This window comes from Peromyscus eremicus, chromosome 5, assembly GCF_949786415.1.
Source record: "Peromyscus eremicus chromosome 5, PerEre_H2_v1, whole genome shotgun sequence".
Classification (NCBI taxonomy): domain Eukaryota; kingdom Metazoa; phylum Chordata; class Mammalia; order Rodentia; family Cricetidae; genus Peromyscus; species Peromyscus eremicus.
This window is the reverse complement of record NC_081420.1, coordinates 79,314,377-79,528,031: the sequence shown is the minus strand read 5'-3', so window position 1 is coordinate 79,528,031 and position 213,655 is coordinate 79,314,377. Positions and strand designations below refer to the sequence as shown.

The following is a 213,655-nucleotide window of genomic DNA, read 5'->3' as shown; positions in this document are numbered from 1 at the left end:
TTATATTTTTTTTCAGTGTACTTACTTCACTCAAGTAAGCTGAGAAAGGTAGGCAATTAAATAAGCATTTTAAAAGATAATAGTAAGATATAGCATAGCCATATAACACACAGACCCCAGGAAATAAAGCATGAGGCTTTCCCCCAACAACCTTCATTTGTTTGAAGGAAGCAGGGAGTGGGTGGATAGTTTATTGAAAGAATGATAGAAGTCTGGCCTGGTAGCACAGCCTGTCATCTTACTGCTCAGGAAGCTGATGCAGGAGGATCACAAGTGCAATGCCTACCTAGGAAACAGCAACACCTTGCTTGCCTCAAACTAAAACTGTGGAATATTCCTTTATGCTGTATGAATATATGTCACTGTGACTGATTATATAAAGAAACTGACTGGCCAATCAATAGCTGAATAGGATAAAGTTTGATGTGGGAGAGCCAAACTAAGAATAATGGAAGAAGGCAGAGTCTGGAGTCCCCAGCAGATGCAGAGAGAAACAAAATGAACATGCCACACAGAAAAGGTACCAAGCCACATGGCGAAGCATAGATAAAAATATAAGTTAATTGAAATTGTAAGAGTCAGCTAATAACAAGCCTGAGCTATCGGCCGAGCATTTGTAATTAATATAACCCTCTGTGTGTTTATTTGGGAGCTGCTGGCGGAAACTTCCACCAACATAAGAGTAAGGTTGTATGGGTGTGCTAAGAATGTAGCTCAGAGCAGAGTGGTTGCCTATTGTGCAAGGTAACTTCTAGCACAGTTGAAAAAGGGAGAGAAAGAAGGAATGGAGGGAGTGAGAGAAGCAAGGAAGCATGGAGATGGGTCAAGCAAAAGCAATGAAAGGAGAAAGTGGAGTGTGGGGAGCAGATGAAGTCCTAAGTGAATGTGTGTTGTTGGCAGAGGCACTGCTATGTCAAGGACCCCAGTGCCTCAGACCCCAGAGAATGGCCACGCCTTCCCCAGGTTAGTCTTCAGGGAATTACAAAGCCTTCTTCTGGTCTGTTTATAAATGTGGACAGTATATGCAAAATTTAGCAACCACAACTGCCTCCTCCTGGACATTTATAACCTGAGATGGCTCCCCTTCAGACTAGCTAACCTCTCCTCCTTGTCTGTACATAGTAAGCTGGCTGACGTTGCATAGGAGGTACACTCCATCAGAGCAAGCACAGTCCGTAAGATCCCAGTTTTTCTGTATGTGGGTCTGTTGTCTCTTCAGTGCCTTGTACTTTCCCCAGTCCTGCATTGCCTCAGTCAGGGTTCTAGGACTGAGCCATGCAGGTCACAGCACAAAGGGTGTGTCTGTGATGGGGACTTGGAAAGAATGAGAGAAGACATCAACAGACTTGAGATCTTTCTAGAGTGTAAGGACTGAGGGTGTGGGCTACTACAGTCTGTGCATATCTTCCTCACTTACTTCCCATGCCATTCTTTGAGACAGAGTCTCTCACGGCACCTGGAACTCATCAACTAGGCTAGGCAGGGTGGCTGACAAGCCCGAGGGGTCCTCCTATCTCTGCCTCCCCAGTGCTAGAATTACAAACCTCCATCCTCAAACCTTCAAGCACAGCCTGGTGTTTTTACACGGGGGATCTGAAATCAAGTCCTCACACTTACGATGCAAGTACTTTATCCACTGATCTACCTCCTCAGCCATGCTATTTGATTCCTTAAAACAAAACAACTATATTATTTCTATCTTTTTTTTCTCCTTCAGGGGGACTGCACACACTCCCGTTGGAAGAAACTCATATAGTGTTCAAACAATAGGCATCCCACTAATGTGCTATTTCTCCAAATATCACACATGGTTTCTAGGGCTTCCTCACCACCACCCCAACCCCAATCCCTGGAATAAAAGCTTGTGCCTAAGTTTAAATCACAATCCATGAAGAAAAAAAAGTAACCCTTTGTAAATGTATGCAAACAAGCATGGTATTGCCTCTGCGGGTGGGGAATCTTTTCCCAGGGAGTACCAGCTCTTAGGTCTGCCTGCACCCTCTGGTTTCAAGTTGTAGGAATGACCCACCCAGCAGTTATGCCTCAACTGTGTTTAGGGTTGTTCTCTCCCACCCTTGGCCCAAGTCAGTGAATTGTAACCAAAGCATGGAACTGAATGGGCTAGGAGCTACACATTATGCTCCACTGTGTGGCTACATAATTACTGCACTGTACACACTGGCCCAGAGAGTGACAGGAAAGTAGGGGATGTTGGACCCCATCCAGAAAGCAGAAGAAAGAGACAGGACCAAGATTCTGCCAAGACCAAGACTATGGCTAACCGAACCTTGTAAGCTTAGGGGGAAGACTCACCAGAGTGAATGTTTGGGTTAAGTGAGGACAAGTAAGCTTGCTCTTAATTATTCCTCGGGCTGTCAATCATTGTCATTGTCAAAGCAATGTAAGTTTTGTCAGTGCTTCCAGGACCTGATAAAGTCCTCCACTTTCTATTCTCTTTAACTGACTGAAGTGAATATATTTCTTGTTAGAGAGTTTTCTAGATTTCTGAGTCTCTAAAGACCAGAGTCTACATTTGGGGGCCGGAGATGGCTCAGTGGCAGAGCTGGTGTTCAGCACATACAGGACCCTGGGTTCCATTGCCGGCACCAGAAAGGGGGGAGGAGAGAACACATTTCAAGAATGTTATTATTCTGAAAGTATAAGAAAACTACATATTAATTACATCAGACTGATAAGCTCACTAACATTTCAAATGAATTCTTGACAAATCATCGTAGGTGGGAGGGAGTTTGCAGAGACAGAAAGATACTCATACACACGTCCAGGTCTCGGAGCACGCAGGCAGAAGTGAGGGCAGCAAACAGCATTCTCAGGTTTGAGGCTGGTGTGAAGCTCTAGCCTGGAGAATCAGGTTTAAATCAGTTCTGAAAACAATGCTGTCAGGTAAAGGAGATTGCTTAGTCACTAAACACTTGCCTTGCAAGCATGAGGACCTGAGATTGAACCCCAGAGCCCATGTTAAAAGCAACAACAACAAAAGTCAAACATAGTAGGGTGCTTGTAATCCCAACACTGGAAGCTAGAGACCGGAGGCTCCCTGGAGTTTGCTAGCCAGCTAGCCTAGCCTACTGGATGAGTGCCAGGTCAGTAAGAGACCTGGTCTCAAAAAAGTATGATGGACAGTGCCTGGGGAATGACCCTCAATGCTGATGGGTTGAGATCATACACCACACACACACACACACACTCAGAATCACAAGAATTTTGAATAAGAAAATGACATGTTTCTATAGCTTTTCCATACAGCTCAAGCCACGTCAAGCTGAGCCACTAACTCCATTGATGGCTGGAGGATAACATCGAGTTAATTTGAATCCTCGTCCTAGTTTTCACTGAATTCCAAGACCTGAACTCTACAGAGTGAGCCAGACACTCCGACGCTGAACTTCATTATGCTCATATGGAAGTGGGGTAATAATACTAACCCTATAAAGGCCCTTGAGGATCAAATGAGAGAATATAGAAACCACACTGAGCAATGAGCAGCGATAAGTAGATGTTCATTATAAAACCATCCTCCTCGAAGCCTTCCATCCTTCCAATGATTAAAGTGATCTGATCAGAAAGAAAAAGCCCCCCAGGTAAACTTTTCCATTATTTCTTTGGACAATTTGACAAACTTTTATGCAATCCTTGGTAGGCCCTCGGAGACAAAGATGAATAAGATAAAGCCTCGTTACTCAAGGATCTGCAGGCTCATAAAGGAAGTGAAACCATGTCAGTCACCAGAACATCAAGGGAAGAGAACTACAGGGTGGGGGAGGGGGCGATCATCGAGGGTGGGTCTGGGGAGAACTGCAGGGTGTCTGCAGGGTGAGGGTGGGATGTGAGCAAGCCTCAGAGGTGCGGATGCTGGTCTCCTGAGAGTAGTGAGGGGTATGGTATAATTCCAGAAGGAATGTGAGTGCAGATTACTAAGGAACATATTTACCCTGCAGTGGGTGTGAATGGGTCCCCATAGCAAGGAACGACCACTATGGAGTTCAAGTCAAGCTGCCATTTTTGACAGTAGATAATGGGGTAGGTGGGTGATAGAAAGGGAGGACGGGGCAGGCCAGGAGAACCAGGAGATCCCCCAGAAGCCTCCAGGTTCCCAGGTCTCATCTAATTCTGGGGTAATTGGAATGAAATGGAGAGTCCAAGAAGAAAAGCAGAGGCAGTGGGTGTGCAGAGAGCCTGGGGTTTGAACTGTGTGTGGCCCATTGAGATGACAACATAGGTCTGAAGTTCAGCTGGATATCACAATGGATTCAAGGGACCAGGGTGGGGGTGATGCTAACTCCCAGGATGAGGCCGGGCTCAATCAGGAACCTGGGGTGTTTAGGAAAGCCACCTCAAGTGGAATTATAGGATCAAAGTGCAGAGCACAGTATGGAAAGAGAAAAGATCTGGCACCATCGATAATTAGACAGAGGAAAAACATCAGTGAAGGCCAGCTGCTTTTTACGAAGAAAGCACAAACACATGTAGGCAAAATGAATAAATACAGAAATAAAAATAAAATCACAACCCCTCTTCCTCTGTAGCCACTTGAAAAACAAGACACAATACTTTGTTGGCTTCTTGTTGTTGGATTTTGTTTTTGTTTTTCCCTCTTCCTTGTTATATATCAACTGCAGACAGAAAAACAGTTCCTGGAAATAATGTTGCTCAATCACTCTGAGATGATTTCGAAGGCACTGTTCAGTCTCGTGCCTGTCCTTTTTGTAACATTACCCATTCCACTTCCTAGCACAGAGAGACTTCCCTGACACTCCATAGCATGCAACGAGGACCTCAAGGAGTCACTGCTTACCGGGTAAAGTGAGAAATCCTTCTCTTTGGCATTCGCCAGCCTCCTTATGTACACTGCAATCTCATTGTTCTTGTAAGGGACATTTTTCATCTATTCATTGTCACCAGTCACATCTCATGCACTTAGGCCTCAAGTGCTTTGTTGACACTTGACACAGTTCCCTTTACACTAAGTCAGAAGCAAGAAGTTCTGCTGTGCCAATTCTCATTCACCCTCACCAAAGGCTGGAGGGCTAGAGAGATGGCGCAGTGGTTAAAAGCACTGCTTGCTCTTCCTAAGGATCCAGGTTCTATTCCTAGCACCTACATGGCAGCTTACAACCATCTGTAACTCCAGTTTGAGGAGACCTGATGCCTTTTTTCACCTCCACAGGCACCAGGCACACACATACAAGAAAGCCAAACACTCATACACATAAAAGACTAATAATTTAAAAGGCTCATCTGGAAACCTTCTCCTACACAGTGCTCTCTGTATTCCTATGGCCTCTCTAGAGACACAATTTAGTGTCTATGTGGTTAAAGGCAAATTTGGACTTCCAAGTCACCTTAGGGAACATCTCTGGAATTTAGGTTTCCTTCTGCTAAACTGAAATAAACTTTATAATCCTTACTGAAATCAATTGATCCTGTCTCCACTACATACGGACAGCTTAAAAGATGACAATCTCTAACACAGAACAACAGACTAGAACCATGTCATTATGTGTACAGCCACACATCCACATCCACATAGAACTTTCCAGCAAGGGAAAACCAGGTGTGCTCTGAAAAGATGAGTGTGCTAACACCAGGACTTCATGAGTGACCACAGTTTCAGGCTTGAGCATTGACAGGGTATAGAGTCATGGTTTCCATCATGGGAGAACTCAAGCATTTCACAAAACTGAAAGCTGAACAAAGTTGAGGCTTGAAAAATGCTATGAGTAAAATGGACTGAGGGCCCCAGCAACCTGAGTTCAGTCTCCTGGTCTCCAAGATCATCAGTACCACCATGAGGCATGGTGTCTTCTCCAGACTTAGAATGTGGCAGATGTATTTTGGTAGGGTTTGTACTTCTCTTTTGCTTTCTAAATTCTCTTTCCCCTTGGGGATCAGTTTTCCTTTTTGCTGCTTCCATTTCAACTGAAGGGTTGTTTTTCCTCCAATGTGAGATGATTAGCAATTAGCCCTTCACACTTAGCCGGAGACTAGAAGGCTATTTATCTGTCTGCTTTTCCCACTGGGAAGCAAGGCCTTTGAGGATTGGTACGTGGTCTGTTCATGTCTTTGGGTGAAACACTCTTGCAAACATGAATTATTTAGAATGTGACTGAGCCCCCTCCCCCGTTTATATCATGTTTGGAGTAAGAATGACGTTAAAACCTCACAAAAAGGACTAAGTGGGTTCTAATATCTTATTCTGTGATCAATAGTTAAATGATTTTGTCATTAATCACACAATGATGAAGTTACATGGAAAAGAACAAGCAGAATGAAGCAAATGAGAGGGGACATTAATATGTCATCAAATATGTGGAAGACTAGTGGTCGAATAACATTTACAGCTATGTAAGTTTTCCATGTATCAGGCACTAGTCCGAAGATTCAACCCATAACTCTCCTAGCCCTTCAGTACACACTATTATCTTTCCATTTTACAAGTGTGAAATTGAAAAGCAAAAAACATTTATGTTAATAATTGGTGGAATTTGTATCCAGGCTATTTGTAAAACAGTCATTTAACCTTTAGAGACATAACGATCTTGCATTGAGTACTTTAGAATTTAGACCTGGGAGGAATGTGTTACAATTAGAATTTCCCAGCAGCAAACAGCGGGGTCAAAAGGCAAGGATGTCAAGAGTGCGTGTTTGCTGGCTAGGGAGATCGCATAGTCAGTAAAGTGCCTGCTTTGGAAGCAGGGAGCAATCTTCAAGATCCTACTCCCACCCCCACTCCACCCCCCAAAAAAACAAGTAAAATGTAGGTGTGACAGTATACACTTGTAGTCCCAGCACCGGAGAGACAGAGGCAGGAGGATCCTTGGAGTTCAATCTAGCCTATTTGGTCAGTGAGAGACCCTGTCTCAAAAAGGCGGGCAATATTGGAAGGATGACAACGTCTGAGGTTGTTCTCTGCCCTTCATATGCACACACACACACACACACACACACACACACACACACACACACCACTTGGGGGCGTATTTATGATGGTCTAGACATTCAACCTTCAAACACTCTCTACATTCAAGACTTCGATGGCAGCTTTGTGTACATCTGTATGTCTCTCTTCGGCAGCATGGAAAACTCCTGGGGTTATGGATGATATAGTTACCCACGTTCTTTGGAAGCAATTGCATGCACATAGTAATCACAAATATTTGTTGGCTGTTTTTGAAGTGCTTTCCACTGGCAAGCCTTTTAGAACTGCGGTCGATGCGCTTCCCTCTGAAGTTAAGCATGAAGGCAACAGCTTCTGAAGCCCCTTCTAGGCCTCTGATTTGGAAGCAGACAAAAATAGACAGGAGCAAGCACCAGCAGGCCTGTGGCCCTCTGTGGCACAGCTGGAGGGTGCTGTGCCAGAATTTCTGATTTAAAAAAAAAAAAGCAAAAAGGAAGGAAGGCCAGAGCAATTCTCCAAATGGCTTATTGATCACATGGCCCAGTTCTTCTAAACTCTGTCCTGGATATATCGGATGTACCAGTTGGTATTGGGAAAAGGAGCTGGCCTCTCTCCTGGTCTTGAGGAGATAGCAGCCATCCAGAAAGCTGTCTAAATATTTCTGGACTACAACATTCAAAGACAAGACAAGAGGAGCAATCAGGAAGGCTTTATAAAACCAATTGTCAGAAATAGGAAGACATCTGAAAAATTACAGCAGGGTTGAGAGAAAGCGATCTTAAATATTTGCTAGATTGTTAGAAATACTTTGAAACTATCATTTTGCCTTCAAACAATGGCCATTTGGTATTATAAATGGCACAATACAATTCTGAAACAAAAACTATGGGGGTCACTGAGCAATTGACTCTGCACTCAAATGCATTATTGTTCTATTTCTTAAGGCTAAATGCAAGTGGAGAAAATATTTTTGAGTCAAGAAAGGAAGAGTGTAGGATAATGACAATAATCCTCCAAGACTACTCTTGACAAGTTAAAAATAGTGCATTGTACATAACCCGTAGCGGAAACATAAAAACGCAACTCGAAGAGAAAGATATGCCCATGTTTCAAGATAAAAATGATGAGACAAGACCAGGCTGTGAAAGCATCCAGCGATCTCATCACAACGAAACACAACTGGTTTTTAAGCCATCCCTTCGCTGCCATTGGAGAAGACAGGCCCTAATGTCCGAATGAGCCATGCACAATTAAAAAATGTGCTGTTACGTGTTGTTCTCCTCTGGTCCCCAAAGCTACTCAGCCTGACTGAAGATACCACCTCACTCTGTCCCCCTTCACACCCATATGCTCAGTGATGGTTCCTCCTGCTGGGAGCTCTGCACACTGTCAGAACACTGAACAAGTTATCCATGCAGATCCTCCTTCTCAAGGCCAGTCCTTGGCAGTCCTATGAGACCAATCCAGTTGACATAACCTGGATCTTTCTAGCCTTCTTCCGGTACAACATTGACTTGCTGTCTTTGCTCCCCTACAAATCCCCAGACTTGGGGCTGGGAGTGGAGGACAGTTGATAGTGTGTTTTCCTAGCATATGCAGGTTCCTGGGTGCCATCCTGTGCTGGTTGATTTTTGTCAACTTGACACAAAGTAGAGTCACCTGAGAGAAGGAAACCTCAATTGAGAAATTGCCTTGATCGTATTGGCCGGTGCACAAGTCTGCTGGGCATTTTCCTGATTAGTGGTTTGATGTGGGAGGTTCAGCCCAGCATATGTAGTGCCAACAATGGGCAGCCAGTCTTTAGTTACGTAGGAAAGCAAGCTGAGCAATCCATGGAGAGCAAACTAGTAAGTAGGACTGGGCTTCAGTTCCCGCTTCAGGTGCCTGCCTTGAGTTCCTGCCCTGACTTCCCTCAATGCTGGTCTATAGCCTGTAAGCTGAAATAAGTCCTTTCCTCCTCAAGCTGCTTTTGGGTCATGCTGTTTATCACAGCCACAGAGAAGTAGACCTAGGCACATCCCCAGCACTGAATAAAACTGGCATGGTGCCACATGTCTGTGATCCCAATACTGAGGAAGTGGAGGCAGGGGAACCAGAAGTTTAAGGTCATTTTTTGGCTACATAGTAAGTTTGAGCTCAGTCTGAGATAGCTAAGATCTTGTTTTCAAAAGTAAGTTTAAAAATAAAAACCAGGGTTAGGGTCACAAGTAACCTCTCAGCTCAGAGCTCCAGTCATGAAAGCTGCCTTGTTTCTGTAGAGAACTACATAGAAATCTACCCCAACAGCTTAGACTTGCCGCCTACAGTGGAGCTGTTTCTGGGCTGGTGAACTCATAATAATAACTACCCTAAAACAAAGCCAGGCCTGGTGGGCAGAGGCCTGTCATCCCAGCTGCTCTGGGGACTAAGACACAGGTGTCAAAAGTTTTAAGAGTGAGTTCAAGGCCAGTCTGAGCTGTCTCAAAATAAAAATAATAGTAATAATAATAAAAGCAGGTGTGGAGATGTAATTCAGTGATGAAGGGCTTGCCCAGCATGTGCAAGACTATGAGTTCAATCCCCAGTAACACAAAAGTAAGAATAAATAAATAAAAGAAATTCCTCAAAGCAAGTAGTGAGAGCTAAAATTACAGAATTGATAATATTCACCAGGGAAAGGAGCGAAATTAAAATACTGAGAATGTGCATTTAATCATATAGCCGCAGGAAGAAAAGACTTGGCAAAAAACAAACAAACAAACAAATCCAAGAAGTCGTTTGGGTGAAAACTCCCAGCTAATAATGCTGTCCCAGAAACTTACAATACAGTCTAACCCGTCTGCTGGTTCAGAAAATCGAGCTGTTGAGAGCAGAGTGTCTTTCGTATTAAAAATGTCCTCCCCGCTTTAGGTGGGAAAGGGTGTCAACATTGCACAGGCATAATAACCAAAGAGAAAGGGGAAAGCAAGCAAGCCCCCACACAAAAATCATCACAGCTGTCCTTCCTTGTAAAATAGAAGCCCTAGGAAAGGAGAAAAGAGGGCAAAGCAAGTAGACCAGGCTTGCCCCGAGTGCCAGAAGAGAAAGGGACGCAGCAAAGGTGACGGTTGTATGCTGAACAGAGACTGGACACCCGGGGACCAGGAAGCTGCAAGCTTTGCCTTGGCAGGTAGAAGTGTTTGTGACTCATTACCAAAGCCCTTGGAGACTCTCCCCGCTCCCTTCGAATGTGGTGAGTCCTCAGGCATGGAAATAACCTGGTTGTGAAGTTAAGACCAAATAGAGACCAAACAGCGGGGCGTCGCTCTGGGGGATTTTCCCATCAGCCAAAGAGCCTACCTCTTCCTCCATAGATGTGACCTTCAATTACGGCCCTATCTCCTCATCACCCATTTTCAGAAACTTATTTTCCGCAGGTTCTCCCAGGGATAATGGAATAGAAGTCTGAAGAAATAAGAAAAGGATTTTAAAACCAGAATAGTCATTATAGCCCCAGGAGAACGTGGTTAAGTGTTTAGGAGCTTGTATAAAACTTTTTTATTTATCTTGTTTTCTGAGGACAGCTCTTACTAATGCATGTGATTGTCAAGATGGCAGCAAACACATCTTAAGCTAGATTGAAGACACGGCTTGGCTCAGAATCCCCCCTGCATAGGGCCAGCGTGTGGCTCCAGAATTCTGTCATGTTAGCCGCAAAACCCTCCTCTCAACTTTATAGTGCTGAAGATGATGCTGTGGCCACAGCTTGATCACTGTGAGCTGGTCCAGTATCTCTGTGAATAAAGGAAAATTGCCAGAACCCTCTATCAAAGCATGATACTCTCTGCATACAACTTCCAGCCTAGCGTGTTACCTCAGCAATGAAACTCAAGACAGGAGAGAGAACTCCACTCCCGTAGGGGAGCTAGAGATGGCCTAACAGGAGGTCCACCACCTCCCTGTGCTGCTGGTTGTTTTCTACCTGATCAGAGCTCCCTCCCTGGCCCTCTGAGGAGACCTGGTCCTGAAGCAGCAGGAATATGATTTGTTGGGGGATCCCTGCAGGTATCGCCACCAACCACGAAGTGAACCTTTAAGAGATGAGAATGAAGAGAATGAAGATTCAGCACGGTGGGACTTGTCAGTCAGACTGGATCAAACTCACGAGAGTCTGGTCCTGAGTTTATTCTTCTTACACATCTAAGCACAGAAAAACATTGTGTGTGTGTGTGTGGGGGGGGGGTCTCCACAGGACAATTCTCAGAACAAAGCTTCAGGGGTGGCTACATCAAAATTCCCTTGAAAATATCCCACTATAGCAAAGTACCTGAGACCTTTGTCACAAGAGTGAGTCCTGTTGACGGGGAAACAGTGCTCCGGGCTAGGGCCTAGAGAGGAGGACTTTGTAATAAGCGTAAGAATGGATTCTACTGATGGAGGACACAAAGTACTGGGCCTTCAAGCTCCAGCTTAGGGCCTAAACAATTATAAGGATGGGGGTGCGGGATTCATCTAGAAGCTGGCTCTAATAAAATAGCAAAGGATCACCAGGTTGTTTGACCACTTTTACTCCAGCGTACCAGGTGACCAGGTGGCATTCTTCCTTCCATTGAAGAAAGCATGCCTGTGTCTGCGGGCTTAACAATCCTGGTGTCTCTGTGCATCCTGCAATGAGTGTGGCACATTGCCTCCCCATGGCAAGTGACCCAGAAGGGCAGACACAGCAGCACTCTATCAGAGAAACTGCCTTCACCCAACTTGGCTGGGTAAATCCTTCCCCGAGTATTTAATGTAGAGGCTGAGGAAACTGAGTATGACTTAGTTAACAAAGTGCTTGAGAGTCAAACATGAGGACCTGACTTCAATCCCCAGAATCATGTTAAAAAAAAAAAAAAAAGCTGGATGAGGTGATATGTGCTTGTACTTCCGGCATACATTTCCGGCACTAGTGTGGCAGAAGCAGGAGGCTCACTGGCCAGCCTGCTTAGTCTACTTGGTGATCCCAAGTTCAGTGTGAGACCTTGTCTCAAAAACCAAGGTATAAGATCCTGAGAAACAGCACGGCAAGTAGTTCTCTGGCACAAACACACAGGAACACTCATAGGCACATATGCATATATGCACATGTGCGTACACACACACACACACATTTAATTTAAGTAATTCCCAGAGGCCCTTCATGAAATGAAGTCTTGCGTTCCCCACTGAAGGGGAATAATACCAACTTGCCTCATACCTAAGAGAAGGCGACAGAGAAACATTTGGGTGTGAGGTGTCTGTGTGTGCTCTGTGATCCCTTTATTATGTCTTCTTTTGTGGTCTGGGCTGTTCCCTGCTTTGTTTTGTTATCATTTTCCACACTGGAAGTTGAAAGCATGTACAGACAGAGGACGCTGTCTCCATATGTATATCAGAGCTCCGTGGTTGGTGTTGGGACCACAAACGGTTCAGAACACGCTGAGTGGATTCTAAGCGTCAGGTATAGAAGGCAATTGGTATCATGACAGCCACTCATACACGGTCCTCATGGGGCACCGTGTACTCCCAGCCTCCAGCCCAGGGTGGTGGCAAACCTACTGTTTCAAACTGCTCACAAAGCAGGAGACTCATTGAGCATGACCACTTCAGAGATCCTGAAAGATCACTAAAATTTATCCCTGAAGCCCAGGAGTTCAAAGCTAGCAATGAATCCTACAGTTTTCAGCTGCAGCAACAGTCATTTGAGGCTTCTTATGTTAATAGTTCTTTGTCTTTATGTCAACTTGACAGGCTCTAGAATCACCTGGGAAACAATGTTCAGGCATCTGGGAAGGAGTACAGTGCGTAGATTAGGTCAACTGAGGTGGGAGGGTCCACCCTCAATGTGGGCTGCAGCATCCCACAGGCTGGGGTGTTAGACCGAATAAAGAGGAAAAGGTGATCTGGGAACAAGCATTCATCTCTTTCTACTTCCTGGTGGTAGACACGATGTGACCAGCTGCCTCAGGCTCCTCCCACTATGCTATCCGCACCATGATGGACTGTGCCTTCGGAGTGTGGGCCAAAATAAATACTTCCTTCCCTACTTTGTTTTTGTCAAATATTTTGTTACAATAAAAAGGAAAGTCACTCGCTAAGTCCACTGGACTCCATTTCTGAGTCTCCTCTTCCTCTCAGTTCCCTAAGTGGTAGATGACAGAAATGCTATCTACAGCCATCTCCCAGTGACTGCTTCCCACAGGACAGCCAGATTCAAACCACTTGATTGCCCTCCCCATCTCCACCACAGCTGGACCACACAGGTTTGCCCAGGGGACTCTCAGTCACTGTATGCCTGTATGGAGCTCTCACCTGCCACATGTAGCCTACCGGCTACAACTGGTTCCAGAAAAGGCTCTCTAGGAGCACCTTTACTCCCAAGAAAGTTTCTGCTCACAAGCCTTCCTTGCTACTGGAGGGCTTGTTTGTCCCTGACAGTCATCTCTTTCCAGCTGGTGACACATGCTGTTCTCTTCCCTTGGCGTCTGTGGGTAATGAAATGCTTCTGTTAGTCTGTCTGGACTACTGAGCTGTCCCTCGTGTGTCTGCAGACTGACACCCTGACCATGGCTTCAGTCTCGCTCAGGACCCTCCTTCTGCCTGGTAGGAATAAACCAAATACAGGCTGGACAATAAGTAGATTTCCCATGAGAGGGATACATGCCCATGGACCAGAACAGGGACACTAGGCTGTTCACAAGGACAACTGTACCTATTGAGGCATCCTCTGACCATCCTTAACCACCCACCTCCCCGAAGCACCATCAGAACCGAGAGATAGAGACCCCTCAAGACCAAGTTAGAGGAGAGCACAATAATGTGTTCAGAACTGCAGTGAGAGCCACCAGGAGTGGGGACTGACCCTAGCAGAGCTCTTGGGTGGAGGGTGTTCTGTCCTGTGTTCCCCCTCTCTCTCTTTCTGTCACCTCTACCATCTCTCATGGAAATGTGTACTGTAAACCTTTCCAAAAAGGTTACATTTCACTTGTGGGCTTTTTGTTAATTTTTAATCTAATTCAATTTAGCGTGAGTACGTGTGCATGCATGAACATCCACATTAGTATGTGGCAGTCAGAGGACGACAGCTCATGAGTGTTGGTTTGTTCCTTCTGCCGAGGGTTCCAGGGATTGAACTCAGGTCACCAGACTTGGCTTCAGGTGCCTTAGGCTGTGCCCTCTCACCAGCCCAGGGTCACATTTCTTAAGGAGACAAGCTGGCATGTGTGTATGTGTCTGTTCTACATGGAACTCAAAATTGTCAAGTGCTTCTTGTGTTGCAAGACTCTGAACATAGTCAAGAAACCAGATCGTATGAAATTTCCAAAATAACAGATTATTCCAAGCCTTTCCTTGTATGATGCTAGTATGTGACAACCTTCCCCCTGGAACTCAGCAGTCACGCTCCTGTGAAGACTACATTGTTAAATTTACTATTTTATAAATGATTCCTAGGCAGTCTCTACATGGAAATACCCCACTCTCATTTTTCCCTCAAATGTTGTTTATAATTTCTGAGCCTAGTAGAATATTCTGATACCCGTTTGTACTACCTCTGCAATTCAGAATTTTTGTAAGACCATTCTAGAAAGTTCCTTACCTTTTAAACCTTTTCTGTGTGATTCATAGAGCCATGTAAAGTGGGTTAAGTGTGCAAGCATCCAGTGATAGTTTGGGTTGTTTTTTTTTTTTTTTTTTGCTTGTTTAATTTTGGGGTGTTTGGGGTTTTTTTTGGGGGGGTGGTTTTTGCTTTTTCTAGACAGGGTTTCTCTGTGTAGTCCTGGCTGTCCTGGAACTCACTCTGTAGACCAGGCTAGCCTCGAACTCACAGAGCTTCACCTGCTTCTGCCTCCTGAGTGCTGGGATTAAAGGCGTGCAATACCACCTCCCAGAGTTATATTTCTTTAAAGACTATTATCGGAGGAAGAGCTGGAAAGAACAAAAGCTAGAGGCACAGCTCCACTAGCTGCTGACTCACTGCTGTGGCCAAATACTTGACAAAAGTAACATAAGGTAGAAGGGATTACTTTGACTCACAGTCTGGGGTACAGTCCAACATGGCGGAAGACATGGGAAAGGCGGGAGCCGGCTGGTCACAGTGCGTCGGCAGTCAGGAAACAAGAGACGGACCTTGGTGCTCAGCTCACTTTCTTCTTTCCCTGCAGTCCAGGACTCCAGCCCATGGGATGATGCCACCCAAACACAAGGTGGGTCCTCCCTGTCAGTCAAACTCAGGGTGGGTCTTAGGTGACCGCAAATCTAGTCACACTGGTTAGCCATGACAACAATGGAAAAGGAAATAGAGGTGAAAATCGATGTGATTTTGCTTCATAGTCTCACGGGCAGCTCAATGCCGCATGGGCTTCCAATTTTGAAATTAAAGCTGTTTGCCCCCACGGGATATTTATATTATAAGACACTTTTAAAAAAGAAAGAAAAACTAAACACAAAGTATGAACATCAACCATACTAAAACTAAAATCAGAACGTTTTATATTTTCTCTCTTGAAAACAACTAAGGGTAGGAAAAAGAGAGAGCTGGCTGTGGGATGTGGGGAGGTAACTCAGTGGTGGATAAACAGGAGGCCCCGAGCTCCAAACCCCAGTGCCCATGTGAAAAGCCAGACACAGCGGCACAGAACTGTCTGTAGTTCTGGTACTGGGGAGGTAGAGACAGATCTCAGGGGATTTTTAGATCTCTAGGCAAACCAATGAGCTCCAGATTCAGTGAAAGACACTGTGTCACAAAATAAAGAGAACATAGGCTGGTTAGATTGCTCACTGGGTAAGGGCACTTGTCATCCAAGCCTTGTGACGCAAAGCCATGGATGGAAGGAGAGAATCAATACCATGAAATTGTCCTCAGACCTCTACACACATACTATGGCACAGGATCCCATACATTCGTCATGCAAGTGCACACATAAAGACATTAATCACATACACACAATAATAATAAATACAATTTTTTAATTGAGAACAATATAAGAAGACACCTCTAGCCATCATATGCACATAGACACACATACACAGAGAGAGAGAGAGAGAGAGAGAGAGAGAGAGAGAGAGAGAGAGAGAGAGAGAAGTGGCTGACTTGTGAACATGTTGCCTATCCCTAGCTTAGCATATTCCCCTTTTCTTCTGGTTACAGACTCCAAAGATTCATTTCTCAGTTGCCTCTCTGCACACTGTCTTCCTTATACCTGATGCCCACCACTAGGGTGGGCAGCCTGGAATGCTTTTCTTGAGCAATTGACTGGCCAGGGAATATATATATATATATATATACAATCCACAATCAAGCAAAAGATATGGGATAATCACACCTGCAGGGAGAAAATATCCTGACCCCAAACTTCCTCTCTGATGTGACTTTAGAAGTCCACTGAAGCATGGGCTATTTTTTCCACCTTTGTCTTGCTTGGAGCATTCCCAAGAATCAAGCCACCAGATGGAAATACAGGTGACCTCCCACAGATTGACATCTATGTGATCTTTGGTTCCATATCAGATCTCTGCATGAAGTCAGATCTGTGCCTTGGCTGCCTAGTCACAGCCACAAATTCACTTTTCTGGTTCAGCCAATCTAACTTGTACTTGTTTGTGACTCTGTATGTGTGCATATGTGTGTGTACATGCATGTATGTGACATGTGGTGGCTGGAGTACAAACTCATGTGCCATTCCTCAGGAGCTGTCCACCTTGATTTTGAGAGTTTCTCACAGGCCTTGAACTTGTCAAGTGGTCTAGACTGAGTGGCTAGCAAGCCCCATGGAACCTGCCTGTCTCCACCTCTCTAGCACTGGGGTTATAAGCATGGGCCACAAAGCCTAGCTTTTTAAAATATGGGTGTCTTAGTGACTGTTCTATTGCTGTAAAGAGACACCAAGGTAACTCTTACAAAAGAAAGTACTGTTAGTTGTTTTTTCTCTTTTGAGGGGCCCGCCACCTAGGTCCCAAATAAATCACACATGGAGGCTTATTCTTAATTATAAACATTCTGCCTTAGCTTGGCTTGTTGCTAGCCAGCTTTACTTAACTTAAATTATCTTGTCTGTTTTTTGCCTCTGGGCTTTTATCTTTCTCTATTCCTGTATACTTTTCTTAGTTTCTTACTCTGTGGCTTGCTGTATAGCTGGATGGATGGCTGGCTGGCCCCTGAAGTCCTCCTCCTTCCTCTCTCATTCTTTCTCCCTCTTCTCCCAGATTTCTCCTTCTCTATATATTCTCTCTGCCTGCTAGCCCCACCTATCCTTTCTCCCATTTTGCTATTGACCATTCAGTTCTTTATTAGACCATTGGATGTTTTTAGACAGGCACAGTAACACAGCTTCACAGAGTTAAACAAATGCAACACACCTGAAAATGATATTCCCCAACAAGAAGGCATTTAATTGGGGGATTGCTTACAGTTTTAGAGGGTTAGTCCATGATCATCATGGGGTGAAGCAGACAGGCACAGCACTGAAGCAGTATCTGAAAGCTTAACCTCTTAATCCATAGGCAGCAGGCAGAGAAAGAGACACTGGACCTGGTGTGGCTTTTTGAAACTTCAAAGCCCACACCCAGTGACACACTTTCTCCAACAAGGCCACACCTCCTAATCCTGCTAATCCTTCCCAAACAGTTCCACTCCCTGGTGACTAAGCATAGCATTCAAACATGTGAGCCTGTGGGGTCCATTCTCATTCAAACCACCACAGTGAGTTCTGAAGATCCCAGACTTCTGGGTTGCATTTCTTAAGATGCAACAACAAACCCTGGTTCCTGCTCACTCTGTATCCTGGAATTTACAAGATGCTTCCTCTTCAATGAGACATGAAAGTTACTGTCTTCTATCTACACAGTCAAGATACATCCTCAACGTGATCAAGACGAATGTCAAACACACAGCCATCAGCATCGGTCTGCCTTGGCGGAGAATCTTCTGAAACCCAGAGTGATCATCCTCAAGCCAGGGTTCAAAGCATCTTAGAGATCAGAAAGGTCAGACTGGGCTTTCACAAATAACGTAAAATCTGGGTGGGTATGATCAGATCTGAGTCTGGATTAGAGTTGAGTACTGTATTAGTTACTTTTCTTGTTACTGGGATCAAATATGAGACAAGAAGCAATTTAAGAAAGGAAGAGTGTATTTTGGCTCATGGTTGTCAGCTATGGTTTACCATATTGGGGAAGGAATGGCAGGAAGGCAGGATGGCAGGAGCATGGGCCAGTGAGATGAATGCCAATGCCATGATGCTCAGGGCACTTTCTCATTTTTATTCTGTCCAAGATCCCAATCTGGGCTGGTACTGCTCACATTTAGTGTGGGTCTTCCCACCACAGTTAATTTAATCTAGAAAGTCCCTCACAGATATGTGTAAAATCTAGTCTCTTAGATGATTTCTGATGCCATCAAAGTATCACTCTGTAGATCAGGCTGGCCTTGAACTCACAGAGATTTGCCTGCCTCTGCCTCCTGAGTGTTGCAATTAAAGGCATATGCCACCACTGCCTGGCTACCATCAAAATATCAGAATATCATGAACCATCACAGGCATATCTGGTTACAATTAGTCCATGCCTCAACCTGCTTACTGAACCTGCGAAGTCACAAATGGGGGTTGAGGAGAGAGCTTACCAGAGAAAGAGCTTGCCATCAATTGTAAAGACCAGAGTTCAGATCCCTAGTACTCATGTAAATGTAGCAGTGTGGCAGAGATCTCTAATCCCTGAATGTAGAAGGCAGAGAGAGGGGATCCCTGAGGCAAACTGGCTAGGTAGGGAGACTAACTGAATCAGTAAGCTCTGGGTTCAAGTGAGAGACCCTACATCAATGTATAAAGGGGAGATAGATCAAAGAAAGAAGAATTCTGTTATCAATCTTGAACCTCCATATGTGTATACAAGTGTGTACATGTGCACACACACACACAAACACACACACACCACACACTTATATACAGCTCATATATTTTCATGCAAAAAAATCACAAATGGGTTTAAAAATTCAGAAAAAGGAAGTGCAAGGAGTAAGGCACCTGTAGGCCTGACTAGACATAACAACACTCTGTGGGCTCAGTGGCGCCATTAAACCCATAACATGCCCAGCAATACAAATGTCTCTGAATTGTTAAAGAATAAATTATATTATTTGGCCTTATTTCATTATAAAAATTTAATTTCACTAACTTTAAGATATAGGCCCAAATTCAAAACATCTCATTTGCTATATTAATTTTCATTGCAGAATTCCTCCATAACCTTACCACTTTTGAAATCACAATGTGCCTCAGTTTCCCCACCTGTGACATGAGGGAGAAACAAGGTCCTTCCACCATGGTAATGCTTTGAATTCTGAGGATTCAAACTGTAAGCCTGGCTCAGCCCCTGCCCTTTCTTCATGGTACATTTTCTTTCCTTTCTTCCTTTCTTCTTCATTTCTCAGTACCCAGAAGTAACCTTTACTTGTTTGTCACTAATGGGGGGATACAGTCCAGTCTCCTAGTTATAGACACAGTGTCCATGACAATTCAGGCGCATGCTGTTTAGTAAAGCCGATTGACCGGGCTACCTTATCGTCTTCAGGGTGGCCGTGGCACACGTGACACTGTCCTTGTGGCCTGTGCATTTCCACTGTGTCGCTTTTGCACGTCTATTCTTTCTGGTTTCTGCAAGTCAAACTGCCTCTAGGGGAAGGAAGGCAAGGAAGTGTGAGGGTCAGCCCTTCCCAAAGAATTCCCTTTGCTGTCTACACAGCCAGTTCCTGCTGGAGTGTGGGGTATCTGAACAGGCCTCCAAAAGCTCACCTGTTCTACTAGCAGGGTAGTGTGCTCTGAAAATATGAGTGCTCCAGGAAGGCCTGCTCTTTCTGCATGACTGCTTCGTGTCATCTCTGCCTTGGTGTGGCATTACAAGTCCCTCAAGATGGTGCATTTTGTGGCTGGAAACCAACCCGCAGGTATCAATGCATCACTTCTCACAAAGGAAACGAGGTGCTGTGACAATATAATGGCTTAACAAAACAAATGGAAGGAAAAAGACTTAAGAGGGGCCAATGATAGTCTGCCAGCTGGTTTGACTGAACTATCATGACAAGAAATTGCATGACAATTTTTAAAAGTCACACATATCTCCAAAAAATGACTCAATGATGCTGCTGAATGGTGACTTCACAAACTGAAGTTGTGCTCCGGTTGTTTCAGACTCGCCCAAACAATACTGTGTCGCCCAAACAATACTGTGTCGCCCATGTAAAGGCTAACATCTTAAACTCTCCTTGAGCTATTTTTGGGAGTGTAATGAACGAAGAAGAGACTGGACGTAGAGGGAAGAAAGATATTATTGTTATTGAAGAGCTATGCGGCTGTGTGGTGTGGAATATTCCCTGGATGTCAACAGACACATTCATTTATTTGTTGTAAATAATGGCAGAAAAATTTGTTTTATAAAAAAAGACATTTATTTGAGAATCCACCTTGAGTTATGAAAGTTGAAATAATACCATTAATTCTGTATTACTTCACATCATGAGTTAGGCAAATTGTAGTGAGTTGTATGAAAAACCAGCACAGTATTCTGAAAACCTTCTAACATGCATTGTGTCCCTAGCCCCAAATGTGAATTTATAAAATCATCGACAGAGCAAGGACAATAGTATCCTCCCTGGTCAGCACAGTCTCCATGTTGGTATCCCCGAGGCTCATTGACCAGCCTGCCTAAGCTAATCAGCCAGCTCCATGCTAGTGAGACGACCCTGACCAAATAAGGTGGGAACAAACAAGTGTGTATTCCCTGACCCACACCTTCCAAACAAATAATACAGGTTTCTAAACATTCTGCTCTGGCCTCCTTCCCTGTTTCCTTCACACCACCATCCTTCCTGCCTCTTCACCACTGCCATCTGCATTTCAGTGACCCATACACGCATAACTCAAAGCCAAGCGGCTGTTTGGGATTACAAATTCATCCCATTGCCTCAAAGGGAGAAAAAATGAAACTAGTCCAAGTCCAACTTTCTCCCAAGACAGCTTTCTTCAGTGTCCATACCTGGGTGGCCACAAAGACCCCTATAGTTATGGAGGATTGAGCCCTGCTGGTTCATTCTTGACAGCACCTGCTCCTTCGTTGCCATAGCAACCTGTCTGTCCAGTTAGCTTCATTCTCTAGCTGCACTCCTTGCTTCCCCTTCCTTCCCACTGTGTGCTCCGGTGCAGCACATCAAAGCTCGTCTTGAACTCCTGATCCTCCAGCCTCCACATCCAGGGTGCTGGGACTGCACGAGGCACCACCCTGCGTGATTTTTGTGTGGTGCTGAGAATGAGCCCGGTGCCTGCATGCTAGGAAAACACTCTACCTGTAGCAGGCTTTCTTTGGGGTCAACCCCTCCCAAATAAAGACACGGAGATTTATTATTAGTTATGAATGCTTGGCCTTATGTTATGCTTGTCCCACTGGCTCTTATAACTTATTTAAACCTGTTTCTTTTCATCTACATTTGCCTTGGGGCTTTTTAATCTTTCTTTCATTCTGTATGTGCTAGTTTTCTGCTTCTTCCGTGTCTGACTGTCTGTCTGACACCCCCCACCCCAGCATCTCTCTCTCTTTCTCCTTCATTCTCTTTTTATTCTCTTCTCTTAGGCCTTGACTCCTCCTCCTACTCATTCTCTCTGCCTGCCAGCCCCGCCTATCCCTCCTCTGCCCAGCTTTTTATTAGACCAATCAGGTGCCTTAGGCAGGCATGGTAAAACAAATGCAACACATCTTTACATCATTAAACAAATGCAGCACAAACAAATGTAACACATTTCTTTGCCTAGTTAAACAAATGCAACATAAACAAGTGTAACACCTCTTTACATGGTTAAAGTAGTATTCCACAACATGGACCAAGTGAACTACATCAGCAACCCACTTTTGAGCTCTTGGCTGGCTATTTTAATAATGATTTTATTGATCTTTCAGCATTCTTTTTTTTTATTCTTTATTCACACAGAGCTGTGGTTAGAGTTGAAGTGAGTAGCTGTTCCCCTGTTTTGATTGCCCAAGTTGAATTGTAATGATAAAATTCTTAGAAGATAGCCATTTGGAAATTTTGAATTTATTCTCTCTAATGATATTTTTAATTTGCTTGATGAGTATTTCTATCAGTAGTTTTTTGTTCTGTTTTGTTTTGTGTTCCCAATTTAGAGAGAATTCAGCCGGGTAGTGTAGTGTGCACCTTGTAATCTCAGCATGGTTTATGGTTTACTTAGACACTATCTCAATCTCAAACCCTGCCCCAAAAAGTAGTTCATGGAAGGCAGATTAATCTCTGGTTACTGTTTCAAACCAAATACCATTTTGAAAATCTAACCCCAAACTCTACAAAGGCTTTGGCTTTACCAGTAGGACTTGGGGATTAGCGCTGTCCACCTGTGTCCGGGGATACTCACGTCACACAGACTCTGCTTTAAAACTTCATCCTGCAATTTGAGAAAGCATTCATTTCCCCAGTATTTAGAGAAGCAGAAACTAGGGCTAGAAAGATGGTACCTAGATGCACTTACTGTTCTTCCAGAGGACCTGGGTTTGGTTCCCAGCATCCACATTTGGCAGCTAATAACCATCTGTAATTCCAGCTTCAGGGAAGCTGGCACCTTTGGTCTGTGGGAACCTGCAGTCCTGTATACCTACCCGCGTGCACACACACACCGGCACACAAGAAAACTTAGAGTAATTTAAAAAGAAACAAAACTCAAGATTCATTTATTCATTTTTCTTCTGCCGCTACAGTTCAGAGAAGAGCTACAGCAGAAGCCTCCAAAGACAAAGGCTGCCTGGCACTTGTTTCAGAGAAGTATCGCTTTAAGGGAATTGTTTCACTTTTAAATTTTTAAATTCTTTTTAATTGTGTGTACATATGCATGTGAGTATGTAGAAGACAGTGCTGGGGCCCTGGGAACTATAGGTATAGGTGGTCCTGAGCTACTTGATCTGAGCACAGAGAACTGAACTTGTGAACTTGGATCCTCTGAAAAAGCTGTACCTTCCCTTTTACCACTCAGCCATCTCTCCTGCCCCAAAGGGTATTTTTTTTTAAGTTTCTTTCTTATTTTTTGAAAAAAGTACCTCATATAACACAGGCTGACCTCCCACTCACTCTGACCTTGAAATCCTGATCCTCCAGCCTCTATTCCAGAGTGCTGGGATTATAACCCCATCCCCACTGCGTGTGGTTATAAATTGTGATTTCATATCCTTTCCAAGTTCCTCTTCTTCCATGTCAGGTGTTGGTTAGTGCCTAAGAATACTTTGCCTTTCTATATCCATAGGTTTGACTTTAAAAACAGCATAATGCAAATCTCCACTGAACTTGATTTGGTTTTAAGCTACTTTGGGATCCCCATATTGTACCGATCTGAAGTACCAGGTGGCTCCAAAGGCCTTCTGGGAGCAATGACTCTCCTTTTATTTCTGGCAAATTGATATGGCTTGGTGAAACGAGAATGAGCAGGGCATTTCCACTCAGCTAGTTCTTACTGGTGAGGCCAGGTTCTGACCCTGCTCAAGCAGGCCTCATGCTGCCTCTGAGGTGGTCCTGACCACCACAGCCTCTGTCCAGCACTCCTTTAGGGCAGCAGGTAGATAAATCACCCCGTAGGTGGAAGCAGGCCCTATCTCCTCAGCAGATCTGTAATATCAAGAAGAGGGATGTGTGCACGAGACAAAAAAAAAAAAAAATCGAACTAGGAATACTGCCAAATTCTTTCTCTGTCTCACACTTGCTCTCCTATAAAGCCGGCCTATCTCCCTGGGTGGAGACTTGCAGATATCTGAAACGGCCCTTCTCTACTTAGTGGAATCCTATAGCACAGGAAAAGGCTGTTAGCCAGAACGGTTAGCAGTATACCAACGCACTAGCTGGTAATTATTAATTAGGGTGGCTCGGCTCCATTTCGCAGCACCCACTATGGAAAAAAAAGGCGTCTAGGAATGCCTCAGATAAGCGTAGCCCTGGAAAATCGGAGACAGCGCTTAAGTATGTCTCCCCTAAAGCTCGCATAGGGCATGCCTTACGCGTTGGAGAAAGGCTGTCAGAGTACCCAGGGGCTGAGCCAGAAAACCAGGGGTCCTTCATCAGTCCCCAAGCTTCGAAGCCCTTCCTCGCCCTTGCTTCTGGGTATGGGGAACTGTGCCTCCCAGGGTGCACCAGTTGTTGGCCTGGTTCTAGTCTGGGAAACGCACTCACAGCGGGGCGAGGGAGGGTAGGAGGGATTAGAAGTTGTTTCCCCAAAACATTGGCCGTTCAAGTGTCCCGCGTGTGCCCCCTAGCTCACCCGACCCGGGGCAGACTGCTTAAAAAACGGCTCCGCCTGGGCGAGCAGGGCATTGGGGATCCTCTTTGGAAAGAGACAAGGATCTGGATCTCCACAGCTTCGGCTTGTTTTCCCTTTTCTGTGGTCCTGAGAGGCGCCCGGCTCTTGAACTCCAGGACTAAGGTGGCTCGGGGTCGCCCAGAGTCTGAGGCTGGCTCGGCACAGTTGGAATTGGCAGGGATGCACCCGGCGCCTGGCGTAGGGAGGCGGGGACACGCGCTCCCGGTGGCAGGGCGCCAGGGCTGTCCCCCGCCGCCGCTGTCGTTCCCCGGGCTCTGCCCTGGGCGCGGCTGACGCCTAGACCTTGCCTGCAAAGGGCCGACCGCCCCGCGACTGCCCCTTCCGCTGGACCCAGGCGTTTGACTCCCCGCGCACCCAACCCACCGGAGCTTCCAACGGGTCGGAGAGCCCAGGAGGAAGCCAGTGGAGACCGACGGAGGCGCTTCGGGACACGGCTGGCTCGCAGTGCCCAGGGGTGGAGATGCGGTGGGGCGGGGGAGAGGGGTGGGGAGGCTGCGCTGTAGGCGGAGCCGGGTAACCAGGGCCGGAAAGAAGGCTGAGTCCAGCGCGGGAGCCCAGGCTGCAGCGCCGCGCCTCGCACAAGCTTCAGTCCAGCGCCCAGCCCGGACACCCAGCGCAGAGTCCTGGCTGAAGCACCAGTGTCCGGGCGTCCTTTCTCCCCGGCTGACCCTAGTTTTTCAGCCAAAACCTTTGACCAGAGTCTCCTTGCCAACATTCCTAAATCTTTGCCAGCTCTTGCACCAGGTAGGAGTCGGTCTCTGTGGTGGCAGTGAGTCTATAAATGCCACTTCCCAGAAGGCTTATGACCTTTTCACCTTCTTCACCAGCTCCTTCAGAGGGCGAGGAGCCCGGTTAAGTGCTTGATCAGAGGCCGCAACCAGTTTAAGTCCCTGGGTTGTCCTTGCTATTCATACACCAAACGCCACCTGCTGCAGTTCTCGGAAAGCCCTCGAGGAGGGAACCGGACGAGATGGGGGAGGGGGGAGCACCCGGCAGACGCCCGGGGACTCACCTCCTTGGGGGCTGGAGGGCCAGTGAGCCCAGTTGCCTGTAATCTAAAGCTGGCACTAGGAGACCTTTGCCAAGGCCTCCTGTCACCCCATGCCCGGTTCTTGCCAGTCTTGTCCCTCCCTTGGGATGCAAAGAAATGGCCCCCTCAATCCCAAATTCAGAATTCCTGGAGCACCTGGGTTTCTACATGGCTGGTCAGTGTCTGTTGGCGGCTGCCCCCTAGCTGAAAGGCGCGCCACCACCCATCCTCCGGGTTCATGTAACCCCAAAGGAGAGGGCATCAAATCTCGGGGAACAATGCAGCCTGCAGCGTCGTGGGGCGGGGGGGACGACGGGGGCGGCACCCACCCTCGAGCCTTTACGCAGGGCGAGGAGGCCTTGCTCGGCTGCAGCCAGGCTAGGCTCTCCAAGAAGGTCTGCCTATGCTTTACGTGGCAAAGACAGGATCGCAGCTCTCTGGGCTCAGCGGCGCGTCTCCCACAGCAGCCAGGCTTTCTTCTCCTGATCTATAGTCCCACTCCAAGAGTCCTGGAGCGCCCGGCTGCTTCCCCCGCAAGCCTCAGGCTGGCATCTGGGAAGTGGAAGGGGGGACTTTAGCTCAGCGATCCTCCCAATCAGGGGACACGGGTGCCTGGGGATTTGGAGTTCCGTGAAGTAGCCGCTAACCCCAGGCTCCCGAAACCCCTTGGCTCCAGGATCCTTGCCTACTGGAACAGCCTAGCTCAGTCCTGGGTGCAGAGGAGCACGCCGAGGTAGTCTAGCCGGACCCTGGGGCTGGTACCGCTCGCCTTGCCCCTCCTGACACACACTCGTCCTTGCGTTCTGGGCGCAGACAACCTGCGCCCTCTACGCCCTTCTTCCCGCGGAGAGCACCGCAGGGTATGGGGGGAGCCTCGCCAACCCGCCGGGAAAGCACGCTGAGGGAAACTTGAGTGTCTGAGTCTCCAGCCAGGCAATCACTGACGGAGCTGTGCGGGGAGGGGGCGGGAGGAAGCGAGGGAAGAGCTCTGGAGGGAGGGGGAGGTCGGAGAGGGAGGCGGGTGCCAGTGGAGAAAGTCCTCGCTCTCCCGTTCATCTTTTCATTGCTCTCTCTCCTTCCCGCAGACAACCCGGACCTCCTCTGGGCGCCAGCTCCTCGGCTCCAACCCGTCCAGAATCAAGCGGGATTTTTTTTTTTCCTCTAGAAATTGGCTTTGGTGTGTCGCCCGCCCTCTCCCCTCCTCCTTGCAACTCCTCCCCTCCTTTTTTTTTTTTTTTTTTTTTTTCCTCCTCCTTCTTCTTCCTGAGACATGGCCCGGGCAGTGGCTCCTGGAAGAGGAACAAGTGTGGGAAAAGGGAGAGGAAATCGGAGCTAAATGACAGGATGCAGGCGACTTGAGACACAAAAAGAGACGCGCTTCTCGCGGATTCAGGCATTGCCTCGCCGCTAGCCTTCCCCGCCAAGACCCGCTGAGGATTTTATGGCTCTTAGGCGGACTTAAGAGCGTTTCGGATTGTTAAGATTCCGGCTTGCTAGGCTTTCGTCCGCGCAATCGTGTTCTCCCGCAGCTGCCTTGGGACTGGCTCGGCGAAGGAGGATGGAGAGGGGGCTGCAGTTGCTGTGCGCCGCGCTCGCCCTTGCCCTCGCCCCGGCCGGCGCTTTCCGCAGCGGTAAGTGACAGGCTGAGGTGCGAGCGACCGGAGTGCCCAGGGCTGCCGGGTCCCCTCCGGCGGTGGGCTTCCCGCCCCAGCCGCGGGACGGACGCGCGCACAGCTGCCAGGCGCAGGAAACTTGCCTGCGCTGGGAACCGAGCGAAGTCAGGGCCTCTGGGGCAGGAGGACCGACCGCAAGCCCTCGGTACCCTGCTCCAGTTGGTTGCCGGCTGTGGGCTTCTCCTGCCAGTTTCGCGGCAGAGTTCCCTACCTTCCCAGATCAGCACACCAATTATCTTAATAATGTTTCCTCCCAGAGGCAATTAGATGAGACTCCCTTTCAAAAATCTGATGGCTGCTGAGAGTTAATGAACACTTCACCGGGAGGACTTCCTGGTTCTCCTCGCAACTCCCCTGCTCGGTTTCCTCTGGTGGGCCACACCGAGAGATAGCGGTCAGTCTTGGCGGTGGCTAGGACTCTCTCCCCCGCCTTTGTAAACCGTTTGTGATCCGTCTGGAGTATGAATGAAAGTCACACTGTCAATAAAGCCTTTGGATCTATTCAGTGCAAGGCACCAGCGTATCTGAGAATCCCTAACCCTGTTGCAGCTTCCAGTTGGCTTTAAAAAACCACTCACTGTTAAGTAATGAAAGGCAGCCCTAGGTGTAAACAGTGCCTTGGAACCTAAAGAGTGTGTTTAAAATGGGATCCGGTACAAACGTGTTCCAAGTCCCCTGGAAAGGTGCTGAAGGCCAGGCAAAAGCTGATCCGAACAGTAAATCTTCAGCATTATTATTAACTAATGGCCAAATATTTACTTTTGTCTGGCTTAGATTTCAATCAAAGTAATTAGGAGAAAAGTGCATCTACTACTTATTGTGGTATATTGTTTTAATAAGAGGAGGCAAGCGGAGGGCTCTACCAGGAAGAGTTTATTCAAATCACTCCTTTATGATAGAAGTTAATCTCCTTAATGCGCTTTCCCCGGGTTTTGTGATTTCAGCGATAGATCTCTCCCAACAGGTACCAAGCAATGTTCTCAAAAGATATGCAAAAATTTTGTGAACACGGCTGGAATTCAATTTATTAATGAATCCGAGTTGGCGGCATCTTTCTATATACTCTGGCAGGGAAGCCAAACACTCAAAAAATCATGAATGTAGAGTTCAATTTGTTAATGAACCTGAGTTGGTGGAGTGCTTATGTACTCTGGCAGCGGATAAAATATCATTTTCCTCTAACCAAAAGAACTCATATGTTTAGACTTCAAAACGGGTATCCTTCACAATGCCTAAGGTTGGAGCAGTAGTTCTCAACCTTCCTGACGCTCCCACCCTTTAGTACAGTTCCTCATGTTGTGGTGACCCCCAACCATAAAATTACTTTTGCTGCTACTTCATAACTGCAATTTTGTCACTGTTATGATTCATAATGTAAATACTTTTGGAGAAAGAGAGAGAAAGAGAGATTTGTGCTGGGGGTCGCGACCCACAGATCGAGAACCCCTGGGTTAGAGCCCTGTTGGGGGTATGCCAGAAATGGTCGTGATAGCCAATATGAAGAGCATTAAGATTTGTGTGGTTCTGAACAACACACACACACACACACACACACACACACACACACACACACACACACACGCACACACGCTTTAATTTCCTTAACAGAAATCTGGGGAATGTTGAGAATCTGGGATCCAGTCAGCTAAAACCCTGTTGCTATGCTTGCGGTGACCAGTGCCAGCACATGCCTCGCTAAGCCTGTAGTCCTCTTAAAACCATGTCCACCTCCTCTCAGTAAGTGTCTACTAAATTAATTCATTAACCTTATTTAGGACTAATGGTCCAGAGTCATTAGGAATTGCTCTCTCCTAATCAAGTGTTAGAGAGACTGAACAGAGTGTGGGAGTCCAGCAGTCCACATTATCTTATTACACTGTCACTTTCTCAGAAGTCACAGATTAAAGTGCTCTGGTGTGGTACCAACTCCACCTCACTGTCTTCTGAAGTGACTAGCTGGCGACTGTTTTATTTCACTCTCTTAACAGATGCCATGGTGGCTACACAGAGCTGGAGGGACTTAATGAGCTGGGGGGGTCAGTCTCCAAGATTTCTGCCCAAGTAAAATAATGCCAGAGCCTCCACAGAGTCACACCACTGAGCTGGCTGGTATCATCAGCTGAGATGCTGAGTGTGAGTTGCAACATCAGTCCTTCTTACAGACCTGAAGCTTTTTAAAAGCCAATGGGAAGAGAATCTTCAAGACCAACCCCCTCCAAGCTAAGAAACAGCCAGAAACATCGAGCAATTGGAGAAAACAGCATAATTTATATTGTCTTCTTTTTAATTTATGGGAAATGACTTCTGTAATGCATGTAGCTTTATGCATTTTTGATGTGCACTTCATCTTTCATTTCCATTTGACCTGGTTTTCCTGTAATAAAATTCCGTAGATTTATAAATTCATGCTGAGAGCAAAGAATGCCATTCTCTTTCCACAGGGAATCTATTAGATGTAATATTAAAATCTATATATACCATTACTGGATGTTTGTGATTGATAGGCTTATATATTTCAGTGCTTCGTACCTGTTCCCCTTACATAGTTTATGCACCAAATTTTTATTGCCCAAAATTAAGCATCAATAAATGGGGTGGCATTTGCAGGCTGGGGTCCTCCTGTATGAAACCCATAATAAAAAGTGACAGCAGCGATCTCTGCTGAATTGTAAACCAGCCCAGAGTCTGGTTTGTTTGGCTGTTAGAGAGTCACTTCAGCATTTGGGTTTTTGTTGTCGTGGTGGCTTGTGTTTCAGTTAAGGCTCAAAACTAGATAGTTTCTCTTTCCGGGGATGTAAAAATGTAGCTCGCCATATGTGATACCTAGACCTCAGTGGCCAGGGCTTCCCCTAACATCTAGTAATTAGAATTAATGCCGTGTGGCTATTTATTTTTCTTTCTGCCCCATTGCTTTGATCTGGTCGCCAAGGCTGAGCAACTTGGATAAGTAAAGCCCCAGTTCTTTCTGCATCGCCGGCTGCACTTTGTTCTCTGCTGATTTGAGTCTCAAAAGCGGAGATAACTCAAAACCACTCAGATTTACAGGCAGATGAAACAACAACAAAAGGAGGTAGGCCTCAGGCCAATCAAAGTCCTGGAAGACGTCCCCACCGGTCAATGACACCGACCAGGCTTATCATCAAAAAGCCACTTGCAAGGGGGTGGCACAGCATCTTTTAGTCACCTTCCACTTAGAACTGTTCCTTAATGTGATTACACTTCTCGGAGGATAATTAAGTCTAGCAGGAGCTCCCAGGGGGCTGTGTTAACATCAATTGAGGGGATTTAATGTTTTTAATGCTAGAAGACCTCTTTCTTTGGAAGGAACTTTGGAGGTGGTGGTGGGGGGAGCATCTCAGATCTCAGCAGGCTTTCTGTGGAAGCCATGCTCCTTGAGATTAGAGAGTGTTCCTTGGTGGTGTGGTGCTCTTTGTGTTTAGGGTCACATGGAGGACTTGTGGGGACACTCTGGAGTTCCCTTTAACTGATAGAATGTTTGCTAATGCATACGTAAATCTAGAAGACTCAACTGGTTGTGGGGGGGAAAGAGCTATTAAAAAGTGTTCTTTTTGTTACAGATAAATGTGGCGGGACTATAAAAATTGAAAACCCGGGGTACCTTACATCTCCCGGTTACCCGCATTCTTATCACCCAAGTGAGAAGTGTGAATGGCTGATCCAAGCTCCGGAGCCCTACCAGAGAATCATGATCAACTTCAATCCTCACTTCGATTTGGAGGACAGAGACTGCAAGTAAGTGAAGGAGTTTGAACAGGGCGCCACAGCACCATCTAGTGGTCATGAGTGTCTGAGCGGTGGGTGTAAGAACATTGAATGGGTCCCAACCCAGAGCAGATCAAGTGTCAGTGGTGTGGCAATGAAGTTACAAGAGGCTGAGTTCTCCCAATATGTAACGCTGTATTTTAATGTATGATCGCTTGTCCTCTTTCTGTTGACACTTTTGGTTTGGGAAATCTTTTGTTAAGAAATGTGTGGTGTGTGGTTCTTTCTGGAACGGGTTTTGAGAAAAAGCTTGAGTTTTCTTAAATATTGTGGGTCACTAGTATACATTATCTGCAGATGGTGAAGTTGGGTGTTTCTTAAACAAATCTGTGGCTCATTTAATGATTTTAGAGCTGTGTTTCTCATGGCTGGGGAATGTAGTTCAGTGGCAGGGGTTACCCCAGCACTCTGATTCCAAAGATGGTATTGAGTTTGACATGAAAAAAAAACAAGTTGTCATGGGGTAGAAATAAAGTATATGGAGTGAATTAGATGAGGGTTTGGTATTGTTGTTAGTGTTCATTTGTTTATTTGTTTGTGACGGGGCCTCACTATGTAGCACGAGATGGCCTGGAACTTACTGTGCAGTTCAAGATGGTTTTGAACTTAGAGATCTGCTTGCCTCTGCCTCCCAAGTACTGTACCAAATTTCAGACATTTGCCACCATGCTGAATTTAAGCAAGAATTTTAAATATTAGGTTGATTGTGGAAAAATTTATGAAATTGATGAAAATTTTCACAACTGCAATGAAAACTTAGGTGTGTATCGGGTTTGAATTCATCTGCCTTACCTGGCTATCTGCTTCAACTACAAGTTAATAAACAGTATGTCAACTTCCATTATTACAATAATATTTTACTATAGGGATCATCTAAACGCTGCCTACCTCTTTACTTGGCAACCTTGGCATGTAGATGTAGAATTTCTGCTCATGCATTGTGTGAGGTGAACCACTGAGGTCTTCATAGCTCGTCGCTTTCCGTATCCAGATCCACCTCTGGTGTCTTGCCTACCTGATCCCATTCTGAAGTACCGGAAGGAGTGCAGTCCCCAATTTGAACTTGAATATTAGTTAATCTTAATGAAGAAATGGGCCAATTCTTCTCCTTGCTTTGGACTTAACCATATTGCAGACATGTGCAATGGTCAGTGCTCTTCTATCCGCATACTTTTATTCTTTGTCGAGAACAGAGTGATGTGAAAACATTCCCACCTGTACGAAGGACTCAGCAACCTGTTGGTTTTGTGGTGTGGTGGCAGCCAGCTTTTCATCATCAGGGCATCAAGGTGTCTACTTTATTCAACATGTTAGCACCCAGTGAATTAGCAGAAATCCATAGACAGACGATGCATTTGTGGGTAGTTGGCATGCATGATGGTGCAATGAAATTATTCTGATTCCTGTTTAACTAAGTCTCAGCATTGGATTGCATTTTAATCTTTTGTAGAATTAATAGAGTGTTCCAGTGTTTTCTAGAAAATAGGAAATTATTTTTATTTTGTTGTTGTTTAGAAGTTCTGGGGATCGAACCTAGGGCTTCATGCATGCTAGGCAAGCACTCTGTTACCAAACCACACCCCATCCTGTTAGTATTCTTTATGGTAACTGTTACAGTGTTAATAGTGTAGACAACTTGGATACTGTGTATTGTTTTTACTTTTGCAACTTGACAATGTTTAAACTGCTGTAGGAGATATTTTCAAAAAACTCTGGTAACACATGATTCCTTCCAAAATAAAGTGCTCTTAGATTTCAATAAACTTACGTTTACTGATTTCTGACCAGGAAATCAGGACCATATAGCTGTATAAAGGAATAAAGAGCTCTGAGTGATCACAAGTCATCAGAGGTGGCGTGGTAACAATGTTCAACAGCCTGTTCTGGGAGGAAGCAAGTCAGTCGGATCCTGATTTTGATTTTGCTCATTTCCATATCTTGACTGTTCCACTGTGGACAGCATCCAACTCCTCAAGTGATGCTGCCACGTATATCCTTGCAGAAGGATGTGTATCAGTAGTGGTTCTAAGAGCTGGTGGATGCTGAGCCCAGCACACCTTGCAGGAGCTGTTTGGGGGGAAATTGATAAACTGTTATGTATGTATAGTGCTTTTATGCACACACACAAATATGTACACTAATACATTAGTACACAGACTGTCTCAAGAGATTGATAGTGGGAAATGATGTATGGGAAACTTTACATTGTTATATGTCATGATACAGGGTAGGATATGACAGTACTGGAGGACCGCCTTTTTAGTTCATTTCCTTCTTTAAAAAAAGACAAAAGGGCCTGACAAGATGGATCAGTAGGGAAAAGCCTTTGCTGCCAAGCCTGAGGTTCTGAGTTCAGTCCTTGGGAGCCACATGGTGGAGGGAAGAAGCCTACTGTGAACAGTTCTCCCCAGGCCTCCCCACATTCACTGTGGGACACAGGAAGGCACGCACACGCACATACACACCTGCAACTTAAAAAGATTGTTTCCATAAGGGTCACATGGTGGTGAGATACGAAGAGGTTTGTTTATGGAGTTTTTATTCGTTTATGGCAGAATAAAGTGATCTCTTGATTGTCACATCTCAGGCTGTATGCCTGAGAAGAAGCCACCAGCAACAAAATGCTGATTATTCACTCTGGTGAAGGCAGAGTGATTCTGCTCACGGGAAATGCCTTTGTGCCCCATTCTGAAGTGTAGCTGCAGGGCCTTTTTCCCAATGAAAAACTTCAAAATGTTACAGGGAGAATAGCTTAAGGTATGGCCTCCACTGTCTTTCCAGATCCTACATGGCTCTGGTCACTGTTGAGGGTGGCATTTAGGACTGTTCACTCAGATGTGCTCAGGATCACAGCTTCAGCATCTACAGGTGCTCAGAATTCCTGGAGAAGACAGAGCACACAGAGGTTCTTTAAAAAATAGCTTTCAGTGTTTCGTCTTCCGGTTGTATGAGGACATTTATGAAACAGTTCAGCACACCACATATCACTCCTTGTAAGAATTACTTGCTCTGCAGGTCATGGAGATTCACACATGTGATCCCAACACCCAGAAGGTAGAGGCAAGAGAATCAGAACTCCCAGGTACCCCTCAGCTCCACAGCAGGCTTTAGACAAGCTTGGGCTATCTGAGACCTTGCCTCAGCGACCAGCTGTTCATGTTCCCCTTAGTTGAGATAGTTGCTGGCTGTGGTATGTGGCGGATGACAGTCAAATGACCTGTTGTGTGAGTGCATTAGGTTAGTAGTGGAATAAGTTAGGGAGCAGATGTGAAATCACTGAGAAGCTAAAAGCTCTCCACCGATACATTTTCCTCATGACTGTGATAGCAACAATTTGGTTATTGTTAGAACATTTCAAAATATGAAAGTAAACATATGTCAAACTGAAGTTATTGATCTTGTAATGGGTTGATTCTCATATAAATACAACCTGCATTTTTTTCTTGAAATTGCCACTATTTCTACAGTCAACTTCCACCATGAGAAAGCAAGCAAGACATCAGTTTCTTATAACATTCACTGAGGAGAAACATCTTTGAGGACCAAGAAAGCAATTCTCTTTCCTAGGTTGGAGGGCTGGAAACATAATTAGACCAGCCAACTAGTTTAGCAGGGAAAAAAAATCTCTATTTAAATGTTCATTGTTTTGTTTGTAATTATGTAAAAGCCATCCTATAACTCTGACAATTCAAGATATAATCAGGAACTTTTCATGTGAATCGTTCTAAAACTGACCTAGCTCATCCGTCAACTGGGGACTTACTTTACAAAGTAAGAGTTAGGTTCTCACCGTGGTTAGAATGGGGTGGGGGTGGGGTCCTTGGGGAAAACGAATGTGTAAGTGATTGCTGAGATTCTTTTTTTTTTTTAAACATGCAGCAGTCCATATTGATGGTGCCATTCAATGGGTTCATTACACATAAGCACTGAAACCATGGTAATATGACCCCTTCCATTGTTTTATTGAACAAGGTGTGGTATAAATCAATCAATGAACAGACAGCAGAGCACCTGTCTTCAAGGCTAAGGAGGGGCTAGGGTTTCCAGCTGGATGTTCTTGTGTTGACATAAGAGACACCAGTAGAGTGCTCTGAGAGGAGAAGGTGTTGAGGAGATGCCGGGGGACAGTCACTTTTTCCCTTCACGCTGGCCAAATCCTGCATGCTTAGGAAGCGTGAAAGCACCGTTAAAAGTAGAGCAGCTGAGGTCTGAGGAAGAAACCTCCACTGTACATTGGAAACGTCCAACTGCTCAGAACTCCTGCTCCAAGGCTTTTTTCAGTGGTAAAGGCAGACATCTTGAGTCTCATAAAACTTTATTTCTGTATAATAAACAAGAATGCCATTGACGAAGTAGTTAGGATTTATGGAACTTCTCTGGCTTCCCAGCAATGCAGGCTATCAGCATGATAATTTATAATGGTTTGTGACAAATACTGCCGAGCCGAGAGGTGTGTGGTTACATTCAGATCAGATGTCTTTATCTGGGGAGCGATAAAAATTTCACAGACATTGGGTTAAAAACATTAAGAAAATGAATGTGAAGCTGCAGAAGAAAAGCCTGTGAAGGTGGGCTGGGGAAAGAGCCCAGCCGAGGGGTTATGGACCCCCCACTTCCGTTTCTTAACTCGGCAAGGACGCTTCTCTCTCTCACTTCTTTGGCCATCTCCTCGGAATCACCAGGGATAGGCATGTTTCTGAATTCCGTGCAGCTAAAGGAGCCTTTCGCTCCTGTGACTCCATCTGAATCACGATGAAATTATCATTAAATAGAGATGATAGTCAGATCATAGAGGGATTGATAAACTAAATCACACCGTGTTTCCTTATTGCTACTTGAAAATTTCCTAAATGTTTACAGGCTTTGAAACACTGCTGATCCGATTTACTTTCGAAGAATGCAAACTCATTTATTAAAACTCAATCTGCCCTTGGTTTCTTAAATCTGATTATCCCTGCAAATTAAATTTCATAATTTTACAATGGCCATTTAGTCATTTATTGGCTAAATCCCATTTTTGTTTCCTTGAGTAATATTTTCTGATTTCATTCTTTCTTCCTTTTTTTTTCAGTATGAATTTTTGTATCAATTTTTATTTTTGAGTGTTATATTAAAAACTATATTTCCAGAGGTAATATATATATATATGTGTGTGTGTGTGTGTGTGTGTGTGTGTGTGCATGTGTATGTGTGTGGGTATATGTATGTAGGTGTGTGTGTGTGTGTGTATGTATGTATGTATGCGTGTATATGTGTGGGGGTATATATATATGTGAATATATGTATGTAGGTATGTGTGTGCACATGCACGTGTGCATGTATGTGTGTGTGTGTGTGTGTGTGTGTGTGTAATGGAAAGTATATCCAACACAAGCCCCTCCACCTAGTCTTTCACTTTTCAGCATCACTCAGGCTAAAACACATCTTTTATTTTATGTAGAACAGTGGGGACCTTAAGCTAAAATGTCTCCATTTTCTATATGAAATATAGGAGTATATATGCTTTTAACTAGAATATGATATATAATTAGAAAAGTGCATAACTTAAGTGTACCAGTTGATAAAATCTTGAAAGGTTCCCCAGACCAGAGAGAAACAGTTCTAGTTCCAGAATTCCCTGATATCTACCTACCACCAGTCACGGCCTCTGCCCTGGAGGGGAGCTGCTGCCCTAAACTCATGGGGTTCCATTTTTGTGAGTTTCAAAGTCTAAGAGAACTCAAGTATTGTTAGAAGTCTTCATGCATCTGTACTCTGAGTAGATCCTGTGAAATCTTTGGAGTAGAGATAGAAAGGTACACACACACACACACACACACACACACACACACACACACACACACTCCTCCCTTTCCAATAAGGAGTCCTGTCCTGCTAAAAAACTCAGCTCATTTTTTATCGGCTACTGTAGAAATACCTTATCTTTACTTAATATACTAGCCTATACCTTATAACAAACGCAGTCTTCCATCCAGATCTGCTTGCAAAGAGAATTCAGAAAATTCTTCCTCGTTTGTTGTGAGGCTGGGGGAGGGACATGGACACGTGTATGTGTGTCCATGCTGAAGCAAGAGATGAAAGTTGTATGACACCCTCAGTCACTTTCCACCCCCTTTTCAGAGCAGGGTCGCTTATTGAATCTGGAGTCCACCTGTTGATCAGACTGCTGCCCTGTGAGCTCCAGGTCCCCTGCTTTCTCCTCCTCCCCAGCACTGAGATTCTGGGCCCAGCTTTTCACGTGGATGGTGGGGATTAAACTCAAGTCTCAGGTTTGTACAGTAAGAACTGTACCAGCTGAGTGGTCTCCCCGGCTCCTCCCCCTCGTTTTAATGGATCATCTTATCACTTCTGGTTTTGATCTTGGGCGACTGTGCAGCACTCACTGGGCAATTGGAAGAGGGCACCACCAATCTCAGTTCAAATAAACAGCTCTTGGGAGAGCAGGAATGAGCGGTCTTGGGTACCGCTGCACCTGCAGCCCCAGAAGTACCGTTGGGGCAGGTAGCTTTCTACTTTCTTCCTTTTGATTTTTTTCCCATTAGCACTGATTTAATCTGAAGAGGGCCCAGGTATTTAATAAAAGGATTTGTTTGTTACGTTTTGTATAAGCACTCACACTTGACAGAGATGTATCTTGAGTGTGACAAGGGCTATTTGCGTTAGATGCACAATAAATCAGATAAATAAAATAATTAATTAATAAAATAAATAAATAAATAAATAAATAAATAAATAAATAAATAAATAAATAAGGTAGAGAGCTGAGGGAGACCAGCAGCACCCTCTTTTTCCCCCAGGGTACTCTTGAGGAGGGAGAAGTGAGAAATACATAGATAAACATATAGAGGAGAGAGACAGTTAGAAACAGATGATAGCTTGGGAGGGCCTGGGTCAAAACCCACCTGCCCCTTCTGTCTCTACCAAAGGGCTTTTAAAGGAATGCCAAGGGGTGGAGCAAAAGACCTCCCCCCAGCACAGCCCAGTGCAGACTGTCTCAGGTACCTGGTGACCATGCATGTGGTCAAGTCATCCCCTAATGCAGCCCTGCTGTGTAAAGCAAGCTCAGATCTCACTAGAAAACCTTTGTGGGCTCCCACAGAGAGTAAACTGAGGAAAAGACTCAAAGTCAAAGCTCTAGTCTTCATATGTATGTATACACACACACATACACACACACACACACACACACACACACACACACACACACGTACACACAACCTTCCATCAGAAGCTAAAGGAGTAGGCCACTTGAAATGGTGTTACACTGAATCAACAAGTATACGGTGTCCCCACCAGAGTTCTCTTTGGGACACAGAGTCCTAAGAAGGGACCCAGACAGACATGTGCCTCCAGCTTCACGTGTGTTCTCAGCTCTGTCCTTCCCATCGTAACCTTTGGCAGATGCACATTTGCTGGCATGCTCCAGCAACCACACACATAAGCACATGTGCGCAGGGGGAGTAAAAGATGAACTTCACTAACTGCAGGTGCCTGTTCATCAAGGCTGATAATTAGGCCAGAGGTGGGGGTGGGGAGAGAGAGAGGAGAGGAGAGTAGTGTTCAGATCAGGTTCCAAACGCCTCTTAATTGGGTGTTTGTCAATAGTCCTGAATGTGACAGGCAGTGACTTAGCTGTTCTAGCTCCTCACAGGAATGGCCGTCCAGCTGGTCTCTGGTCAGATGGTCTGTGTCTAGCATCTAGACCAGTTAATGCTGTCGTATGACTGAAATGAGGCAGACAATTCACAGAGAGCCCAGAAAGCAGTCTGTCTGTTCACAGCGACTACATTCTGCAGACAAACAGAGGCAAACAAACCACCAATCATCTCTTAGCTCCTGTCAACTCAGTTGCTTAAAAACATTCATGTTCACCAAAGAAATGTTGACCTTACTGTGGTGATATATTGTGTACCTTAATAAAATTGGCCTGAAGATCAGACAGGCACAGGAACAAGCCACTGTCACGTCTTACTTCTAGAGCTCCTCAGCCTGAAAAGGTCTTTAGTCCCTGTCTCCTCACACCTTATATACCTTTCTCCGCCCAGCCATCACTTCCTTCTTAGTGCTGGGATTAAAGATGTGTGCCACCACTGCCTGGCTCTGTTTCTCTCCTAGACTGAATCAATCTCATGTAGTCCATGGTGGCTTTGAACTCACAGAGATCCAGACAGATCTCTGCCTCCCGAGTGCTAGAATTAAAGGTGTGTGCCACCACTGCCTGGCTTCTATGTTTAATCTAGTGGCTTGTTCTGTCCTCTGTTCTTCAGGCAAATTTTATTAGGGTACACGATATATCACCATACCTTACAACACATTCCCTTCCTTCCAGCCTTGATATGTATTTACTGACTCTTATTTGCTCAACATGACTTTTATCCTCCCTCCTTTAATTAATTAATTTGTATGTGTGTTCGTGCGTGTATGGGATCCACTTGCTTCTACCTACCCCATCTGCCATACCAGACTTTTTTTTTACATGGGTGCTGGAGATCCAAACTCAGGTCCTCAAGCTTGCACTGTTTACACTTTCTCCCCAGAACCAACTCCTTAGCCCTCTCCTTTAATTTAAGGTATCATAGAATGCTTGGGAAGAGCAACTTGCCTGCTTCTGATTCTCAGAGCTGCATCTTGAATTCATAGCATGTACCCCTTGGGGTGCTGTAGGCTCAGGGCATGTGATCTTGCTTCTTCCTCTCATATATTTTAAACACCACAGACCTAAAGTTGGACAAGTATAAATTAAATGCCCAAGTGCTCCCCTGTTACTCCAAAAACCTGGCCACTGTTGCAGCAGAAGACACGTCTGGGCTGTCATACCCTTTGCAGGAAAGACTTATAAACTGTTGCCAGCCATTTTCTTCCCTGAACCAGCTCCCACAAATGCTTAAATATAAAGCAAATAATTCTGAGGAACGATTGAGCTTTTCCATTAAGTAAACATTTGTGAATCCTACAGAGAGCGGATTGGTGATTTCCTACTCCACCTAAAGTGGCTGCCAGTTAGGAATGAAAATCATGGTGGAGATGTCTAAATTATGGTGCCCTTGGTTGGTTTCTGAACACAAAGTACAAGTTGCCATAATGTTTGCCCAAATCTAGTAGCCAGGCCAGGCATGGCTTGAGTTGATACTGTTGGTGGTTAAATGGGTGTTCCGGGTACCAGCTATGCATATAGTCCTAGACCCCAAGTAAGAGGGCCACATTCTCTTCTAAATACTATGCATTTACTCAATCTCAGGCAAATGTCAGGAAAGCTCCTCATAGCTCACCACCTACCGTATTTTATACTTGTGTTTGCCACTGTGGCTCTGGAAGGGTTTAAGGGAAAATGCTTGCCCAGGCATTCGCTTCCTATGACAGACAGAGGAGCGTTTTCTGAGAAAAAACAGACCCTGCAAAGTCCTTTGTTGTTATCTAGATAGATACTTTGAACAAGCAGCCAAATCAGGACAGAGGTGTTTCCTGTGGCTTTGGTGACGGGCTGGCCTGTCACGGAGAGCTTCCAGTTCCCTCCTCATGTCTCATCCTACATGAGGTTTCTGTAGACCAGGCAGAGAGGGCCAAAGCCCATGATTCCCAGTTAGCATTGCAAGATCTCCGACTCTCCCATACACAGATACTATGAACAGAAGATCACCAAGCTACCATGGAAACATGATGTAAACCAAACTTTAGTCTTAGAAAAATAAATCTAAAACTTTCAAAAACATAAAGGTCCCCATTTAAAATGGAACAAAGAACATACCCTTGATACCGACATAAGACAGCCACACAGCACTCCACTGTGGTGGCAGTTGTGCTCACGTGGTCTTGAGAAAGGATGGTGATTTTTGTTCTCAGAGAAGTTGAGGAAGTGGACATTAATGTCCTGAATATGGTTATAGGACAAGATAATTAGAATGGGTAAAAGGTTTAATTTCTAGAGGGATTCACTCTCAGGAAAAAATGGTAACCCACAAATCTCAGTTAACCGAACCGTCGGGGCTTCCTCTTGCTCACCATTGCTTTACCCTTCTGATCTGACACTTCTTTATTGAGGTGTCTCTTTCCAAATATTTGGTTAGTGTCTATCTCCCCTTAGGTGGCTTTACCCCAATGTCACGTTCTTTGTCCATGACCTGGGCTGTGTTGAGCAATATGGAGAATACATTGGATCAGTCCTCAAGGCGTATCTCTGTCCCCTCCTTAGCTTTCTCACCTCCTGTCTGATGCATGTGCAGGTTCATTACTGAGAGCTGGGGATTCCTGATTGCCAGGGGACTGTGTTGGCAGTTCCCTGTGAGGAAAGGCTCTGGTGAGAATTGAGGCCAAGGGTTATAATTGCCCCTCTGCCATTCATTCCCATCTGCGAGACAGGAGATGGTTCATATGGGCTGGGTCCCAATTATGTGTGAATGGTGTGGTTATTGCACAGTTAATAATGCTGCTCTGACAGTGGCATTATTAGGCAGTATAAGTGGGAAGATGGAACAATGGACCAGGTTACCTACTGTGAGGTCTGGCTGAGAACACCACACAGACACAGCTTTCTTCATCTTTCAATGTTGTATTGCACTTATTTGTGTGCATGTGCATGTGGGTACATGTATCTCATGACATGCGTGTGAAGGCCAGAGGTCAACCTTTGATAGTTGGTTCTCTCTTACCACCATGTGTGTTCCAAGGATTAAATTTAGGTCATCAAGCTTTCCATCAAGCACCTTAAGCCATCTTGCCAGCTCCCCAATCATTTTATTATCATATATTAATCGTATACAATAATGGGTTCAGTATGACATTTTCATGTTTGCATATAATATATTTTCTTGCTGTGACCATCACTATCTTCCCAACTAGCCCCCTTTTAACTTCTAATTTCATGCCTCTTCTCATGTATGCGAGGTTCAGTGAGCTGCATCGAGGCCCCTTTTCTTCTGGAAGTGTGAGGCCTTCCTTCCTCCCCTGGCTCAGGAACACAATGCTGATGAGGTAGGCTTATGGATACAAGTCGAATGTTAAATAAAGCCTAGGTATGACTCGAGCAGGAAGTGCATCCGCAGGTTTTGTTCCTTAAAATAAGTTCAGACTGTAAACAATAACATCCGCATCCTCAGGAGGAGACACAAATATTTCCAAAGTCGTGCGTACCCGCAGTGAGACAGCCCCGAGAACTTTCCTCCGTGGTCTTGTAAAGGTGGTGGAGCTCTGATCAGTCTCTAAACATCAGATGGGTGGAGTTCCTAACACGCCTTCTCGAAGATGCTATCTTGCTATCACACAATTGATAATAAAAGCATGTGTGCTTCTTGTTCTGGTGTCCCTGAGGGCTTGGAAATACGCCTGGCCCATTCAGAGAATGAGCCAGCCCGTGCTTAAATCTCAAGGTAGGAGCCATTTCAACCAGCATGACCAATAGTGGCCTCATGAATTTTATAACATACATTCACAGGGAAAGGCAACTGGGGAAACGAATATTTAAAACAGGCACCTCATCCATTCATCCCTGCCTCTCTTTTATACTTGTTCCTGTCCCTTAACTTTGCCATCTCCTTCCTCCATTTCTGGCTTCGTCAGGTTTCCCAGTGATGAGAGACAATCTTGGAACAGCATGTTCTCAGGGAGGCCCTGGAATGGAAATAGAGGGGTGACTGTGTCCAGCTCTTGTCCCCAGATCACCATTATGACCAGCTGTTGAGGACATGAGTTGTGTTTGAATCCCTTGGAAAGGGCTCTTCATGTCACTGCGTTTGAAACGACACAGGTATGGCTGGGAGCCCAGCTGAAGGAATTTGCTTTCCTTTCTGTGGGAGCCCAGTAGGCCTCTGTGGGTCACAGGAATTCTGTAGGACTTCTCTGTCCTTGAAAAGAAGAACTCCCCCTTGGATCCTGTCACCCTTCAGATCTGTATTCTGCTCCTCTCTGGCCTCACTCTTTCTTCTCACTGCCTGGAGTTGTGTGTGTGCCAGCTGCCAGCCAGGGCCCCATTCTGGTCTCTACGACTCAAATGCCACCCCCCATGATGCTTCAAGCTATTGGTCATTACCTCGTCCTAATTAACGTTATGTGTGTCTGGGAGAGAGTTCTTCATGTGTGTTCAGGTTCACATGTGCGTGCACTTGTATGTGGTGGTCAAAGTCTTCTTCGGATGTCATTCTTCCAGGGCCATCCCTTTGATTTTAGAGACAAGGTCTCTGGTTGAACTTGGAGCCTATTGACTAGACTGGCCAGGGAGCTCAGGGACCCACCTGCTTCCATCTGGCAGGCACTAGAATTATGTTAAATTTCTCACATGAATGCTGGCATCCAACTCAAATCTTCACGCTTTCAAGGCAAGCACTTCCCTGACTGAGCCATCTTCTCAGCCGACGGGCCTAGTTTCTTTGTCGAAGAACATCAATACAATCACCTCCTCCCCACCTTTCACAGCTTCCACTTTTCTGTGTTGTTGTGCTGGCCTGGCTGGGCCTTTTCCTGCTGCTCTCAGTCCTCTTTGAAGGATCTCTTTTATCTCAGCCACCTGACCTACTTAACATCTGATCTTTTGCCCAGCCCCACCTCTCACCTGACTGTTGACCTCCAATTTTGAAGCATTTTCTGGATGATGCCTGCTTAGAAGACTTCATTTCCATAAATGAAGAATCACACTTTATACTCACCAAGCCAACATTCTCTCTCTCTCTCTCTTGTTCCTTCGTCCCTGTTTTCCCAAATTTGAATCTCTGGGACATCTTGTGGTCCCTGCTCCTTCCCCCAAGTCTTACCAGTTTAAATGTCTCTGAGTCACACCGCTACAGTCTTTTCCATCCTTTTTCTGCTTCATTTCTGCCAACGTTCAAACCATTCTACTCCTTACTCTGTTGCAGTCCTGCCTCGGCCTCCCCAAAGCACTTCCCTCATGCTGGCTCCGTTTAGAAACCACAGAGTTCTCTTCTGCCCTGTTGCCTGCCTGGGCCTTTCAGTCATCCTGTGTCGTGTCGGCTCATGTCTGGGCTCACATCCAAACCACCTTTGCATAAATTTAACACAAATAATGGAGGGTGTCTGCTCCAGCTGGCAGCTGGGTGTGCTGCATGTGAGCACCTCTGTTAGAGAAGGCAGCCTGGTGGGCTCCCAGCATAAAGGCCCAAGTCCACTGGCTCAGGCCAACCAGCAAAATAGGAACCCTGAATTCTGGGAAAAGAAATACTCTGAGGAGCAGAATCTAAGCTAGTCCTAGAGTGGCTGTGCTGGAGCGTTTCCTGAGGTGGAGAGTGAGGCATTATTCATCTCACCCTGGTTCACCTCTCATATCCTTTCTTTTAAGACAGAATCTCATGTAGCTTAAGGTAGCCTCGAACTGGGTGGCAGCAGGGGGTGGGGGGTGGGGTTAATGCCTATGCTGATCTTGACCTCTGGTCCCCCTCCGTCAGCTTCCCAAGTGCTGGGATTACAGATCTAACTGCCATACCTGGATAATACCTCAGCCTTTCTGTAGCAGCACGGCACCAGGCATGCTCACAGTCCTACCTGCAAGAGGGAGAAGTCCCTGCAGTTCCAGAAAGTTTCTGTCCGTCTTACCAGCTCTTTGGTGTCTCCACCTGGGATAGCCTCAGATGTTTCTGGTAACAATGGCCACAACAAAGAAATGAACAAACAAACAAAAAACCCAGACACACTCAGCATCAATGCCCTCATATCCCTGTACATCTGCAGCTACGTAACAGAGGGCTAAGGTGCTGGACTTGCGTTTCCATGGAGACCGAAGCTAGCGCAGCCCCAGACACAGGACCCACTCAACCCTCAGCTGTCCTATTTTGTGCCTTTTCTGTGTCTGCCATTCTCTTGAGAAACTTGCTTAGTCAGTGGTGTGGCCTCCAAGGAGGATGTTGAAAGTGTACAGTGTGACTGAGTTCTAGAACTCACTCAACCTCTATTAGCTTATATATATGCTGTGGGTTTCCCATTTCTGAATATCTGGTTCCTGGAATGGGAAAGAACTGAAGAGCTCAGCTTTTTCAGCTCTCTTGGCTTCATGTAGGAAGTCATTGCTTCCTCAAAGCCCTGTTGCCATGAGTCTACGGATCCCTTCTGGAGACTGAGCCTGGCCCTGAGCAACTCTGCTACCCTCAGACACCTTCGCATGCTCACAGCTCTGCCTTTGCTTCCTGCTCAGTGGCTGCTCAACCTGCCTTTTCTGCCCAGTCTGCCCCTTCTTAATTGCTTTTAATCTCCATTCTTATTAGCATATATTAATTATACAAAATAACTTGTTTCACTATGACATTTTCATATGCCCATATTATATATTTTGTTCACATTCACCCTCTATTACCCTTTCCTGTTCCCCTTCCATTTCTTCTGGTCCCTTTCTTCTTCCCAAATAATCACTCCCCTTCCGCTTTCACATCTGTGTGTGTGACTCGGTGAGTTTCATTAGGGCTCCGTACAGGAGCAGGACGGAGAGGCTACTGACAGGCACACAGACAACCTGCCAGTGCTACACCACTAAAGAAAATGCCACTCCCTCCTGCAGCAACCATGCTGACAACAGATGCTCACTCGGGGAGGGGGTGGAGCCTTATGAACCTTCCTCCTAAACTCTGTTGTTGTTGTTTTTTTTAAACTGGTACATAGACCCACAAAATTGTACACATGAAGGGGTTCCATGTAATGTGTTGATGTAGTTACATGTTGTGGTAAACATGCCTGTCTCTTCCAACATTTATCATTTCTTAATGTTGAAAACTTTCCAAATGTGTAGTCTCAGACCAATGCTTTACAGGCAGCACACATCGGTCTGCCTTTCCCCACCCCTTGGTCCATCTTCATGTTCCTCCTGGAGGACGCACATCCCATAACAATAACCCTAATTCATACCTGACAGTTGCCTGTTGGAGGCTTTTGAGTGTAGACTTTACCGATTCTTACCTGGGGGCGAGTGCACCGCTTCGGAGCGGTTCTTTAGAACTGGGAACGGGCTCGCACGTTCTGCTGCTGGGGAGCACGCCATCCGCAGGCAGGCAGCGGAGACTCCGCATCACAATGAGCAGTGTGCATCGCCAGCCGAATCCGAGGTGTAATTTAACATAATATGCAGTTGATAGCTCTGGTATTAACCTAAACTCCAATTTCATCACTACCACAAAAGTAGCTTTTACTTTATCTTTTCATTCAACCAAACATTAAAATTAGATTGTAAAGAGTAGAAATTACACTGGAAAAAAAAAATACAAAGGAATGGCAACAGGGATTTTGTTAATGAATCCCACCTCACTCTTCGAGTCTCTGAGGCGGCGTCTATGTAATAAGCCGTGTATCTATTTGTAAAACAGACTCAAATTAAGGGGCTTATTCAGATGCCATTGTGAAAACAATTTTCCAAGATTGTGGTCTATCAACAGGAGATAAGATGGCACTTTGTTGTCGCCCGCTGAGGCCCATTATGAATATTCTATTTCAGAGGCGAATCACACTGTAAATACAATGTTCAGATTCATTTATTCCCACAATAGCATTTTTGCAAAGGTGCAATTTCATAATTTGACTTAGCATTGATAGTGCATTCCGAAGCTCTTTCTAACCACCAGTTAATTCACACATCCCGGGGAAATTGTTTATTTGTACTAGGCCCATTTTAAAAATAAAGAAAACCCAAACACACAAAGATGAAATGTTTCGCTGAAGGCTGAACAGGGTGGGGGTGTGATTAAAACCCAGTAGCCTCCTCAGTGCATCCTTAGGCATCTGACTAGGCACATCTGAGCAGTTTAAACAAACATGCTCCCAAGCAAGATGGAAGATCCCTGTCCACGGTTCCACAGCTGATAGGAAACTTGGTTGAGAAAACACAAACACAAGCCCTTGGAGATGCAGGATGCAGATGTAAACGGGGCCTGTTGATAGTACATTCCTCCTCTTTGTGGTCCTTCTGAGCCAGGTTTTCATTAAATCAAATGACCGACAATGAACTGACATCCAAAGTTACCTATATTCCCAGTGCTGATTGGGAAACCTGGTATTTATAACTATATTCCCAGTGCTGATTGGGGGAAACCTGGTATTTATAAACCCTAGGATAACAAATGATCTGAGCTGCCAGCCCATATTCTCTCATTTGTCACATCTTTTCCAAGACAAGCCTTGAGAATGAGACTCCTTGTGTTTCTTCTCCACGTTGTCTTGGGGCGTGGCTTATACACTGACCGTTATACAAGCCCAAGATGGATAGTGATCATACATCTACTGTTTAGTATTCATCAAGGCGTATACCTAGGAAAAAATAGGTATGATCATAAATCCTGGACTTGAGAGCTTGAAAGTTGGAGGCAATTCGGGCATTTTACCCCCAAATGTCTTCGGACACCGAGTTTCTTCCTCTGTAAACTTCATCGGTAGCCTACTATCTCATTCACTCACTCAACAGTTTTATCAACTACCTAGAGAGTACCAGTTAGTGTTGTACCGGTAGAGTCCACACCAAAACAGGCGCCATCCCTGCCTTCATGGCATTACTATCTAGAAAGACATGGTGAACTGCCATTCAGATCTGCCACCTCCAGGTCCCTCCTCTGTGCACCCACCATGCCATCTGGGCTTCCTGTTCCACCTTATCTCAATCTGCAGGTGACAGGGTAGGGACCCTTGAACCCGTACAGGTTCTAAACAAGATGTGTGTGATAAGCATTTGCTTGAAGCATGTGTTTGGTGGAGGGTCTGCATAACCCTTGGTTGCTGGGACTCTGTAGCCACAAGCCCCTGTCCTGTGCTAACCCTCAGTACTCCAGGTTCACTCAGTTCGTGAATTCTGGGCAGAGCTAGTGTATGCCTGTTCCCCACCTTCAGCCCTACTGGCTGGCTTTAACTTCAGTTCCTCTCCCTTCTGCTACAATCCTGGCTCAGCCAACACCTTCCCTCTCCCCTATCCCTTAGTGGGGGGCTGAACAGCCAGTGGGCAGGACTTCATGTGGGCTTATTTATAGTCTTGGGTACCATTTTACTGGCTGCTCAAGTGACTCAAATTATACAAAAAGGACAAAAAAGAAACCTTAGGAAATCTCTTCTTCTCTCAACCCAAGCCAGGGGCCAATGATAACTATACAATAAATATTTATAACTCAATGGTGAGTGGAGTTATATATATATATATATATATATATATATATATATATATATATATATATATATCTTTTTGTTTTCATCTTCTCCAGTGAAGGGGTCCCCAGCATCCCTGGGTGTGACTAGCAGTCACAGAAACAGAAAGAAAGATAAAAGGTACACCCTGATGGAGATGTGAGGGAGCTGGAGCAAAGGTAGAGCTGGGATTGAGGCAGAGACTGGGAGGATTGCCTCATCTTTCTGTCCAGAATGATGGCGCATCTGACCCATGAGGGCTGAAAACATAAGAGCAGGCCATGTTTTGGACATTTCAAGATGCTTCTAAGGTTTTCGGGTTGAGGGGTCTGGGCTGGCTGGAGTCACTAGGCACAAGCTGGAATCAGTTGGGAAGAATGAACCTCAATGGAGAAAATGTCCCCAATAGACTGACCTGTGAGCAAGCCTGTGGGGCATTTTCCTGATGACTGAGGCGGGAAGGCCCAGCTCACTGTGGGACATGCCATCCCTGGACTGGTGATCCTGGGCTGTAGATGAAAGCGGACTGAACAAGCTGTGACTAGCAAGGCAAACAGCAGCTTCTCCATGGCCACTGCTTCGGTTCCTCCCTCCAGACTCCTGCCTTGAGTTCCTGCCCTGACTTCGGTCAGTGATGGACTGTGCCCTGAGAGCTCAAAGCTGAAATAAACCCTTTCCTCCCCAAGATGCTTTTAGTCACGGTATTTTATCACAGCCAGTGAAACTCCAAGTCAGTGTCCAAAAAGAAACTTGATTGTGGGAAACTGGGACACACTGGTCATAGGTATTCTAGATCATTTCATGGCTGAAGTTGCAGAGATGAACACTATTTCTAAGTATGGCAAGGAGAGAGAAAGAGAGAGAGAGAGAGAGAGAGAGAGAGAGAGAGAGAGAGAGAGAGAGAGAATGAATCAGGCCCCCGAGGGAGAGCCAGTTCCATGGGCTGATGTTCAAAGGAGATGGGAAGTCATTACAAGAGAGGTTTCAAAGGGTGGCATGGGCTGGGGACACAGCTCAGTGGATAAAGTGCCTGCCTCACAAGCCTGAGGACTGGAGTTCGAATCCCTTCCAGGCATAGTGGTATGAGCCTATCATTCCAACACTGGGAGATGGAGATAGACAGATAGTTCCTGGGCACTCGCTGGCTAGCCAATCTAATCAATTTATGAGCTCCAGATTTAGTGAGACACTGCCCTGACCCAAAAATAAAATGGAAAGCTATTGAGGGAGACACTTAATGGTGGCCTGTGGTAGAGAGAGAGAGAGAGAGAGAGAGAGAGAGAGAGAGAGAGAGAGAATGAATTTGGGGACCATTCACAGAATCAGAACTGGGAATTTTTAGACTCCTAGGACTCCACACATGCTAAACAAACACAGATACTGAGCTGTCCTCAGCTCTTTTTACTGTCTCATTTTGTGACTAAGTGTCACTCTGGAGGTCTGGTTGGCCTTGAACTTTCGGTTCCTCTGACTTAGCATTCTCAGTAGTCTTAGCTCTACAGGGACTTTTAAGCAAGCTGTTTCATTCAGCCCAAAGCATTAGGCACTGAGTGCATGGGAAGAAGAAACAACCACAGGGACGAACCCTGCTTTTTGCCTTTGGATTTGAAAGAAATGTATACAGAGAACATTCAATGGCTTTCAAAGCAAGGTGATCAAGTCCAATACCAATGCGTGTGTCACTGTCTAGTCTTAGGGAAAGAAGAGCCAAGAATCAACTTGGCATCCTCTTGCCAAGTTGTGTGAAGTCCTATTAAGGGGGGATGACTCTTCTTGACCCCACCTGATGCTTCTCACTGACCAGTGGTGACCAACCACAGACATTTTAAATATCTACTCAGAAAGGAGTGGCAGGTGTTCTTGAGGAAACAGTGTCTCTTGTGCCATTAATTTGCCACCTTTTGCCCACTCACAGACCCACCACCTTTACCCCGCTCACAGACCCACCACCTTTACCCCACTCACAGACCCACCACCTTTACCCTGCTCACAGACCCACCTCCTTTACCCTGTTCACAGACCCACCTCCTTTACCCTGCTCACAGACCCACCTCCTTTACCCTGCTCACAGACCCACCTCCTTTACCCTGCTCACAGACCCACCTCCTTTACCCTGCTCACAGACCCACCTCCTTTACCCTGCTCACAGACCCACCTCCTTTACCCTGCTCACAGACCCACCTCCTTTACCCTGCTCACAGACCCACCACCTTTTGCCCGCTCACAGACCCACCTCCTTTACCCTGCTCACAGACCCACCTCCTTTACCCCGCTCACAGACCCACCTCCTTTACCCTGCTCACAGACCCACCTCCTTTACCCTGCTCACAGACCCACCACCTTTACCCTGCTCACAGACCCACCACCTTTTGCCCGCTCACAGACCCACCTCCTTTACCCTGCTCACAGACCCACCTCCTTTACCCTGCTCACAGACCCACCTCCTTTACCCTGCTCACAGACCCACCTCCTTTGGAAAGAGGCAAACTCCAGAAGAGAAGAGAGGAACTTGGTTTGGAGTAAACATTTTTGTAAATTAAATGGGAAGGCTTGAACTTATAAATAAAAGATGGACCTATGGTCCAGCCCCTGTAACAACCTTTAGATTCATTTCTTTAAGTAAAATCTAAAGTTTTATGTTCTATATATTTTATAGAATCCTTTTTTTTCTTTTTAAATTCAGAGTGTAGGCTGAGGAGACGGCTCAGTTGGTAGTTTGCCTTGCAAGTATGAGGATCTGTGCTCAATCCTCAGAACCCAAGTGAAAAACTAGTGTGGCATCACATACTTACTACATTAGCGCCAGGGAGGCAGGGCTCTGGGACCACTGGCCAGACAGCCCCACCATGTAGTCAGTGAGCTCCAGGCCAAGGAGAAGCCCTGTCTCAAAAGAGTTGCACGGCATTCCTGACAATGACACCAGAAGTTATTGTCCAGACTCCACACATGCCTGTGTATGCACATGTATACATGTGTGCCTGGACACCCATGAACATGCACACAAAGAGGTCAAAATAAATAAATAAAAACCGAGTGTGAGTGTGACTTCTTTAAAAAAAATTAGCATCATTTAAGAACTTGTAAATGAAAAAAATTTTCTGTGTGCTCTGGCCAACTCTGTCTCGTTTTATACAGTAAGCCTTTTTTGGAGATGTGTATACATCCTTTAAGTGTGTATACTTAAGATGTCCTTTAAGTATGATGGAAACATGTTGCATATTTTTCCTTTAAGTAAATATTTGAAAATATAAGAAAATAAATCACCCATAGCCCCGAGGCTAAATATAACAGCTCTTTTATTTTGGTGTGTTGTGTCTCTCTTTAGTGCACTCTGCATTAGAGATATGTGCATGTTTCAAAATGTTAAAAAAAAAAATGGTACTGCTCCCTATAGACAGCCTTTCCTGTACTGTTTTCCCTTAAAATTAAATGTTAAACATTATATTAGGCTCTAAATATCAAATCATATTATCTCTTCAAAATGACAATTTTTTATTTAAACTTCTTGAGATATTTAGAGTGCTTTTAATTATTCAAAAAGTATAAATAACCGTAAATGGTGGTGGAGTGAACATCTGAATGCTAAGCCCTCGTATGTTTTAGGGTTGCACGAGATGTGATTTCTAGCTGTACGGTTGCTGAACCTAACAATGAGGGCACAATTAAGACTCTAAAAGCCCTTGTTTGAGAGGGCAATTCACGGAGGTTTTATACAGAAACTCATGCACCTTTTCAAAGGCACTGACAGGTTTTTATGGCATGAAATCAGCTGAGATTTTAAAGCAGAAATGAGCACACTTTCTGAAATGAGTCAGATTCTGTGGGCTTTGCTGACAGCACAGACTCTCTTCTCAGCTCCTCCACTGTCCTGAGAATCAGCACAGCCCTGTTGCAATAAAACTATTTGCAAAGGACGGGCCATCTCCAGAATGTGGTCTTCAGGGTTCTATTTGCTGACTCCTGGCTTACTTGGAACTTGGGCTGTTTTGTGAGAACATCTGGATTTGTGGCTGTGGAGAATCAGGTCCTGCCTTGTGGTGTTCCGTGGAGGAAGACAGCCCTTGTGGGATCCTGAGCCCAGGTTTGGTGCAGGGCAGGAAGGATAATTTTACTGAAAGTGATTTGGAAACTAAGCGAGGAGGCTGTGAATTGACCTAATGGTGTATGGAAAAGTCCACAGAGCCTGGCTCCATCCCTCGGGCAGGCGGCTGCTTCTCTGCCTTTTGTCTTATTTTAGTGTACTTTCTGGATAAATCCAACCCAGCTCCAACAAAAGTAGCCCCATCTATGTATACAAGTGAATAGGACCCTGTGGTGGTTCAGCTAAGCCCTCATCACTCAGTAACTCCCGGCCTTCTGCACCTTCCCAGGACTACAGAGCTAGAAGCTGGGAGGGAAAGGATTCTGAGAAAGAACTTTGTTCTCCTGAAACCTCCTGGACAGGAGCTCTGTCTCCCAGAAGTGAGGAGACAATTGCTTTACTTAAGTGACCCTCTAGAGCAGCTCAGACCCCTCATGGACTGCCTTTAACAAAATTATAAAACACAAGCCTACCATGGTGCTGCACTCCAGAGGCAGAGGCAGGAGGATCACTACAAATAGGAGGCCACCCTTATCTATGTCATAAGTTCCAGAATAGCCAAGGTGACAAAGGTTTTTCAAAGGTCTGGGCAAATGAATTAACGGAGAAAGTGCTTTTTTTTTTTTTTTTTTTTTTGCAAGCCTAAAGACCTGGGTTGGGATCCACAGACTCCAGGTAAAGTTGGATGTAGTGATGTGTACTTCCTAGTTCAGGGCTGGGGAAGCAGCTACAAGAGAATCTCTGGGCCTCACCACCTAGCTACACAATACACACTTACCTTTACACACATATACCACATACATGCACACACATATATGCACACGTCACATATATACCAAACACATGGATGTATGTACATACACGTATGCCCCCATCTCTCTCTCTCTCTCTCTTTTCTCTCTCTCTCTCTCTCTCTCTCTCTCTCTCTCACACACACACACACACACACACACACACTAGAACACAAAGAAGCATAATTTCTTAAACAATACCACTGTGTTGTCAATACCTGACCATTGTCCCTGAAGGAAATGTATAAACTGGCCACAGGCATAAAATGCATTTCCTATATTATTTCAGTGGGTTAGTGGCTGCCCACCACCTCCCTTGTTCCCTGTTGCTTCGGAAGCAGCATTGATTTCAGAACCCCTGTGTGGAAATAGAGGGCAAAGAAAGCTACTTCCATTGACTGTTGGCTCTTCCAGAGGTACAGAGGTGCTCCACCCCCAACCCACCCTTCTGACCCCAGAATGCGAAGGCAGCTGCCTCAGTAAACATTGCATCGAGGCCAGCAAGATTTTATTCATGCTGGAGAAACAATGTGTGCTGGATGTGGGCAGCTCCCTGCCAATAATAGAACTCTGTTGGCAAGCTAGCCCAAGCTATCCACAAAGACTTGGAAAAGAATGGATTTAACCTTCGTAAATTAATATAAACAACAATTTCCCGTGTGTGTGTGTGTGTGTGTGTGTGTGTGTGAGAGAGAGAGAGAGAGAGAGAGAGAGAGAGAGAGAGAGAGAGAGAGAGACAGAGAGAGAGAGACAGAGAGACAGACAGACAGAGAGACAGAGAGAGACAGAGACAGAGAGAGACAGAGGGAGTGAAATTAAATTTCTGTTAGAAACACTTCTTGTGAAAATACTTCAAATTGTGCTCCCATCCTCAAAGCCTCGAGCATTATACACATTTTTAAATATGTTGGGTTTATAAATACACACATACTACTTGGCAACTGATGGAGAAGATCACCCTGCATCTGCACTCTGGCCTCTTTAGTTGTAGATACAGAAACTATAGTTTGGACAGCCAATGGCTTGCTCAGGGCATGGCTGCCCCAGGGAGATTGTGTTTCTCCTGAACCCAGAATGTGGACATTCTCCCCTTCCTGCCAGTATTCATGCCTCGTGTTCGTCCGGGACAGTAAACGTCCAGTCTGTCGCACTTGGGGAACCTTTGCCCTTTGCAGTTAGTTATGCCTATCTCTGGAGGCTTTATACTTCATTCTGTGTCACCCTCAAGGATAGAGTGGCATTGAAGGACGAGTCTTACAATTTTTGTAAGAGGTTTCCCTCAGTTCCGTCATGCGTTATTTTATGAAAGGGGCAGGATTTTTTTTTTTTTTTTTGAGACAAGATCTTATGTATACCAGGCTGCCTTGAGCTTGCTATGTCATCAAAGATGACTTTGAACTTCTTATCCTCCTGCCTCCATCTCCTAAGTTCTAGGATTAGAAGCATGTACTGCGGTTCCTGGTTTATTTGATACTGGGGATGGAAGACAGAGCTTTGAGCATGCCAGACAAGCATTCTACCAACTAAGCCACATCCAAGCCTGGGGAAAAAAAGTTTTTGTTTTTGTGTTTTGTTTTGTTTTGGTTTGGTTTTGGTTTTTCGAGACAGGGTTTCTCTGTGCGCTCTGTAGACCAGGCTGGCCTCGAACTCACAGAGATCCACCTGGCTCTGCCTACCGAGTGCTGTGATTAAAGGTGTGCACCACCACCGCCCAGCGAAAGAAATGTTTTAAATGATAGCTCATGCATGTTTGTTCAGATATAGTTCAGCCTGGCAGATAGTTATAACCTACCTAAATCCTAAATGGAGTTACCAGCAGATCACTGTGACTGTGGGTGCTCATTCTCCTTGTAGGCTACAGAGTGGGCCCCTGTTTGAGGCTCCAGGACACACCATCATGGCACACATTGTTCTAGCGTAAATCCCTCTGAAGTTACTAAAAGCTGCTTTGCTTGCTGGCTTGAACTAGAAGCACCTGGTTTTCTCCTGTGTTTCCACTCCATTGGTGAATGGACAACCTGAAAACAGCACTGAGCATCTTTCTAGATGCTTTCGAGCACTAGCCAAGTACTCTCCGAGAGGAGAGGCACACATACCTGTAGGACTCCCACCCAGAAGGACCTGGAATGGGCATGACCAGAGTCAAGTCAATGATGGGCCTCTGGCTGACATGAAGCTGTTTTCATTTCATTGCCCAGAGGACATCATGAAAGAGCCAGCTTATCGCAAAGCTTGAACAGGATAATGTCAGTGAGATGGCTGCTCAGGGATAGGCAATGTGCACTCATGGGTTATGAGTACCAAAAAGCATAGACAGTCAGGAACTAATGAGAATAAGGAAGTGGATGAATGAAGGGGGCCTTTTAGTCGAGATGGTTCAGGGTCTCACAGAGCAGGCAGAGATGCTGAGAGAGCCCCCGGAAGGCCAACTGTTGGAGGCTCTCTCCTGGTCCTGTCGATTCTCTCCCTCGCTCTCCACTTTCTCTTTTTGTTAACCCATCCCCCCAGAAGTGGCATGGTCCTTCTGGGGCAGGGGTTCCAGTCAAATAAAGTAAATCAGGGAAAGATGACGGAATGGAAACCAAAAATAGAAAGAATTTTAATGAGAACATGTCGTGGGTCAACTCCTAAACTAATTACTATAATGTGTTTCAGTTGCTCTCGGCCGTTTGGGCCTTTGTTTATGTATGAACCAAATTGTATTTAGCTGTTCTCCCAGAACGGCCATGTAGCACACAGGAAGTACTTCCTCCCTCCTGTGACTTGTTTGAGTCCCTCCATCCTATCTCGGAGGGGGGAAAAAAAGTCTCAAGATGTAGAGAAACAACAAAAGCTGTTCTTTTGAATTTCTCACCTCCGTGTTACCTGGTGCCACCCGGGAAGCCTCCTTTTGGTGTGTCCCACAGCACCAAAGCCAGCACTGAAAGCTGCATCCTGCCTGGTTTGTTCTCTTCAACAGTGCCGCAGCTAACAAGGGAGGCAGGACTGGTAAACACTTCACAGCCTGAGATGGTAACTGCCCCAAAGAGAGTATAAAGGACGTGTCCTCTGAGCTGGTACCCAGTTTGGTGGTGTGGGTCAAGCCCATCTTCGAATTTCTTTCCTTCTGGTGGACTACTCCCCTCTGACCTAGAGGTGCTGGAGCTGAAGCCCTCTCATCCTGGGAAGCCTGAAGGTCATCACTTCACTTCTCTGTTAGGGTGAGAAAAGTCTCCCGCCATCATGTCCTGGCAGGGCTCCGGATCCGACTGAAACACAGAGCTGACCCCGATGTGTCCCCAGAGGGTTTGGAGGTAAAGAACAGCACACGCTCCTGAATTCCAGTTCACATTCACTGTTTCAGAAGATGGAGCTTAAGCATGTCATGAGATGGCCAGTGGAAGAGACCCTCTTCAGGGCCTGCCACCTGAGTTGTCCCCAAGAACTGATGCAATAAAGAATTACGGGCTGTGATACAGCTGGGTGGTAGAGCATTTGTCTAGCTTATGTGAGGCCCTAGTTCCATCTACAGCCTGTGCACATGCATAAACACGAAGTATCAAAGTGCCTCTTTTTCTAGTTAAAGACTTTAAAAAAAAAAAAAAGGATTATTTCCGAGATAAAATCCTTCATGAGAAAGGACTTTTTAAAATGTTTTGCCCACTACCCCATTTTGATTTAGTCTCCCAATTTATAAAAAGGCTACAAGGTTTTGTTAGCTTCCTCCACTCACTCTAAGGGCCAAGCTCCTTGACAGATGAACCATCAGAAAGAAATGAAAAACAGGGAGCAGGGATTAGCTCAGTTACTGGAATGCCCACCTAGTGTGTAGAAAGCCCTGGGCTCTGTTCTCAGTACCACAGAAACAGGTGCTGTAGGGCACACCTGAAATCTCTCAGCCACATAGCAAATTCAAGGCCAGCCTGAGCTACAGGAGATTCTGTCTTTAAAAATAAAAAATATTTTTGCCTGGATGAGATAGATTCTAATGAATTCACAGAGGAGAATACCTTAGATACCTTAGACAAAAGTATCGACCAACTTTGAAAATATGAGCTGTGGCTATAATAGCCAAACCAATCCTGAAAACACACATAATCAGTCCTTTTTATGAACGAATGTGTGTGGCTTATCATTGGCCATGCCCCCTTTCCTCAAAATAGGACACTTGCTAACCATGGGGACAAAGGTGGTCTTTATCTCCAAACCTGTGGTCCTGAGGTTGCTAGAGCACCCCTTGCATCTCTAGGGTCCCTTCTCTGGTCCGTTTGCCTCCTGTAAGCGTAGCTGTGAACCATGGTGGACCCTCAGCCTAAGCCACCAGTAGATCTGTGTTTCTCTAGGCTCCACTTCCTTAATCCGCCACCACCCCTACTCCTCCTATAGCCTGCCTTTGGTCTTTGTCCTGGCAAGGCCTGGCCTCCTGCCATGCGTCCCCGTGATCGTGCCCTCTAGTGAACCTAAACTGGAAGACTCTTGTGGCAGGCAATGGGAAGTCCTTATCCTGTGGCCATCTGAGGACCAAGGAGGAACCTCGGTCTCAGAGGAAACCTTTCCTGTTTACAGACTTGGGGGGGGCTTTGAAAACTTGGCCCAGGGCAGGTCAGAAGCCTCAGCTCTTATGCCAAGAGTCCAAACAGGAAGAGCCCAGGAAGGAGCCTGCCTATCACAGGAACCAAGAGGGCAGGAAGGAGTAGGTTAGAAGAACTGCATGATTAAAAAGCGAATCGGAAGGCTCGTTCTGGGTGGAGAGAGGACAACAGCATTAAAACATGTATAGTTCCAATGGTTTTGCTGTCAGAAGCCACTAGGCCATCTCTTCATCAACAGACTTCCTGTGTCACCTCATTACCACTTAGAGAATTCAGATATTCTTTCTATATGGAAACTTCCTGCTGGGTCTATTTTGGAAGACATCAAAAATGCAAACTAATCATTTTTTCACCGATAGATAGATAGATAGATAGATAGACGATAGATAGATAGATAGATAGATAGATAGATAGATAGATAGACAGACAGATAGATGATAGATATAGAGGTAAATATACAGGTACATGCATACATATATGTATATATATGTATATATATCTTCCTTCCTTCCTTTTTCCTAATGGAAAACAAAGCCTGGGGAAACCTTGCTACTCTCTGTAGGATTTTATTTTTGGGTGTTAGGGATTATACCCAGGGCATCCATGCATGCTCAGCACATGGCTACTACTGAGCAACACCTCCACCCACCCACACTGACATGGCCCATGGCTGAGCTGCACCTCCAGCTCTCTGTCCACACTTCACTGGGCGTTGACTGTGTTTCCATATAGAAATTAGAGAGATTACTCTATTATCACAGCATAAGGCCAACTAGAGAAGACACTGTCATCACCAGCTGGCTCAGTATGGAAGAAGCCATGTTATAGCAGAGATCCCCATCTGTCTCCCAGACCCCAGACCCTGCTTAGTGGGTGATACCCTGTGACCCTGTTCCCGGCAGGTGATAACTATAGACTGTTTATACAGGTTGCACATTATGGCATTTGGGAGGTTGTAACTTTTAGCCTCTGTCTTCAATGCATTTATTTTATGAAGATCCTACTCTGTAGGTCATCAAATCCCACATAACCTCCCAAATTTCAGGCTGAAGTGGAATCCAGACTGTGACATTAAGGCAGAGCAGCAAAACAAAAGGCTTTCAGACCATGCAAACTCATCCTCCCCAGAGGCACCACCGTGAAACCGCTGCTTAGCCCTAGCACACAGCCCTGAAAACAGCTAGCCCACAGCACACATGCGGTTCAGGTAAGAACTGGTGTGCACTCCTTTCTGTGTGAGTAACACCACCTTCCTGTTCCTTCCCATGAAAATGGCCTCTTGCTTTGGGCTTTGATCTGCTCACATGGAGGAGAGAACGGGGCAGTCACCGTGTGAAAAGGGAAATACTCGACCCAGGAGGCTAGAAGCAGGTGGCAGCATCCTCGTGTTAGATGCATGTGTCTGTCAGTTTTCCCATACTATAGTGAATAGCTGAGATAATCAGTATATGGAAAGGAAAAGGTTATTGTGACTCACATTTGGATAACTGTCACTTGGCTTTATTTCTTTAGGCTTGATGTAAGGAGTAACACACGGAAACAAATTGTTCATCTTATGGCTAAACATTAAAAGAGGGGGCTGAGGTCCCCCTAGCCCCTTGAAGATCTAGAGCCCCCTCTGGAGATCTCCTGCTAAGCCCAAAGTTTTGAAGATTCCAGTGTCTCCCCACAGCACCAATCTAGAGATCAAGACTTTATCACAGGTACCCATGGGGGACAGTCTTGAATCAAACTATAAAAAGAGGCTTCTCCTTAATAGACATAGTGAGTATTTACTAATTCAGAGTCTGGATGGGGACAAATAGATGGGTTGCTGACACTCCAATGAGTCTAGAGCTCCTAGGATGGATCTGTGATTCTCACAGATACCTCTGAGAAGCAGCTGTCCACAGCAGTTTTGTAAAACGTGGGTCTAGGTAGGTAGCTCGGTCAGTAACGTGCTTTATGTACAAGCAGGAGACCTGAGTTTGATCCAGAACCCATATAAAGGGATGGTAGTGTACATTTGTAATCGCAACACTCAAGAAGTAGAGACAGGAGGATCTCTGGGGCTGGTTGGTCAGCTAGTCTAGCTTATTCAGTGAACTCCAGCTCAGTTAGAGACCCTGTCTCAAAAAGCAAGTGTGTCCGCACACAGAGAAGTGGGAGAGGAGAGGGAGAGAGAGAAAAAAAATGAGAATGAAAGAAAACCATTTCTGTCTTGGACGCTGTGGATGGAAACCTTGGGGTGGCTCTTGGACAAGGATTAGACATTTCTGGTGAACAGAATGGACGGAGGGCCCTGCAGCACACTGTCCCCACTGCAGGTGTGTCGGGTCTGTTGTTCCGGACTGATGGAGCCCTGCTTGGGAGGACTAGTGGTTCTTCAGGCAGGTGGTCACCACTGTGAGGAAAGGGCGGTGCAGGTTCAGCCAGAGGATGGCATGGTTTTCAGAGCCTGACCCAGCAGTCACTCGTGACGAGACTGTGGGCAGTGCAACACCACAAAGCCTCATTACCTTCAAAGCGATGCTAAAAATAGTACTGCCTGGCTTGTGAAGTGACAGGAATATAAAATGAGATTATTCAGGGGCTGAAGAGATAGCTCATTTGTTAAGAGCCCTGGCTGCTCTTCGAGAGGACCCATCTTCGATTACTAGCACCCACATGGCAGCTCACAACATCTGTGACTCCAGTCTTAGAGGCTCTGACACTCTCTTCTGGCACCAGGCATGCACATGGCGCACAGGCATACATGCAGCAAAACACCCCTACACGTAAAAATCGAAATAAATCATAAACAAAAATTTTAAAACATGAGATCACTCAGCAAAAGTGCCTAGTGAGGTCCCTGGCACAAGTAACCGTTCAATGAATAGCAGATGTCAATCGTAGTGGTGATAGCCATAGCGGACGGTGGTTATTTTGATTTGTGTGAAGAGCAGGGGATGTAGATTCTGGCTCCATTCCAACTCAGACCTGGACTATCTTCATGGAGTCTACAGCGTGCCTGGTGGACTGGGAATAAATATAAGCGTTAACCCTCAAAAGCTTAGTGATCATCTAGATTTTCTGGGAAAGGGATTGAAGACTGCAAGTATTCAAAGACCTGCCTAAGAATACAGAACTCAACACAGAAAACATGAGCTCAAAAGAGGGACCTTCTCATGCCAAACCCCCTCTGTGATGGGTACAATACCCAGCCAGCAGAATGTAGATTAAAAATTCTGTCTGCAGAGCTGATCCCCCCTGGGGTTCTTTCCAGGGAGTAAGATTTAAAAAAAAAAAAAAAAAAGCACATGGGGATGTTGGGAGCTCAGGCATTATATACTGTTAAGACATCAAATGGGCCCTTCAACCTCAAGCTGGAAATTCATGAGGTGTTTCTCAGGCTCCAGAGTAGGCTGTGAAAAACGGGCCTGGGGCAGTGTGGTGGCTGGGAGCTGGCTGTGTACAGCCCATTCTTCACATCCCTGAGGCTGCTGCAGCCTGGGTGATAAGTCCCAGTGAAGCAGAGACCATTCTGCAGGGAGTCCCCACTCATCCAGGGGAGAAAGAAGTTTAATGAGGCTTCCAGAGGCTGCTCCTGGGATAAGGATGATGCTGTCTTAGAAGTACCCTTTCACTGACTGGAGAAGCGTTCTGTGGATCTCAAGGTCTTGAAATAATATGGGTGTGTGTTCTTAGTGTTAGATTGGGCAAGAGGACAGGAGAGCTAGTTTTTCACTGCAAAGAGTTGATTCTTAGGATCGACAGAAAACATAGCTCCTGTTTCCTGAGAGTAGAATGCCAAGAAACTTTTTTTAAAAACAGAAGAGTGGTTTCCTAGGGGCATGAGGACATGGCCCAGTGGATTACAATACCCCAGTAATCACCAGGGATGCAAGTACCTAGGGCTATGAGGACACATCCCAGGTGACTACAATACCCCAGTGATCACAAAGATTAGGGCACCGAGGTCCATGGAGACATACTCCATGCAAGATCCCAGCCAATCTTGACCCTCAGGCCCCAAGGTTTGAAGGCAGAGTCAGTTTCTTGGAACACCCAACAAGAGACAGGGAGTAAAATTCACAAAGTCCCAAGGAATGTTCCAGAATTATTCTCCATATCTACCTCTGTATTAGCTACTTTTCTGTGGCTGTGATAAAACCCTGTAGCCAAGGCAACTTCCAAGAGAGTTTGTTTTAGCTTATGATTTTAGAGGAAGACTCCCTCCTGGAAGTTGTGGGGGATGGTAGCATGTATCTGGAACAGGAAGCTGGGCAATCTCATCTTCAACTCAAACACCAAGCAGAGAGGAAACTGGAAGTGGGGCAAGGTCATGAACTCTCAAAGCCCACCCTCAGGGATGTGCTTCATACTAACCCAAACTAACCCAACCCAACCACCAGTCTCATATTAACCCAATGTAGCCACTGACCCCATATTAATCCACCCAATCTGCCAGGCCCAGGCCAACCCTCCCTACCGGGCAGGCCCACCTACTCAAATCATGCCATTGGATGACTGTATCTTGTAGAAACGATGCTCGTGGGCAATTTTACTTGCTATTAACCCTTGAGTTTAAGCACGCTGGACAACCCTTTAGTCATTGTCCTTTTCCTGATGGGGGTTTTGGTTTGTTTATGTGTTTAATTCATTTTAGCTACTGGTACCACAACTGTTTTAATATTGAATCCTCCAAATGCAATATCTGGGGGGGGGGGCAAGCCATCAATGAAAAGTTCTTCCTTCCTTATTTTTTTTTTATCTAAAATTACATTCACCGCAATACCTTGGGCATGGTGCCGGAGGACGTATGATGGTTCGTTGGGGTTCAGATTTCTGTCACTCCAGTGACCCAGGTGGTAGCTCACTCCTCCCTCCACCCATCTCTATTTGAACCACAGGGAAGCCATCTTCACATATGGTATGCTTTCCTATGGCCTTCCCTTGGCAGTCATTGCCTCCTAAACACAAAGGCACGGCCGCATTCCTTCAGAACAGATCCACAATGTGTTTACAGTGATCGTTTTAGGAAGCCGTTATCAAGATGAAAACCTAAGTATTTCCAATTCTATCACAACTGTGGGACACTTGAAGACCGCCTGGCTTGGCTCCACGGCCCACCACTAACACGCTGCAGATGGTGGTGGGCCGTTCTGAGGTTCTCTGCAGAAAGGGCAGAACCAAACAAGACAATTCAACATGACTGTGGCCATGGGGTGTTAGTGGAGAGGGCCTTGGAGCAACTCAGTCAGGCTGCAAATGGGGACCCAAAGGCCCAGAGAGGAGAGTGTCTCCCACAGGTGGGTGGAGCCAGACTTGAGACTCTGCAGTCCTGCCTCAGGGGCTGGATTGTAAAGCCCCAGTCTCTCCTTTAGTAAAGTTTCTCATCTGTGGTGATTTCTTTGGTTTTCCCAGACTGGATTCTAAAGCGATGTCCGTGAAGAAGAAAATAAAGCAGACTGAAAGCCACTCACATGGCTGTGCCAAAGCTCTGCCTCTACAATGGACTGATGATGGCAAAGCTTTTATTTATTATATTTAACAGAGACCAGACACCATAGAAATTGTACCTGTTAATAGGATACCACACCATTTTTAACATGTATACATATTGTACAGTTTCAACATTTATCATCTCAAACATCAAACATTTATCACTTCTTTTTTGTGTGGTACATGTGTCTGTGTGTCTGCATGGGTGTGTTCAGGTATGTGAACATGGAGGCCAAAGGTCAACATCAGTGTCTTCCTAGATAATTCTCTCACTGACCCTGAAACTTACTAAGTCGGCTAGACTGGCTGGCTAGTGAACTACAGGGATGCTTGTCTTCCTGCCTATCCAGTGCTGGCTTTACAGGTACACATTCTGGTGCCTGGCTGTCCACTGAGTTCTGTGGATCCAAAGTTGGTTCCTCTTGCCTGTACAACAAGCACTGGACCTTCTGAGCCATCTCCCTAGCCTTGATTTCTTTTCCTCGTGTGAAAAGTTTCACAGTCCTATCTTTTTGGAGCATACAGGTCATTGCTGTTTCAGATAGGCAGTCCTCTCCCCGACCCCTACCTCCCCGCTTCCCCCTCCTTCACACAACAGCTCCCAGCTCTTATCTGACTACATCTTAGCACCTAGTGATGGACCTTTCTCCATCTGCCACCATCCCTCACCAGTCCATTCCCTCACCTCCAGTCCATTCCCTCACCTCCACTCTTCTATTCTCAAGTCATATGGGCAGGGGATCCATCCCAGGGCCTCAAGCACATTAGGCAAGCACTGGACCACTGAGTTGCACGTTGTCCTGAGATTGGCTTCTTCAGATTCCATGTGGGCATTATGGTATACTTGTCTTTCTGGGTAGGGACACCACATTTTATTATGGGGCAGATCTGTATATCAAGGGGCTGTGGTATGTGTAGGAGGGGTGCATATGTGTAAGTGTGCTCAAGGAGGCCAAAGGTCAACCTTGGATGTTGGTTCTCATTCCACTTTGAGTTTTGAAACAGAGTCTCTTACTGGGCTAGAGCTCATCAAGGAGGCTGGACTAGCCAGCCGGTGAGTCCCAGGGGTCCTCCTCTTTCTCCTTTCCCAGGGCTGGGATTACAAGCACATCACCATGTCTGGCATTTTCCATGAGTTTGGGGCATAAACTTGGGTCCTAGTGCTTGTATCATAAGCCCTTTGCTGACTGAGCTTTAATCAGATGGCTAGCACTCATGCTTCAGAAATAACCAACATGTTTTCTGTTTTCTCCCCTTTGCTGAAAGCTGAAGGCGAATCTGTTAATAGACGCCCAGGGGTCATAAGCCAGGTCCAGAACTGAGTATAGTACAGTGTTGGCCATGTGACTTTAACAGTTATGTAGCAACTGAGGCTTTTAAAATTGAGTTTCATTTATTATTATTATTATTATTATTATTATTATTATTATTATTATTATTATTATTATTGTTGTATGTGTGTATGTGTGTGCACAGGCATGTGTGTGCCATAGGGAGCACACAGAGGTCAGAAGCCAAGTTTCAGGAGTCCGTTCTCTCCGTCCTCTGTGACATGAGGAGGGGACCCAGCCCAGGGTCTCATGCATACTAGGCAAGCACTTTGAGGCTTGAACTCAAGTTGTCAGATTTGTACAGCAACTGTCTCCCTGACCGAAGCACCTGTTTCCTTATCACTAACATCCAGGCCTTGGAGAAGAAGCCTTGGGAAGTCCCCTCCGTGGTTCTCATTCATAGGACTTTTCACAAGGTTGGAGTTAATGGTACGTGACTGGATTCATGATTAGCAAGTCCCTCTCCCATTGTAAAATGGTAATGGTACAAATGGGTTGGTCATAAAATCCAAAGCAATCCTGTCCATCTGGGTTTTCCTCGGTCCCAGGAGCTAAGCCATGTATGGACTGGTGGTGCTCAGGTTTGCAGGGCCAAAAACATTCCAGAGAAGGAAAAGCCTGGAAAGAAATCCCTCCTGAATTATTGTGTGAAAGTTAATATGTCAGAAACATTTCTTACTTCATCTGTAGGAAATGGAAAATCTAGTCTGGTATAAAAATAGATTATGTGGTTATAATATGCAGTGTATATGTATATTAAATAAAAAGAGAGCTTGAACTGTCTTCTAGCGTCTTCTAACAGTGGGGCTTATGAAATAGAAATTTCTCAGGAAGGTTGGAGAAATCCTTTGATGGGTTTTAAAGCAGGAAGAACACAGGTGGCTTTAGCTCCTTCATCCAGCTGGGGTAGGTTGTAACGATGACGCCATGATTCCCACTGCAATGCTGCTTCCCTCTCTTGCCTGCCTCCCCCTCCTCCCCGACACTCAGAGTCAAAGGCATCACCAGGCCTCATGTACCAAGAGCTTCGTTTGCTGTCTACCTCGATTTGGCATTAAACACAGTTCACACCACTTGTAATGTTTGAGAGTACATATTGTTTTGAGTGACGATTTCAAAAGTCCCTTTGCCTTCTATTCAAAATATGCCAGGAAGATAAAAATCCTCTTGGGATTGAGGCCATGATCAGTTGGAAGTGTGTTCTAGCATCAGAAAGCTCTGGTTCCATCCCAGTGCCCCATAAACCTGGTGAACTGTCACAACCTGCAATCAGATCTCACAGGGTGTGCAGACAAGAGGATCAGGAGGTTTAACGTCAGCCTGGCGTGTATAGTGAGTTAATTCAAGGCCATCCAGGGCTACATGAGACCTTGTCTAAAAAGAGGAAAGGGATGAGAGAGAAAGAAGAGAGAGAAGAGAGAGAAGAGAGAGAGAGAGAGAGAGAGAGAGAGACAGAGAGAGAGAGAGACAGAGAGAGAGCGCCTCACACATACCCTAATGAAGTAGAATTCTGTTCTTAAGGACAACTAGGAAGGATGCATATTAGCAAGTGGCTTGGCATTATTACCTAACACATGCTACCAGTGTGAAATTCTAGTGCCGTTGGAACTTCTGGAACTCAGTTTCCACCTTTGAAAATATACATACTGAAGCAGATCATTTTCAAGTTCATTTCAAGGTCTAGGATTCTTCTAACTTTTCCCTATGGCTTTTCTGCTTTGGGAAACTCATTGCAACCTCTGTTAAGCAAGTATTATAAACAAGTGTGCCTCCTCTTTGAGTCCCTGTGGTTTTTTGGTGAGAACTTTCTGTGTCCCTGATAGTCTCTTGACTGAGTTTCCACAGTACATTTCTATTTGAGATGCAGCTCTGGTTGTTGCTGTTCATCGTTGTCTGGAGAAGTCTTATCTCCACACTACAGTGGCTTCCTTCTTGTTTGATAATAATGGTAGAAATATGTGTTTGTTTCAGAGTCACTGTGCCACAAACATAGAAATCCCTAATGCTCTGGTTTCTTCCCAAGACTCTAAGTATGTGTAGCCATGTGATTGTGGAGCTGAAACAATGTGAGGGCCAGATTGTGTTAGTTAACTGGTCATATAGCTCAGAGATCCTGCAGGTTAAATTAATTGTTCATAGCAGATTGTGTTACTTAAACTTAGGATCAGCCTATGGATGTGGTCGAGGCTTTCTTCCCAGATAAGAGTTAGAAATCTGAACTTGGTAGTTCTATAGATTGGTATGTGTCTAAAACCCAGGCACCTTTTAAAAACCCAAATAAAGGTTATTTTGAATGGACACCTACAGTGAGATTCTTTACAAGAGCACACAGTTATTTTCTCCTTCCTAAAGTGCTATTGGCAGAATAAGGCTTGGTATTTAATCTATAACCCACCGTGTCCTGCACCCCACAGTGGAGAAAAGCACAAAGGACCAGAAGAAAGAGATCAAGAAAGCATTAAAAATGTCAGGCCACAAGACCATGTTTAAATTATTAGGTGAGATGCTGTCTTGCATTTAACAATGGCCCAGCACACCTCAAGGCCAGCTTCCTCTCCACTTGAATGTTTTGACGGGTTATTGCAGTCTGCCCCGAAATTGAATTTCAGTTTGTTTCAATAGCATTTTCCAGTAAATAGGAGTGACTCTGGTATCTCGTTTGTGAATCTTGATGTAATAATCAGAGGTAATTGAAGCATGCACCAGCCACAGAGACTTATGACATGTTTTTAAACAAGTATTGACTGATCTGAAACTAATTTAACAAAAGCTGAAAATTGGACTCCGCTGAGAAGCCAGGCGTAGAATCCAGGGCCCGTTGCAGCCGCATGGAGTTTGGTTTTAGAAATGGTGTGTTCAGAGTTTCCTTACCTTTCTTTCGGAGTTAGGTGTCAGTTAGTGACAGGCAGGGTTGTGACCCCACTGCTAGAGCTAATCATCTGACAACTGGAGTTAATCACTTGTCAGCCTGTGGCTTTGATTAACTGGGGCCCGTTGTCCTCTTGCATCTTGGTGGCCCATGGAGACAGCAAATCTCTCCAAATGAACTCCAAATGCAACATTTTTTACAGCCAGGAGTACAAGTTTGGAATCTTTATATTTTGTGAATAAACTTTCTCTAAACAGATAAGCTTACTGTCTTGTATTTATTCTTTGGAATACACAAATAGATGTGCATTTAGGTACTTCCAGATAGCATTGTAATCCTGGACTTGCAAAATAATTGCCTGATTCTATTCTATTTAATGGACATTGTGTACTAAAGAAGAGAGAAGAATCGATAAAACCTGTAATTTACATCTCTATGCTGTACAAGAAGCAAAGATTAAAAGAGCAGGTGTGTGGTTCTCCTTAAGCTTACAGGGGTGGGGGTGGGGGGGTAAACATTTGCAGAGAAGAATTTGAAATTCAAATGATGGAATAAGTAGTTGAAAATGTTGGTGTCTGCACAGACTGACCTCAAGTCTGAATGGCGGTGGGTTTATATTTTCACACACCAAAGAAAAGAGAACGGGTAGTTATATAGTGCCCTGGAGAAGACGACGGATGGAGATCAAGCAAAGGGGACCAGTTGATGCTTGTTGCCTAATTGGAGGAAGGAGAGGCAAGTGATAATGTAAGAAGAAAGCATGAAGGGGAAAATAATTAACGGCTTCATTAGGCAAAACTCACCATTTGTACATGTTTCTAACACACACTAATGGCAGATGCACTGAGACTCCATGCAGACCAGATTTCTCTAAAAGACAATGAACCCACAGTTCTTGCAACAGGCAATTAGGCATCCATGTCACCCTTGTCAGTAATGCGGCGAGGGATTCACAGGGAAGTGGGATCTGAACCGTTTATTTTTTAAGTAGAAATCTTGCAGACATGGGCCTCATTAGAGCATCATTCCACCTGTGGAAAGCAAAGCAGGTAGAGTTGACATGATCACCTGGGGATTTGCAGACGTAATGCCCATTATCGCTAATAGACACCCAGTACCCAAATCCCAGAACGTCTAGCTGAGACTATGCCCCTAAGTATTTGGCATGCTCTTCTGACGAGATGTTGTTGTCATGATGGCTGTTTTAATAAGGTTTCGTGTAATTGGAACAAGAACAGCACCCACAGTGTGCCTTGGCGTTTTCCCCAAAGTGATTTATGTGATTTGAGGGGAAGAGATGCTGAAGGCATAAGAGGGCGTGAGGACTTCTCCACCACAGTGCTTACAGAACCATCTGGAAGAGTCAGCTTACCTGTCATAAAGTACAGTGCAAAATGGTTTTCTGTCAGGGTTCTGTGATGTCTGCTCTGGTTATTTTTGTAGATTCATTTTATTCTCACTATGTGTAGGCTCATTTCCAAGGAAACAGTATTCTAGTTCCTGAGTATTTGATTTACAGAGAAATTCAAGGTAAACAGACATAGATCCCACCTAAGGGCATCTAAGCTTTCTTCTGTTCAGCAGTGCTGGGGCTGAACACAGGGTTTCACACACTGGGCAAGCACTCTACCCATGAGCTACATCCTCAGCCCCCTTTCTACTCTTCATTTGGAAACAAGATCTCATTGAGTTTCCAGGCCTGGCCTTGGATTCATTTTGTATCCCAGGCTGGGCTTGAACTTGTGACCCTCCTGCCTCAACCTCCTCAGTAGCTAGGATTACAGGCCTTCTCACCCAACAAGAATGTTTTTATCCAGGTAGTAAATGAGATATGACAGTACCTGAAAGAAAATTCTAGCAAATAGCATGGCAAACTTACATAGTTTGTGTGCCCCTGAAGGGCAAGGTGTATGTGAGGGATATATGCTTTGGCCATTTTATCCTTGAGTGAACATTCTTGAATACACTTATACAAACAAGGATGACCACAACTTCAGCAGGAATTACAACTTCCCAGGAGCACCGTTGCACAGACAGCTCGTTGTGGCAGGAAGGGTCTTTATGTTAAGTGTGTCTGCAATCACTTGGTGCACACCCCATGTAACTAAGACTTTCTTCATTAAGTTCAAGTGGAAGAGCATTTAGAGGTGACTTTGAATAAGAAAAGTTCCCAGAAGATCCTTGAATTGGGCTTCGGAAAGGGGGGATTTAAATCAGCAGAGATAAGCATGAAGGAAAGAGATGCCAAAATTAAAAATAAAACCAAAAACTCTGTATAGTTGTCCTTAGATGACACCAAGACCGTTTTGCCTGCCCCTCAGAAAGACTAAGTCAACCCTAAAGATGGTAGCTGAGCAGGGACAGGGGTCAGAGGCTGTGTGATGTGCCACAAGATGAAGGATGGTTTGTTACTTTCGTGCTTTAAAATGAAGACCTCAAAGTTGATTCCTGGACCTTTGTTTGGCATCCAAATCATCCTTCTAGTTTTCTTTGTCCACTTGTCCATCTACCATCTATCTACTGGAATCTGTATTTCATCGTCAATGTTCACAGTACCCAGATTTATTTCCTTTTTTGTGTGTGTTTTTGTTTGTTTGTTTGTTTATATTTTGAAGTCTGAGTTGGAAAAGTAGGAATGTGTTGTGTTGTGGTGTTGTGGTGTTTGCAGTCCAGGAACTCCTGGCCTTAAACTGTTGAATCACTGAGACGGTTCTGAAGCTGGAAATGAGCAGAGCCCATTCATACAACGGTGGCCAACATGTTGCTAGAAAAATGCTCTAAATCACCACCTACCAACTCAGCCTCCCCTTCTTCCACCCTCTCAATGGCAACCATACTGTTGCCTCACTTCCTAGTCAGGGGCTGGGGTCCAGACCTAAGCATAAGGCCAGCGTGTTAGACGGCACCTATGCCATGAATTCCATTCACGCACCTGGGTGAGACTCTGGGCAGGGATCTTGGGACTTACTTCAGTCAACTCACTGCTAACAGTGAGTAACTGCCTGTGAAGCTTGTGGTTTAACCACATTGACCAGCTGCTCCCAGAGTGCTGTGGACACAGCTGCCCTAAGAATATTCTCCTGTGTAACAGGATACAGCCTACTTACTCTCTCCCAGCTTATAAAATAATGACTGGCATAAAAGCACACTCAGCTTTTCAGGAATGAGTGCTAAATAAACAGAACCTACTGGCATATTCTCCACTGAAAGCACACACACACACACACACACACACACACACACACACACACACACACGGAGAAACCCTTACTTTTTAATTGCAAAGTATAATGGAACTAAAAATCAAAGCTTCTGCTAATAGCCTTCTTCCATTTGTCCAGAAAATTTCCACTGAAGAGATCAATAGAATTGCTGCTCTTACATTTGCACAGCTTGTGTTTAACATATCTGTCACCCATTAAGGAAAAAGTATTTTTGAAGACATTGGATTTTAAAGGAGAAAAATTAGAAAAATATTAAGTTGAGGTTATTATTTTTAATGACTACCAAATCCTGCATTACTTCTGCTTTGGAAGTCTTTGAACTGTTAACCTGTGTTTCTGAGTGTACATTCGTCAGCGCATAATTAGGGGGAATTCCTTAGGAAGTAATTGATATGAAGACCATATGACTTCTAAATTTACAACAGGCTATTTAAAGGTTAAATTTTTATGAAGGTTATGAGTGTGTCTAATTAGTGAAAATGGGTATTTTGCCCATGTCTGAGGGGAGAATTATTACAATCTGGTCATTAAGGAAAGTATCTTGAATCAATGACATTTTCACAGCACAGTAATAATCTACTGTATTACACACAAAAAGAAATGTTAAAGGAGCCATCAGGTTTGGCTTGATACTATATAGTTGCATAAAAGGAAATTCAACACGCACATTAAACAGTTATGAACATAGGCACTCTCTTCATCGAGAATTCAGAGTTCTTGGCTAGCATGCCTGGCTTGTAAAAGAAAAGAAAAAAAAAATCAATGGAACAAGTGAAATTCTTTGGCTTCAGAAAGCCAACCCTGAAATTAGACATGGAAACTGCTTGAGTAAAATCATCAGAAAGCATTAGTCTGTGGCTATCTGGCTCGGGAGCCAGTCTGTGGTAGACAGGGACCCGCCTTCCTCAGCCTTGCATTTCATGGCAATTCCTGGGTTCTCACTCCAAAGCATGATGGGAAAGTCTTCATTTCTGCTACAAGATTCTCTAGATTGCCCACTGAGAGTCAGTAGAATAAATAGAAGCTGGATGGTACGGGACACAGGGAGAAGGCATAGAAAAACCTAGAACATGGGGCAATTCTGAACTGCCTACCGTCATCAACACCCTCTGAGCAGCCGAGGAGCTGTTCATGTACTTGGTGCCATTTCTGTACTTTAGGATCCAGCCAATGAATCTGACAGGTAAATGCTTCTCTTCTCACAACACACAACACACACACCACCACCACCAGAAACAACAAGAAGAAGAAAAAGACAACAACTCATTATGAAGAAGTAAGCACGTAGTGTCCACAGTTTGGGATGTGATCTTAGGATCAATGGTGGCTGCTGTATGGAATTCTGAAAACGAATCTACTGAAGGAGTAGACAGCACAGAGTAAGGAATATGTAGAATGGTTGCCAGGGTGTCTACAGGGAGAGGGACCCATCCACACACAGGGAGTGTCCTCTTCCTGTAGCAACCTGAGCAAAGCAGAACAGTTTCCCCGTCCTGGGGCGGTCCTCTCAAACAAAACGTGGGCCCTCAGTGCAGCAGACGCTTCACTCAGTCCTGGAAATGTGCTCAGCCTTTCATGAGAAACGCAAGGAAAGTTCTCCCTCTCGGGCAGCGGACCCTTTAATACAGCTCCTCATGTGGTAGTGACCCCCTAACCATACAGTTATTTTTGTTGCTACTTCATATCTGTAATTTTGCTATTGTTACATTGTGTAAATATTTTTGGAGACAGAGGTTTGCCAAAGGGGTCCTAATCCACAGTTTGAGGACCACTGTAACTGGCTGTGAAGTGTTGCCCACTCGTGACAGTGGCGTGGACTTTGGTTCTGTCCTCTGAAAGGTATGGCCCTGGCAACCATCACCTTCAACTTCACACTTGACTCCCTTTCACTTACTTTTCCTTGCTGTGGTCACTGAAATTCTAAGCAAATACTGAAAACCACGGCAGCCTGATCCTGCTCCCAGAGGCAAGAGAAAACCAGGCTCACGCATTTGCCTCAGTTGAACCTGCTGCACCAAGTTTCATCAGTTTGGGATATCAACACCGTACTTGTTCAGCCAGAAGCAGTCACTAACACAGTTTTTCAGGCCTCGGATTCGTACTGAACTGTAACATTCAAGGCAGAATAAGAGGAATTATAATGCCAAACTGATCTGTTGTGTGTGATCTGTTACAAAGTTAATTTCTTTCCTGAGTGGTGTGTGCCTGCACGTGTGTGCTCAAGCACGGCTGGGTGTGTTCATGTGTGTCTGTCATTCATGCAAGTGTGTATTTGTGCACACGTGAAGGCGTGAGGGCAACCTCAGGTGTTATCCTTGGACGCCATGCACTATTTTTTTATTTTTATTTTTATTTTTTTATTTTTTGAGACGAAGTTCCATGTAGCCAAGGCTGACTTCAAACACACCAAATAACTGAAGATGACCTTAAACTTCTGGCCCCCGTTTGCACTCCTCGGTGCTGGCATCCTAGGTTTGTACCACTCTGTGGGCGCTGGAGGTAGAACCCAAAGCTTCCCAGTGCTAGGCGAGCACTCCACTGCAGCCCTAGCCTCCTCTTGTCTCTGCCTCCACAGCACTGGGATTGCAAGCAACACCAGGCCCCGCCTTTTTATGTGAGTTCTGGGACTCAAACTCATGCTTTATGCGTGCAAAGCAAGGCTTTAGCTGCTGGGCATCTGCACAGCCCTGGGGATTTTGCTGCCAACCGGTTTGCAGGTTGTCATGAAGACTCTAGATGACAGAGTTTTGTCATTAGCTGAGTTATTCACTGCATTATGAATTGACTGGGGTGAATGGAGAATACAAGCCAGGGTGATTGCTGGTGGCCCAATAGTATGTGGCTGATAAACTCACCGCCTGACTACGGAGTCAAGTCACAAGAAGGCACAGGAGTAGATGCTCAGGTCTTCTGCCAACAGTGTCATGTTTTCACTGAACACCAGGGGTAAAGGAGAGAAGCTCTGTTCCATTTGACCTGATGCCTCAGGTGTGTTTCACTCTAACGTCAGAAACTCATTAGACCCAGATCTGAAAGCTCTTGTTCTGTGCTGGGCTTTACTTGCTCCAAGACTTGAACTGTAAGTTAGCCTTAGTGTGGTGTCTGCTCAACACAAAACTCTCTCTCTCTCTCTCTCTCTCTCTCTCTCTCTCTATATATATATATATATATATATATATATATATATGTATGTATGTATGTATGTATGTATGTATATCCCAGCACCTATCCTAAATTCAGCTCCACCCCACGGAGTCACTGAAAGAGGCTTCTAATGTGTGTCACTACCCACTCACCCCCACCACCCCCACCCACTCACCCCCCACCGACCTTTTTTCTTTTGCTATCTACTTTTTCAGAAAATATGGCTGTTTCAGGGAGGAACTTTACTACAAAAGGAATAAGCCCACCTACTTGGCACTGAAAAGGTTGCAAGGTAATTATTAGGGGAGAAAAAATAAACCTTAAAGATGCAAGTATTTGCCAACTGTAGTTCCTGCAGCTCTGATTAGCAAATTCTCTTGATCCCCAGTGAATAATTACTAATTAATCAGGAGGATTTTTTTAAGCTCTTAAAATTAGCACGTTGGGTCCTGAAGTCTGAAAAGGAATTATGGCTTTAGTTCTTCTTTCTAAAGAATTAAAAAGAAAATTGAGGATTAGGATTTTTCTGATACTGTAAGCCAGGGGCACTGCCTTCCAGACCTAAAAGCTGCTCCCCAGGGGTCCCACCCATCCCAGTGAGGGAGTTTTTTGTGCTAATAGCAGGAATCCAACTGCAGGTCATTAAGTCAGTCCAGCACATCAATAAAAACACTTAGTGGACTTGTTACCAGTGGTCAGAGTCTGGGCTGAGAGGTTCTGGGTTCTTGGCCTCTCACACCAAGAACTGAAAATAAGAAATATCACAGATTTGCAACAGAATCAAGGTAACTTTATTTGGAGCAAAGAGATAGTACAGATTAAAAAGAGGCGCAGCGTCAAGATTGACAGCAGGCCACGTGAGTAAAGATAACTCAAGAACCTGATTATTGTTCAGGGCTTCCTCTTCTAGGGTTCATGAGAAGGGATGGTTACTGAGGGATATAGTCTGAGCAGTTTTAACTGATGTGATTGTAGAATCATTTCTCTACTGTACATGTCTCCACCTACAGTGCATCTGATTTTAATCGTATGCATGCCCAGTTATGCATAGGCATGAGATGGTAAATGGGGGAATTCTTCCTAAAAGGTGACTAGAAGACACAGTTTTACCTTATTGTACCCAAAACTAGTTCAGGCTGAAATCAGCCCACCTAGTCTTCATACTCAGATAAATTTGGATTAGACTTGAATAGAAACTGTCTAAATTTGATTATTATTGGGGATGGGGAACTGTATACCATTCTTCAAAGAGTGTGGCCCAATGTAGGTGGGGGTAAGGGTTCTAAGGTTGATGGGTGCATTGTTTGGAGAGGGATGCATAGTACCTGCAGGCGAAGGAACTAGACTGGCAAATGCATTATTACAGGAGGAGGGTGTGCATGACCTAAAACCAATGGGAGTCCCAGGTGCTAACCAAGCCTCTATACTTACCTGCTTCGAGTCTAGTGATTTCCAATAAACAGCTTTATATGGTGTGCATGCACTGTGTCCTCCAACTCCATCACTGACTTTCACTTTGATTGACTGATTTCCGACAGTGGTACTGAGGCAGGACCTACTGTCAGTGAGAACAGTTTTCTAGATGTCAGGGTATGACACACTCTGGGAGTCAGTCATGTTGAACTCAACACATTCCTTTGGCAATAGTAAAGCTACATTTTCAGAACTACGAGAACTACAGCCTGCTGTGAAGTGAGGCTACACACAGGAGAAAAGAAACCTCTGCCCCAATAAACCTCATGTGGTGCGTACCAGTCATCCCAGTATGCAGGTGATGGATCAGAACTTCAGCTAGATGGAGATGGCAAGTTTGAGACCCTATTTCAAAACAAGCAAACAAACAAAAACCCAAAACCCAACAACTCTAACACCACCCTCCGTCCCATTCACTTTTCTATGTATTTACAGCCTCCTTAGAATACTCACTTCATAGTCCCACCTCACTTGGGAAGGGAACATTAAGCACCTACAAAGGCATTGTATATATTTAGTTTTTCTAACTCTCCAAGTTAGAAATTCCCATTCTGTCCATTTTATAGATGAGTATCTGAGACTCACAGAGGCCCATCAGTACCTGCCCAGCACACCCTGAATAATGCTAGTGTCAGAGTCAGGAAGACCCAGTTCCAGCTAATGTCAGGTGACTGTCCCCCACTGGTGCTTTGTGGGATATCAGGGGTGATGACTGCAATAGGTTTCTTTCTTTGTAACAAATACCTAACTGCCATGAACTTATAAAGAGCACCGGGTGGGGCTGGGGAGCTGGCTCTTCTTATAAAAAGCTTGCTGTACAAGAACAAGGACTGAGATAACCATGGGAAAACACTGATCTCAGCAGCTCACACTTGTGTTTGCAGGGCTAGGGAGGTGGAGGCAGGAGGACCCTGGCATCACTGGCCAGCTAACCCAGCCTATGTGATGAGGCCAGTCAGGGAGCTGGACATCTGAGAGATAACACCTGAGGTTATCCTCTGGCCTCCCACACGCATGCTCACATATTCACCTCTTCTTTCCACACAGATGCATCTGCATATCTGGAAGGGGGTGATGTATTTTGGCTCACAGTTGAGGAAGCTTTAGAGCTGGTTCTGTTTCTTTGACCTGTCAAGAGGCGGCTGCCTTGGCAGGAGTGTGTGGAGGAGTTAAATCATTCATGACCTGGAAGAAAAAAGGAAAAAAGGAAGGTCTTGCAATACCTGCCAAAGACATGCCTTGTTACCAACTGACATAAAAATCTCCCATGAGGTCCCACTCTTCAAAGGTTCCACACCTCCAAATATTGCTGAGGTGGGAACTAGAGCTTTAGCTCATGGGTCTTTGGGGGATGCTGGAGCTACAGACTGTAGCAGCAATCATTCCTTGTAGGCTCTTTTTCATCAAGACAGAGATGGGGCCTGAGCCTCAGAGCAAGATGTTGACTTGAGTTCTCACTGCTCCAGCCTGGCTTCACTGGACTTTGTTAAAACGAACCCAGTTGGCTTTAATATATAGATTTGGATTGGAAAGGGGTGCAATAAAGGACAGTATTCTATGTGTTTGAAAAATCTTAGAGGTGTGAGGGGCTAGAGCTATGGCTTGGTTGGCAGAATACCTGCCTAGCGTCCACAAAGCCCAGCACCGCACAAACTGGATATGGCGGTGCACACCTATAATCCCAGCACTCCTGAGGCAGAGGTCAGAGGATCTGAAATTCAGAGTCATACTTGGCTACGTAGTGATTTTAGGCCATCCTGAGCTCCATGAGACCCTGTCTCAAAAAGTAAGCACAGTGCCTGCAAGATGGCTCAGCAGGTAAAAGCCTTTGTTGCAAAACCTCATGACCTGAGTTTGATGCCCAGATCCCACATAACAAAAGGAGAGAGCCAACTCCTCTTAAACACACACACACACACACACACACACACACACACACACAGAGTGAGCACAAACAACACTAAATTAAAATATACAAATATGTAAGGTTGTAAGTACCTGAGGGGCATCAATGCTCACGTGTTCCTCTCAGCCCTTCCCTTCTGCGTGACTTAGCCAGTTATCCAAACCCTTGTGAGGAACTTGGGAAAGTCAGCCTCTGTCTCTGTGTGTGTGTCTGTGTCTGTCTGTCTGTCTGTCTGTCTGTCTGTCTCTCTCTCTCTCTCTCTCTCTGTGTGTGTGTGTTTGTGTGTGTGTCTGTTTCTCAGTGTGTGTGTCTGTATTTCTGTCTGTCTATTTATCCCTCTTCCCCCTCTCCTAGAGAACAGTGGAAAGTTGGCAAGAAGTAAAACTGTCCCGTGAAGTGGGAGGTGGACGAGTTAGAAATGCTAATGTCTTCCAGGTGGCCATTTTCCTCGGGAACTAAATTTATTGTAATTAAAATCATGTGAATTTTCTAGAATGCCAAACTCTGTGAGTCTGATGCTAAGAGATGCTGTTCCTTCCACAGCACACTTGCGCCAAGAGAGGGGTACCTCACTGTCCCTCCAAAATGCCGGCATTTGGCATCCAAGTTAATCCTAAAAACATTTTCTCATGTAAAGGTTTCTTTTATTTTCATTTCAATCTAACTTACCAATAAATCTTAATTATGACGTGAAATTCTACACAGACAGAAACTTAAAGTCCAAGTATTTCCTATTAAAAATATAAATTCGGTCGTCATGTCTTGACTCCTTTGGGGTTTTTGAGACAGGACCTTGCTGTGTAGTCCTGGATACTCTCTAACCCATGGTGTAGAGCAAAGGGGCATGAACTCCTTAGTGGTTCTCATGAACCTACCTCCCAAGTGGAGTTACAGGCACCCATTACCACAGCCAGTTTTGTGCAGTGCGCCAAGCTTAGATAGAACCCAGAGCTTCATGCATGCTACACAGTCTACCAACTGAACTGCATCCTCAGCCCACAAATTCTTGGGGGGGGGGGGTTGTGGTCAAATTATTATCATATTTCCACCTTAGACTTGTGTCACAACAATCTTAGAATTGCTGTTTTTGTCCCTCTGGAGACCAGCTCAGTCCACTTCTCTGCTTCCCTATTCTCTGGAATGGGCACCTGAAGCCTCCTGAACCCACAGCAGGAACATCTCACTGACATCACTTCCGTTGCCCCACCCTTCCTTCTTTTGTCCTTGCCCTGGACTCGGCACTCTTCTGTCAGACACACTGTGGTGAACCTGAAAGGCATCTTGGATTTCTTGAAAGGTCTCAAAGCATGAGAGCAATCTGAAGTAGAAGAGGTTTCCTGCAGCTGGACTTGAAGATGGGGAAGGCCAGGTGGGAGGATGCTGTACTAACTTTTCCTGAGGAGATGTTAAGAAATATCTATTCACCCAAGATAAGGCATCTATCAAAGACCAAAGTAAGGATTCCACCCAAGTCTCAGTTAGTGAACCAATCAGTTTATTGGACCTGCTTGGAGAGCACTGATGAGGGACACAAGTGTGAGTGTCTCCAAACCGCTGCGTCACCACAAAGCCCCACCCCGCTGTGGACTGCAGCCCTATTAACGCTTTGCTTCTCGCCCTGTGACACTCTAAGAAAGGATGCAGCCATGTAGTTTTACACCCAACTTGGGTACCAATGGTAGCTTCCCTGCCAGGGCTGACCAACAGTCGCATCTCAAGCTAACCATGTGGATTGTTTTCAGCCACACTGTGGATAGTCTGAGCTTGGTCAACAAGAAAGCTAGACTAGGTTTCCTACAGGTGTGCCTTGCTGCCTTTTTTTCCTGACCATCTGTGGCCATTGAAACCCTCCTGGTCCCTCATACCTTTCTTAATTTTAGACTCTTTCTCTTTAACATTTTTTTCCATGTCTATTTGTGTGTGCAGGTATGTGCACACACACACACACACACACACACACACACACATATATATATATATATATATGTGCCTGTGTTGTGGAGGCTGGAGGTCAACAGCAGATGCTGTCCTCAGTTGCTCACTTCTTTTAAAAATGCTTTAGATTTATGATTATTTTTATTTCATATATATGAGTGTTTTACTTCTATCTATACAAAAACTACAGCCTTCAACTCGAAGGAGATAAGAAATGATTTATTATGAGCCAAATTTGAGTAACCATGGCCCCAAAACATGGATTTAGGTTACCCTAAATCCATATTCCAATACGGACACAGCTTCATGAGGTTTCATAGTCACAGAAAAGTAAAGTCATAAATCAAGGGACTTTAAAAATGCACTGGCAACAGTAAATGGCAGCTACAGCACAGCAGAGAAATCCCTGATGTACCTCCCAGATGTTATCCGATGACTGCAGCCTGTTGGTTGGTGGGAAATTAGGGTTTCCTTAAGTTTGTTAATACACTTCAAAAGTGTTTTGGTTTTTGTTTTATCTGTGGTCAAGATATTAGGTCAGTCCCAGAAATGGGTGGAAGCAAGCAAATGGCTGTTTTGTGGGCTAAAGAAAGACCAAGACAAACTGGAATTGGGCTCTGGACCTGCAAGCTTCCAAACTTACCATAGTTATTGAGGTTTTAATAAGTCAATCAGCCTCTGCAGACAGAGCTTCTTTCCAGGCGTCCCCACTCATAACCACATGCTTGATACCATCAGAGGTCAGAAGAAGGCATTGGATTTCCTGGAACTGGAGTTGTGGCACCGTGTGTGCTAGGAACCAAACTCGGATCCTCTGCAGGATCAACAAGTGTTCTTAACTGCTGAGCCATCTCTCCAGCTCAGCCGCTTGATTTTTTTGAGGTCCAATCTCTCATTGAACCTGGATGTCATCTCTTCAGCGAAACTGGCTGACAGATGAGCTCCAGAGACACTGTTGTCAGTTCCCCCAGACCTGAGGTTACACACACACACCACCAAGCTTTGACTGTGGGATCTGGGAATCTTAACTCAGGACATCATCTATTACTATAGATGATAATACTGAATGTTAAAATTTTATTATGTTAAGTTAGGTCCATAAGAGTCACCCAATTATTAAAGAACAAGCCATTTGATCACAATATCATGGAGTGGTGATAGGATTTTGTCAACATGACACAATTCAGAATCGCTTGGGAAGGAAGTTCCAATATGGGATTGTGTAGGTCAGGCCGACTTGGGGCTCTATCTGTGTGGAATTATCTTGATTACATTAATTGAAGAGGAAAGAAAGGAGGAGGCAACACTCCCTAGGCAGGGTATCTCGAACTGTCTAAGAATGGAAAAAGTGAGTTGAGTGCTTATAAGCATATAATCATTAATTCATTGCTCTGGACTTGACTGTGGATGTCACGTGACCAGTTTCTAAAGACCTTCTACTGTAGCTGGAGAGTTTTCTCTCCGGGTCCCACCAAGCCCCGGCAGTCTGACAACCCACTTATAAAATAAACACACAGACGCTTATATTATTTAAACTGTTTGGCCTAATGGCTCAGGCTTCTTGCTAACTGTTCTTACATCTTAAATTAACCCATTTCTATAAATCTGTACCTTGCCACGTGGCTCGTGGCTTACCAGCATCTTCACATGCTGCTTGTAATGGCGGTGGCTGGCAGTGTCTCCCTCCGTCTTCCTGTTCTTTTACTTTTCTTCTCTGTTAGTCCCACCTATACTTCCTGCCTGGATACTGGCCAATCAGTGTTTTATTTATTGACCAATCACATTTGACATACAGACCAACCCACAGCACTTCCACTGTGGCTTCCCTAACACAGTGGACTGTAACCTGGAATTGCGAGCCAAGTAAACCCTTTCTCCTTTAAACTACTTTTGCCAGCGTACTTTATCACAACAACAGGAAACAAAACTATGTGAGAGACATTTCCTAAACTCAGCATGAGTGCAAAGAAAGTGTTCAAGTGATCTCCAGTGTTGGACTTACTCAGAGGAGACCCGTCAGAAAGCCCATGGCCAAGCTTGGAAGTAACACTGAGTGGGCCTTTGAAAAGAACAGTAACACAACTAACTGACACCATGAAAGTTTCTAGGAGAGGAGCGGTAAGGTGAGGGTTAAGTGAAGTGCAGTGAGGGTGAGGAGAGGTGTGGTGAGGGTGAGGAGAGGTGAGGGGAAGAGGTGAGGGTGAGGTGAGGTGAGATGAGGTGAGGGTGAGGTGAGGTGAGGTGAGGGTGAGGTGAGGTGAGATGAGGTGAGGGTGAGGTGAGGTGAGGTGAGGTGAGGTGAGATGAGGGTGAGGAGAGGGGAGGGTGAGGAGGGTGAGGAGAGATGAGGGTGAGGAGAGGTGAGGGTGAGGAGGGTGAGGAGAGATGAGGGTGAGGAGGGTGAGGAGAGGTGAGGGTGAGGAGGGTGAGGAGAGGTGAGGGTGAGGAGAGGTGAGGGTGAGGAGAGGTGAGGGTGAGGAGAGGTGAGGTGAGATGAGGTGAGGGTGAGGTGAGGTGAGGTGAGATGAGGTGAGATGAGGTGAGGGTGAGGAGGGTGAGGAGAGGTGAGGGGAGGGTGAGGAGAGGTGAGGGTGAGGAGGGTGAGGAGAGGTGAGGGTGAGGAGAGGTGAAGTTAGGAGAGGTGAGATGAGGTGAGGTGAGATGAGGGTGAGGAGAGGTGAGGGTGAGGAGAGGTGAGGGTGAGGAGGGTGAGGAGAGGTGAGGGGAGGGTTAGGAGAGGTGAGGGTGAGGAGAGGTGAGGGTGAGGAGGGTGAGGAGAGGTGAGGGTGAGGAGAGGTGAGGGGAGGGTGAGGAGAGGTGAGGGTGAGGTTAGGAGAGGTGAGGGGAGGGTGAGGAGAGGTGAGGGGAGGGTGAGGAGAGGTGAGGGTGAGGAGAGGTGAGGGTGAGGTGAAGTGTGGGTGAAGGTGAAGTTGGATGAGGTCAGGTGAGGTGAGGGTAAGATGAGGAAAGGTGTAGTGAGGGTGAGGTGAGGTGAGATGAGGTGAGGAGAGGTATGGTGAGGTGAGGTGAGGGTGGGGTGAGGGTTAGGTGAAGTGTGGTGAGGGTGAGGTTGGATGAGGTAAGGGTGAGGTGAGGAGACGTGAGATGAGGACCCCATTTTCAGGTTGCCTGTATCTTTCCGCATCGTGCTCTTCTGGGTCTAGCCAGTAAGGGGGCTGCCTGAACCTCAAATGTGTGCTTCTTTTGCAGTATACCTTGATCTGCTCAGAGATGGGACTTGATCTTGGGATTAGACTGCAGAGAAGCCAACAGTGGAAATGCTATTGAAATATCACTGACCTCAGTGGGGTGCCCAGTGTCAAATGTGCTCCGGCCACTGTGACAGCATTTTATATGTCACAAATTTGCACAAACACGTGGTTTACGAAGAGATACGGCAACAGATATCACAATGCTGTTTATGGTTAAGAACTTAGTGCATGTTGAAAAACCTCTTGAAGAAAAAGAAATACAAACTGAATGCCATACCAAGTGAAAATGAACCCCAAACAAAAACCTGATGTGGTGTGATCCTGACTCTACGGCATAGAGAACATACAGTAGGGAAGCTAGAGAGGTAGAGTGGGTGGGTGGATGGGAAATAGTTGAGATAAATAGATGACAGATAGACATAGGTATCTTGATTGGTAGATGATGGTTCATAATAGATGGATGATAGATTTGTAATAGATTAGATAGGTAATAAGAAGATAGATAATAGCTTAATTGGTATAGATTGATTAGTAGATTGGTAAAGATTTGATAGAAAAATAGATAAATGATTTAAATAGATTCATAAAGAGATAAATGTGGACATAATAGATTAGCTTGATAGATAATAGGTAGCTCAACTGATAGTAGGTTGGCAGATGGATGATAGAATGAAAGGGATACGGGGGAAATGCTTTAAGAAGGGAACATTTGCTTATGAACATAGAAACAAGCTTTGCGGGAGAGCACGATGACTTAATAAAGTGGAACTGTCTCCAGTGAGACTCTGAGTTCTGAATACATGTTGTGTGGCTATTGTAGAAACTGGATTGCAGGCTGGGAGCTGGGAGGAAGCAACCTGTCATAGTCTGCCTTTGTTTCAGGGAAGAGACCTGGGAACACCCAGCAGGGCCCTTGGTAGGAGGCTTCCTTTGTCCTCTGAAGCTGGGGGCATTATCACCCACATTGACTTCAGAGCACCACCATCCCCATCTCCCTTACACACACACACACACACACACACACACACACACACACACACACACACACACACCTTCACCCCTATAGTCGCCATGAGGAAGGGAAGCCTGCTCCAGTCCCTCCCTACTGTGCTGAGCTGCCTAGTCTAAGGAAGGTCAGGCTACCACACCCTCAGCTCTGAAGCACCCACCTGGAGCTGAACTTGGTTCTCATCACAAGGCCCCCTGAATGCAGCCTGGGCTGGAGGACACAGGCCACAAGGGCAGGAGGTCCACAGTTACTTTCAGCCTTGGTGGCTCCCTGGAAGCCAGGACTGCACCGTCTCTTTTCACACGCTTACCTTCGCTCAAACTAAAATTGCCCTAATTTGCATCTTGAGTGTCTCCCCAAGGCCTCAGTTGGTAATTTGGGGGACAGTGGGCCTTTAAAAGGGTGTGTGTATCTATACAGGGTTCTCATTTCACAGGGACATTGGGCTGTGCTCTTGAAAGAAATGGCCCCTGGGCCTCTATCTTGTTCTCGCCTTGCTTTCTGGCCATGAGATGAGCAGCTTTGCTTTACCAGGTTCTCTGCTGTGATGCATGCTCGTCACAGGCTACAAAGCTAAAGGGCCACCTCCAATAGAAACCTCCAAAGCTGTGAACTAATGCAACCTTTTCACTTTAGGAGCTGAATGGCTCAGAATCCAGGGAACGAATTCAGCAGGTAAAACGCTTGCTGTACCAGCATGAGAACTTGAGTTGCATTCCCAGAACCTTCATAAAAAGCCAAGCTCAGTGACACGTGCTTGTACTGCCAGTGCTGAGGATGCAGAGATAAGTGGATCCCTGGGGCTGACTGGCCAGCCTAGCTGAATCTGCAGGACCCAGGGCAGTGAGAGACCCTGTCTCAAAAACAACCAGGGTGCGCAGTACTTGAGGAACAGCACCCAAAGTTGACCTCTGGCCTCAGTGCAGGCATACACATGTGCACAAATACACACGCACACATACCACCACCACCATCAACAACAATAATAATAAATAAATAAACATTAGAAGAAGTTGGAAAAATCTGGACCTTGTGAGAGCTACAGAAGGCTGACATGAAGATGTCTGCGTAACTTTAAAAAGAAAAACTAATGAAGGTTTAGAGGAGGCAGCATTCCTCAGAGTAACCAGGTGAAAAAACAACAGATGACTGTGAATGACTAGTTACGGCACAAAGACATAACCCTTCTAGAAAACACGTGTGAAAGGTGTGCTGGGGTGGGTTCACTGGCCGGCCAGCCTAGCCTACGTGGAGAGCGCCAGACCTGTGAGAGATCTGTCTCAAAACAACAACATGAGGCAAACAAACCAAATACAAACAAAGCAGACCACTCTCGAGGAACAGCAGCTGAGGTTGACGTCTTTGCTCCACATACACTTTACACACATGCACCTGTCATGCTCACCCCCGGAGAAGCAGAGAAGCGGTGGGGATCAGGTAACACAGCAGGCAGCATTGCGTGGACATGGACTCCATCTCACGGGGCCCTCCCCAGCTCTGGGTTCTTCTGGGATTACTCCACTGCTAATGGATCCCCTACAAAGACCAAGTTAGCTAAGGCAAGTGAGAGAGCATGCTGCACCGTGGAATTTATGAGACAATGTCATGCATTATGGCCAGCATTTCAGAAAGTAAGAAATCAAATCCAATTTCCTTTAACTTCTTTTATTAAAAAAAAAAATCACACGGAGTCTCATTGATTCCGTGGTTTATTAAAAAAAAAAAAAAAAGCAAAGTCCTTGATTTACTTCCAAATAAAACATCTTAATGATAATGTTTGCTAACCAAGAAATAGAAAGTTGCCGGGAAGGTAAACACATTGATTTGCTTCTTTCTGCACAGCTGGTTAGTGCTTTGCACAGTAACTTTATCTGATTATAAGCACTTGTCCATAATAAAAGAAAAGATAAAAAAATTTAAAGATATAGAATGGGTAAGGAAAGTAATCTTTTAAATCTTTTTTATGTGTATGAATGTTTTGCCTGCATGCACGTATGTGTACCCCATGCATGCCTGTTGGATTTCCTAGAACTGGGGTTACAGATGGTTGTAAGCACCATATGGGTGCTAAGAATCGAACCCGTGTCTTCTGCAAGCTCTGCCATGAGCCATCTCCCAGCCCAGAGATCAATATGTACCTAGAGCTAGACATATTTCCTTCACAACTGAGGGAGGGGGTGATGTTGGGGACCAGATTTCTCCATTGTGATTGTACTTGTGTAGTGTTAGGGATGAGGGGGATGATCCTAGTGGAGGATCAGAAAGACGCCCACCCTGAGATTTCCGCTTCCTACCAGCTCCAGGCTGTGTGGAAGCCAGGTGGAGGGAGATGGGGTTTGTACACAGTAGCTCTCTGTATCAGAAAACATCTGATAAAGATTGATAGAGATTAGCTCTCCTTCCGTTAGTGGTTCCACCACAGCATCATTGGTCATCTGTGCTTTCCTGAGAAAACCTGGCTTAAGTGTGGCTTGTTCCTAGTCTGCTCACTACCACACACCTCTGGAGGGTCTGCAGCCACTCTGCGGTGATCCAGTGTGTTTCTCAGTCCCTGGGCGCTTTTTGTCCTACTTGGCCATTTTCCTAAAACCATAATCCAGACCTTTTGAAAGGAAAATACCCTTGGCCTTTCTTTCTTCCCTTTCTTCTTCCTCTCTCTCTTCTCTCTCTCTCTCTCTCTCTCTCTCTCTCTCTCTCTCTCTCTCTCTCTCTCTCTCTCTCTCTCTTTCATGACAGGGTTTCTCTGTACAGTCCTAGCTATCCTGGAACTGGGCTCTGTAGACCAGGCTGGCCTCTAACTCAGAGATCCCTTCTGCTCCCAAGTGCTACAGGAATTCTTAGAAGGAAATCTTTATTCTTTTATGACTCTCATGGATGGCTATTAGGGTTAGAGCTATTTCATCGGGTAGGGTGAGGTTGGGGGTCAACACAGGCAGAGGCCTGTGGCTTGTGAAGGGCTTAGACTCTAAGTCCAGGAGCAGCCAAGGAAAGCTCTGTTGGCTGTTGTGGCTGCTGAACTCAGCACCTGAGGGACAATTCCTTTTAATTGCAGAAGGCTACAAGGATCTTCCTGTTGCCTTCCGGGAAGTATACATCTGCTCAGGCACCTTGATCACACAGGGAAGAGTCTGAAGGTCTCGGACTCTAGCAGAGGGAGAATGCCACCTGGAAGGGTTGATTGCCTTCTGGATAATTAAAAAAAAAAATCCACAGTAAGTTACATTCCCTAGGAAGTTTACATTTTGTTTGCAATGACCCCGGAGCCACATTGATACTGTGAACAGAGACAGAAGGGACCACTTCCTGAATCCCCACATGGAAGGGTGAGCCCTTCCCTAGTTACCGGGAGCATCCATTTTCCAGAGCAGGAGGAATAACTTGTGGAGCTTCCCCTGTGGCTTTGTGAATTCCGTTCCTCAGGTGTAAGTTTTCAGATCTCCCCTAGCTGCTGGAGCCAAACAGGTGCCCTCTGGCTCACTCCGCAGGGCCCTGTGTCTCAGCCAAGGATCCTGACATTCTAAGCAAGGGTGTTTGCCTCCCTGGCAGCCACAGAGCAAATGCACAGCCTTTTGGGGGGCGGAGAGGGGGTGGTGATGGGAGGGAGTGTCGAAATTTGCAAACTCGGGATCCTGGGCACAGGGCCAGTGAGAGCTGGGTGAGTTGCCTTGGTGCTCCAGGGAAGGAAGCTGGCCCACCAGCTGCATTCTGGGCATGGTGTCTGACGGAGAATGGTGGGGAGCAAGGCTGCTGTCAGCTCTAGAGAGAGATGCAAGCTGCTTCCTCTGTACTCCTTCAGTGCTACTTTTCTTACAACTTGGGCAGGATCCTCTCTCCTGAATGTGTGCAAGAAAGCCTATTCCCTATATTCCTTGGGACCTGATTGGGTAGTACTTTGAAGGGAGTACTAAAATGCTAGCAGCCTTCAGCACCCAAATGTGACTAGAGTATCCCTGAATAACTCAATTTCCTAAAATTGGCACTGGCTATGGCTTATCTCCTGCTGGGAAGGGATTCTAATTCACACCCCTCACACTTTTAAAAATAGCTTTTACGGTTGCCAAGGGGAGGGCCTGGTATTTACTATCAGAGAATATATGAATTAAAATACTAGCTTTCCCCCCGCTCCTGAGACTCCCTGGCAATACTTAGCTGAGCGCTCTGGTACCTGGGAGAAAGTCCTTCCCACAGAATGTCCTTCCTTCTTCACAGGGCCTGACCCAAAGGCAGCGCGCACCAGGATTTGGTTGCTCAGTATTCATACCGTGTCAAGATCGGAGTGAGAGCTTATACCGCAAAGCCGGTGTGTGGCGGCCAGACCAAACACAGCGAGCAGTTCACATCACAGTTAGATTATAAGAAAGCGCAGGGCAGAGCCTGCAGGCCTTGCTTGTCAGTGGAGCAGTACATGAAAGGAATCACTCCAGAAGGGCTGGTAGGGAGGCTGTGGTGGGTCCAGGCTTGGTCTTCCAGGGCTACTGTTACCTCTGAAAGTTGGTTAGGGTTTTAAATATATTTTTCTCCTCCTCCCCGCCCCCTTTATCTTTTAAATAGAGAGCATCTCTGCCAGGGTGGAGAAAGGGACAATCCCTTGTGTGTTTCCACATTTCACAAAGGGTCAGTGATAGTGGAGGTGTGAGCTGGCCCCGTGATTACTTCTGGAAACAACAGACTCAACAAGGGGAACGGTGTTTGGACAATACTTCACATATGTTAATGCTTAGCTCCATCAATGCCAGCTTTATTTCCTCCTTGGTATACACAAAGCTGGCAGACAATTTTAACTGATGAGGTAATGTCATCTTTAATTTACAGAGCCTTGAGCTGTCCACTCAAAGCAGTGATGTCATCCTGGCGATTGTCTCCTGGGGTTTTCCATGGACATAAGTCATGGGTCCTGGCAGTTCTGTTAACGACTGCGTGGTCATCATGAAGATTTGCCCCACTTGATTTCTTTTAAATTGCCAAATACAGTTTATGTGACTGCCATAGTTTAGCCAGGCCTGAAATGAATATATCCCAGGATTTTTAAAGCAAGTTAAGGTTTGAAACAAATGGGTTGCAGTGGTTTCATGTGAATTCTAGGGGAAAAAATTAAGACAAATCAGGATTGTCAGTCTCCCAGGTGGCTTGGTAAATAAAAAGAAAGAAAGGGCTGGGGTTTCTTCAGTGTAATGCTTGCTGCACAGGCATGATATCCTGAGCTTTAATCCCCAGCAAGTACATACAAAGCCAGGCGTGGCAGTATGCATCTCTAAGTACTTGCACTGGGAGGTGAAGATGAGGGTCCCTGGCTCGTTCACTGCCTAGCCAGTCCAGCTTGATCGGCGAACCTTGTTTCAGAAAATGAGGTGGAGAGTTCTTAAAGAAAGATAGCCCGCGTTGACCTCTGACCTACACACACACACACACACACACACACACACATTTTTATAAAGAAGGAAGACAAAAGCAAAACACTAAGAACTGTAACCCCAGACGAATGAAAACCTCCCCATTCTTCTCGCAGACAACTTGTGTCTCCTGTTGATGGTTTTCTGTCTTTTAAAGATCCCTGTACGCCGAGCGCACATTAACCAGGTGTGACCCTTTATCACTGGTCCCATCAGTATGATTATCAAGCCTGGGTTTTCCTTGATTTCACAGTTGTGTTGTTTCTTTTCCCAACGATATCCCTTTAAGGATTCTGACTGGCGAGTATAAACAAAGTTACTTTCCAATTTTACATCCCCCCCCCTTTTCTTGCAGACTTTAAATCACGCTTTGTGACATAAGTGTGGGCTGGGGGATGGGGGGGGGTATTCTGTCTCAGCCACTGAATGTGGTTACAGAGAGAGTCCTTTCTCAGAAGACTGGAGTAGGGCAGAGTGGCGTTAAATAGTGAAGAATCTGTTTATTATTCCGTGGCCATATGTTTAGAAGGTCGCTCACAGAAATCAAAGTATTGTTCATGGGGCACTCTAGCCAAGGAGACATTCTGAATTCATAAGAGAACCTCGCAGTTTGAAAAGAATGCCCTGCATTATGCACAGGACACCCCTACCACAGACAAAGCAACACTACTTAATAATAGAGAATTGTGCTTCAGAGAGTTTGCTTTTTCTTGTTAATTGGTTACTTTAACTGACATTGTCTGCAAGTATAATGGACACCATTCTTCTTAATGGTTCTGTGCTGTTGATAATGTGCACAGGCAACGCGGTCCATTTTAATTATTGCATTTCACTCTGTGTTCCCTCCCTCTGTGCTAAGCAGTGGTAAATGCAGATGGTGCATTTTTTCCCCTTGACAGACCGTACCAGATGTTAGGTTTCTCCAGTTTTGAAGTTGAAAGGACCTTTCTCTCCACCTCACCATACCTCCCGTTCTTGTTTGCAAGGTATGACTACGTGGAGGTGATTGATGGAGAGAATGATAGCGGTCGCCTGTGGGGCAAGTTCTGTGGGAAGATCGCACCTTCTCCTGTGGTGTCTACAGGACCCTTCCTCTTCATCAAATTTGTCTCTGACTATGAGACGCACGGGGCAGGGTTTTCCATCCGTTATGAAATCTTCAAGCGAGGTAAGTAACTTACATAAGAACAAGAATGGCTAAATGGGTCTTTAGTGTTGTTTGATTTCCCAAAAATATCACGTGAAAAGAAAGATGACGGTCATGACTTCATCCTTTCATAAAGAATTGAATTTTTTCCCTTAATGAAATGTTGGAAAATATTTTCAATAAAGAAAATATACCCATGATATGGCAGAAATATGTTTTAAATGCATCAAAAGTACTCAGAAATTAAAAAAAAATAATGGTGTCACCCCAATGTGTGTTGACTATTTAAATTCAATGCATCGCATTGAATTCTCTGAAAAGTATTGATTCTTATCTTTTTCAGAAATAAGCTAAAGTACTGCTGGAGTTTAATACATTCTCTCTCCTTCTCCATCTCCCTCCGGCCCCCTCCGAGATCTATAACCCAAGTTAGTCTCTAACTTGCTATGTAGTTGAGAATGACCTTGAACTTTTGATAGTCCTGCCCCTCCTTCTAGGTAGAAGGATCACAAGTGTGTGGTCCCATACACCAGGCTGGCCTTGAACTCACAGAGATCCGCCTGGCTCTGCCTCCCGAGTGCTGGGATTAAAGGTGTGTGCCATCGCCGCCCGGCAGTTTGACTTCTTTTGTGTCAAGGGGAGTTAGTTAGTCCCTGTTACATTAAATCTATGCATATTCCTTAGCATATTCCTTTCATTCATCTGACAGTTCATAGGCTTCCAGTTTTGAGGAATTATGGCCAGGACTTGAAAAAAAAGAGAAAGTTTACCATCTTACAAGCACTTTCAAAGATATCTACCCCCTCCAAAAATGACTGGATGGCTTCCCAATATGCAGTACTACCTAGAGCAATGGTTCTCAATCTTCCTGATGCTGCAACCCTTTAATACAGTGCCTCATGGTGTGGTGACCCCAACCATAAAATTATTTTCATTGCTACTTCATAACTGTAATTTTGCTACTGTTATGAATCATAATGTAGATATCTATTTTTCCAATGGTCTTAGGCCACTCCTGTGAAAGGATTGTTTGACCCCAAGAGGGGTCAAGACCAACAGGTTGAGAACCACTGACCTAAAGACTTTCGCTAAGACCAAGCTGGAAATATTCCAGATCCAGTCTGGAACAGGTTAGCACATAAACACTGTGAGGTGTCTGGAAACTACTGCAGATTCCTCTTGCATTAACTTTTGTTTCTGTTATTTACATTTTTAAGTCGCCCGGAATCTCATGACAATCCACCAACAGTGGCTTAAGTTTGAAACACATTGTTCTGAAATACAGGAGAAAGTGCTTGTTTAAATATAAAAAAAAAAAAAAAATCTAGTCACAACAGTGTCAAAAACCTAAGGAATTCCAGATCAGCGATGGCTGAGCCATGGGAAGAAGAGCCGCTGGGAGTTGGGGAAGCATCAGTAGGACTTCTTTACGTTTCAAAGATGTCTACCTCATGTAGAAAGAACTTTCTGCATAATTTTATGTGAGCAGAGGGCTGGGCAAACAGTGAAGTGCTTCTTGAAGGCATGAAGACCTGAGCTGGACCCCTAGTAGACATGTAAAAAGCAAAGTGTGGCGGTACATATCTGTAACCCTAGCAGTGGGGAGCTGGAGAAGTAGGATCCTGGAACATGTTATCCAGCTGTCCTAGCCTACTTAATGAGCTAGTGAGAGACCTTGTCTCAAAAATAAAAAAAAAGAATAATACCTAAGATTGTGCCTACACATACATATGCCCTCTACACGTGCATACACAGAAAGAGAGATGGATAGAGACCGAAAGACGGAGACAGACAGAAATTAACAAAGCACATACTTAGAGTATAACTGATAGTTTACGAACCACATCAGGATGGACCCATGATTACAGGGATCCAAGTGTTCTTGCATTGGAAGTTGTATGACTTGTTATTCCTTGTTATACCGAGGTTATTCCATGTCTGCATGTGCCCACACATACATTCACATGGGCTTGCTTTCTTGCCTAGGGTATCAATCATCAAAGGCAATAGGTGTCAGAAAAGGAGTAAGAATAGACTTTCATTTTCAGTACTTCTAGAAGACCCAAAGCTAGTGGAGAGAGATGTGATGGGGAGGAGGGAAAGGCAGAGGGATTAGGAGAGGTTGCTGACATGTGCAAAGTTCTTCTTCCTTCTCCATCAGAGGCCACAGCACTGTTAGTCTACCCTCTGTTCCCTCTCACGTGTCCTCCCTGTAACTGTTCTCTTCAGTTTCCTGTGACAGACAGACAATCACAAACTCCTTCCAGGTCCACCGCCATGAACCACTGAATAGACCAAAATTGTGTTCTTGCCAATGTAGCTTAATCCTATTTGACACCTCCCCATGAGCCGTCAAGCCCCTGTCATTGGAACCCATCACTGGCCTCTTGCCTGGTGGGTTAAATTCAGTCCTGCTGGATGCTGGACAGGGCCTGGGCAGCCCTTGTCCTTGTCTACCTTCAATGGTCGCCTACTCCAATGGGCTTCCTGCTCTAGGACTATGCTGTGGTCAAAGTGTGAATTTTACTTCTGCCACCGCCTAGTGGTGTGGTTGGTTGGCACATCAGTTGCCCGGTCAGTGGGACCCAACATGGGCATGTGGAACCAGGTGGAATAGAAACATGTCATTCTAGCACCTGTCCACTGACTTATTTATCCTCAGTGAGCACTGTTATAGCAAGTTCAGATGAGCTGATTCCTTCAAGCCTCAGTGGTCTTCCAGGACGCACTTGGCCTTTTAGGAAACCTGATTCCAATCTCTCTTCTCAGGACACATTCCTAGTTAACCTGACTTTTTTTTTCTATGCACATGCCCAGGTTGTCCTCTATTTGTGTACACTGTATACAGTACACAGAATGTCTGTGTGTACAAGTATACTGTATACTCATATATTACATTTACCAATGTTTCCCTTAATATCTTCAAGTTTCCTCACGTAAAATTTGCTTCATTTCCCAACACTGTTGCTTCTATTTGAGAAATGCAGAAACCCACTTTTCCATTACTGCACATATATTCTGTATCAAAATATTCACAAAATACCTGCATAAATATACATTATTCCTCAGAACTCATATAATGATACAGAACTCGCGGATTAATGATCTTTTGAAAACTCAGCACTTCTTTCAGGGCTCAGCAACTTCAGAAGTTTCCGAAAAACACATGGATTATGCTGATCATAGTTTAATGCATCCAGGAAATTAATTTTTTTAGATGCTGGCTTTGAAGTTTTCAGGCAATGGGTTACAATTATGAGAATTTGCCATTCAAATCCCAAGAGCTGAGGACAGGACTGTCCTGCCTGGTAGCCTTAGCACCACTTTGCTTCTCCCCTGGTCACCCTAGACCACCCTGACTGTCTCCCCAGAACCCATATTTTCCCTTACATCTGTTCTCCCTGATGTTGGAACTTTGGGCCACTAGCCCAATATTCACCTAAAGAAACTTCTCTGGGACACCCATACCTCCAGCCGGTCACACTTCCTTTATTCTATCTGTTGGCCTGGGCCACTGGCCCTACTGATAAAGGAGGTTAGGGCAGTTTCTATGGACCTCAGTGTCAGGGGCTGAGTGCTGGTACTTGGTACAGATTATGTAATAAAAAGTCTTTATATTTAACAAGGCTCAGAGAGGAATATTACTCAGTTGGTTGAGTGCCTGCCTACCATGCAGGAACTCCTGGGCTCCACCCCCAACACCAAATAGACTAGGCATGGTGATACTCTCCTGTAATTCAATTGTGTGGTCAGCACTGGCAGGAGTAGCAGAATTTCACCAACATCCTCAGCTACAAGGAGTTTAAGGCTAAACTCCTAGGAAATAGGGGACTCTATCTAACTGTAACCCCAAGAAAATACCTTAGCTATTACAGTTGTCCATCCCCTTTATCATCAACATCCAGATGTGACTTTTTGTGGCCATACTAGGTACTTGCCATCTTCCAAGTCATAGCCAGAGATTGGCACACCTCAGGATTTGTGTTCACTAGCACTGCCCGCCTTGCCACTCCTTCCCTCCCAGGCTGGGCTCACTCCTGCTCAGCCTTGGAAGCTCCTTTGAAGGTCCTGAGCCCTCTCTTGCCACTGCCCTGCCCTTTGGAAGAGACGCTTTTTCAATGGGGCAAACTTATATAACAGTGAAAAAAGAAAAACATTAAAATCAATAACAAAACAAACCCTTTGGAGCCTTGGGGTGTGGCTCAGTTGGTAGAGCACATGCACATAGCCCTCTTGAAAGATGAAGGCAAGAAGACAAGAAGGTCAATGTCATCCTCAGCTACAAAGCAAGTTCCAGGCCAGTCTGGGTTCCCCAAGGCCCTGTCTCCAAAAACCAAACCAAAACAAAAAATTTTCTTTTTGGTATATAAGTAGAGAAAACAAGAAATTATTATTCTTTTATATTCAAATTCAAAGCCTGGGGTCCATCTGAGAACTAGGAAGTCTCAGAAACCACCTGAGGCTCCACGAGGTGTCAGTGGCCAAGGCAGAAATGGAGCCCACATCTTCTGGCACTCAGCCCAGTTCTCTTCCATCACCCCTTAGAATTTCTCTGCTATATCAAGCCATACACAGTCTGGGATCACTCCTGGTGGTATATGGTATGGCCAGACACCGTGGAAATGTTGAAAATTGTGCAGTTCTACAAGTGGAATCAATGCTCAGCCTGCTTTTTTTTTTTTTTTTTTTGGTCTCATTGAACCATACTGTCATCTGGGCATGCTAACCTTTTTCGGGAGAAGGTATTAATGCCTTCTTTAAAGCTCTCTGTGCACCTTGCCTTAGAAGACCTAACCAAGGTGTTTCTTCCCCGGAGAGGAGGTTGAGACATCAAGACACACTGCATCTTGGAAGTAAAATTCTTAGATTGCCAACATCATATATCATATCTTATATAGCATATACAATACACACATTTATTATATATTAACTATGTGACTATAAATTAATATAACAATACATGATATACTGATATGTAGTTAGGATATATGATAGACGGGTATGTATATATTCCATACATAACTTGTGAATTAATGACTCAACTTGGCATTATCACTGTCATCTAAGATGCTCCAGAGCATCCAGAATGGAGTGAAAACCTTTACTTAAAACTAACCTGTCAAAATACAAGAGGGCCAAGAGATTCCAGCCATAATTAAATGGATTAACATTCAGAGGCTGAGCAGAGCAGTTTGAGCCCCATGTAAGAAGGTTTGGGGTACATTCTTAACAAGCCAGATCACCCTGGAAGGCCAGGTGTGTTAAGTCCCAGTAACAAGGCCTGTTCTCCTCCACTCCTGAACTGTGCTAACTCAGAGGTTAACCAGCCAACTTTCCTCTCAAGAGCTGCCAGAGCCTCAGGTGGAAACTAGGCTTATTGACCTGAGCCACTAAAACCATCTGCTTTGATGTCTAAGAAGTTACTTCAAGTCACTGGGCACTTCAGAAGACTACTCAGTTCAGAACAGTGTCAGACCAGGCAGATGGCTCAGTCAGAAAAGTACTTGTCCTACAAGTATGAGGACCTGAGTTCAATCCCCAACACCCAAGTAAAATGTTGGTGTGATGGAACATGCTTGGGGAGGCAGGTTCAGGTCATTGGTCAGCCAGACTAGCTAATCTGTGAACCCCAGGTGAGCTCCAGGTAAAAGTGAGAGGCCCTGTCTCAAAACATCCAGGTGGATAGCATCCTCTGGCCACTGCATGCATGCTCACATGCACTTGCATACACAGACATGTGCACATGCACACCAAGATGCAAGAAACAGTCTTGACTTGTCACTTTATTTCACCAGCTCTTGGAATTCTTACATTGGCCTGTGAGTCACAGCTAGATAGGGAAAGAGAAGGTGACTCGAATGTCCTCAGATTCAATACTGAGATTCAAAAGATCCCATTTTCCAGGCTGGAGAGATGGCCCAGTGGTTAAGAGCACTTTTTGCTCTTGCAGAGGAATTGCGTTTGGTTCCCAGTATTGGTATGGTAGCTCATAACCATTCCAGGATAATTCAACCTTTGTAGGCCCCAGGTACTCCTGTGGTGTGCATATATGCAGTCCAACACTCATACACATAAAAATAAATAGATCTTTAAAAGGGAAGGGGTGTCCCATTTTCTCTGCTTTACTTAAGTGTGTTTACTTGAAGATCCGAGCAATGGTGGCCACAAGGGAAAGTTGGCTTTTCCACTGCCTAGACAACCCTGCCCTGTTTGGTACTAGAGGCCATAGACTGAAATCTTGCTCATTCACGTAGCTGCAAGGTCAGCCTGCAGTGCATGCCCACCTCCTCTTGTTTTGCAATCACAAATCACCACAGTTTGCAGTCTTGATAACCCTGAAGAGCTATTAAAATCACACATTGTAAATATGCACCTTCTATGCACATGCCTGGGAATGAGCACATTAAGGATGGTGTACTGCACCACAGCTGATTCTTGGGGGAAGGTTATAGTGTCAGTGTTGATATCAGGTGACGCCTAGCATCGGGGCTGTAATCACAGTTTATGGTGCCCTTGCTAACTGCCACACGTTGACACGCACCTGTGTCAACACCGCTCAGAGTGGGTCAAGTCACCCGGGGTCCATGTACGAATTCCCTTTCACATTCAGTTTGTCAAAGAGACAGAGGTCACATCTGGCAGAGTGACCGACTCACTGCCAGGGGAATCTGAAACCCAAACTCTCGGAGCTGAATCCTCTCCCTCGCCTCTGTAAATGTTCTATTTCACCAATAAACGGCTGTCAGCCTTGAGATTTAAAGATCTGAGCTTGAAGGGGCTGTAATTATTTCTCTAGGGCTCTGTCGAGATTTCTGCAGCTTACTTACTCATTGCTCTCACATGATTTTATATTGTCCCTCCCCACCCCTTTTTTTTTTTGCCTGAAACAGCAGATTCCTTTCAATGGCTCTACACAGATGGGTCACTATGATGAGCACAGTAAACCTTAGCCTGACTTACCACATCAGTCGATGTTAGGGAATGGCTGAGCAGTGCCTGGCGAGGATGGCGATGACAGTGGTGGACTTCTCCAAGAAATCCTCTGCCTTCTCCCCTCACTATTTGTGCAGTTAAGAAATTTTCATAGTGCTCTTTTGTCTCTTGCTCACAGGTCCCGAATGTTCTCAGAACTATACAGCACCTAGTGGAGTGATAAAGTCCCCCGGGTTCCCTGAAAAATACCCCAACGGCTTGGAGTGTACCTACATCATCTTTGCACCGAAGATGTCTGAGATTATCTTGGAGTTTGAAAGTTTTGACCTGGAGCAAGACTCCAATCCTCCTGGAGGAATGTTCTGTCGCTACGACCGGCTAGAGATCTGGGATGGATTCCCTGAAGGTACCATCTAAGAACAGCTGGGAAAACCCCTCAAAAAGGAGGAATCTTTTATAAATGTCATTATGCATGCATCATTTCTTAAAAATAGCCAATAATGACAAGGGAAAAGAAAATGAAACTGTGAAGGGCAGGGATGGAATTTCTGTGATTAGAAAGGCCTTCCCAACGACACGTCCCAACTCCGTCACTATGTACATAGGCAATGGAGGCTGAGAAAATTAGTTCAAAGTCCTGAGTAATTTCTGTGACAGCCTGGGGACCAATGCATAGTTTTCCCAACCACCTTATTTCTGTCATTAAAACATCATTTACATCAAATCGCTCATTTTAGAAATAAGAGGGAGAATGGAGCAGAATTAAGGGATGGCAGTATCAGGAAGGAGAGGAGTAGCTGAAATTCTAAATGGGATGGTCAAGCCAGACCACAGTAAGACAGAACCATTTGAGCATGGGTTTGAAGGAGGTGGGGAAATAGGCATGCAGAAATCTGTGAAATTTTCTGGAGAACTAGAAAGTGAAACAAAAATCCACATGAAGTGCAGGGCATTTACCCACCAACCCCACAGTTCCCCAGAGTTTTCTTGAGTGTGAGCAGCAGGAAATATTAGATAGAAGGATTTTGATTGTGGAGATAAACAGATAGAAAATAAAGGATAGCCTCGAGAGGGCCTGGAACCTGTTCCAAGGGCCCTGACTGTCTCTGCCTGAGGGTTTTTATAGATGCCAAGGGGTGGAGCAAAAGACCTCCCCCTAGCACAGCCAAGTGCAGACCATCCCAGACACCTGCACTCAGGCCGGTGGTCCTAATCATCCTCTATGCAGACCTGCTGGGTAAAGCCACAAGGAACCTGAGAACGGGCTCCCACAATGAAGATTCCAAGCAAAAAGAGAAGTATCAAGAACTTGTTGCAGCCACGTTGCTGATACTGCGCTTAGCCCAATCTCCTGCTAAGACTTCCCTGGAGAATCTGCTGCATGCATTTGAAAGGGCTACTGAGCAGGGCTCAGTGGCTGGCAGTTGCAGATGTACAGCCACCATTACAATGATAGGACAGTGTTCTTGAGCCAAATACATTGTGAGTGGAGCAGGTAGAAAGAATATGAAGGCAACTGCTTATGGTATTTGAAGACGACGTTGAAATTCCAGTCATCTTATCAGTAAACAGCAGACAAAAATATTAGTGTTAGAGGAGCTTTTGACTATCATTTAGTAAATGAGTGAGTTAACGTTGGTTTGATCTGTTCTTTCTCTTTTACCTTATGAAGAAGGTTATAATGATCTTACAGGAACTCCTTCATTAGATAATGAGATTTTCCCAAACATAGCGCTGATTGTTTTCCAAGCATTCAATCTGATAATTAGGAAAACAGCATTATAATAATGTGGTAACAATAGTTGGAATGTGTAATAATGGGTTTATTTGTTCACAACCCAAATTTGCAGCCATCCTTTCTAGAACTTTCATTTAAAGTGACATCTGAGGAGAAGGTCCCATCAACCAACTTATTTAGAAGACTTTTAGAAAAAGGCACATTGTTATTAGTGTCAAGGGTTTCTTAAAGTGGTAATTTTCTGGTTCTAGAAAATCACTGTGTTGAAACTAAGAACAATATAAGAGTTACCAGCCTTATGCACCCGTGGTTTAAACTATGACAAAGATGACTCATTTCTAGCGAGCACTGGCTTTGGAATATGAAGAAGTCATTATTTTGTTCTTGAGACAGGATTCTCACATAGTGCAGGCTGGTCTCAAACTTACTATGTAGCTGAGGATAACTTTAAAATCCTGATCCTCTCATCTCTATCTTCCCAGTACTAGGATTCCAGGCATTCCTCATTTATGCCATGCTGGGGATTGAACCCAGGGCTTCATACACACTAGACAAGCACTAAGTCATCTGAGTCACATCCCCAATACAAAAACTTTGTATATTTGTTCATAGTTACCTGGCCTCATCCAGTCAACACCAGCACAACTGTGTGGTTATAGCTTTCTCTTTTGTAAAGAAAATGGGAACCAACCCTCCTTGGTTTTTTTGTCTGTGGTGCTAGAAACACTTTTGTTACTGTAGTTCAACACTCATAATTCCCATGCCAATAGACTTAGTCTCTGGCATCTTTTCCAGAAACAACATCCAAAAAGTGCAGAAGGATTTTAGCCATTGCATGACTTGATGTTCCATCTTACCATAAACATTGAATTAAATGACTAAGTAATTGAAAGCTACCCATCAACACAATTGACTTTGAAGAAAAGCAGTGGACTCTGAAACTCTGAATTCAAGGCATGCGGGTTGTGAATCACACATCTCCAACCTCTCACTCTCTGGAAGTTCGCGTAGAGTCACGAGTTCTGAGGGGATTGGTGTAGAGTGCCAACCCTGCCCCTGCAAATGGATACTGCATGTGTGTGGCCTGGACATGGAGCTAGGGAGTGAGGAGCTCACACCACTGGCATGCCAGCTTTCTGCCTGAGCTGGGAAGAAAGACCAGAACTTGGTTATCACTGACATTGCAGAACTGATCAGCCGAGTCAGGAATGAGTTCCTTAAGAGATAGATGAGTGCTGTAGTTTTTATTTACTTTTACATATAAAGTAGTCTAGTAAGACCACGTGGATAGAAATAGATGTGCCAACGTGTAAACTCTAAAGACTCTACCAATAGGCTTACTAATTTATGAAAAGTGAAGTGGTCTGTCTAGAGCCTATGAAATGATTCCTTTCTGACTCATTAATCTCTTACTAGATGTACCTCTTTAGCAGAATATGCCTGTAATCCCAGCACTTAGAGGGCTTGAGTAAGATTACTATGAGTTCAAGATTAACCTAGGCAACACAGTAAGTACCAGAATGTCTCAAAAAAATCTTTGCATTTGATTGTTGCTTTTTTTCTTATCAGAAGGCAGAAGATCGCGTTATCTTCATTCTGAGGCAGAGCTGTGATTATTGGAAAGAATGAAGGAGTGGGGGTGCTGTTTTCTAAGAAGGACAGACATACTGTCACCTTCACATCCAACTTGATGGGACTAGGGTCCTGCGGTTCAAAGCCTGTACATCCCCCTTCCTGAAGTCCTCAGTGATTCATTTTGTGCATTAACTTCTGGGTTTGGGGATCATTTTCATCCATCTCTTTGGCCTTTGGGTCTACAATTACAGAAAGAAGAAACCCAGTGGCCCTCTCCGAATATAACACAAATGAGCACAGGCGTTGTGCATGAGAGCGTCTTGTCCTCCTGGCTCAGATCAATATTGCATTAGCTTGTGAAGCTGAGGTCCCCCTGTTGTTCACGAAAATTCAATACCTCTTTGTATTATTGTCGCCAGAGCCTTACACTCTCATATCTTGAGGGCTCCTAAGGAGACGTTCAGGGATCTGTCTAGGGGCAATGTTCTAAAAGACAGAAGGCAGATTTACCCAGCATGCCTCCAACATTATAAACCAGTGAGTCATGGAGACTCTCTAAATTATGAGTCTGCGTTAGACAAGTTCTCTTCTGTTTCCTCTTTCAAAGAGACTCCCCCCTGCCACCCTCCCCAGAGGAATGGGTGGCAGGGGAGGGGGAGGATGGCTGTCAGAGCTTCCACGGGCACTGCCACTTCCCTCGCCAGCGTTGACTGGGAAGGTCAGGGGCTGTGGTGATTGAGGAACAACCCAAGGATTAAGACTGTAAAAGTTTGCCCACAAACTAAAGTAAAAGATTATGAAAACCACACTAATGGAATTTAAATGAGGGGGAACCATGAGGAGAGGATGAATGGACACTAAGCCTTCCATTTATAAGTGCAGACCAAAATGGGATTCTTACCCAGGCAAGGGAAGAACTGAGTTCTTGGCTCCAGCAAGATGGTTTTTGTGCATACATTGTGGACAACCTGGAGCTCCTTGGCCAGGAAAAGAGGCGTTGAATTAGTGGCAGGGCCTCCCATCCCGAATGAAGAAAGCCTGGCACAGAGCTAGCACTTGGAGAAGAAATCCAGGCCAAGATTGAGCTGAAAAGAAGCGGAAACAATGAGGCTTCCATTTTCTGAGGCAAATGTAACAAAATTCTCTTTGCAACATTCAAAGCTACTGACCAGTGAGATGCTCTCTCCAGGATCATTGTCAGTCTCCCTCCAGGGATGCCCCTGTGTTTTCCTCGTGATAAACCACATTACACCCCAGGTTCTCTCTTTCCAGAGAGAGGGTGATGGCCCAGAGAAGAGTCTTTGAATTCAGTCTGGTTGATGACTTTGAATACATCAAGTAATCGGCTATCCAGAGTAATGCGTAGTGGGATTAGAGCTGAGGCTTAGTGGGTAGAGGGCCTACCTAGCATACACAAAGGCCTGGATTTGTGTATACAAAAAGAGTATTGTGTCAAAGCTGGGCATTGAGCTCAGTTGGTAGATTTGCTTACTTCATCTAATGAAGCCCTGGGTTCCAGCCCCACTTCATATACCAGGCATAGTGGGACATGCCTGTAATTCTAATGGGGGAAGCAGAAAGATCATAAGGTCAAGGTCATTGTCAGCTACATAGTGAGTTTGAGGCCATTCTAGGATACACATTAAACCTTTCTCAAAGACAACAAGAGAAATAAACTCAACTATGTGAACCACCTCAGTTTTTTGTTTTTTGTTTTTTTTTTTTTTGTTTTGTTTTGTTTTGTTTTGTTTTTCGAGACAGGGTTTCTCTGTGTAGCTTTGCGCCTTTCCTGGAACTCACTTGGTAGCCCAGGCTGGCCTCGAACTCACAGAGATCCACCTGGCTCTGCCTCCCGAGTGCTGGGATTAAAGGCGTGCGCCACCACCGCCCGGCTCACCTCAGTTTTTTGTGTGGTTTAAGAGGGTTGGTCAAACTCAAAACCTATCAGTCAAGGATCTACGTACTCTAAAATACAAAGTGTTCAGATGGTCTCCCCACTAGAAAGTCATTGGTTCCTGGGGCCTTTGGGAAGAACAGCTCTTGTGCGGTTTACTTTTGCAATCATATTTGAATCACCTTACCCCCAAAGGCTGCCTTCTGCACCAGTTACATGCTTGGTCATTGGAGACCCACGTCCCTTTTGAAGACCTGTCCCTCCACCCCAGGGAACAGGGAAAAGTCTACCTACTGGGATCCTTACGTGGAGCTATGAGTCTTAGCTGAAGTGCACAGAACTGTGGTTTTCAGGGGCTGGAAAATAATCTACAACAGACTGTCCTTCAAAATCCAAGCCATATGGTATGTCTTTACCATATGTGAGATAAAAATACTAGAGAGAAAGTCACTACCTTTCTGTCTTGTTGATCTGAACAGATCAATGGAGAGGTCTCTTAGCTGCAAGGGGCCTCTGCACTCATTGCCGAGGTTGGGCTAAAACATTTCAGCAAAGGCACAGCTACACGAGCCAAATCAGAATTTGACTTTAACACAAACTAGTCAGTGTTCTGGGCTATTCATGGCCTAAGGCAGACATATCTCCTGCTGGGCACAAATGGTTGCTGAGGACCATTTCATGGCCACTAAACACAGTGTAGTACAATCCCCATTCTTGGGTTTGGAAGAGTTAAAAACCCATCAGAAATCAGAAAAACACATTATCCATTCATTTTGGTTGTAATCTATATATAAAATATCGGTGTTTGTAGTCTCTAAGTCTTGGATAGTTAGAATTGTCTATTAGTTGGTGGACTCAGCCCTGAGGAGTGTTTTGTCAAAGCTTTTTGTCTAAGTGTGTGATGTGGGTAGCTTAGGATCCAGAGCTGCATAATGGAATGAGAAAGGAAATCTGGGTTGTGTGGCCCTGGATGCTTCCTGGGATATTATGTCTCCCCCAGGCTCTCCACTGGGGAAAGGAGAAGTGAGACATCCTGGACCTTGCCTAACTGGAGTCTTTCCCTGCTGAGCTGTAGAAACAGCTTGGACTGAATTACATTCTTTTTGATTGAAAGATCTCTCTCTTTTTGTCTCTGTCTGTCTCTCTGTCTCTGTCTCTGTCTCTGTCTCTGTCTCTGTCTCTGTCTCTCTCTCTCTCTCTCTCTCTCTGGTGTATGTGTGTATGTGTACTTGTGTAGAGGCCAGAGGGAAACCTCAGGCATCATTTCCCAGAAGTCACCACTTTGCTTTTGTTTCATTTTGTTTTTACATGTATATGTCCTCTGTGTATATGTGTATAACATGTGTTCTCATATATGTGAGTGTGTGTGTGTGTGTGTACAGGTACATGTGGAGGCCAGAGGCTGGCATTGGGTGTCTTCCTCTATTGCTCTCTACTCTATTTTCTGAGGCAGGAGCTCTCATGGAATACAGAGATCACTCACCAACTTGTCCTTGAGATCTCTGCCTCTACCTACTGAGCTCTGGGCTCACAGCTGGGCTGCCACACCACACCCTCACTGTTTTGTACGTAGACACTGGGGATTTGAACTCTGGTCTTTGTGGCATTGAGCCATCTCCCCAACCTGGTCCATTCCTGAGAACAACTGGGCTGGCTGGGGGGCGTGATTGTGCCTGTGAATGCCTGTCTGAGCACCTTTCCAAACCCTCTCCACAGATTCATCTAGTATGTGCACTATTCACCAGTTAACCAGGGAAACTTGCATTAGGCTACAAAGTCTTTGTGTTCTGCTGAGACTTATTCTTATAAATGGTTATTTTTGCGTCTCCTGTTGAAGAAAAGATAGTCTGGCATTCTCTGTGCTTCTCTTTTCCAGTTGGCCCTCACATTGGGCGCTACTGTGGGCAGAAAACCCCTGGTCGGATCCGCTCCTCTTCGGGCATTCTATCCATGGTCTTCTATACGGACAGTGCAATAGCAAAGGAAGGTTTCTCAGCCAACTACAGTGTGCTGCAGAGCAGCGTCTCTGAAGGTCAGTATGTACTCATCGCACAACGCCCTGTAGCAAACACTGCCCATTATTTCTCGTACACCTGTGGCCACACAAAACACTAAAGAAATGTTCTGTGAACTGTGGTGCCCACTGTTTGTTTTTCTCTGTAAAGAAAAAAAAAACTTTTTGTATGTGAGTGTCAACTGGAAAAATATCATTTGCTGTATTTCCTCTATAAAAGTATGTGTGAACCTCTGCAGTTAGGGAAGTGGAAAATGACTGGACACTGCGTGGAAACAATGAGAGGTGACCTGGAGGCTTCCCTGGCACCTCAAAGGCACAGGTGTCAGCAACTACAAAGGATGGTTCCTGGCAGAACCAGCCAAGGGTAGCTCATACACAGAGCCTTTACACGCAAGGATGCTGGCTGGAGGAGACCCTGGGGGACTCAGTTCCATTTTCTTATAAAGTTTTAAAAAAAGATGTGTGAAAGAATGTTTTTTTACATTTTAAATCAATTAATTTAGTGTGTGTGTGTGTGTGTGTGTGTGTGTGTGTGTGTGTGTGTGTGAGAGAGAGACAGACAGACAGACAGACAGACAGACAAACAGACAGACAGAAGATGGCTTACAGTTCTCTCCTTCCATGTGGATTCTGGTGGAAAAGGCTGTTACCTGATGCACCATCTCACCAGTTCTACATTTTTTAAGTCAGGCTCTCATGTGCACCAGGCTGGCCTGAAACTCACTCTATAGCCAAGGGTAACCTTCAACTCCTGAGCCTCCTGACTCTAACTCCCACGTGGTGGGATTACAGGCGTACAGCACCATACCTGGATGTGCAATGCTAGTGACTGAACCCAGGGCTTGGTGCATGCTAGGTAAGCAGTACACCTACAGAGCCTGAGACACAGCCTATAAAAGGAGAGTATTTCCATTTGTCTTCCATACCTTTCCAACAAAAAGAGTAATGTATTTTTTAAAGATCTTATTAAATACTCAGGGCAGGGCAAATAGCTCAGTGGTAGAGTACTTGCCCGCAATGCAGGAGTCCCTAGATTCAGTTCCCAGTGTTGCAACCCCTCCACACAACAGAAAAATAAAACAAAAAGAAGAAATACTGATAAGTTCATGCGGCTAAGGATTCTTTTGAAGGCCAGACGGAGAAAAACCTGTCTTTCATTGGTTTTGCTGACCTGCATCACACTTGGGACGGAGTCCTGGGTGGGGCCTGAGTGTTTCAGAGCTCTGCTAGGAATGTTGATGTCTTCTGCCCCAACTCTGACTGGAGAATGAAAAGGCGAATAAAATTCAAACTCTCTTTACACTTATTGGGCTAGTTAAAACCTTATCTGTGAGCAGGGTGGTAGTGGTGCAAGCCTTTAATCCCAGCACTCAGGAGGCAGAAGCAGGCGGATCTCTGTGAGTTCGAGGCCAACCTGGTCTACAGAGTGAGATCCAGGAAAGGTGCAAAGCTACACAGAGAAACCCTGTCTCGGAAACCCCCCCCCCCCAAAAAAAACCCAAAAAAAGAAACCTTATCTGTGAGGACACAAATTTTAGAAAAAGGTGACATTTCCATTAGTTGAACATATTGGTCAGCTTTCCATTGATTCAACAAACATGAGATTTTCAGTTTAAGCAAAAAGGTTTCTTTTTCTTCTTCTTCATTTTTAATTTATTTTATTTTGACACATGGTCTCATGTATACCTGACTGGCTTCCAACTCAGTATGTAGGTGAGGATGACCATGAACTTCTGATCCTCCTGCCTCCACCCCAGGATGCTGGGGTTGCAGATGGTGTGCCCCACCACATCAGATGACAAAGTGCTAGCATGCCACCTGTGTGGCTCTTTTCATGCTGCACAAGCACTCTGTCAACCAAACCACATCCCTCTGCCTCCACCAGCGTTTTGTCAACCTTAGCCCACATGGGAGAGTCAATAATAATGGTGCTGACATTCATAATCTTATTTTAAAATATCCTCATTCAGGAAAACATAATTATAGGTGCCATGTTCTGATAATCCGATGTTGCATATTTTCCCAGACTTTAATAATGAACTCTGTCCTCTCTCTCTCTGTCTCTCTCTCTCTGTCTCTCTCTCTCTGTCTCTCTCTCTCTGTCTCTCTCTCTCTCTCTCTCTCTCTCTTTCTCTCTCTCTCTCTCTCTGTCTTTCTGTGTGTGTGTGTGTGTGTGTGTGTGTGTGTGTGTGTGTGTGTGTATGTGTGTAGGCCTGAAGTTAATATCGTTTTTGTCTTCCTCAGTCACTGTCTACCATATGTTTTGAGACAGAGTCTCTCAGTGAATCTGACTGGTTAGGGTAGCTGGCCAGCAAGCCCCAGGGATCTGATGCCCAGTGTTCATATCACAGGCTGAACTGCCTTTTACTTGGGTGCTGAGGATCAAATGCAGGTCCTAACGCTTACTGAACCATCTCCCCAGGCCATGAGTGAACACTTTAGTTTGCCACATTAAATTTAAAATGTGTCTTCAGCCCTTCCTAATTTGTCTGCAGATTTCAAGTGTATGGAGGCTCTGGGCATGGAATCTGGAGAGATCCACTCTGACCAAATCACAGCATCCTCACAGTATGGCACCAACTGGTCTGTCGAGCGCTCCCGCCTGAACTACCCTGAAAATGGCTGGACTCCAGGGCAGGACTCCTATCGGGAGTGGATCCAGGTAGGTGGCACAAGGCTGGGCATAGCTGGGCTGGGAGACCTATGAGGCATCTGGAAAGGCTGGCAAATGAAAATGGATGCTCTGTCAACCACAGGAAAGAGCCCTGAACACCATTCAATCCACTCACACACAGTAGCCGAGCTGGCTTAGGTGGCCCCCCAGAAAACATTCTTCACTGCTCCTTCCAAAGTCTGAGTAGATACCTTACTTCCATCACAACTGGAACATAAGATTTTTTTTCCCCCAACAACTACACATTCACTTCCTGTGTGGCCACAGTTCTATTTCATTGATGGAATACAGGAATTCTGTCTATAGGGTGTTTTAGATCTTTGTCTACAAGTATTGGGTTTGGGGTTTGATTGGAATAGAGCATGTTCTGTGTAGTAAATTAAGAGCATCTGCTAACTGTGTTCATGGACAAGTATGGAATCCTCATATGTGCATCTTCATTAGTGTTTCTGTTGCTATTGCCTGTTTTTACTAGGCTCCTGGATCCTTCCTTACTGCAGCGAAATCCCACCCTCACCCCCCCACCCCCCCACCCCACCCCACCCGCACTGGTCCTCCTCCCCCAGGTCTTCAGCTCTCACTGTTTCCCGGGAGTCATCCCTAGTACCATTCAGAATACCCATCCTTGCACAACCTTGACTTCCGGATGTATCCACCTGTATTATTTGTTTTCTTGTTGCAACAAAATATCCAACAAGTGCAACTTAAGGGAGAAAGGGTTTATTTTGGCTCAGTTCCAGGTGACCTAATCTGTCCTGGCAAAGGAAGATGCAGCAGCCTGAGCAAGGGGCAGCTGGTCACATTGTATCAGGAAACAGAGAAAGATGGACGCTGGTACTCAGCTCACTTTCTCCTTTTTATGCAGCCCAGGACCTTAGACCATATTATCCACTCTTAGGGATGTCTTCTCACCTCAATTAACCTAATCTAGAAGATCCCTTGCAGACATGTCTGAAGATTTGTTTTCTTTGTGATTCTAAATCCCATCACACAGGCAATCATGATTAACCATCTCGTCACCACCCAAGGCCCTGTGCTTGGGTTCATGGGGTCTGCACCATTATTTAATGAAGCATGTATACGTGGATATTCTTGTATGTGCCAATCAACTGGCCTAAGGGTAGACAGAGCCTGTCTTTCATTTATTGCCTGATATATAAAATGGACTAACTCCAGAGAGAGTCTCTATGCAAGGAGAAAACTGAGATGGTTTATCCTCTCCCATGTCCATTGCTGTTTCAGTCACTTGAGCACAAATACAGGATTCTGTTTTACTTTGCAAAGGTCAATATTAGTTTAACATACACTTAAAGTAAAAGCCCATTATGGGAGACTGAACTCATGCTAACCTCTGAATGATAACACGGAGCCATGTGGAAAGGGCGGGAAAAGATAAGGCCTCGCTCGGGATTGCTGAAGCCTGCTTTAGATGAAGCCAGAGGTGGAATTAATTTGCTCATGGTAGCTTGTCTTTCCATGTCTCCAAACCCACCAGCGGTTCCTTGTGAATGACAGACGCAGCTCTGGGGGAAGCTCGCATTTTTGCAGTGCTAAGCATGTCTGCATGGTAATGCGTTTCTATTCTGGGTAACGTGGACCTTACTCAATAATGGGGCCCCTGTGGTCCTGCAGGGGTTCCGAAACTGCCGGAGTAGCAATTCTTCTCTACAACCAGTTCTTCATTGGCGGAAACATAGAGACAAAATGGGCACTCCTGAAGCACTTGTCAAAGAGATAGGATCTTTGGTCATTTTTACTCGGTGCAATCTGAGATAGCTACAGAAGAATGCCATCTACCTTTTCTCTCGTGGAATAGTGTGGTTAGAAGCATGGCCACCATGCCTCCTACCTCCCCACCCCCTACCTCCCCACCCCCACCGCACCCCGCAAAGGTTTATTTCTATGCATATTCCTCCACCCCTAGCCTGGCTGGGGGCTCAGACCTTTACATACCAAACTGAGCAAGGGGTTGCTGTTATCTGAAATGTCTCTGTCAGCAAGGCAGAAGAGGAAGGAAACTGGGGACAGTTACCCAAGCTGTTGAAATTCCACATCTCCTTGCCAACTCCTTGTCATCCAGCCTCATTCAGCCTACCTCTGTGGAGGGAAAAGGGCAAACTGTTTGGTGAATGCCCTGACAGTGGTGCCTCTCATAAGCTCTTCCCCCACTCTTGTTTGCTTCTGAGGTGTCCTGGCCACTTAACAGTTTTGGGACACTTTCCTTTTCTTTTTGAGGCGTTCTCTCCTGTAGGCCAAGATGGCCTTGAACTCACTATGTAGCTGAGGATGACCTTGAACTTCTGACCCTCCTGCCTCCCCCTCCTAGGTGTGGGAATCGCAAACATGGGTTGAAACACCTGGTTTTATGTGGGGCTAGAGATGGAACTCAAGGCTTCCTAAATGCTAGGCAAACACCCTACCAGTGAGCCACATTTCCTGTTTCAACAGGAGGCAGATTTGGTTGAATCCCCTAATCCTGGGAAGGAGCTAAAACTCCTCCATTTCAAAAATAGGGGCACTGAGGCTGAGGAAAACCAGTAAGCATTGGTCACTAGTGGGACCCTGGACTTAAAGTCTGTTAGGCTTCCCAGCCCCATGTGCTTCTTCACGTTACCAAGTGTGGTGACTTCGTGGTCCATTTTCCTTCACACATGTGGGTCTCTCTCATGAGCACCAGAGTCTGTCCTCTCCTTCCCTCTAGCTGAAGATGCTTATGTTGGCCACGTGTGGGGACTTCACCCCTCAGTGTCTACAAAAGGTGGCTGTCATGAATGCTTAGCGTCTCGTTCACATTGAGGTGACACGGTCCTTCTCTTTTGGCGCTCAGAGCTCATTTACACACTCATGTCTGTGTTCATGGCAGGAGCGGTTCTCATCCACCCATCACCTAATTATGAATAATTTCATGTGCTTCCAGCTTTTCTGAAGCTCCTTGGAAGTGGCTGGCTGGTTGTTTTCATCAGATAGATGTTTTATAAATTAACTAACGAGCGCAGCATAATTCAGATGAAGGGCCGAGGCAGGCGCTGCTAATCACGCAGCACAGCACGTACGGCGGCACACACGTATGTGTCTATTTTTATGCACATGATTATGCAGATGACATTTGTCTTGATTTTCAGCTTTATCCCATTTTGCATGAAATGTGCCCCACAAAACACGTTGCTGTAGCAACAACTAGAACAAATACTTGCATGTGTTAAATTAATAAGCCAACATTGGAAACTGGCTTTCCTTAAAGACAGGAACAGCCTTCAGTTCCCATTGTTTTCTCTAGGAAATTACCAAGTAACGTTTAAAAAAACAACAACAACAATACATCGTTAGCTGTGGATATGAACGTCCACACTAGTGCTTCCTGTGAGATCCGTTGTCTGCCAGGAAGCTTCAAAACAAGACAAGGAGCTGCCTGGTAAGGAGAAACATGAAGGGAAGTCCCGGCTGGAAGGTTCTCGAATGGCCATATCCTGCTCACAAGGCCACTTCACAAAAAGCTCTTGTTAGTGGTCACAGTTGAGCACAATGTAAAATTTGTTCATTTTTTTCCGGATTATTCCCTTCTGTAGCTTGTCTTCTAGGCTACTTAAATTATTAACATGACCTTTTTCTTTCTTTGTTTCTAATGAAGCAATCACAGACTCGTATTAACTGTGATGCAATCAAAATTCTCAGTTTTGTACACATCATTACAGACTAACCTTAGACTCATGGCAATGAGGTCCTTCCCCACAAAACAACGATGTGGCCTTCAGCCACTGAAGCCCCACCAGTCCATGGCACTAGGAATCTCAGAGAAACACGGGCTGTGTTTTTCTTTTCTTCCACACAAAGTACATATCATGCTGTATTTGTTCAAGAGACATGGTCTCATAGATCCTAACTATAGCCATTCACACACAAAGCAGAATTTAATTTGTTAATTATTCCAATGTTTTATTAATGATGGTGTTCACCACACTGTAAACAGATTTATCCTTCCAGCTTTAATTAAAGCTCTTGGGAGCATTTTCCTCAAAACAACTGTGACTTTCCCTGATTAAAATGCCAGGAGATAAAAAAAGAAAAGCTACTCTAAGAGACATAAGGCTGGGTGGAAGATGAACTCTGCTGATCCCAGATAAATAAGAATGGCACCAGGGACTAATCGATTGTCACCCTACCCCCAGTGACTTTAGAAATAGGATGATTTGATAAACCAACTCAGGCTGAAACTTCACTCTTCTCCAAAGGGGAAGGCATTGCCTTTTGTGGAAAAAGAAAGGTTGTAGTAGGTTATACTCCAGACAAGCAGAAGACTGCTTCTTAGCCACGTTCTGTTTGTAAGTTAGCCCTGGTGTAGACAGTTCACACTGGAGCAGGCCTCTGGGAAAGCAGTGATCAGTTATGATGTGATGAGATTCGAACCTGAGGATAACCAGAAGCATGGAATTGAGGCTGGGCAGATAGCTGTGCAAGCATGAGGTCCTGGGTTCCACCCTAAACCTTCATTTAAAAAAAAAGCCTTCTATAATGGGGGTTGACTGTAAGCCCAGTATTGGGAGGAGGAAATAGGAGGACCCTGGGGCTTGCTGGTCTACCAGTCTAGCCCATTTGAAGAGCTCCAGACTCCAGTGAGAGATCATGTCTCAAAAAACAAGGTAGACAGACCCATGTCTCATCTCAGGCCTCTATATGCACACACACACAGACACACACACACACACACACACACACACACACACACACACAGTCTTTTAAGAGCAAAGACAAAACAAGTTGGACTTCTTTCAAGGACCACATGAAATAAAATAATGTTTTCTCTGGTAATCAACACTAATATACATTTTAATTATCTTTTAGGTAGAAAAAAGTGCTTGCTTATTCAGTTCGAAGAGTGTTTGATTTGAAGTCCTTGCTTGTAACCTTTAGAGTATCCCCAAATTGAAAGTTAGAAACTGAAGTGACTTCTCTTAAAGTTGTAGACTGCCACAATTTGTAGACAATGTTTACTCTCCTATTGTGCTTTCTGGATTGATCCTTTGTTCTCACGTGTCGAGTATGGAGCAGGTACCTCATATAAAATCATTTTTGAGTTTTCACAAAATTGCCAGCATCTTTGGGGTTTACAATCTGTAACGCTTTCCTCACAATCGCTTCCATCTGCCAAATTGACTAATCCAGAATGTGTATACAGCAGGGTTATTCTGACTGTAAACACTCCATGTTTATAAACCAGACACACTAGGGGGTGCATTAACTCATTCAGATCATTAGCAAATTGCTGAAATTACAATAAAATGATACTTTATAAATCTGTAACTAGAGAACTGACAGAAATAGCTCACTGGGTTCCCCAAATGTGGAATGATGCTTGTAAAATATAGTCTTAGCCAATTTAGGGAAAATACAGGTGTTCAGTTCAATGTGCGTTCCTGTGTGTGTGTGTGTGTGTGTGTGTGTGTGTGTGTGTGTGTGTGTGGCAACTACTATTGGTACTCTAAATGCTCACCTGCAAAGCATACAATTTTCTTTAAAATATTCCCCCAGGTGAGTCTTGGCAAGTCCCTTTACCCTGAATCTGCACTGACTTCTGCTTCCCACATAGACCAGTGTTTTACACAGGACTGATACCTGGGCTGTGTTCCTTCTAGAACATGTTACAGAAGCTCCTGGTCCTTGAGCCCCATTTCCTGAAGTTTGTCTCTGAGACCTTGGACTTTCACATTACAGGTCATTTGAAGGTCATAATGAGAGGTGCATTAAATTCAGAGTCCCAAGGGTTTAGGGGTGGATTTGATTGGGAGTAAACAGAAACTCGTGTAACATAATTGTTTCAATACTTTAACTGACTGTTTTGTCAAGTAGAGGTTACCAAGATGGTTTAAATAACTTTGGTCAAGTTGACCACTTAATTCTGTTTTAGAAATCAGACAAATGATTTTGCTAATGAGCAGTTCATGTCAACACTCCCTAGAGAGCATGAATAATGTTTGCAAACAATGTTGAAAGACCCACAGTTGTTCACCGAGAACTGGAAGGCTGTGTACAGCACTCAGCTTGCTGCCTTGCCTTCTCGTTATTGTGATGACAGCGTCTTTTTTTCTTTTTTCTTAACTCACATTTACAGTTACATCCTGAAAGAGACTGTTTCTCCTTCCTAGGATACCTCAACTCGAAGTATAGGACTGAAAGTGGGTGTTACATCATTTTCTCTTTGTCTAGGTCCAAAGACCCTGAGATTTGCAGCAAATCAGAATGTTGACACCTTGTTCCTATTGAGCTCCTAGTAAGCTATGTAGAGGGCTGTGTCCATCTGAAGGTGATCTCAAGGACAGCAGCATTTTGGGTCCCAGCTGGCCCCTGCGTAGTTGCTGGTTGGTAGACTGTTAACTAGAATCAACACTGTAGAAACCATGACTGTGATACAGGACTGGATAATGTGTGGAGAAGTTTCTTAGTGTGGGTGGGGCTCAAACTGTGAGGGATGGGTAGGTCGTGGGCATAGGGACTGCTCTGTGACTTGCAGGTTTTTGAACCCCTGGGGTACAAGCAAGAGTGCCCAGGTGCCTTCTCACACAATAGTTCCGACTTCCAAAAGACATTTGTGCAGATGTTTGGGTTTTTTTTTTTCATACCCAGCCAAAAGTGACCATCAAGAGGATGCTCACAGCGTCCTGGACTCCAGCTCTGAGTCATCAGATGGGGTGGGCTTCGGGAACGACAAGTGATTTGCTACCGGGTTTTTGGTGTTTTGTTTGTTTGTTTGTTTGTTTGTTTTTTAAGCTCCTTGATGTTGCTCTTTGAACAGAAGCCTGGTTCTTCTGTTTCCCAAAAATACAGATATATTTGTTTATCCTGTTCAGAAAAGTCACATCACTACTTCTCTGCTTGCTTATCTTGAGTTTCTCTATTTTTAGGTTTTAAAAGTGAACTGTTTTAACTAAACAAATACAGATGTTATTTTAGACTACTACACAATCACACTCAAAATGCACAGAGATAAGGATGAAACCGGGGAGCGGAAACAGTCCTGAATTGTCAGTCCTGTGCAACAAGACCTGGGGAAATGAGAATGAGATCAGCACATCTGGGGAGTGTGCACGCAGACATGTTTTTAGATCCCCTGAAGCATGTCAATCAAAAGTTTATTGTTGTTGTCTTTTAAGTTCCAACGTCCTCCAGAGTAGGGAACAGAGATTACAAAGCCTGTCTATTATTTATTAATTTATCTTTTCATAATATTACATTTTCATATCTGTAACCTAAACGACAGCCCATTAAGTGTTCCTAGTTACCAGCCAGCACCAAATCTGTGGACCAATGAGAAGGGAAGGCTGATGGCTTCACATCTGGTTTTGGGTGAAAAGGCTGTTCCTGTCTGCGGTCCTGAAAATTTAAAGAACTTCTGTTATTATACAATTGGGAATCCTCCGGGAGTAAAATGTTAATGAAATCCATAACGCTTGCAGATTTTATGATAGCAGTTTTAGGAAATTCCTTTGGTGAGGTTTGTTGATTTCTGTCCCAGTGGTAATAATTGCACCTTTTACAGAGTGTGTTAATGTCCGCATTTAGGAGCAACGGCTACATTTATGCTGCATGTAATGTAACACACCCACTCTTGAGCCTTAAATAACTTTCATATTGTAGTTTGAAAACCCCAGAGCAAAAACAAATATGTTCTTTAAAACTGGGAGAACCCCTAGGTCAAAACTTCTAGCATATCTACAAATACCTTCTCTGGTGATGGGAGAGAGGTCTGCATCCTGGCATCCGGGCTCAGATATAGAAGAAGATGCGGGGTCTCATAGCTCTTGACTAATACGCCACTCAAAAGATCCACATCAACATGAGGATTTTAATCAACATCAAAAGAGCAGTTTGGGTTGCTGCTCTGAAACAAAACTGATGCTTGAGTGAATGTGTATATACACAAGTATGTACACACCCAACCCCCATGTACAAACATATACAAACATATATGTATACAAAATACATACACATGTATGAGCATATATAAACTCATATGTACACACAAATACATATGCCTGTATGCACACACACAAACATTATACAAAATACAAGCACATGTGTGAGCATACATAAACACACATGTACATACAAATTTATGTTCCTGTATGCATGCACACAAACACACATGCATACGTGGGTTATTTCCTTTCTTCACCCTTTCCCTCCCCTCCCTCAGCCATCTAATCTCATTCAACTCTTGGTTCCAATAAAGAGAGAAAGTAGATTAAATTTTAAAATGCTCTATATATCCCAATAGTAATAAAATGCATTATGCTTTTGTATTTCCAGCAGTTGACGAGAGTAGGCATTTGAGACTAATTGCACACATTATGACTAAGAATAATCACACATGTGTTTGTGCATGTGACTCGTGGTATTTTTTTTATCAGTTCTCTTTGCCTCAAGGGGTTAAAAATGCATTTATGACATTCTTCTAATTGCCTTGTGTCAGGAGAACAAAGCCATCATTGCAGCAAAGTTTTATTTTTCTTACAGTTCTAATGCTTGAAACTTCTAACTACATTTTATGGATCTAGCAAAGAGGATAAATAAGCCCTTTCATTCTTTTAGCAAGCCTGAGAGGGCTATCGATACTGTTCTTCAGGGGGTAGGTGATTGGATAAGACAGCTTCTCGGGGCCTTTCAAGCATTTAAGATTCCATGATTCTATTAAAAATAAATGTACTCGATCAGCTAGTGCCCTGAGCTTGCCTAAGATGAAAATATAAATATGTGGAGCATAGCTGGAACTCATTTTAAACGCTATTGATAATGGTGTGAGGCAGCATGCAACTAATTTTCTTCCATTAAGGAAGTTTTTTTCCCTTAGATCAAGTAATTGTTAGGGCTGCCTCTACCACGGAGCTGAGGAGCTCATGCTGAAACTCTGCGTGTGGTGGGGCTGTTCCCCTGGGTTCTCCTGAGCTAGTTTGCAGGGACATGCAGCCCATGAGTGACAAGATGAAGTACATACATCTCTGATGGTAATGTCTGTGAGGCTGCGGCTTACCTACCGCTACAGCCTGCTTGCACCCTTAAGTCTGGCCAACACCCAGCCTCTATCTCTCCTTAAACAAAAAATCATGTTCATTTCTGAGCATCTGTAAGCTAAAAGACTACCCAGACAGATAAAGGAGAAAGCCACACCATGCACCAGCTTCCTGAAGAAAGACATCCTGGTTGTCTCTGGCTTCTAGACTTGAAGTGTTTACACACTGTAGATTCTGGTAAATCCCACTGCAGAGCAGAGAAAGACCAGACCCAGCCAGGCTCCTAGCTACAGGAGCAAGGACTTAGGCAGGACTTCAGTTTGAGAGGCCCTGGGAATTAAATACCAAATTTCTACTGGGAAATACTTAGGATAATAAAAAGAAGTTAGGAAATCACAGGAAATGTGAAATCATGATGAATCCTTTTGCTGTATTAAGAAGTATGTGGCGCTTATAGGAAAAAGAATAAATAGCTTTTTTTAAGCACCCAATTTTAACAAAATAAAGTATGCGTGCAGTGAGCCAAATTTGGTGGTTATTTAAACATTTCCCAGAAAATCCAGACTAATGAAAAATGCGTAATGGAACTCATTACTCTGTTATATCAGTTGCTTTTCTTATTTCTGTGACACAACCTGATGTAAGCAGCTTAAGGAAGAGGCGTTATTCTGGCTTACGGTTTGAGGGTACAGTTCATCACCATGACGGGGCTGGAAAGACAAGAGGAACAGGAGGCATCTGATTGTCACGCTGTATCCAGTCAGGGAGCAGAGAGAGAAGTGCTGGTGCCCGGCACACCTTCACTCCTCTCTGATGCTCAGAAGGGGGAGGGGCTTCCTCTGATCAAAGACAGACAGGCAGCAGGTGTGTTTGCAGGAGTGAAGTTTTAAGGAGAAAAAGGGAAAGTCTGTGTTAGGATGAGTTGGTAAGTCCTGATTGGACAAGTTAGCCAGTGTAGTGAAATAATGAATTTGTTTGCTGGTCCTTGGTGTTGTGTCTTAGGAATGAGTCAGATAAAGGACTAGATCTTGGGGGCTAGCTTTAGGAAGGGAAAGGAAAGGGCAAAACCTGCTGAGCCATGTTTGCAGTGCATGGCTTGTTAGAGAGCCCCTCAGTATGGTCTTCCTCCCTCAGTCTACCTAATCTAGATGCTCCCTCGCAGACATCCCCAGAGCTTTGTCTCCTAGGTGATTCTGTGTCCTGTCAAGTTGACAATTTTAGCCATCACGTGTTAACTTAGTGTTTTAAAGTATGTTTTCAAAATCCAGATTAGTCATTGCTACTCTCAATGAACAACATTTCAGAGCGCAGATATTATATTATTCTATCGTTTAACATGTTTCCAACAATTGCATGCATGTATAATGTTCTCATTGTTTGTTTGGAAGGCATCCATACCACATGGAGTAATTTATTTGTTTAGCAGTTATCTTACAGATAAAAAATTGTGTACACTCACACATACAAAACATACACACACACACACACACACACACACACACACACACACACGTGTACACATGACACAGACAGAAGAGGAGGGAAGCAGTCAACACTTTCTTGTGTTTCTCGTAGGTTTCCTCTAAAATCAGGTGGCTGTTAAGTAGACGGATCTCATTTAGTGCAATAACCATGATGGTCGTTTCTCAAGCCTTCTGCCTGGACGTTCTGTGTCTACCAGGCAGTGTGAGGCACCAGTGCATGCTTCCACCTGGAAACTCAGCTGCCCTTCCCAAGCTCCACAGTACAGTAACTTAGCTCTCTCAGAGGGAACCACTGCCGCTTTCTAGAAATGTTCACACAAAAATCTGGTTTCCACTTCACTTCCTGTGAAACGTCTAGATTTAGAGTATTTGTGTTTCTCATTTTAGAGTCGTCTCAATTAAGGTCTTTTATCAAACATAATTCATACAGATTACGAGTCATCATTCCACTTCGTTTTAATTCCTAGCATTTTAATTAAAACCACGTGAGGCAATGTGCTGTAATCCCTTAACTTCGCGTCTCGGGTTATAACCACCATGTAACTGAATTCTCCCTGATCAGAAAACCTGCAAAGTCCTGTGGGAAGAGAGAAGCTCTTCGAAGCATTCTAAAGCATTTTAGCCCCGTATTTCTGCCAAGAAGTGCCTCCTCCACCTCTTAGGTGTTTACACCCCTTGCAGCCTGGCCACCTGTGTCAGGCAGGTGACCTCTTACCGTAGCCAAGCATACAGTTGAAGCAGATGTATCCAACCATCACTCAGCCAGTAAACTGCTTTCCACACAAGCATGAGGAACTGAGTTTGATTCCTAGGACCCACACAAGAAGTCTGAGTGACAGTGTCTACCTAGGCTCTCTGGGATCGGGAGGAGACAGGGAGGTTCCTGGGGCTTATTGACCTGCCAGCTGAGCCAAGTAGATGAAGGACACAGATCAGGGAAAAGACAATGTCTCAAAAAGAAAGGTGAAGAAGAGATCGAGGAAGACACTTGATGTTAATGTCAAACTTCTACACACATACACAAGTGTGTATGCTTGTACACACACACACACACACACACACACACACACACACACACACACACACACCAGAATGGCTCCAGTGAATGCCAGCCACAGTTTCTGGCACGTTAGAGGACTCCCAGCTGAGGTAGAAGAGGGGCACACATCACAATACTGCCCTGTGACGTCTGTGCTTGTGTCCTGTGGTTTACACGTTGTCAGCCAGACATATTTTTTTCATTGGGTGACCCAGGCTCAAATGCTTGAAATTAGCATCTGGCTTATTCTCAAAACATGGAAATAATTTGCAGTTGTGTGAGCTGATTGCCTTTGGACTGTGAAGGAGGCATGTGCTCCTCAGAGGGCTACATGTTGCCATCTCTGTCCCTTTCTTCCGGGTGAGGTTCCAGTGGGTGCTCTCTCTCCTGCCACAGCCTAGGTTTCATTTAGCTCAGCCACTGTGAGTTCTAATCACAAGTCTTAGTCATGCTTTGAAAGTGTGATTTAGAAAATCATCCCCTTCAGAAATGACTCTCAGGAAAAGAATCAGTATACCAACAGATTGGTAAGCTTCCTAGCCGGGAAATGCAGTCACAGCTTCATCTGTGTGTCGTCAACATGATCGGGCTGAGGGTGGTGACCCATGCCGGCAACGCTAGGGCTCTAGAGGCCTCAACTGTGAAGACAGGCGAGCCACACAGACAAACCCTGCCTCAGGCAAACAGACAAACAAAAACCAGAATGATGGCCTTTCCTCCAGAGACGGCGCAGAATTTGTGACAGTCGGCACGGAGCAGCCTGCTCCTTCCCCTCCGTCTTGTCTCTGGGCCACATTCATTATAACCTCAGGTTCAGCGATGCTGTCAGCTCCTGGCAGGATGTTTTATGCCAACTGGAAGAGTTTTCCCGACACCTGAACTCACAACCTCTCCATCAGCACATGAAACTCTCGTTACCGGGAGAGGCCCACCTACAATCACTGAGAAATGCAGGGAACATCGTGTGAAAGGAAGCTGTCAGAGTTTATAGGGCAGGTGACTGATGGAGGCCATTACTTCCATCTGCAAGCCTTTAGTTTCCAGACCACCACCACCACCACCACCACCACCACCCCCAATTTGTTTTTGAAACCAAGATTTTCGGCAAAGGAGTAATTAAAGGCATGATTGACTGTGGAACAGGCAGACGCTGACTATAAATGCTTATCTCTAGTCAGTCACTGAGGAATCACCCCACTGGAGCAAAAAGACGCACATGCACAGAACAGAACAACCACTTTGTGTTCGGGGAGGGGCAGAACACGTGTGTGAGTACACGTGTGTGCGCACACGTGTAGAGGCCAGAAGCCAGCCTCAGGTGTCACTCTTCAGGAGCCACTCAGCTTGTGTTTGAGACACGGTGTTGTAGTTGTTTGCTTACTCTTTGGCTTTTTTGCTTTTTGGGGGGCCCGCCACCCAGCTCCCACATAAATCACACGGAGACTTATTATTACTTATAAATGCCTGGCCTTAGCTTGGCTTATTTCTAGCTAGCTTTTCTTAAATTATCCTGTCTATCTTTTGCTCTGGGCTTTCATCTTTCTGCATTGTGTATATACCTTTCTTTACCTCTTACTCAGTTGCTGGATGTGTAGCTGGGTGCCTGGCCCCTGATGTCCTCCTCCTTTTCTTGGTCTTCGGTCTCCCTCTTCCCAGATTTCTCCTCCTATTTATTCTCTCTGCCTGCCAGCCCCACCTATCCTTTTTTTCTGCCTTGCTATTGGCCCTTCCACCCTTTATCAGACCAATCAGATGTTTTAGACAGGCAAAGTAACACAGCTTCACACAGTTAAACAAATGCAACATAAAAGAATGCAACATATCTTTGCATCATTAAACAAATGTTCCACAGCATAAACAAACATAACACATCGTGAAATGATATTCTACAACAGGATGCCTCACAGACCTGGAACTCGCTGGATAGGTTAGCCAGGCTGACTAGTAGACTACAGAGACCCTTCTGAGTCCACCGTCCCTGTGCTGAGATGACAGGTGTGTGCCATTGCACCAGCTTTTTCTGTGGGCTGTGGCAGTCAAGCTCAGGGCCTCATGCTTGCACAGCACACACTTTGCTGGCTGAGCCATCTCCCTCCCAACCCAGAACAGCATTTTAAATAGAACTATTCCTTCCCCGTATTTAATATTTGCTTGATTCCTTTAGTTTGAAATCTTTTTAAACTGCCAAGAAACTAGGAAGAGGTGTGTGTGTGTGTGTGTGTGTGTGTGTGTGTGTGTGTGTGTGTGTATGTGTGTGTGTTCTCCAGTGCACCTTGGATCCAGCTTAGCTTTGCTTTTGCCTGGAGTCTGCCTGCTTTTTCTAGCCCCTCAATGATAACTCCTTACAGATTGCATTAGGTGACCATTATGACCTATGCAGTGGTACAGAGAATTTGATGTTACTTTTGCCAAAGTACAAGAAAGGTATGAGAGATTCCCAGGCCTCAGGGAGACAGGGAGATAGCTCATACTTCCACACCATAGGGGATCAGGCTTGTCTTTGCTTCTTAACAGGAAGGTGGGGCAGGCAGGACAATGTCTTTGAGACTGTGAGATACAGCACAAGAGTTATTTCATCCTTGCTGCCCTTTGAGGCAACTTCCAGGAGAAGAAACACTAAGTTCCTGAGAGACCACTTGAGAAGTGAGTAACAAGGACCACTTCATGCAGGGTGGACCCGACCACCAAGACTCAGTGGCACTGCAGCTTTAAGTAATGGTCTTTCAGAAGTACTGGAAAGTTTATGATGAGTTAGAATAGTCACAGTGTGAAGTAAAGATAAGAGTAATTGCATTCCTCCTTACAGGGGACGGTTAGTGGCCCAGACACTTTCATGTTGACTTTAATATCACACTATTGGCTTTTGTTTGGAAGAAAGGAGTTTCAGATCTTGCCAACTATGCTGGACTTAAAACAGCATTGAATTTAAACACAAGAAACACTGGTGCCCCATCTGCTAAGGATCAGGGCTATATGGAAGTCATGAATTAAAACTGCAGAGGGCTGTCACACACACACATACATACACACACACATTACAAATGACTAAGGAAAAACATCATCACATTCTATTGGCCCCTGTGTGTGAGTGTGTATTATGTGAAGCTCATAAAGGCTGTGAGAAGTAACTACGTATTTTCTGCTGAAGAGAGGGGGAAGCTAAATCTTGGATTGGATTGGCTAATTAACTTGCTTAGCCAGGTTTTTCTTCCATGTCAAAGGTACACAGCCACTTCCTGGGTCTCTGCTTTGACCACCACATGCCAACCAGAAGCCCCCCAGTTTTCCTAAGCCCAGAATCTGCTGAGAAGTTCAGTGCAGCCTGGACACTCTGTACGGAGATTTATTGTTTACTTGGCATTTTCTCTTCTTACTGCAGGACAAAATCTTGTAACCTTCCCTTCCTTTTACCACAACAAACACTTAGACACACCAAACACTTACTTGCCTTGTAAATGAATAATTGCCAGCCCCTGCTTTACCTGCAGGGTAGGATGCCTAGTACAGGTTCAATCTCTTGCTCACACTCACTGACTTGTCCTTAATGTTTGAGGAGCCAACGTGGGGTCTGGACATCAGAGGGAACCCTGGGAAAGCCGCCACACCATGAATGTGCTGTTGTCTCAAATACTTTGTTTCTAGCCTAGGCATAGAACGTCATGCAGCATGGAGGAGAATGTTACTGGCCCAAGAGAGCAACTCAGACAGAGAGTGCATCTCTCCTTCCTGGGAATGTCTGGTGTCCCAGAGGCAGGAAAAGCAACTGAGCAGTGCAGTGTATGGTACTGAGCTCAGAATTAAATCACAGTGGGGTCTGCCCTGCCTCCATCACTATCAGATGCCTCATGGTCTGGATTCCTGCATGTCACAAAGGCCCACAAAGGAGGATATGTGTATATGGAGTATATGTATGTCCCTCTGGTCTATGTAGTCTCTTTCACAATCTCTCTCTCTCTCTCTCTCTCTCTCTCTCTCTCTCTCTCTCTCTCTCTCTCTCTCTCCTGTGTGTGTGTGTGTGTGTGTGTGTGTGTGTGTGTGTGTGTGTGTGTGTGGTGGGGGGGCATGTGGATGATATGTGGTATGATATGGTGTGGTGTGGATATGTGTGATATGTGTCCAGTGTGTATCTTGGTGTATAGTGTAGTATGTGTATGATATGTGGGTATGGGTGGGTGGCTGGGTAGCTGTGTGCACATGGGCATGTGCTCACATGGTATATATGTCTAGTATGTCTCTCTGGGTGTGATGGGAGTATGTGGTGGGTGTGTGACATGTGTGACTGTGTGATATGTCTTTGTAGGTAGGAAAGCACATGTGGTATGTGTGTGTGTCTGTGTTTATGATATGTGTTTTATTAATGTGCATATGTGTGGTGTGTATGCATATATGTGGTGGTTTTGTGTGATATGTGGGGGAGGGGCTGGGGAGAAAAGTCACCCTTGTTCTCTTGTAAATTCTGCCAAGAGATCCTAGACAGAAGAGTAATATTAATCCCACTTGTAGGCGACTGGCCATTCCTTTTGTCTGTATCTCATCAGGCCTGGCCACTTCCTCACCAGTCTCTCCCATCCTGTGAGGCCCAGTTTGAATGCATCACTTGACCTTTTCAATAAAGCCCTTTCTATTCCCGTCCCCAGTGCTTTTCCCCTTCTCTGAACTCTGTGGTGCCCTGTTGCTCTCACAGTGTCAGTTTTGACTTCACTCTGACACCATCGTGGGTGACGTACCACATTTCTGTGCATGCCTCTGCACTTCCAAGAGTCCTACCAAGTGTTTGAATCTACTGGGTGACACGGCATTATCTCTACAAGTCGTGTCCTTTGGTCCTTCCGTTTGGTTTTGCCCTCTGCATCTGAGCATCTCTGAGGCCGTGGAGCCCGTGGCTGAGCTTATGTAGCTTGGCTCTGGCTCCTTTTGTGATTCATCAGAGTCTAAGCAAGGCTCACACTTGCTGGGTGTCTCCTTGTTTCTGGGCAATGTTAAGGGATGATCGGAGACTTCACTGTTCTCACCGAACCAAGGGGGACTGCTAGTCAAAGACTACCTCAGAATTAAAATTTTCTTTTTAAATGTGTTGCTTCTGGTTTGTGCAAAAGAGATTAACCTGAGAATGGAGAACTGTCCCAGAATCAGTTGCAGCTACACCCAGAACTTTGTTTTCTCTTAACCTAACTATGGTCAAAGGATCCACGCAAGCAGCTAGATGACCAGAGAAAGTTGGTTCTTCCTGTCTTGCACTTAGAAAAACAATTCATAGCCATCAACTTATTTTTCCACCATATAATAATATTCAAAGTGGATGCTTCCAGTAGCCCTGAGTGGGGTTTAAGTTCATCAACAAGGTAGCCACAGAGGGTCTCATATTTCCTGTAACTGCACAAAATGTTTAATTTCCAAAGAAGGGCTATTGGATCATATTTTTGCTGCCTCAGAATTTGGGGAGCAGCATGGGGGTGCCATGAGCCACACAGGGTGACTCTGAACAAGGAAGCATGTCACTTGGCTTCTCAGTTAATTTGTCTATAAAACTTTTCTTGTTTGATAGGAGTTTCGATGGAGGTAATGCATTTAAATTTAGTCCTTAAATGAAATACCCTAAATTCAAAGGCTGCAATGCAGATCTCCTATTAAAAAGAACAATCTTAGGTACCAGCATTTTTTCCATGTAACACAATAACCATGACAGAATAATATAGGTAGAGAATTATGTTATTAACCATTAGAGGATTATGTTATTAACCTTAGGTGGTTGGGTTCTGATAAACATCTATAAGAAGCCAGAGACCCTGCGTTTCAGGCAGACAATGGTCAGATGCTGCGAATTAGCCCCACTCAGCCTAGAATAGCTGAGGTCCACATGCCTGACTAGGTCAGAAAACATGTGTTTTATCTAAGGAAATGAGACAATTACTTAAAAATATTTTCTTTAGCTTTAGTATCAACTGATGGATTAAACAGCCTTGAGTCATCAGAGATGTTCTGAAGAAAAGCCGCCATGGTCTTCCCCTTGCTACAGACTTTCCGGTTTTTAATCAGGCCTCAGTTCTTTGTCCTTTATTTTCTCAGGCTGTTGTGCGGGCCTGCCAGGGGAGCATTAAAAGCTGATAAATGCTCCCTTGCCAATGCTCACTCGCGGGGCAGTATTTTATTGAGCAAGGCAGATTTTCATTTTGGAAATGAGGTTTTCCACATTACATTACCGATGGCCGGTTTGTGCACAATCATGGCAAGCAGTGGCATGCGTTTCATGGCTGGGAGGCTGCGAGCTGGGTGATTTACTACACAGTGCTGAGACACGCTGCTTCGTCCTCTGGTGATTCTCAGTAAAATGTGGGCTTTTCCCTTGCTTCTCTTTATCTGGGGAATGTGTTTCCTGTTATTGTGAAGACAATGCCTTTGGCCATAAAGTGTTTATTCTTGTAGATCCCTAAAAGAAAGAACAAGGAAGAGGTCAGGGAACCCAGAGCCTTCAGAGGTCTCCTGCAGTAGGACCAACCATGCTCCCTATCCCATGCCTAAAATGAAAAGCTAGAGATTTTCTTCTCTGTATGTGAAAATAAGATATGGATAGACAATCGAGTGTCTTAGAGTTTTATACCAATGCTGAAAAGAGGGTGTCTTGTTGAGTCGCTTATGTTCACCGAGCTGTGCAAGCTGGCTCAGAAGCAGTGACTAGCACTCCCAAGGAGTCTGATGGACTTCTGAAGATAGCACACATACCACTGGATACTTTCCAGATGTGGATGTGTGTCACACCCCCAGTGGGAAATGCTCAACGAGCTGAGAGAATGCATTTGATGTTCACTTGCACATGTGCCGACCCCCACTCCATATCCCTCCCCGCCCCCCTTCATCACAGAAGTCCCCCAAACTCAGAAGTGAAAACACATCCATCTTCTCGTCAAAAACACAGCTAGGAAGTGAGGACGGCCGTCTAAAATTCAGAAGATGGTGCATGAAGCAAAGCTGCTTGGGTTTGGGGAGCACATGACCTGATCGCGTGCCTGTGAGTCTGGGTATTTATGGGGAAAGAGAGTAATGTTCAAGAAGGGAATCCACCAGAACACAGAGGGGCGCACTGTGGAGAACGGCCCTGCACAGTCCTGGCCTCTCTACCATTCCTGCTGTTTGTCCTGAGTGCACCATTCCTGTGTCCTGGGATGTAAGGTTGGTGAAAGCACAGCATAGATCTAGGCCACGATGGATCTGGACGTTCCAGATTGTCCCCATGGCTGCCGATCACTACCTTCCAGTTGTGGAAATGGAGTGTTCAGCAGAGTCTGTGCATCTCAGATGACAGTGTCTGCCGTGGTGTGTGAAGCAAAGCTGGCTCTTTGGTGCCTGCTAATTCACCCTTTCATTTCCTCATGGTCAGTTCTGCTCTTCCCACCCCCCCAATCCCCAACCCCCCAAAAAAGCATTCTTCCTCCTCCTGTCTGCTTGCAGATTCCTGCTGTGGAATCTTTGCTACACATCTTGGACATCACCGTCAGCTGTGGAATGTCTCCCTCCCCCTCCCCTTCCAGTTCTCTGATAACATTGTTTGCATCTTCCCTTGCCTGCTTCACACGATGTTTGCCAGCCCTTCCTGAGGTCATATTCGAAGTTGCCACACGGTTGCTCTCCATTCTAGTCCATTAACTCACTAGAGAACACCCCTGACAGGCAGTGTAACGTCTACTGGTTGGGTCAAGCTTATTACATAAAGTCCAACACCTGAAGGCTCAAAAATAGCAGACAACATCAATCCACCAGGACAAGATGATGCCCTTAAAAACGCTGATGCAGTTAGGTGTGGTGGTGCCTGCCTGTCAGGCCAGCACTCCGAAGGCTGAGACGAGAGGAAACTGAGAGTTCCAGATCAGTTTTGGCTATGTAGTAAGTTCTAGACCAGCCTAAACTACACAGAACCTGTCGGAAGGAAGGAAGGAAGGAAGGAAGGAAGGAAGGAAGGAAGGAAAGAAAGAAAGAAAGAAAGAAAGAAAGAAAGAAAGAAAGAAAGAAAGAAAAGAAAAGAAAGAAAGGGAAAAATATTCTTGACAGAGAGATAATTCCAAAAACCAGAAGGAAATGACAAGCAATCAGTCACAGAGATGGAATGACCTTATTTTTATAACTGCAAACATATATATTCCCATGTATTTTCATAGGGAAAAGACTGTGGAAGAGTGGAGTGTGTTGTTCCAATAGTGGTGTCTTGCGGAGGTTTTATTCCTTTTTGATCTACTACATCTTATGAAATTTTCACTAAGAATCTATTAGCTATACAGAAAAACAAATATTTTTCCAGAGAAATCAGAAATGACTAAAAGGGTCTAAGTAGAAGGAGAACACAGCATGATGAACTCAGTTTGCTGTATGATGAACTTCCAGAGTAGAAATGTCCGGCTCATCCACCAGGCTGCAGAGGAAATGGTCACTCCTGTTTAGAAGAAGGGTGGAGGGAGTGGAGGGGAAGGAACAGGAGGAGGAATAGGAGGAGGAGGAGGAGGGAGGGAGGGACAGAGAGAGTGTTTTGGTTTTATTTTCTATTATGGCACAACAATTTTACATGTCAGGGTGTACAAACAAAATGTTTTCTGTTAGGAATTACAAATATTTTAACTAGGTTATACATATTCTGATGTAATTAAATAATACCCATGAAGGTAGACTGAGGCCGCTGTCCTACTTCACTGTGCCAGTGAGAAAGATTCCTAAGAGCAGAGAAGGCTGTTCCTGTGCCCATGCAGGTTTGTGTCTGGGCCTGCAAACTAAATTGACAAAAGGTGGATTAACCAGAGAAAGTAGTACAAATCCTACTCCTATTTTTATGTCCCTGGGGCTTCAGGGAAAAGCAAAAGTTCAAAGAAACAGTTATATATCCAAGCACTAATACATCATGCTAGCAAATGGCAACTACTGTGGAGAAATGACTTGTAAAAGGAAGGGGATGCCAGGAGGTGGTTTCATATGCCTTCAATCGCAGTGCTTAGGAGGCAGAGACAGGGAGATTTCTGAGAGTTTGAGGCCAGCCTGGTCTGCAAATGAACTCCAGCCAGGACTGTTACACAGAGAAATGCTGCATTGAAAAACCTACATAGATAGATAGATAGATAGATAGATAGATAGATAGATAGATAGATAGGCAGATAGATAGGCAGATAGACAGACAAATTGAAGGAAGGGTATTTGGGTTTCTAGGGTCAATAGATTGTGACTAGTCACTAGTAACCAGAGCGCCCATTAAGTAAGGGCAGTTATTGGAAAATCAGATTTTTCCGGGAAGGTGTGCTCATGCACTCACACGTGTTGATTCCTGGTAGTACAGCACAAGGGAGACTTTCACACCCTTAACACACAGGATACATGCCCGGCTGTCAGGCAGGAGAGGGGACGGACAGCAGAGACTTTTTCTTGACTCTGTCGTTGATTCTCCATTGCCTTCATCTCAAAAGGACATTTATGCTAAGTGGCACATTCTGAGGTGGCTGATGCTGAAACTGAGAAGCACCCAGGGCATTAAGCCTGACATGGAAACCATGGTGCAAACAAGGTATTGGAGAGGCCAACTGTCTCCATCTCCTCCGAGACTTTCCATGGCACTTTAGGGTGGAGGGTGATCCCTTCCATTCATGCAGAATTCCCTGCGAGCACTTGGAGAGAAAGAGTCAGTGGACAGATACCCCCAGTGTTAACGGTGAGTCTGCAGCTCGAGGGAGGGAGGGAGGGAGGGTGGCAGTGCTTCTCAGAGATCTAGGTAGCATCCGCTCCTGTTCTCAGCCCAGTCTAGAGTCCGTGAGGTTGTAATCCATCCTTGGTAAGGCCAGCAGCAGTCACGTTGGGAAGAAAAATGAAACGGAATTTCGAATATCCCAGTGTGGCAAATAAGAGGAGCCACAGAGTTTAAACCCCAGCAGGAAACTTGATGCAATTACCAGGGAAGTTGCTGCTGCTGGGAAAGAAAATAGTGTTTCCTTTTCAGGGGTGATTCATGCTTGTGTTCTAGGGGCCCCTGTGTTATGTCTTGGACATTTTCCTTACCCAAGAATTGCTTGTCTTTGCCCTAGAGGCTCCTTCCTGAAAGTCAGCTGATTCCCCGTACCTGGGAATGTTCTAGGTGACCACTGCCTCCCTCCCTCAAAGCTTTATAAACATGGGGCTAGGGACGTGTCTGAGATGGTAGAGTACGTGTCTAGTATCACAAAGCCCTGGGTTCCATCCCCAGGATCCCATAAACCAGCGCATGCTTACGATCCCAGCGCTGGGGAGGTGGAGGCAGGAGAATCAAATGTTCAAGATTACTCTTGGCTACACAGTGAGTTCAAAGGAAGACAGGCTACAGGAGACGCCGTGTCTGTCTGTCTGTCTGTCTGTCTGTCCATCTGAAAGTACCTGCAGTGAACGGAGTTCTAAAGTGATTTCAAATCAACTCAAGCCGCGGTTGGACACTTGAGAGTTTACTCATTCCCAGACTGAAGAGCCTCTTGAGGGCGTGACAGGAAGTCTGTTTCAATGGTGCTGCACTGTGCTCCCTTGGCCGTCCTGGTTCCAAGGACCTTTGAGCTTGCAAGTGGACGTGCGTGACTCTGGCCTAACTCGGTGGATGGCCAGTAAAGCCTCCAGTGTTCTGAGAGCGTTTGAAACCCTTGACGCCCTGCTACAGTGTCTGCACTAACTTGCAGGTGCGAGTGTTCTGAAAGCCCAGATTTTGTAGGAAATTTTTGTCTTCTTTTTAAGTTTTTGAGTTAGTATAGTTTTTTTTTTTTTGGTCTGGAATTCAGTTTAATTTACCATCTTTTATGTTACCTGCCGAATATTACACGCATTAGCAGTCTCTGCTTTTGGAAACCCGTGTTCACACGGGATAGGAAGAGTGGGTACTCACTGGACACTCCCTGTTTCCCTTCTGAAGAGGATTGCCATCAAGATAGGTACTGTGGAATGAAAGGTTGAAATGGCCACCATTGTTCATCTACAGTATTAATTTCTATGAAAATTTTGTTCTGGGGATGGGACAGAGCTCTGCTGGTAGAATGTATACCTAGCATGCACAAAGGCCTGGATTCTATCCGGTAACGAAGAGCAGGGTGTGGTGCTGCATGCCTGTAAGCCCAGCACTAAGGAGGTAGAAGCAGGGGATCAGAAGTTCAAGGTCATATTTGACTAAATAGCAACTTTCAGTGGAGCTGGGCTTTATGAGCCCCAGTATGGAAAAAAAAAAAAAAAAAAAAACATGCCTTCAATCTCAGTACCCAAAAAGCAGATCTCTGTGAGGTCCAATTCTAGGACATCCTGGTCTATATAGCAAGATCCAGGCTTATAACCTTCTTATAAGCACCCCCACTCCCACCCCCACCCCACAAAAAAAAGATCATATTGATTCTTCTTTTCTCTCTCTCAAATCTGGTGAAAACTTCTAGAGCATCAACTTTACATTTTAGACCATGGAACACAATCGTATTGTTGGACCCTTGCAGGGAGAGCTGTTGGACCACAGAACTTCACACTCCTTTCAGCGTGCTCCTTTTCCTGTACCTCTGTGTTTCTGCTCCTCACAGGGCCATCAGGGGAAGGCTGTTCCAGACAGGCGAGGAGGCAGCCTTCCAAGGCAGGCCCACCAACCCACGTTCTGCAGGGGCCCTGGGCTCACAAGCACTGCAGGGTTCATTGAAATAGTGTTTTCTGAAAAGTGGGCTGTCAAGTCACGGGATTCCGAGGCTGAGGGAAGGGTGGGGATTGGCTCTGCCTTTGTTGTTGTTGTTGTTGTTGTTCTCTTTTTTTTGAAGAAAACGGTGTTCCATTAGCTCTTAGTGTATTGTTGAAATATCTGGTCAAGGCAAACCAGGTGTATTAGGTAATTCCTCTCTGAGTCCTGTAAAAAACATTATGTTTGTGTATCCTTTCTTTAAAGATACTTTTTTCTGTAAAAATCTTTTCTGTAACACCCAGGCCATACAACAAGCACAGAGAAACAGCCTTCCAGGGACAAAGGCATTAGTGAAAGAGCATGAAAATACTCAACGTGTGGAGACTAATCATGGTTTTATTTTAGAATTATATGTAATTAATAATGATGGCAGTGAGAAGAGGTAAAGGAAAAAAGATTTGATTATACTGAAAATATCGATGAGGACCATGAAAAAGGGGACCGCAGGAAGTCAGAAGCGAGAAAGGTCTTCCTAAGCTGGGAGCATGGCACAGGTAAAGAGCATGCCATGCAAACTTGAGGACCTGAATTCAACCTCCAAAATCCATGTGAAAAAGCTGTATGCGATAGCACTCACTGCCTTATGATTCCAGCCTTGCAGAGGCAGAGACAGGAGGATGTCCTAGAGCTCACTGGCCAGCCAGCCTATTCCAATTAGTGATTGGGTCCCAGTAAGAGACCCTATGTCAAAACCAAAGACGGACAGCTCCTCAAGCTTCTGACCTCAACATGCATACACATACATGTGTGCCTGAATATACATGAACACACACACACACACACACACACACACACACAAGGGGGAGGCCCTCAGGGAACCCCAGTTCATGACCAGTTGTCCCATTGCTTTGGGGATGATTGACAGCTAGCTAATCAAGGTGGGAACACAGGACAGAGCAAAATTTGTCACTACCTGGAAGTCCCCACCACCCTCCAGGGCATGAGATTAGCAAGCAAGGCACAAAGCGAGGTTCTCTTGTTGGGAAACTGACAAAGAGGAGCTCGCAAGCCCTGCTTTATATCTTTATGTCTTTCCTCCCCATCATGCCTTGGGACTCATCTCCCTCCCAACCTAGCTGCTTATAGCAAGGCCATGAACAAGCAAAAGGAAGAAGCTTCATGCGAAGCCAAGCTCTCTTGCTCTTCTCCTCGCTAGACCATTCCAGACTCTGTGTGTTGCTAGAACCACAGGGTTCCTAGGGCGCTCACATCAGTGCCTTCCTGGCTGCATCTCACTGGAAAGGGGATGGGGTGCGGCAAAGAGTTGGGACACAGAATCAACTGGGTCATATGGGAGCCCTAGTTCAGGCCTCTCCGGTAGCCGGTGTGTGCATCCGTCTTGTCTGTCTTGAATCTCTGTCTGTAAAATGACAGGTATGATATTATACTTTGGGAAGTGTGTTAAATGTCTTGCAAGATATACTGACATGAACCCAGTTTTCTTCTTTGCACCAGAGATCAGGTGATCTTGTCTGCAGCAGTACGAATATTCTCCTTTCTCATAGTCTAGTCCCCTTACCATCTTTGCCCCCACCCCCATCCTCGTGTGTGTGTGTGTGTGTGTGTGTGTGTGTGTGTGTGTGTGCCCCAATGGATTTCATTCAAGGTTGCTTACAGGAGCTTGGGCATGTTGACAATGGCTACATCACCTCCTTCACTGATAGATTCTCAAGGTGGGGGTAGGAAATACGGATAGACCCAATTCTGTGCACGTCTTATGCAGGTAAACTCAGTGGCTGTAAGTTCATGAGTCCAACAGTCATGTCATGCCTGGAAGACAGCATTGCACAACACTCCACCCCTGCCTGCAGCCCTCTCCTTCCTTGATGTTCCCTGAGCCTTAGAAGTGATGCAGATGCCCTGTTCGGAGCTGAGCACTCTGTTATTCTCAGCACGTGGACCAGTTCTGAGTCTCTGTAGGAACCTACTGCAGGAAGAAGTTTCTCTGACCCAACCTGACAGTAGCACTAACCTATGAGCACAGGCTTAAATACCTAAAAGGCAGTTTGACAGCCTTTGTCTTTCTTAAGAGCAGAGGTTCTCAACCTGTGGGTCTCGACCCCTCTGACAAACCTTTATCTCCAAAAAATATTTACATTATAATTCATGTCAGTAGCAAAATTACAGTTATGAAGTAGCAATGAAAATAACTTTGTGGTTGGGTGTCACCGCAACATGAGGAACTGTGATAAAGGGTTGCCGCATTAGGAAGGTTGAGAACCACTACTTTAGAGGGTGGATGTGAAGATAAGGGCCCTTGACATCACATGGGGCCCTGCTGATTCTTATGGATGGAAACCCCTCGTGCAGAGCCTGCAGGATAAGCTGCGTAGGTCACAGCCATGTTTGTTGGGGCAGCTGACTGACCCCATGTGTCATTTTCTTGCAGGTGGACTTGGGCCTCCTGCGGTACGTCACTGCTGTCGGGACACAGGGTGCCATTTCCAAGGAAACCAAGAAGAAATATTACGTCAAGACTTACCGAGTAGACATCAGCTCCAACGGAGAGGACTGGATCACCCTGAAAGAGGGAAATAAGGCCATGGTGAGTCTGGCTCTTGCCCCTCCTGCCCCTCCCCCTCCCCCACTAAAGCCTTTCACATGCACGATCAATTTTTATTTGTTTGCATGGGGATTTTTCCGTCAGGCCTGGTTTATTTTTTGAATTGATTTAAAATGAAAAGTGCAATTAGAGGTTTAAATCTGACCAAAGGGTCTCATGTTCCCAGATCCAAAGGCCAAGAGGAAATTACACAGATGTTACTTAAAAAAGACAGCAGACAACACCAGCCACATTCAGCGACAAACTTGAGACTCACCTTCAGCCCCCCTGCCCACCCCAGGGACAGACAATGCACAACCTAACACTGCCCACCTTAGGGGTTCCTGGTACTTGTTTAGCTTCGTTTATTTGGGGGTTTTCCTTGTGTTTCTTCATTCTTTCATAGGTCTTTTTCCTTTTTCCTCTCCGTAATGGGCTAGCACTCTTTCATCCATCCTTGGCGCTCACAAACTCATCGACAAGTGCAGTTGGCTGTGACTTGTCAGAACAGGAGGACCGTGGGTTTTTCCATGTGTTCTCTCAGCTCACACAGCTAGCGTGCTCCCTCCCTGCTTGAAGCTTCGACCTGTGCGGCAGCTGGGTCCAGCCTCAGGGCATTTGCTCTGCCCTCTGTCATTTAGGAACTGAGATCTCTTCCTCAGCCAGCCTGCTCATTTGAAGTCATACTTGCTCTGATTTATTAATCAAAAGATTTTTGAGAATTCATATTTGATGTTACCCAAAATCAAAAGCCTGAGGGGCTGGAGAGATACTCAGCCAGTAAATTGCTTACCACAGAAGCATGAGGACCTGAGTTCCATCTCCAGAACCCATGTTTTAAATCTATATAAGCACACATACATACACATGCCAGTGAGATGCCTCAGAGGGTAAAGCTGCTCACTAATAAACCTGACAACCCAAATTCCATTCCCAGGACCCACATGGTAGAAGTAGAGAACCAATTTTCGTGAGTTCCACACATGTACCATGGCATGTCCCTACACATAATAAATAAATGTTTTAAAAAATTGTCAGGGAGTTGGTGTGGAATGTGCTTGCCACCCCAGCCCTGGGCAGTTGAAATAGGAGGATCCCTAAAACTCATTGGCAGACCAGTAAGAAATCCTGTCTCAAAAAACTAGTTGTGTGCCAGGTGGTGATGTCGCACACCTTTAATCCCAGCACTCGGGAGGCAGAGGCAGGAGGATCTCTGTGAGTTCAAGGCCAGCCTGCTCTACAAAGTAAGTTCCAGGGCAGGCACCAAAACTACACAGAGGAACCCTGTCTCGAAAAACCAAAACCAAAACCAAAAGAAACAAACAAAAAACTAGTTGTGTTAGCACTGTCTGAGAAATGTCACCTGAGGTTGCTCCCTGTCCTACACACACACACACACACACACACACACACACACACACACACACACACGGAGGCCAGTTCAGTTCACATATCCTCAGCTCACCTTTAAACACCCATGGCTTGGCTAGCACTGAGAAAAGCCTCTGCGGAATGAAGTAAAAGACAGTCATAGACTCCCTTGATCAGCGGCAAAATCCCTCTCTCATGGAGGGCAGGCAAGATGGAGGCAGGTGTTAGGGGACAGCCGTTCTGTGGGAAGAGAGTGCCTTGGAAGCTTCTGTGGACAGTACAAGGGCTATCAAAGGTGGAGAACATAGACCCCTTGCTCCACCTGTGAAAGAAAATCCCTCATGGCCCTATGGAGAAGACACAAAGCAGTAATGCCCCAGGTTTTATGACTTCCGGTTACGGAGCACCAACAGGCCTACCTACACAAGCGTCCCGAGCAGGAGGCTGGGAGGATACAGGATGATGCAGCGGGGATGAGGCTGGGCATATGGGGTCTTCACTGACGGAAATGACACTAGAGCAGCAGCTGACATCTGGTCCTGCAGACCTTTCCATTTCTTCTGGACATAGATCTCACCTGGGATCTTGTCTGTCTTGATTTCATTTGCTGGACTGTGGCAAGGTCAGAATCCAATCCTAGCCTGCCCTGACAGTCCTCATCCTTTGGACGGAACGTGAACTTATACGCCTTTCAACAGTCTGTGGGAAACTCTCAGTGTTAGCAGAATGACCTACCCCTGTCTGTGCAAACTCTTTGCAGTGGGGACACACCCACACCCACTCTGTGCAAACCCAACTCTGGTCCCTCTAGGAGAACTAAATAGGCCCCTAAGAACAGCATTATTTGAAATGCTACTACTTCCGGAAGCTGCTCATTACTTTCACCACATGAAAATGTACCCGTCCGGGTTGTTTCCCAGAGGGAGTTGCTGAAGTAGAAGCCAAGTACAGGGGGCATTTTGGTGTTTGCTGAAGAGGAGGAGCATTGGGTCACATAAACCCAAGGAAGCAAAAGTCCCAGTCAGATGACATTGGTGTGCCCTTTCTCTGGAGGGAAGAGCAAAGCTCAGGGAGCTGCAGGCACTCACTGGAAGATGGGGAGAGTCTCCATGCCCTGAAGGAAGGCTCTGATTATAATACCTGAGAGATGGTGGGGGGTCACAGTGACGCATCCACTACCATGGAGAACTGCTGGGTTTATTATTTTATTTGAAGGGGGTGGACTTATGAAACAGGGTCCCTCTATATAGCCTGGCTGTCCTGGAACTCCCTGTGTAGACCAGGCTGGCCTTGAACTCACAGAGATCCACTTGTCTCTGCCTCCTGAATGCTGAGATCAAAGGTGTGCGTGCCGTCACACACACATACACACACCCCTGTAAATATTGCTGCTTTTACAAGGCCATCCTCACCCATAACTGACCTACAAATCTAGAAAGCAGAGGCATCCGCTCTTATCTGAGGGAAGGCTGGTGCCAGAATGTTCCATGATGGCGTACAGAGATCCTATAAACAACACCACCCACCACCGCATTCCGTATAGTCCCAAAGGACGTTTGCAGACACCTGGTTTATATTGGGCCCTCCTTGCCTTTGTGGTCACATGCTTCATTGTTCTTCGAATTGAAGGACACATTTGTACCTAGAAGCAGAAGACTGGAAATTTTCCGTTAAAAATCATTTATTATTTAGTTTTGCCTCTGACCACTGAAGCATAATTCTACCAATAACTCCAAAGTATTAAAATCACCGATGCATGACTAAGAACATTTACCAAGGGACCAAATAAGCAAGGAAGGCAGGAAGCTGGGGATGTGGCTCAGTGGCTGGAGTGCTTGGCTCATGCACACAAAGCCCTGGTATTGATCATGAACACCCCTAAACCAGGCACATGGTACCTACCTGAAACCCCCACACTTGAGAGGTAGAAGCAGAAAGATGAGGAGTTTAAGGTCTCCTTCAGCTACCTGGTGGATTCAGGGCTGGCCAGGAGGAATACACGCAACAAGGTCTACAAAAAGAAGAAAGGGAAAGGGGAGGAAGGTACTCGGCTTAGGGCAGTATCGGAGGACATGAGCTAGAACTTTAAAAAGCCAGACCTAAGCCAGCACTCAAAGAGCATTTCTTCTGGGAGTCGCTGGGGAGGGGAGATAGTGAGAGTCCCCGAGGAACATGTGAGGCTTGGCTCTTCCGGTAAAGCTAACTGCTTCTCACTTTTTAAAGATGACGGCATGTGTCCTTTAATAAACACCATCCTTGTGACAGTGCTTTTAGAGGCTGTAGCCTCTCAAGCAAGGATATATGGCTGCGGTGGCATTCTGCACTGGACAGGGTTCTCTTTGATTACAGTTATTTGGGAAAATAACATGACAGCTTGCTAAATGGCACACCAACCTTGGTCGAAAATGTTAGAGCCGCTAACAGTTTCTGCAAGCATTCGTGGAAAGTTTCCGGGATTTGTTTCAAACACAGTTAGTTTGTTAACGCCCTCTCTCTCCCATCTAGATCTTTCAGGGAAACACCAACCCCACAGATGTTGTCTTGGGAGTTTTCCCCAAACCCCTGATAACTCGGTTTGTCCGGATCAAACCTGCGTCCTGGGAAACTGGCATATCTATGAGATTTGAAGTTTATGGCTGCAAGATAACAGGTAAGTGCCAACATGGAAGTTGCCCCCTCTTGAGTGAATGCAAATTTTTTCCATTCAAGGAGGATTTGTTCATATGTGCAAATATGAAGGCGATCTATTCATATTTATTTGGTAGTTAAGGTCTGTACTAGTTACTCTTCTCGTTAGTATGACAAAATACCCAACAAGAAGGAACTGAAGGGAGAAGGATTGGCTTGCAGTTCGTGTGGATACAGTCCACCACAGCAGGGAGGTGTGGCGGCAGGAGCGTGAGGCAGCTGCTTACATTACATCCGAGTTAGGAAGCAGGGAAGAAATAAGAAACGGCTTGAGATATAAAACCTCAAGGTCAGCCGGGTGGTGGTGGCACACACCTTTAATCCCAGCACTCAAGAGGCCGAGGCAGGTGGATCTCTGTGAGTTCGAGGCCAACCTGGTCTACAGAATGAGTTCCAGAACATTTGGGACTATTACACAGAGCTTCAAAACAAAACAAACAGAAAGAACCTCAAGGTCTGCCCCCAGCGACTCACTTTGTCCAGTGAGGTGCTACCTCCTAAAATTTTCACAACCTTCCCAAAAAGTTCCAGCATCTAGATATGAAGTGTTCCAATACATGAGCCCAAGGGGGACATTTTGCATTCAAGCCACAAGGGTCTGGACATTGGATGTACACGGGTGTGAATTCAAGTTCCACCTTAACTCGTTAGCCATTTGTGATTCACTTAAGAGTTTCCCAGGCCTGGTTTTTCTCCCCTGCACAACAGCCGCAGTTCTGAGCGCACACAGGCTACTCCTCGTGGCAGGTCGGGAGGTGAACATGAGCATTTAGCGTAGAGTGTCAAATGGCGGGGATTCTGTCAGTGTCCTGCTTTCCACCAAATGCAAGCTCTGAGAAGGCAGCTCATGGGCCTGGCCCTCTGCTTGTTAGGTGGGCAGCATGCTGACTGTTATTGTTGGGTCCTAAAAAACAGCTGCCCCATGGAAGGCTCCAGACCGGCTTTCTCTCTGCAGTTTTGAAATCCAGAGGTGGCTTAATCAGCTGCGCTTGAAGGAATTTGCCTCCGACAAGGGCAGCTTTCGCTCCCTAAGCAGCCTGACAACTCCGCCATGGATTTTTGTCTCTGTTTTGTTGCCTCTGTGTGTGTATGTTTTGCCCTGGTGGTATTGGGGATTGAACCTGGGCCTCACACATGGTAGGCAAGCACTCTACCACAGTAGGAACTGCATCACCAATTCCTTTTTTTGTTTGTTTGTTTTTTTGTTTGTTTGTTTGTTTGTTTTCCGAGACAGGGTTTCTCTGTGTAGTTTTGGTGCCTGTCCTGGATCTCGCTCTGTAGCCCAAGCTGGCCTCGAACTCACAGAGATCTGCCTGGCTCTGCCTCCCGAGTGCTGGGATTAAAGGTGTGTGCCACCGACACCCAGCTGCATCACCAATTCTTAACTGGACATTCTAAAATTAGAAGTCAAGTTGTGACAGTTTCTGGTTTTTCACTTTGTTCTTCTAACAGTACTTGAGGAATCTGTTAACTTGAAACAAGAGGCTATTCCTACTTGAGGGATGAAAATGATGAGGTACACTTAGTCCTGTTACATGCCCGAGAGAGGGTCACCGGGTGACTGGAAGTCAAGGTGTGTCCGGCCATGAGTGCCTGGACTCGAGGCCCCCAGGCTTCTGGAATGGTCCTTACTAGGGGCTGATCCTGTGTTCTGGTATAACAGCAGCCTGGCTCCAACCCTCTTCCGTGTAAGCAGATATGTTACAGAGCCTTCAGTTAAAAGCAGCAACAGCACACATGTAATCTTCATATCTGAAAAACTGAAAAGCATGGGAGTGGAAGAAGTGGCCCAGTGGTTAAGAGCACCCACTGCTCTTCCAGAGGACCCAGGTTCAATTCCCAGCACTCTCATGACATCTCACACCTGTCTGTAACCCCAGTTCCGGGGGATCCCATGCCCTCTTTCCGGCCTCTGTGGACACCAGGCTTTCCTGTGGTGGAATACACACACGAAGCAAACAGTCACAAAATAAAAATAAGGTGGTTTTAAAAGCTTGAAACACAGACTCTGAGGCTGACTCACTAAGAAGGTAATTAAAAAGTCCACAACTTTTGGTCTCTTGTGAACCATTGTATTCTGGTCTCTTAGAACATTTCATTTCCCAATGTACTTTATGCTTTGTCTGCTGAGCCTGATAATTGCTAAAGAAGGAAGAAAAGTGACTTTTGAAAGCAAAGCATCCCCTGGGACTTTCCCATCAGAGTGGAGGTGCTGTGTTGAGAAGCTAATTCATGAAAGATCTGTGGAAAAGTTCGTTTTGGAATGGGAAGCCCAGATCTGATGTCTTACCCAGGTTTTACTTGTTTCCACGGTGGACACAGACTTGTTTATCGTAGGAGGGTCTAAGACCTATGAAGTTCAAGGCCTTGGAGGCAGCAGTTGGGTGCAGGGGCATTTGGAAGAGAGAAGGACACTGAAAACTCAGATGTGACCTTGTTTTTGTTTTTGATAATAGTTAAGTAACAGAAAGTTCTTGGGGACTTTAGAGCATTACTAATTTAGGAGTACACCCATAAATGCATAGGAACAAGGCCACATAAGGTCTGGGTGGGAATTTCTGGTCCATTTCTCCAACTTGATTTCATGTCACTACACCAGAATTTTATATAGAAGCAAGCTTAATAAAGACTCCAAATTAGTCTGAACTCTGAACTCTGACTGTCCAGTCTCTTAAGATTTATGGTATGTCCTTTTGGTTAAATAAAATATTTATTTGAACGTAAATTATCCTTTTTATTTTCATTAGGACATCCCAAGAGGTAATTCTAGGAATGTGAACAAAAAAAGAAAGTAATTTATTGGATTTTAAAAAATAGTTAAATAACCTGTTTATTTAAACAGTATCTCAAGTAGTTTGTTCTAATTTGTTCTAGTTTGTTTTTAAACACAGCCTATTTGTGATTTTTAACTACACAATTGGGGTTTGCTTTGTTTTGTTTTCTCTCTAGTGAAATGACTGTCATTTCCAAGAAATTGACCTTGGCAGGTTTTTGGAGAAGGCAGTATGTGACCATCACGGTCACACAGCCAGAAAGGCCAGGCCTGGCTCAGGGCTGTCCACTTAGTGAGTGGCTGACTGCAGCCAAGACCTTTTGCATCTCAGATGTACATTTCCTGGTCTGTTAGTGCCTTAATGAACTGTGATGAGTATTAAATGAAAGAATATTTATAATGTACTTGGCTTAATGTGAAGTGCTCACTAAATGCCCCCACGCAATAAGGCAAACATGCTACCTACTAAACTGGATACAGGATAAGCCGCAGGTAGAGTCTGCAATGAGATAATCACTCATAAGCGTTTCCTTCGTTTCGAGGCCCTGGTCCTCTGCAAGTGCAGGCTGATGAAAGAGTAGGTCCGCCATGTCCTGTTGGACTAGACAATGCGGAAGAGTAGAGCCTGATCACCACCTTTCTCTTTACCCACTAGGCCTGGAGCACCATAAGTGTTCTGTGGTTATTTCTGGATGAAGGAGTTCCACTCCTCATGCCCTCTGACAAACAAGCAACCTTGAATTTTCACCCCCTCTTTATGAGTAGACAAGTCCTAACTTAATGTGATTGTTTAAAGAAACAAGCAAATTTAAAATCCTTAGGACGTAAAGCATCACTTCCTTGACTTCCAAAGCCCCACATTTGAACATAGGTTTTACATTCAGAAATTCTTTAGAAATACAGCTATCCCCAAGATTCAGAGAATATGGTGACATGTTACCCAGAAAGAGACACACTAGGGTGACATATCCTGCTTTACAGGTGATTGAGGAAGGAATGTTTTCCTTGTTTCTTTAAAGAGGGCTGCATCATTTTGGTAAAGGAGGGGATTGGGAAGATGACATTGGGGGACTTCTGTTGAGCTGTAAGAGCCAGCCTGTGCTCTGCTCTGTGGTGTTCTATTCCCAGTCATATGCTCCTGTCAATCGCAGATGAGGGTGACCTTTCCAGACACCACAACACCCTTAGGAAACTTCCCAAGCTGTCAGGGGAAGACCGCATGGTGCCCATCAAGAGTTACTGTCATACTTCACTGTTCCTTTCTCACTCTTTGAAAGCTTATTACTTGGATGTGCTCTGTTTCTCTTTGAAGGTCAAGCACAGAGATCTTACAGTCAATTAGTATCACTAATGATTGCCACATCCAACCTCTCCCTATAACATCATGCATTTGACTCTTTCATCCAAGATTAATTTTAAGGTTTCCAAAAAACAGTGTTGCCAAGCAAAATACCAAATCCCCAGTGAGCTTGATGTGGCTAAAAAACGTTAATTGTTAGTGTACGTATTTCCCATTGCAGTTTTAGGTACACTAAGGATTAGTCATTGTTCTCTGCAATTCCAATCCAGCTGGATATCCTATTTCTTGTTCCATTGTTTATTTGCTTATTAAATCTCACAACATGGGCAAACATGCATTTAAACCTGCCTGCCAAGGAAACCCTGCTATAAACTAGCATCCCATTCAAACCTTGAAATAATTGCTAATATGATTTCTTCCTCATCATCGTTAAAAGTGAATTACGGGCTAGGCTGAGGAAATAGCTCCAACAGTAAAGCATTTGCCTTGCAAGCATGAGGACCTGAGTTCAAACCCCAGAACCCACGTAAAAAGCCATGCATAGTAGCATTATAATCCAGAGCTGGAATGGTGAAGAGGAGGTTCCCTGCTGCTTGCTGACCAGACAGTCTGGCCTAACTGGCTACCCCCAGGCCAATGAGAGACCTTGTCTCAAAAAACATCATGGAAAGTATAGGAAGATGTCCTTTGTCCCTCAGATACATGCCCACACATGCGTAGTGTAAGTCTTATGGTTTTCAGTCAAGGTCAAATCAAGGTTCTCTTTGCTGTTTTTCAGAAGGGACGTTCACAGAGACGTGGTAGGGACTGGCTGAACATTCTGATTGCTGGGGTAGTGCGGGCTGGGTATCACCAGGTATGGATGGGAAAGAAACAGCCCAGAAGCTCTGTAAGAGAAAGGGCATTCAGCTAGTAGAGGCTGCTCCGCTCATGGTATCCAAGTTAATTGTGTTTTTCTAAAAGGCTGGCACCTGGCTCCCTCTGCCAGCTGAGCATCACCTTTATAAGGAAGCTGGTTGAAAGTCAGGCAGGTGTGACCACTGTAGCCAAGAAATGGGACTTCTATTTTTAACATGAGTTTCATAGTTCTTCAGTAAAACGGGTTTTGTAAATCTTTTTTTTAAATCCTCATTAGTTTATTCTTGGTTTCCAGATCCCACCCAGAGCAAATAGCCAGGCTGAGTTACAGGAAGGCATCCTGAGAAACGACAGCTGCTTCTGACTTTTGTAATACGTTGATTCACTCAGCAAGTATTTGTTGAGGATGACAGTGTACAAAAACAGGCTCAGCAAGGCTTAGAAAACAGAAAAATATGACATGTTTCATACCCTCAATAAAATTAAGATCCGGCTTTGGTATGTGACTCAGTTGTTGGTATGTTTGCCCAGCACATGGGAATCCCTGTGCTGTGAACCCAGCACTGCAGAGGCCGCCAGGCAGTGCACACTTGAAACCCCAGTACTTAGGCAGGAGCAGAAGAGTCTAGAGTTCAAGGTCATTCTCAGCTACATAGTGAATTCAGGCCAGCCTGGGACATGAGATCTTGTAAAAGAAAAAAAAAAAAAAAGAAAGGAAGGGAAGGAAAAAAGGAGGGAACATAAAACTTGAGCTAGCAAAAAGCAATTATCTAAAAGAGTGAATAAGATTGTCGATACAAGAAAAATACAGATCAAGTATCATAAGGCATCAGAGAAAAAGAAAACCCTATCCAATTGCAGACTAGAAATATTGACTAAGTTAAATAATATTTGAAGATGAGTCGATATTTCCCACAGATTAAATGGTGGAAAGAGTAAGATGATAGGAAGGTCTGGCAGAGAGAATGAATGGGAGAAAGCCCCACCTCCACCCAGGGAGGAAGTGCTTCTTCTCTAGTATCAGTGAATGTACAAGTGAGGAGCTGGGATGTGTGATGTTCAAGGCCCTGCTTGCAAGCCCTAGTGTGTGAATGAAAACGCAGCATCAGAACTGTACAATTTTGTGAGGATACGTGCTGACTGACTCATGCTTAAGGTCAACATGGGAGCCTCACTGGAATCACTTAGAATGGTTAAACTTTCAGATTGCAATTTATCACAGTGTGTGGAATGGAATTGTTTCAAAGGAAAAGAGGTTGTCACTCCTATATGTCCCTAATTGAGCTGTATGATTTTGCAAGGAGGATAACTGACGTCAGTTATTTATTAAGCATCCAATCAGTCAATCAATGATGGGTACTCCCCTGTTGCTTAGAAGCTCAAACTGCTACAGAAGATGTGAAGAAGTCCATATGTACTTCATTGCTCTTGGGGATTTTACAGTCTATCTATGATTACAGGACTTGTAAACCTATCTACAGCACAGTTCTGCCCCAGCTTGGAGCCACTTCCTGCCTGGGCCATCACATGCCCAGGAGGGGAGTCCTCCCAAGACGGCTCAAGTTCCCATAACTCTTGAGCTGCATCTTGATGTTTACACAGGCTGTGTCTCTGAGATCAGGAGAGAGGAGGCTGAAGGTCTTGACCAAAAGCAGCGATAGGAAATCTGTGTATGGGATGTGAGGGAGAACTGGTAACTAGCATACATTGTCAGTAACTGGATATATTGGATAGCTGATATGAAACCAAAATGAGATTCATATGTGTCACACGGATTCACGGGGTGTTTGAGTTCACGGAAGGTGTGCATGTGGGGAGAGCACATGCAGATGTGTGGCAGCCCCAGGTAACCTCTGTTGGCAGTCCACAAGTGCAGCCCGCTTGTATGTGTTTGTTTCGTTGTTTTTGAGACAGTCTCTCAATGGGATTGGGAGCTTACCGATTCATCGAGGCTGGCTGGCCAGTGAGGCTCAGAGATCTGCCTGTCTCTGCCTCCCCAGTGCTGGGTTACAAGTGTCAGCTGCCATGTAAAAAACATGGAAATTGGAGATCCAATTGAGCTAACGCCCCAACACCCAGAACGTGATTCTTAAGACCTAGATAGAAAATATCGTTCTTTTCCTTGAAATAGTAGAGAGCTAGGACAGAGGCGAGCTTTAGTGTCAGGTTCAAGGGTCACTTGTGCGACCGCCACACGTGTGCAGGTCGATTTGAAAAGGCAGATTCAGGCGAACCTCTGTAAATTCCAAGCTGGCCAGAGTTACAAGATGAGGCCCTGTCTCAAAAGGGGGGGGGGGCAATTGATAATGTAGCTCAGTTAGCAGTGTGCTTGCCTACCATGCACCAAGCTCTGGTTCAATCCATAAGAGCACATGCATTGAACATAGTGGCACATACCTGTAATCCCAGCATTCACGTGGTACAGGCAAGAGGATCAGAAGTTCAAGGTCATCCTCAGCCTCAGGTATTCATTTCAAGCCTACATTGGACCCTATCATTAAAAAGAAAAATAGATCCTGAAGACAGTTGACGAAAAGGATAAAATGGCACCATCCTTGTCATTGGACATGGGGCTCCCTGGACCTCATCTGCCTCCTCCATGCTAAGCCAGGCTCTTCTTTGTTGCTTCAGCAGTTTCTTGTTTGGGGGATATATTTCCTTAAGTGTCTCCAACCCACCATGAATTGGGACTGGTAGGCAGCACTTCCTAAAACTGGAGCAACTTCTAGGAACAAAAGAGCATGGAACCTTAGCTTGACATTAAACTTAGGAGACCTGAAAAGGCAGAAGGGCAGGGGTGGTAGTGATGCTCTGGATGAAGATCTCCTTCACGGGAATGTGAGTCTGAGGAGAGGATACAAATAGAGAAGAGATCTGCAGGAGGGAAGGCTCTGCTAATGTACACTTAGAGACTGAGGATTTCATATAGATGGATACAAGCTTATGTTTTCTTTCTGAGCATGGTGTTTCTCAGGAAATAACCTCACCTCGTCTGTTCTCCCCACCTCTAGATTACCCTTGCTCTGGAATGCTGGGCATGGTGTCTGGACTTATTTCAGACTCCCAGATTACAGCATCCAACCAAGGAGACAGAAACTGGATGCCAGAAAACATCCGCCTGGTGACCAGTCGCTCTGGCTGGGCACTGCCACCCTCACCCCACCCGTACATCAATGAGTGGCTCCAAGTGGACTTGGGGGATGAGAAGATAGTGAGGGGTGTCATCATTCAGGGTGGGAAGCACCGAGAGAACAAGGTGTTCATGAAGAAGTTCAAGATCGCCTATAGTAACAACGGCTCCGACTGGAAAACCATCATGGATGACAGCAAGCGCAAGGCCAAGGTGAGGCCTGGGGTAGGGAACAGCCACTGTCTGGGGACACTACCTGCCTGCTGGCTCACCAGGAAGTCACTTCTCCAGCCCATGATAGAAGTAAAGAGTCATTCTTCGTGTCCTGGGATTTTTGTTATGGTTTGGTTTTGTGTGCGTGTGTATGTGTGTGTGTGTGTGTGTGTGTGTGTGTGTGTGTGTGTCTGTCTGTCTGTCTGTCTGTGTGTGTGTGTGCATGTGTGTGTGTCTGTGCATGTGTGTGTGTGTGTGTGTGTGTGCATGCGTCCATGCATGGCTGTGCACACATATCCATTCATGCATGCCTAAAGCACTGCACACGTAAGTGTGGATGACAGAGGTCAACCTTGAATGTGGTTCCTCAGGAGCTAGCCCCCTTGTTTTTTGAGACAGGGTCTAGGCTACTTGGCCATAAAGTCCCAGCAATCCTCAATATCTCCACCTCCCAAGCCCAGGATTACAAGCATGTACCACTATACTCAACTTTTTACATGCGTTCTGGGGATCAGACTCAGGTCCTTATATTTGCATGGCAGCGCCTTACCAACTGAGCTATGTTCCAGGCCCCTTCTCATGTCCTAGCAGAAGTCAAGGCCTTCTGAGGGAAGCACAGATTTGGCCAGGTTGGCTTGTCAGTAAGCTCTTGGGGTCTACCTGATTCCACCTCTCCAGCATGGGGGTGACAAATTCAAGATGCTTAATCTGGCTTTTACTTGGGCGCTGGGGGACTAGTCTTAGGTCCTTATGACTGCAGAGCAAGTGCTTTACCCAGACCTGCTCCCCGAAGCATTTGTTTGTTGATTCGTTTGTTCATGGTACTGAAGAGTGTGTATGCAAAGAACATACTCTTCACTGAGCCACATTTCCCCACACTGTTTAAAGTTTCCATTGTTGAGCTGGGGATGTATGTAATCCCAGTACTCAGGAGACAGAAGCAGGAGAATCTCTGTGAGACCAGCCTGGGGACATAGTGAGTTCCAAGCCAGTGTGGACTACAGAATGAGACTACACCAAAAATAAAACACAAACATATATTCAGTTGTCATAAAATATGCATAGAACTTACCATCTGAATCTTTGTAAGCACACCTCATGACGGTGTCATGTAAATCCATATCTATGTCCAGCTCTTCTCCAGAACTTTAGGCTTGTGAAGCTGAGATGCTGGGCCCATCAGGAATCCCTCTCCGCTTCCCCTCAATCAGTCCTAACCCATCATCATCCTACCTCCCGCCCCGGGTCTGACTACTCAGGAGCCTCCTGTAAGTCAGTCATAGTACAGTATTCGTTGCTTCATGGCTAGTTTACTTCACTTAGTGTAATATTGAAGTAGTGTGGGTCCCAATTTCCTTCCTTTTAAGAGCAGAATAGTGTTCTGCCATGTGAAAAGCCACATTAATTTATACATTCACTACTGAGGGACCCTTGGGCTGTCTCCATCTTTTAGCTATCATGGATAATGCTTAGATATATTCTTACGCATTTGGAACCTCTTAAAACTCAGTCACCTCCTGCTAATCTAATGTAACTAGGAGGCAATCTCAGTATTAAGATATCCCAGCATTCAAACCCAAAAGATATGCTTCAGCCATTAGGTTTTACTCAGGGTTCTGGCTACATTTATTTACACTTCCTGAGAAGACCACACCAAGTTGGAACGGGTCCCAGGAGAGTACTTGGGTGGCCCTAAGTGGATTTGGAATGAAAATGAGGACCCGCCCCCAGGTTTTCACATACTCTGTGGACATTTCTCACACCAACACATTTGGCCTTTGTTCTAGGTCTTTCTAACTCTACCCACCCAAAGCTGTTTCCCCCACGGGTAAAGACAGCAGCTCATTGGCTGGGACATCCTCTTTCACTTTCCAAACAGAGTTTCAAGGCCTTGCAGATAGGAAACAAGCCTGGTCCTGCTGCTAGCTCTCCTCCCTCCAGATATGTGGCTTTGAGGGTAAGACCCTGTTCCCCCAAAGGCTGCAGGTCAGTGATGGAGCTGCCGGCCACTGACTAAACCAATGTTCTTGCTGAGTACTGTGTAAAACTGTCTCTCATCCCTCCCTGAATTGACTTGTGGTTTCTAAAGCATTTCGGCATTATATGTGGCTACATTCTTTTCTGAGACAGGGTCTCATGGAGGCTCCCACTGCGGCTGGCTCCCAACTCACTAGCACTATTATGCTTGGTGTATGCAGTACTGAAAAAAGAAACCCTGGGTCCAGTGCGTGTTGGGCAAGCACTCAACCCATTAGTTGACCTACAGCCCCAGCTCATAACCTTCCTTCTACCTCATGTCTTTTTTACTTTCTTCTTTGTGTGTGTGTGTGCGCGCGTGCATGTTTATATATATATATAACTGTTCTTGGGTGTGTCATGCACTTATGTGCACAAGCATGTGGAAGCTGGAGGGCACTTTATCTATCATTCCTCAGACGTAATCCACCTTGTGTTTTGAGACACGGTCTCTCTCAGACCTGGGACTTACCAGCTAGGCTAGGCTTACCGTCCAGGGAGCCCCAGGAATCCTTTCATCTTGGTCTCCCCAGCACTAGGGTTACAGGTGTGGGACACCACTCCCAGTTTCTTTTTACTTGGGCTCTGGAAATCAAACTCAGTCCTTACCAACTGTACTATCTCCCACGTCCACTTGTCCTTTTTATGTCCACCCTTTCTGGACTTGGGAAAAGGAAGAGGGAAACCCACCCCAAACTGAAGTCCCTGTACACCGACTTCAAAGAGTGGGATGGACCGTGACTTCATCCGGGAACACCAGCAGGCAGCAAATCAGCCACTTCCCCGCTGCTGCCGATGCAGGGTGTGTTGTTGTGACACGTTCTTCACACGAGGCTCTGAGAGAGCAAACAAGTCGCCATATGTGTCTGATAGGAGGCATCATATGCTTCCTGTCATCTAGCCCTCACGGCAGTGGAGCCTGAAGCTGTCAGCCTGTCCCAGCAAACCCAGTATAGAGTTACACAAGAAGCTAACCCGTGTGTTTCCACTTTAACAGAGTCCCCTGCTGGAGACTGGTTGAATACATTGGGATTTAGTCCTGAAATGCTCATCACTGTCATCTTCCTATGATACCCGAAACCATGGGGACTTCTAGACCACTTAGACTGAGCCTAATCTCTGGTTCTTAGCATGCTCGTCCCCTGAAATAATATTACTAAAGTAGAGATGGAAATGGGTAAAATCTTCCATTTCAGACAAACTACATTTTCAAATTATATGAAGGTATTTGAAACGTATTCTACTTAATGGTCCAAATGCTGGCTGGCTGCCGAGGATGCCAGCCATCATTCACGTAAAAGTGAAATGCGGATATTTGTAGGATAAGACAAGGCTTTTGTGAATTAACCTCCTGTATGCCCTTCCCTCACCCCCACCCACAAACGTATAATTGGCAAGCCCTATCTTCTACCAGAGTTGTTATGGTCGGAGCCTGGCCCTTGCAGCCCAACAGGCTACTCTTAGCCATCACAAATACCAGGAGAAAAGCCGAGAAAGGGGACTTATCTATCCAAGGTGGCCCCATTGAGAAGATGAGCAAAGAGGGTATCAGTGGCCCCAAGTTTATCTTCCAGGTCCTGGGCATGAGGCTTAGGTTTAAATAGAGGGCTAGAGGTATGCACAGCTAAGCAGTGCTGGTCAATTGTGGTCTCGCCCATCACTGATCCACCCTTGTCTCAGCTCCTATCTCTGCTACAAGGTGGTCTGACAAGTCCTCAGAACTGTGTGAAATCTCTTCCTGGGGGACAAGCTCTCACTGTGGCTAGCACCAGCCTTCAGCTTTTTCCTTTGCCCAGAATTTACTAGGGAAATTCTAATTCTTTGGGGTCCATCCTTTTTTCTGTAGTACAACAGTCAAAGTGAAGGCATGATTGTCTCTCTTTTAATTTCCTTCTTACCAGGATGGTTACATGTCAGGGTCTAGATTAACTAGACCTTTCAGAACTAGAAGGAGCCAAAGACCTCAGGTTCTAAAGAACAGTGGTTTGTGGAGCCCTGTGCTAATTCCTAAGCAAGCCTCTGATGTCTGAGTTCACCCGAGCCCATGCGGTTTTCACGGCTCGCCACTGACAGCTTTTATAAAGATTCACGTTGTCTTCGTTCTTTGTTCAAGCTGAAGTGGGGAAAGGGCCCCAGAATTCCAATGATAACAGTGCTTCCTCTGATGTTCTTCCCAGCCTCATCAGTGTAGACAGGACTTGTGTGTGTAGTAATGGTGTTTTCGTTACAATTAGCGTCTTGCTGACAACAGCTTAATTGGGCCTAACAATGCTGTATGTCAGATTCTCAATTACTCACAGTGCTTGTGGATCTATCAAGAGTCAGGACCTTGATAGCAAATGTATTCCTTAAAAAAGGAAATTGATGAATTAAGCTCCAGTGTTAGTATGTTAGATTTCTACTGGATTTTCTGAGTTATAAAGGCCAATTAATTTACTTCAAGACCCCAGAGCCCTTGGTTGTCTGTCTGTCTCTTCCTACACGTTTCCTCTAGTCATGGCGTGTTCTCCATGGGATCCTCACATCCTCTGTCTGCTGTGTTAGGATGCTGAGCCCATTCGGTGTGCTCCCACTCTGCCTGGAAGGGCTGGGCTGACCATTCCATCTGGCTGCCAGTTTGCATCAAGTTAAAGGCACATCAGTGAATACAAATGTGTATCCTGGGTACAGACATTTCTTGGACCTTGGTGTTCTTCCCTCCTAGTGAAGAGGCTAGAAGCTTGGTGCGTGCGGAAGACATTTCCGCTGTACAGAGGAGGCCAAGGCAGGGGAATCGTGTCAGCTCAGGAACTGTAGTCGGTCCTGGGTACCACAGAAAGACCCTCTTTCCTCAAAAGCAAAAATAAAGTGAGGAGACTGTGCTGCTTGATCTTTGAGAGCCAGAGCCCTGGAGTGGTGTGGCTAAGAGCACCAGTAAGTCAGCCAAGGTTTGCATCCTGCCTCCGGAAACTCCTTAACTGCTCTGTGACCCATTTCCTCATCTAGAAAAGATGTGTAAGAGCTCTAGAGATGACTGGGGAGGTAAAGTGTTTACCTTGCAAGCTTGAGGACCTGAATTTCATCGACCCACATGAAAAGTCGGTTGTGGTAGAGTATGCTTACAGTCCTAGCATTTTGGGGGCAGGCAGAGTCAAATGGATCCTTAGGGACTCTGGCCAGACAGAGGTGCTATGAGGGTGCTAATCAGTGTACCCTAACAGACGTTGTTCAAAAACAAAGCAAAAAAGTAGAGAATGCCTGAGGGAATACCTGAAGTTGTCCTGTGGCCTCCATAAACACACACACACACACACACACACACACACACACACACACACACACACACGGGATGAGGGAAAACAATGCATACTGTGGTAGTTCAGACCACCTGAATGTCCCTAGTAACCAGGATTGCTGTTGACCATTGGGGTAAGAAGACCTTTGGTCTGTAAGTACCTTCAGCTGGTAGTACTCCTTAAGCAAAAGCTTTTCATTCATTGGTTTGAGCTAAGGTCTTGAAATATGACATTTGGACTCCATTAAACTATCGCTAAGCTAAGAGTATAGATTAGGGGTAGAGCACTTCCCTAATACACAGGAGGCCTTGTTTCCAACCCAAGCATCACAAAAGGAAATTAATTCTTCCTTCTTCAGGGATTTAATTCACCCTCTTCAAGAGGACCAAGTTTGAGCAAAAACAGGAGCCTCTCATTTAAGAACCAGTAACTGCAGTCTTTACTGAAATTTGGTATCTACTATAAACTCCACAAGGTGGCTAGTTCTCTTCCTACGTTATCTTCCTCCACCTCAAATAAGTGATACGGAGCCACATCTGCAGATGGGAGGATCATTTCAAAGCCTCCCGTTCAATCTTCAGCTTCTGGAGCAACAGTGTGTGCTTTAAGGCTCCTGAGAAATGACGCTGGTCAGTTCTTAGACCACATTTGTTTTTCCTTTTCTCACTTATGGAAGAAATACCAAGCATTTCTAAAGGAATAGGTTCAGTCCCCACTTGTATGTCCTATCAAGAGTCCCGATGCAGGGGGCTGGGGAGATGGTTGCATTTGTAAAGTACTCACTGAGCAAGCAAGACCCAAGTTACATCCCCCCCATCCACGTACTCAGTCATCATGGCAGCTGGCAAGTGGAGACAGGTGGATCCCCTGGATCACTGGCTAGCCAGCCTAGCCAGTTGGTGAGTTCCAGATTCAGCTAGAGACTCTCTCAAAAAATAATGTGGGAAGCGATTAAGGAAGACATCCAGCATTGACCTCTGGCCTGCACAGGCTTGGGCACACTCATGTATATCACACACACATGTGTAACACACACAGAGAAAGATAGACAGACAGACAGACAGACAGACAGACACACACACACACACACACACACACACACAGAGACTTGAATCAAGTAAGGGGGTTCAGAAAATGCCACTCCCAAATGTGCTCCCTTGGAATTTCTGGTTTAGGGTCTGTAGGGCCCAGAAAATGCAGGTACAGTTCTCTCCAAGCTTCCTTCACCTTCTAACAAAGATCCTCTGGGGCCTGTCCCAGGAATGTCATCATACAGGAAAGGATGAAGGCCATGTCACAGCAGAGAAGGCTGGGGTCAACCCCCCACCTAGACATAATGGGCACAGGTCTTACCTTCTGGGACCCATAAATCATCATCTGTCCCCTAAACTGCTTGCAATCTCTCGCCTTTCTCTAGAAAGAGAGATAGGCATTTCCAAAACTCACTGGGTACTCAGGAATTTGCTTTTCTTCAAGGCTCTGAGGATATTCTTAATGTAGTCCTTCCTTCTGTTAACCTTTCTACTCTGTTTAGTTCATACTCAGTTACTGACCTTTTAGACAGTAAGAGTTTCTACTGTCCTATACAAAGAAGAAACCAAGTGACCTCATATATATATATGTGTGTGTGTGTATGTGTGTGTGTGTGTGTGTGTGTGTGTATCTATGTGTGCATATGGTTCATGTACAGGTGTGTGTCTGTGTCTGTGTCTGTACATGCATATGGTTCACATACAGGTGTGTGTGTCTGTGTGTGTGTGTGTATGTGTGTGTGTGTGTGTGTGTGTGTGTGTCTGTGTGCACGTGGTTTGTGTGCAAGAATGTTCATGAATGTGGAGGCCAGAGGACACCCACAGGTGTCATTCCTCAGGCACTTTTCACCTTGTGTTTTGACACAAGTCTCTCACTGACCTGGGCTAACCATTTAGACAAGGCTGGCTGGTTAGCAAGTTCCGGGGATCTGCCCGTCTCTGCCTCCCCAGTGGCGGGATCACAAATGCAGAGTACCATACCCAGCCTCCTTTTTCATGGATTCTGGGCATTGAACCCAGGGCCGTATTCTTGAAAGGCACGGATTTGACCCGCTGCGCCACCTACCCAGCCCTTATTGCTTTTTCTCTTAATAACCAGCTCTTTTTGCTTCACAGTCTTTCGAAGGCAACAACAACTATGACACCCCCGAGCTGCGGACGTTCTCTCCTCTCTCCACGCGCTTCATCAGGATCTACCCTGAGAGAGCCACACACAGCGGGCTTGGCCTGAGGATGGAGCTTCTGGGCTGTGAAGTGGAAGGTGACTACAGTTCCCAAGGCCCCCTTTCCTCCCTCCCTCTCTACTTACATCCTCACTCATCTCTGCCTCTGAGGTGCTGAGGTAAAGCTGCCACCCTCTCCCCCGAGTGAACGGTAGCTCCACACCTGGCAGCCAGTGAGATCTGGCACCCCCTCATGCCACAGAGCATCCAAGTTTTGCCTCAGTAGTCTGCACTGCTTTCTTTCTTTGGAGTCTAGAAGATTGTCTCTCTTGAGTGTGTGTGTGTGTGTGTGTGTGTGTGTGTGTGTGTGTGTGTGTGTTAGGGAGATGGCTCAGTTGGTTGGTAAAATGCTTGCCACACAAAGCATGAAGGCCTGAGTTCAATCCTCAGAATCCACATTTAAAAAAAAAAAAAAATTGCTGGGTGTGGTAGTGCTCGTTTGTATTCCTAGCACTGGAGAGGTAGAGAAAGGCAAATCCATCCCAGGCTAGCGAGAGACCCCGTCTCAAAAACAAAGGTGGATAACATCTGCGGAACAAAAGTCAAGGTTGACCTCTGGCTTCCACATGTATGTATACACATGCACACCTCCACACACAGGAACATCCACATACAAAAATATTAAGGTGAAACATACAGAACAAAAAATTCATTTTGCTTATTCATTTTTGAGATTCAGATCCCACTATACTCTAAATTGGCCTCAAGTTTGTGATCCTCCTGTCTCAGCATCCCAGCTAGCTGAGACTATGATACGTGCCACCATTTTAAAATGAATAAGCCAGTGTTTTTGAGCGTACCCACAGTTTTCTTGTCTCTGCCATCTCTCTTGGGTTCTGAAATATTTCCATTGCGGTTCAGTGAAGCCCTCTGCCCACTATGCTGCCTCTCACTCTGTCCACTTCTTAAAACCCTTCGCCAACTCCTTTGGCTTCTAAGGGTGGAGGAGTCATCAAGATGGCCCAGAGGGAGAATCACTTTTGCTATGGCAAGACTTGCAACCTAAATTCAATCCCTGGAACTTTCTATAGAGGAGAGAATTGACCCATGAAAGTTGACCTCTGGTCTCCACATGTATGCACTTGCTCACATAGTCATCTGCACTCACACACATACACCACACATGCACAAATAACAAAGTCAAAATTATTAAAATAAAAATAAATATGTGTACAGGTCTGTCCCATCCAAATTTCTGTCTGTGCTATTGACTACTGTCCTGCTCCATTTGACAGAGGGATGTCAAGATATCTTGGATTGATTCCTTAGGCTGCTGGGAAGAAAGAAAGTTTAACCTGTGATAAAGTATCTGATCCTATGGTGAAGTCTGCTGAAGGACATTCCCTCATTTCTCAGATTATCATATGAAGGTCACGTGAAGGACAAATTTCAGACCCAAAATCTTACCAGGGACGGAGGTGCTGAGTGATCTGAGCTGGTTATTGTACCATTTGTTGCTTGATGCAATGGAATTCCCATCTGCCTTAGATCTGGGTATAAATGAGTAACCTTACACCAGCTTTTCCTCCTCATAGAGGTCCTTCTCTGGGTTACCCAGAAGAACGGCTGCTGTTGGTGCCCAGATGTTAATCAACTGAGCACATGCTCGAAGTTGTTGTGAAGAAGGCTTTTTAATATCACCTTCCTCAGGTTTCAAAATTATGTGTGTGTTGAGCTACCCAAACATAATTACATTCCTGAGCACATTAAATGCCGTAGAACTTTCTCTATGCACCATAGGATTTTAGGCTATCAATCACCACACTGCTGAGTAATTCATAGCTACTCTTTGATATAGATTTAAAATCAAGTTGTGACTCCCACCCTACCCATGCTTGTGGCTTCCAAATCTGTAGTCTTAATCTTCCGACACTATCACTGCAGACAAACAGTCACATGTCAGGGATCAAGCAAATGACAAAGAAACAGTTAGCAATCTTGACCAAGTATAAAATGTGCTCATTCAGCGTTCTGAGAAGGGCGGTCCTCTGGGAAAGGGGAGGTGGTACCCGGAGGCAGGTGTTTCACCCTGATCCTGGACGGACCTGTGATTTAGAGGGTGGGATGAATGGGGGTTGCGAACATTGAGCCTTATGGCAGTTTGCCAGTTTCAGCTGCAGAGTGAGTAAGGTTAGGGGACATACAAGCACTGCCTTGAACCAAGGTAAAGAAAAGCCATCTGGGAAACATAATGCCACTGCTTCTTAATGCACATGGCAAGGGGGAGCCCTTCTATGCCCGAGGCCCCTTCTCAGGCTTTATCAAGTGAGCACTGGGGCCAAGCTTCTTGGTGGTGTCTGAAGGGCTCTTGGGGAGAGGATGGGGTCCAGTCCAGCCTTGAAGGACTCTCTAGCCTATTTCGTGCTCAAGCTTCTTTTTAACCACAGTTGGAGATCCCCAGAAGACTTTCAGACAGGGAAACTGAGGCATGAAAATGAGTCACCTCTTACTTTTTGTAATGGAACCTAGGTGCCACCTTGGACCACTTCCAGTATGAAGCCTCTCCTTGTAAGCATGATTAGCAATGAGGACACGTCCACAGAATGAGCAGAGCCTAAAGGTCTTAAACGTTGCAGGTTATCAAGGACTGTGCACGCTGAGGGACAATACTATACAAATGGCCAGGCGTTCTGCTGACCCAGGGATGGCAGTGAATAGAGCCAGGGGTGTGTGTACATTAGGTAGGAGTGTGCATGGATGTGTGTTCAGATGAGTGTGTGTGTGTGTGTGTGTGTGTGTGTGTGTAAAACACTGGCTATTAAGAAAAAAACGTAGTAAGTGCTGGGTAGATGGCACAGAGGGTAAAATCCTTGCCTTTTAAGAGTAAGGCCCTGGGTTCAATTTCTAGAATCCATCCAGAAGAAAGTTTGCATGGTGGTATATATTTGTGATCCTACCACTGGGAAGGCAGAGATAGGCAGATCCCAGGAACTCACTAACCAACTAGTTTCACAAAGTCCAGGAGATGGGCCCAAACAGCAAATGTCATCTGTTCATGGTGATTTCCTAGCTATTATTAGATTCGGGGCTTTGGAGCACTGGAAACTCAGTTCTGCCTCTACATTTCTCTTAACGCTGCTCACTCCTTAGGCACAGTGACAGTGTTGAGTTCCTCCCAGTAAAGCAACTGTAACTGGCGCATTCCTCCCGGCCAGGGCTGGAGAGGAGCCTCCCCCGCCACCCCCTTACCTGTCCCCAGCATCTCATACGGTTCTCTCCCATTAAGAGACTTGACCCTTATCTCTTGTCCTGTAACGTGAAATACAATCCCCCAAACTGTAAAATATTAAACAGATTGTAGAAATGAGTAACAGGCTGGGGGAAAAAATGGACTGAACCAAATTTAAAGGACTTCAAAAGCAGTCTTTGATTAATGCTGGCTACTTTTCAACCACAAACTCCGAGATCCAGGAGGCCCAGCCAGCAGTGGAATGCAATCCCACTGGAGACCAGACAAAGTGAGCTGACCTCAGGCCACAGGAGACAGCTCACAGACCTGCCTGGGACAGAGGGCCCCAGGTGGAGCGCTGCTTAGAGAGAAACAGAACAACCTGTGAGCAAAGATAGCGCCATGCCAAGTGTGAGCTGACGCTCCTTTGTGCAGAAAAAAACAATGGTATAGACAGCAAACTAGTCAATACTGAGACCATAATAGAATTTGTGGGCGTGGCTTCTTAGTACTTCAGGAATAAAAGGGAACGTGGTGTCTTCTCTGGCGCGGGGGTTCTTGACTGCAGAGTTATGAACAAATATCCGGGAGACTTGAGAGGCTTGCAGGAAATAAATGTTTATATAGATAACTATGTTTTGACTGCCCCTGCAGCCAAAGCTACTCAGCAGGTAGGGATCAAACACCCAAACCCAGCAGCCCCTCATTCATGTTGTAAAATTCAGGGGTGTTTAGCTTCCCACGGGAGAGGCAGAGCATGGCCCTGGCCTCCACACTATGCTCTAGAGTGCGCTGCACGAGCATATCGGAAGCTTAATAATGCTTTTCAGAAGTGTGAGAAGTAATACTCGGATCTTGTTTCAGTGCCCACAGCTGGACCAACCACACCTATTGGGAACCCAGTGGATGAGTGTGACGATGACCAGGCCAACTGCCACAGCGGCACAGGTGATGACTTCCAGCTCACAGGTGCAGAGCCCCACCTCATCCCACCATTGTGTCCTGTCCGTCTGTGTCCTGGTCTTCTGTGTGTCTGCTTGTCGCTCAGAGTGGTGGGTGGCAGGGTACTGGCAGGGCCACTGAAGAATGGAAACCCACAGGTGGCTTGCCACCCCCCATGTGGCTTCATTTCCTCCCGCCACCCACGTCAACAAGTCACTCCTAGTAGCTGTGGCTGTTTTCAGAGCTGAGCATGTCAAGTTCATCTTCAGGCAGCCCCTCCCGCTGTACCGTGCACAGCACCCATGCCCGCTGTACCGTGCACAGCACCCATCCCCAACCACACGCTATAAAGCGTTCGCTTTCCTCTCCTAATGAGGACAAAATTGTTTGAGTGGAGACTTTACCCAACAAATTGATTAAATTAGACTTCTAATTTCAATGCAGCTTTTAAGTTAGGATTTTGCAAATTGTTTTGTATTGAAATTTACTAAGGCGGAATTACCTATGACTTCACATCAGCCCTGGCTGGCAGGTTCATCAGATGGGGATATACAGGAGCCTCAGGGTCTATCTGGTGTTACTCTCACACCATCCAAAACCATAAAATCTATAAAGAAACCTTTCTTTCCACTTAGACTGGCAGAGGGAATTAAACAAATAGGGAAATGGGATTGCCCACTTGAAAACTGGGCAGGGCACTGAAATTCACACCCTATTTCTGCAAAAGGTATAACAGGATCTTTAAGACTAACTGGAACAGAAAACTCTGACAATTGTTTTGTGTTGTGTATGCGTGTGTTTGTGTGTGCATGCACATGTGTGTGCTTGTGAAAGTCAGAAACTGACATTGGATGTCCTCTTCAATTTGTTCCTTATTTTTGGAAACCCCCCCCGACCCAGTTTGGCTAGACTGGCTGACCACTGAGGTCTAGGGAGTTACTTGTCTCTACCTACCTCACACTAGGGCTACAGATGTGTACTTCGGCTCCTAACTTTGTGTTTAAAAAAAGCCTGGCTTTGCTTTTTATTGCATCCGATATAAAAACCAACTGCACTGAATTTAAACAGACAAGGACATTCATGGGCCATAGAGACCCAAACCCTTCCCTCTTAGACATGTGGGTGGAGCCTGGGCACATGTTTGTTTGGGGGTCTGCAGAGTTGTGCTGGGCCTTTATGCATACTCCCGCTTGGAAAATGTTAATGGCAATAACAAATGCCAGGAGGCACCAGGTCAGGAGAGCATCTGTAGTGTTGTGGGGCAGGCAGTCTACAATACAGGCAGCCTGTTGATGCCTGGTCTACTGTGGTGGCTGTGTTTGCTTTGGAGACTGAGAAGGCAGGCTAGCCCTGATATCCATCTCACAACACACACATGGCACAGTTGTGCTTGAGTTTAGTGACCACAGAATGACAGGTGAGAATGGATTCAGCTTTGTCCCGGCCAACTTGTGTTGTTCACTGCCTCTCAGGAACACAGAGGATGGGGACCCCTCTGGGCCAAAGAGAGAAAAGTCGGCACTGACATAGGAAGAGGTCTGGCCCTTAGTGAGCAACACGGCCAGCTGCTAGAGGCCAGAGCAAGAAGAGCAGGTTCAGGCTATTGTCCTTTACACAGACACAGGTTGATGTTGCAAAATAGAGATGCCTGTGGACCTGACTTGCCCTCAGTAGGTGACCGGTGGGTGGGACCTGTCATCACCTCTTTCACTTCTGCTTTTCCTCTGGGCTTCCTGCACCTAACTTTTTATATGGGCACTAGGGATCAAACTCGGGTCCTTGGGCTTATGCAGCAAGTACTTTGCTGAACTGTCTTCCCAAGCGCTTGACCAGAGCCCCCGTAATGAATTTTCATAAGCAAAGTTGACGGTGTTATCATGCAATTTCCTAATACTGCAAGGCTAATGGCTGAACCCATTCAAGCAAAAATTTAGGGACTGTCCCTTGGTTCATTTCCAATTACATCAAAGCCTCTCCTCTGCAAGAGGGAAAGAGTTCCAGGCTCCCAGGTAAAACGCAAGGTTAAAGGGGGAAAAAAATCAACCCAGAAATGTAGCACAGCTGACCAGAATTTTTATATTTAAGTCCCACCCCCCTTGAAACTGTCACCCTCCAGATTTCAAAGACTTATCACACGGCTGTGGACTGGAAATGGAAATTCTATACATAAGTAGCCACAAGCCACAAAATGTTTGTCCACTTAATGCAGAGACATTTTTATGTCAGATAACAAGTTCTGGGGCCAACATAGAAAACAGAGTTCCATCCCCAAGCCAGGCCCCATACAACCTTCCCAGAGTCGCCTGCAAGCAGGCCACCCCAAGCCTTAGGGTTCTGTGGGCCCCAACACAGCCTCAGCAATGTCCCTCATGAAAAGGAGGCATTCCAGAATCACAGTACACCCTTTTCAATTGCCCTCTGTGGAGGGTTCTTATCCTTATGAGCCCGAGGGTAGTCAGTTAATATTGATTAGAAACAAAGGTTCAGATTTACTCCCCATCTCCGAACAAACGGCCTTCTCATTTTTACGTTAGTTCATGACTGAGCCAACTGAAACCAGAGCCTTTGAATGAATAGGGCAAGCCTGTTAGCCTGGAGCAAAGCGCAGATGAGGCAAGCCTTGCACCCCAGAAAATGTGTCATTCAGAGTGGAAACAGTGACAGCCCTTGAGAGGACAAGGTTTTGTTTCACCTACAGTGGTGAAATGGTTTCTTTAGGAGAGAGAAAAAAAATCTTTCCTAATTTTTTTTAAAGTTACCATGGCATGAAAGAAAATAGTTATTTTCTTAGGCTAGTATGTCTCAACAATTCTAAAAATCTATGCCCATTAGTAAGAACCTCAGGGGCTGATCATGCCCGGCCCACAGCCCATCAAGAACACATGGTCTTGTTCATTCTCATGCTTGATTTTCATTGGTTATGTTGAATATAGTATATTGGTCAAAATTAAAAGTATATGTGTGTGAGAGTGTGAAGGAGTGTGTTGTTTTCCTGGAAAAGGCAATGTTCACATAACATCATTTTCATGAATCCAACTAACCACACTGACCCGAGTACCTTTCATCTGTAAAACACTGACCCGCCGAGCTCACACCTGCTCCAAGCAACTTTCTACATACAAAAGGCATGCCTCCTGAACTCATACCAGACCCAAGTAACTCTGCATGTGAAACACAGATGGACACAGACACACGCACACACACACAGACACACGCACACACTCAGACACACATACACACACACACACACACACACACACATCCTGCGCTCACCTGACCCAAGTACCTCTAATACTCTAGAGTCAGCATATACTCACATTACCCTTTTGGCTAATTGTGACAGACTTTATGACTAGAGCTATATAAACTTTGGTGTCCGGTGTAATAAAACCTGGGAGGCGGGGAACGTTCTCACTTGAACTCCAAGAGCCGGGTGTGTAGAAACAGGGTTGAATCTCTCTTCAGCAATGCTCATTCCCTCGGTACATTCAGAGTCTCCTCTCATTTTTCTCCTGGGGTAACATATTCAGGTATAGAGGGAACCAAATACTCCAGCCAAATGCTATCACTCGCAAATGAGGCTGTGCCCCCAGCAGGCATTGGAAAGCGTGTGTCTCTATGCTTTCTGGCCAAAGTTAAGATTCACTCCCTAAAGTTGCTGAAGTGCAAACCCTTTTGAAAGGCAGTGGGAGGTGAAATTTCACCTTGAGCCACATGGCCCCAACAGTGGAATTCAACTTCCAGCCTGTTACAAAACTGATCGTGCGTATCAGATATGAAAGCGTGTGTTCACCTTGAATCTCTCTCCTCTCAGACTACTGGGGACAGTATGCTAATGTATTCTGGCCTCCCTCCAATCCTGCCATCAGAAACTCACCTTCTTAACTCTCAGTGTGCAGAATCCCTTCTTTCTGGTGCCTACCTTATGGAGGCCATGCGTATGCGACTCTCCTACCTTATCGAGGCCATGCATATCTGACCCTTCTTCGGCACTTTCGCTCAGGGAATGGGACGAGGTAGTGCAAAGGATTAGCTCAGAAACTGCTAGATGTTCCGGAAGTAAAAACATTTTGGCTCTCTAATGCATGCCAGCACACTAATGTGAGCTCTGGTCTGTGGGGCTGTAGGAAAGGACAGGCCTGTGTAGAGATTATCACAGATCTGTATGAACTGAGGGCGCTCAGCAGAGCGCAACTGCAGCACCTTAGAAGCGCGTGCAGAACCCCCTGCAATAAGTCTCTGCCCTCCCCACCATGCCTCTATCCTGAGTAGATCAGTGCTTAGACTCTGGCATAAAGATCACTTCCTCAGGACTAGGGAGATAGCTTAGCAGACAATGCGCTTACACAGTCATGAGGACCTGAGCTCGGATCCTTGGTCCATGTAAAAAGTCAGGTGTGTACCAGTAATGCCCGTGGCAGAGAGTCAGAGACAGGAGCCCCTGGACTCATTGGCCAGTCAGTTCAGCTCTGGGATCAGTGAGAGGCCCTGTCTCAGAAATAAAATGGAGGAATCTGGAGAGGGCCCAGTGGTTAGGAGCTTGTATAAAATCTGAGTTTGGGTGCCAGCACCGTGTCAGGCAACTTACAACTGTCTGTAACTCCAGCTCTAGGGAATCTAGGGGATCCAATGCCCTCTGGGCTCCAAAACACACATACACACACACACACACACGCACACGCACACGCACACGCACACGCACACATGCATGCATGCACACACATGGGCAGACACACATGTATTTAAAATACACGTAACTTAAAATAGAGTGGAGAACAATTGAAGAAGACACGTAATGTTGGCCTCTGGCTTCCACACACTGTGTGTGTATGTGTGTGTGTGTGTGTGTGTGTGTGTGTGTGTGTACTAATATAGATGATCCATTCCCTGCTGTGGTGATACACTAGAGGAGACTGGCTCCCTTAAGCTCCTGAGTAAAAAGCAACACACCGCTTGTTTCCCAGGCCCACGGAGTCAAACACTCATCTGAGAAGCGCTGGGAAATAATTTATTTCAAGGCCCTTTCTCCCAGATATTCCGTTCCCACTAGGTCCCAGAGGGGCCGAGCAGAGAGGAAACTGCAATGAGTAATCAAGGTTCTTCCTGTGGTCGGGCGAGTTTGAGAACACTGCCAGGGGCCTGGGGGTAGTCAGTAAAGTGCTTGCTACACAAGAGTCAATAGTGGCATGTGCTTGTCACCCCAGCATTAAGGAAGCAGAGACAGGAGGATGCCTGGGACTTGATAGCTAGCCACCCTAGCCTAACCAGCAAGCCCCTGGGTCTCAGTGACAGACCCCACCTCAATAACCCAAGGTAAGAAGGACGTCTGATATTAGCATCTTGCTTTCATGGGCTCCTTCACACACAAGTATACATATTCATGTATCCTCGTATGCAAGCACCCCCACCCATACAGACACACACACAGGCAGGCACACACACACAGAGAGACTTAGAACAGCCTAGAGTGGTGATAAGTGGGGATGGCAAAGCAGCCATGCAGAAGAGAAGTTAAATTCTGCAAAAGGCTACAGCCCTTTCCCCTGACAGAGATTTCCAAAAAAGTCCCAGGCTGAATCAAAGCTAACAGTATTTCTGCAGTCACTGTCCCATTCCTGAGTCCCTTGGGACTGTGAAGAAATGTTTATCCCCTTTGCCTTCACAAACCTTCCACCACTTCTCCAAACCATATTCTAAGCAGAATGTTTGTTCTTGGAAAAAAACAAACAGCTATGCCAGAGGAAAGAATGAAAAAGGGAGAGAACCACAGTCATCCACTTCAAACCTTCAGTTTTAAAAATACCTTGCGGGGACTGACCTCATGACTTCCCTGAGGGCACACTTCTCAAACGCTGGGAACTATTTGAAGCTTCAAGGTGTAGGTCAAGTTTAATACTTCAGTCAGTGAGGACTGTTAGCGGCCCTGGCCTTTCACTGTTGAAACTGAATGTCACATTTAGCCTTAGAGCAAAGTCCCCAACTCCCCATGCCTTCTGGATACTTTATGAGGAAATGTGCCAGGATATATGGCACACTTGAAAATTGCTACAAGAGACCTCACTACCACCACTAAAAAAGAGAGAAAAAGAGCAATGCATTTGCTAATCAGCCCAATTTAACAGTTCCTGTGTGTTTGTGTGTGTGTGTGTGTGTGTGTGTGTGTGTGTACATGCAAGAATGTGATATTATACACCATAAATAACAAACAATGTTTATTTGTTGATTTTCAGAAGTTTAAAAAACAAATGTGTGAGGTTTAAAAAAAAAAAAGGTAATGCTGCCAGGCGGTGGTGGTGCATGCTTTTAATCCCAGCAGTCGGGAGGCAGAGCCAGGTGGATCTCTGTGAGTTTGAGGCCAGCCTGGTCTACAGAGCAAGATCCAGAACAGGCACCAAACTACACAGAGAAACCTTGTCTCGAAAAACCAAAAAAAAAAAAAAAAAAAAGTAATACTGTTAGAGCTAGGACAATGAATCAGTTGGTAAATGGCTTCCCCACATGCCTGAGGGCCTGAAGTTAGCCCTTAAAGCCCGCCCCCCCCCCACACAAAAAAAAAAAAAAACTGAGCATGATAGCAACAAGCTTGCAGCCCAGTGTTAGGGGAGTGGATCCCTGGGACTCACTAGCCAGCCAGCCTAGCCTACTTGGGTGACCCTGTTTCAAAGGAGGTAAGTGACATTTCTGAGCATGTCACCTCGGGTTGTCCTCTGGCATCCACATGCACATACCCCTGCACACTTACCCAAATGAATCTGAATCTGCACACATATGTAAACATACACAACATGTGCATAAAAACTCAAATAAAACAGTTTGATGGTAATGTTGTTTGAATCAGATATTGTGGGAGACCAAGTATCAGTCAAACGTGGTTGATCTTGGCAGGAACTAAAGCAAGAATTTTCTATGGGGAATGTATCAATACGTGAGCTTGTAACATTATCCACCCTTACCTCTGTTTTCTTATTTTGGTATGCTATTGCTCTTATTTTTCAGGAGGCACCACTGTCCTGGCCACAGAGAAGCCAACCATTGTAGACAGCACCATCCAACCAGGTATACCAGATGTCTAGTTTCATACACACACACACACACACACACACACACACACACACACACACACCCCTTTCCACTTCCAAACAACATCACTGAGCTTTCTGGTTTCAGTTGCTCTAAAGGCCTAGGAAAGATGCCCAGGCATCCGGTCTGAAGGAAAGCTGTAAAAAGCCACATGCCTTTGGTCGGTCCTCAGTAAGCGCCAGTGAGCAAGATTCCCTTCCTCATCAGTCATTGCTGAATGACAAGTCCCAGCTACCCCCTAGGGAACTGAGCGACATACTTTGTTTAATTGCAGCACAGCTCTGATGTGGCCTGTGTTTGCAAACTGGAAGAAGGAAATCCCACCAGCCACAGCCTAGCTATTTATTTTCATCACCATTCTGCAAAATCAGGAGGCGCAAAGTTTGTCTGCTGGGCCTGCCGCAGAGTTGGCAGTTTTACAACAGCCCTTCCAGTGGGTGTGCCACGAGCCAGGGTGCAGGAAACCAAGGTTTACACTGTGCCTGGGCACAGAATCACCCTGGGAGCAGCCCCCTTATCCTTAGCTCAGAGGAAAACCCAAGGACTCTGCACACCCAGCAGTGCGGGTTATCAAAGGCTGCCCTCTTTTGTTTTCTGTTAGTATTCTGTGACATTCTTCCCCGCAGACTCCCATGAAGGGAAGCACTTGTATAAGCAACCAGAGTTTTTTTTAAAAAAATACTTTGGAGTTAATCATTAGAGGAAGGTGAGAGAGGTCAGCTTTCCAGATTCTTCCATTTCCTTTATTGAAGTTCACTCAGCCTTGGCCCCGGCAGTCATTTATTAATGGACCGTGTGGTGTGTATCAATGTTTCCTCCGTACTGACTGCAGGAGAGAGGACTAGAAAGGACTGCCCTAATTAGCATGCTTCCTTAAAGGCCATTGTCACCGTTGACCCGATTAAATGGCAAGGCAAACTCCTTCTGTGGAACTTTCCCCTAGTTTTCTGGCACTTAGACTGACCAAATGCTTGCTCCCATGTAGCCTAACACCGCTCAAACATGAGACAGAGGAATAGTCACCTAAATCCCCCAAATGCTATATTCCTGCACACACCTTTCCAGGATATAATTTGGCTTTGGGGGCTATAGCCTAGGATATTGCTAGGCTCTGAACCCAGGACCTAGAAGCCCTAAGATGCTAGGTCTGTCCACCTCAAGAGGTCACTCAAATAAACAAGAGATGGCGACAAACAAAAAATGACAGAGTGGGAAGAGGAACCAAGAGGTCCAGGGACACTCAACTCCATCTTAGCAATTCTGACATGAGATTTATGTTTAAATAGAGGGCAAGAGGTATGCCGTCAGCCCTGGGTGAAATCTTCCCAGAGACGAGTTTCCCCCTCCCGATGGCCCAGGCATGAGCCATCCTCCTCCCAGCATAAGATTTATGGAGAAATTCCAATATTGTTTTAATAGTCTGATGACACAGGAAGGGCACCAGTGTCTCCTTGCAAATATTTTGCTCTTACCAGGCCGTTACAAGGAGGAAGGCCCTGGTCTGCATGTCCTGAGGCAGGCTTCTCTGAGTGGGGCTGTGGGACTGTGGCTCTCAACATGCTGTCTTTGGAATGAGACAGAGTGAATAGTGGGGTTCTGATGATGCCATGTGTGTTTTAACTGCTCTTCTGGTTCCTTCTCTTGCTGGAAGTGATTAGAGTTCCTCTGCAGTAGCTCCCTGGCTTCATTCATCTCTCTTCTCGCCTATCAAAAGAGCATAGGTATCTCAATGGAAGTGAAGGTCATGGTGACCAGACCACATGTGGTTTTGATAACACATTTGCTTTCTATGGGACCTCTGGGTCATTCTTATGAAGGCCTTACAAACAGGGGCCTGTCGGTCCTCTCCCAGGGTCTGCCAAGGTCAGAGGACAGGAGTCCAGAGTATGAATCAGTAGGACTTGTGGCTACCACCATCTAAACAAGACTGGTTCAAACAGCCCATCAGACTATTTATTCCATTGTCTGAGTTAGGAATCTGGTCTTCACCTCCTCAGTGGAAGATGATGAACTGTGTGACCTTTGGAAGATATCTGTTCATTAGAACGTTCTGGTTAGGTCACTGCATAGGCTTCATGGGGACTGAAAGTACTTCCAACCAGAGGTCCAGCTCAAGGTTAGGTTGATCACACCTAAACCTTGCTGCATACAGGCTTTCCATGCTTCCCAGGTAACAGCAGCAGCAGAGAGACCCCAAGGCTTTGTCAAAAATTCTGTTTTCCTGAGCAGTTACAGCCTAAAAAGAATCTTAAGATTCTGTTTTAAGGGCTGAGGGGATATCTCAGTGAGTAAATGCAAGCATGAGAACCTGAGTTCAATGGCCACACAGAAAGCAGGGTACATGGCGCATTCATGGAGGTGGAGATGGGCAGGTTTTAGTGACCCAATCCTAACAGATCTAGCCCTACTTGGCAAGTTCCAAACCCCCATGAAAGCCTATCACAAAAAAACAAGATGGGTGGTACCTGAGGAATGGCATCTGAGGTTGACCTCTGACACACACACAGATATACACAAATGCATGAACACATGCACACACACACAGAGAGAGACTTCATCTTGAGGATTTTTATCAATATAATAAGCTCAGCGGGAATACAATATCCATATATTGCCTAGGTTGTCATCAGAGGCATAAAAGCCTATTGATGCTTGGACAGAAAGCGCCAAGACACCCCCCTGTTTAATGCAGTTCTCTCTGCAAAGGACTTTCACCCTTTGAGGGTCTCCCCACATCCCCACAGCAGCTCACAGTGGGTTGGTGACCTATGATTGTGTGCGCTTCCATACCTCACTTGCTTGGACTTTAGGACCAGCGGATGACTAAGCAGAGATCGTACTAGACAGGATCCTTGACTCGAAAATGAAGCCCTTGCTTACATCCTGTGCTAATGACTCAACTGTGGGCAAGATCGTTTCGGTAGCGCAGCTGGCACTGGCTCACAGAGGCCATAAATTTGTTTTAAGTTCGGAAGATTGTTTCCTGCTATTTTTAAGAAGGGATTTAGTCCAATTATTACTACTGAATTTAATGAGAACTGTGCACAACTCCAGGGCCTGGGTAATAATTGAAATCTTGGCTGTCAGTGTCCCTGTGTGTCTGTGTGTCTTTCCTCCACTTTACTTTCTCATCTTCCCCTCCCCTCCCCCTTTTCGCCTTCTTTCCTAATCCTCTGCAGTTTTCTTTTGTCTTCTACAAATGTCTGCTGATAATTTTAATGTTGAGTCACCCTTTTGTCCAGGCTTGAGTTGTCAACACTGAGCTACACGCTTCACAATTCCCCTGTTCCCTGAAATGCATTGACTTTTCTAAATGAATAAGATAGCCATATGTCATCAAAACAAGACAAGGAGATGGGGTCCAATACAATGTAAAAGTTAAATTCTGGGGCTGGCCAGGCTACTAGATGTTAAAGGCGGACCACTATCCATTGAGGAGAATATTAACTCGAGGAACAACTTACTCCTTGTCATGGTCACTGCTAAAATGCTTTATGATGTCTTCAGACATCATATGTTATCCAACATAATGCACAGTGTGGATTTCTGGACCAGAGAGCAAATTTTATGTGCTAGCAAAGTGGATGGAACCAAAGCCATGTGGGTTGTGAAGGCTCTCTGCCCTCTTGCATATCTTACAAAGCAAACTGAAGCAGAAAAGTTAAACCCTCACGCTTTTACATGGACGTTTCCTACCATGAGGTTACACAACAGTACATTCCAGGGCAAGGACGCTGACCACGCCATCTGCAGAAGTCAGTTTTGCTGCCCAAGGGCGGTAACTTCAGGAGAGAGATTTCTGAGCCTTGTGAAGTCGAGCCTTGTGAAGTCCCACTTCATGCTTCAATAGCTTGCACATGAAAAAGCTCTCTCCTTTGACACTCAAGCTGTCCTTTTGCACTAGCTGAGCATGTGCACAATAAACACATCATGTGACCAACTTTTCTTTTGCAACCAGCTCTGCCCACCCTTTGGGAGGTCACATTACCTCCTTATTATAAGGAATTACATTCCATTTCTGATTATTCATATGGTGAGCTCCTTCCAAAATTGGACATTAGCACTTGAAAAGAATTCCTTGGAAACCAAAACATGCATATTAAATCATCCTTATCTATTTAATAAATCTTCCCATTAGAACCCCTCCCTCCATTGTTCAGTGGGGAGAGGGGCACTGGAGAGCACTGGAAGAGCTATCGAAGGACTTTGTGTTAAACACTTGGGCAAGTTAAAGAAATGCTCAAAAGGAGACGAGTTCTCTGCCTGACCCTAAGGCAGCCCATAATAGCATGCTTTCCTTTATTGTACAAGGCAAGTCCTTTGAGACTCCACTTCAGTTGGGCAGACGCCCCTGATGTGCGTCTAGCTGACTCAATACTGCCATCCTGTGGATGACTGGTCTCAAGCTTGCTCGCCGTGGGGACAGGGGCTGCACAATGATCTCATCTTTGGAATTGTTCTTAGCCTCCACTGGCTCCTCTCCTAAACAAAACTGTACTATCCCTGATTTCTTCTTTCAGTACTTCCAAACTCAAGACCCTTTCAGAGAACCAGACTGAGTAAATGAAAGGCTTTGGGGTTATGGAACGCTAAGGTCAGACGCCTTCCTACAAACCCATTAATGCTTTCAGCTTCCAAAGGAAGCATTTGGAAGATTTAAAAAAGTATTTCTGAAGGGTCAATGTTTAAATGAGTTTGGGCTTTCTGTGACCTCAAATTGAGGTTTTAAGTGGAACGAACAATTTATATGCAAATTTAGGAGTTCACCAAAAAAAGCCAGAGATTTATTCTGAAATTAATTGACCTGATGGAGAGCATAGAAGAAAGGAAATAATCACAGGAAAATGCCTCAGTCACTCCTCCCTGACACAGGTTTGAGCTGTCAGCTGGCGTGATGAGAAGGGGGGCTAGGCTTCCTGTCAAGTCACACCCCAACTGTGGAGGCTACAGTCAATCTCTTAAGATTTCTTTCATTGATGAAATCAATTTTTGCGGTTCATCCTCAATAACAGATTACATTTCCTATTGGCCATTGTGCAAACCGGGGAAATGCCACTGATGCCCCACACACATGTTCCTTGGAAAGTAACCTTCCTGGAAATCTTATATAAACCTGATTCCCAGGGAAATCCATATTCTTGTTAAAGATGCGCGCACACACACACACACACACACCCACACACACACACACACACAAATGAAATGGTAGTGCTAAATATGACTTTGCAAACATTTTGACATGTTCAGGCATCTATTAGTTTCTTGGTAATCCTGGATTTTGTGGGTTTCCCAGAGCTTTAGAACAGATATGAGATTATTAAAAAAAAAATGTTTTGAGTATTAATGACCTTCCTGAACCTAGTGGTTAATTCTCCCCATGTGTCTGTCTGTCCTTCCCCACTGAAGAGTTCCCGACCTATGGTTTTAACTGCGAGTTTGGCTGGGGCTCTCACAAGACCTTCTGCCACTGGGAACATGACAGCCACGCACAGCTCAAGTGGAGCGTGCTGACCAGCAAGACGGGCCCCATTCAGGACCATACAGGTAAGAGTGACACCATGCCTCCTTGCTAGGCACATCTTTGGTTACCAGGGAAGGTCCCTGACACCTGCAGCTTTGTGGGTGATAAGAAATGCTAGAAGCGTTCACTTCTGCTTCTGTTTTCTGGAACTCTCAAGATTCCTTTCTGTAATGGTGAGAGGCTTGGGGCAAGATAGGAATTCTGATTGAGTCTGGCCACTGACTGGCCTTCCTAAAAAAAACAGCTAATGGAGCAAGGATGGGAGAGCCATGTTTACTTTTACCAAGGTCAACTTTAGCCACATTCAGTGAACTCAAGCTCATTTTAGTTTTTCTGGACTTTTACTAAGGACGTTTTCAGTAGGGTTTCAGACATGGTTTAAACAAAAAACAAACAAACAAAACAGACATGGTAGCATGTGCCTGCAATCCTAGCCCTGAGAAGGGGCACACAGGAGGATCAGAAGTTCAAGGTCATCTTGGCTACATATTGCATTCCAGGCCAGCATGGGTTATGTGAGACCCTGCCTCAGAAAAGAAATAATACTGTCCAGTGGGCATTCTCTGTACACAAGCATGCCTCGTCGGCGATCTCTGCATCCCAGGCTCTGCTAACGCATGGCCAAGCACAGTGCATCCTGGTGCTTCTTCTCTGGTCCCTGAGGAAAAGGGAGAACAATTCAGGAGACTTCGCTCAACCTGGCCCATTTCCTCTAAGCTCCATACTCCAGCCCTCAACCATAGTTTCCTCTTATGAGGAAATGCTGGGAGAGGAATGATTCAGTGTGTTCCTTCCTGTCCTGTTTTTTTTGTTTTTTTGGTTTTTGGTTTTTTTTTTTTTTTATCTTTACCCCACATGTGGTTCTTATACAGAGCCAGCAGCATCCTGACAAACAAACATACACCTACTTCCACAGACACACTCTCTACACACACACACACACACACACACACACACACACACACACACACCACTCCTAAAATATAGTTAGTAGTGGCCCATCAAAAGAGTATTTGGGGGTGCTGAAGAACCCCTAAATTTTTGCATGCCAGCGCTGGGGGTGGCTGGCTTGTGGGCTGCCAGATGAGTAGAAGGTACCCCCCCCCCTCCCATTGTACTGTTCTCTTTTCCACAGTGAATATGAGCACAAAGTAAGCTGAGGGCCTCTTTCTGCCACGGCTACCTCCTTTCCTAATGAGAGTGACAAGGAAATTGGATAAAATTGGACTCCTTCAATTCCGAGACACTTTCCATTGAATCTTAAGACAAGCGGTTTTAGAAAACTTAAAATACTTTGACTGTAAGTGGCACTGTACACATAAATGGCATCAGATTAACTAAATGCAATTAGCCAAGATGAAGGCAGCAGTAGTGGGAAAATGGATGCAAAGTGAAGCGAAATGGCTCAGTAGGACCTGACATTCAAAGGGGGTGAAAAGCTGTGTTAGCCAGAGACAAAAGCTAAAAGGCTCACAGAAGTAGAGTGCTAATTGAGAAAATGAAGACACAGTTCCCGACCCAGAGCCTGATAAAATGTCTGAAAGGGAAACACCGGCACTTGGTGCGCTGGAGAATCACAAGAGGAGTCCATTTCTGGGATCCACAGCAGAGAAGGGATTCCTTCCGACTATGTGCCTCCTTTGTTCTCCCAGCCGCTCAGACTGACTGGCTGTGCCTTAACTAGAAAGAGCCTCCGCTGCACGAGAGATCATCTGGGAGAAGCAGGCATGCCTGGCATGGAAAAGACAGGAACTTGTTAGCGAGGAACCATCTAGATGAAAACAGCCCCCACCTGCTAGCGCTCACGTCCTTGGGCACTCCCAGGATATTCACTTCTCTTTCTCTTTTTTATGACAGGGACTCACTCATGCCAGAGCTGGCCTTAAATTCCCACTGTGTGGCTGATGATGACCTCGAACTTCTAATCCTCCTGCCTCTACCTTGGAGTGCTAGGGTTATAGGCATGTGCCACCACACCCAGGTTTATATGGTGCTAAGGAAGGAACCCAGGGCTTCGTGCATGCTAGACAACACTGTACAAACCGTCCTCAGCAGGAGGACCACAAGTTCAAGGCCAGCCCATGGTGAAACTCCTTCTCAAATCAATGATAATGATATTTGGAACCTTGCAAATTGAATGTTGAGGCATTTTAAAAATATTGCTACTTTGGTGACATTCCTAATTTTGAATTGTAAAGGAATCACACTGGGTTCTGTGCTCATGACTTTAGGAATGGATCTGTGTACCTCTTTATAAACAATTCCAGCTTCTTTGCCTTGTTCACTGAATGCTTGGTGGTGGTGGGGGGCATGCAATAAGGGTAAAAGAGAACCCAGTGAGGACTGGGGAAATGGTTCTGTCAGTAAAGTGCCTGTCATGCCAATATAAGGACCTGAGTTCAGATCTCCAGCACCCAGGCATGGCCTTGTGCACCTACAATCCCACTGTTGGAAGGAAGAGACTAGAGGGTCTTTGGGGCTAAAGGTCCCAAATCAGGGACTCTAGATTCACTGAGAGACCATCTTAAAACAAGGTGGGGAAGAGATTGAGGGATGCCCAGCATCCATTTTTGGCCTCCACACACACATGCATGCACCCATACACACACACACACACACACACACACACACACATACACAAAGACTCACCCATAATCATAGCCCAGGAGGTGAGAGGAATTTCTCTGAGAGATGGTGCCAGTGTGTAGTTGAGACAAAGGCTACATGCACAGCAGTTAGACTGGCGGCCGAAGTGTGGGCCCATACTCCTGTTTCCTCCCTTTGGTGTTGCCCACTACAGTCTTTTCCCAAAGGAGAACAGAACAGGTGTGCTTTTTCCCTGAGCATCGCAGTGGACCAACCTACTACTCGCTGAGCCAATGGCATTGTCACAAAGAGACACCCAGGTCTTGACATCTCGGCGGGATGATAGAAACCCAGGAGTACCAGAAACAGCAGGCACTCAGGGCACACTCCCCACAGGGGGAGAGAGTGATGCTCTGCAGTGTCTCATACACATCTGGAGCAGGGACCTATGTCCACTCTTCCTCATGGATCCACTCACTGACTTAATAAGAGCACCCGTGGGAGCTCACGTTGATTGCCCAGTAAGAGAAGGGAGCCGCCTACTGAGACACGTAGAGACTACTGAAATCAAGCATGAGGACATGCCCACGCATGCACAGTGAAAAGGTACCTCACAGGCCTGCAAGCCTGTGAGCCAGGGAAGGAAACACCCTACTGGCCTCTGAGGCCCAAGCATCACGTTACATCCCCAGTTACCTCAGGTGAGGTATGGGAGTTTGTGATTCCTATTCGGAGAGCGAAAAAGTAGCCCACAAGTTGTGTTTAGACCAAGTGGAGGCAAGAACAAACGTTCCCACTGGGGGTGATTAGAGCCAAGCCAACAGGCAGTCCTCATGGCGCCATGAGTGTGGCTGTTGCCAAATGGCGCGTTCAAAATGAGCGTCAGAAATGCAGGCTTGCTTCTCCTTGGGCCTGAAGCACAGCAGACAGAAGCAGGCTCTCAGGTGAGAACCAAACTCTTGGGCACAGCTGAGAAGTTCATAGACCAGTAACGTACACTAAAGGGAAAAGAAGAACATCTTTTTTTTAAAGATGCTCAGGGATTGGTGAAATGGCTCAGTGGAGGAGGGGGAGTGCGTGCTTTGTAAACACAAGGGTGTGAATTTAATCCCCAGAATCCATCTTTAAAATAAAATAAAACAGGTATGGCAGCATGGGCTTGTTGTCCTAGCACTAGGGACAGGTAGACAGGTTGAAGCTGGCCTTTCAACCTCTCCTATTCGTGGAGCTGTAAGTCGTTGACACCCAGTCTCAAAAAACAAAATGGTTAGCATCTGGAGAGTAATACCCAGGGTAGTCCCCTGGCTTTTACATGCACAGTATAGGTGCGCTGAAACGTTTTAAAGTCACTTTCTCCGAAGTCTGGAGACAGACTGTGCATAGTGTCTACCTTTGATAGTGTGAAGACAGATATAAGTTACAGCCTGGCTCCCTGTGATACCAGGATCCAGGTAAGCAGTACCCCCAACAGTCCACTCAACGCCTCTTAGAGCAAGGCCGCCAGTGCCCAGGGGTTACTAATAACTGCATCCGCTCTTCCCACTGACTGCTTGGTTCCTTGGTGCCCAGCCCAGGAGAATGTCTTTATGGGTAGGTAGTTCTTGACAGGAGAGAGAGAAAAGTGCTGTGGACTTGTCTGGTCTCCCTGACACAGAGTTTTGCCTCAGCAGGAGATGGCAACTTCATCTATTCCCAAGCTGATGAAAATCAGAAGGGCAAAGTGGCCCGTCTGGTGAGCCCCGTGGTCTACTCCCAGAGCTCTGCCCACTGCATGACCTTCTGGTATCACATGTCCGGCTCTCATGTCGGTACCCTGAGGGTCAAACTGCGCTACCAGAAGCCAGAGGAGTATGATCAGCTGGTCTGGATGGTGGTCGGGCACCAAGGAGACCACTGGAAAGAAGGACGTGTCTTGCTGCACAAATCTCTGAAACTGTATCAGGTACGAACCCTCCACAGAGGGAGGATTGGGGCTTTGGGACAGTGGGGTGTGGTGTGTGGAATGCTTCCCCACCCTGAACAGTTGCCTCTGTGACGTTTGTCTTGGTGACATGTCTCACTGTCTCTTAGATGACAGCAGGGCAAAGGAAAAAAATCTCCATTATAATTCATTCTGAGATGCCACAGATACCATGTCTTTCATTTAAATCTCTTCTTCCTTTATGAAAAATGAATGTGAGGAGAGATTTGAATCATCTCTGCCACTGATAGGGAAGAAAGAATGACTCTCCTGTGTCTATATGCAATCTTGTGAGTTTAACTCACGTGAAGTCTCATGAACTTGAGTCGAAGTTTTGACTGAGAGAGTGTTTGCAAATCTTGATGTGGAAGACAGGGCTTTAAAATACTGTGAAAACCATTTCATTTTTTCAGGTGATCTTTGAAGGTGAAATCGGGAAAGGAAACCTGGGTGGGATCGCTGTGGATGACATCAGTATTAACAACCACATTTCTCAGGAGGACTGTGCAAGTAAGGATCGGTTTGGGATGGCAATGAACGATGCCCTTTGCCCTGGCAGAATTATTATCATGTGGCAGTTTTGCTTTGTCATTTAAACCAGAAGCCAAATGCAGACAGGGTGTTAAGTGGGTCAGTTTATCTTCACTTACTTCCTCCTCCAACGTAGTCACTTAGAAAGTCTGATTGACACCTCCAGAATCCAAAGACTGCAGCTTAGAAGTCATATCTGGCATATGGAAACATTTTGATAGAGAATAGAACAGTCAGACATCTGGACATTCCCATATCTGAGTGTGGAAGCAAAGCCGTGGGCCTTCAAACATGTTGATAACAGAGAATTTAATTAAGATTACATTGTCAATGAGTCAGAGACACCATCATTTGCCTCTGTATTGTAAATAAGTAGATGCTTCTGGCTCTGCCACTAGCTGACGTGACTTGGCAGGTAATGGCGATTCAAAGATCTACCTAACAGAGTTGATCATGATGGCCTTGTGCTGTCCACAGATGAAAATTGGACTTAGAAAGCCAATTCATATTCCCCGGTTCTTGATCCATAATTACAAATAGCATCACTAATGACAATGTAATAGCACAGTAATTAGTCTTAAGCCCCATTTGCTACACTGAAACTTTTGTTATATATCATTACATAATAGGCTGTTAATTATAACAGAAGGAAATAAGCCTGCTGGGCAAATTGAAGACAAAGGAGGCCTGTTGGCTACAGTGGGTTTTTGGCCATTTCAACAACTTACAAGTCTTTTATTATGTAATACATCGACTGTGTGTAATCCTTAAAGGGGCAATAATTGGATACTATTTGTTGAAGAAAGTGAAAAAAAGAAAGACAGTGACTAATGGTCTGCTTCCTCGTTCTACATAAGGAAACCTCTTCAATGCCACCCTACCCAACAGACAATACGGCTTACTAGTTCAGCTGACGTTGTTTTTGCAAATTACTCATTTCTATGGCTACCTGGCAATTCAAATGTGTATTTCATATAGTTAACACAGTATGTGTAATAGTGTATTCCTCCCCCAAGTTGAGACTAAGAAGGGGATGTTCCAAGGATAGAAGAGCAAATTCCATGAACGAAAACAAAGCAATAAACTCAGTTCAGGCCAATAAGTTCTAACTGGCTGTGTGCTATATGCAAAGCGATGTGCCACGTGGTACAGTGAATTAGATGGACGCGTGTTTTGTGAGTTTTTTCTTTTAATGGCTTTTGCCTACTTAGGTAGACCAATAAAGAGTGGTCTGAAAGGGCTGGCTGAGACAGCAAGCTGAAGACCTGAGCTGGGATCCCTAGTACCCAGGCACAGATGTGTACTAACACATCTGTAATCTCAGCTTTGGGTAGGCAGAGATAGGTAGATCGCTGGAGCACATGGGCCAGCCAATCTACCTGAATCAGTGAACTCCAGGCTTGATGAAAGATCCCGTCTCCAAAACTTAGATGAAAAGAAATTGAGAAATGACACTTGATGTCAACCTCTGGTCTTCACATGCATATGTGTGTGATTATATAACTACTCACAAAATATATATTAATGAACCATCTAGTACTCATAGAGGCTATGAGTACTAACTACATATGAACCATTTATTTGAACAAATTTACTAAAGTGTTTATTATGTATTCTACAAGATTTTAAATTCAGGGATACAGCAGGGCACTCAGGACTGTACCCAATCCCGAGGCTCCACATTTTCCATAGAATTTTATTTTATTTATTTCTGATAAGGTACAGGAAGAAGTTTCCTGGCTCAAAGAAGCATTGGGCTATTTCCAAAGCCAGTTCAGTGCACAGTTCAGTAGGAGGCAGCTACTAGCATGCTACAGCCTCGTAGTGATGGGTCCATTCGCATTGGTGTTTCTCATCTTCATCAGCCTTCCACAGTCCACATGCCAAAACCCATCCCTCTGCCCTTCACAGCATCTTAACAGCATTTCTGAGTCCTGTAAAGGGACACTGCGCAATCTGAACTACTATGGAAGGCCAGCAGAGGGGCTGGAGGGTTTCCGTGCAGTTTGTGTGAATCATATCTGTTTTATTTTATTGGCGGTTTAAACATCTCTTTCCATTCTCTTTGCCTTGTCAGAACCAACAGACCTAGATAAAAAGAACACAGAAATTAAAATTGATGAAACAGGTAAATTCATCTTACTGCTCAGCCTCTATTTTAATTTCCTATGGTTTTTGTTGTTTGTAAATAAGCATCTCTGAAATCCTCATACACGAATGTATCCAGGCAGTTCACATAAAATGAGTCCCTGTGCCTGAGTGGGTGTGGATTGTCACAAAGTGCTGTATGTCCTTAGCTGCCTGGGGGACTTGGGAGGGACACTGTGAGGTGGCACTCTCAGGAGTAAGAATACCCAACCCCTCCCTGCCTGAGATTTTTTTCACTGAAACACAATCAAAAAATTATGGAGACTATGCATGTCATCATTTGAAGACAACAAATCCTTGTGTTTCCTCGCCTCCCAGGTGGAATCTTGAGGAGGGCAGAAACCTAGCTTCTCTGGGATCTGGTCCTGTTTCCTGTCACCCTACAGTCTGGGGGTGACAATGAGACTTATTTAGGGACTGCTTTACACACCAAGCAGTAAAGACCCATGTTCCACAGGGCACGCTTTCTCCCGTTTGACAAACATCAGGACTGAAACAAAAGTAGCCGAGCTCGTCAGGGGTAGCCTTGGGTGTTTGATCAACTGTAAAATGTGTGGTTTGGGTTAGCACTTCCGCAGTGCTCAGATGTAAGGCGCGGTATCAGGGCTAGGTCCTGGAAGCTTCCAAACCACCTGGCCAGCACTGCTCAGAGCTGGCAGGGACAGTGAGGCACCATTGTCATCTATTGCCTTTGGAAACGTGGTCCTACCATATTAACGGCCAGCACAGGCTGTCAGAAACAACAAACGCAGCCCTGCGATGTTGGAAATATTAGCACATTACCGAATCCACACAGCTGTAAACTTTATTAGAAGTTGTTTCAAAACAATCTTTCATCAAGGGAGAGAGTATTAATATGCCCCCAAGGCTTGTTTTCCCTTGTTTAGGGACTCCCATCTCATATTTTTAGTTCTCGCTGATTGGAATCTCAGTTGATCAGAGCACCATTAAGTAAACACCACACAAGCTGCCCATTAGCATTTCAGGCCTGCTCCTAGCACCAGGTAATTAGGCTCAAAGCTCCCATGCTAATAACGTCTCATGTTCCACTCTACAGCAAACACATCCCTAGTGACTCCTTTGCAGAGCAGCGTGACCATCTCCAGCAACACTGCCAGGGTAGTGAAGACGCTATTAAATGTCCTCTCTTTGGCACAGCAACAGACACTGTTTCTTAATCGGTGCCACAGCCCTTTCTGCATGATAGGAGTAGGCATTAGTTTATTCAGGAAAAAAATGTCTCTCTTGCAGTATTACTAGATAGTTTGGGGTTTAAGGGTGTTCATGGCTTTCTGTGTAAAAACCCACAGGGACACTAGGAACAGCATCCGGGCCTGCCTGGGAGGTCAGGTAGGATACAGGAGAATGTTTAGATCCACCCACCGAACATAGTAGACAACTGTGTGGCCAAGATTTGACAACACTTCATGCCTACTCACCGAAGGCTGGGGATGTAGCTCAACTGCTGGAATGCTTACCCAGCATGCACTAAGCTTTGGGCTTAATCACATATGTATTAGGCATAGTGGTGCGTGTCTACTATCCCAACACCAAGGAAGTGGAGGCAGGAGGATTGGCAAAGCAAGGTCATCTTCTGCTATATGTCAAGCTCAAGGCCAGCCTGGGCTTTCGAAGACCCTGACTCATCATAACTAACCCTCTGGATGAGAACTATAAACATATCTGTCACTCTAGAGTGATATCAACTAGGTTGTGACCTCAGTGTCCACCTCCAAACCCCAGCACCCTCATCTCCCATCTCGCCACTCCTCCGGCACTGGAGCGTGAAATGGCTCATAGGTCCCTCCCCTTTTTCCTGGTCTTCTGTCTACTTACATGTGGCCTCTCAGCACTCATGAGTCCATCTTGTCTCCTTCCTTAGGGAGCACCCCAGGATATGAAGGGGAAGATGATAGCGACAAGAACATCTCCAGGAAGCCAGGCAACGTGCTTAAGACCCTGGACCCCATCCTCATCACCATCATCGCCATGAGTGCCCTGGGGGTACTCCTGGGTGCCGTCTGTGGAGTTGTTCTGTATTGTGCCTGTTGGCACAATGGGATGTCGGAAAGAAACCTGTCTGCCCTGGAGAACTATAACTTTGAACTTGTGGATGGCGTGAAGTTGAAAAAAGACAAACTGAACCCACAGAGCAATTACTCAGAGGCATGAAGGCGCGGAGCTGGAGGGAGAACCGGAGGACTGAGGTGGGAGGACAGTGGAGGTGCGGGGACTCTGTTGCTCTGCTCTCACTGTAAGCTGGGAAGGGCGTCTGTGACGCCACGCCAGGCTTTTCTCAGGAGCTTCAATGAGTGTCACCTACAGACGCAAGCAGGTGACTGGTAACAACCGGAATCATGTACAGCCCGCTTTCTTGGTTTCGTTTGGATAATCAGAAGCCAGTTAAGACCAAGTGTGACTGACTTCATGGTTCATCCACTTTGTCCCCTTTTTCCTCTCTCTCCTTACCCTGTGATGGATTCTTCTCGGAAACTGCAAAATCCAAGATGCTGGCACCAGGTGTTGTTCAGTGGGCCCTTTTGATGGATATGTGACCTGTAGCCCAGTGCCCAGAGCATATCAGCATAACCATGTTTCAGGGGATGCCAACATCCACCTTTGCATCGCTACCCACAGCGAGCACAAGGGGGGGAAAAGAATTAGACTATTTTGTCTGCAAAGTACTGTGGCCTCAGTCAGTACCCATATTGCGTGTCAGCTCTGTTTAACAAGCAATACCGACAGATTTTCTTGATGTTTTACAGTGTTGTACCGAATCTCGTGTTTGTGACCTCCATTCAGAATACCATACCATGCAGCCACCAAACTGCTGGCACCCAGGTGTCCCGCTGATGACCACCACAAGTCTTCGGCACTGGCTAGTCTTCGTCCTCTCAAGTGCCTTTTTGTTTGTACTGGTTCCTTGTGTCCCGTGGATGACCCACTCTGTTTCTGGTGAAAACCCTTCTCTTCAATCAGACCTGGTGGCCCACTGACTAAGAAGAAAGTATATTTTAGTGTGCTACGCCGACCCCGGGAAGGCAAGGGCTCTGAAGACCTGGCAACGTGGCTTACTCATTCTGCTTTTTTCTGAAGTTCAATGTCATGTCTCTTGACCCTTTGTATAAAGCTGCAACGTTCTCTCTCACTGTTCTTTCCAATGGAATGTATTTTCAGATGTAAACTCTTGGCTTTTTCTCTCCTCCCTCCATCCTTTCTTCCTCTCTTAGAATCGAAGCATTTGCCACTGTCCAGAATGAACCTTGCAGCTTTAACCTGCTGGCGATGGCGAACAATTTTACTAGACTTTATGTTTTAAGATGATTAAGTAAGGGGAATTCCTAACTTTGTCCCCCAAAGTCTAACTTTGGGTTTCTTGTTAACTGGTTAAAGTGACAGTATCTTTTTTCCTGCAGCCATGTGCCCATCCATTCTGATTAGATTGATATTTGACAGGAATATTTTCGCCTCACGGAAGTCTTAAGTTGAAAGAGAAAAGAATACAAACTGGCTTCCAGATGAGACCCACAGGAAACACTGAATAAAATCCCCGAGTCTAAAAGGACACGACAATTTTACATCCAAATATACAAAATGACCTGAGAACCTTCCAGTCTTGTTATTGGGTCCGAGAAGGGGAGTGAAAAGAGCATCTCATTTAAGAAATAAACAATAAACCTGATGTCTGAGGCAAAGCTATTTTAAGACCAGGCAGAAGGGGTGCATAAAATCAAAACAACAGCCATTCAGCAGAAACCCTGAAAAAAAAATAAATTTTAATGAATGCTTTTAGAAACTTCCAATGGCTCATAAAGAGAAAAGGCCTACCTTAGAGCTGGCAAGGCGTACCCCTCCACAGCACAAAGAGGTAGATATCTTAACCAAAAGCAGCTTCCAGCTGGTGGACTCTGTCTTGCTGAGCTGTATGTAAGAACTCTGGACTCAACCTTTCGCGTGTGGCTACAGGTCTCAGTTATGTTTCTTGGAGATCATGTTTGCTTCCTGGACGAAGGGTCCATTCACCTTGGTTTAATGGGATTGCGAATGTCTTTTTTCCAGGAAAGTATTGATCACTTTAAAAAAAAAATGAAAAAGACTATGTTTCCATTCCCAGGGGCATCTAGTCACTTGTTACAATCATACTGGGAGGAAAGCATTAAGTGAGAGTTTGTTTCTAAGGCAACAGACTCGACCCCTGTCCTCAGCCAAGGAAAAATGATACTGCAACTTTAAATTTTAAAGTACCTTGCACTGATAAATATATTTAAAAGTTATATGTTTATAAAGTTATTAATTTGTAAAGGCAGTGTTACAAAATGTTCAGTTTATATTGTTTTAGATTGTTTCGTAATTTTTAAAGGTGTAAAATAACATATTTTTTCTTTATTGAAATCTATAAGACTTTCTGTAGTAAGATGTCTCATTTTCTGGTATATTATTGCTTCATGTTTTGTACCCTCATAAAATTTTGTGCAAATTTTTTTTACAGAAATTTTTATTTTCTATGATGATATGTATGACACTTGTAAATTGTTGTTTCAAAATGAACAGCGAAGCCTTAACTTGAAATGACATTTGTATTCTCTGAGTAGCATAAAAAAACCACCTAGAATGAACTGTAACTTAAGCTCCAAACTACACATTCCAAAGAAGCAGTTGAATTAAACATTTTCATAGAAATCCCAAACCTGATGGCTGTTATTCCATTAGCTCTGTTCTTTTTAAAGATGTTGGGGGTCAGCCCAGTGTCCAGTACCTTCCAGGATTGAAGTTATCTTTTCAAAATAATCTCATAGTGGGAGAGAGCAAGCAGACCCCTCCTTCCAAGAGCAAGAATCTGAAACCAGGTCTTTGGGGGTGAGCAAGGCAGGATTGGCCTCTAAGTGGACATTTTTTCCACCCAAATTATATTGGTTTGTACATCCACGTGGTGAAGTTGGTTTTATGATACTAGCAGATTACTGTTGGTGACTCTTGCTTCTGTAGGAAACAGATAAATTTACATACCGATTATATACTAAATTTAGGGAAAGGGGAAAACTGGGTATATATAGTGTTACAACTGTCTGTTTAGTAAGCCTTGGGGAAATGCCCATTTCTCTGGGGACCAAAATAATAGAAAAAAAAAATGACTGACACACACACACACACCCAAGAAAGGACAAAAAAAAGTGTTGAGCCAAAACACATTAAATAGGTCCTTTAAAAAGCTTGTCACAACAGAGCTGGCAGCACCTACCCCCCACTCTGCAGGAAAGGGGTCACTTCTCTTCCTACCTCCAGTAGTAGAAAAGCTCAGTCCAGAGAGCACTGGAACATGGGGTCTCACCACTGCTACTGCTGCTGCTGCTCTGGGCAGAGAGTCAAGTTTCTCCACTTCCTGCTTTCCTGGATCCTGAAACCATCTCCTAGGACTTATCCAAGAGTACAGAAAACTTCCTACTGTGTGTGTTTTTAGGTCTTTGCCTAGGAAGGAGTATAAAACCATACTCATTTTACTAAGGTTAAATTCTACTTACATCCAGGGACAGTTCCAGAAAACACGATGCGTGCAAGCAAGCTGTTTATCAGAATACATCTAGATATAGTTTATTTATTTTACTTTTTTTGTTTGGTTGCTTGGGCTTTTTTGTTCTGTTTCGTTTGTGAGGTAGGGGCTCATGTAGTCCAGGCTAGCCTCACACTCACTATGTAGCCTTGAACTTCTGATCCTCCTGCCTCTACCTCTGGGGTGATAAGAGGTGTATGCCAAATTTATACGGGGCTAACAATGGAACACAGGACTCCATGCATGCTAGACAAGCACTCTGCCAACTGAGTCGAAGCCCCAGCCCCCTAGACATAGTTTCAGAGCCACGCAAGGACCATAGGCTTACCGTCCCTATGCCCTCTGAGGCTTTCAACGTGGCAGCTTCTCACTTCTTTCTTCTCCCTGGTTGATAGTTTAGCTAAGCATTTCTTTTTGTTTAATCTGATAAATCATTGTCTAATACTTCCCAAATCTATGGATTAAAATGTCACGAGGATTGAAACATTTAATCTAAACATGAAAATGATTTACTGTCCTGTTTCCTGTGTGTCCCGATAACTTTCCTGCCGCTGGGACTGAACACACTATCTGTGCAAATCAAAGACGTTGTCTAATGTTTCCATTCTGTGCTTCAGCTTTGTGGTTCATTAAAAAGCAGTTCTGCCAAGAATTAGCTTTTGTTTCTCCTAAACTATATGTCCTAAGGAATCTCAAGCAAGTCAGCAACTGAGAACTCTGAATGGAAGCGCCCTCAAAAGGAGTCAAACTTGGCGTCAAGAGGCATGTCTGCCCAGGAGGCTTTCTCTCCACCCAGTAACACATATGAGAACATGGAACCAACCGCCCCAAGAGAGGATCTGCTCCTGCACGGAAGGAATGAGACAGGTTCCTTTTTATTGAGAACACTAGGCGTTTTTACTGTTTAAGGCAAGGTCTCACAGCTCCCTGACTGGCTCTGAACTGGCTATGTAACCAAGGATGATAATGAACATCTAATCTTCCTCTACATTCCCAGTGGTCCAAGCCCCAGCCCTAGCAGTGTCCGTTTCTATAGCAACATTATAATATCAAGTTTTAACGGTCTCCTTATTTCCTCTTACAAATGAGAACCCCAAGGTTCAGAGAGGTCACAGGGTACATGCAGATGCATTGGGTCTTACTTTCCTCCATGACTCCTATTGCTTCCTCTCAGGGCACTGTCTGCCAGAGCCTTCACAAATGGCCCTGTTACTAACAGCTTGTGTGGGAGATGAGAGCTGCCACTTAGATTTTTATGTTTAGTGGCAGATGATAATTAGGCATATTTTGGAGACATGATGTGATATTTGAATACACATTACGTTGTGTAATGATCCAGTCAGGGTGTTCACAAGATGTTTGGTGACCTGCGCCCACCCATGTTACTCCGTCACCCCATTGAGCCATTTGTCTTGGCATTTCAACTTCTGGTCACTTCTAAACCTTCAAAACTAAGGGATGGCATTCCCGCAGGGTTTGTAAACACTCCAAACTGAGCACAAAGCAGCCAAGAAAATCAGTGCACTCAAAACCTCACTCAGAGCTGAGCATGGTGCCTCATAGCTGTAATCCCAGCGCTTGAGAGCGGAGTCCAGATCAGTCCTCAGCTATACAGTGAGTTCAAGGCCAGGCTGGGCTACAGAAGACCCTTCCTAAATGAATAAATAAAACAAGCAAATGAAATCTGAGCTCTGCGGCCATTTTGCCACCATAACCTGTGAGGAGCCTAAATGTGGTGATTTCAAGGGAAAGAGTATGTATGCTGCTGGCTTAAAGATTTTGAAGCAATACAGACGTGTAACAAATCCAGGCACTCTTCAGAGCTCATCCAGTGAGGCGAGGACACCGAGTTTGGAAGAGTCGGTTCCTCCACTCCAGGTAGCTTTTAGGTCATAAGCAGCAACTGAATTCTAAAGATGTTAAAACTCTAAATGGTAAAATTAGACGGTCTCTTAATGTTTCCTTCATGATTTCTAATTTCATTGTATAAGGTCTTTCTTACAAGTAGATAAGGTTATATCAGGTCATAGAGTTTTATGGTCAAATAGGAGTGCCCCAAAATTGTTTTTTGTTTTTTGTTTTTTCCATGGAAAGAGGGTGTCTAGCCAGGACTGGTGGCACACACTTATAGTCCCAGGAAGGGGGAGGTGGAGGTAAGAGGATCAGGACTTCAAGGTCATCCTTGGCTACCAACAAGCTCAAGGTCAACCTGGGATATAGGAGACTGTGTTTCAAAAACCCAAAATAAGGTCTCATCTCCACATGGTAGCGAAATGGTACCGGGAATGATGGGAAAAGCAGCCGGTACCTCATTTCCTCTGGGTTGGGAACAAACACACACTGCCTTCTGGCAGCTTCAACAAGAAAAAGAATTGCCAGGACAGACAGCGGCTTCCCCTCTCCTTAGGCCCCTTCCAGTGCCTTGGCATCTCACCTCCTCATTTGGACCAGAGCCAACACACTCCTTTTCCTGAGGTCTCGTCACCGCATCAGAGGTGTGAGGCGAAAGGCTGCTAGTCGTGATGTGATCCTGCTGGGAAACCACCCATCCCCTGTGAGGCCTCAGGGCTCCGGTTCTACCAACCCTGGAAGCTTCTCATTGTTGACTAAATTATGTCTTAATGACACAGGCATAATTTATATGAAGGGGACTCGGTCACTCTCCTCAGATCTCTTGGAATTCTGCCATAACATAACTCAAACTCTCTGGCTAAAAGGAACTTACTTTTAGGGTCTTAAATATAACTTTCCTTTATCCAATTCTCAATTTTATCTATATTTAAACTGGGCTGGGGCTGTACTTTAGTTCACACATTGTTTCTCAAGCACCCATGAAGCCCCCAACTCAATCCTGAGAAGTGAAAAATAAAGATGTCACGGGACACCCCTGTAATCCCCACACTCAAGATGTAAAAATTGGAGATCAGAAGCTCAAGGTCACCTCAGCAACATGGTGAGCTCAAACCCAACCTGGAGTAAATGAGAGGCCCCTGTCTCAAAATCTTTGGGGAGGCTTGATCTCCTTACATCAGCTCAGAGGTGGGGGTTTGAGATGTAGCTGAATCAGGAAGGCTATGATCCCATGAATGGATACATCTGTTTTTGAATTTAGAGCCTAACGGGTTAGTGGGAAGTAGTTAGAAGACATGTCACTGAGGCTGTGTCATTGAAGGCTACATTTTGCCCCTTGGTCCCTTTCCTTCTTATTCCTGGTCACTACAAGGGGATCAGCTCAGTTCTGCCATATGTTCCCTGCTCTGATGTTCTGCCTAGCTACAGACTCACAGTAATGGCACCAAAAGACCGTAAGCTTGATACCATGAGTCAAAACAAGTATTTGGTCCTTATAAGTCGATTGTCTCAGGTATATTGCCAGAGCAACAGAAAGCTGACTGATGCAGCTGTGAGGTCTGAAACTATTTGAGTGTCAATAAGTTAGAGAAGCACACAGCTGCCACCCTGTGATGGTCACACCAAGCAGCATGCAAATGTTATATGACATTACTGTCATACGATGTCTATAATGTGTGTATAAAACACAAATGAATTCCATCTTATACTTTGGTTTCATCTTCAAGATATCTGTTCATCAGATCGTTTCACTAATAAATACCTGATATGATCATCTTAAAAGAAGGAGAGTTCTGATGTGGCCCAGGGCTTCGGAGGTTTCTAACCACAGTAACTTTGCCCCATTGCTGTGACCTGAGGAAGCACAGGACATCATAGCAGGAGCATGTGGCAGTAGAGCTCTGTCCACGTCAAGGTAGCCGGTGAAATCAGGGTCCCCATATCCTCTTCCAGAACAAGCCCTCTGGAACTTTAAAAAGAGCCCAGTTAGTGAAGAGCTTGCTGTGCAAGACGGAGGACCTGAGTTCAAGTCCTGGAACATATGGGAAAAGCTGTGTGTGGTTGTGTGTACTTGTAATTCCTGCATTGGGAAGGTAGAGACAGGAAGGTCCCTGGTACTTCATGGCCAACTAGCCTCATCTGCAAGTTCTAGGCCAATGAGAGACTATGTCTCAAAAACCCAAAGTAGATGCTGTCTACAGAACAACAGCTTCGCTGGTTTCTGGACTCCACATGCATATATGCATGAATGTGTGTGAGGGAAGGGACACACACACACACACACACACACACACACACACACACACACAGAGTGGGGGGTAGACCCTCCCTGACTACATCATACCCACAGTTACATGCATCAAAAGGAGAGCTTCGTTCTTCACGTAGAGAGGTAGGAAGCTACTGAGACAACCGTTGGGATGGAAGGAGGAGGGTGCCATGGGACTCTCTCAGTCTCGGGAGCTAATTTAAGCTCAATTTCTCCTACCCCAGAAATGTGCTACATCTCACCATTAGAGGGGAGACCTTGGTGAGGTCACACTTTCCCATTTATTCCTAGAATAGTGGAATTCCCAAATGCCACCTGTAAATGTGACTACCCAGAATACTGAATACATTTTTCAACATGCATGTACACACACACACACACACACACACACACACACACACACACACACACCACTTCAGAAGGTGACTATATCACTATGTTCTAGACCTATGACAAGTTAATAGTAGATGGTGCCTGAAAACCGACCTCTAACGTTGTCCTCTGTCATGCTGTCCCCACTTTCCCATTTGTTGTGACTGGTGTGGCTATGCAGTCAGAGCTGAGCATAGTACAGTGCTGAGAAAGCTGTATGCTTAGACAGGAATACAGGAACCCCAACACTGCGGAGCAGCCAGCGGGTTGGAGCTACCACTGGAATGGAGCCCCCAAACCATACTGCTCATGTTCAAATAATTAGCCAGGAAAAAGGTCAACTTCTGTGTCATTGAAATCACTGCTATTATGTCTCTGGGCCTGACTCAAAATCGCATCTGATACCTGAACGGCTACCAAGTGAAAGGCATTGTACGAAACCTTAGAAGAGAGGGCTGAGCCCAGGCAGTCTAACAAAGGCTTCCCACCATTGAAGATGCTGCACCCCCTGCCTTTCTCGATTCCTCACACTTCAAGTGAGATGACAGAGAAGGGAGTGGCCAACAAGCCCCGGTCCATTCAGGCAGGAGGCATCAGCAAACACAGAAACGTAAGAAAACAGCACAGTCAAGAAGAAGGAGGCATAGGACTGGAAAGCTGGCTCTGTGGTTCAGAGGACTTGCTGCTCGGGGTGGTTTGCGTAAGAATGACCCCTATGGGCTCATATATTTGAGTGCCTAGTCATCTTGGAGTAGCACTGTTTGAAAAGGAGCAGAGGAGTAGGAGGTCTGGCCTTGTGGGAGGATGTGTGTCACTGGGGGTGGGCTTTGAGGTTTCAAAGCCCCCTGTCATGGGTTTTCCACACCAGGTCTAGTGTCTCTCTCTGCCTACAGATCAGGATGTAACTCTCAGCTTCTTCTCTAGCACCATGTCTGCCTGTGCACTGCCATGCTCCCCCGCCATGATGATAGTGAACTGAACCTTATGATGATAATGGACTAAGCCCCAACTAAACACTTTATTTTATAAGAGTTGCCTTGGTCGTGGTGTATCTTCACAGAAACAGACACGAAGAAACTGCCCTTCCAGAGGACCCTGGTGGACTCACAACCACCTGTAGCTCCAGTCCCAAAGATCCAGTTCCCTTTTCTGAACTCCCCCAACACCAGGCATGCACACGGTGCATGTGCATACGTGCAGGAAGAACTCTCATACATAAAAAATTAATTAATAAATCTTTTTTTAAAAGAACACATAAATCAAGACACACATGATAAACAAAAACTTAAAATTAGACAACAAAATAACAGGATATGACAAAAATAGGCTTGCAGACTTGAGATAAATTTGAGGGACAGACAAGCGTTATTACAGGCTTAACAAATAACTGAAGAGCAAGCAAAATAGTGCTGAAAATAGAATTGTCGATAAAAGGGGAATGGTATGAGATAATTATAACTGCAGGCTAAAAAGGAAAAGAGGACTGGGCCATAGCTCTGTGGAAAGAGCACTGGGTATGATCCCCAAAACTGCATATACTGGGTGAGGTGATGGATGCCTATGAGCCCAGCACTTGGGAAGTGGGTGCAGGAAGATCAAGAGTTCAAAGTCATCTTCAGCTACATGCAAGTTCAAGGCCAGCATGAGATACATAAGGCCATGTCTCAAAAAAAAAAAAATAGATTAAGTTCTTGATGCAGACCCCTAGTTCTTCCATCCCTGTCTCTCTGGACCTATTCTTAACTCCTCCTGCAGGCTGCCTGCAGGATCGCTTTCTCCAGCCTGCCCCCATTCTCTGGGAACTCCACATCCTGGTGCAGGCCCAGGGTCCTTCTAGCCACCACCCACCCACCCCCCCGCCCTTGTATTAGCCTTCCCTTCTAGCCCATCTCAGGTCCTTTGTGTCAGCCTGCGTTTACCCCATGGAGCTTCCAGATTCTCCCAGCCACAGTTCAGAACTCCCCTCAGTGAATGCTGCTTCCATCCCAAAGTCAACTCTAGGGAATCCACATCCACACCCAACCTCCTTGCAGAGTGCTTCCTACCTTGATCCACAGAAACAGTTGCTACCAGGGCACCCCAGCAGCCACACTGGACTGGAATTCAGGTAAGACTATGTCCTTCCTGTCTCCATTCTGGTCTTTGCCAAATTATTCTTAGTCCTGTAGCAGTCTGCCTATAGGAGCCCCTCCTCACACCCCACCCCCATTCCCTGGGGACTCTGATTCTTGGTGTGAACCCCAGTTCCTCCTAACTCTTACTCAATGGCCCTCTCAGCCTTTCCTTCTAGTTAATCTCCATTCCTTTGTGTCACACACGGACCTGCAAAACCATCAGGGACCCCACAGACATCACACTGGCCTAGGAACCAGAGTGGGCAACAGCTACCAAAGAATGGAACGCTTACCCAACAAAGACAAGAGCGGCCATCTATTCCAAGAAACACCTCAAACATCGTAACTCTAGATACGCAGATTCCATTACAAAATTACAAACATGAACAGCCAAGACACTATGCCTCCTCCAGAAACCAGTGGCCCTATTGTGATAAGCTGGGAGGATTGCAATTCAGGTGAAGCACGAGACAAGAATGTCAAAATAGCAATTATGAGCATGTTCATGGACTTTAAAGAAGCAATGAATAAATCCTTTAAGGAAACAAACAGTTGAATGAAATAACAAAAACATTTCAAGATATGAAAACAGAATCACTGAAGAAAACCCAAATAAAAATAAAACTAGAAATAAAAAATGTAAGATGTCAAACAAAAACCTCAGAGGTAAGCCTCACCAACAGATTATAAGATGGAAGAAGGAATTTCAAATCTGAATACAATGTAGAAGAAACAGATAGTTGGGTCAAAATAATAATAATAATAATAATAATAATAATAATAATAATAATAATGTTAAATCTAAAAAGATCCAGGCACAGAACATGCAGGAAATCTGGGAAATTATGAAAAGACCAAACCTATGAATAGTAAGTATAGAGGAAGGAGAAGAAACCCAGGTCAAAAGCATGGAAAATATTTTCAACAGTATCATAGAAGAAAATTTCCCCCAACCTAAAGAAGGAGGTGCCTACCAGGTACGAGAGGCATACAGAACACCAAATAGTACTAGAAAAGAAATTCTCTCCACGACACATAATAACCAAAACAATAAATATACGGAACAAAAAAAAATGGGTATTAAAACTTCAAGGGAAAAAGATCAAGCCACCTACCACAGCAGGCCCACCTGACTTCTCAGTGGAAACAATGAAAGGAAGAAGGGCCTGGAATGGTGTTCTACAAACTCTGAGGGACCACAGCTGCCCTTCCAGACTGACTGCTGCGCCCAGCAAAACCATGGAGCACAATCCACAGAGAAAGAAAAACATTTCACAATAACGACAAATTCAAACAATTTCTACCTACCAATCCAGCTCTACAGAAGACATTGGAAGAAAAAAATCTATCTGAAGAGATTAACTCCTCCCAAGAAGACACAAGGGATAAAAAAATCTCAGAACAGTTAAGTCAAATCGGGGGCAGGGCATTCCCTAACAAAAAATAACAGGATCAATAAACACTGTTCATTAATAATTCTCAATATTAATGATCTGGATCCTCTAATTTAAAAAAACAAAAACTAATGGACTGGATTAGAAAAAAGGACCCATCCTTCTGTGGTATCCAAGAAAAATACCTTACCATCAAAGATAGATGTCATCTCAGTGTAAAATTTGGAAAACGGTATTTCAAGAAAATAGAAACAAGAAATAAGTGAGTATAGCTATTTTAATGCCAGACAAAGCAGATTTCAAACCAAAGTTAATCAGAAGAGATGGCACACGCCCCCATCCCTAACCCCGAAGCGAGCTAGCTCCAACTGATACCACTTGCTAGTGGAAATTTCGTTCTCTTGGCTAAGGTGGCTGAGAACCTGAGATGAGACAGGTCCTGGGCCTAGGGGAAAACCTCCTGCTATGCCATTGAACTCTTGACCTCTAGGCAGCTAGGATTACCTGCAAGAAAGAAATTTAAAGTTCTGTCATGGAGGAGAGAGGGGCTCCCAAGGCCCCACCCCTCCTAGACCATCTATAGTTAAAGACAATCTATAGGCAGTTAATAGTTAAAGACAATCTACAGGCGGTTAATAGTTAAAGACAATCTATAGGCAGTTAATAGTTAAAGACAATCCATAGGCAGTTAATAGTTAAAGACCATCTATAGGCAGTTAATAGTTAAAGACCATCTATAGGCAGTTAATAGTTAAAGACCATCTATAGGCGGTTAATAGTTAAAGACCATCTATAGGCGGTTAATAGTTAAAGACAATCTATAGGCGGTTAATAGTTAAAGACAATCTATAGGCGGTTAATAGTTGCTGGAGGAGGGAGAGATATTTTCTTTAGTGTATAGACACTAGCGCGTTTTCCTTGTTCCTGTAAATAACTTTTCACCCACACTCTTGTAAGGAACCCTAGTGAAACCCATTGGGTCAGCAAAAAAAATTAAAAATAAAGACATGAAAATAGGAGTTGGGAAGAGGAAAGAAATCCAAAGGGGGCAGGGGGAGACAAGGTAATGGTGGAAATTACAATTAAGATGTATGATATAGGCCGGGCAGTGGCGGCGCATGCCTTTAATCCCAGCACTCGGGAGGCAGAGGCAGGCGGATCTTTGTGAGTTTGAGGCCAGCCTGGTCTACAGAGCGAGATCCAGGACAGGCACCAAAACCACACAGAGAAACCTGTCTCAAAAAACAGAAAAACAAAGAAAAAGATAGATGATATATGTACATAAAATGTCACAATGAAACCAATGATTATGTACAATTAACACATGCTAATAGAAACCATGAGAAAAATCACTTTTGAAGGTTCACTGTTTCCTTTGTTTTCCTTCAGTTTTTTTTTCCCTTACTATCTTTCAGGGAAACTAAACTTAATAGTTTTCATTAAAATTGCATCTCAAATCCTGATTATATAAAAATAAATTAGCCATCTCTCCATCCACTAATCAACCTGTATTACACCTTTACCACTATAATAGGAGGGATATTGATGAGCCTTTTCAGTTTATTTTCCTGTACTTGAAGACATTTACAGTAAAACAAGAAAGAAACTGCTCTCTGGCTGATAGGAAAGCAAATGTCCCAAGACAATTGATCCAGCATTTTGCCTGTTTCACTCGCGATTTTCCCTTTTCCCCTCGTTTTAAGCAATCAACCCGTTTTGTAATTCCTTGCCTCCAGCATTTGCTCGATGACAGGAGCTGAAGTCAACTCCATAAAAGCATAAATCCATTGAAAAATCAATGTTAAGTATCTCATAGTGAGTGAGAAGAGGAGAGGGGCTTGTAGGGTAAAGAATGATGAACCTGAAGATTCCATCGGTCAGACCCCATTCTGAACAGCCCCCAAGGCAGGAACTTGTGGGGGCACGAGGGGGGCATCTATTGGCCAGGATTTCTTAGGCTCAGAGGATGGAAGTTGGGGAATTATAAAAACAAAATTCCAATGAATATTTATTCCCACCTAAGTAAGCCGAGTTTCCTTTTTAAAACATATAAAGACATTTTTGTAAGTTTAAATTCTGTGATTCTGTTTTTCCTTGGAAGGGCTCGTATTACCAGGAAGTTAACTCATTAGCTGATCAGAGCATTGGCAGGCATGGTCCATCTCACCAACCTGTGGCATCATCCATGCATGGCCACAGATGTATAGTGTGGCTTCCAGGGAACAGGACATTGGACCAGTAAGGTACTCAGAGAGGGAGCAAGCCAAGAGGGTGTCGGAGGAAGGAAATCAGATACCTGGAGAAAGTATCTAGAAGGAAAGAATTCCCAAAGGGGAAGTCACTACCCTCACTTCTGAAACAGTCCCCATTGGAAAGAGGAGGCTTTAGAGAGAGTTCCAGAACAGCCAAGGCTACACAAAGAAACCCTGTCTAGAAAACAAAAAGAAGGAAGGAAGGAAGGAAGGAAGGAAGGAAGGAAGGAAGGAAGGAAGGAAGGAAGTGAGAGAGAGAAAGAGGAAGGGAGAGAGAGAGAAAAAAAAGAGGGAGAGAGAGAGAGAAAAGAGGGAGAGAGAGAGGAAGGAAGGAAGGAAGGAAGGAAGGAAGGAAGGAAGGAAGGAAGGAAGGAAGGAGCAGAGATTTTTTTTAGACTAGTTACTGTTAATGCAATTTTCAAACTAGTATCAAAGGCTGAAACAGGCTAGTACTACATACAGCGTTGAGAGCTGAGACAAGAATGATGAGACTAGGGAAAAATAAATTCAGTCCACAACCATGAGAAGCAAAGGCACTACTAATTCGCATTCCAGAGCAGGAAGGCAGCAACCCCTTCTGAAATCAACCTCACAGCTCAACAGCTTCAGATTTAGAAACAGAAGCAGCTTAATCTGTATGTGTCCATAGGGCGGGCTCTGTATTTGACTGTGGATGGTACAGAAACACAGCACCCTGTCTCCCTCAGGGCACGTGAAAGCATGTGGATAGCGACCCTGAGGACTCGCCCCAAGGTGAAGGACAGCACTCCTCAATCTTACTCCCTGGCCTCACCTGCATTGTCAAATTTGGGGCTTTAAAGGTCACCCTGAGAATGCCATTGTTTGTTCCTTCTCCTGTCACTGGTGAAGTCACCTTCCAAGTCATGCCAGTTTATAACTCATGCTACTAAGTCCCTGCACGTGACACATTTTTTCATACCGGTACCATATTATAAGTCCCATTTTCTCATCATGCTCTGAGTTCCCACAGAAGTCAACAGCAGTGATCTGTAGAGCCACTCCAGCACAGAGTCATAGCAAGATGTAATGAGCCTGCTCGCCTTGGGAGCCATTCCCCTGTCCCAAGGCTGGAAGATGAAGTGGGTGCTTATCATATACAGAGCCACAGATCGACAGTGCAAATACAAAGGATTCTCATGGAATCACCAGTAAGTAGCTCTGAGTGCCCGACCATGTTGTTATGCCCTTGCTCTGGAGTCTGGCATCATGCCCAGCAGAAGCACCTATCAACTGCTGAGTTCCAGGTCTCCAAACCATCCAGAAAGCTGGACAGACCAAAGTGCAAAAGCTACAGACCCAGCGACATATTGTCTATATTGAAGGCTATAGCTCTAAAGAAGTCCAAGTGATTTCATATCACTTAACATATGAATGACAGTTGATGAAGTAAGACAACATGGACTCTTACATGGTAACTCTCAACCACTTCAATCAGCTCGCTACCTTGTTAGCATACTCTCAGGAGGGAGCTGCCCTGTGTACATCAGCTCCAAATCTATTGCCTCCCATTCAAGCATCAGAAATAAGCTTCTTTTCTAGATGTCACATTAACTCTTTGCCTAACTTGAAAACCAACATAGACTATTTTTAACATTAAAAAAAAAATGTCTTCCAATGCAGAAATGTAGGGAAAATGCACTGGGATAGTTCAGCGGAGACTGTGTTCTACCCGTGTTCTGGACAGCAATATTCAGGAGCCAGTGGTGACCACTGGAAGAGACAAATGCTTTGCCTCAGCAGACCTGCAGATTTACCTGATTCTACCTTTCTCTCTCCTCTTCCTTCCCCCTCTCCTTTCCTTCTTTTCTCCCATATATACGCATTAATTGCTGATTAGAACAAGGTTTTGTGTCATATAAAGAGGTGCATAAGGGCTAGGGAAATGGATCAGTTATAAAGTGCTTGCCTTGTAAGCACGAAGATCTGAGTTCTATTCCTAGCATCCCGAGAACAAGGCCTGGCTTGATGGTATGTGCTTGTAACCCCAGCACTGGGAAAGAGGCAGAGAGGTAGAGGTAAGAGGCGGGTACTCTAAGGCTCACTGGCCATTCATATCTCTCTCTCTCTCTCTCTCTCTCTCTCTCTCTCTCTCTCTCTCACACACACACACACACACACACACACACACACACACAGGGTGGGGTGAGGGTGAGGGGCTTGTCTCCAAAAATAGAAAAGGTAGAACTGGAGAAATAGCTGAGGAGTTAAGAGCTTGTACTGCTATTCCAGAGGACCCAAGATCAATTCCTAGCACCCCACCCATATCATGTCTCATAACTGCCTATAAGCCCAGTTCCAGGGAATATAATATAACACCTCTGGCCTCTGGGGGCACCTGGATTCACAGGTGTTTATACACACATAGACATGGACACATACACACACACACACACACACACACACACACACACACAGCCTTAGTTAAGGTTTCTATTGCTGTAAAGAGATACCATGACCATGGCAACTCTTATAAAGGGAAGTATTTAATTGGAGCTGACTTACAGTTTAGAGATTCAGTCCATTATCATCATGGTGGGGAGCACAGCAATATGCAGGCAGACATGCACTGGAGAGGTAGCTGCGAGTTCTACATCCTGATGGACAGGCAGCAGGAAGAGAGTGAGGCACTGGGCCTGGCTTGAGCATCTGAAACTGCAAAGCCCACCCCCAGTGACACACTTCCTCCAACAAAGCCATACCTACTCCAACAAGGCCATGCCTCCAATAATACCACTCCCTATGAGTCTGTGGGGGCTATCATTCGAACCAACACACACATAAACACACACACACACACACACACACACACACACACACACACACAATTAAAATTAATCTTCTAAAAAATGCAGACAACCTCTTGTATATCCGAGGTTGCCTTTGGGGCTCCATATGCATGAGCATATGTGCATATAAATACTCTTGTACACAGAGGTGAACATATACAAACACATACATAACTGTACACATAAACACACACTTACATAAAATCCAAATTATGTCCCCAGAGACTTGCAGATCCGTGTGCTAAGTATGAATGACAAGGTGGAGGTACTGGCAAGGACTTTGAGACTCAGCAGCCTCAGAAGTGAATACAAAGATCACCATTCATTTGATAATGAATTTATAATGCAACATATTCAAGTTCCTTACACTTGCTTAGGCTTAGATACCCATCAGTGTAAAAAGAACTGCTTGTGAAATCTAGCTGCCAATTGCCTAAAACACTCAGAAATTTGTGCAATAATTTTTTTCTTAAAACAAATTCTATATTTAAAGTCAAAAGAACTGGGCATGAATCTAATTCTGCTGCATATACAATTTGAGGTTGTTACAAAACTGCTCCATGACTTTCTACTATTAAAATGTATTTTAGTCATACACTTGAATTTTTAGCAGAACTACAAAGGTTGAATATAAAGATGAATTTGGGTCCTGCATAGGGACCTGTGCCTATGATCCCGTCACTTCAGGGGTAGGAGCACCAGGCACCCAGAGCACTGGGAGTTCAAGGTCATCCTCTGCTACACACCAAATTAAAGCTTCCTGAGACCTCTTCCAAAGAGAGAAGGGAAATGGAGGAGGAGGAAAGGAAGGAAGGAAAAGGAAGTGGAGGGAGGGAGAAGAGAGGAAGGGAAATTATTTTAGTATTAGCCATCTCACCAGCTCCCACGCACACGGGAAGTCCTTGTGCTGGGCTCACGTGCTCCTTCACACCCTGCCTGCTGTCTGCTGCCACTCTCATGGTCACGTGCTGCTACCACCAATGCTTCCGACTGTGCTCTGGAAGGGCCTTCCCAGAGTTCCTCCATCATGTCTCCACACCAGTCCCTCCTGAGCGCTAGTCCACAGCCGTGCTGCCTGCGAGGTCTTGCTTGTGTTTATTCACTCATGGCAGAGTTTTGGGAACATACAGTGGGCCAGATATTCTCTTACAGTGCTTCTGGTAAGTTCTCTATCTTTCTAAAGCCTCCTGTCCAGACTGGTGTATCATCTCCGTGTCACAGGATACCAGCCCATAATAAGCAGCAGCACCTACAAAGGTGACCCAGGACCTGTCCCCTGTGAAAGCACACGAATGGATATTGTTTCACTTACTGTTTAGGGTAAAATGTGTGTGCTGGAGAACAAAGTCATTAAAAAGCCTTTTCAGTGTCAAGTGGCGTAAGATACAGTTTCTATAACACAACCCTCTGAAGTCTATGAGCAACTATTTCCAAGTCTGGGAACATCCTAGAGCACATCCCTCCCCAGAAAAACTTAGCCCCAAATAGCCCTGGTGTTAGGCCTCTGCTGAGAGCCACTGGTGATTTTCCACACTTATCCAACTCCTGGTAAGGGTTGGTAGCAATGTCCTGTTGATAATGTAACTAATATTGAAGAACTTGTCCTGTACCTGGTACTATTTTAGACATTCCCCATATGTGTGCTATATTACTTATTTGTTGTTGTCCCAGACAAGAAGCAATTTCAGACAGGCAGGGCCTAATTTAGCTCACCATTTGAGGAATACATTCCACAATGGCAGGAAGACATGGCTGACTACAGGAGAGCTAGGCAGCTGGTCACATTGTTTCTACAGTCAGGAAGCAGAGAGTAGACAGGAAGTGAGGTAAGGCCCACCTCCAGTGACACACTTCCTCCAACAAGACTCCACCTCTTAAAGGGTCTAACAACCTCCCAAACAGGAGCATTACCTGCTGACCACGTGTTCAAACACATGAGCCAACGGGGGATTCAAATACTAACACACGTGTATTGGTTTCCTTTATCTACTTGTCCATTCATTTTGGGAGTGCTGGAGGTTGAACTCAGGTCCTCGTGATGTCAGCAAGAATCCTGCCCTGCAACCCCACTCCCAGCCTCTGTGTACATAACTTGATCCCTGGTATTGTCACTGTTACTACCTGAAAGCTATAAACCAAGAGGCAAGGAGGAAGCCTGAGCCGGTCTAGAGAGCATCTGAGGGAGGCAGGATTCAGAGACAAGCCATCCAACTGCAGGGTCACCTACTACACCTCCCACAACTTGCTAGCCCGGTGCCTCTTACGTCTTACACTCTCTGCTTCGGACCTGCCAGTCCCAATCTAAAAGCTCCTCCCAGCTTTAGGTGCTCTGCTATTCCTCCTTCCTTGTCTTGCTCTGACCAAATGCCACAGGCTTGCTGAGGGCAGGGAAAGCTCTCAGTCAAGCCTATGGCTCATGACTGCAGCCTAACTAGCTTCTCCATGTCTTGTCCTGTCTGAACTGTTTTTACCTAATGCCTGCTACCCCTCTGCAGGAGCTCTTCCCAAGCCTTTGGGAGCAGACAGCTATCAGGGTACCAGTAAAGAGTTGGGGAGACAGCTGGGAGATAGTTCCATTGCTGAAATGTTTGCCACACAAACATAAGGACCTGAGGTGGATCCCCAGCATGTGCAGAGAGACAGAGACAGAGAGAGAGAAGGAGAGAGAGAGGGAGAGACAGAGAGAGACAGAGAGAGAGAGAGAGAGAGAGAGAGAGAGAGGTATGGCACTTATAATCCTAGACTTGGAGAGGCAGAAACAGGAGTTAGATGGGGTTCACTGGTCAGTCAGTCCAGCCTATTGGTGAGCGCCAGGCCAGTGAGAGACCCTGGCAAATGGCATCTGAGAAATGACACCCAAGATTGACCTCGGCCCTCCACAGAGAGAGAGAAAGACTGAGGAGTGGGGTAAGGCAAGGGGGCGAGACTCTCTTCTCTAGAACTGCAGTCAGACTGTCTTCTACTCCAGTTTAGCCGTGAGCAGTCCACCTCAGCCTCTGAGTAACGTCAGCACAGGGACGTGTATGCTCAGGAAGCTCAGGCAAGGCCCTTACTCCACCCTGCAGCTTCTCCCCAGCCCTTCCAACAGTCTCTATGCGGTGAGTCTGCCATTACTGCTCACTGCCCTCTCCTTCTTAGTCACCTCGAATGCCTGGTGCATCCATAACCGGAAGTTCCCACACACAGTCCACCCGTCCCTTCTCCCTGCTCTGGCAGTGTGTCACCATAGAGCCCCTTCTGCCTCTCTGGTCACCTTCATGTTCCTGGCAGAGCCTCCTCGGTACATTAATCTTCTAGATAAATACTGATGGCCGTCTTCTCCCTTCCTGTGTGCTTTGCTGTTGTGTTGTTGGTACACACGTGGTGATTATTTGTCTTTGCTTTTGCAGCCTGTTTATTCGGCGTGAGCCGATGCTCCCTGTTTAAGCTTCCATCCCGTCAGAGCAGTAGTGAATGCTGATGTCTGTTCAGAAGAACTCTACGGTGCTTACTCGGTACTGCCAGTAGGGGTCACAAGGGCATTTCCCCTGGGGTCAGAAGGCTGATACTGACTAGAGAAGGCCCTTGAGCAGGCCTCTTCCTCAAGGGGACTTCCTAAAGGTCGCCCATGAGAGAAATGCCACAGGTCAGGTAGGAGATGGGGGTGATCCAGAAATTTCCGTGTCTGTCTGGGGAGTTACCTCAAGTGTTCTGACAAGAGTGGCCATCCACCTCGGGAATAAAGTGTCCAGAATCAGTAGACAGTTTGTTGTTTCTCTGTGAGTAAAACACAGAGGAGCCTGCTGGGTTTGGGCTTGGTCCAAGTCAGTGTCCTCTGGCAACCTGACCCTCCTCGTCATTGTCATCGGGGCATGTTTTTGACCAACAGCTGGCTTACTCTCTCCCTTTCTACTTCCTCCTCCTCACTTCCTGGAATTTCCTGCTCATTCTTGGATATGCAACCCAACTGCTTGTTCAATAGGGGCCTTTCCTTAGGTGAGCAAGGCTACCAACTGTGTCTGCAGGGGAGGGAGGGCTACCACCTGTGTCTGCAGAGGAGGGAAGGCTACCACCTGTGTCTGCAGGTGAGGGAGGCTACCACCTGTGTCTGCAGAGGAGGGAAGGCTACCACCTGTGTCTGCAGGGGAGGGAAGGCTACCACCTGTGTCTGCAGGGGAGGGAAGCTACCACCTGTGTCTGCAGGGGAGGGAAGGCTACCACCTGTGTCTGCAGGTGAGGGAGGCTACCACCTGTGTCTGCAGGTGAGGAAGGCTACCACCTGTGTCTGCAGGTGAGCAAGGAAGGCTACCACCTGTGTCTGCAGAGGCTATCTTCTGTGTCTGCAGGAGGCTTTGTTCAGCCTGCTCAGATAAGCACCATGTAAACTTTAGAAATAATTTGTTTTCTAAACTGATCAACCTACAGCCAACAGAAGAAGGCCTTGTCTGCTAATTGGGAGGAACTTAGTAACTATACTAGCTGATGTACTAAGCTCTAGGCACTCTCCCAGGTACTGGGAGTTGATGAGTCAAATAGCAACAATGGGATGGTTCAGATTTGAGCTATACCAGGAAGTTGCTCCGGGCACAGAGCTGGAAGAAAAATCAGGCACAAACTGTTAGCAGGAGTCCAAAATGCCACAACTGGTCCGTGGGAGCTGGGACTCCTGGGCCACCAACCCAAGGAAGAAGAGAGGGATAGAGAATATCCTGGCCTCTTCCCAATGCCCACACTCTAATCTCCAGCCATATTCTCCATGTGCTAAGCATAGATTGAGACAAGATGGCTAGGGAACCTAGAAAATTCAGCTTAGCAGAAAGGTTTGGGTCAGATCCGGTCTAAGAACAAAGAAGTAAGCGACTGTCCTCTGGTCTGTTACCACCTGCACCTCCAATAAACTACATACACTTGTCGAGCAATATACTGGTGGAGTGAGATCCATTTTCTCTGTATCATTGGCCAAAGGAGCTTATGCTTTCGTAGAAAAACAAGACCAACCTTCCCCAGCTACCGTAAGGCATTTTCTCTTGTCCTCCATCAATTGAAATCCCTCCTACCTCAACTACATGTTTGCGTCTTTGTTTCTTTGGTTTCTGCATTCCCAGAGTTCCTGAGGGATGACATGAAGCCAATGTAATCTCCTTTGAAATTTGCATTAACTTCGGATGTCTATCTCCAACACCCTCCCCACCCCCACCCCCCGCTCTGGAGGCTCAGCAGACTAAGAGAGGGGTTTCTCTGCTATCAAACACGTTTCAAGTCTTTCATTATCAATTCGCCAGTCCAGCACATAATGAGGTCTTGTAGCTGCAGATAGGGAATTCATTTCTCAGTCAAAAGGCTGAACTTGAAGCTGCCAGACCGTGGACCATTATCTATAATTACTTCATAGGTATTCTACAACGGTAATTTGCTTTGGAAACTAGCAAAGTCAGGTTGCTGAGAGCTTTGTAGATTAAGTCCTGGCCAAGGCAAGATGAGCTAGGGCTGATATCCAAAAGGAGGCCTTTCTCTTCTCTACTAAAACCAGACAGCCTATGGCCCAGGCAGAGCCAGGAAGCCGGTGACAGTCACTCTCCACACTGGCTGGCCTCTGAAACTAAGCTCTTTGCAGTTTAGCAGCTACCATTTGAAGCCCGACAGTGAAAGTTTCTGTTGTAGTCACCACATCCCACACAGCTCGCTTCTACATCAGCGAGGCACCCGATTGCCGCACAGATTCAAGGAAAGGAAATCATATACCACGAGAAAAAGACAATTCTGGGAAACCCGAGGAGCAAAAAGATGTTTGTCAAAGGTGGATGAGGTGGGAAAAGAGTGCACTAGAGCCCACTTGTCCTGACCTCTGAAAGCTGACGGTGGGTCTCTGTGCTGACTGTGTGAAGTCATCCTCGGAACCTGAGCCAACCAAGACAGGAGTTTTTACTCCACAGACATTAAGACCCCCAGAAACCAGAGACTTCTCTTACTTCTTTCCAGGGCTTACTTGTAACTGGTAAACGTACTGCTGTAACCACCAAAAGGGGAAGAACCCTTCTTTGCCATCTTTGACCCAAGCATTAGATTTATCAACTTGGTTACGTAAACAATGTTGGAAGCCACAAGCACGGCAGGGCATCTCCAGAGTCAGGAGAGAAGTGACCCAGCTTGGGAGCAAGCAAAAGGTTGTTTAAGAGAGACCAGTGAGCTGAGGAGAGTGTTTCATCTGTACAGTACTTGCCTTGCAAACAAGACAGCCGGAGTTAGATCCCAGAACCTGTGGGCAAAGCTGAGCGTGGTGATAACTGTAACGCTGGAGCGGGGGAGGTGGGGTGGGGTACAGACGGACGGATGGAGGATCCCTGAGGATTTCCAGCCAACCAACTTAACTAACAAATGAACTCCACATTTGCAGTTAGAGAGAGAGAGAGAGAGAGAGAGAGAGAGAGAGAGAGAGAGAACCAAGGAAGGGGAACTGTCTACACTGGTCCTTGGCACAGAGCAGAGGCAACTTGGAAACTGGTCCAGGGCCATCGTCACACGCGTGGAAGAAGAGTGAAGTGGGCCGCAAGGAGTCATTGGGAAAGAAGTTGCCATTAGGAAAGAAGAAAGCAGTAGCCACTCAAAAGGACAGAGGCAGCCTGTCATTTGGAAGCTATGGCGTGACACTGAAAGGCAGAATGTTTACAGGCTTTGGCCGTGTCCCATCAGAAGCCTTTTTATTTTCCAGGAACATCACAGCCTGATTACCAGCAGGTAGGTCTAAGGAGAGACTCAGAGTCCCGTTTCCTTGGAAACTGCGAAGTGAAGCCGACTGTGAAAAGCCTTGCACCAATCCCTCATGGCCTGCTTCGGAAGCTGAAGCTGCTTCCCCATGTCAAAGTGACCCAGGAGGCTCAGGTCCTCAGGCAAGCACGGGACAGCCATCCTCACCCAAGCAAAGCCAACAGCCCTAGCATTTCATGGTGCTGGGTCTGAGGAAGCATATTCTCTGAGAGTTTCACTGATGTCAACGAACAAAGACTGTTTTTTCTAGAATCACACCTGCCAGTTTTCAGTGCTTACCACAGCCCTTACCATGTGGAACATAGTACATGCCTACCCAGATGACCCCTAAACAGATTGACAGTAGAGTGTGTGTGTGTGTGTGTGTGTGTGTGTGTAGGCCAGAGGTTGACCTTAAGTATCATTTACCTGTTCTTTTAATACAGAGACTCAGGCTAGAGTGGCTATCCAGGCAGCCCCAGAGATCCACATGCCTCCTCATCCCCAGCACTGAGATAACAGGCGTGCATCACAGGCCAGGCTTTCTTACACGGGTTCTTGGATTGAACGCGGGTATTCACGATTGCTCAGAAAGTACTTTGCCAACTGATTCCAACCCCCAGGGAGGGGTTAAAGCTCCCACGTCTCTGAAGCCAGCATAGAGCTTGGTGTGGTGGGAAAATAAAGGCTGGAGAGAGCTACATCACGACTAACACAAAGGGGCTGGGAGACGACTCAGCAGTGAAGAGCGCTTGCTGCCCTTCCGGAGGACTCAGGTTTGGCTCTGAGCATGCATGTCAGGTGCTTTATGCCAACTGTAGCTCCAGCTCCAGAGGACCCAATGCCCTCTTCTGGCCTCCATGGCACCCACTTGCATGTGCACATACACACAGATTAAAAATTAAAACTCAGCATAAGATTCATGTATAAAAGAAGGCAGTTTGCAGGAAAAGGCTGGAAACCCTTCCTCACCTGGATTTCGTGTAGCAAATGGAGCATGCTTGAGGAAAGCCCGAGATGTTCACACAGAAGAGGCAGGAGCTATGTGAAGAGCCTGCAAAGATGATGAGCCTCTTGGCCCAGGGCTTTGGAGCCCAGGCCTTTCTCAGCTCACTAACCCTCACATTCTGGGGAGTGTCTTTCCTTTTTCTTTTTTTCTACTTTATTTTTCTAGTTTGTTTGTTTGTTTTTTGAGACAGAGTCTCACTATGCCCCCCCTGGCTAACCTCATGACGTAGACCAGGCTGACCTCAAACTCAGAAAGATCTGCCTGTCTCTCTGCCTTCTGAACACTGGGATTAAAGGCATGTGCCATCACACCCAGTTTAAGATATATTTATTTTTATTTTATCTGTCTTAGTTAGGGTTTCTGTTGTAGCAATGAAACACCATGACCAAAAAGCAAGTGAGGGACATTGCTGTTCATCACTGAAGGAAGTCAGGACAGGAACTCAAAACCAGAATCCTGGAGGCAGGGGCTGATACAGAGGCCATGGAGGGGAGCTGCTTACTGGATTGCTCATCATGGCTTGCTCAGCCCGCTTTCTTACAGAACCCAGGACCACCAGCCCAGGGATGGCACCACCCACCATGGGCTGGGCCCTCTCCCATTGATCACTAATTGAGAAAATGCCTTACAGCTGATCTCATGGAGGCCTTTCCTCCACTGAGGCTCCTGATGACTCTAGCTTGTGTCAAGTTGACACACAAAACCAGGCAGAGTAGGTGTTTTTCCTGCGCGTTTGTGCACCGTGTGCATGCAGTGCCCTAGGAGGCCAGAAGAGAGTGGTGTAGCCTCTGGAACTGGAGTTACAGACAGTTGTTAGCCATCATGTGAGCGCTGGGAACTAAACCTGGGTCCTCCCCAAGAGCAGCAAGTGATCTTAACGACTGAACTCTCTCTCTAGCCCCCTCTTATTTTTTTTTTAATAAGCTGTCTCTAATTCTAATTCTAACTATGTGGTTCTGGTGCAGTTTTTTTGTCTAAGATGTAAGGGCCTAGGACCAGGTGCCCTCTGAACTTAGATTAGCACCTATAACACTAGTCTTGGTAAATGCCTGATAAATGCTTTTAGAGTGAAATATTAGAGAATAGGGTCTATTTGCTGGTGAAACGGGACTTGGATCCTTCTCAGCAGACGCTGTTTAGGTAATTCACTATGTTCATTTGTAGGAAGTTTGATGGCGTTTTGTTTGTTTGTTTGTTTTTTCTCCCTTCTTCTGTAGGAAGTTTCACTTCTTGGGACTAGAAAGGTGGCTCAGTGGTTAAGAAATTGCACTGCTCTTCCGGAGGACCTAAATTCAGTTCCCAGCCCCCAGGTAGGGTGGCTCACGACTGCCTGTAACTCCAGCTCCAGGAAATCAGAAGCTTCTAGCCTCTATGGGCATTAGAACTCATATCTCACACACACACACACACACACACACACACACACACACACACACAAAGTGTGCATGCGCACATACTAACATCTTAAAAATAGCAAAATAAATCTTAAAGGAAGAAGGAAAGATGTTTTCTAGCATATCAGGGCTAGGAAGAAAAAAGAAAGGTCTCCATGGTTGCAAGCCCTAGGTGTGGCCTTTGCAGCAAGTAAACGTAAGACTTAGCCTTGCAGGTAGGCCAGCTCCTAAGGAGGTACACAGCCACGTGTTGTACAATCACTTGAGTTGTTCACTTGAAAAAAATTAAAATTCTAGGACTGGAGAGATGGCTCAGCTCTCCAGATCACGTGCTGTTCTCACAGAGAACCGGTTCCTGGCGCCCACAGGGCAGCTTACAATGCAGCCCTTAACTGCAGTTCTGGTGTTCTACTGCCCTCTTCTGGTCGCTTAGGGCACTGCATGCACACAGCACACATAGATGCAGGCAAAAAACACCCATACACGTAAAAGAAATAATCTTTCAGAAGTGTGAAACTCCTTTATCCACCTCGATAGGCTTAGCTAGAAACTGGAAATGGAACATACAGTTTCTCCAAGTTCCTTGTGGGGTGCTGTGCATGCCAAGGTTTGAAAACAGTTCCTGTTGAGGAACTGGCTTTGTCTGTTTGAGTTTTTATTGTTGTTATTGTTTTCTGCATAGTCCTCCATCCAAACAAATCCACAAGAATGCATCGATACTCAATATTCCTTCACTTGGCCAGGCCACTAACAATTACTGGGTGCCAGGCTGAGAGGTAACTAAAGGAAAGGACTCGGGAGGCACAGCTTCCAGTAACTGTTTGGGCTATTTCTCCTGAACTGGGGTGTTTGGTCTTGTTTTTGAGACTCTGCAGGTAGCCCAAAGTAGTCTGGCTGCAATCCTTCTGCCTCTCCCTCACACGTGCCAGGATTATGGGTGTGAGCCACCACACCCAGTTGAGAGATTTTAACTATATTTAAACCAGAAAAACAAAAGCAAAAAAAAAAAAAAAAAAAAACCAAAACCATGTCATCTGCTTCCTGAACAACAGCCGGAATTGCTAATGTTTACAAGCTGAGCTGTTTACAGAGGTTAGCGGGGTGCGGTCTGTTGGGAGCGGGAGAAAAACATACCTAACTACAGACAGAGCCCTGTCTCTGCTGTCCATTTCTCACAGCCACTCCTCGTCCGTCACCCAGGCCTCTGTTGAGGGCGCAGAGCAGGGCCTGGTGCCCAGCCCTCCCGTCATTTCGTAGTCACCCTTTTGCAATAAGACTTTTCTCAACGGGAGGAATAGATCCGTTAGCCCCTGGCCCATCCGACCTAATGTGCTAGGACAGCGGTTCTCAACCTTCCTCACGCTGCCACCCTTTAATACAGTTCCTCCAGTTGTGGTGACCCCCCAACCATAAAATTATTTTCGTTCCTACTTCATAACCGTAATTTTACAACTGTTATGAATCATAATGTGAATGTCTGTGTTTTCAAGTGGTCTTAGGTGCCCCTGTGAAAGGGTCATTTGACCCGCAAGGGGGTCTCGACCCACAGGTTGAGAACCTTTTTGTCCCACTGCTGGTAAACTTCTACCGTGTTCCCTTGCCAAGTAGGAACCCACCTGCACAGCACAATGGGAATGAGGCCACAGAAATACCATGGAGCAAGTGACTGATAGAAGACAAGAGAGCGTGGCTGACAGTCCCAGGCTCCTCTCTCTCTCTCTCTCTCTCTCTCTCTCTCTCTCTCTCTCTCTCTCTCTCTCTCTCTCTCTCAGATTCTTTACCTCCAATGTTAAGGGCAAAATGAAGCCATTTGCAAACATTCAAATGCTCAAATTTTTCCATTTCCTCACAGCTCTTGGAGGATATGATCTTGTCAAATGAGAGGAAATTAGCAAACAGGAAGTGATCCAGTCTAGCTAGGATTGGGGGCTGCTGGTAGGGACATAGCAAAAAAAAAAAAAAAAAAGGCTAAGCCCCCAGATTCCATGTGTTCTCTGCCCGTAGGAACCTCACCCAGGTGATCAGAAACACTTTATAAAGGATTTTTAGGTTGCTAAGATTCTTCCTCATGCTGACTGGCCTGCAGAGCAGGGCCATAGGGAGCCAGTGAGCCCAAGTGAATTCAATGCAGACAAGACAGTGTGTTCTTATTGACTGCCTGGCTAAAGGTAAGACTTTTGGTGGGGGTTCATCTTCCCTTGGCATATTGAAGGCACTGCCCTTCCCCGTCTTCTGGCTTACAGTCCCACAACTGAGAAATCTGTGTTATTCTCTCTTCATCCTTTGTGTGACCTGTCTTAGGTAACCTGTCAGGGCCATTTCATATCACAGGGCCCACGATGCTATACTCCTGCGGAGGCCATTTTTCAGTCTTCAGTGTGTTGTTCTGAGAATGTTATGGGCCCTTTCAATTTAGGACTGTGCCCTTTGGCTAGAAATTCTTTTTCTTGTATTGATCCTGTGGTAATTCTGAACGCTCTGTCTTCTATTTCTTTCACTTTCTGATTCTGGGACTCCCAGCAGTCAGATCTTGCACTTTCTCACCCATTGATGTGAAGGAGACTCCTGAACAGTGGGGCTTCCTCCCAGACCCTGGATTAGGCACAAACCACATCCAAACACCTGTTTTCACAGAGAGATCCTTTATTAAGTGGGGAAGAAAAGTTAAAATGACTGCTTTCTGACTCAGGCAGAAAACAGCAGCAAATGTCCTTGCTGGTGTAGTTTTTCAGAGGAGGAAAAGGGAGGTCTGCGTTAGAATGGGCCAGGATGCGGTGGTAAAGGAGATAAGGGGTGAGGGAGAAGGGGAAGGGGAGAAGGGAAGGGGGCCAGGGGTACTTGTCCCTGAGGGACACAGGACTGCCTCTGGACAGAGGGGAGGCAGACATGGCAAAGAAATAGACGGCAGTTTATAAAGGTAAAGGGGAACCCCGTGTTAGGATGAAGGGTTTAATCTTAATTGGGCATGTCAATTAGGTGAGCCGAAGGGAGCTTTTGATTGCTGGACTTTGGTAGCCTCAGGAGAAGGAAGTGGCTAAATACAGGAATAGACGTTGGTGGCTAGCTTTAGGAATGTAGTCTAACGGTTTTTAGCAAGGCAGAGGGAGTGGGGGGAGGGGCGGCGCACGGGGGAGGGGGGAGGCCCGCCAGAGCCGTATGCTCCAGTGCTCTGCTGTCCCTTCACGATGGCTCTCTTCACCCTTTATTTCTCATTCCCCGTCTCTCCCTTTATGCCTTGTGCATTAGTTTGCTTGTTTGGCTTTCTTTGAGACAGAGCCTCGCTGTGTCGCCCAGGCCAGTCCCGAACTCATGACTGTTCAGCTTCAGCCTTCAGCCACCCAGGATTCACAGAGCTCTGTCTACCATGCCCACATTTTTAAAGACTTTCAATGGCCTGTTTTTTCATCTTCTCCCCTGACTTTGCTAAGAGAACACCGGAAGGGAACTGGCGGGATGGCCCAGTGGGCGGCAGTACTTGTGTCCTGAGTCTGACAGAGGGAGTTCAAGGCCCAGAACCCCCACAGTGGAAGGAGAGAAGCGTCTGTCCTCTGACCTGCACACAAACACCCACATAGACAGCACATAGACCCACATACACACACACACACACACACACACACACACACACACACACACACACTATAACAAAAATAATAAATAAAATAAAATTTAAGTTCCAAAGGTTGTTAGAGGAGCATTCTTATTTTAGTCTCTGAGATCACTTTCTTGTTTTCTGGTTATTTGCTTTTCTCTTTTTAAGATATATTTATTTTTATTTTATGTGTATCGACATTCTGCCTAGGTGTTTGTACACTGTGTGCATGTATTGCTGTGGGAGGCCAGAAGAGGGTGTTGGATCTACTGGAACTGGAGTTCCAGATGTTTGTCGGCTGCTAGGAACTGAGCCCAGGTCCTCTGGAAGAGCAGTCAGTGCTCTTAACCACTCAGCCTTCTCTCCAGCCCCCTCTCCTTTTTTTTTTTTTTTTAATTATGGTAAAATGTTCTTGGACCATTTGCTTCTCAGACCATTTTTAAGTGTGCTGTACAATGGCATGAAATACATTCACAATGTTGTATGCCCACCATTACCAGCTGTTTCCAGACCCTCTCTTCATTGTGTGTGGAAAATGCGCCATTGAGCACATTCCCATTTCTCCCTCGCCCCTCTGTAAACCAACACTGTTCTCTCTCTCTCTCTCTCTCTCTCTCTCTCTCTCTCTCTCTCTCTCTCTCTCTCTCTCTCTCTCCCTGACTCCTCCGTGGATTCCATGTCAGTGGACTCATGCAGTCTTTCTCCTTTGGATCTGGCTTGTTTTAAGCTGCATGTTTGCAAGGTTCAGTCAGGTGACAGCATGTACAGTCACTTTCACTGTCTTTAAAGGCACTCGGGTGTGCATACCACACTGCATTACCCATTCATCACCATGGACATTTGGTTTCTTTCCACCTTTGGTTGTGAATGGCACCATCATGTACACTGGTGTATGTTCATGATTGATTCAAAACCCACACCTTGTGCTCCAGCTTCCAAGGGGAAAATGCTCTCTACAGAAATCCCTTTTCAGGAATCTGAGTTCAGCTCCTTCCTCTTTCCTAAAACACTTCCCGTCCAGGGGTCTCTCCCTTCCCAGGAACTCCTTGTAACCGTGTGTCTGCCCTTGTCCTCCACGTCAGTGGAGTCTAGTTCCTTTCTGTTCCTCTGCTTGTGCACTGAGTTGGGAAAGACAGACATAGGAGGTCAGTTAACTCCACCCTAGCAGAAGTCCTCCCTGTCTTCCTCAGTGTTTCCGAGGAAGTCCTCCCTGTCTTCCTCGGTGTTTCCAGAGGAAGTCCTCCCTGTCTTCCTTAGCATTTCCAGCAGTAGTGCTCCCTGTCTTCCTCAGTGTTTCCAGTGTTACTATAGTTTAACATTTTCCAGAGATTTTATTTTAATGAATATGATCACAATGCTGTTAATAAAGGCATGCAAAGGAAGACTCTCATGACCAAATAAGCAACAGTAGCATTAGTTCACAGACATCTTCTTACAATTTGGTGTTGCTTAAACAAATTGGTGATGCTCTTCAAGAAATTCATTCCAAGCTAGCCTAAAAGCCACACAAAGACATTCATCCTGTTCACACACACTCACATATCTGTGTTAGATTCACCTTGCATTGAACTATAAGTTAGTTCATAACTAAAGTATACAGACACACTCACATCCACCTACCTATACACACACACTCACACCCACCCATCAACACACAAAACCTCACTACTCACTTACACGCATATACACACACTGTACACACTTACACATACCCACACACACTTTCACACCCACCTATCTATACCCACACACTACCTACATCTCACACACACACACACACACACACACACACACACACACACACACACCCTCAATCTATTGAGAGGAACCCCAAGCACTTTTTGAGTAATGATTTAGCAGCTTATGCCTCAAGCTACCCACAGTGAGGATTCCCAGTTTTGTATCGGAACCCTGACTCTGAACACTTTCCAATTCTCTTGTGGGGGTATGGGTTTATATATGTATGCACATGTGTGTGGAAGCCAGATGTTAAAGTGGGCCATATTCCTCTCTTTCTACATTCTAGTTTTGAGACAGGATCTGCCCTGAGCCTAGAGCTCACCATATAGATGGGTCGTTTTTTCCCCAGAGACCCACCTATCTCCAACTATCCCCATGTTAGGCTTAAAAGCGAGCCTCACCAGATCTGGCTTTTTACATGCGTGCTGGGGCCCCAAACTCATGTTCTTATGCTTACACATCAGGTACCTCACTAACAGAGCCATCCCCCAAAGTCTCTTGAGTCTTCTGATGCTGTGGCTACATCTTGTGTACACAAATGAGACACACCATATACGGAGGTTTCCAACTTCTGAAAAACAACAACAGAACAAAAAACAAACAAACAAAGATTATTCTCCCTAGATGATCAGTGAAGGCTCTCCCCTGCCAGTCAGCCAGCCAGCCAGCCAGGGCCTGGGCTTCTGTGTTCTTTGTTCTGTCTGTTAGGCGCTTCCTATGGAGTTGCCCCACATTTGATGTGGTCTTTGTTCAAATACCACTCATTCCCTGCCAATTTGGAAAAACACGCCTTCTTGCCGCTGCTCCGGCTGAAAGGAGAATAAAAAGTCTAGAATTTTGTTTTTTTTCAAGGGTGGGTGGGGGAGACGCTTTTCCACAAGCACCCAGTGATTTTCTCGACTCCTGATCCTGACGTCTCTTTCATGGTCTGTCTCTTTTCTGAAGAAAGATGCTTCTTGTATGCCAAAATACCACTTGTTACAAATGCAGTGAGTGTCCCTCTGAAACCCTCCCGGGGTAACTTCATGATCTGCTGGAGAGTCCGGCTGACACACAGCGCCGCTCAGCTGCCAGGACCCTACATGGATGCCGATTACAATTAAATGCAAATTAGTGGCAGGAGCACACACACAACCCTTTCAGCAGCCTCCCTGTTCCAAGGCACACATGCCGCTCCAGGCTGTTAGAACGGCGTGCCCCCACGTGAGCATATTGCAAGAAGAGCCTATCACTACACCACCATCTTTGACGGACACATCACGGGAAGCATGTGGTTAACCAGTTAGGTGGTTTAATTAGGTTAATGGACACAGCCACGGTGTGCTCTGGGAGTCACTTGTTGTGACAAGGAGTGACTCCTTGTCACCTGCCAAGCTTGTCCGTGCTCAGCGGTGTGCTTGCGGACTACAGGGAGAACCGAAAGCTGGCTGCACAGCTGCCCTCCCCTTGGGCTGCTGTGGCATCTACTTACTGATATCTCCAGCCTTCAGTACAGCCCCTGAATATGGGAGATGTTTGCTCGGTTCGGCCAGTAAACGGGTTACTCAGGCATTTATTTTCATCTCCTCAGTATCTTCCTGTGAAATCAGAAGTCTGTGTCTGAAGGGCCTGGAGGAAGAGCTGACGGATTAGTCAGGGAGCGGAGCACTCAGGCGGAGCTTCCACCTTGCTGCACTCCTTCAGTTGGACCGAGACAAGTCCCGAGTGTGAGGTAGCCATGCCACCTGGTCCCCTCACTTCCTCTCAGCAGGTTACTGCTTCCTCTGCCGATACCTTACCAAATGTCTGTGCAGAGGTCTCCACGTGACCTGGGAGAGTTGCTGTGTGCTCATGTATTAGATGAAAAAGCTCCTTAGCACATGTGGCAGAGGTCATGGGACTTCTTACGATCACTGTCACTGTGTGATTTGTGCCTTGCTCGGGCTGTATTTTCTGGCCTTTTCTGCATCCAGGTGGCATCCCAGTGACTAGTTCTTAACAGTGATACAGATTGTATTAGGACCAGCTAACGGGGGCTGGTGCTCTCCCTGTGAATCTAGGTAGGTCCTTGGGGCCTATCACAACACGTCATGAAAGACAACATAGCCTCTACCCAGTCTTCTGGGGACACTCCCCTGGGAACACAGGCCCATGCTGGGGTGCATCCTGTGACACACAGTCAATCTGGGCATAGATGCTGCTGCTACGGCTACCGGGTATGTACTAGTAGACACGAGCATCTGATATAGGGGACACATTCCCCAAAACTCAGCTCCCAGGCTAACAACCAGCATGAGAGACACCATGTTGGGGCAGAAGTAGGCTATCCTACTGAGCCTTCCTTGAATAAAAAATTTCCTGATGAAACCATGTTGATATTATCACAGACCTGCATTTGGGGCAATGTATTTTTGTTTTCGAGACAGGATCTCTTGTATCTTGGAATGACCTCTAACTCAATATCCAGTCCAGGATGCCCTTAAACTCCTGATTCTCCTGCTTCCACCTCTGAAACTCTGGGATTGCAGACAAACACCACTACACTCAGATTGATACAATTCTGGGGACGGAACCCAGGACTTAGTGCCTGCTTGGCAAGCACTCTACCAACTGGCCTGCATCCCAGCCCCTTGGGGGGATTTTCTAATCATCAACACTGAAGCAGAACATTCATGTGAGTGGAAATGATCTGTGTCCATTCCAGCCTAAGGTATTCAAAGTCTGGAAATCCCTTCTCCACACACTCTTCTGCCCTAGTCCCTGTGGAAACCACACAACAGAAGTAGACAAGAATCAAAATGACAGAGCTGTGGCACATCACCCAGCACTCAAGGATACCCACATCAAACCATTTCAGGGCTGAAAGCACAGTCTACCCTGTGAAGCCTGTGGTGATGAGCATTTACACTTTCCATAGCACCTAAGATGAACCTGCCTAATCCAAGTGACTTTTCCGATTTGACCCAAGTCTTCTGTTCTGTCGTTTCCCAGGTGTCTGAACTGCACTAGCCGTGGTGTTCTGCTCTGCTGTCACCCACAGTGGAAGGGCACACTATCTACTCAGAAGGGAGAACCTTCACACATTGCTTCTCCTGGGGCAGGGGCAGGTCAGAGTTCAGCCTTGTTTGCCACTTCTTCCTAGCACCCCAGTGATAAGGCAACATTAGCCAAGGACAAGGGAGAATGAAGGACACTGGTTTCAGTTAGGACACTGGTTTCAGTTTGGACACTGGTGTCAGTGAGCAGACCTGACGTCCCCATGTAAAGTCCTGGCAGGAATGAAACTGGTCTAAAGAGACACTGCACCACCTCCGCTCTACTTCCAGACTGTGGAAACAATGGACTCTCAGAGTCTGGAATTTCCTCAGGAACCTCATACTGGAAAAAGGATAAAGACTGAAGACTTGTGCTAGACAGAGAGGAGCTTGTCTCTAGGAAGAGATTTCATACAGTTATGACAACTTGTCAGACCACCTTGCAAAAGAGATTGGAGCTGAGATAAGGATGGATCAGTGACGGACAGAACCACGCTAACCAGGACTACTTAGCTATTCATACCTCTTGCCCTATATTTAAACCTGAACCTCACGTCAGGACCTGAAAGGTGGGCTTAGGGGATCACTGGATCTCTGTTCCTCTTCTTGATGAGGCACATTGAATAAACCTCCATTTCTTCCTTTTCGTTAGTGATTTTGTCCTTCATTGGTTTACTGAAGACTAGTGGGTGAACCCGGCTTGGAAGGGCTGCCAGGGCCCTGGCTCTGACCCTATCAATTCCTGTTGCACTAGCAGCCAAAGCAGTGAAGTTAGAATCTGCATATTGCAACCCTTTGTGGCAGACCACATCTAAGACATGGCCATTTTATAAGCAGTTTGCAGGGAGCAGATCCATCTCCAATTAGCGTAGACTCCAGTGACAGACAGAGCAGAGGAAATTAGAGTGCTGGTCAGTGCCCCTTTCCTGAGGTTGTCATGGACAAGGGTGTCCCAATCTTAGCAGCACCAAAGAGTCATATGCCACGCCAAACTACTGACTACCGTGCATCAGGTTGCAAGCTTGTCTTGGTTACTCTTCTTACTGTTGTGACCAACCACTTGACAAACAAACCTGGGGAAGAAAGGGTTAATTTTGATCTAAACTGCAAGGGTGCAGTCCATCTTAGCCTTGGAAGCATGACTTGCATCAAGAAACCGCCCTCAGCCACAGCAGCTTCCAGGCTGGCTGGTACCCTCATTGCTAACACTTCGGGGTGCCTAAAGACCTCTGCTTGATTACAAATACAGGGCACACAAAACTCTTTTTTTATTTTTTACAGCTGAAGAGCAGCTTCCTGGGGGAACAATTGGAATCCAATCTAAGATGCAAGCTCTTTAACCACCAAAGAGAAAGCCACAATACAAGCACCGGCCTCACTTGGTGTTGACTTTGTTTTTGAATTTCATTAAGAACTTGTCTGCCCAGTGGGCCCGACTTTCACTGGTCCCACCACTCACAATTTCCTGCCCTGCGGCCACTAAGGAGGGTCTGAAGGATTCCACAGGCTTTGCTCTGCATAGCCAGCCCTGGAACAGGATCACAGGCAGTTTTCCTCAACTGGCCTGTGGGGGAATTTGGGGATTTTTTTTTTTTTAATGCCTCATCAGAGACACTAGTGTAGAACTCGGCTTTCCTCAGCTCGTTCTTAAGCTGCACACAGCCCTTTCCATGGGGACCTCAAGAATGTTAGAGACTCCCCATCTTCCCAGGCTTTCCAGCAAGTCTAATCCCTTATCTCTTCAGGAGCCTTTTGGCTCGTGCTGTTTTGATTTCCCCTGCTGAGCCTCTGGCATCCTGGCC

At 45.5% G+C, this 213,655-nt stretch overlaps 1 protein-coding gene across 2 annotated transcripts; it reads left to right on the top strand.

Moving 5' to 3' along the window:
* The first annotated feature begins 26,530 nt into the window (after positions 1–26,530).
* Positions 26,531–180,461, top strand: Nrp1 (neuropilin 1). Of its 2 annotated transcripts, none has more exons than XM_059263782.1 (17): positions 26,531–26,913; positions 30,534–30,708; positions 89,212–89,393; positions 96,484–96,711; positions 103,389–103,544; positions 106,025–106,191; positions 131,807–131,962; positions 135,836–135,980; positions 143,961–144,292; positions 151,731–151,875; positions 155,871–155,954; positions 162,945–163,004; positions 168,435–168,572; positions 172,806–173,077; positions 173,509–173,605; positions 175,704–175,754; positions 177,657–180,461. In XM_059263782.1, exons 1-17 carry the CDS (start codon positions 26,841–26,843, stop codon positions 177,944–177,946), a joined length of 2,751 nt encoding a protein of 916 aa, XP_059119765.1. In that variant the 5' UTR covers positions 26,531–26,840; the 3' UTR covers positions 177,947–180,461. The 2 variants fall into 2 exon arrangements, with proteins under 2 accessions (XP_059119765.1, XP_059119763.1); XM_059263780.1 differs by having other exon boundaries at positions 155,871–155,975.
* The last annotated feature ends 33,194 nt before the right edge of the window (positions 180,462–213,655 follow it).

What these genes read in the sequence shown, in the direction of transcription:
- Nrp1 (XM_059263780.1), top strand. Translation starts at nt 26,841, where the DNA reads ATGGAGAGGGGGCTGCAGTTGCTGTGCGCCGCGCTCGCCCTTGCCCTC. An exon ending in AGACAGCACCATCCAACCAG is followed by an intron (nt 163,005 to 168,434) that starts GTATACCAGATG and finishes TCCCCACTGAAG; the next exon opens with AGTTCCCGACCTATGGTTTT. An exon ending in AATCTCTGAAACTGTATCAG is followed by an intron (nt 173,078 to 173,508) that starts GTACGAACCCTC and finishes TCATTTTTTCAG; the next exon opens with GTGATCTTTGAAGGTGAAAT.